At 35.4% G+C, this 265,802-nt stretch overlaps 19 protein-coding genes across 38 annotated transcripts; 9 read left to right on the top strand and 10 right to left on the bottom strand.

Moving 5' to 3' along the window:
• Window positions 1-817: 817 nt before the first annotated feature.
• On the bottom strand, window positions 818-10,882 carry LOC117919977 (COP9 signalosome complex subunit 2). Of its 4 annotated transcripts, none has more exons than XM_034837308.1 (12): window positions 10,679-10,882; window positions 9,513-9,605; window positions 8,289-8,367; window positions 7,665-7,905; window positions 7,503-7,577; window positions 7,252-7,386; window positions 2,918-3,105; window positions 2,715-2,783; window positions 2,513-2,603; window positions 2,262-2,396; window positions 1,171-1,283; window positions 818-1,089 (listed from the first exon to the last, which is right to left on the bottom strand). In XM_034837308.1, the coding sequence occupies exons 1-12, from the start codon at window positions 10,686-10,688 to the stop codon at window positions 999-1,001; spliced, it is 1,320 nt and encodes a 439-aa protein (XP_034693199.1). In that variant the 5' UTR covers window positions 10,689-10,882; the 3' UTR covers window positions 818-998. The 4 variants fall into 4 exon arrangements, with proteins under 4 accessions (XP_034693199.1, XP_034693201.1, XP_034693198.1 ...); XM_034837310.1 differs by having other exon boundaries at window positions 9,513-9,599; XM_034837307.1 differs by lacking the exon at window positions 10,679-10,882 and adding an exon at window positions 9,884-9,983.
• Window positions 10,883-15,194: 4,312 nt separating this feature from the next.
• LOC117920494 lies at window positions 15,195-24,321 on the top strand. The gene is made up of 2 exons (XM_034838064.1): window positions 15,195-15,408; window positions 21,600-24,321. Exons 1-2 carry the CDS (start codon window positions 15,387-15,389, stop codon window positions 23,684-23,686), a joined length of 2,109 nt encoding a protein of 702 aa, XP_034693955.1. The 5' UTR covers window positions 15,195-15,386; the 3' UTR covers window positions 23,687-24,321.
• Window positions 24,322-35,296: 10,975 nt separating this feature from the next.
• LOC117921040 (proteasome subunit alpha type-3) lies at window positions 35,297-47,472 on the bottom strand. The gene is made up of 10 exons (XM_034838796.1): window positions 47,290-47,472; window positions 46,931-46,970; window positions 46,753-46,836; window positions 44,496-44,569; window positions 40,923-41,009; window positions 40,724-40,808; window positions 40,512-40,558; window positions 39,674-39,739; window positions 35,967-36,057; window positions 35,297-35,589 (listed from the first exon to the last, which is right to left on the bottom strand). Exons 1-10 carry the CDS (start codon window positions 47,391-47,393, stop codon window positions 35,518-35,520), a joined length of 750 nt encoding a protein of 249 aa, XP_034694687.1. The 5' UTR covers window positions 47,394-47,472; the 3' UTR covers window positions 35,297-35,517.
• An 11,595-nt stretch (window positions 47,473-59,067) lies between these two features.
• On the top strand, window positions 59,068-64,133 carry LOC117919976 (probable aquaporin SIP2-1). The gene is made up of 3 exons (XM_034837305.1): window positions 59,068-59,502; window positions 63,315-63,575; window positions 63,655-64,133. Exons 1-3 carry the CDS (start codon window positions 59,203-59,205, stop codon window positions 63,817-63,819), a joined length of 726 nt encoding a protein of 241 aa, XP_034693196.1. The 5' UTR covers window positions 59,068-59,202; the 3' UTR covers window positions 63,820-64,133.
• A 444-nt stretch (window positions 64,134-64,577) lies between these two features.
• LOC117919975 (magnesium-protoporphyrin IX monomethyl ester [oxidative] cyclase, chloroplastic) lies at window positions 64,578-66,863 on the bottom strand. Its single transcript, XM_034837304.1, has 5 exons — window positions 66,326-66,863; window positions 65,826-65,890; window positions 65,356-65,683; window positions 65,104-65,202; window positions 64,578-65,019 (listed from the first exon to the last, which is right to left on the bottom strand). The coding sequence occupies exons 1-5, from the start codon at window positions 66,779-66,781 to the stop codon at window positions 64,756-64,758; spliced, it is 1,212 nt and encodes a 403-aa protein (XP_034693195.1). The 5' UTR covers window positions 66,782-66,863; the 3' UTR covers window positions 64,578-64,755.
• Window positions 66,864-67,381: 518 nt separating this feature from the next.
• LOC117919974 (probable protein S-acyltransferase 4) lies at window positions 67,382-75,041 on the bottom strand. Of its 3 annotated transcripts, none has more exons than XM_034837301.1 (7): window positions 74,544-75,041; window positions 74,332-74,449; window positions 73,189-73,392; window positions 72,215-72,523; window positions 70,894-71,118; window positions 68,538-69,013; window positions 67,382-67,847 (listed from the first exon to the last, which is right to left on the bottom strand). In XM_034837301.1, exons 2-6 carry the CDS (start codon window positions 74,431-74,433, stop codon window positions 68,540-68,542), a joined length of 1,314 nt encoding a protein of 437 aa, XP_034693192.1. In that variant the 5' UTR covers window positions 74,434-74,449; window positions 74,544-75,041; the 3' UTR covers window positions 67,382-67,847; window positions 68,538-68,539. The 3 variants fall into 3 exon arrangements, with proteins under 3 accessions (XP_034693192.1, XP_034693193.1, XP_034693194.1); XM_034837302.1 differs by having other exon boundaries at window positions 74,607-75,041; XM_034837303.1 differs by having other exon boundaries at window positions 73,234-73,392; window positions 74,332-75,040.
• An 848-nt stretch (window positions 75,042-75,889) lies between these two features.
• LOC117920129 (probable protein S-acyltransferase 1) lies at window positions 75,890-80,079 on the bottom strand. 2 transcript variants are annotated; one of them, XM_034837487.1, is made up of 6 exons: window positions 79,676-80,079; window positions 78,711-78,890; window positions 78,315-78,620; window positions 77,905-78,126; window positions 77,313-77,752; window positions 75,890-76,326 (listed from the first exon to the last, which is right to left on the bottom strand). In XM_034837487.1, the coding sequence occupies exons 1-5, from the start codon at window positions 79,781-79,783 to the stop codon at window positions 77,315-77,317; spliced, it is 1,254 nt and encodes a 417-aa protein (XP_034693378.1). In that variant the 5' UTR covers window positions 79,784-80,079; the 3' UTR covers window positions 75,890-76,326; window positions 77,313-77,314. The 2 variants fall into 2 exon arrangements, with proteins under 2 accessions (XP_034693378.1, XP_034693379.1); XM_034837488.1 differs by having other exon boundaries at window positions 75,890-76,233.
• A 7,251-nt stretch (window positions 80,080-87,330) lies between these two features.
• LOC117920618 lies at window positions 87,331-87,738 on the top strand. Its single transcript, XM_034838223.1, has one exon. The coding sequence runs from the start codon at window positions 87,331-87,333 to the stop codon at window positions 87,736-87,738; it is 408 nt and encodes a 135-aa protein (XP_034694114.1).
• A 1,771-nt stretch (window positions 87,739-89,509) lies between these two features.
• LOC117921131 (histone-lysine N-methyltransferase, H3 lysine-9 specific SUVH1-like) lies at window positions 89,510-93,552 on the bottom strand. 2 transcript variants are annotated; one of them, XM_034838926.1, is made up of 3 exons: window positions 93,472-93,552; window positions 90,358-92,919; window positions 89,510-89,824 (listed from the first exon to the last, which is right to left on the bottom strand). In XM_034838926.1, the coding sequence occupies exon 2, from the start codon at window positions 92,626-92,628 to the stop codon at window positions 90,415-90,417; it is 2,214 nt and encodes a 737-aa protein (XP_034694817.1). In that variant the 5' UTR covers window positions 92,629-92,919; window positions 93,472-93,552; the 3' UTR covers window positions 89,510-89,824; window positions 90,358-90,414. The 2 variants fall into 2 exon arrangements, with proteins under 2 accessions (XP_034694817.1, XP_034694818.1); XM_034838927.1 differs by lacking the exon at window positions 93,472-93,552 and adding an exon at window positions 93,036-93,434.
• Window positions 93,553-110,306: 16,754 nt separating this feature from the next.
• On the top strand, window positions 110,307-117,509 carry LOC117920812 (alpha-L-arabinofuranosidase 1). The gene is made up of 18 exons (XM_034838454.1): window positions 110,307-110,439; window positions 110,780-110,986; window positions 111,366-111,420; window positions 111,839-112,056; window positions 112,486-112,607; window positions 112,698-112,851; window positions 113,622-113,691; window positions 113,948-114,093; window positions 114,204-114,249; window positions 114,394-114,446; window positions 114,592-114,736; window positions 115,349-115,467; window positions 115,605-115,676; window positions 115,764-115,867; window positions 116,391-116,447; window positions 116,542-116,740; window positions 116,887-117,033; window positions 117,132-117,509. Exons 2-18 carry the CDS (start codon window positions 110,813-110,815, stop codon window positions 117,279-117,281), a joined length of 2,031 nt encoding a protein of 676 aa, XP_034694345.1. The 5' UTR covers window positions 110,307-110,439; window positions 110,780-110,812; the 3' UTR covers window positions 117,282-117,509.
• Window positions 117,510-119,132: 1,623 nt separating this feature from the next.
• Window positions 119,133-133,267, top strand: LOC117920373 (E3 ubiquitin-protein ligase At1g12760-like). The gene is made up of 4 exons (XM_034837854.1): window positions 119,133-119,731; window positions 121,277-121,396; window positions 125,183-125,477; window positions 132,781-133,267. Exons 1-4 carry the CDS (start codon window positions 119,148-119,150, stop codon window positions 132,940-132,942), a joined length of 1,161 nt encoding a protein of 386 aa, XP_034693745.1. The 5' UTR covers window positions 119,133-119,147; the 3' UTR covers window positions 132,943-133,267.
• Window positions 133,268-133,359: 92 nt separating this feature from the next.
• Window positions 133,360-136,407, bottom strand: LOC117920374 (50S ribosomal protein 5 alpha, chloroplastic). The gene is made up of 3 exons (XM_034837855.1): window positions 136,283-136,407; window positions 135,328-135,705; window positions 133,360-133,611 (listed from the first exon to the last, which is right to left on the bottom strand). Exons 1-2 carry the CDS (start codon window positions 136,362-136,364, stop codon window positions 135,353-135,355), a joined length of 435 nt encoding a protein of 144 aa, XP_034693746.1. The 5' UTR covers window positions 136,365-136,407; the 3' UTR covers window positions 133,360-133,611; window positions 135,328-135,352.
• A 1,323-nt stretch (window positions 136,408-137,730) lies between these two features.
• LOC117921186 (aladin) lies at window positions 137,731-146,871 on the bottom strand. 3 transcript variants are annotated; one of them, XR_004652297.1, is made up of 16 exons: window positions 146,645-146,871; window positions 146,493-146,548; window positions 146,185-146,367; window positions 145,084-145,198; window positions 144,834-144,933; window positions 144,527-144,706; window positions 144,056-144,114; window positions 143,216-143,303; window positions 143,047-143,122; window positions 142,555-142,654; window positions 140,910-140,961; window positions 139,088-139,225; window positions 138,855-138,942; window positions 138,468-138,535; window positions 138,074-138,161; window positions 137,731-137,995 (listed from the first exon to the last, which is right to left on the bottom strand). XR_004652297.1 is itself a non-coding variant. In XM_034839000.1 (15 exons), exons 1-14 carry the CDS (start codon window positions 146,700-146,702, stop codon window positions 138,473-138,475), a joined length of 1,356 nt encoding a protein of 451 aa, XP_034694891.1. In that variant the 5' UTR covers window positions 146,703-146,871; the 3' UTR covers window positions 137,731-138,161; window positions 138,468-138,472. The 3 variants fall into 3 exon arrangements, 2 of the variants coding, with proteins under 2 accessions (XP_034694891.1, XP_034694892.1); XM_034839000.1 differs by having other exon boundaries at window positions 137,731-138,161; XM_034839001.1 differs by having other exon boundaries at window positions 137,731-138,161; window positions 144,834-144,930.
• Window positions 146,872-147,406: 535 nt separating this feature from the next.
• Window positions 147,407-151,679, top strand: LOC117919717 (splicing factor 3B subunit 1). 2 transcript variants are annotated; one of them, XM_034836953.1, is made up of 2 exons: window positions 147,407-147,505; window positions 147,605-151,679. In XM_034836953.1, the coding sequence occupies exon 2, from the start codon at window positions 147,632-147,634 to the stop codon at window positions 151,445-151,447; it is 3,816 nt and encodes a 1,271-aa protein (XP_034692844.1). In that variant the 5' UTR covers window positions 147,407-147,505; window positions 147,605-147,631; the 3' UTR covers window positions 151,448-151,679. The 2 variants fall into 2 exon arrangements, with proteins under 2 accessions (XP_034692844.1, XP_034692845.1); XM_034836954.1 differs by having other exon boundaries at window positions 147,450-147,505; window positions 147,615-151,679.
• Window positions 151,680-154,160: 2,481 nt separating this feature from the next.
• Window positions 154,161-158,768, bottom strand: LOC117919625 (protein ROOT PRIMORDIUM DEFECTIVE 1). Of its 6 annotated transcripts, none has more exons than XM_034836830.1 (3): window positions 156,786-158,767; window positions 155,272-155,991; window positions 154,161-154,879 (listed from the first exon to the last, which is right to left on the bottom strand). In XM_034836830.1, the coding sequence occupies exon 1, from the start codon at window positions 158,238-158,240 to the stop codon at window positions 156,915-156,917; it is 1,326 nt and encodes a 441-aa protein (XP_034692721.1). In that variant the 5' UTR covers window positions 158,241-158,767; the 3' UTR covers window positions 154,161-154,879; window positions 155,272-155,991; window positions 156,786-156,914. The 6 variants fall into 6 exon arrangements, with proteins under 6 accessions (XP_034692721.1, XP_034692722.1, XP_034692718.1 ...); XM_034836827.1 differs by having other exon boundaries at window positions 154,185-155,991; window positions 156,786-158,275; window positions 158,355-158,768; XM_034836829.1 differs by having other exon boundaries at window positions 154,185-154,879; window positions 154,965-155,991.
• A 136-nt stretch (window positions 158,769-158,904) lies between these two features.
• Window positions 158,905-161,885, top strand: LOC117919626 (transcription factor IIIA). Its single transcript, XM_034836832.1, has 6 exons — window positions 158,905-159,179; window positions 159,621-159,755; window positions 160,427-160,712; window positions 160,846-161,081; window positions 161,176-161,319; window positions 161,447-161,885. The coding sequence occupies exons 1-6, from the start codon at window positions 159,057-159,059 to the stop codon at window positions 161,630-161,632; spliced, it is 1,110 nt and encodes a 369-aa protein (XP_034692723.1). The 5' UTR covers window positions 158,905-159,056; the 3' UTR covers window positions 161,633-161,885.
• A 295-nt stretch (window positions 161,886-162,180) lies between these two features.
• Window positions 162,181-246,039, bottom strand: LOC117919623 (exportin-7-like). Of its 2 annotated transcripts, XM_034836823.1 has the most exons (30): window positions 245,902-246,039; window positions 243,145-243,251; window positions 242,615-242,955; window positions 242,043-242,203; window positions 226,920-226,982; window positions 226,697-226,814; window positions 226,419-226,528; window positions 220,272-220,367; window positions 217,140-217,263; window positions 213,182-213,249; window positions 208,439-208,525; window positions 208,173-208,325; window positions 207,985-208,080; window positions 207,745-207,804; window positions 207,530-207,651; window positions 207,367-207,454; window positions 192,101-192,205; window positions 191,759-191,860; window positions 191,622-191,674; window positions 191,477-191,540; window positions 191,217-191,351; window positions 190,755-190,867; window positions 190,564-190,657; window positions 176,963-177,182; window positions 176,202-176,332; window positions 174,800-174,946; window positions 174,481-174,609; window positions 173,295-173,393; window positions 163,742-163,780; window positions 162,181-162,857 (listed from the first exon to the last, which is right to left on the bottom strand). In XM_034836823.1, exons 3-30 carry the CDS (start codon window positions 242,853-242,855, stop codon window positions 162,720-162,722), a joined length of 3,156 nt encoding a protein of 1,051 aa, XP_034692714.1. In that variant the 5' UTR covers window positions 242,856-242,955; window positions 243,145-243,251; window positions 245,902-246,039; the 3' UTR covers window positions 162,181-162,719. The 2 variants fall into 2 exon arrangements, with proteins under 2 accessions (XP_034692714.1, XP_034692715.1); XM_034836824.1 differs by lacking the exon at window positions 173,295-173,393.
• A 2,532-nt stretch (window positions 246,040-248,571) lies between these two features.
• On the top strand, window positions 248,572-253,622 carry LOC117919654 (L-2-hydroxyglutarate dehydrogenase, mitochondrial). Of its 4 annotated transcripts, XR_004652117.1 has the most exons (7): window positions 248,572-248,897; window positions 249,234-249,515; window positions 250,285-250,721; window positions 251,074-251,233; window positions 252,955-253,075; window positions 253,249-253,352; window positions 253,530-253,622. XR_004652117.1 is itself a non-coding variant. In XM_034836865.1 (6 exons), exons 1-5 carry the CDS (start codon window positions 248,616-248,618, stop codon window positions 253,066-253,068), a joined length of 1,275 nt encoding a protein of 424 aa, XP_034692756.1. In that variant the 5' UTR covers window positions 248,572-248,615; the 3' UTR covers window positions 253,069-253,075; window positions 253,249-253,622. The 4 variants fall into 4 exon arrangements, 3 of the variants coding, with proteins under 3 accessions (XP_034692756.1, XP_034692757.1, XP_034692755.1); XM_034836865.1 differs by having other exon boundaries at window positions 253,249-253,622; XM_034836866.1 differs by having other exon boundaries at window positions 252,955-253,088; window positions 253,248-253,622.
• A 193-nt stretch (window positions 253,623-253,815) lies between these two features.
• LOC117920714 (protein FAR1-RELATED SEQUENCE 3-like) lies at window positions 253,816-264,306 on the top strand. Its single transcript, XM_034838305.1, has 6 exons — window positions 253,816-254,269; window positions 255,404-257,763; window positions 257,895-257,984; window positions 258,350-258,499; window positions 262,557-262,673; window positions 263,890-264,306. Exons 2-6 carry the CDS (start codon window positions 255,481-255,483, stop codon window positions 263,932-263,934), a joined length of 2,685 nt encoding a protein of 894 aa, XP_034694196.1. The 5' UTR covers window positions 253,816-254,269; window positions 255,404-255,480; the 3' UTR covers window positions 263,935-264,306.
• Window positions 264,307-265,802: the final 1,496 nt, after the last annotated feature.

Genomic DNA, 265,802 nt, shown 5'->3' with positions numbered 1-265,802 from the left:
GCACTCAAACGGTTGCAATTAGTTCAATTTTTTATCGTTCACCTGTAAATTTGTGACTAGGCCCTAGAATAACTAGCATGATTATAATCATTAGAAGAAATATTGTATTGCATAAAAAGATTTGGTAAATAATTCCTCTAAATATATATCACCAATAGACATAACATTTTGAATCTTCAAACATAAAGAAATATATCATATTAGCACAAAATTACAAATATACATATTGGGCTCTTTTTGGACCCAACCAATCATTTGTATGGCCCAAATATGTACCTAACCATACCCTAAGTCTAAAAGCTTGGCCCAAGATTATCTTTTGGTCAAGTTGCTTTCAAGCTGATTTCTTTTTTATTGCACATTTTTTGTACCTCTAATCCTGTCTCTGGCATGATCTGACCCAGTAAATAAACACCATTACCAACATTTTTTCTGCTCACCCTTCTACTTGGTTCAGTATCAGCTTTCTGACTAATTTAAGGACCATTAGATAGTCCTAATGGTCTCAGCTGTATCAAAACTTCTCAATGGGAAAAAATACACACACAAAAGACCAAAAAAACACCATGGATTCTAAAGTTTTGAAAGGTATGATTAATTAGTAAATGACCTGCCTTCAAGCAGAAGCATTGACTTGTGCTAACTGCTATCTTGAAAAGAAGCTTAAGCATGTGTATCTATCAGTAACTGTCAGGCACAAGCTTAATCCCTCTACCAGGACAGTACATGGTCGATAAAGGACTCTCTTGTGAATTGGGACTCTGACAAGTTAAAATGAAAATGATTTCAACAGGCTAAAACCTAAAAAGAAATGGAATGAGGATATAAAGTTCAAATGATATATTATTAAAAAGAAAGATGAATATATGAAAATACTGTCATCTGTGTGTAGTTTGGCCAACTTTTCCCCAATACAGCATGAAGTACCTCTCAACTTGACATCACAAAACCACCAAATATCGGGATGGGAACCACTGTACCTTTCTTTAATACAACTCTCAACCCACTCGATTGCTAATAGTTTGATAAAGGGATTTAAGCTGTGTGTTCCATTTCTCCACTGCTGCATACTTCTTCATTCCTTTCGATCTGGACAACAGATAAACCAAGGTAAATAATATTAACGATACAACAACAGCAGATAAACAATAAAAAAAAATGAAACTCAACCTGTCACCACGCTCTAATAATCGGTTCACTTGATCAATATGCCCTTGAATTCGGTTATCCAAAATCAGCGACACCAACAGCTGCTCAACATCTTCCTCTGGCACATTCAGCTCCTGAATGGCAATGAATTGAGTAAATGCAAAGACTTGGCAGGTTTTGGACATCTCACAAACTTAAAAATTTAAAAATGAAAAAAAAACAGTAAAAATAAGAGTAGCAATTTCCTACTGAAGCAAATTAGAGGAATATTCCAAATAAGTATTATTAGGACAGAACTGAATCAGCCAATCGAAACAAGAAATGGGTGACCAAGCCATTTGTTTGGTTCAATTGTAGCACAGAACCATTTAAGATAAAAAGGAACTGTCCAAACCTGATAAAGACAGGAAGAATTGGGTTGGATCAGAGTGAATCAGATAGATGATCATACTAGTAGCTAAACAGTTCTGTGTCAAGTTCTATGTATTTTAAATACTCAAGGTAATGACTAACAAGATCAAACCTAAATGTTTCATAGTTGAGAGGTAGCCCGTAACCACATAATTATCATTTGTTCTTGCCACTAACTTAGCACATCCACTTAATAGCATTAATCCATATATATATATATATATATATATATGCATACCCCCAAACATTGTAAAATAAATTTATATTTATCCATAATCAACAAGTCCCACCAATTTCTGCAATTAAACAAGTGATCAGTGAGCCACCTTTTGACCACTTTCATGTCAAGCTAAATATGCTAGCAATTTCCAAAGGTTTTCCTAGGATTCTTCACAATATTCTAAAATCCTTAATTGCAATTTTAACAAAAAAGAAAAGAAAGAAAGAAAAAGAACAACGCACAGTAAAATCCGAACATTCAGTCATAAACTTTAATATTTTCTCAAAATTATATTTTCTATCCAGTAAGTAGTAGAAATAAAGGATCTGAGAACGTGACAGCTAATTAGTCAGTCCAACTAGACTTGCTTTAAGACTAGTTCTAAACTAACATAAGGAAAAACTCTAGCCCAAAATAAAAGAACAAAAACAAGTAGCATGAAGCAAAGAGCAACTACAAGCAGCATGAAGTAGATTGCTACCTTTGATATGAAAGGGATACGGATTCTCGTGTATGGTTTGATGAGCTTGAGCAACACTTGTGTTCTTATATTTTTTAACAGATCCTCGATGTAATTTCTGATGAAGAGATCATCCATGATTGTTCTTCGATTACTCTGGGGAACACCATTTTCCCAACATATACTTCCATGAGAAAAGCTAGTGATGATGGAAGAAGAGGACAATATAAAATTAATCATTACATAAAATCATGGTGCACACAATCGCTTACCTTCAGAATTTTTTCAAACTCCAATATCTCATTGCGTTGATATGCTGCTATCAGATTTGTCATGGCCAAAATTTCAGGATCATTTTTATATCTGGAAAAGAGCAATTGTAAGTGGCCACAAGGAATAACAAAGAACATTGCCACCAACACACCAATAACAAAAACACACAGATCAAATATACAAATCATAAGAGCAACTTACGGCTTTGCCTCCTGTCCATCAAAAGGATTAACTTCTGACTCCATGAGCATGTTAGCCAGAACCAAGTATCTATCAGGTGGTGCAGAAATAGATCCAGTGTCAAACAACAGTACCAAAATGATTATAAAAATATGCTTATGAATCTTCCAATATAGACATATAAAAGACGAGTAAATAATTCAACTTCCCAAGCCATAGCATACTTTAAGCATTGGATACGTCGCTGATTCCCAGCTTCATCATAATTCTTAAAAGCTTCAAAAAAGTCAGTTGCTGCATCTGCCCATTGGCGCTCTGCCATATGCATTTTCCCACCACATTCATGAATTATCCCCATTATTCTTGGATGGGGTATGGCTGATTTGATTGTAAGTGCTTTCTGGTATAGTTGCTGCAGTTAATCCATGTAGTTGGATAAAACTCAGTCGATACAATTGATACAGCATACAAAATAGCAGGCAAATGTATGAAAGTTATGACTCCAGAAAAATTTTGCCAATCAGGAGTTCATTTTTTTTTTTTTTTTTGATAGGCAAATAAGATTATATATATACATATATATGTATGTATAAGTATGTATGTATGTATGTATGTATGTATGTATGTATGTATGAAAAGCGCCATTCAAAAGTGGGGAATACAGTATACCGGAAGTATAAATGTGAGAATGCAAAAGATGCAAACTACAATGGCCACAACCCCACTCTAGAACTTAGAGCATAACCCACTCTAACAAGGATAATGAACCCATTTGACGATCAACTAAATATACCCACAGGACCACATGTATAGATTAGAAGTGAGGGAGTCATTAAGAGACTGGATAGTGCATTGCACCTCTTCAAAGGTTCTTTGGGTTTTTTTCTTCCAAATTGTCCAAAAAAGGCAAAGAAGAGTTGTTCTCCAAGCCTTTCTTCTCTTCTTGTCCACAAAGTTCCCATTGCAACCATTCACAAACCCTTTAGAGAAAAGGGCAAGACCCACAAAATGCCCAGAAAAAGAGAATTTTTTGCTTTTTGATAGGTAAAATAAGAGTATATATAAAAAGGAGGCGTGAAATGAGTGTCCCAAAGCATACAAGAAGTATAAATTGATTGCCAAGAGAGAGAACCAAAAGAAAAAAAGGGTTAAAAAAATAACATTTACCCTCACTGAGAACCCAACCAATCAATAAAGTTGATTAAAAGCTTCAATTCTATGCAATAAGATAAAAGACCATCATCTATAAACACTTTAGTCCATGACCACAAATTATATAAACAAAAGAGTTTTTTAGTCTTTGGTTTGAAAGCTCCTTATTTTCAAAGGGGCAATTATGTTCCTTTCCTTCCAGATTGTCCAAAAGATGCATAAGCAGGTTGTCTTCCAAGCCTTTTTGTGCTTTTTGCCCATGAAAGAACCATACCAACTAAGAAGGGTCTCTCTATTCATAGAGGAAAGAACCCAAGATAGGCCAAAGAGGGCAAAAAGTAATTGCCATAGAACCTTGTCTTTACACAATGAAAAAGGATGTGATAAATGGATTCTTCTTTGTTATGGCCAAGGAAACATCTATTTGCTAAAGACCACCCCCTCCCCTGAACCTAATCCATGTTAAGACCTCAGGCAGCATGCAAGAGCTCCAAATGATGCTCATTGGAAAGGAGACTGAACCTCCCAACTCTAGAGCAGAATAGAGGGTTTCCAAAAAAAGATAATAGAAAGTGCCATAACTCTTAAGCTTTCATAGAGTGGATGAGGAGATGGTCTAATTCTTTTTCCTTTTTGCATGTACAATAATAATCCACCAAAATCCATCTCCTTTTAAGTTGATTCATGGCTAGAATCCTTCCTCAAACCACTTCCCATGCAAAAAATCTCAATTTGGTATGAGTCCATAGTTTTAAAAGATGCGCTTAAAGCGCGCCTAGGCTCAAGGTGCAACCACTCCCTAGCTATAGCGCTTTGCTTGCTAAGACATGCGTCTTGTTGAAAAGGCGTGCTTTGTCTAATTTACTTTTTATTTTTAAACACTTTTATTCTTGAAATTTCTAATTGTATATTGAAATTTATATAATTTCATTACTTCTTTTATTGAATGCTACTTTGAAATGTTTGAAATCTTAAATTTTTTATTGACTAGATTGAATTTTGGATCATATTTTATAAAATTGATATGCATACTAAGCCAAGTTTCACTTCACTCAAGCACGCGCCTTGTGTTGTACCTTGCACCTAAGCTATAGGTTACTTTTGCGCCTTGTGTCTTTTAAAACTCTATATGAGTCCAAGACCTCTACACTATTTTTGAGGGGAAAGGCACATCACCCTCCACTTCCAATGTAGAGTAGAAAGACTTCACTAAGAATTCCCACTTTTGCTAGCCTTCCATACTATTTTATCCTCCTCTCCTCTATTTCTTCCAAACACACAAAGAATCCTTCAAGGGCATATCATTCCACCACACATCATGCCAAAATTTTATCCTTCTCTCATGGCCCACCTCAAATTTTGTTTTGGATTTAAAAATTCCTCACCCTTTTTTGATCGACTTTCACAAGCCAACACCATAACCTTCTCTCCCCAACTTGAGAACACCATCCTCTTAGCTCTTCTCCAAACTTTCCTTCTATAAGCTTTCTCTAAAGCATATCCCTTTCCAAAGTGAATCTCCAACACCATTTACTCAGAAGTGTGTTATTGAGAATGGACAAATCCTTAATGTCAAGACCCCCCTTCTTTTTATCTTTATAGATCGTCAACCAACTCACTAGATGTGGTTTTTTCTCAAGAGCCCCTCCTTATAAGAAATCCCTTTGAATTTTCTCTAGTCTCTTATCACCAACTTAGGAATAAAAAAAAAGGACAAAGTAAATTGGTAAGCTATACAAAGTACTCTTTAGCAAAGTGATTTTCCCTCCTTTTGAGAGGTATTGCCTTTTCCATATGGCTAATCTTTTGAAAAACCTCTCCTCTACTACTTCTTAAGTATCTTTAGCCCTAAAGGGAGCACCCCAAGCAAGTGGCAGGAAGTTTTCCTACTCCACAACTCAACATTGATGCTAACTCCTCCACATCAAGGACCTACCCTATTGGAATTAGTTCACTCTCGTTCAAGCTATTTTTTAGCCCTAAGGAAGCCTCAAACCAAACCAATACCCAAATCATGTAAGCAAGTTGATCTGGACAAAGATAAAAAAAATAAAAATAAAAATAAAAGGATATCGTCAGCAAACAAGAGGTGAGAAATCTCCACTTCTTCTCTAACCCCCCTTCCTGATTGAAGCCTAAAATAGAGCCACCCTCCCTTGCCTTTCTCAAGAGAAAGCTAAGAGCCTCCATTACCAACACAAATAGAAAAGGGGATTAGGGGTCTCCTTATCTCAAACCCCTTGTACTCTGAAGAAAAAAAAAACCCCAAGGGACACCATTTATCAAAACTGAAAATCTTGCTCTTGAAATGCAAACATGGATTCACTCAATCTATTTATGCTCAAAGCCCATTTTATGCATCACCTCCAAGAGGAAACTCCAATTTACATGATCATAGGCTTTCTCAATGTCTAATTTAAACACAACTACCCCTCTAAGATTCCTCAATCTTGAATCTAAAGCTTCATTAGGAATAAGAACCACATCTAAAATTTGTGCCCCTTCCACAAACGCATTCTGAGACTTTGACACCACTTTCCCAATCAATTTCTTTCAATCAATCAGACAAAACTCTAGCTAAACTTTTGTATAGACTACCACCTACAAGGCTAAGAGGTCTAAACTCCTTTAAATCTTTACTCCACTTTTTACTACAAAGGCAGAATTTAAACTTTACTCAAAGGTGCCCCTTTCAAAAATATCTCTGAATATTTGACATCCTCATTGGGGCTCCATCATTGCTAATAGAAAGTTTACTTGTCTTGAGCTCCATCATTCAATTCATACAACATATTAAAACCACTAAATATGAACTTTCTAATATAGTTGACACCCTCATTGAGGTAACTTAATCATATAATAAAATAACTTTAACAAATTATATCACATGTCAAGAGTAGGAACATCACCACAAATGTTCATCATTTTTATTTTTGGATCCCATGTGCTATGATTCAGATTAAAACTCATTCCAAAGGGAAAAGAAAGTTTTTCTTAATCGAAGCTAAAATTTTAGTAAAAACCCCACTACGATGAACCATTTTTATGTAACACTGAATAAATCAGATCCAGATTTTGGAATGAGTAATGTCCTCTAAGTTGTTCCTAGAACTACAAAGGTAGGCTCTACAAAAACTGCTGTCTTTGAATGCTCCAAGATAGTGTGTTGAGGATAGTTAATCTTTCACCTCTCAAGCCACTTGCTAAGAATCACACCAGCAAATAAATCCAGATTCAAACTCAAAATGGAAGGATGCCAATATGTTAACATGAAATGATGTTTATAATAAACAATTAATTGTTAAAATTTTAACTCATGGAACTTAAATACTATAGAAATATACAAAATTACTGAAAAAAATGATTTACAATTCAATATGGAAACAAACATTCAAGAAACCCTGACCTTGAGTTTTTTGTTATTCTTGGTCTCAGTATACATTTGAATCTCAATTGCATATACTTCCAAAAGTTGGGTTCCTTTCTTTTGATCATCTGTACCATCTTCTCTTCGACAAGATTTGTGAAGTTCTTTCAAAATCTGTTAAGTGTCCAAAAATCCTTAGATTGCCATAATAAAATGTTTTATGTATATATAAGGGCACATGAGAACAGAGCAGGAATGCGTCATCTGACCAAACAGGGCTAAAAAAATACCTTATTCATTCGCCCATATTCACCCATGTCGAACCAAATCTTGCAAAGCTTAAGATTTGTCTTAAACCACAATCTCTGCCCATCAAGAGAGTAATATATTTTAAAACTAACATCCTCAACAAGTGAAGAGCAATAAAGTTTAAGACAAAAAAAACCCCTAACCTCATTTTTTGCCTCTTCAAGGGCCTTCAGAGTGGTCTGGTAAAACTCTTGCAGAAGCCCAAAATTCTGGCTAGCTGATCCAGAAACAAAATCCATGATGTTGTTGATGCATTTTTCACTGTAGTTTCGTGTCACTGCAGATTTAATATAGGTCAACATCACCCTGTAGGCTTCCATCATCTCTTTATACTTCCCTAACCGATAATAAAGCTTGACTGTTTGTTTTAGAGCTTTAAATCCCCTGATAAAATGTAAATAAAAAATAAATAAATAAAGGAATAATACATTAATATGGAATAATCTCTAAACCCATATGCATTGTAATTCTCCATCAAAACTAAATAAGTTGCAAGACAAAAAAGAAGATACAAGATGCACAAATACAGAAAACCAACTTTTCAAGTAGAATAAAGAAACCAAAACTGTATGCTGCAACCATGATAAACCAATTCCACCATGCACTATAAGCATTTTCTAGTAGACTTTTCTTCTGCTTAAGTAAGAAAACTTAGGCATCATGAGGGAGGATGTCCCAATTATACAAGAAACAGAACTGAAAGGGCAAAAAATTGGAAATAATTCAAAATAAAATATTTTTTCTGAATTTAAACATCATCTGCTCACCACTCTGCCTTCTCTGGTTCCATGCGAACTACTTCAGCAAAGCCAGCAAGTGCACCTTCTGGATCAGTCTCAACCAAACCTGTGACAAAGGAAATGAGCTCCAGAGGAAAACCATTCATTTGAAATTTGCAAAACAAAAATCCATAAGTCCACAAGGCAATAACTGGAATTTACAAATTGAAAATCCAATCTCAAAAAGGAAAATGTCTTTAACATAGTAACCACAAGTATTTTTCTAACATAGTTCAGTTAAAAGGAAAAGAAGAAATCAATAGAAATAATGAAAAAGGTAAATAAATAGAACTACACTTTGCGATGCAAGTCAACTTTAAGAACCATTACTTTATGTCCTAGTATCTGTTGTAGGAAATTGCCTCATTGAAAAGTTTTGTTTTAAACTTATTTTTCAATAACTAAAAGATACCCTAAATCTAGAGTTTCCAAACCCCTTCTTCCTTCCTGGATCCTGATTCATGTATTTGTAAGGGAACTCTAGATTTTGGTTTTTCAACCCATCCAAAATTACTCCCACATTACAACAGTATGCAACCTTTCAGACTTACATGCACATAAGTAGGATCCCAGAAAAGCCATTCTGAGTGTAGTTTAAAGGTGTTTGAGCTCAGTTCAGTTATCTTAAGGCCATGTGTAGCTTAAGCTTGAAAAGTCCAAATCAAGCTCACAATAAAGTAACCAAACTGATAAAATTGGCTCGGTTCTGTTTTCACTCTCCCGATCATGACAATGAAAGTGGTGTGAGAAAGGAAGCAAAGGTTGTCTATGGAAACTTGTATCATCTTTATTGGCTAAGGAATACCACTTCAGTAAAGGAATGACTATTTGTTTCTCTCTCTCTCTCTCTCTCTCTCTCTCTCTCTCTATATATATATATATATATATATATTATTTTTCAAATAAGAAATCAAAGAAGGAACCATATTTGGCATAAGAACCGAAACTGTAATACCTCAAGGTCTATAGTTCTTAATTTTTTTAATAAGAAATCATAGAAGGAACCATATTTGGCATAAAAACTGAAAACTGCAATAGCTCAAACTCTAAAGTTCTTAACCTTGATAACAAACAACACGAATACCCTCCTTTTAGCACAATTGATCTTTCTAAAATTCCGAAAAAAAATTTTGAATCATTCAGAAAACTTCTCTAATATAGATAAGACTTCTAAGGAATTTTCAAACAAGAAGTTATAAGCTGCAGAAGTACCTTTAGAATTGTAATATTGATTCTCAATATCAACATCCTGCTCCTCAGGCTCCTCTTCTGAGTACTCAAATCCATAATCCTCCATGTCTGCATCTACAGAATGCCAAAGAATTCCAAATCATTTTATTAACAAACCATTACAGAATAAATTAAGCATCTGTATGAGAGAGAATTTGCACTTTCAAGGATACAAACCTTAATGACTGACAGAAACTAGAAATGTGAAAATACATTTATCAATTATCAGTATTCCAGAAAGGAGGGTACCTTTTACCCCTTTGTTATGAAAAGAAAATAATTTAACACCTTAGGCATATCTAGGAAAATTCTCTCATTAACAGCATTAGAGGTTCCACCTCAATTAAACCCACCCCTCAAAGGCATGACATAAATCCACCATTAAGGAGAACTTTCATCTAGTTCCACTGCCATTCCCACTGTCGGTTAGTCGAGCCAAGGCAACCAAAATGCCTGGGCAAATCATTAGTTACTAAAAAACATCTAACATATAAATGCAGCGAAAAAAAATGGATATCAATAAATCTAACATAAATGGAAAAGGTAAAAACATTAATATGATCTCAAATCAGATTATTTACTGAGGATCCCGGGACAAGGAAAAAAGATTTTACAAAGCCACTCAACCAGTGATTTGATTCCAAGTTCTCATTTCTATTTTCTTCAATCAAATCAAACAATAACACTGTTTTTTTCATCTTAAACAACCGTGGGTCAAGTCACAGAGGGTTTCCAAATCATAGCTTCAACTACCCGCAATTTGTTAGAAACTAGCAAATCGCACGTATAGTACATTGATAGCGAATAGAGAAAAATAAAATAAAATAAAATAAACATAAAGACTTCCAAAAAGTCTGTTCTGATCAATCAAACTTCTCAATCGAACATCCACCCTGAAACCCCAGAGTTCACTGTGGCCCGTTTGGTTGCTGAGAAAATTGTTGCCAAAAAAGATAAAAAATCAAAATTTCAAATCCAGAATTTAAACATAACAATTTCGACTTATTAATTCAGAATTCGATAATCGTTCCCCTTCCGCAGTTTTCTCGACAACCAAACAGACCATTCAAGAGAAAATCGTGAAACTAGGGTTTTACCAACGGAAAACAAAATATTAAAAAATAAAAATAAAAAAATATCATTCTCACCGGAACCCATGGCGATTGAGGATGAGAGACTCAAATCCTCAAATGACTACGGAGTTGGGGATTTTAAGTGAAGCTTTGCGACTGTGGAAGGCAGAGCGCTATCACCTACGCCTTTTTTTCTATAGTACGCAGCTTGCGTAGTTTCACACTTACGCATCGACGGAAGTGGCGATGTCGGTTCAGAATCGCACCCGTTTTGGAACCCGGGTACTGGGTTATAAGACACCTGGCTGAATCTTTTTTGTGCTGGCTCAATCTTTTTTTTGCTGATTTGAAATTGGGTCCTGTAGATTACCTATTTCGAAATACCAAGGAGTGTAGTGTTTGGAATGTATTCATGGTAATAATTTGCCTTCTTTTGTTCCTATTATTATATAGAGAATTATGAAAATTAAGGTATTGCATATAAATATTTATATATAAATACATTTAAGTTCTATTATAATTCTAACCCTATCTCCTATCCCAATTCAAACTAGTAGTAGACTTCTACTCTAATTCAAACTTTATATTATTCGAATTAATAATAAATAGATAAATATTAATAGTTAAATTAAGAATAAATATTTAAATTATTTATTTTCTCTATTATGAAACATAAGAAGAAGTACGAATAGACAATCATCGACTTAAAGAGTGAGAAATTGTGTACATGAAAGAAAATTGTGCACGTGAAAAAAGTTTAACAATGTTTTCATAACCGAACTGATCATTGAACCGAAAAAGTTATTGGTTCACGGCTTACTGGTCGAACCGATGACGTCATAAATATATAATTTATATATTATTTAAAAATTAAAATTTTATTTGAAAATCATAAGATTATTTGAAAATCAGAAAACTAGTTTCAAATTAGAAATTTCAAAATTTATTTTTAAATAAAAAGCTTAAAAAATAATAAATATAAAATAAAATAAATAATAATGAAGATGAACAAGAAGGTAAATAAAAATTCCAGAAAACCGGATATTGGGACAACAACGCAATAAAGAAGGAGGGCGGGGAAAGACTGTCGGTGCTCTGCATGGTGGAAGGGGGGCTCGTCAGTGGACGGTGTTCTACGTGTGGGGGTGGACTCAGGGGGAAGACTGTTGGTGCTTTGCTTTTTGGGGGGAAGGGGGTAAAGACTTGTTCGTTATGAGGGGACTCGTCATTAGCAGGTGTGGGCGGTGCTCTAAATGGAGGAGGAAAGATTGGTGCTTTGCATGGTGGGGTAGGGGGACAAAGACTGGTTCACTGGAAGGGGGGGTCGTCGGCGACAGCTGTTGGAGCTAGGGAAGTTGTGGGGAGGAAGAGGGAGAGGTTAGGGGTGATAAAAAAGGTGTCGTTTTGATGCTGTAAAATATATATATATAGTTGAATCGTCTGGTTCATCGATTGGACTACCGGTTCACCCGGTCCGATTCCGGTTCAATCATCTTTCGGTCTAATGCATCGGACTGGACTGGAACTGTAACTGGTTGACAGTCGGACCAACTGGTCTGGTCCAGTCCGATTTTTAAAACTGAGGTTTAGTGAGCGTATTGAATGACTGATTTTCAAAGAAGACATGAGTCACATAAAGAGCACCACTTATTCGCAAATGAAGTAATAATTCAATACAACATGTTTCATGTGAGAATGAAAAGACTGGATTGGAGTAGAAATGAGTAGCACCAGCATTATCACAATAGATCATAGATATTTGTGGAACATAGACATTAAGTTCAATAAGATGTAAACATACTCAATGCAATTCAACAAGTGTATGAGCAACAAAATGGTATTTCTCTTTGGTAGAAGAGCATGCAACAATTCTTTGTTTCTTGAAACTCCATAAGATAAGGTTAAGACCAAGATAGACGATGTAAGCACTTGTAAAAGTTAAGTCATTTATTATTACTAACCTAATTTACATTAAAGAAAAAAAAAGATATAGGTAAAAGTTACAATAAATACTAGACCGTGATCAAATGTGCCACAAGGATATCGAATAAGGCACTTGACAATAGTCCAATGATCACTAGTAGGGTGATGCATAAATTGTAAGAGTTTATTCATTATAAAAAACGATTTTCAGACTAAGAGAAAGATATCAGAGACTATTAATAATAATCTGACTGTTAGATCGAAGAGGGCGATACTAATGTGGAGTTCAAGAGTTGGAGACGAAGCAAGGGGTGTGGTGACTGGTTTGGCATATGACATGCGAGTGTGAGCTAAAAGATCTTTAATTTATCGATGTTGAGAGAAAAAAAAAACTCATGACAATGTTTCAACTTTAAGAAAACAAAAGAAGGGCTCAAGATCCTTGAGAGAGAATCGTTGGGCGCAAAAGTTAGGATGAACTTCTACGTGACACCATTATTATCACCTATAATGATGATGTCATAAATATAAACAAAGGAGATAAACCATGATACTATCAGTGTTGAAGACAAATAGTAATGTGTCGGCATAAGAGTTGGTGAAGTTAGAGTTGATAAGAAATTGATAGAGCTCATGATACCAAGCACGCGGTACTCACTTGAGATCATAAATAGCTTTGCAAAGTTTGCACACATGATCGGGATGATCACAATCAATTAATCCCAATGATTGAACCATAAAAATATCTTCAAACAAGTGTTATTGAAGAAAAGCATTGTTAACATCAAATTGGCGGAGATACCAACCACCACTAATTGTGATACTGAAAATAAGAAATATGCTGGTGAGTTTGACAATAGGACTGAAAATATCATGATAATCAACACCCAATCATTAGTGAAATCCTTTGACAAAAAGGGGGTTTTGATACATCTGTTCCAATAAATGAAAATACATTAATATATGTATTTTTCATTTAAATACATAAACAATAATAATAATTATTATTATTTATCTTTTGATTAAATAAATCTAATTTCATTGGTTTGAAATTTCATTAAACTCATTTCTTATCATTTTTATTTGTTATTTTCATTTACCCTATCCCTCAGTTAGAATAAATGAATTACGTGACAAAATTTCAAACTAATGGAGATTAAAGTTATGTTTGGTTATTGGAAAGAACTAAAGAAAAAATATATAAAATAAAATGATTTTCTCATGTTTAGTTATCTTATAAGAAAATATTAAATAAAAACAAATAAAATTAAAAATTATTTAATTTTTATATCAAATAGTTAAAATAATTTAAATGAATTTAAAATAGTATATAAAAATAATTTATTAATTTTAAATATACATTTTTTTTTCACTTTTTATTTTTCTTAAATTTTTTCTTTTCTATTTTCTTTCTATTAGATTTTGTAGAAAAAAAGATAACTCAAGTGTATTTGACCAAATCCTCATGGGATGTGAATGAAAATAAGGGGAAAAGTGAGTTTTGACTCACTAATGTGCAAATATATGGAAAAAGTAACCTCAAATATTTTAAATCAATATTATATATTTAAAAATATTTTGAAATACATACACTTTTTATCGACTTATATAATTACTCTCTAAAATACATTTTACTTGTCATACCATTAATATAGATTGACAACTAGACTCCTATACCTAAATGTTTCTATTTTTTTAGATTTATTATTATTCCTATCTAAATTAAGACTATTGTATCAAATGACAAAAATATTATTGAGAATTTTTTTTTCCCATATGAAATGAAAATTAGATTCATATAATAGGAGAAAGATTTCATATTCCTTAGCCAAAAAGATATGTAGCCATGAAATAGGAATTAAGTGAAACACAATTGACTGTGTTGACAAGTAAAAAAAATATTTTACGGAATAATTAGATGACTTATTAAAAGTGCATATATTTCAAATTATTTTTAAATAAATGAAAATAATGATGATTTAAAAAACTTAATTTTTTTTTTCATATATTTTCATATTAGCGAGTAAAAACTCCTTTTTAAAATAAGTCTATAAAAATATAAAAGCCCTCTTATATTTATCTTAAAAAAACCGTTTTTTCACAATTGTTTAAAATAAAAAATTAAGAAATTGAAAAAAATTTATTACTTTAAATTTTAAAAAATAAAAAAGTTTATAATTTTATATAAAAATTATTATATTTTACATAGAAATTATTATATATATTTTTTAATTTTTAAAAAGAGAATATGAGAAGTATATTAAATGAACAATAAATTATTTGTTTTAAATTTACAATTAATGAGTCAATGTCATGTATAGCTTACAATTAACCAGATTCAACCAACTAATTATGAATTAAAATAAATAATAAATTTAATATAACACGTGTCATGTACGGTTGATGCTATTCTTGAGCATGTGGTAACGTTGACCTAAGAAATTATAATTTAATGATATGATAGCATTAAGAACAATATTCTAATGGTTTCATTTCATTATTAACAATATTATAATTTATTTATTTTTTAAAAATTTAAAATTTTAATATTTCCAAAAATGTCTCCCATTTTCCTTTAATTAAATTTTGTTATTGTTAATTTGTTTTTGCTTTCAATACCAAAAGGGGGTTCATTGGAAATATCGGGAAACATAAGGGCACTTGAAAAAACCAAAATGGAAAAAAGGTTGATCTCCGCACCTGCCCATTTTCTCAATCGTCAAACAGCATTCAGAGGAGCAGATTCCGCAGCAGAGTAGGGTTGGAGCTTGGAATCCTCAACTCCACCTCCGGCACCGACAGCACTAACTGCGGCGGCACGAAGCAGAGACCGGACGGAACATGTGACGCCGGCGGCGCCATGGAAGACGGCAACACAATCGGTACTTGAATTCCCTCCCTTGTTTGAATTCCACTTTGGTTTCTAATCCTACTTCGACTTTGTTCTTTGTAACTTGCAAGTAGGTAGTGAAAGTGAGCTCATTTGAGGTAGGTTTTTCACTTTTTCTTGTATGAGTACAGTAGGGCCAAGAATTCAGGCTTCAATTTGGCGGTTAACATGTTAGGATGCTCCGAGATTTAAGTAGGTTAATCCCGGCAAGATTGATGGTTCATGGAAACTATTAGGATGTTTCAGTTGGGCCATTTTTGGGTTAGGAGACGAAGGAGGGATTTGTAATGCCTCATTATTTGTTCAATCTGTGCATTATCTTTATGGTTGATGTAGTTGGTGACTCTCTGTTGAGAATTGGTATTTGTATGATTGTTTAGTTGGAATTTTTTTTTTTTTTTTTTTTTCTCATCCAAAAAGTTGTGGGACTTGTTGCAGTGTGAAAATTCATGGCTACTCCATAATCCTCTACTGCCAAGGAGTCATGATCTTGGATGTTAAATGAGTAAATAAGTTTAGTAATGCATGAGGAGTTGTTGCTTTTGGAATTTGATCATGCTTTGTGCTAACTAGGTGAATAATGAACATATATTTACATTTAACTTCATGGAGGGCTAACATTCGATCAATGACAATCCTCTTTTTTGTTAAATGGCACAGATTAAGCTCTTGGACCATGATATTTTATAGGTTGCAAATACCAATGTTGGATTCTTGACTACCAATAAAGATTGTCATTTCGAATGATGGAGGTTAAAATGTAGTGACTACTAAGTTGGGGGATCCATTGTTGTCATAACCTCTCAAGGAAAATTTTCAGGATTGTCCAAGGATCCCAGTGGACCCATGTTGTATCACTTTGCTTAGATGTCTAGGGAATTCAATGGATCTTAGTTACTTATATAATAGATCATAGATGTTTTGTTGAGAATCTTGGTATGAAAAAGTATTATAAGATAACAATATGGAGGTGAAAATGTGTGTTTATGTGTGAAAATGGATGTTGTTATAGCCAATGTTTTCATCAGCTTTGGATTTCAGAATTGAATATTCTGGTCATAGTCCCATTTTTGGAAGGTGAGGATGGGAAAAAAGTTGGAACATAGTAAGAGGAAATTTATAGATTTATTACACAAAAATTTAATTACTGAATGTGATTCACCAAGTCGTTTCTTGGCCTTTTATATCCAAAAGGCGGCAGAGTTGGAACTAGGAGCTCCTGTATTTATTACAGGTTATACCTTTAAGGAAGGCTTTATGATGCGTACGATGTTCAATTTATAAAGAAAAGATATTAGGAAGTTGATGTCATTTTGTTAAAAATAGCTCAATATGGTTTGAGGGGTTCTGTTGGGATTTTTCATCAGCCCTTATCAATATCTCAAGAGCTGTGTTGATATTTTGCTAATGGATTCATCAGTCATGATTTTTATCAAGACCTATTCAAAGAATGAGATCTGGACCTTCTCAACAACATTTGAAATTATGATCCCAAGTGGTGGGACCTTTGTTGGTAAAAAGAGGAAGAAGGCTTGGAAGGTTGCTTTGTTGTGTCTATTTTGGACTTTATGGTGGGAGAGGAATAGGAGAGGCTTTAGATAACTATGACAACATGGACCAAGCTATTAAAAATTCTTTCTTGTATCTATTTTGGGATTGGGTTCAGTTGTATATTGAGGATGGTTCGTTATCGTTGTTAGATTTTGTGGATTGGGTAGAGTCTCGTTAGGGCTCGGTAGCAGGTTTTTGTATCTTCATGCTTTTTTGTCTTTGGTTTTCTTTGTATATAGCTTGTATACTTTCTTTCTCTTAATACTAATCTTATTTACTCATCAAAAAAACAAAAAAAAGTTGATCCCATGTGATTTTCCCAGGAACTAGTTAAATTGAGATATTTTTTGGTGTGAATGAGTTTCACTAGATAAATCAGAATAATATAAATTGATAGGTATAGCTCTTATCACAGATGATATGGTGATTTTGGCTTGGTTCCTAGTGTACTGATTATGTTTTATTTTATGGAGTTATACAATAAAGCAATTTCCATTTATGTGTTTGGTTACATGAAATCATGGCCTTATGGAAAGTGGAAATGGACATGGAATTTAACTTCTGCTGAAGTTCATTGGTGTTTCGGGAATCAGAATTCCAATTCGAACCCAATTCAGTGTTAGGGTTTCTTTGTGAGAGTGGAACTATCCACTCCTTCTCAATCAGGAAAATGATGTGTAACTTAGTAAAGGGTATTGCTCTTAGCGTAGGCATCAAAATGCTTAAGTAGCCTGAGACAATGATCCCACTAGTGCCTATGCACTAGGCAACTAGGCATTTTCCGAAAGTACATTTCATGTATGATATGTCATACATGTAGTTTTACACATCATACTTATACAACTGCATCAATTATTAATTATTCATTTCAGCGATTTTTTTTGTCCATAACAAAAGTACTGGAAATAATTATTTAGAAGAAACTATTTCATATAGAAGTTTCTTTACCTACAAGTACAAGCAACACAAGTAGGAAAAAATTAGGGTTAGTAAATTGTCAAGCATGAATCCAGTAATTATTTTATCCTAAACAATTTAATTTACTTACTGTCAAATCCTGGTTGGTGGTTATGGTAACAACATTGGACATACTATATACATGTAGGGATGGGGAGGGTTTATGAGAGGTTCCAGGTTCAAGTCCCAATGGGGCAAAAATTTACCTATAAAAAAAAAAATACTACATACATGTAGGGTTTTGAACATGGTTCCACTGTGTAGTTTTCACAATTCTTTATTTGATTTTCATATTTAGGACATATATTTTAAAAAATAAGAGGCATAAATGCATTGAATCTAATTCTTGACTGAGATAGGGACAAGAAAGACAAATAAATATTGCATAAATGAAAAGCGCCAAAACTAGGGCCACCAACATGAAAGACATTTAATAATTTATCAAAAATATTGCCATTAATTAGTATAATTGGATTCATTACATATAATATTTTCTGGTGCAATGTTGAAAGGGGAGGATATGTGTGGGCATAGATGCATGGAATGTACATCATAAAAGATATGGGCACAAGATAGAAAAATATATAATCAATAAATGAAAATGCCAAAAGTAGGGCCACTGATGTGAAAGCCATTTAATAATTTGTCAAAAATAGTGCTGATAATAAGTTCAATTAGATTCAGAACATAATATTTTCTGGTCCAATGTTGAAAGGAGAAACATGAGTGATAGATGGGAAGTGAATATAGAGAGAGAAAGTGTGAGAGAGATGGAAAAAGCCAAAACTGGTGCCACCACTTCGAAAGGCATTTAGTAATTTGTCAAAAATGTCTCTTAGAATTAGGTCAGAGTCGATTACAAAATCCTTTCTGGATTTGGTGCAATAATGAAAAGGAATACATAACTGATATAAGGGAAGTGAACATGCGCACACACACACATAGGGGGGGCGAGAGAGACGCTTATCAGAAAAGATTGCTTAGCTGTAGTTCCTTTGCGGCTAAGTAGATCTATTCACAAAGCGTTTTCTTCAAGGTTCAATATAGAGATGATTGCTAGAAAACATTGCTTAGTGGTGGTTTTTTTGAGGCTAATTAGATCAACTCAAAAACATTTTCGTTGAGGCTCAGTAGATTGATTCCAAACAAGAATCTTTTTTCTTGATCAATGTTCTCAAGTTGTTGTGGAAAAACTCAAACTGCTAGGGAAGGTAATTTTATGTCTATATCCTAAAATCTTTCTGGGCACTAAATTGACTCTTAGTCTGTAACATGTGAGTTTTCACTTGTTCCTTTGCTTCTTCAAGAATTTTGCAACCTTTGTACCGATCTTTGTTATATCTGTCTTTTTTTTTAAATGATCTAGTATTTGCTTTCAGTAAATTTATGAATCTATTGGCCAAACTGATTTCATTTCTTTCATGGAGTAGTTTGGTTTGTAGAAAGAAAGAGATACGATATTCTTCTTTTTGAGTCAAGGCATCAATGGAAGAATATGAATAATTTCATTAGTTCTCTAGCAAATTATAGATATATTTATTTCATTTCTTATGTGCTCATTCCAATTATCTATCAAGTTCTGGATGTTTGCTTGTGGAAACTTCAGTGGTGCTGCCTAGAACATAGGAGAACCTAGTTTAGTGCAGGTAACTAGGCTTGTAATTTCCCTTGGATGTAGAACTATTGAGATTGTGGGCCCTGGCTAAGTTTGATAACATTGTTTGACATAGGGTCTTGTCTGTCTTGGTTAACAAGGGTTTTGCTGAGCTTTTGTTATTGTCCTGTGCAAGTGTTCTTGTACTTTGGGAAAGTGGACTTCTGAGAATTTGGTGGTGGTTATTTCTTGTTGAGGGGTATTTGTTTGGGGTGAAGATTCTTGATCTTTTGTGTAGGAACTTTGTGGTTGAGGTGCTTTGTTTTAGATAATTTTTCACTGGATTTTGGTTTCTAGTATTTTTGTTGAATTTTTTGCCCTTGAGAAAATCTCCCAATTTGTAAACCCCAACATCTTTCTCGAATCATAACAAATGAAATGCCTTAAGCTTTTAGCCACCATATTTAATCAGTTATGAATACCAAAATTGAATTCTCGATTTTCAGTTGGCTTTGAAGATAACATTTCGATTGTTGAATATTAACTACTATTGAGGTTGGGGACTCATCATCGTCTAATCATGATCTCTCAGGAAAAGCTCTGAATGCCTTATTCTTTATCAAATTGATATGGCTGGTTTGTGAATTAAGTTTAGTAAGATTGTCCCACAAAGCTTATGGTTCTAATGACCTTCATATAGCTCATGTCTAGACCATTGACTACCTAAGCTTTGGTCAGGTGCCATCCTTCTGTACATTAATTGTAAATATTTCCTTCATGGATAAGCTAGTCTATTTTAATTTTGAATTTTTGCACATTCTATTTATGCATCTTCTCAAATATACATTATTATTAATAGATTTGGACGCTCAAAAGTTTTTCCAGATTTCTCTTATTCATAATGCTGTTGCGTCACTCATTCAATGGTCCTACTTGGGAGTGTATTTCATGGAAACCTTATAGTACATTCCTATCCACTTCGATATCTTTCTCTATTTCTGTTTAACTGAATTTTGTTTGTGTTGGGACCTTCCTCCTTAAGGACATTTTGTCCTTCTGTGTGCCACTTTCTTGTTTTAGTTCAATGAAGTGATTGTTGCTTATAAAACTGAGCATGCCAATCAGTAGTAATCATATATGTAATAGTTCCTGAATATTGCCTTTTAAAGTTTTCACTGGCTTTTCAAGTATGTTCTAAATATTCTTCTAGTCTGCGTTAGGCGGTTAATATTTTGGGAATCTACTTGGTTATATTATTAAACCTAAATCTGGACATTTTTATTTTGCTGGATTCCTAGGGGACCCTTCTGCGATAATTCATGAAATGAACTGATATGATTGCTTGTATAATTCAAATATTTCAATGTCTGTGTATATCCTTCAACACATCTTCTCCTTTTATCTTCCCTTGTCGTTTTCGTATCTTTGTTCCCACCCCCCTTCTATTTCTTATTTTTTATTATTTATTATCCTCCTGTTCAACTATCACAGTGTCTATATATATCCTACAAACACCCAATGATGCACCTAGGAGTCTAGTGGTGCGACAGTTGAGGGGGTGAGGATCGAGAGTTTTTGGGTCGATTTGGGAATTTTTGAAAATATTGCCAAACAAAGCCTTCACTTTTGTTCTTTCGGTTGGTTGGAGGTGCCTATATTTACTTGCAGGATTTTGTCTGCTGGAAGGAGGGCTTGGAACACTTTAATCAAAGAGTCTCTTGAGAACTTTTTTGTTATGTTTTTGTTCTCTGCATGCAGCTCTCAAGGAATAGTCTGAACCCTAGTTTTTTGGGAGAGAGGTTATACCTCTTATGAGGACTGCCCTCTTTCTGCCCTTCACTAAGGTCTTCTATCCCATTTTGTATTAGCCTTTATGCTCTCTTCTTATTACACTATTTATATTTGTCTATGTATCTGATTGTTGCTAATGATCTGAAGTTACCTGCTTACCTTAAGTAGGTGCTGCATTTTATTTCTAATGTTTTGTTATGTTGCTGTATGCCCATTAAGTTTTGTAGATATAATTGAAGAGAATTAATTCCAAGAGACTTATCTATTTTACAAAAATTGATGCTTGGTAGGTGGATCACCAGACCAGGAATCAGTAGGTTCTGGGACTAAAAGGTCTGGTGCATCATCAGGTGCTAGGCCACAGAACCGCAAGGAATTTCTCCATAAGTTTGTAGATAGTGAAATCCTCACCAGAAAGCTTGAAGATTGGTTTGAATCAATTTCAGAAAAATCAGCATGTAAAAACCCTGTCTTTGATGTGCCTTTTGAGTTGATTGAACTGCAGAAGTTTGATTATGCGTTGGAGGGTGTCCCATTTCAGCAGCTGATTCGAATGCCCAATGCTGTTTATGCCTCAACATCTGATGCAGTGGAAGCAACTGCATATCTAGCTATTGAAGATTTTCTTCATGCAAGTGTGAAGGGCTTGTGGGAGGCATTTTGGAGTCAAGACGAGCCCATGCCTTTTTCTGTTGCATGTTTATACAATACAAGCTTGAAATTCTACCAGGCCGAGAAAGCAATTGCTAATGGGAAACTTGGAGATCTTTGTGCAACTGGTATAATGATGAACTCCAGACATTCACGTGGGAGGTGGGATCATATTCTTGAGCTAGCTCTGTTGAGGCCCAATCTTGGAAGGGTATTAGTGGAGAGTGACCAGCAGCCTTCTCCATCTGTTCTTGGTGAAGCCCTTTTCTTTGCTGTCCGTATGCTATTATCCAGAAGCCTAAGCAGATTGAATGGTGTCCAGAATTCAAACTGTGTCTTTGTTCTTCTTATTGATTCTCAATATGGAGGGGTTGTAAAAATTGAAGGAGATATAAGTAAATTGGAGTGTGATGTAGATGATATTTATGAATCTGCTGCTGAATGGATTAAAAAACATTCACGAATTTCAGTCTCTCCAATTGATAGAATCTGGAACAAGCTTGGAAATGCTAATTGGGGAGATATTGGTGCTCTACAGGTACTCTTTGCAACCTTCCATTGTATCATGCAATTCGCTGGAATTCCCAAGCACTCAATTGAAGATTTAGCTGCTGACCATGGTTCTCGTCTCCAAACAAGAAGAGTAGAGAGGCAATTGGGAAATACCAGTGTGAATGGGGGTGGTTTATTCCGGTTCCAGCAGCGCAGTGTTTCCCCTGAAATTGTTGAGGTTCAAGAGGAAGCAGTCAAAATTGAGTCTGAAGAGTTGATGAAGCTAGAAGTAGGATCGATTTTATGGTTGGAGGATTCTAACTGGCAAAAGGGTTATCAGATAGATGAAGTTCTGAGTGATGGCGAACTTCCTTATTACATTGCATCTCCTGTTGAAGATCCAGGAAAAGCTCTGTTTCTATATGTTGGTTCTCGTCCTTCTCAGCTGGAACCAGCATGGGAAGATATGAACTTATGGTATCAAGTTCAGAGGCAGACGAAAATATTGACTATTATGAAGCAGAAAGGTCTATCTAGCAGGTATTTGCCTCAATTGAGTGCATCTGGTAGGATAATTCATCCGGGTCAGTGTCGAAGGCCAAGCTCAGGTGGAAACTGTGAACACCCTTGGTGCGGCACCTCAATTCTAGTGACTAGCCCAGTTGGTGAAACAGTTGCTAATATGGTAAGTGGGGGCCGGTTTGGTTTTGATGAGGCAATCAGATGCTGCCATGATTGTTTATCTGCACTTTCAACTGCTGCTTCAGCTGGAATTCGGCATGGAGACATCAGGCCGGAGAATGTCATTCGTGTAAGCTCTGGTGTGAGGCACCCTTATTTTGTCATTATTGGCTGGGGGCATGCCATTCTAGAAGAGAGGGATCGGCCGGCAATGAATCTTCATTTCTCATCAACTTATGCTCTTCAGGAGGGCAAGTTGTGCTCCGCTTCGGATGCAGAGAGCCTGGTTTATCTACTTTATTTTTCTTGTGGTGGGCTTGTTCCTGACTTGGATTCAGTTGAGGGGGCATTGCATTGGAGAGAGACATCTTGGTCAAGAAGATTAATTCAACAGAAGCTTGGAGAAGTCTCAACTGTGTTGAAAGCATTTGCTGATTATGTTGATAGTCTATGTGGGACACCATATCCTATGGACTATGATATATGGCTAAGAAGGTTGAGGAGAAATATTCATGAAGAAGACCATGGAAAGGAAATTGACACATCAGGATAGAAGAACTTCCCCAGCCACCATGGCAGAACTGGATTCTCTAGATCATCTTGATTATTATCACCTCTCAGAGATGGGGGCAATTTGAATATTTGGGAAGTTGATGAAACCTGAAGCCAATTGCATAACTTATTTGGATGGTATTCCTTGGGGCATAGCAGCAGGTGAAATTTCCCAAGAATGGTTTGAACCACCCATGGAGCAGCTGGATGCTGATTGTTCGTCTTGAAAAGTTGTGAATTCTTGGTGTCCATTCAGATGGACCACAGTTTCAGGTTTCTAAAACAAATTCCAATTAGGGTTTGGCCCTAAAACAGGTTCTTTAAATCATTTCACCTACATTTGGATGCAGTCCCCTCAGCCTCTAGAAGTTCATTACTTTCTGCACTTGTGGTGAGTTTTTTGAGTATGTGTTGTATTATTCTTGTTATTACTCCCTTGTAAAGATATGAGCCGTCCAGATTGTTTCAAAACTTGTGAAGATGTTTGGTTGGTAAGGGATTCCTGGGAACCACAAAATGCCCATCGCATCATCTTTTCATGTAAATGGGTGTTAGGTTTTGTGGTCTCTGGGGGTTCTTGAACCTGCATTTTTTTTTTTGGGGATCATATATAAGCTGTCTATTTTCTTTTCATGATTCCTTTTTGTTCTCTTGCTTTCATGACTTCCAGCCCATAATTTATTCGTCTTCTGACTCCTCTCTTAGAAGTTAGAAACATTTTTTATTGGCACAAGACATCAATTCAACCCCATATACAAGTCAATTTTACTAAATCAACAATCAATTTTAGAGCCTATTTTGGTGGGAATTTGGTAGTATTTTTAAATTACACTCTAAAATATTTCAATTAAAATTACTTCAAGTAAAAACGCTATCAGAACCGTTTTTTTAAAAGTACTCTTTATAAAAATTAGGATTTGGTAAACTCCTAAAATTTGTTTTAAACTTCTAAATTTTATTTTTAAAAATTATTTAAATGATTATATTGTTAAACTAATATTTAATCATATTTTGATTACTTAATATAAAACATTAAGCATATCCCATGTACACAAAAATACCATCCAAAAGCATTGAAAAAAAAAAAGTCTCTCAAACAAAGGGTGAGAAACATGCCACGAAGCACATGATCCAATAATTAATATTTTAAAGGGTGATGGATATGTGTCTCCAGGGCCTCCCTTCCTAGAGAAATGGAGATGAAGAAAGAAAAAAAGAAGAAAAAAAGAGCCCATTCCTCGTAATATTGCCAAAGGTGGAAGGCCAATCTTGTAGATCATATATATATGCCCCACTCCTCAACATTAATTTTATAATTTATTTTTTTAAAAGGAAAAAGGAAAAAAAAACAATTTTATTAATTTAATAAAACAAATATCTTATAAAAAAAAATAGTAATTTATCAACAATGCAATGGGGGGTTTTTGAGCTACAGGCCTATAACTCATGTTGTAAGATTTTATGTACCACCAACACTTGGCGAGACTAATAATTTCATATAATATTAATAAAAGTAATGCATAGAAATTGATTGATGCACAATAATACATCGAAATCAATCGATACATGTTGAAATTGTAATTCTTACTTATGTATTATAAAATTTAGGCTTAATGATAGGAATATAACTAGTTAGACAACCATACGAAAGAATAAAATTAAGATGTAAAATAATAAGACATTATCATTATCCACATACATTATTGATATCGTAAATCAAAATGTGAAGAACAGAAAATGTGAAATTTGAGAGAACAAAATGGAGTGCTAGAGAGATCTGAATTGTCCCAAAATAGAGTTGATCCATGACTTCACTACAACCATGCAAACGAGGCATGACCTCAAAGGGTAGAGTTTAGATGCTCAAGACAACGAATATGTACGATGGCTAACAGTCTAGATGACCTATTAAAAGAACTTAAAAAAATCCACTGAAAACCGCAATGGATAAGATGGCCATACCTCACTACCAAAATTATGAACTTTATATGCCTTGTGATGAGTATTGTACCACACCCATAACGGATTTTATTTTTTAAATATTATTAAAAAATAAATAAGAAAAGAAAACGAACCTCTTAATCACTTATTTAATTACTGCATCAATGAGATGAATTTATTTTTTTAACAGACGAGTTCACTTTTTATATCAAATTATCTGAAAAGATAAATTTATTTTTTATCTTAAAAGTTTTTATATTAAATTCTTTTTTTAAAATACGAGCTTTACTTAAAATCTAAAACTATGACAGTATTAAAATTATTATTATTATTTTTTTAAATTACACTAGCAATTCTGAAAGCCTATGGATGAGAATCAATTTAAAAAATGTAGACGTTATACCCTATAAATACGGGGTACCCCTCATCAACTATGGACACAACCAAGCCGCCCTAGTCCTTTACAGCCCACCAGAACCCTCCATGGCCTCTCATACCATCCTCTTCCTTGCTGTCCTGTGTGTCGCTGCTGCAACCCCTCTAGCTCATGGCCTCATCATCAATGGCATCACCATAACCAACATCACTATCACAGGCCTCCTCGTTTGCTCCGAAACTGGAAATGTCGACCCAAGCTGCTCCTCATGCTCTGGTGTTCCTGGGGCTTTGGTTCAGTTATCATGCATGGGAGGCCAAACCACCCTTGGCCAGGCTCTCACAAATTTAACCGGATTCTATAAGATCGCCTTGGGGACAGTGGATAGCTTGCTCTTTGATGCATCAGACTGTAAGGTGGTCATCCCTCTCCCGGTAGTTGGTACCAGTTGCGCCCTTCTTCCTCCCACCGGAAACCTCCAAACAACCGTTACCCTTGTGGGCGTGGTTCAAACACTTTTGTCTGCAATTGCCAACTTTGTGGCAGGACACTTATCCTGGGTGCATTGACTGACAACTTATGATATCATTAGTATTTAAGCTTCTCCATACTCTGTATGGTTTGTTTGGCTTCTTAGAAAAGGTCTGTATTCCTTGGACTTGACCTGCATGATGTAGTTTCATTGCAGGAGGTTGCGGCTAGCTGCGACATCGGAGTCATATGTAAGATGTAAGTTGTCATTGATGGGTCATATAATAATAAGGAGAAGTGACCGTTTTTATTTTTATTTATTTTTACCTCTTTTAAAAAAATATTGTCTGTAATTTGTAGGTATGTTTGATAAATATTTTGAAAATCAATTCTAAAAAATAGTTTTTGAGAATAATTTTTAAAACGTGTTCTATGATTTTTGTAAAAATAAAAGTCTATTTAAAAACTAAAAATATTTTCAATCTGTTTTTAATATTTTAATATATTTAAAAAATGATTTTTATATCTAATATTTTATTTTTAATTATTATATATGTTTGTATTGTTATTTCTTAAAATGACCCTCATAAAACAAGTAAAAAAAAAAAAGAAGATGTTTTTTGAAAATATTATATTTTCTATTCTTAAAAACATAAAATAAAAAACAGAAAAAAAATTTTGGTTACCAAATATGTTTTTTATGTTTTTTGTTTTGAAGAATATAAAATTGTTGTGAAAAACGGTTTTCAAACAAACCCTTGATCTCTACACTTTTTCTTCCAAAGGCAAGCATTCAAATTTTCTCCACTAAAACTTCATACTTTGGAATTTGATATTGATATGATTCATCTCGGAGGAAGAATGAAAAGAAAGGGAAGATCTTACAAAATAAAGCTTGATTAGTGGGGTTTTCGACCTTTAGCCCTATTTGAAAACTATTTTTGAAAATAGTTTTCATTTTAAACAGCAAAAAATAATCTTCTAATTCAAAAACACAAGCTTTTAATAGAAAATTGTTTTTGGTTAATTTTACACCAATTCTCTTAATGTTTGGTGTAAATACATGTTTAGTTTTAAATTATGTTAGTCCCGTTAATTTATTTTGTTTATAAAATTTATTTTTTAAAGAGATTTTAGGTATATGTATTTTTTTTTTTTTTGATAGCTTTAGGTATATGTATTTAACAATTATCTAAAAAATAAATTTTATTTTTTAAAAAATAAACTTTATATATGAAATACATCTATAAAGGTGTTAATAGATGAACATTGAAATCAATAGTGGTTTAGAAATTAGAATACTTACACCACACCTCGGAGGGTGTGATTGAAATTAGTCATTTGAATTTTTAAATAAAATTTTCTTTCTAAAACAATAATGGTTTTAAGAACTTTTTTTTTTTAAATGTTTTTCAAAAAAAATTTCCAAACAACCCCTCAATTCCTCCTTTGTTTTGTAATTTTCTTCATTTTCTCTAGCTGGAATGTTGAACTTTGTTTGGAAAATATTTTCAAAAATGGTTGTAAAAATAATTTTTGAGAATAGGTTTTAAAAATTATTCTATAATATTTTATAAAAAAAAAATCTATTTGAAACCCAAAATGCTTTTAACTTGTTTTTCATGTTTTTATATAAATATATTTTAACAATAATTTTTAAATGTGAAACTACTTTTTTAATCATTATCAATATTTATATAATTATTTTTTAAAATAGTTTTCTTAAAATAAGTGAAAATAATTATAAACAATTAAAACATATTTTCTAAAAATATCATGTTTTTTGTTTTTAAGAATATATAACTGTTTTCTATTTTTTAGTTGTTATTTATTTATTTATTTATTTGTTATGAAGAATAAAAACTGTTGTAAAAAAATAATTATCAGGCTTGGCATTTTTTTGGGCTAGATTATTAATTTTATTTTTTGTAACTTAGTTGTTAGGTGATGGGAAAGTATCCAATACCTTCATTTTACACCAATACAACAATGGGCGACAATTTGTAAGTTACACTTTTTTGTGTCATTTTTACCTTTATTATTAGTCCTTTTTGACCAATCATTGATACAGATGTCTTTGTAAATTCACATATCATATCTTAAATTCTTTTTGAAAGTTGCCCCATATATGGTTGGAAGTAAGTTGTTAAATTGATCAAGAAAATTAATTATCATCTTATTAATAGCCTATAAAAGAAATGTCAATATAGAGTGTGAATCAAACCCATGTTTGAATTGAAATTGAGATACTGATGCAAGTTTTTCCCTTCTAAATAAGACAGATTCATATTTAAAAGATGTTAATAGTAAGTTTTTTCAAAATTGACTATTTGTCTCTCTTTTAGAAGTGTTCTAAAAATATCTATGATCAAATAAATGACTCTAGAAACGAATGGATTGAATCAAATAGGAAAATAGAAAGATTTGTACAACTTATGCGTTTCATCACCACTTTGTGAAAAATCGTTAGGTATAAATATATTAGATATCTGTGACTTGATTCGTGAAATAATATCTCTTTAAAAAAAACATGTTTTTTTTTTTTTTTTTTTTTGACCGTCGCATAAAAAGAAATATTTTCTTGCGAATGAACAAAATATTAAGGAATTATCCATACTTAAGTGTCCATGAAAACAAAACTCTAAAGATAAGATGGTCAGACCTTCCAACCAAGATAGTGAAAACTATATCACCATTTATTGAAGCTAGGACGACTTGAGTAGAGCAGCGCACCCAATCCTATCCCCCGAGGACTAAATGAATTTAGAAAGTATAGTCATTACAATTATAGGAGGATGACCAAATCTCAAGCAGAGGTGGCACAACCGCTCATTTAAAAATAATCTTCAATTCTGTTGAATTTAAATCAAGCCTAGCTATTGAGTTAAATATATATGGGGGTATCCAAATATGAAATGTCCAATATTCTTTAATGTGAAATTTGAAGAGCATGGAAAGCTAATGGTGGTTGAATTTTTTACCTGTTAGGTTTGTAGGGATGATAAAATAAGAGCCTATCTTTCACTTTGTCATTGAGTATATTATATACAGGTTATAAAAGATATGGGTGAGTTGTATGCATATAATTACAATTGAGATTGAGAAAGAGAATATGGGTATGTAGGAGATTATAATGACTCACACTTAATTGTATAAATATTGTACACTCTAAGTTCAAAGGTGTCCTCACGGTTTTAAAACACATTTATATGGTTAAGATGAACTCATACATATATGGTATTAGAAATTTTTTCTCCTGTTCGATATGGAATATCACAAATATCTTCAATGCAAACATAATGTCCTTGTTGTATTTCATAAGATTGTAAGACCAAACAAACAACATCCCTTACGGGATCAAACAAACCCCTACACTAGGATCGATGATTGATTTTGATATCATTTGGAATGACTCGGACTCAATTGTGTAGATATTGTCCACTTTGAACTCAAAGGAATACGGTTTTAAAATATATCTATATGGTTAAGAAGAACTCATACATATATAATGTTAGGAACTTTCTCCTTTATCCGACGTAGAATATCACAAATACTCTTATACAGATGCAATGTCCTTATCGTGTTCTATGGGATTATGAGACCAAATAGATAAATGTCCTTTAAGCCCAAAATAGACTTTATATGATTGAATGCGAGTTGTTATAAGATTAAGAGAGAATGTGGGTAGTGGTTGTAGATCAAAGCTACCAAAAATATATATGCCAATGGGTTTTCCTTTCATTGCCACCCTGATTCCATGAAATTGCATCGATTCTTAACCCGCTAGAGGTAAAGCAGTTTATGATCAACTCAAAGTCCATTGCGATAAATTCTAGCCTTTGGCTCTCAAACTCCGTAAATTCATTTTCCGTCCCCTAATTCAGTACTGCAGACCTCGCCTAGAACTTTTTAAAATAATTTTCTTCAATTCTGTCACATTTTCATTCTGTATGGTTCAAAAGCAAAACTGGTTTTACTGGCGACTTGAACCAGTTCCCGCATCTGCTCCACTTGGGCTAAGTTGTCCACTTAATTTCTTCATAATTCTGTTCATATATTGATGTGTAAAGCACAAGCACCCAGACAAATATTATTATTATTTTTCTTAAAAATTCAGACATATGGTGGGTAAACCACCAAACTCATGCTCAAGTCACCTTTCTGTCTTGAAAGAATCATAGATGACAAATAGTATATAAGTAAGCTACTATCATACCCAAGTGCATGGCACAAATATTATATCAACTTCCAAATCTATTCATGTCTCCTGTTGTGCCAACTCAAACTTTAATGCAAATAATATTAGTTAGAAAACATAAAGATAAAATAATTTATATAAAGTCATATGAGATTTTAATATAATTCAACTAATCATTACTACATTCATAAACAGGAGAAAATTATTTCTCTATATCATAAAAAAATATCATAGAAGATAGAAATTAGATACAACTATTGGTTCTCGAAACATCTATTGTTTTCTTGTTCTTTGTATTTATACCTTTGAACCACGAGTCATTGACTCCATTGAAAATATTTATGAAGATATTTTTAAGAACTTTTTTTTATTGAATAACAAAATTTAATATTAATTACAATAAATCTCAGCTTATGGAATATTCTATATAATATTCTTTATAAAAAAGAATCTATATTAATTAGGAATTTAACACACTTTTCTTATAAATCTATATTAATTAGAAATTTAAAATACTTTCCAACACCCAGTAATGATAAAGACCAAGGTGCAATCTTGGTTGTCCTTTGCCATTAACCTCACAACTAATTGTTGGATTGTGAAACTTAAATATTTAGTGATAACTTTCACCGTTGTACGTTTTTTCTAGTATTAGTGTAATATTATCATATTGATGACCTAATCGTGTTAAAAAACTTTTATCTTTTCTTTATTTTTACTCCTGTGTCTATTTGATTAAGGCCAATATGCTGCAATAAGATTTATTCTAGGAAGCAAAATTAGAAATGAATCCATATAGAGATACGATCCTAGAATCACCACTTTGTTGACATAAGCGATCACTTCACTGACAAGGAGACATGGGGCGGACGGGCTGTACTTGTATGGACTCAGCATTCACTTATTCAACCCAATGGGACTCTTGTTGCAACTTGTTATTGATCGGGGTCTGATCAGACTTCCACTATTCTAGTAGATAAATTTCTCCAACGCCAAATATTCGTGGCAGTCAAGAAAGACGATGAGTTGATGTAAAATAAGATTTTTCAGGTCTGATGTCTAATGGATGAACTCTGAATTGAGATTAAGTTAAATTTTGTTGGAAAAGATTAGTAGCCTAGTACCTTTGGGGAAATAAGAAGCTTTAGTTAATGTTTCTTTTATTATTTAGAATAAGAATTTTGGATTGATGGATAATTTGAAAATTAGGTCAATTCAATGATTTAAGATAAGTTTTAAGCTCATTTTATCAAACAACCTTAATACTTAAAATTAAGATCAAATAATAAGTTTTAAATAAAAAACTTAAAAATAATTTAATTTAAAATCAACTTAAATTATTAAATAGTAAATGAAACGATTGCATTGACTAGAATTCAAAATTAGTGTTTTAATTTTCAAATGGAATAAAATAGGGTTTGCGATTGTAGAGTTTACGGTTTTGGGTTTTAAGTTTAAAATTTTAATAAATAAAATAGGATCTAAGAAATAAATATGTGATTTATAAATTTATTTAGTTAAATGGAATTGAGAATGGTATTTTAATAAATAATTTGAAAGTAAAATGTCAATATTATTTAGTTGAATTCTACTCTTCTTTGAAAACTAACATTGGGGATGGATCAAGTATACTTCTTCTTCGCTTGTCCCCTAGGGGTGTAAATAGGTTTGATTCGATTGGTTTTTTTTAATAAGAATCAAATAATTATATATAAGTTTTAAAATATTGATTTGACTCGAATTTTATCGGTTATGAGATAAGAAAATCGAAAATCGAATTGACAAGATCGGTTTTCAAAATTTTCAAACTGAATCGATCCTTTCTATTTTTGAAAATCGAACCGATGTGATCGATTTTGATTGGTTTGGATTGGTTTGTCGGGTTTTACGATTTTGCTCACGTCCCTAATCCCCCTATGCTGTAGAAAAGCATGAGTTAAATTAATCCCTTATTGAACATACAAGCTTGATCTGAATACACTAGTGGCGTTATTCTCCTGACTGTCATTACGAGTCATGGCACCCATCATCTCGCTGAAGACATTAACAAGGGCACTTGGAATGGATTGAATCCAACTCAACCTCCAGCAACATCGATCCCATGGATATGCCAAACACAGCTAAGAGATCATGTGACTCTAGAAAAAATCCTATCTATAAATTCACATGCAGCTCCACCCCCTCAATTACCTCAAGGGTGTTGGACATAACTAGCTTTTGTTCAGTATCAGTACTACTCCGGTCCCAAAGATAATCATGGGTCTTTCCGCCTCTTTCCCTTCTCTTCTTTGCTCTTATGGTTGTTTCCACGGCCTCAGTAGGCCGCAGCCAGACGGTTAACATTGATCTGCTTGGGCTTGTGTCCGTCCCTGATGCCAGTGGAAATTCTATGCTGCCAGTTACAGGGGCTACTGTGAGTCTGCAGAGAGATGGAGATACCCTGATCAGCGCTCAGACTAATGCCAGTGGACACTTCGCTGTGAACCTTGGTCTGAGTCTCTAACCCTCTGCTCTTCCTTCCACTGGGATCCTTCAAGCGTTCTAACTAGTCCTTCTTAGATCCACTTGCGAATGTTTGCTGCTGGATTTTCCTGCAGGTTGTGTTTGAATAATTCTGCAAGTGTTTAATTAGCTTTTGAAAATAACAAGTGGAGGCCTTCCTGGAGAGAGGGAGATGCATCCATATGTTGTACGTGTAAGTTCGTAGGGAACAAGCTGCATGGCACATGCATGATGCTTTATATTTATATAAGACTTGTAATGGTTTAATTATTAAAAAATATCTTTAGTTCTTGGGTTCTCTTAAAGTTTTGTTATACAATCCTTGTTAATTTAATTAATTTTTTTACTCCTCAATTGTTTCAAATTTATTAATACTTTAATTAAAAAAAATCCTATATAAAAATAGGGAGGTTGTAAACATCTAAAAATTAATTAAAAGATGAGTAAAAAAAATTGGTTAATTTTAATCATCCAAAACAAAATCATCACTTCATAACTTGAAGATTTTAAAGCAGGATGGATGTGGCTCAAGCATCTCCATTCATGAAGAAATGGAGATGTACGGGCACCCCATGGACTGTGTGGTATAGGAACTCAGATAAGATATATGCATGCACCCTTTTGACTTGGAAAAGAGAAGATACGAGAGTGACTTGCATACTTGACATGTTGATCTAAATTCTCTAAGTTCCCATTCCTTGTTTGATCCACCAAACTGCGTGACAGTTGTCCCCCTCCCAACTGGGGGATGCTGGATGCGCCCCTCTTCCTTCCACTGGCTCCCTTCAAGCAAACATTACTTACAGAGACTTAGCTCGAGATGTTCCTGCTATAGCCGACTATATCATCCGTTTGCCTCCCCCGGGTTCTTTCTCTTGAGCCTTGAGGCTTCTCCAGGGATTGTTGGATTGGTTTTCTGAAAGAAAAGGATGCAGTCTGAAAGGCCCTGTTGCCCTTGTTTTTTTAGTTCTTAATTATTCTTAATTAACTAAAAAATCCCCTGAAATTTTAATCTTAAAGCACTTGATTTGTTTTAAAGATGGGGCCTAGTTGCCAAGTGTCAATATAATTACTACATATCATCCTAAAATCAAGAAAAATTCAAGGATTCCCTTTTCTGCCTAACACATTATTTGAAAGCAATGTTATCTAAAAACTAGTAAAAAAAGGTGTCAAAAAACTGGTTTGGATCATCCAACACACACACACACCAGGTAATTTCAATATTTTAAGGTCCCATAGACTTTGAGGTTGTTTGTCATGAACGAAAACTGAGAGCTTGAGACAACTTTGATGAAGATGTCTGCAACTTTAACATATGGTACATGTTGAACTTCCACCTTCTTCTACAAGATTTTTTTCCCGACAAAATACAAATCAAGCTCTATATGTTTTGTTCTAGCGTGAAGAACTAATGATTGTGCTCAAGTTATCAGACCAGATGACATGCATCTTTAGAAACACTCACTTTTAGTTCACCAAGTAAAGATTGTAACCAAGAGATTTCTGTGACCGAGCTTGTCAAACTCCTATACTCTACCCGGGTAGAGTGTCAAGAAACCATATCTGGTCTCAAGTATACACAATAACCAGAAGTAGATCTCTTATCATCTGGATCTAATGCCTAACCAACATCACAAAAATCAACCAAATCCAAATCTTGAGTTGAAGATCTCTTGAGATGCAACCCATACTCCAAAGTTCTAGTCAAGTTCCTAAAGATTCTCTCTTTACCATCTTCCAATGAGCTTCAAGAGGTTCTTGCATAAATTGACAAGCTCCATTCCCACTATAGGCACTTTTTGGGCTAGTAATTGTTACATACCGTAGTGCTCTTACCATGCTTCTATATAGTTGAGCAGTTTCAATAGGATCATTGCCACAGGCTACAAGTCTTTGCCACTCATCGTAGGAGCACTATTACCACTAGCATATTGCATTTTTCCCTTGCATAGTAGATCTGTAATGTACTTTATTTGTGAAAAGTGAGGACTATTAATAGTATGTTTCACTTGAATTCCCAAGATAACGTACAGTCTACCTGATGCCGTAGACCTTGCACCCTCTCTTACGAACCATATGAACATCCTCTCTGGCTAAACTGGACAAGTGCCAAATGAACCTTGGAGGAAAAATAGAAAATATTTTAACTGGTAATGATACTGATACATCAGTAGAATACCCATTGTAACAAAAAAATCCACCAATCTGAGCCACACTACATTTTGCAAATTTCACTAGAAATTAAGCATTAATTTGTCACAACAAACCATTTGGGCAAGCCAAATAAAAAAGTTTAAAGAGCAGAGTAGAGGTGGACCCATGAATGCTTAGGTCCGTCCAACTAATCTGCATCCATTTCTTCCAGAGCTGCTTTAGCTGCTGCCTTGGCTTCCTCTAAAAGGTCATCAGGAATCTGGGAAGCAACAATAAAATAAATCATTCATCCACGTGCATAATAAGATGAAATAGCATTCCCTGTTGGGAGCAGGTGGGGGAGGCAGGGATGAGTTCAATGAAATGCAGTTGCACAATGGAACAGCTTTGAGAGGCAACCATCAAAACATGCATTCCAGGCTTCCAGCTGACTTCAATTTGTAAGAAAACCCCCAATCAAATGTTTTTAGGCAGGTGTAAAATTTAGTGCATTGAGTAGTCAGAGAAACACAATCAAGGAGTGGTTGAACACCAGAGCTATCCAGCTAGTGAGCATGGGTGCAATCAACAGGGTAGATGTCTTCAAGATATGTGTTAAATTGATATTTCTTGATCTTGATAAATTCAAGAGATTACCTTCTGATGCTGGCGGTTTGACTCCTCACAAACCCAGCTCATTTCCAACTCAAATGCCTTGTCCTTGGCCTCATCGTGTACCCCATAAATGCTGTTTACCATTAATGTAAAATAACCATGAACTGGGTCAGAAAAATAAAATGAAAATTTGAAGATCCATTATGTAAGTTTCAGAACATGGAAAACAAATAACCATCTCATCTAGATAGAAATATTCATTTCAGGAAAAGCAAGTGAAAAGCTTCATAAATCAATCAAAGATCTATTGTGTTTGTGATGAAAGGCCTACAGACCCTTAAAGACCAGCTTGGCAAATAATGCTCAGTGAGTTCCGGTACAAGGCCTAAAATACTTTTCACAGGGAACTTGCTACAATAGAAGCAATTTCTGTTCTTTTCATGGAAACAAACCTGGAACATTCCCATCCTCACCCTACCCTTACCACTTGAGTCAAGTGTCAGGGACACAGGTAGAAACCAACATCAATGAATCATAGCTTTCTATTAGCAAACTTAAGGCTCCATTAACCGTCAAAAGCTATTTCTTCTGGAACTATAAGGAAATTTCAGTTTCATAAATTTCCTATCAAGATGATAATAATCACTTCATATATTCTCAAGTTCTTTTATTAAACTTGAAATATTGAACAAAATTAAAAAATACTAGAAGTTGATAACATACTAGATTTGGCCAAAGCTAGCTTAAGTATGCAGTGAAGATACCATGATAAGTCGAAGAACAATTGTTAGTCACCAGTAATCAAATGTGTGTTAAGTATGAGTCAAGTGCCCCACTGAATATAAAACTCAAATTAATTCCTATGTCACCTTCCCATTATACCCACAAAATAAAGGCTCAAATCTCATTCAATATATTATCAGGAATCACATATCAGCTTCTCAAGTTTCTAACAAAGAACAATTATCCAAAACATGGGCATTTCCAGAAAAGTGATCGGTTCAACCAAAAACTAACCCCACTAATATTTGTTGGATTTTAGACCTAAGGATGCATAATCACAATGTTTCATTCCATGGACAATCTGCTCAAATAGTCAAATATAGAACTGGCTAGTGTTTCCTCCAAATACATGCTCTCCTCTTGTCATGAACACAGGTTACCTAGAGATGAATTTGTTGCTTGTGGTTTTAAGGAACAAATATTTGATCATGGCTTACTTCATCTGTCCCATGTTTTAACATTTCCAAGTCCACTTGTTTGGTAAAGCTTTTGGTGCTTGATGACCATATCCTTGTTGACCTCATAATGGTAAGCCTATACAAAGTACAATTTCCAAACTAATACCAAACATGACCTGCAGTGTCCATGCTACTACTTAGTGGACCAAAATATGGTTTGCAAGGTCATTGCGAATTTCCAAAACCAACACCAATTAACCAAGATCCTTCCCCTCTGCATCAACTGGTCAATTTTCAAAGTTTTTCCCACACAGCTAACCAGACAAAAAAACCATAGGCTAGGTGAAGAAGGTGGAACTCCCCTTCCAGGTCCAGTTGGTACCAGAAACTTGTATGAAGCTTGATTCATCTGTCATTTGTTTCACATATCGCCTACAGGATTAGTTAATACATATAGTTTGAGCCAGGGAATTTTCATCATTTGGAAGTTGCATATAGAGTGTCAAGGTATTTGAAGGCATGTCATGGCAAGGGAATTTTCTATAGCAGATTTGACAATGTGTAGGTTAGGGCCTATATAGCTGCTGATTGGATCGTTTTCTCACTCATGGGAGTTCTACATTCCATGTAAATCTGTTGGTTGCAATCTTGAACATGGTAAATTAAGCAACAGTAATCAGTGGCAAGGTCCAATGCAGATGCTGAGTTTAGAGCAAAGGAAAATGGTGTAAGTTTATATGGTTAAAGATTCTCCTCAAAATCTGGGCATGGAAATTCAGCAAATTCAGCTACTTCCATATTTGTAATGTGACAATAAATTTGCAATCAAACATAGCTTATAACCCAACACATCATGATCAAACTCTTATAAGAGATGAAGCAGCAATTAAGGAAAAGCTAAAGTCTGAGCAAATTTCTAGTCCTTTTGCAAAGATGAGGGATCAACTTACAAGGCTTCTTGTACACAGAGTTGCTAGACAGTATTCCACCAAGTATTAGACAAATTGGCAATGTTTGATATACATGGCCAACTCGATGTGGAGAGTTAGGAGCTGCTCTATTAAATGAGGATATTTTTTTGAATGAGGTTATTTTTGTTCAAACATCCGCTCAATATTAAGGCATTTTAAGTATCTCTCTTGTTCCCATCAATTTTGTGAGATTTGTTCCTAACAAATGATTGTAATCCTCCTCCCCTCTCTTCCCAGCAGAATCAAGGAAATAAATAAATAAATATTACCAATCTAGCATTTGAAGTAGATCCAGGTTGCCACATCATTTTTTTATTTTATTTTTTGATAGGTGGTTGTGCCACATCAATTTTGATCCTATTATCAGTTAAAAACCAAAATCTAGCTTGCAACAAATGAAAGTCTGTCATCAGATGTTCCTCTTTTCTTTTAAAAATACGAAAATGTGTTTGAGAAATGCATTGAAATAACCCCTCATTTGTAGACACAATGGTTCTCTCATTTTTCATATCTTAGTTCTTTTATTTCAGAAGTTAACCTTATCCTAGATGGTTTCATCAAAGTATATCACAGTTCGGAGTGGAATACAGACAGGCAATTTGAGCTTGAAGCTTTGCTTATTATAGTAAAGAGAATAAAGAGAATATACAATCATGATAACTAAACGATCCTGTAAGTTTTAAACAAAATGTAAAAATCTACCACTGTAATTATAGCAACAATGTCAGAACAAACTATTCTTCTCTTTGGTTGTAGGCAATATTTTAGGTGTCATTTGGACACACTTCTATTTTTTACTATTTGTAAAAGTAGAAAATATAAATGATTTTTCAAATATATTAAACATGTTTGGTAAGTGTGCCATTTGGATACTCTTCTATTTTTACTATTTTTAAAAGTAGAAAATATAAATGATTTCTTAAATATATTTTGAGTCTATAAATATTAAACATGTTTGATAAGTCTAATTTTGTCTTCTTTTTATACCAGAAAAATGTTTGGTAATTACATAAAAAATAGAAAAACAAAACCCAAAAAAAAAAAAAACAGAAACTTTCTTTTGACAATATTCTGATAACTTTTTGTGAATTTTAAAAATTTTTCAATATTCACAGGTGAGAAGTCAATATCGTTAGTTGGGTAAAGAAAAATAAGATATGGATGCGTGTAAATGTTAATTTCCCTTTTTAAAAAATTTTGAATCAAAAGAAAAGATTATACCTTTATGTTCTTTCTAATTGTTTATATCAAATTTTGAAACAAAGACTAAAAAAACAGGTTTCCCAACATGATTAGCAAAATTAGGTTCAAAGTTTAAATTAAAAAAAAAAATACAACCAAGTACACCCTTTTTTATGTTACATCTATTTTTAAAACAGCACTTTGATATAATGGCACTAAGAACATTATGACAAAGAATAATAAACAAAACAGTAAATATTTACCTATCAAAAAAAAAAAAAAAGAGTAAATAATAGCCCCTCAGTTCAAACACTTTTTATATATTAAACAAAAGTGAAAAACAGTAAAATATAGACATGATCAGTGTCACAAAACGTAAAAGGCAATATTATAACAGTAAAAGAATGCTACTCACATCTTGGCTACTTCAATAACCCCTTGCCGACAAGACAATTCAGAAAGCTTCAACTTCTCAATCTCTCTGTCCATAAGTAATTTTAACTCTATATCAGCAATGTTAATTGATTTTGTCAACAAAATAATAATAATAATAATAATAATAATAATAATAATAATAATTAAAATAAGCTAGCACCAACAGAAAAATTCTAGGTATAGAAACAAAAGATGATAACCCCCATCAACATTTTAATAAGAAAATTATGTAACCAACTATCATTATTACTATCAACTGGCCCACATTTTATCCTATCTTGTTTTCTTCTATTGTAGATGGAAGCAAAGATACTAAGACTTGCTACAGTGAATCCTAGCAATAAATATAGGCAGGAAAAATAATTCACATCCAGAGGCCCACAGAACAGTGGCTCCTTTCCATTCAATCAAAAAATTCATAACCATCATACTTGTCACTTCCTATCCTAACAATCATGGAAAAAAAAGGATTTGATGAACATAGAGAAATAAACACTGGAATTCTTTTTTTTTTCTTTTGATAGATAAACACACAGAAAAAATATATTAAGAAAAAAGGGCGCTTAAGAGGCAACCCAAAGCATATAGGGAGTATACAAGCGTCGCCAAAAGGCAAGAACAAAAAGAAGCAAAAACTCATCAGCCCTCATCTAGAAATATAACACTGGAATTCTGGAAGATCTTTCCAGTACCATCTGGAATTTTCTTTCCTTTTTGGGGGTGTGCATGTGTTGGGGGTTGGGGGAATGGGCGGATCTTTTCTACCTTCAGGATTATCCATATATAACACACAGTCAAACAAATAAACTGTAACTTACGTTTTAGCAGCCTGTCTGCCTTTTCCAATTGCAGCACCAAAGTACCTCTAGAACAAAAAAAAAAAAAAACAAGCACAAAATGAAAAAATTCCCAAATAAAACCACCACATAAATTCTGAAGACTGAAAGAGTAGTAGATACATGAGTAAAAGCCCATAACAGATTACAGTTGATAACCACAGCTCTACAACTTATGCCAAATATCAACTCACATAGGAAACACCAGAAGGTTCAACCATGTACAATTGTGGTCCATCTCTGTCATAACCTCCAAGAATTACTCCACATCCAAAAGGTCTGCATCATCAGTAATTATTCTCATTAAAAAAAAAAAAAGCACATAGACTTCATTTAAAAGGGGAAAAAATAATCAAATAAATGACGAGCAGTGTCATGAGATATTTACTGAACCTGAGCCACCAGTATAGGGTACATAAATGCACATAACTAGCCACTCGTTCGGCAAGTTCCTTCACAGGAATTGCTTCACCATACACACTGCAGAGCCAGCCCATAACAAACAGTCATCAAAACAATGAACAACATGTAGAATAGTGAATGCTCAGGAATAGAATTATTTGGATGTTGTGACAAGTAGGCCAAAATGCCAAGTAAGTTGGCCAAATCTCTACTGAATATGTTAATAACCAATCTTCATTCTGAATATTTTAACTTAAAAATAGATAAAATCAATCTACATTTTAACACACTTCAACAGTAATTTAGTACCAGAACAATCAAATAAAGATACCTAACACCTATTAAAGCATGGATAAACAACTGTTCTCTCTCTCTCTCTCTTTTCCTTTTCTTGGTTAAACTCCATTCAAATCTCCTCCTTTGATGGGTAACTTTTTTTCCTTTTCTTTTTCCCACTGAGATTCAAACCTGGAACCCTCCATAGGCCCACCTCAACACCTTACCACTTAAGGTAGGCCTCGAGGACAAGCTCCACTCAAATCTTTCATTAATCTAGCTTTCCAACCTTCAAAAAAAAGGTGATGCAAAATAATAAGAATCAAATGGCTTAATGGTCAAAACAAGCTGATTTTTTTTTTCCACACAATGTACTGATTGGAACCCATTAATGATAAACTCCAATTTATTTTTTCTGCTTCATAGTGAATTCAGTGCAAAACCAAAAGACAATGGAGAAACATAAACTGGAGAGGGGCCAAACTCTTTTCTCCTTTTTTTTTTCCTCCATTTTTTGTGGATAAATAAGAAAATGTATTAAAAAGAGCAACTACCACAAGAGAGTAAGCCAAGAGGTAAAACAAAAAAGCAAGGAAACAAAAAACTACTCCTTCCCTCAACAAGAATCCAACCAATCTATGAAATCAATTAGAAACATAGGGCTTCCATCTATGTACACCTTAATCCAAAGAGATAGATTCTTAAGGAAAGATCTCCTCATTTTCAAACAATCTTCGATTTCTTTCCTTCCAAATAGTCCAAAAAATACATAAAGGAGCGGCTCTCCAAGCCTTCTTTTGTTGTCTATCCACAAAAGAGTCATGTCACCCAAGGAGAGTATCCCTAACCGCGGGAGAAATAACCCAAGGAATACTAACCATAAAATTCTAGCCTTATCACAATGAAGAAGAATATGATCAATGGATTCCGCCTTCTTGCATAGAGCACACCTATTGACTAATGACCAACCTCTTCTTTAGAACTAGTCCAAAGTCAATGCTTTAGAACAAGCCTCCTAAGTAAAAAAAACTCACTTTAAAAGGAATCTAGGAGTTCCAAATTATTCCTAACAGAAAAGGGATGGCATAATCTAACTCCAAAAGAGAATAAAGGGCTTTTACAAAGAACCTCCCTTTGCTATCGCCCTTTCAAACTACTCTATCCTCCTCCTTCCTATTCATTAATTATCCTTGGAGTTTAAACAGGAAATGCTCCACGATATCCAACTCTCTCGATCGTTTAGATTCCTTGTAAAACGGAAGTTTCAATCTCCTCCTCCCCCCTACTACCATAAATCTGCCATTCACACCTCTTTCGATTCAGTTAAGGCAAACAAGGATGAGAATATCGAACTTAAAGGCTCCTCACTACAACATTTATCTTTCCAAAACTTCATTCTACTCCCATCACCCCTTTGGGTTCTTTATTTTATATTTTATCAACTTCAACGAATTCTATTTCTATGGCACAATGAATACTATAGATTTGAATGAGTATAAAATATATAAAGGTACCAATCAGTACGAATTATTCTTTCTTTCAGATATTGTATGAAATAGAAATATACAACTTTTTTTGACAAAATCACATATTGTTTTTCTTTTTTTGTTCTTAGTAAGATTTTATGCGATTTCAAATTTTCCATCTCTATATATTTTTTATTATTTTTTTTTTTATAAAGAGAGTATCATCTAGAGAATAAATAGATTGATAATGAATAGTAACAATTTGTTTTGAACAATAACCAGATGTCTTTGACATCAACTATAACAATGAGTAGCCTCTTAGTTTTAGAATGGCAGTTCCAAAAAAACATACTTCTATGTCAAAAAAGCGTATTCATAAAAAATTTTGAAAAAAGAAGGGATGGTGGGCAGCATTAAAGGCTTTTGTGTTAGCAAAATCTCTTTCTACCGGGAATTCAAATAGTTTTTTTGTGTGCCAACTAAATAATCAAACATTAAAATAATTTGAATCGTTAGCTTTCCATTTTTTTTTATAGGCAAATCATCCTTTTTCTTTCCTAAGACTAACTTTCTACTCCATTCCGCATTCAAGTACAAATTCATTTGTGCATTTATGCAAAGTACACATGATTGTATGTATCTAGCATGCAAATATTAAAATAGGTCATTTCCTTCAATGGTTGTTATGTTGACTACATCACTTGGATACTTCAATTGTGTCAGAAGCTTTCTGGTAAACCCTGACCACATCATGCAAGGCATGTGATGCAGATAATATGTCCAATCAAGCTAGTTGATCAGCAATTCAAAAGCATGCTCAGGTGTTCAGTCAATGTTGAAATATCGTCCAGATAATATATTGATGTGTTTTAATGTGTCACTTTAGACACTTAGGTTGCATTTCCTTTTTTTATTTGAAGTCCAAGTACACCTAAATTTGTCTGAAATCTAAATAAAAATTGATATTACAGTATCATTCAGATTTCATATTTCTGATAAAAGTAATTTTTTATTTTCTCTATTTAGAAAAAATATCTGAAAATAAAAATTAATTTAAAAAAATGATACAAAAATAATTCTGAAATCATAATAGACTTCAGACATAGAAAGTGCCTTATTCTCATTATAATTCCATGTCAATAATTCTAATTTATTGACTATGGATCAGGGTACTTCAAAATCATCATTTTTATAGGCAAATTGACGATAAATATACCAATAAAAACACCAAAAAGCAGGGTTGCAACTCATTCCAAAATTTCTTGAATTAATTTTGTCAGTAAATGCTGACTATTAGGAATTATGGGCCACAGACCATGAAACATATATGGCAGGCTTATACTACAAGGGTTTGGGACCCTGAGCATCACAAACAATAGGCTATATCATTCAAACAATGTAGGTCAATAAATTCATCATCATCATCATCATAATAATAATAATAATAATAGAAGCAAATAAACAAATTGATCAGATGTTGGATGTTTATGTGTGGGTATGTGTTGTATGCTTTCAGATTTTTTAGCCGAGTTCCAAGCAAAAATATGGAGTTCTCTTGAATGTGGGAATCTATCTTTATGCACTACCATCCATGCAACCACAAAGGACCATGTGCTTATGTGTTGCGAGAGGAAGAGAGAGTGATTGAGAGTGGAATAGAGGGAGGGTGAGAAAGGGTAAGGAGAGAGAGAGAGAGAGAGAGCACATCACGTCTAGATGTTTACAACTGTCAAATTTAGCAGTCCTTATTCAGTTGAGTTAAAAGCATATTTGAGATACGTGTGTGTGTGTGTGTGTGTGTCCATACAGCTAGAAAGCAAACCTTTGATAATTGGTGGCTTCAGCCTTGGCTCGTGCAACAATTTGCCTCCCATCTGCAGCTAGTCCGGCTACAGCCTGTAAATGGAAGAACATCAGGAAGAATGACATAACAAAACCTGAAAGCTCTTCGAAAAAACAACACCAAAAAAATTTCATTCCGTAATTCTTTTTATCAAATTATTATGAAACCCTCTTTACACATCAGCACCTGTTCATGACACAAACATGCAGTTCCAAGAATTTGGTCAACTAATAAAATGTGTTCTATCTTTTGATCAGCAAGAAAATAATAAATTAGTGAATGCCAAAGGGGTATATCATCCAAGTGCACTGGTAAGTATACAGGCGACAGCAATAAGAAAAAAGGAAAGCGTTAGATAAGCAGAAAGAAAAGGCAAAAACAGAGACCTCAGAAATCCCTCAGTTATCAATAAAGTACAAAAACAAAAAGAATAAACTCTTTCAAGAACCCCTTAACCAAACAAACAAAAAGTTCAAGAAAGGAGTTTTTCAGTTGCATCTTCAATATTTCCATGCCATTAAAAATCCAGCTGCTCGTTTTCCTCCAATCCAAACACACAAAGCTAAGCATAATAGTGTTGTCCTCCACATCCTCACCCTCTTTTTCTCAAACTTCACATTACAACTACACGTGGTTTCATAGATCCAGGTAAACCCCAAGTCATCCCAAAAAAGAATAAACACTCATTAAGAGATTCAGGCATAAACCAAACCACCCCAAAAAATGATACACTCCCAAGACCAAAGGTTGTGCACCATTGAGCAGAGACTAAAAATAAACTTACTTTAAGGGGCACAATATCTCTAAATTTCCATGACTAGAAAGAGTGCTGTTTCCTTTCTATAAAGTGCCTTGGAATGACTTTACTGAAAAATAACCATCCTTTGACCATACCCAGGAGAGCCTATCTCCCTAAAATAAAACCCCAACCAAAACCTTGCACCCACTGCACTCCTTTTTCTCCCAAAAAAATTAAAAATAAAAAATCAAATGCAGCTGTAGAGAATTTGATTTGAGTATTGCTTAATCAAGAATTTAACAAAAATGCCAAATGAAAAATAGATCAATTGTTTTCAGTTCCAAGGAAATTTGTAATAGATCTACGACATAAAGAATTGTTGTTGACAATTTTAAAACTAGAAGGAAATTTTAGAATTCTAATGAGAATGAATCATAGTCTAAAATGGCCTATTAAAAAAAATAATAATCATGATCCATAAATATCCATTAATCATTGTCTAACAAGGGGAATTAACTATAAAAAATAAAAATAAAAAAAAAATTCTAACAAGGGGAATCATTAAGCATAGTGGATAACTAAAAACAAAACACCCAACATAGTGCTCTTCAAGAAAGATTAAATTATCTCTAACTCTCAATGATGAAACTCCTTCAGTGTACCATCTTCAATCCACCAACCACCACAATTGCAACTTTGTGACAGTCAAATACTCTAAGAGATGATAACATTCAAAATGAAAGCCTTCTCCAAACCTTCCAAACATGTTGGCATGGAGTTTCCCATAGATGTAGATATTTTGGCCCTTTTAGAAGGACTTCTGGGTATTTCGAATCTCTTAATAGAAGAAGATGTAACACTATCATCTCTTTGGTGTCAAAAGGGGAAAGAAAGGAGTGTGGAAGTATGATGAGTGGTTACTCTCAATCTTTTTACATATGGGATGTTCTTGCACTTGGATTTCTCACTCAGCTAAGCAGATACTGGAGGAGATAGATAACATGTGTCTCACAATTAAATTCCTTTGCAGGGGATTTTCTACCACCTTGAGTTTTGTTTGCTGTTTCTTTCTTAGGCTTGTTGCTTTGATCCTCCTCTTTTTTTCCGGCTTGGAGCTTTGTAAATGTAATCCTCATTTCTTTTTATCAGATTATATACATCCTTGAAGGATATCTCATCCTTTTTACTTTCTACTTCATTCAATGAAATGAACTGTTGTTTCTGCTTTAAAAAAAAATGAAAATCCTTGTGCGGAACTAACTGCCCTCTTGGTAGCTAAACCTACTGTTCTTGTGATGGGAGAAAAAGGAAGAACGAAATTCACAATGTGCCAATGACAAAGCTAGAGGGTAATGATGTTATCAGTAGGGTTGTTATCGAGACAAAAAATGGCATGTCCAAATTTAAATATTGAAAAATTCTCCACCAACAAATACTAACAAAGAGAAAAGAAACACTGAACTCGAATAAAAATTATGAGCAAGCATAAAAAGTTACCATGCCAGAATGGCGATGCACAGAATGAATTCTTCTATTGGAACCCGGCAACATCATCTTGGACGCTATAAGCTTCTCTACTCCCTAAACCCCGCAACAACCAAAATCCAACATCAAAAAAAATCCCAAACACCAGAAAACAACAGAAAGAAGAAAGAAAAATCATAGAAACACTCACCAAGACAATCCCATCTTTGCATTTAATCCCAATGACAGTCCTGGAACAACAACAAGATTCTAACTTGTCAGACAAGAAAATTCTAAAAACCCTCCATTTGGTTGCCAAAAAACGGAAGAAAACAAACAAAACAATCCGAATTCCAAAATCCCCAACCAGACATGAAAGCTCAACCCCAGTCCAACTCCAACTCCGCCAAACAGCTGTATTTCTCATTTTTCCCTCCCCGATCCTTCAAATATCACACCTAAATTTTGAGGTTCCGTTCATTTCTCCCACCCTTTCTTAGCAACCAAACAGATGATTTAGGTTAAAAAGAAGAAGAAGAAAAAAAAAAAAAGAGGAGATGGAGAATTAACCCGCTGTTATCGACAGCTTTGGCGGCGTATTCGATCTGGAAAACGCGGCCATCAGGAGAGAATGTGGTGACAGAGAGATCGTATCCAGTTCCTATGCTGCTCATCTTTCCACTCTCCTTCTTCCTCTTCTTCCTCCTTTTCTCTTCCCAATCTCTCCGGTTCTTTTTCTATGTAGACTGAGGTGGCTTCGTTCTCAAGAAATAGGGCAGGACAGATGTTGGGTCGACTACACTTGATCCTACCTCTCTTCCAATTTGGGGTTTTTTTAATTTATTTTATGTTTTCGGTGAAAGTACATAAAATTTAATTTTTTTTAAATACTAAATATATTTAATAAAATTAACTTAAAATTTATTCCAAAGTATCAAATTAACTTATTTGTCCTTATAAATTATAATTAGCTAAAGAAGGTTACCTAACAATATAGGTTGTGAAGTAATAAAAAATATCATAGATATAATTAAAATAAATAAAATTAAAAATTAAAATAAATGTATAAACTTAAGAATAAATTAATTATTTTACTTATTACTTAAAAATTAATTTTTTACTTTAAGTCATATCATTAAATTATTTTATTAAATATACTTAATTTATTTAATGACTTAAATTAAATTATTAAATTACTTTAAATTATTAAGTTGGTTTACCTTACACCCACTTATTCAAAAACTTAATTTGATTGATTCTTTTTTTAATTCATTTTATTTTCAATCATTTTTAATCCCTTTAAATTATAATAGAAATGATTTTACATTTAGATGAGTTGAATGTATTGTTATATCTTAGCTAAAATAGCATGAATTTATTGTTAATTTTTAGCCCAAAATTTGTTTTCTATTTTTCCATTGTTTTTTTAACTTTATTCAAATTAAATTATGTATGTACAGGAATTTAAGAATTCATAAGATTTTAAAATAATTTTTAAAAGTTAAGTTGGAAACTTTTAGAAAAAAAAATGTTAAGAAAATAATTTTCTTATATTTAATTGTAACATAAAAAAATATGAAATAAAATCAAATAAAAATAAAATGAGTTAAAAACTTGTATATTTTTAAATTATTTAATCTGGATATAAAAAAGTTAAATTAAGTTAAATGAGATTGAAGTAAAACGTAAAAATAATTTACTAACTTTAAATTAATTTTATATTTTGTTTTATTTTTTCTTTTTATTTTCTTTTCCTTACATTTTCCTTCAAATTTTAGAGGAACCAAATATAGTTTTAAGTTATATTTGGTAGAAGAAAATGCAAATGAGAGAAAATAAAAGGGAAAAGTAGAAGAAAAAAATAAAAAAATTAATTTAAAATCAATAAATTATTTTTATATATTATTTCATTTTTTTACTTATTTAATTATTCTATATAAAGATTAAATAATTTAAAAATATACAAATTTCTTAATAATTTTAATTATATTTGTCTTTCTTTCATATTTTTTATAATAAAACTAAATATGATAAATTATTTTCTTTAACATTTTTTTTGTTTTGTTAACTTTTTTTCGAGAACCAAACACAATCTAAGTGATTTTCTGTAAAAACAATTTTGATGGAAGCACTAATAATAAAAAGTGTTGTAAAATTATTTTAACTGAAATCATTTTCAAACTTTTAGTTAGAATCATATTGTAAATTAATTTTCATTGAAATTATTTTTTTAGTTTTCACTTTCTTGTATGTTATCATTTTTTAATTACCAAAATATTAACTATTTAGGCCTTGTTTGATAACTATTTTTTAAAATAGTTTTTAAAAACTATTATTTAATATTTTGTAGAAGCGAAAGTCTATTTGATAACTTGAAATGTTTTTGACCTGTTTTTTATATTTTAAAAATAATTTTTATGCCCAGAGTTTTATTTTAATCATTTTACATGTTTTTATAATTATTTTTTAAAGCATCTCTCAAAAAACAAATGAAAACGACTAAAAGATATTCTCTAAAAACTTATTTTTTTGAAAAATTGAAAACTATTCTTAAAAATAGTTACCAAGCAAACCCTTAGACTTCTTTTTTGTTATTATCATTAAGGTAAAAAAAAATCCTAATAAGTCTTAAATGGTAGATACTTGCCTTTAAAATAATAAATTTAAAAATTATTTAAAATACATGAATATTAAACAATTTTTAGTATTTCAAATTTTAAATATGTTCATAATAGTTCTTTTTTTAGAATATAAGGTAAATTTTAATTTTCATAAGACTTAACATTAGAAATTAATTTGGGATTAATTCATGGAATACCTATTATATATATATAAAGTTAGAAACTAATTTAGGGATTAATTCATGGAATACTTATTCACCCACATTCCCTTGTATTAGACATTAAATTTCTCTCTCTCATATATATATATATATATATATATATATATAGTTCATTTTATTTTGAACTACAATTTATTTTTTTAATCATTTTTTGTTCAAAATGAGTAACACAAAAAAATTTAAAAAAAAATGGATGAGAATGATAAATCTATAATCCATCATATATTTATATTTCATTAATTGAAGATTTTCATATCATATATGATAATGCTTATCATATCTTCGTGAGATACGATAAGTAAAAAAACAAATTTTTTTATCCCATTATCAATCAAATATAGGATACGATATATTACCTCATCTTTTTTCTTATCACATATTATATATAATCGATCAGGTATGATTTAAGGCTATGTTTGATTTGATAAGATATGCATATCCATATCATATCTCATTATAAATAATATTTAAAGGTATTATATAAGATAGAATAAGTTTTGTCTTAATTTTATTTAATTTATAAAAAGAATAAAAATTGAATAAAAAAAATAATGCATTTCAATATTTATTTAAAATAAATATTATATTGCATTACAATATTTGTTATTAAAAAAAGTATCTCTCATTTTATAATTTATAATTCAATAAGTTATTTTTTATTTATTTGTTAATAATATTTATTATACTGTTAAAATATACAAAACAATTTGTGTATATGAAATAATACATATATTAGTATTATTTTACAATATATTTTATAAATATTTTTTAGTTCTTTTTTTTAACTATAAATTTATTTTTCAATCAAAATTATTTGTGTGAAACTAAAGTTTGGTTAATCTCGGTTTTGATGATAATAAAATAAAGTTTAGAACTAATGATTATATTTCAAGTGTGTTTAGACAAGACAATTTCCAAAGTGGTAATCATAAAGACAAATCAAGTAAAAAAGAAATCATTAAGAAGAAAAAAAAACTTTAAAGAGAAATGTTTTTCAAGATCCAAGCTTCATAAGATCTCTTTGTAAGGTTGTTGGTGCACTAGGATTTTCATGCATTACATTATTTACTTATGTACCAAAATCATCAAAGAGTTTTTTCATTTTAAATCCTTTAAAATTAGATAATTTCATGTTTTCAACTAAAATCTTGTGTCAAATGTTTTCCAAAGTTGTTTAAAAGGTTTTAAGTTAAAAAAGTTGGTTGCTGAGCCAAAAACGACTCAACCGGTTGAACCGGATGAGGAACTGGTCAACCCCCAGCTCAATTGGTTGAGGGGTGCAAAAAAAAAACTTTATCTCTCTTCCAAAACGGTTGTTCAACCGGTCGAGGTCCGGTCAAGGGGCAATCGAGGTCCAATGGTCACATTCCAAGCATTAAATGCTAACAGCTAGTCAACCAGTCAACCCCCAATTTGATCAATCGAACCCCCAATGACTAGTTTGACTTTTTTTCTCTATAAAAAGGCTCAAATCTTCATTGTATAAAGAGCTTAATCTTTCTAAACATTTTTTTTAATATATTTGAGCCTTGGGAGAGATTTTGAGTGTACCATTGTTCTAAAACTTGCATATTATTAATGCACCATTCAATCCTAGTTTACTTGTATCATTTGAGCATAAAGTTTTGTACTAGAAGTTTGCGAAATTATTTGTATATCTTTGAGAAGAAGAATCTAAGTATGATGTATCACTTAGGGATTCTCGAGTGTGGAGTATCACTTGAGGGGTTGTTCAAGAGTGGGATATCTTTTGAGAAATGTAAAGGGTTTTTAGAGCCAAAAGTCAAAGAGGGTGGACTGGAACCATAATCCAATTATCTTTACATTGTTTTATTATATACTTGCATATATTTGTCTCTTACATTTATATAGTTTAAATTTACAAAAAAAAAACCATCATCCTATTCACCTATTCTCTAAGGTGATTACCATAGGTTTGGATTAGCCTAATTTTTCTAACAATTTGTTTTGTAATTGAGTAATATAAAAAATATGGATGAGAAAAGTAAATTTCTGATTTCGGGATATGTATATCTGTGGACCGCATTTTTCATGTGCGTTCCCACTCAAATGACGAGAATTGTTTTTCATTTATTTTTGAAAAATTGATTTTTAGAAAAAAAAAACTTGGAGTCACCACTTATTTTAATTTTTTTAAAGGGAAAACAAAATAAGAAAGAAAACCTTGTGTGACTCCTTATTTGTAAAAGACATGTCTGCAAAAAAAAAAAAAAAAATGGATTCAGGGGTCAAGTTACCTATTGGGAAGATATAGTAGTGAGTCGTAACACCTTTTTAAGCTAGTATGCACACGGTCTCTATTAAATGAATTAAGTGATTTGTGACAATTAATTAATTAATCATAGATACAAAGATTAAAAGAACGAAACAATATACACAAAAATGATGATAAAATAAAATTACAAGAATGTACAAAATAAATGACAACAAAATTATGCAAATTGATTTATTGAACTAATTAAAAAAATTAAAAACTCACTTTTCTGAAAATTTCAGAGGATTTTATTAAAAACAATTTTGAATGAGCGATTTTAATTTATTTATTTACAAAAAAGAGTCAATTTATTTTCTCAATTTTATTTGTATTCAATTTTCAGAAAAATTATTTACACTTATTGTATCAAAAGAATTTATTGGAAAATTTTAATTTAGGCACAAAAATTATTTTTACTTACTTTTACTAGGAAAAAAAATGAATTTTTACAATTTTATTTACAAAAGTAATTCAATTTGTTTTTATTTAAGAAAAGTGATTTATTCAAATTAGTAAAAAAAAATAACTTTATTTGGTAAAGAATTTTTAATTAAAAATTATTTTTTGGGACAACTTTATTTACAAAACAATTTTTGGACAATTTTTATTAAATAAAGAAATTTTTGGACAATTATTATTAAAAACAATTTTTCAAATTCTATTAAATTTTTTTTTTTGGATTTTTCTAAAAGCATTTTTTTTAAAATTTTGTTAATAAAAAACTTTCTTTTATTAAAAAGAATATTTTAAAATTATTATTTTATTAAAACATATTTACTAAATTATTCCTCTTATTTAAACAAAATTTCTGGTTTGTTCGATATCTAATTTTGTACACAACAAGTAAATATATATAAATAAATATTTACAAAAACTAATAAAAAGAAAACCAAATAAAAGTGGGAAATAAAACGTATATCCAAATAAGTTTACAACAAGTTCAATGCTCCATTTATAACTTTTTGAGTCTCACTTTCTTTGATGAAATTTTGTGCTTCACATATAACTAATATTTCATACTTCAAGCCTAATTTAATATACAAATATAAATCCACAACTAAAACTAAACAAAATTTAATATGTAGAGCCCACATGCAATAAAATATATATATATATATATATATATATATATATATATATATATATATATATATATATATATATATATATATATAATTAAGCTCAACTAGATATCCAATATGCATACCCAAATCTCAAAACTCAAACATATGACCTACAAACAAACATAAATGCATAAGTCCATACCCAAATCTCAAAGCCCAAACATAAGGCCTACAAACAAACACACAAGCCCAATTTCAACAACAATCACTATTAAAATCAAAGGGAAAAAAACTTATACAATTCAAATTTTGGAAGGATAAGAAAGTGAGAGAAAGTTGAGGAAATGGAAGAATGAGAGAGGAAAAGAGGGAGTCGTCGACCGGTAGTGACTCGCCAGTGGCGACTGGCCGATGGTCCTGTCGACGACGAGAGGGATTGATGGGTTTTTTTTTTGGGAAATAGAAAAAAAATGAAAAAGGAAAAAAAGAAATGGAATGAAGGAAATGAGGGGGCGTGTGGCAGTGTAGTGTCTAGAGGAAGAAGAGCAAGTGGAATGGGCAAGGAGAAAAAAATGGGAGCCAGCCATTGCCGTGTGTGGGAGGGGGTGGGGGGAATAGAGAAAAAAAAAAAGGGAAAGTAAAGGGAAAAAAAAAACTAGAAGGGAGATGGAGGGTCGGTGGTCTTGGGAAGGGGGGGGGGGGGGTAGGAATGGGAGGAGAGAGAATAAGGAAGTAGGTGGAGTGGTTGGGGGAAGAATAAGAAGAGAAATGAAAGAGAAAAAAAAGAGAAAGAAAATGAAGAAATAAAGATAAGAAATAGAAAAAAAATAAATAATAATAAAAACTAATAATTAGACGGTGAGTGGGCAAAAAATATAAGATGTAATCGAGATTTAAAAACTAAGAATAAAATTGGGCTAAAAATTAATGTAAAAATAAAATTGAGACAAATTTTGAGGTCTACAATATCTCATATATTAATTTAGAATTATTGTATTCCAAGTATAGAGGATATAAAAAGTCAATGATAATGAGATAATATATCTCACCACTTACTCTTTATTTTTTTTGATTTAAAAATTAGATATGAGAAGTGATAATATAACATACCGCGATTTATCATTAACTAATCATGAGATAAGATTTATTATAATATTTTTTATTCATTTATTGTGTCCAATTAACCAAACATGACCTAAAAGTTTTTAAGTGTTGTATTTAATTTTATTTTCTGTTCATTTATATATGGCATATTAGAATGATCCTCTTCATCATTTGTATAGGCATGATTAACTCAATCACATTAAAATCTCGATATCATTGCGCATGTATTATTATATTAGCATGTATTGTGTGAGCATTTAGTTAAGTTGGCAATTCGGGACAAAATTCTTAAGTGTCTCATAACTTGGTTTCTCCAATACTTCTTTAGACTATTTGCTTAATGAAGATCAAGTCGTTGAATTTGCCAAGGGATCAAGGTATATAATTGAGGTTGGAGTTGAATGAAATTGAATTAACCTTGTCTTTCAAATTGTGGTTTTTCTTGAAATATATTTTTTTGGAGCTCGAGAAGCTTGGGAAGTATTTTTAAATTTTTTTTTTTATTAAGTATTCAAAATGCCCTATTCCAGGATCATACAGCTTCCAGGTCAAATCGATCTAGGTTGTAATTTCTTGATCTCATTTCATCATTTGGATCAAGGGTTTCTTTTAACTTAAAAAGCAAATATTGCTTTTTGAATTGTGTCAGTCATCATTCCCTTGTGTTTTTTCTTACCTAATTTAGGTTGTTTGGTTATCAAGAAAATCCAATTTTCTTATTGTGTTCCAAGTTGTTTTCAATGATTTTATTGAGAAAAAATGAGTTGATTCTTTCATTGATTCATCTCTCAATTTCTAAACTATTTAGATTTAAGTGAAAATCCAATTTCTTCTTGTGTGAGCTTGAAGAAGATGTTGAGATGAAACTTGATGAAGATGTCGAGTATGTTCCAAAAGATAAAAGTATGTCATTGAAATAAGAAGCTATTGGTCAAATAGTTCATGAAGGATTAGAAGACTTGAACTAAGTAAATCCTTGTACACATTGTTTGTTCTTCCTTATGGAATTTTTGATTGATTGTAGGCTTGTGGGGCTTTGTTTTTTTATCTCAAAGGTTTTCCATGTAAATTATGGTGTCACTACCTCTCTCTCTCTTATCCTACAAGGATTTATTTTCAGTTTTAGTTTTTCACTTAATGCTTGTGGATATAAGTTGAATAAAAGAAGAACGAGCTGATGTGTGAGCTTATTTGGATATACTAGATATTTTCTTTGTTTATCTTGGATATAGTTATTTAGTATAAATGGAAACTTGTGTTAATGAAAAAATATTCTTATAAATTGTATTGGGAAGTGTTGATGCATTTGCGTGACTTGCATTTAAAAATTATTAGGAAAGTGTTGTTGCATTCATGCTTACATGCGATCTTTACTTTGTGTTGTAAAATATTTGTAGTGAAAAAAAAAATTGTAAAGAATTTTAAGGTTAGATAATTTATGTTGAGAAATTTTTTAAATTGTTTAACAACACCTATTCACCCTCCTTTAGGTATAGTCCATTTTTTAGATTTACCTTCATGTTGCATTGACGTTTCCATTGACATAAAGCAACACAATAAGTACTATCAAAGCTCAAATCAAAATTTTAGTAAAAGATAGTCTAACTTATCAATTTACTTTATAAGGGAAGAACAATTGGGTATTTAATGGACAAAAGAGTTTTTTAATGGATGTCCATGTAAGTGTTTTATTATTTCACACATCCTCAAAGACCCTAAGTGACCTAGCTTGTTATACCAAAGGATAAAAAATTTGAGGTCATTGAACTTTTGGTTCACGATAACATGTGACTTAATAGATTTTATAGTTGTATGATATAACCAAAAAGAGAAAGTCGAGAGTTTTTTTGTTAGAAGCTTTAAACTAGAAATAACAGAAGTAATGTAAAGATATTTTACATTACCTTCATTCATAGTTTCAATATGAAAATCATTTTTGTAGATATCTTTAAAAACTAAAGAAATTTCTTCTAGATTTGCTAAAATATAAAGTATCATATAAAATCTAATTCCATTTGGTAGCATGATATTTATTTTTTCGGAGCCTTCAATCAAGTTTGTAAAATACTATATATGATACTAATATTAGCTTTTGCTAACATTAAATTGAAAAAGTATCTTTTATCTCAAAAAATTGTACGCATGAATGCATACAATGATGAAAATATTGATAATCACGGATATATGGATCATTAGATTTTATGGATATATTGTGAAATATTGGTAGATATTCTAACAAAAAAAAAAATCAATGAAATGAAAATTGACCAAAACTTATGGAAATGTTAGAAAAAATTCAAAGAAATTATATGAAAAGTAACAATAGACATTTGACGTTACTTCGTTGAAAAAATTAATAAATTACCATGATAATTTTATTTATGAATTTATATTTGTTTTGAAATTAATTAGTATATAAAATAGATAACAAGATAATAAAAATTAATTAATTTATAATATTTCCCTTTTAATTAATTTATAATATATATATATTTAAAACAAATAAGATTTGGTTCAATGGTATAGGTTATTCAATACAAATCCAAGAACTTAGGTTTGGTCTTTTCTCTTATATGTTTTGTATAGTATTTGTTTTTTTTAACTGTAACTAACAACACAATCCCATTTTTTAAGTGTAACTAACAACACAATCTTACATCCAAAGTTTGAAAGAAAACAAAGCTTTAGAGCCTCTATTTAAGGGTGTCTTGTATTATCATAGTTAATAAGTGTGGGCTTGGGCTTAATCTAACTCTGCCCATTGGATATAACTAAAAAAATTAACATGTATGGGTTGATTGGGCTTATTTTGACTTTGCCCGTTACATAAATTTTAAAAAATTTCAACTTTACAAATATATAAAATAAAAAAATTCAAATTCTCCTGACATGGATTTTTCTCAAAAAAATTGTTGATTTTTTTTTTAAAAATCGCTGATATATTTACGATATTTTACCGATTTTCCACGAAATGCGGGTGACAAGAAAAATTGTTGATATTTCACCCATTTTCCATGACGTGGATTTTTTTTAAAAAAAATTGTTGGTTTTTTTTTCTTTTTTAATCACTGATATATTTACGATATTTCACTAATTTTCCATGACAATGCAGGTGACGAGAAAAATTGTTGATTAAATTAACAATTTTGATATATTGTCGATATATCAATGATTTTCCTAAATTTTTTTTTTTTCGATTTCTCGCCCATTCAAGCTTTCAATGTGGAATTTCGTGTCTCGTTTGATATTCGAAATATCACTGATATTTCATCAATATTTCCCAAAATTTTAATCCTTAGTCACACAGTTTATGAAATATACATTATTATCATTCATCTTAAGAACCAAATGAATTTCAAATATAACTAATATTTGAGGGAAAAAAACATAAGGAGTAAAGTAATGATGATATAATAAATATAATAACAAAATATAAAACATAGGACATAACAATATATTAATTGATATAACAAAATATAAAGTAACATCCATCAATGCAAGTATTTCTATCATTTATTAAATAGTCATTTTTTCACCAAGACATTCAAAGAGATCAATATCCATCAAAAGTAAGTCAGATCAAATACATTACTATTAGTGAAATTCAATTTAACCTCTTTCTTTTTTTCTTTTATTGATATTTGGTAAAAGTTGACGAAATATTTTTGGCATATGACATATCTGTGACTAACGCTCTTTTATACCACATCTATAATAATTCTCAATATGCTTCACTTTTGGTAATATCATGTAGTTTATTTTGTTATGCCAACTTTCACTTTAGTATTAACAATCAAGGGTAGAGATTTGTATTCATTTCTAAGAATAATGTTATATTCACTTTTAGGGAATGAAATTGTTTTCTTGCGTAGTTTGACGCTATACCAATATGTCAAATTTTTTCCTTTACATTGTTTCTAGCTATGCGAAGAATATAAAATTATTTCTATATAGATTCCGATTATAAATAAATTACTTTATAGTAATTTCACACAACTTCTAGTTATGTTTGTCAATAACTTCTAACTATAAGTATATTTTAACTTCTTACTATACAATAATTTGTACGTAAGATTTAGCAACAATAATGTCAAATGAGATTTATACACAGTTTTTGTCTATAATCAAATAAAACAATTTGTTGTATAACTTTTGGTTATAATTTACAAGTGACTTTTAGCGTTAAAAATAATTTTTACATAGCTTCTAACTATACGATAATTTGACATAGCATTTGGTAATAATGATATTAAATGACATTTGTGTATGACCGACCAAAATAATTTGCTTATAGTTTCTCATTTTATATAACATATGAATAAAATAAATAATAATAGAAATATTTAAAATTTATTCTTTATTAAAAATCTCAAATTTAGAATAAGAGAATTACTTCCAAAGCAATTCATGTTGATAATATCTTATAAAATGAGAATAAACAAAATGGGGGATACGAAGAAGAATATATGCATGCATAAAAGTTGTCAGAGTCCTCTTATTAAAGACTTCATAAAAGTCTTACATTAATACCTTGATTTGCTAATATTAATGAAAAATATTAAAGGACTTATAATTATGATATTTTAATACAAGCATTTACAACAATATTAAACTTTTTTATGCTTCTTCCACCTGTATTAGATTTGCTTTCTTTCTCTCTCACTTTCCCCTTGAACTTTTCATCATCTCGTTGGGTTCTTCCATTATTACTTTCCCTCGAATTTTCCCTTGTACTTCTCACAATTAAAATAAAGCCTACAAAAATGTAAGAAAAGGCTGAAATTTTCCAAGAAAATGGCAGACAATGATACCCTCCAAGCAATTTACAAAGGTGTGAAATTACATAGTTTTTGAGTAAAAATCAAAAGCCAAAATGAATCCAAAGGCTCAGAAGGGCCAAAGGACGAAGCTTCGATTGGGCAGCCAATAGCATCTTCCAAAATTGACCATAAGACAACATCAAACGTTGAAGGGGGAATAAAAAAAAAAAAAAAACCAGTAAAAGTGCAATTGATTTGTCGGAAGTCTTGACTTGTTTTACGTATTTTGTGGGAAAAAGTCCGAAGGAATCACTGCAGATCTTTTTAAAAGCCAGCCCATGTGATTCACATATTCCATAATTTAATCTATATTTAAACTATTTACGTGATAAGATGCAAATACGGTGATACAGAGGGAAGATGAGGGAGGACCTATAGATGGATAGAGCAGTGATGGCTAAAATTCGATTGATTGTATCTGATTTTTTGTTAGCATTCATGTGGGTATCGTCTGGAGCTTTGAATAAGCTCTTCGTGAATAGGGTCTTGGGATGGGGCCATGAGCCAAGAGGTGAAATCATGAAGGCGACGCTTTCAATCATCAACATGTTCTTCTTCGCCTTCTTGGGGAAGATTAGCAAGGGTGGGGCATACAATCCTCTCACTGTGTTGGCTGGGGCTATTTCTGGGGATTTCAGTCGTTTTCTCTTCACTGTCGGTGCAAGGATTCCTGCTCAGGTGAGATTCTTTTGGTTCTGTTGTTGAATTAACCAGTTGGGTTTGTCTTCTTGTTTGGAATATCGGCTGGGTTTGCCTTGATTTGTTGAACTTTGAATTGGGGTTTTACTGTGTTGATTGAAGATATGAGCTGGGCTTGCCTTGATTTTCTGGATTTTTAATGGGTTTTCCCTGCTTGTGGAGCTGATTTTTTTGTTCTTTACCTATTTGTGTTTAAATTGCTTTTCTTATTGATGGAGACTATTGAATATCGGGTGGTTTTGATTGCCTTGGAATTTGATTCTTCTCTTGGGTGATGCTTGAATTGGGTACTCTCGGTGATTTGAAATTTCAGTTGTTTAACCGAACAGTTTAGAAAAGAAGCACTGGGCATGAAGTTGGAGAGGGAAGAGAGTGATTTGGCCTTAAAAATTCACGGTTGCTGAAAACCACTTTTGTCAGAAGAATGTATCTCAATAACAATTATTTAACAAACCTCAAGATTTCACATCTATCCAATGGATTTATAGTGAAACTACCTTAAACTCATAGGAGCTTTGTTATAGAACATGAAATAATTTTCCAAGTTGGTGGCAGAATTCTGTAAAGTTTTCATTTTTCACATAGGTTATGTGTAAGTTTCATAAGTGAGGGACACAAAATTTGCTGCAGGGAAGGGAGTTCTCAATACTGTGGACTTGAATTAGTGTCATGTCACTGGATGGTGTTATGGGTTGTTTTTTGATGCTATGGAGTAGGATGGAGAATGATTAAGCTTGACTTTTACCTGTTAATTTTGTTTTGTTTATAAAGGTGCAAATTGCATCATATGGTTGGCACTTTAGATTTGTCATCTTGCTTGATGCTTGAACTAGCTTGAGTAATTGATGTTTGAATGTGGTGGGATTTGTTGACAGGTAGGACTGAATTTTTCTCGTTGAAAATTCAAGTGCTCCATTGTCTGTAACTGAACTTGATTCTTGTGGTATCACTTGAGTTTATTGCTTTCCTTCTAATGATTTTTGTTGGCCATTTTTATGGTAGCGTTCCCCTTATTGGTATGTCAAATTTAGTTCCAACCCCTCCTCCTCGCCTTCTTTATATTTTCCTAACAGCTTTTCATAAATTTTCTCTTGATCAGATAAAAGGTACAGTTCCCTAATGAGATCCACAAACTTTTGTTCTAAATCTCAAACTTAACCAATTCCTGTTGTGACCTAGGGAGTGAAGGAAATAGGCTCTGTTGAGTATTATTTGAACTTGCTTGTTGAAACTCAGGTTAGGCTTGAAGCAAGCTTGTTGTTTTTGTTGGAGCTCATCTCTGGTGACAAAGGAGCAGCTCTTGTTTTCCTAGTCAGGAGCTAATTAGAGGTGTTATATGACCGTTCCATTCCATTCAAGTAAAAGGAAGAATAATTTAACTCAACAACAAGAACGGCTGTGTTTTATAGTATGGAATTATTGTTACTGTAGAACACTGGTACCAAGAAATCAAACCATCTAAGATTGATGGGAGTGAATTTGTGCTTACCATACATGACATACTACTAAATAAAAATTGACAACATGACTATAAATGCCTTTTTGAATGCAGTATTACCATAATACACACAGGTAGCTAGCAATCTGTAACCATGTTGCACCATCTGAATCATGCATGTTTTTGTTCCAAAACAGTAAAGTCAGAAATTTGAAAACATTGCTAACCCTCAATGCAAAGTGTGGATACAGTAATACTCGTACAATTGTGATTATTGAAAATCTCACATGTTCACATAAATGTAGGATTTACACCTCAGACTTAGGTTGGATATTTGAGACTCAGTTTGGTCAGCTAACCTTTGTTTAAACCCCTCTGAACTTGGACCTTCTAGACCCAATATGTCCTGATAGTATACTTGATGTTTGATAACTCGTCATGTTGAGATAATTTTGTTACTCTTTTGATAAAACAAAAATTTTAAAGATGGTTAAGGCTCAAAATTTGATTTTGAAAGCCTGAGAATTGAGAACCCCTTAGCTTTAGAAAAGATTCCTTCATTGGTGTTTTTCATTTTAAGACCATGCCCTCTTAATATTTCTCTTCCTTAACCAATGGGCTCTTTCTCAGTTGCTTTAAGTGTTGTGAGGCCAGTGGGAGTTCTTGGTTCAGAAAATGGACCCTGTAATCTCTCTCTCTCTCTCAATGGTTGTAGATTTGTTTAAGCTTCTTGATATGGATCATCTTATTGGTAGGAATTGGACGAATGCCTAACTTGGTGTGTTGTGAAAGGCAAGCCCAAGGTTGGTGTTTGTCTTGATTACTTCCTTTTACAAAATCCTTGACTCTTTGCGTTGGAAGGCTTCAAACAAAAGGAGGAAGAAGTTCTTAGGGATGATACCAGGTGCCCCTTTTGATCTAGTTGAGAGGAGAGGAGAGGAGAGGCAGTGGTGAGTATAAAGGTTGTTTCTTTTGAAGAATTTTAAGGCAATTCGTTTCCTTTTGTTGTCTTTCCTTATCCTGATATTTTGGTGGATTTTTCTATTAATAAGTTATCTCTATTAATAGCAAGGTAATGTCTACAGTAGATTCATGTTATTGCTGATAAGAAAGTGTGAGATGGTATAATTTGAAGGCTGAAAGCATGTGGAAAGCTGTTACTGAGTGAGGATGCATCCATGCATGGATACATAAAAATATCATATACCACAAGGACTAGTCCACAGACCAGAATGGTGGACAGCTTGATTTATGTTGAAAGGGGTAAATGAACAAGAGGAAGGCAAGCAAAAATGTGAATTGAGGTAGTGAAAAGAAAGGATGTGAATATAAGTATTCAACTAAAGCAATGATCCTATAGATAGCAGGATGGTCAAGAAGGATTTGATGCCAGTGATCCTAACAAGTTGGGATGGGTTGAGTTGATGTACCAACTATCAACCAAATATGAGTTTCATCTACTATTTATGACATATCGATATTTGTTTTCCTAAGCCCAACTAGGTGGGATACTGCTATACTTGGTTAATTTATGGATTTAGAACCACTTGAAGGGTTAGCATCCCCATTTACCGTGATTTGACAAAGGTTTAGAATAATTTAAATTGCTGTATTTGTATACATTAGACTGGTGGCAGGGAAAACAAATAGATCAGTAGGCCTTCTAGTAATTGAGGCCTACGCTTTCATTCTTACTGGTACATCAATGACCTCATGTCCAGCCCTGTGCCTTTTGTTCTTATACATGCATCATGAGGATAGACTGAAAGACTCTGAGCAATATCTGATCCAGCCGTATACATGTATATTGTAACCCTTGAACTGAGACCCATTATTTTGTTCTTACATCTGTATGGTGTGGACACTAGATCTAAATCAATATATGTATACTACATGTGCACAGTGAGGACACTTGATCTGCATCAGAATATGTATACTATGTAAATACTTTAATCAAATCGAGGAGGAAAAAATAATACCCAACCTGAAAAACTGCATTGGTCAACCTTTTGACTCCTGCTATATCCACTGTGTTCTTCCTTTGCATTCTATGTTGGGCATGCCCTTGCTGGTCTGGGACAGAGCCATGTGAAAGGAGACAGCATAAACATGGCATGGGCAGAATTGAAGAGCAAAACTAATAGGATAAAAGAATTATAGCTCCTGACCCGTGATCTGGGTATATTTGATTGTAGTTCAATCATTTGCAAAAAAACAAATGGCTTATAAGATTTGTTTTTTTTCATGATCCTTCCAGATACAGTAAGCATTATAGCTATTTCCCAAATTGTAATGGGGAAATAATTTATTTTCTTCATATATGTTTTTTTTTCCTTTTTATTCCATTTTCCAGGTAATTGGATCTATCACTGGGGTTAGGCTCCTCATTAACACCTTTCCTGAAGTGGGATTTGGGCCACGTTTGACTGTTGACATCCATCATGGTGCACTGACAGAAGGGTTTCTGACATTTGCAATTGTTATGATCTCACTTGGGCTCTCGAGAAACATCCCTGGGAGCTTCTTCATGAAAACTTGGATCTCAAGTGTGTCCAAGCTAGCTCTTCATATACTTGGCTCTGATCTAACTGGTGGATGCATGAACCCAGCTGCTGTAAGTACATTAATCACCTCTGTAAGTGCAGAAATTAAATAGAACACTTTGATGACTAAATCTTTTTGGCCTTATGTAGGTAATGGGATGGGCTTATGCTCGCGGGGATCATATAACCAAGGAGCATATACTTGTTTACTGGCTTGCCCCAATGGAGGCAACTCTACTGGCAGTCTGGACATTCCGGTTGCTGGTTCAGCCACACAAGGAGGAGAAAGAAAAAATGAAGGCTAAATCAGAGTAACAGCCCTTCATTTGTTCTGTTTTTAGCTTTTGTTGGCTAATCTCACCTCTAAGCATTAGGGAACGTAAATATAACTAAACCCATCTGTAAGTATTGATCATGTATCTACTGTGTTCAATCTGTTCCTTTTTCTCTTGTCAATGTTCATTTGTCAAGGTTGAGTAGGTCTTGGTTGAGCTGTGCAGTTGGTTTTTAGGAACATTTAGATGGTTATGCTTTTAGACTCTGGTTACCTCCTTCGTTATCTGTATTAGAAAAATTAGAAAGACAATAGGATTGTTTGAATTATGCAATGTCTAAAGTTCATTATCATCTAGTTAAGATCAATTACTTCAAAAAAACAAATAACTTGAGTAATTGCTGAAGATTTGATATTCAATCATCATTTTAGATGTTACCTTCAACCAATGGCCAAATCATCAGCATTCCATTTTGGTATCAGCTCTTAAATTTAAACCATTGCTGCTCATGGCTTTTATGGGTATCATTTCATTCACTGATTTTGAGAAGGACCATTTGGGCACTAACCTCCATTGTTGCTCACCTCTCAATTCTCCCATAATGCCTCACTTAATATTCTTACATACAGATGAGATTCAAGAGAGTATGAGAGAGCAAGTAAAAGATACTGAAACATGTATGCCCAAACTTCAATTACATGGAAACTGGGACAAGTTCAGATTGAACCCAGAAAAGAAAAGGTATGGACCCTGAAATTTGCAGATCAAAAAAACAAGTTTAGTAGTAGTATTCAGTCATGGTATGAAAAGATATATGATTGAGTGGATGCACTGAAATAAATTGTTATATCATTACAAGAAGTACAAGGGATGATCCTCTTCATATCAATGTTCCCTCACTTCCACACATTAGCTGACAGCAGAGCTAAGCTAAACATGAAAGGTAATGATATGATACTTGTACAAAAAATAACAATCAGTAAACAAGTTGTGGTTCAAACTCAGCAAAATCAACAGATCCAGACTCAACAGGAGGCATGAGATATGCGGCCAATATCTCTGAAGCCAATCCTGCAATAAGTGGGATCTTCTTTAGGTTCTTCACCACAGGAATGTCGTCGCTCTCCCCAACTGCAATCAGCTGCTGGTTGATCTCCACCATCCTGTCCAACTTCCTCTTGAACTCTGGGTTCTCAACATCCAGCACAGCAGGGAAGATCCTGGCAGTCGTGCGGTTGGTCTGCAAAGCAAAATTTCAGAAGCATGACTCAGATCATTACTTATAACATGGAAAGAGCTCGAGGGCATGAATATGCAGGCTCACCTCTATGATCACATGCATGTCAAATTCTTTTGTGTTGAGCCCAATTCCTTCATAGAAATCCGTACGCTGGCAATCATTGAGGTACATTGTTACATAAACCTGCAAGACAAATTTGGGAAGTCATAAGAGGACCAGAGGAATCCCAGAGGTTCTCGAGAAGCCGAAGATTTAAACACACTAGGGTAAAAAATTAAGATAATATTTGCAATCTAGTATACAATTGAATGTAGAATCTTATTATATTATAATTACCGATAGGCAGAAGAATCGAGCCCACAACTTTGCCTTCCAATCATTGAGGAACTGGGGTTGTGCCTTCATCAATGCAGAGAAGAAATCACCATGCCTGTTCTCATCTTGGCACCAGTTCTCAAAATACTTGAAAATGGGATACAGTTGGTACTCAGGATTTTCCTTGAGATGTCTGTATATGGTAATGTATCTCCAATATCCAATTTTCTCAGACAAATATGTTGCATAGAAGATGAACTTGGGCTTAAAAAAGGTGTACTTTCTAGCCTTTGTGAGGAACCCCAAGTCCAAAGCCAAATTGAAATCAGATAAACCTTTGTTCAGAAATCTGCAACAGCAGAACATGAAGTTTATTTCAGACTTTTCAGTTAAAAGCTATAAAACTCAACAGCTGTGTTACTTGTTCTGCAAAATATGATGCATATGACCATGAGTGAGGAAGGGAGAAGGGCAGAGAGTTGTTTGCATACCCAGCATGCCTGGCTTCATCTCTGGACATAAGAGAGAAAATCTCAGCTACCACTGGATTGGTTTTCTGCAGTATCAATAGAAATGCCCATCAGGTCACTTTCCCAGTTTGTCATATCCATATAAATCTGGCAATAGTTTTAATTAATTGGAAAGGGTTTAGCATTGGAATGGAATTATGATCATTTGGGTGGAAATAATTAACCCCATTTCTTCCACAATTCAATAATTGAGTCCACCAAAGACCCAGTTGGAATTTACAGTTAGACTCTTCAAAAGAAAAATGAAAAAAAGATGGGTTGCCAAAATTCAGTTATCCAGGGAAACATTAGATGATTCAAGCAATGATTTTCACAAACAGTTGGGCCAAATGAGCCAAATTGACAAAGACGAGAACAAAAATTGAAAATTCAGCTGCATATAGAGGCATAAACATTGAAAAAACAAAACCCAGGAGCATGGCTGTATTAGAAATCAATTGAAGGAATAAAGAAAGCCATACCTTAAGCCTTCGTCCAAGCTCCTTGTAGAGAAGAAACCCAGAGAACTCAGCAGTGCAAGACCTCTCCAAGAACTCCACAAAGATCTGCCTGAGGGGACCCTGAATTTTATCAGCAGCCTCCTTGAACTCCTTGTTCCTAACAAAATGGGTCTGGTTGTAGTCAGTCTTGAACTCTTGCAGCAGGGCTTCAAACTCAGTCTGGTTGAGGTTCTTGTTGATCTCAGTGTTGAAAAGGGTCTCCATCTCATCAAAGTCAGTGGTGTAGAACCTGGGCGTGAGGAGGGTCTCCTTGATTGCTGTTTTGGCTGCTTTCTTTGAGGGCCTCTTGCCTGTGCTGGGCTGTGAAGTCGCAGACATGCTGATCCTGAACACCTTGGAGTATGGTGCTCTTGGGTTTGGGGTAGAAGTGCTGAACTTGGAGATGGGTTTCACAAGTGCCATCTCTGCTGCCATCATTTTTCACCACACTGCAATGGGCAGTGATAGTGGTAGTGGTGAGGAGGAGGAGGTGGTGAGTAGTGACACAACTCGAGTATGGGACCTTGAGATAAGGTGTGGTTTATATAGTTGAAAGATAGTGATTGAATCTAATCTCATCCAATGAAATCCCTGAGATTAAATGGGAATCTGCCATGTGGCAGATGACATGGTTGGTTGTGAAAAATGCCACCCTGGCTAGAACATGTGGTCTTCCTTTCATGACAGTGGATTCTCAAATTCTCGATTCACATTTTGTAGATATTTCATATTTCCTTTCCATTTATTTGCCTTGCCCCATAAACCCTAATTATCAATTTGTGGCTGTCCTTTTTCTTCCAAAATAAATAAATAAAAATGGCACAAATTCCTTGAGAAATTGTCAGACAGGTTCAATGAAAATATTGATGAAATGCATCAAAAAAGTGGGTTGTGTTAAATGATTTTTTTTCTTTGCCAAACCAACCCATAGTTTTTTAGCCGGTAGGTTGGTTCTGAGTCCATTTAGGAGGTGGGAATGATTTTTTTCTTTTTCCTGGAGACCACATTTAGACAGATTCCATGATGAACAAGCAACAGTAAGAGGAAGAAAAAAAGGGCATTTCACAGAAATGATCCAAATCAAGCTTGTTCTGAAATATCTGTTGGTTTCAAATACTATACAATTCCTAACTAAATAAATAGAAAATGCTGAATCAAAATGACTAACGAGAAAAAGGGAAGCTACAACACACCCTATTGACAATTTCACTCTTATGGGGGGGCTGCAACATCTTTGTTTCATGGTTTGTTTCATTGCCTGTTTCTGCATTATTCTGAACATGATGCCACATTTACCACATACAGTTACAGCAAATATGAGTCTACTTTAAAAATGAACAGCAGAAAGTGTATTTGATCTATCTCTTCAACACCATTGAATTTGCATTCAGCCTCTGTATTTGGAAATTGACTTAAAGCCTCTTCTCAAGATGACCGAATGCTGCCATTGCAGAAACAACACACATCCATAATGCCCACAGAAGAGATATTCAGGCAGCCAAACCTGTCACAGAAGATACGTCATTCCGACTAGTAATGTAAATGATAGAATCATTTCTAAATTGAAATTTCAGACCAACATCACCTTCAACCCCCAAATAAAAATAGCAATGAGGAAAAATTGTTGTTGTGGGAGACCTTTGCCAAAATAACAAAGTAAATTCACCAAGTGTGAGCACTTAACCAAAAGATCCAAGGCTTCTTTGGAAGCCAAGTTCAATTTTTATTTTTATTTTTTCCACTTGTTCATGGCTTTCAGATGAGCCTATGAATAAAATTAGCAGATAATTTTCAGATTTTTAAGTGTCTGTTATTACCCTTGTTGGATGCCTCTACATGTGAGTTATTAGGAGCATGATGAACACTTGATGTGCAGCAACCAACCGCTCAAACTACTTTGTTAGAGTTACACTATAAGCAAATGTAAATTCATAAACAGAGTTTGTACCAGTCCAGTTGCATTCTGACCTTTCAACAGGAAGTAGCTTGATCTGTAACTAAAACTTTATATTTAACTGTTTCTATTGCATGCTGCAAATGAGCTATCCACCTTGAGGTTAAGGTGACAACTCAGAAATTTTTTCACAATTAGTGACGAGCCTCTTCATGTTGTTTGTTCAACAGTTCCAATACATACTAGTGAGCCCATGAAACTAACATGTGCTTTAGAATACCTTAAAGGGAAGACGAATACCTCTATAGTTGAGTTGTTGTGCTTGGTATGGAGATACTTCCTTCATCAACCTTTTTGTCTGTTTTAGTGTCATCCTCAACAACAGAGCTTTGCACATGTAGTATTGCTTCGTCTTGTTCAGCAGAAAAATACGGGTCAAAAGAAATTCTTCCTTCTTCATCCCTGCTTTTCAAATTATCATCCACACCATCATAATCCAAATTTCTCAAAATTTCAGGAAGTCGAAACCCATTTTCTTCTGCAAGCTTAGCTCCCATTTCTATGTCGATTTTCTCTTTCAAATTCATGATGCCTCCCTCAGGATTGGAAGTCATAGATTCAACCACCATAGGTTCGGATTCCTGCTCTAATGATCGAAAATCATTCATTGAAGGTGGAATCTTAGAGAGAAAAGTTTCTTTGAGATTCTTTATAATCCCTTTACTATATGGGTTCTCCTTCTTATCATATCGATACCGGAAGTTTTCATACGTTGTCTGCATCAAAGCAAGGATAAAAAAGTCAACCGTTAGAATTCATTACTTCTACAAGGGGAAAAAGGAAGCAAATACATAGTGCAGCCGCATAAACATGCATGCCCGGATGATGAACTAAAGAGTCAAGGAAATCATTCAATCAGAAGATAACACCTCTATATCAACAGAGAACAATCACATTGGGTGCTAATGCTATCAATGTCATATCATAGTGCTGATGTCATTTCAGTCATTTCAATGCAAAAAAGGGGTAAATAAATATGTCAATTGCCTTAATATTGAAACTATAAAAGCAGCATCAGAGTACCATTACATCAATGTCATGTGTCCTTTTAAGTAACATTATCCATGTCACCCCTCCAAACTTATTGCTTCAACATTTTCCATTTTTTGGAATTTCCATAAAAATGTTAAAATAAATTATCCTCAAATAAATCCTTTTCCAATTGAGTTCATTGAGTTATTGCTCTGTTAATTATGTGCCAAAATTTGTTTATTAATAGTTTAATACATCCATCGATGTTTTATCTTTTCTTTTCCACATAAGACAGACATAAATATCTATCAATCCTGTCTAGAGGCGTCATATTAAATAATATTTAAAACCATGCTCAGAACATCCAAATAAAACATGGTACAATGCAATAAAAAATTAACCTATTCAAGAAGTTTACCATCCTGATTGATCATAGACAAAAAAATTTTAAAAGTCATAAGTATTAATTAAACTAAAACTATCCTTGCTTTACTTCCAAACCTGAGAAGGAATCATACAGTAGGAGTTTACAATAAGAAATCTAAAGAATTTCATTATAAGGACAAACATTTATTAACAAATTTTAGGTAAATACTGACGCAAACCTTGGGTGATATGGGCCTGCCCCTCCACCCAGGCTCATCAACCTACACACGAATACCAGGGGGACTTGAACTTTGGACCTCTTGTTCATTGCCCGAGGCCACTACCACTGAGTTACACCCCAGGGGGTGAATTTATGAGGGATATTAATCACAACAAGCTAGAAGGAAGAAGAAACTTCATCTAAAAGATCAGTGTTATCACCACTGGAAATTGAATTATACAGCTATTGAAGATTCGGGAATAGAAAAAATAAAAAAGGAAAAAGAAAACAACAATACACAATGCATTGCAATTTCCATCCAGTCAACTTAACAAGGCCTTAAATCCTAACTGACTGAAGCATATGCCTCCATGTCTTTTCTCCATTAACTTGAGACATGTCACAATTCTCCTCACAGGTGAATGCATTTGTCTTTGTCTCATGAATGCATGCATTCAGTTCTTATTCTATCTTTAATATCCATCTCATCATCCTCATTTCAGTTATTATGATTTTTTTTTCATTGATCCCAATTCTTATCCAAAAAAAATCAGCACCATAAAATCTGCTAGCCTCATGCAACACCCAAGGAGTAGTTCTCCGCTCCACCACCCACTCTAATGCCATCAGCAATGTTCTTTTCAATCTTCCTTGCCAATAAATATTAGACTCACGACGACAAAATGTCCTTTTCTGTCCATTTTCCTTGTCACCTATTTTACCTAGTGTTACAGAAGCTACATTACATACATTGTGTGTTAATTCTGCATATCCTAAAACCTTTAGATATCAAAATATTCTCACCAATGTCATGGCTTAGTTAATATATTGCATATCAAATAAAATAATACAGGAGGAAAAACATAGTATTCATAAAATTGGCAGAACTCTATATGTTGAAAGATACACAACATATTATTAGTACCAGATATCATCAGGATCTTTAATATCTTAATGTTTCTATACATTTTTGTCTGGAGATATACAAATCTTTAATATATTAATGTTTTTATAAGTTTTGAGGAGAAAGAAGATCACCTGGTTCGTGCAAATCAGATAGGAATGGAAAACTGTAAGGCCACCAACGAACCAGATGACCACGAAGCAGTACACAATGAGAAAATCTGACAAGAAGTCATTTCCCATAGCCTTCAAAATATCATCGCCCTTTCCTTGAATAATGATGATCCAGGAAAATGTAAAGACATATAAGCACAGGATGGTTGATGTTGATATAAACATGAAGAAGAACCGATAGTTGCGCTGCGGTCAGATAAGAGATCACCACACAAGAGCTGTGTTAGCTTCTACCAAGAAAACAAGAATAATATATGAGGCATTTGGACACAAATTGAAATTGACTATCAATCTTCTCATTCATAGTATCGAAAATCACTGTAGTCAGTTCATAGAATTTTGTTTCTCTGAGCATTTAAATGAGACCATTTTAGGATTTTCAATAAGTGAACACCTACCTGCTATTTATTATCATTTTGGTAATGATACCATATTGCATGATGAACCTGATATTTCAATAATATGGATATCAAAATAGAAGCAGTTCATTTCTAGTCCAAATACTTTATGCATATAGGAGAAGGGAAATACCAAAAATAATATTTATTCTAGATGTATTTATTTCTCCATCATCCTATCATCTTCCAGAAAAAAAATTAAAAAACAATAACATTTTTAATCTACAACCTAGTTTTGCAAGCTACTCTAGATGAATAATCGAAGTCCTCACAGAAATTTGAACTTTGCACTCAAAGTTATTATACTAGTCATACAATTAACAAGTTTTCATAGTCAGGGCATCATAATTATGTAACTAGGATCTTCACAGATAAAAGACATCAAAGAAAAAGAACAAACAGCATCTCATTACTAAATGAAAATGAACATCTAAAAATGGTAAAAAAGAGGCCTCAGCATAGTTCCTGAAGATGTAGAGTTGAAACAGTTAATTCGTCCAAAGGATATGAATATTGAGCAAACTTTTGAAAGCAGATTGCTATAACTGGATTGTTATCAACCTTTCTAAGTGGCCACATCTAGCTTATTCCTTCAAGTGGATTGTATTAAGACCAAATCCAGATATATCCAAGTTCTGATATAAATATATGGTATATTGATTCAGTTCAATCTGATCCAAGGATTTGCATGGTTAGGATTACTTTCTAAAAGTACCTTTTACAAATCCATTATTTCTTGCTTGGTTTTTTTTTTCAAAAGGGCATATCCAAATTTGAACCAGCAACGATCAGATATACTAGATTTGGGTACTAGGTGGATACAAGTCAATGTGCATACACACACATATAAGATTAAGATGTACAAAAAAAAAAAAAAAACTTACTATTCCAATGCATTGACCAACCCATGGACAGTGATGATCAAATCTTTGAACACAGTTGTTGCAGATTGAGCAGTGAGAAACACGAGGAGGACGATAAAGCAAACAAGTGTCACAGTACTTCACTTTCACTATGTGGCCATTCACTGGAACATCCTTTGTTCGAGGTAGTTTCAAATGAGGGGTTCTACCATTGACCCACTCCATAGATGGGGTTGTTACATCAAATGCTTCATCTAATTCAGGAGGCTTTGAGTTTCTAGGGACTATTCCAGGATCTCTACTGGATGTCACAAAGAGAAACATTAAATCCTGCATAAAAATATCGATTCATACATCAGATTAAATCTACATTTTCAAGAATAAACTTTGAGTTTAGGTCTACATATTTCATCTTATCTCCCATAGGTCATGGAACTGAGTAATTACAAAACAAAATATGGTTTCCAGAAACCACCAGTTAGGGAACAATTGAACACTCACATGGAAATGCAATCATTTTCATTTTTGGTTTGTGTGGAGTTTGATGGACAAACCACATGTCAGAATGGAACCATTACCAAAGAACAAAAAATGGAGCCTATACAAAAACAACCTGCCAAATTAATGGCATCATATCTTAAAATCATCAATTTCAAACTTATGCATACAGGAAAAATACTCATTTCTAAGGCTATAGTAAATATTTCATTTCTATTTGGTTTTCAAACAGCCTTGATGCTTAATTGCCTTTCACCTGTTAAGATGTATAGGACTGCCTCCCACCCAAGTAATAATGATCTATGAGCAAAGCATTGTGAAATATTCCATGTTGAGCTTTATCAAAGAGGGGTTATGATGTAGTGCAGAAACTGAATATATAGAGGTCATTTGACCTGGGGAACATTTTTTATAATTTACTTCTAATGGAAATTCTTCTTCTTTTTTTGTCTGGGATGTAATAACTGCAGATGGACACAAGGAAAAACATTACTGACCAACATAGTGAGAAATGCTCCCACAGCCATTATAGAATACCATACAACGTAATGTGCGAACCTTCGACCATAATCATCATCTTCTTTGATCTTGTAATGGATTTTTATACAAAAACCTATTCCAGGGCCCGCAATTAGAAGTGTGGACAAAAAGAGGGATGCCACATCAGGACCAAAGATCAATCTTCCACCACAGAAAAATCTCTGGCAATACATTAAAAAAACACTCTTTGTCAGCACAAGCATGCCATACTAATTCCAGATTTTAAGTTTTCTTTCAACCAATTTAAACATATCCAATAGCAGAATCATAAAATCAACAAAATGAAAAATCCTCATATGAAAAGCAAACAACTTGATTTTAAGTCTTAATCACAGTAAACAATCTCCTCAAACACACCAAGAAGACGCTTGCTGATCATCATGCCAAGAAATGGAATTTAGTCATATGAAAAACCTTTTTTTCCATGGAATGTCATCACACACACTAGTCAGATGAGCTAGGTCTCATATAGTGGTCAACAAATTCATATCAACTCATCTTAGCTACCTAAGGATTTCCCATACCAGCTGGCTTGCCAGTCTGCTCTATCTAGGTCAAAACTTACATGTTCTCTTTTTTTTTTTTCCTCCTTCCTGCATCCATAGAAATCAGACTGATACAAAGAGGAAGTAACTTAAGATATCATATTTTCATTAGCAAGGAGAAGTTAATTATCTAATAATAGGGAATCTGATTGAAACATTCACTCTCATAACTCTGAAATCAATCAAACAAACAAGCCCAGTGATTGCCAAAGCCAACTTTACCTAGAAATGCAAAACCCATTTTTGTTCTCAGAAATTACAAATTTTAGTTCAAGATTGCATCCCACACAAATGAAAAGCAGAGGAAAAACATAATAATTTTTTTTTTTGAAAAAAAAAAAATGACACACAAGACCCGTCACACCCACAACTATATACAATTCAAAAGTTTGAAAGCATACTATATATGATGAGTTCACCCCTATATACCCAATCCACCACTAAGAACCATTCAATGATCAGAAGCAGAATCAAAATAAGAAAAATAAGAGACACCCAATTGAATTAACGATCATGCAATCCCATCACAAGGACCGAATCAAGAGAGACACTCACGTTGGCCCCCTTCCAGACTTGATACAGCCTCTTGGGCTTGCTCCGGTCTGCGGCTTTGGAGGAACAAGGACTACCCAGATTAGGATCTGTGCTCCCAATCATTTCTTTTCTTGCTTTCCTTCACAACAAATCACAAGAAAAATAATGATTTCAGATCATCCTCTGCATAACCCATGAACAGTGGATGGCATAGGCAAGCAACAACAACACACCCAGAAGAGGCCAATGCCTCTGTGAGGAGAATTTTGTGAGACGGATTAAACAAAGGAAGTCACCATTCTTTGTTTATCTCTCTCTGTGTGGGGTGGCATATGGCAACGATGGGCTCGGCGGATGTTTCAATTTTGAAGCGCCTTTATCGCGGGCAATATTATAACAATATTTTCATTTTCATACACAGCTAACGTGCTGTCACAACTCACAACTCACAACTACTCACATCCCCTATTCTCTCCCTTTTGAATTTGTCTCCACGCGGTTTCCTTTCTTCTCTCTTTCCTCCTTCCCCTCATGCCCGTGCCCCCCTTTTTTTGTTTCCTTCTCTGTTGGTACCAGACCGCAAGAGTATATGCCTTTTCTTGAACTCATTTTCAGAAATTCCTTTTCTTGGGTAGTTGTTACATCCCTGAGATAAGGCTTCCTTGCTGGTGAATAAATCACAATGATCTATTGAACAAGTATATCCCGTTTTTCCTTGTAGAATTGCGAATGTTTTGGTGGGATTTTAGTTCTTTTTGGCTGAGAGTTGAAATTCATCAAGATATGAAACAGGGTATTGTTGCAGACTCACTCCAAGTCCCAAGTGACCCTTCTGTCAAGCATGTAAATTTGGAAATGGAGAAAATATTTTTAGTAATGAATTCCTGAAATGTAACGGATGTAGTGTTACCATTTAGGAGTTTATTCTTTTAAGAATTTATTGGAAATTAATATTAATTTCTAGAAATAAATTATTATACATATAGACCAAAAATCAAGTTATTATACATTTAGATTTTTGGTTCCATTATTTTGTACCCAAATCCGGTTTCTTTGTTTTTTACTTTAGTCTAGTTCCTTTTTAATACCTTAACCTCGTATATTTATACTATTCTTTAATGGACTAGATTTCATTATGCACTTTCAAGAATTGAAATTAAATATTTGACAGGTACAAATTCGATATCCTAGAAGCCTAGAATAGGTCACTACACATGATATTGAAGTGAATCCCGATGAACTCATGAACAATATCGACATATCTTGCATTGCATTGATCCTTGATCCTTGATCCTCACTCAACTGAAGAGAAGGTAAAATTTAAGATACCCCAACTGGGTAGATGATGAAGTGGGTCATATAGACTTTGTCCAATCTTGGTGAGTTGTAATAATCAGAAGAATCTATAATAAACAATGTTCATAGAAACAGCAACAACTCTTTATTCCGGGGACCAATATCTGCTTGGTCTTTGCAATCTAGAAATGGTAGTGAATGATCATATTAAAGGAGGGCCACAAGAATTCTAAACACAATATCAAATTTTTTTTTAATCATAAAAAAAAAAAAAATGCTTTTGTAGGCAACACCCATTTCCATTAGCAGAACAAGATGCTTTTCCAAATTGACTTTCCAGACTGTGTATATATTAAAATGGCCATGGCCATGAGCTTTACACCTTCTAAATTCCTAACCAAACAAAGAGAAAAGATTACAAATTGAGTTCCAAAAAATACAGGGCCCAGAAAGGGAATGAAACAGCACAACCCATCAAATGTTTTTGCACGATAGCACCTCCATTCTCCTGCAAGCCCTGCCCTGCTACTCCTCTGATGTGCAAAGTACTTGTTGCAACATATCATTTTTCACCATTGGGACTGCCTTTGATTGATTTATAGCATTAACCGGCTTCCATTTCCACCTCTGGCATTGGCAAATTAACAGTTTAAGCTTATGAATCCATTAAGTACAGCCAGGAGAGGTACATGCACTGGTTGAAACATTATGTGGTTAGACCTGTATAAAAAATAGTAAGGAAGAGAAAGCCCATCCAGTATAGAGCAATTAGTACTAATCAGGGTAATAAAACCCGCAAATTCGCTAGTGGGGTGGCCTGTAAAACCTGTCTTACAGCCAGGTTTCCAGTCTTTCAGAACTACTAGTTTGAAGATAAGAGACCTATATGGAAACTTCTTTGTGTATTTAATTCATATCAAAGTCCAAGTAGCTGGAAGACTTCAATGGGTTGTTGGTCACTTGGTTAATCTATGTGTAACTATGCTTAACCCATGCCACATATATCTTAATATATTATAATAATATTCAAAACTGTAAACAATCAATCAGATATATATATATATTTTTTCCCCTTGATATCTCATACTGTTCTTTTCTTTTTTTCTTGCCTTCTCATCCAAGGCATTTGGTTAGTTCAACCATAAGTTCCACTTATTTGAACAAAAAGTGAAATCATGGAAAGTTCATTGCAATATTTATGTCTTCAAATTGGCATCATGGTTTCCTGCAATTTGCAGAAATTTTTTTACTAATTCTATAAGCAAATTATCAATCCTGTGCTTCATGAAGTTTATGCTAAGATGTGGTTTTTCTAAAGCCATTTCCAGGCCTACTTGCAATGAATGAACCTCATTATTCACATCTTCGTTCAAGATTCAACTTCTTACAACCTGAGATTTAGTCTGAGTAATAGTTTTGGCAACCAAGTTTCCCCCGTGTTGGGGACTAAGACAAAAAATGTATTTTAACTCACAATTTTTTTTTAGTTTTTCATCTCCCTATCTTAATTTTCTTCGAGGGAACTTCTCTCTTTTGGGTGAGTCTGCACTTATGAAACAGGGTTATTTTTTGGGGGTAGTTCGGAAAATTTTTAATTTGTCATCAGCAGGAGCTGCAGAACTATTCTGCAGTAAATAAAGGTTTATCAGCTAATGAGGCAAACTTCATGCAAGACTGCCATGAACTGTGTGAAGAAGAAGACTTACCTTTAAGCATTGGAGATCCCATGTGAGTATCTTGGTTGCTGATTGAATCTTGAGTCTTCCTCGTATCTAACTTCTGAATCATCAGGAAAGAAAAATGGATCATCAAATGCATTATTCCCATTTCCTTCCTTCTTCTGTGTATCCTCACCAATCCCAGAGTAATCTAAATTCTTCAGAATATGTGGAACTGGCACATCACCATCCTTGCTAAACTGGCTTCCTACTTCTACATCAGATTTCTGCAAGCTAACAGTGCCTCCACTGAAATCTCGAGTAATGGATGGCATAAATATATCATCATCAGCCACCACCCATTCTCTGAAGTTAAACATTGAAGGTGGAATCTTCCCAAAACCAAATTCTATGAAGTTCTTCAGTATCCCCTTATTATATGGATTTTTATTCTTATCATAGCGGTACCGGAAATTCTCATAAGTTGTCTGTGAAAATAGCAAAGATCAGAATGGACTAGGTATGAATTAGAACTACAGACAGGAAGCAGAATGTAATAAGAAACACACAAATAAGGCCTTGTTTGGATCCACATCTAGTTTCTAAATAATGGAAGTAGCATGTTGAGAAAGAAGGTTACCTGGTTGGTGCAAATCAGATAGAAATGAAAAACTGTAAGCCCGCCAACAAACCATACTGCTATAAAGCAGTATACTATTAGAATAACCGAAATGATATCATATGACATAACTCTCCATAAGTTGCCTTCTTGTCGAATAAGATTGATCCAAGAAAACACAAAGACATATATGCACAAGGTAGTTGACAATGATATAAACAAGATGAAGAACCGATAATTACGCTGCAACCAAAAGCAAGAAACAAAGTCATTTATTGAATATACCTAAATGTTTAGCTCAGAAAAAAGGGTGATTAAAAGAAACCAGCCTTGATTTGGTATCATAAACAACATGAAAATCTTATATAAATACGGGTGATTAATGAAAGCTCCATTAATGTTTAGGACAAAGCTTCGTGGGAAAAGCTTACCAGAGCAATACACTGGCCGACCCAAGGACAGTGGTGATCAAACTTCTGCACACAGTTGTTGCAGATTGAGCAGTGAGAAGCACGGGGAGGACGATATATCATGCAAGTGTCACAGTACTTCACTTTTATTATGTAGCCATTGATCAAAACATCCTTTGTTCGGGGTATCTTCAATTCAGGGGTTGCATCATTGATCCATTCCAAGGATGATGTTCCATCCAATCCATCGTCTGATTCAGGGGGCTGCGTGTTCCTTGGGACTATACCTGGATCCCTACCCGATGTCATATAGAGAAAAGCCAAATCCTACATTGTTCATCAACTCAAGTCAAATTAAATCATAATCTTTGAAACCAAATCCCCCTGTGCTACCAAGAAAGTCTTCAGTTCACTGACCAGGAAAGTGAGGATCAATCCTGTAAACAGTACTGGATACTTAAAATGGGGATCATCGCTCTTGATTTTTACTAGCATTTTTATACAGAATGTGAAGCCTGGAACGCCTATCAGGAGTGTAGATAAAAATAGTGATGCTACATCTGGGCCAAAGATCAATCTCCCTCCACAGAGAAATTTCTGGAGAAAAACAAGACAAGAAAATATGTAAAATCTTATCTTTAAGTAAACACAAATCAAAACCCTCCTCTGGGCCAACCCCTTCAATCAATTGAGAAAATTATGTCTGTTTGTGAATCCCACTCATGCATGTTCCGCATCAAAAAGAAACCATCATCATCCTCGAAAATATTCAAAGGTTTCAATGATCTAAAAAGCATATGAAAGGGAAAACAGAAAATAAAATTCATAGAGCATAACCCATATTTCATAGAGTATTGTAGCATTCCAACATGCTTGTTGCTGTTTTCCACAAAATACACTATGGAGAACTCATTCTGATCAAGAATTCGACCTTTTCACCCGAATCATGAAAAATTATTTCAAGGGGATACTTTCATCAACGCCCCCTATTCTACAAGGGCAACATCATCTGTGTAACCCTAAATATTCCAAATCCAAATTTTCAATATCCTACAAATACAAGTATTCCATCACTTTTTCTCACAAAGTAGCTTTATTTTTTTCAATTAAATTTCCCACCCATGAGCCCTCCAAGGATTTCATGTCATACCCCATTAAACCATATTCCAAATTCTTCATTTCTAAATTTAAGCTTCTACCTAGCAAACCATATCCCTTTCCCATAAGGAATTGAAATGAAAAACCATTGAAAATGACAACATGGGTGAATGTTAAATTAAATGGAAATTGAAAATATACAAATACCCATAACTTTTATTTCCACTGGGTTCTTGAAAAAAAAAATTGAAAGAAAATTCAAAGTGAGAGAAAGAGAGAGATACATTGCGACCCGTCCAAGCTTGATAGAGCCTCTTGGGCTGGGGAAGGGAGGCCATGCCAACAACAGAGGAAGAAGAACCCCACTTTGGATTCTTGTTTCCACACGTCATATGATTTCTCTATTCTCTTTTCACATCTGCAGCATCCCCTTCGTTTTCTAGACCCCCTTTTTTTTTTTTTTTTTTTTTCTAATACATCAAATCCATGGTTGTTTTCAAGGAAATGAAACCCATCTCTCTAACACCCTTTTTTTCCTGTAACCCTCACAAGGATGCCATAGATTTGAGCGGGTTTCTCGCGGGAAATCAGAAATTCCAAAGGTGGGGTAGGCTGTATTTTTTTTTCCGGACAATTTACCGAAATCTCCCGAGAAAATATTTTCTGCCCAAAAATATTCACATGGAAAATATCTGTCCAGACCTCTAACCGAAAACTACAACGGTCAATGGCCCTACAAACGGCTTTTTAAAAAGTAATGCTTGGTCAAAAATACCCTTCGCTACACTCACAAATAAGTCCCATTTTCTTTTCTTATTTATTTTAAAAAAATTTTCTTTTATTTTTAAATTTTTATTATTTTTTAAGTAACTTGTGAAGGGTGAAAAAGTATAAACTACTCTGTATAATATTCTCAAAATTTGAAAAAATGATTTTTGATAATGGCTTTCAAAAATAGATTTATGATACTAGAAATAACAAAAAATAATTAAAATATATTCTTAGAAAAGACCTTATTATCAAAAAGTAATTTTTAACCAAAAAAAAAATTACTACTTTCGCCAATGATTATCTAAGTTGGTCTGGATTAAAAAATTACTACTTTGTTAATGATTTTCTATGTTGGTCTGGATTTCCAATGCCTCAAGGAATCTGAAAAACAATTTTCTATCTTTAAAAATAAAATACAAATATTTTAAATTTTAAAACAATTTCCAAACATACTCTAATATGTAAATGCAAATATTTTAATCTCTTTATTAATTCAACAATCAAGATTGGGTTAATAGCGTAAAATAATAACTATTGTAATAATTTTCATTTTGGGTGTACAACTGCAACTTGAATTTGCAATCATATATAATAATAATCAGAAGTGCACCTTAAAGTTGAAACTTCTAATTTATGAGTTATAAATTATAATGGAAGGTTGTTGCGGGATGATCAGCACCTCGATGTTTGGGTTCCACCTCACCATGGAAACTTTCTCGGGTATAAAAATATAAAAATAAAAATAAATTGTAATAGAAGTTGGTAGCTTACAAAAGTAAACAAAAAAGGTACAAATTCAAACTGTATTGTGTTCTTATAATTATAAAATTACAACTTCAAGTTCAATTCATAATTTTCAATGGATTCAGATTTCGAAATTTTAAGATCCACTCTCTTTAAGACATTTTAAAAAAAAATAAAAATAAGTTTTACATTTGTTGTGCAAATTGAACTTCCAATACTGCAAATGGGCTGTTGCCCCAATCTCAACTCTCTTTAATTGAATCCCACAATTCAATGGACTATCATATGAAAACCAGAGACTACCAAATCAAAGATCAACATCAACCCCCTTCCAAGTTTCAGGATCAAAATCCAGGGCTTCATTGATAAAACATCACAAGAATTTATAGATTACATTCATCCAAGTATAATCCACATCCATTTACTAATTTCCGAATGCAAATGGATTTTCATTTACTACCTCATTTTGGTTACATGAACCCAAAAAATTTGTCTCATAAATTTGGAAGGAACCACCCTCTGTTCGGTCATATGTAAAACAAAGCCCCCCACAAACCTTTTTTCAAATGGGTCTATGATTATATGACAAAGCTATGAATTTAAGGCGCCATGGGATGTTAAGGAAGGCTTCTGTTGTTGTTAGAATACATGAAGAAAAAGGAAACCTTCTGCCATCTCTGTTTGCTGTTTCAAGAGGAGGTCAATGGGGTTCTGGACTTGAATAGTTTTTAACCTTTGAGCTTTTATTAAAACGTTAAGGGTTCTCAAGGTGCCCATCTTTCTCCCAACATTCAAGGGCTGGCCTTCTGAAAGCTTGAGAGGAAAGCAACTAAGCAAGTGATTGGATTCAGCAGTAGAGGTCAGCAAGCAATGCCCTCTTAGATTGATAGAAGGGATGGGAACAACTTACTGGGAATGGCCATGAAGAGCTTGGAGGAGTTGAAGGGAAGAAGTAATGGAAGCTGGAATTTTCCGGCGGGAGTGGGAGTCATGTGTCACCATCCATGAACAAAGTCAGGTGGGATTTTTTTCTCCTGTGGTTTTGCAAGGTTTGGAATTGGAGGAAGAAAAGAGGAATTTGGCATGTACTGACAGGGGAAGTACTGGGATGGAAGAGGGCGGGGAGGCGCTGGTTTTGACATGCCTAGTGAATGGTGAGGCTGGAGCAATGGTCACTGCAGAATGGGCAGGACTGTAGGAGCTTCAAGATTGCAAAGAAATTGAAAGCATAAATAAGATTTCAAGAGATGGAATAAATAGAAAGCAGTTCTCAAAGAGATCAATAAACACACCCAAAAGGAAAACCCACAATTGTAATTCCTAAGAGCCAATCATGAATCTGAACAAGCCTAACTTGTTTGGATTAAGGAAAAATCCATCAATGACTGCACAAATAATGATGGTTTAGCTAGTGTAATATATTCTTTTTTGACATTCTATTTCATGGAGGAGAGAGAGAGAGAGGGCTAGAGAGAGAGAGTGCGAGAGTGCCGGAGGAGAGCGAGGCGTGCGGTGAGCGAAAGAAGGGGTAGAGGGCGGAGCGAGTGAGGGTGCAGAAGGCGATGTTTTCGTGGGGGCTAGGAAAAGCATTAGAAAGGGTAGCTTTGGAGTGGAGTCGAAGTCATTTGATGTCAAGGTGGAGGAGCAGAAAGGTAAGGTGCAAGCTACGATTGTGGAAAGGAAAGGAGGGATCTCCTCGTGGATTAGGCTAGGATCGAAGAGCATTGGGTTCTTTGTCGATGGTCTGGTTATTTGTATTAAGGATGCCCGTTTGGTAAATGGGAAAGAAAGTGGGAGGACCTACTCTTTGGTGCGGGATCAAAATAAGGGGGGGGGGGGGGGGGGGGGGGGGTGTGGGGTTGTTTTCTTCGATTAGAGGTTGCGAACCTGGAAAATAAAAGGTTCTGCATCTTTATTCCAAAAGGAAGAGGAACTAAGGGTGGTTGGGTTTCAATGGTGGAGACGCTAAGGAGATTGGGCTCTACTGACGGAGAAGAGGGATGCCAGAAAGAAGAAGCATTGTTGTTGAAACCCAGCATGAGGAAAACCTACGCAGAAGTGGTGAAGCAGCCAAAAGGAAAAGAAAAAGCAGCGATTAGGGTGGAGATAAGAAAAAAGGAACTGAGCCGAAACTTAAATAAGCTGGCTCATTGTTTGGTTGGGATTTGGAACCCTAGCTCTGTGAGAGGGGATGACCTAAGAAGTTGGGGGACCTATTTGGCGAATTTTTGGAGCCTAAAGGGTAATCTAGTGCTAGTGAAATTGGAAAAGGGCAAAGTTTTACTCGAATTTGAGTTTTTGGCAGAAGCAGAGAAAGCCCTAAAAATCGGGGGTATTTCGATTGGGGGGTCTCTCCTTCGCTTGGAGAAATGGAGGCCCGAGTTGGGATGTCTGATGGATGGGGAGAAAAGGAGCGATGCTTGGGTGCGTATTGTGGGATTACCCATTTCCTTATGGGATTGGGCCATTCTAAGAAGAATAAGGGAGGAGTGCGGGGGCTTCCTCACAGTCGATTCCCAAACGAAGAAGCTGGAGGATTTGCAGTGGGCAAGGATCCTGGTGAAGCTCAACGGCGAGAAGCCTCCCAACGTGGTGGAGGTTTGGGCTGAGGATTTATGCTACGAGGTAACCCTCTGGTGGGAAATCAGACCTGTCCTGAGAACGGCGATGGCAAGAAAGGCGGAAACATTGTTGGTACAGAAGGCGAGGTTGGGGGTGAGGCCATCGCACGCGCAGTCGAGCGCGTGAGGGGAGAGAACGATGCCCCGAGGCTCGAGGACCTGCTACGGCCTGCTGATGGGACAAGGGGGCAGACTAGTGGGTCGGGGCAGGTCGTGGACCATGTTTGGTGCTTTGTCGGGCCGATGGTCAGGCCCCAAGGTTCGGAAGGGCCTCCGTTGCCGCGTTGTGCAGTGCCCTATGTGGCCTTTGGGCTTGCTCCTTTTGAGGCCTTTCCCCGCGAGTTTGGGCCGTCTTATCTCAGGTTGCCGTCTCTTAAGGGTTGTGGGCGGGCCAAGGAAAAGGAGCATGCTGGGCTTGGGCTGGGTTGCCGAGGCCTGGCCCTGCCCTGCCCTTAGCTGAGGGAAGAGCCCAGCTGGGGGCGTCCTACCCATTCAATATTTCTGGCCCAAGTCTTATGGGGGGCCCAAACCAATCCATTTCTTCCCTATGGGTGTACAAAAGCCTGTGGAGACCTTCGGCTGAGGAGCAGCTTTTAGAAGAGAGCTCGAAGACCGATTGTGCTCTAATGGAGGAAGCCTCGAGGTATGGGAACGCTTCTAACCCTAGTGGAATGTTGGTTTGTGATTTCTCCTCTCTCCCCTCTTCTTTTTCTGATCGGACTCCATTGGAGGAGTATTACGACCATTCTGGGGCCGGATTGGAAATTTTCCAGAAGGAATCACCGGGCCGCATGGTTACTGGAAAGGAGTCTTCAGTGATGGAGACTGTTACTCGCTGGGAGCTAATGAAAGCTAACAATGGTAATCTCGAAGAAAGTGGAGAGGAGCTTTGCTTAGCTACTGTCATGCCACTTGAAGTTAGAGGTTGGGAGGAGACTAGTTGGGAGGAAAGCGATTTGGCAAGGTTCAGCAAGTTTCTGGGGTTTTCGACAGAGGGATTGGAGAAGGACATTTTGGAGTTTTTGGTTAAAAAAAAAAAAAGAGTTCATAGTAGAACTCTTCTGGAAAAATCGAAATTTGAAAAGGAATTGAAGAGACTTGAATGTTCCATCAACTATGAAGGAGGGAGGAAGCAGAAAGGTACAATGCAAGGAAGAGGGTGCCAGATTTTGGTTGTCCAATGAAGTTAAGGGTGTTGAGCTGGAACGTGTGTCGAGCTAACGATAGCTCTAAAAGAAAGGTGATCAAGGCCATGATTAGAAGTCAGAGGGTGGATTTGTTTTGTATCTAGGACACGAAAATTCAGACAATGTCAGAGGGTGTGGTGAGGAGTGTGGGCTCTGGAAAGTTTCTTGATTGGGGAGCCATGGGTGCTCAAGGCTCTACGGGTGGGATTTTGATATGCTGGGACAAAAGGTCCCTGGAATTGCTGGAGATGGAGGTGGGACAATTTTCTATTTCATGTAGGCTTAGGAATGTTGAAGATGGGCTTGTTTGGATTTTCATTGGAGTCTACAAGTCGTTCACCAGGAAAGAAATGGAGTCTATGTGGGAGGAGCTAGGGGCATATGGGATGATCCCTGGTGTGTAGGGGGCGACTTTAATGTCACCCTCTCCTAAAGGGAAAGGAGTAGGCAAGGTAGTTTAAATGGTGCAATAAGAAGGTTTGCTCAAGTGGTTGATGATCTAGAGCTCCTAGATTTCCCTCTACAAGGGGGTGTGTTCTCCTGGAGCAGGGGTAGGAACAATCAGTCCTAGGCTAGACTGGATCATTTCCTAGTGACCCAAATGTCACGGACTTAGTCGTTCACTAAGCTCGTGCGGCACTTAGACAAGCCAAGACGCTTAATCTTGCTAAGTCAGTCTGGCTCCTTCAATGCTTAGCTTGCTAGGCTAAGACACTCGTGACTCGAAAGCTTAAGAAGCTTGGTAAGCAACTCCTTAAAGAATGGAAGCTCTATTAACTCAAGAAAGCCTTTACAAGTGCTTTGATGCTCACTTGTTTGGTTAGAAAGTGATTTGGGTGGTGCCTTGGCCAAATGAGACCCTCACCTATTTATAGGCACCAATGGAATTATCTGGAACCTTGGAGGGTTCCTTACAAATCAAGAATATTCTAGAACATCCTACCATATTCTATGTACAATCCTATGTACAAAAATATACAAGAGATTCCTAGAAGTCTCTAGAAAGCCTTGGACTCCTCTCATGCCTTCCACCATAGTGTAGAAATGTGTGGACATCTCTAGGCATTTCTAGAACCTTCCACACTCTTCCCACCAATGGCTTAGTGTAGATGGCTCTAGGAGTCTCCAGAAGCTTCCCTCCTCCTATATAAGCCCATAGGGAGGGTCATTTGAAGCATCCTGTGACACTAAGCTGGCTTGACTTGTTTAGGGGGGTTGTCCAAAGTAGGCTTCTCAGGCCTACTTTAGATCACTTCCCCATTCTGTTGAAGGGTGGCGGGCTAAGTCGGGGACCCTCCCTGTTCAGGTTTGAAAACATGTGGCTTAAAGTTGATGGTTTTAAGGATCTCCTTTGGGATTGGTGGCAGGGAGTGGGGAGGAGAGGGAGGGCCAGCTTTAGACTGGCTGCTAAGTTGAAGGTGTTGAAGGAGAAAATCAAAGTTTGGAACAGGGATGTGTTTGGTAGGCTGGAAGTTAATAAAAGCTTAGCTCTCCAGCAAATTGATTTTTGGGATAGGGTAGAATGTGAAAGAGGCCTGTCAGAAAGAGAAACGGAGTTGAAAAATGAAGCTAAGGAAACTTTTAAAAAGTGGGTACTTTTGGAAGAAACACATTGGAGACAATTGTCTAGGGAGCTGTGGCTAAAGGAAGGGGATAAGAACACAGGGTTTTTCCACCGGATGGCCAATGCCCACTAGAGAAACAACTCTTTGGATAGAATCAAGATCAATGGGGTGGAGTTGGCTGAGAAGCAAGAGGTGAGGGAGGGGATTGTGAATGCTTTTCAGCATCAGCTCTTGGAAGAGCCAGGATGGAGAGTTGGCATTGAGGGGTTGCACCTTCAACGTCTAAACCACAGTGAAGTTGAAGCTCTGGAGATGCCCTTTACTGAGGAAGAAATTTTCTTAGCTTTGATTGAAATGAACGGAGACAAGGCTCCAGGCTCGGATGGGTTTACTGTGGCCTTTTAGCAAGCTTGTTGGGATTTTGTGAAGGAGGACGTTGTAGAGTTGTTTAAGGAATTTTATGACTAGAAATCTTTTGCTAAAAGCCTAAATACTACCTTCTTGGTCCTCATCCCAAAAAAAGGTGGGGCTGAGGATCTCGGGGATTTTCGACTCATCAGCCTTTTAGGGGGGCTGTACAAGCTTTTGGCCAAAGTGCTGGCCAATAGGCTGAAGAAGGTGTTAGGTAAGGTGGTCTCGGCAAATCAAAATGCGTTTGTGAGGGGAAGACAGATTCTGGACGCCTCTCTCATAACTAATGAGGTGGTTGATTATTGGCAGAAGCGGAAAAAAAAAATGACTGGTTTGCAAATTGGATATTGAAAAAGCCTATGATAGTATTAATTGGAACTTCCTCATGAAGGTTTTGCATAAGATGGGTTTTGGGTCTCGTTGGATGGAGTGGATTCGGTGGTGCATCTCAACTGCAAAATTTTCAGTTCTTGTCAACGGGGTGCCAGCAGGCTTCTTTTCCAACTCTAAGGGACTGTGTCAAGGAGATCTCATTTCTCCTTACCTTTTTGTTTTGGGTATGGAAGTGTTGAGTGCACTCATAAGAAGGGTTGTCGAGGGGGGCTTCATTTCTGGTTGCAGACTTTGAGGGAGAGGGGGGATGGAGATGAATGTGTCCAACTTGCTCTTTGCTGATGACACAACCATCTTCTGTGAAGCAAGGAAGGAGCATCTAACTCATCTTGGCTGGATTTTGGCGTGGTTTGAGGCGGCTTCTGATCTTAGGATTAATCTGGCCAAGAGTGAATTAATTCCTGTTAGGGAGGTTGAAGATATTGAGGAAATGGCTGTGGAGTTAGGGTGCAGAGTGGGGGATTTTCCTGTTAAGTATTTGGGGCTGCCCCTTGGAGCTCATCACAAGGCCTTGTCTATGTGGGATGGGGTGGAGGAAAGAATGAGGAGAAGATTAGTTCTTTGGAAAAGGCATTATTTGTCTAAGGGCGGGAGAATTACCCTCATTAAAAGTACATTGGCCAGCATTCCCATCTACCAATTGTCCCTTTTCTGAATGCCCAAGTTAGTGGTAAAAAGGCTTGAAAAATTACAAAGAGATTTTCTTTGAGAAGAGGGAAGCCTGGAAAGGAAAATCCATTTAATCAATTGGGAGGTGGTGTGCACTCAAAAGGAGAAGGGGGGTCTTGGCATTCGGAAGATTGCTTTATTGAACAAGGCTTTGCTGGGTAAGTGGATTTGGAGATTTGCCTTTGAAAAAAATTTACTTTGGAAGAAGGTGATCGGAGTGAAGTATGGCCAAGAGGGATGTGGTTGGAGAACTAATGAAGCTCGTGGTAATTTTGGAGTGGGGGTTTGGAAGGAGATCCTAAAGAAGGCAAGTTGGTGTTTGGATAACATTGAGTTCAAGGTGGGGTGGGGGACTAAAGTCAATGAAGTGTGGGACTCAAGCCTTGGTCAAGGAGGGTGGAATCTCAGATTGTATAGAGATTCTAATGATTGGGACCTGGATTTAATAGAAAAGCTACTTCTTTTGCTAAGGGACTTCAGGATTTCTTCAAAAGAGGACTCAGTGTTATGGAAAGGAGGGGGTCTTGATATTTTTCGGATTCGGGACGCTTATAATTTGCTGGCTGCCCACAATCCCCTTGTCTTTCCGAAAAAGAGCATTTGGGTGGATAAGGTTCCAACCAAAGTTGCTTTCTTTGTGTGTGAGGCCACTTGGGAAAAAATCCTCACGTTGGATAGGCTTCAAAATCGAGGGTGGCAGCTCCCTAATCGTTGTTATTTGTGTGGCTGTGAAGAGGAAAATATAAATCACATTCTTTTACACTGTACAGTGGTCAGGGTCCTCTGGGAGATCGTCCTTGCCTTGTTTGGGGTTCAGTGGGTGTTCCCAGAGACAGTCAAAGAGGTGTTATTTTGTTGGAGGACCCCTTTTGTGGGTAAAAAGAGAAAAAAGATTTGGAATTCCACCCCGTTGTGAATTTTTTGGACAGTTTGAAAGGAAAGAAATAGGTTAGCTTTTAGAGGGGGTTCGTTAGCTATTCAGACATTCAAGAATTCTTTTGTATGTAGTTTGTGGAGTTGGGCTAGGGTGTATATGAGAGAGGAGTCCTCTTTGCTTTTAGGCTTCTTGGAGTGGCTAGCAGCTCCTTAAGGACTGGTGAGGTTGTTCTGTTTATGTGTTTTTTGCTTTGTGGCTGCTTTGTATACTCCCTATATGCTTTGTGGCCTTCCGGCCTTTTTTCATATATTTTGTGCTCATCTATCAAAAAATATATATATTCTTTTCTGACAACACAATATCAGAGCAAGGTGCAAAACTGACCAATCAAAAAAAAAAAAAAGAGCTAGGTGCAAAACTCATTAGGTTTTTTTGATAGGCCAAAATTAATTATTTCATTTAACAAGAATCTTAAAACTAACGTTTCAAGTAAGATTTTTAGTTCAAGGCTCGATGTTTTTCAAGGAAGCAAATATTCAGCACCAAGGTTACAATCCCTTCACCTCTTCTATTTCCATAGATGTGTACTTGTGGCAAGCTTCTCTGGTCCAGGTACTCCCTTGGGCAATAAAAAATGTTCTGCTTGGATAGCATGGCAGTCTTGTGGATCAAATTCAAGGGCACAATTAGGTTAGAAAAACGACTCATTTATGTTTGTTTTAGACTTTCTGGAGAGAAATGGAAACAGAAGAATCTTTGAAACTTTGGATGGTCAGATTTGGTAGTGAAAGATTAGTTTCTAAAGATTTTATTTTTGTGGTCCAAGTGTTCATGTGAGATATCAATCCTTCATAGGCATATAATTAATACATTCACAAAATTTGCCTATAAACAGAAGAGTAAAATAACAAATAAAAGGGAAATTATTAAGTACACGGCAGACCAACTGTTTTTACCAGGGAAAAAAGCACGACAAGAAAAGGAAGATTAACCAAGTAAAACAAGAGATCTGCCCATAAAGTTTTACAATTTCAAAACATTACTACACTGACAAGTTATGTGATGAAACCTTTTATGTGCCTGTGCACTACACTACGGTCATAAACAGGGAATTTTGGTGTTCTTCAATACCTGTAAAGCCAAAAAAGACATGCATTTTCTCCCTGAAGCTGTCTTGCTGTCATCTACAAATTAACTGAGGAAAGAAAAAGGTAACAGAGTATGAGTGAACATAATTTCAGCGAGCTGCCCTAATATACAATGATGTAACATCTAAAAACTGAAGCAACATGGATATGGTTTACTAATTGTCATAAGAAAGACTTGTACAATCCCATATTATCATATACATCTGATGTAAATATACGTGCACATATTTTAACTTAATCTTCACAAAGCTAAAATCCAGGGTTTCCAAGATCTTGCTCATCTATGGATTTTTTACACAAATCTACTTTCAAATTTTGGAAGACAGAGAATGCAGCGAATAATTACACTGAAATGGTGACTCCAGATGGTGAGTAACTGGATCATAGCTCGTAATTCAGATCATGCGTCTGGGCATGATAATATTAGGCAGGTTATTCTTTGCTAATATGAAGGGAACAAAACCCAATCTAAGATAACTTATTAGTGGTTGGCACATTCAACAGGAAAAAACCCTATAATGAGAGATATTTAACTTCATAGTAAGGAAGAAATTTGGTTAGGAAATTGGAGATCTCTAACCTTTCAGAGGTAAGTTAGTAACAACATCATCACCCAAGTTTGCATGTTAGTTGACTGCTAGTAAAAATGCCCTCTGCACTTTAATGACCCACATAGGCATCTTTTCTTTCTCTCATCTGCTTTCCCCGACTGGATGATCCCATAATCATATGTCAACTCTGTCATTGGAGGAATGTGTCTGATTGCAAAAAACGCTATATGAAGATAAGATTCACTGTTGCTTTCACGCAAGGCTGGCTGCCAGAACACATTTGGAGAGCAACTGTGGTTCATAAAGCGAGCTACATTCCCAACATTTTTTGCACTTATTATTAGGGGAAATGGGACCTGGTGAGCCTTATTAGAATCACCAGGCAAAACTCCTAGAGGTTGATAAGTGCGTGTAGCATCAAAGATATAATCATCTTCACTTTCACTCCCAAGTTCTTCCACTTTACAGTCATTGACGACTTCCCCTGCATATTCACAAATAAAAGCTCCTGCACGGATGGGATCCCAAGACCTCAGACCCCAACCTTTATCCTTAGTTTTGAAAACTTCCAAGCGGACTTTCAAACCTGCTTGGGAAATTCGGTTTCGGCAATTAATAGGGCATGAGCAACAAGGACCACACTCATATATCAAGGATTTGTTGTTCACAAGAACCCCAGCTACATTATATGGGATGTAGCCTCCATTTTTTTTAATGCAGGAGCAGTTGGAGTTCCCAGGAAGACATCCACCTTGGCAATTACAGCTAAAAGAAGGTTCTGTTAAATTTACTGGTTTTGAATATCTAAGACTAGGAAAATATGTGAAGTATGCAGGCCCCTTTTCATCATCAACATCATTTACAAGGGAAACAGGTAAATTTTCTGCCCCTGAAGTAAGGTCTGGCAGAATAACCCCAGCTCTAGAAGAAAGACCTTCCTTCCATTGTTGAATTGACTTCCAGGTAATGAATGCCTCTGGCTGACCAGGCAATCTAACCAATTTATACTTAAAAACATTGCAACCTGCTTTCCCTTTCTCCACCCACGACTCCTGAATCTTATAGAGACCATCATACACATATACTTTCCCTGTTGGATTCACCACATCCCTTAGACCCCTAATGACTCTCACCTCATTACCCCGATGCAAACTTTTCTCCAAAGCGAGATTCCCCCTTTCAAGCTTCTGATCAATTATTTGCTTATCCTTCCTGTAAATATTCCCACCTTGGCCACTGTAAATCAACACATCCCCATCCTCCACATTGTCCTCATATCCTCCAGATGAAACAATGCTGACAGCCACAGGCTCTTCCTCCTGACTGATCTTGAGACCCATGTAATCAATCCCAGCCATACATGGAGCATGCAACCCTACCAAGCACATTTCCATCCTGAAAAAGAAAATATCTCCAACTTCAACACCTGGCACAACTCCAATTCTCTTCTTGATATTTGTCCGGATCCCTTTATTCATCAAGATTGTACCAGATCTTAAGTCGGGTCGTCTTGTTACCCCAGGTGTTGCTTCCTTCCCGTCTTCAATTTGTGTAATCCTTCTTCGAAGCAAGTCATATACCATAAGTATATATCCAACTGATTCCTTGTCACCATCAGCCCGTCGGAATGTATCAAATACCATAAGATTACATGAATTAAGAATACTACTAACGATTAACTCCACATCAACTTCAGGTGAGGAAAAATTAACCTCTTGGCCTTTTCTTCCTCTCTTCTGAGACTTACTCTTTGACCTCTGTGCCTTACTTGTACGTTCTGCATCAGTAACATGCATGCTGAAACTGCTCAGATACTGGGCATTCTGATTTGGGGTCTCACTGTACTCATTGTCATCTGCCTCCTCACTTTGAGATTGTGATTGAATACCAGTGGTGTGAGTCTGATAATTCCGCCTCGATGGTCCTGTATCTCCATTTGCTGCCACTCCTGGTGGGGGTGGTGGAGGGGGTGTTCTAAATGAAGTTATTGGGACTGCTCCTGGAATTGGGTTGTTGAAGCCAAAAGGCCCAGGTTGATTGTGGACACCAAATGGAGTTTGTGAATTTTGTTCAGGTGGCCTTTCAGAGTCTGTAGGACTGAAAAAGGGGTAGAAGGGAGCAAACCCAGATGGAAAAGGACCTGATGGATTGGCACACACAAAAGGGGCAGATTGCCCTGGAGAAAATGGAGAAAAGTTTGGTGGAGATGGGAATATCGGCACCAAACATCGCAATGGCTTCACATTCAAAACCCTAGATTTATCAGCAGGACCTGAGTCTGAACCCAAACTTTGCTCCATTGAAACACTTTCAAGCAATCAACCAAACTGTTACAAAAACTTGGTTTCCCAAATACCAACCACCTTTTACATCATTTATCCTCCTCCTATTCTTCCTTTTTCTCCTTACACTCTATTCAACAACAGCTACAGAACTGTACCAAATGTTCTAGAGAAAGAACAACATTGACGACAGTTTATTTCAAAGTGCGGGAGAGAGACTTTCAAATAATTAATTAAAGCACAAAATCCACACAAAAGGCATTAAGCGATGCGAACTTGGATTGAAATTCCCACTAAAAAACTAGGTTTCTGCAACATGCAAGAGGATATGGCGTTAGACACACAAACTAAGTTAAGATTTGCGCATATATATTGAATCTTGAGGAAAAGGAACAGAGAAAAAAACAAACAAATAACACCTCTACCTTCCTTTTGTTTGCCAAGAAAAAAATCAGGAAATGAAAAGAAAATGAATCACGGAGCCTTCCAAATCAAAGAAAAACAAAACGCATGTCAAAGAAGCTATAACAATTGCGTTACACCCGGTTGAGGTAACATTATTCTGTTTTCTCGGGCCCCAAACAGGGACATAAAGAACAAAGATTCACCATTACCTTTTCCTACGAACTCAAAACCAGTAAAAAAAAATCCCTAAAAATACAAAACAACCACTTTGAAAAAACCCACTTGAACCAGTAACCTCTGAAATCAATTTAAAAACAAAAATTAAAAAATGACTTCAAAACAAAACTGAAGGTTGGATATTTGGAAAGGAACAAATAAACAAATTTGCAGAGATCACACCCAGGAAACAAAAGAATGAAAACATCAAAGAGAAGATCTTGAACAAAAGGGTTTTACCTGATAGAGATGTAGCGGAAATTTGGGGTTGCACACACTGAAAATGAGTTGAAATGTGAATCTTTCTTACAATGACTTTGTCCAATTTCCCAAAACTCTTTCATTTGTTTGTTTGTTTTTTTTTTTTTTTTCACATTTTTTGGAGAAGGGTTCAGGTGGGGTCGAGACCACCTAATACCGGTGAGCCCTCCTAATTTTAACCGTCATTTTTAGATTTTTCTCTCTTTTTCTTTCTTTTTTTTTTTTATTTAAAAAACCTAATTTATTAATATTATATTTGGTTCTCAAAAAGGAATAAATCTTTGATTGTACCATGAAAAATATTAAAAAAAAATCAAATATAATTAAAACTATTAAGAAATTGATGTATTTTTAAATTATTAAATATTTATATTGATTAATTAAAATAAATAAAATAAATTTTAAATATTATATAAAAATAATTTATTAACTTTAAATTTTTTATTTTTATTTTTACTTTTTTTTTATTTTCTTTCCTTTATAAAATGAATTTATTTTTATTGATTAATTTTCTGAAAATCAAACACAACCCAAGTGTGCAATAAATTTCGTGATTTTTTCAATTAATGAGTTGATTTCTTCCCATCATTAGAAATGGAAAATAAATTGAATTTATATATGATATGGATTTTTAATGGGTAGTAAATTCCTAAAAGGCATAAGATTTTTGAAATAATGACCGAAATTAATGTCCTTTTATTTTTTTATATTATTATTATTGTTATTATTATATATAGTGAGTTAGTATTAAATGAATGACATGTTACTTAAAAAATTACAAAGAATTGACTTTGAAGTGGACCCCGACTTGATTTTGATTTATTATTTAAAAAATTAATAAATAAATACACATTAAAAATGAAATTTTAATAGTTATTAGATTTTAGAAAAAATATATTTTTGGGGTTCAAAAATTTGACAAATTAAACATTTATTTTGATTTAAACATTTTAAACATGTAAAGATGTGCTATAATGATTTTGCCTCAAAATTCAAATAAATAAGTCTAATTATGATAATAATTAAGAGTATCTTTCAATTGTGCCACTACTACTCTCAAAAAGGTGTCATAATTTTTACCATTCTTGGAAAATTATGATAAAATAATTCTACTCGTCACATGTTTATTTAATTTCAAAGGAATCAAATAATATTCTACTCATCCCTTTCCTTTGGAATCTAAGTGTTAAATAATATTGTTTTTAAAAATGGTTTTTTATTAAAAACGGAATTTTTTTATAGTTGAAAACATGTTTGATAATTTTTAATAAAAAATGGTTTTTTTGAAAATATGTTAAAAAAAAAAACAATATGTTTTTTTATGATAGATTTTAATTATTTTCATTTATTTTCTTATGAACTATTAAATAAATAATTTTACATATATCACGATATGATTAAAAATAAAGCATTTGTTATAGTAGTAAAACTCAAGAATACAAAATTAAAATAATAACATACACGTTATGATTTAACTGGTCAATCATGTCTACATCTATGGATAAGAGAGAATATTTGTCATATATTATAAAGAATATTATTATACTATAAGACAAAACGAGACACGGTCATTCACCCTTGAACTCTATTGAGTATCTTTCATTCTTCATCTCATTTTATATAAACACATTTCTCTCTCATGACTTTTCCCTCATGATCTAGAATAATATTTATAGAGATATTTTTCAATAATTTTTCTTATTCTATAAGAAAATATAATATTACAATAATATATTAATTTAGGGAATAACAAATTTCATTAAGTTGATCTTTAATATGATTCGACCAACCATGCCTACATCCATGGATATGAAAGGATATTTCAACTGTATGACAAAGAATATTATAGAGGACAGAATCAAATACAACAATTATGTTCTCAAAACATTTCATGTTTCCTCACTTCTTATATTTACACTTAAATCATGAACCCTCGGTACATTAGGTATCTCCTATTCTTCCTCACATCTTTAATTCACTTCATATAATTTCTACAAACGGTTCTCTATCTCATTACTTTTTCTATCATGGCCTAAAATATTTATAAAGATATTTCTAACAACTTTTCTTCTTTTGTAAGAAAATCTAATATTACAATAATATATTAATTTAGGAAATATTTTATACAATATTATTTATAAAAAGCAACATATACTAGTTACCAATTTGGAACACTTTCCATCAACACTACACATAAAAATTGTTTTTAAGATTTGAAATATAAAAAATAGGTTGAAAAGATTATGAGTTTTCAAATATACATTTGTTTTAAAAATAACTATTTCTTAAACGATGTTCTAAAAACTTGTTCTTTGAGAATACTTCAAAACATTTCCAAACAATTTCTAAGTTTCGTTCAAGTTCCATAAAGGAAACAACAAACACTCCTTAAAAATAAAAATTTTGATAAAAATATTTTTGGATTAATGTAATTTTTCTAAATTAATGTAATGATATGTTTATATTAATTTGATACAATAATATATTAAAAATAAAAATAATGGCATAATGATTAAAGATAAGGAATTGTTTTTAGTTGAGATAATAATATAAGTCATCAAATTTTTAAATAAAGATATTTTATATGATTAATTCTAAATTTACCTCTATTTTTTAAGTTGAAAACATAATCATTTTATAATCTAATATTGAAATAAAGATTATTTTAAAAAATTAATATTGATATTAGAATTTCTTATCTCTTTATTCAAAGACAATATAATAATTAGTTTCATTCTATTTCCCAATATTCTTGTGAAAGCTTTAATGAAATTAGTAATTTTTATTTTGATTTGTTCTTATTTATATTTTGTTTCTTTTTTCTTTCATTTCATTTCATAAAAAATTTAGTAAATATTTCATTAGCATTTTGTATTAAAGTGTCGTAATAGCATTTGACATTTTTATTTTAACATTTATGCTATGTTTGGTGGTCTTGGAGACTACTAAGGAAAGGAGGGAAAAAAAAACTAAGAAAAAATTTTTATATTTGGTTTTATTACAAAAAATATAAAAAAATTAAATATAATTAAAATTTTATATATTTTTAAATTTTTTATTTTTTACATGCAAAATGAAAAATAAATAAAATGAATTTAAAGTAATATATAAAAATATTTAATTTACTTTAAAAACTTTTTTTTCCTTTTTTTTCTTTCCTTTCATTTTTTCTCTATTATTTTCTCTTATATTTTTTCTCTCTTATATTTTCTTCCAAAATTTCTGAAAATCCAACAAAACTTGAAAAATAATCATTAATTTTAGGACATAAATTTAGAATTTTATGTGAATGTATGTACAAATTTCGTAAAGGTCTTGCAAAACAATATAAAAAAAAATTATGTGAAACAAAAATTTTTATTAAAATTATTAAATTATGGGGGTACAATCTTTATGATAATATTTTTTTTATAAAAGAATGTATCTATTTTATTCTTTCAACTTGATCACAATTCAAAAGACGGCGATGAAAATATTTATTTATTTATTTTAGAGATCAATTAAGTGGCTTGTTCCTATTATTAATAAAAGACAAAGATCATGTGTAGTACTTCTGTTTTTTCTTGAAGATTTTGTGAAGTTTTTTATTTTCTTTATGATAAAAAGTATTTTGATTTTTAATTCTCTTTTGACAACAATAGGTGAGATTTTGATTTTATTTGTAAAACTAAATTTTGTAATTTTCCAAATTTCGTCACATGTCACTTTTTTAATGTATGTCACGTGTCAAATGTGTATAGGAACTATCATTTGTCAATTCTGAATTTTGTCGAGTTGGGGAGCCATATTTTTTTAAGACCAATTTAGTGATAATTTATTCCACTAAAAATTTTGATGTATATGGTAACGACTGTAACATCACGTTCATAATGCTACCACAAAGAATAAGAATAAGAAACTAATTTCATTCCTATTCATTAATATATTTGAATGGATTTTATAATGAGAATAAGAATAAAACAAGAATAAAATATTCATTGAAATGAAAATTAAATCTTACTTTTACTAAGATTTTGATTTTTCTTTTTTATATATAGTATTGTGATTCCCCTCTATTATCATTGTATTTTCATTCCTATTTCCATATGTTAAAAAAATTGAAGTCATAATTTTAATTCAAATTGAATTAATCTTGACTTACATTGGTAAAAAAATTAGATGAAAAACCCAATAATTATAACCCATAATATTGAAAATGTAAATATTTCATGGAACTTAATTGGGTCTAAGTAATTTAATATTAATCATATTTAATTATACATGTTAAACCCCACTTTAATATTAATTCAAATTGAAGTTTAGGTCAACCCATGTTTGGATGAGATTGGGCAAGTATATTCAATACTTGGGTTGAACTTGGGTTAAATTTTCTCAAGCTAAGCTTAATTTGGGTTGGACTTGGGATAAGGTTCGAATAATCCGAACCTAACTCAAACCTGATTTAATGTTTTTATAATACTTATATTCTATATAATAATATTCATTTTTTTTTAGATTTTAAAGAAAAAAACCTTAAATTATAATGATATAAGATACTTTATAAATTTTTTTAGAAAGATATATAATTTTATTTTTACTTTTTTTTATTATGGTTTTAAATTTTGTCTTATTTACTATTTAAATTTTGGTATAAATATATAGAGTTTTTTTTTTTTTTAAGAAAAAAAATTACTATGAATGGATTTTTAAATCATGAAACCCAATCAACTCAACCAATCGAAATGTAATCCAATCAACATCATCAACTTGAGTTTACCTTGATCAATCCGAGTTTACAAAATTGAGGTATAGTTGAGTTTGGGTTAAGTACCTTAGGTTAAATATCATATTGATTTGATCTTAGTTGCTTGTTTTTTAATTTAGGTTGTGCTTGGGTTAACTATCAATCCCACCAACTTGCCCAAGTTGTAACCCTAATATTATAGATTAGGGAATGTGGATTATAATTACAAATATGATACATTGGAGTACGAATTGAGCTTCAAAAAAACATATTAATGAAAAGTGAAAGAATGAAATTATAAATAGGAAAGCTTAGTTTACACTTGGTTGTGTTCTTTAAAATCGGATATTTAAGTCAAATTCGAAGGAAAAAAAAAAATAAAGCAAAAGAATAAGAAAATAAGTGGCTTTTGATGTTGGAATTTGGACAAGGTAAGATATTTCTATGACCTAATTGACTTGTGGTTTAATTTCATTAGCATAATGGATAATTACTAATCATACTTGTACAAAGACAGACAAACAAATACAAATTGCCTTTTTTGGACTTTCAAACATGCAAATTGCAAAGAAATGACTCGAACACTCATGACTTCCCACCAAACCAAGTTTTAATACCATGTTGAACCACAAATTTTTCTAAAAGTTTAAACTTGCAGAATTTAGATTCAATATGCATATCATGCTCCTTAACAATTTGAAATATAGAATGAGAAGCTAATTCAAGTTGCTTATTTTAGCTAATTTTGAATGCTTGCTAGAAACTAAAATATATGATTAATAAACCTAATTACTTTTAAAATAGTTTATAAAGGATAGTAACTTAAGTAATTGGATAAAATTAATTACTTTTATGTATCTATAATTTTTAAGTTTATATTCACAAATGATTTGCTATATTTGAAAATTTATATTTATTTTGTGATCTTTTGAAAATTTCATGTATTTGTTATGATAAAAAGTATCAATTATATATATTATTCAATTTCGAACCTTTCATTACATTTTCCAAGTTCTTATATACTACTACAAATCTCAATTTTCAAATAGATATAAAAACTATATGGCTATATTTGGTTCCAATAAAGTTTGAAGGAAAATACGAGGAAAACAAATAAAGATGAAAAGTAAAAGAAAAGAAAAAGTAAAGGAGATAGTGTCATCGATATGACATCTGAAAATGGTATTTTTATCTCTCGTATTACATACCTTTACTAATAATTTATGCAAAATATATGGTCTTTAGGGTTATTATCAAATTCATCTATCCCTTTAACATAATTATCCCAAATTTTTTTTACTCACTTAGCTCACTAATTTTTATTTTTATTTTTTTGAAAAATTTCAACTTTAAAAAACTAGTTTTTAATTAAATATTAAAAATGATATCTTAACCTTTAGGATCAAACCTAGATCATAACAAATCTAATGGACATCGGGTATGTTGGGCAAAATAATTTAATATTATAATTTATAAATAAAAATGAATTAAAGTGATAAATCAAAATAACTATCTTTTTATAAATCCCTCAAATATATTTTGCCCATAATCCACCATATTTTTTTCCACATAAAGAACTAATATTAATTAAATAATTTGGAAAAATTTTAAGTTAGTTTTCTCATACTCTTAAAACTAAAAAAAAATGATTAAATAATAAGTTTTGAGTTGATAACTTCAAACATAATCTTACTCAAAGTCATTTTAGGTATCGAATTTCACTAACGTAGGCTTATTTTTTAATATTAAGTACTAAGTTGTTTTGAATTTCACTAAACGATGCACTTATTTTTAAATATTTCGTATAGATATAGAAACTAAAATATGTTTGATGTGTGAATTAATATTAAAATATCATTTAAAATAAATAATATAATATTACAATTTAAACCAAACAAAAAAAAAAAACACTACCAAAATGGTATTAAAAAAGAGCACTACCTCTTATTTATTTGTTTTTTTTTTTTTTTTCTTTTTTTTTCTTTTCTTTTTTGAAATTTTTACTATTTATTCATTTTCTCCAATCATTGAACATGTATGTAAGCTCAAACAATATTCTCTTGGAAGAGGAAAGAAATAAAGAAAAAAAAAATTGATCACTCTCTTGTTTACCAGTAGCAACTTATAACCTAAATCTACACAAAACATAAGTATCAAACTCCAAACTCCTACATTGGCTTCACAAATACCACACTCAACCAATAGATCCATCACACTCACATTTATTAAAAAAGAAAAAAGAAAAAGGAAAAAAAATCCACACAAATCAAAAGGCACAAAATTGAAAACCAGCCAACACGATTTTTCCCAACACTTTTTCTCTTTGCCTAGATCTAGAATTTTTTTTCTCAAAAAATCCACTTGATCTTGCAAGATTTTCTTATTGTACCAAATCTAATTTTAAAAAAATCTTTAAAATATTAGAAATACCAATGTTTTCATAAATGGATCGGTCATTGAATCGAAAAAGTCACTTATTCACGGTACAACAGTCAGACCCATGATCGGTATGGTGACATTATAAATTTAGAATTTATATTTTATTAAATTTAAAATTAATTTTAAAAACTTTTAAAGATATATAATCAATGTTTTTAATAATATTTTATTTTTTAAATTTGATATACCAAATTAAATTATAAAGATAAATATGAATATATTAATATATTGAATAAAATATGTAAATATTTAAATATAAAGATATATTTAAGATGAAAAAAATTAGAATATTCAAGTTTCATATGTATTTTATTATTTTAAAATTTCAAAATTATTATATTAATTAATTATAGTATTTTTATACTTATTATAAAAATAAAATTGAATATAAATAACTAAATATTTATATTTATTTAAATATTTATATGATAAAATTTTAAAAAGAGGCTTAATATAAAAAAGTTCCAACATTATATGTCAAAAAGGTTATCCATCATAGTGGTTTTTTTGTCTTTTTTTGTGAATGTCATTAGTTTGGGTCTCTCCAAGGATTGTGTTTATTTTCATTATTTGAGTAAATCCTGTTGAGATATTAGGAATGCTTTCCTTATATCATTCTTTCCTTATATCATTTAGTGTTGAGATATTAGGAATGTTTAGATATTAGGAAAGTTGAGATATTATGAATATTGAGATACTAGGAATATTGAGATATTAGGATATTAGTTGTTATTTCCTTATATAATTCTTTCCTTGTATCATTCTTTCTCATTCTTAGAATAGTGATTACCCTCTATATATACTTTGTACATGAACGAATGAAAGTATGAATGAAAAAACTACCATTTATCAATTTGAAGATAGTATCAGAGCCATGGAACTGAAATCTTGGATATTTTGTCGCTATGGTAGTCCAACAGCGATCAACCATCCTAAGACAAGCCCTAATATTGATAAGTAAACCTTCAAATGCACTCACTGGATATCCCACAATTTCAAAGCAATGACTCTTGGTATGACCAGGAAAACAATAAGAAACTGAGGGTTTGAACCATGGACCTTTAGATCATATTTAGGCTATCAACACTTTGTTATTAATGATAATAATCGTGATCAACAGAAGAAGGATTCCAAGAAAACCTCGACTGCAACTGTTTCTGAAATAAAAACAGAGGCTAATGATGTTGATGAAAGCCTCTGCATTGGTAGCCGCTACTGATCATGGTGGTAAGTTTTTAAATACTTTTACACCTGTTATTAATAGTGGATGGATAATTGATTCTGGTGCTACAGATCATATGACTTTTGATTCTAGACAGGTTTCACCCCTTAGACCTTCCTCACAAAAAATTGTTTCCATAGCCAATGGTAACACAACCCCAATCATTGGGGAATGATCCTTAACTCTTACTGATACTTTGAATTTGGATTCTGTTTTAGTCGTTCCATCTTTAGATTACAATCTTTTGTCAGTTTCTCAAATCACTGCAGCCTTATCTTGTATTGTCATTTTTTGACTTGAATTTTGTGTGATTAAGGACATCCAAACAAGACAGACGATTGGTTGTGGTATTAAACGGGGAAAACTCTATTACTTGGACTTGCAATCAAAGGATTCAAATAAGTTGCAACAAGCCTTGATGGCAGATGGATCTGAGGGGGAGAAGAAAAAGTCTGAAATTTGGTTGTGGCATCGACGTCTGGGACATGCTTCCTTTGGTTATTTAAAAAAATTGTTTCCTAGTTTGTTTGCAAAGAGTGATATTTCTGGTTTCTGTTGTGATATTTGTGAATTGGTTAAAAGCCATCGTGCTTCGTTTCCGTTAATTTTGAATAAAAGTCCGTTTCCTTTTATGGTTATACATTTTGATGTTTGGGGCCCATCCAAAGTCCCAACTTTGAGTGACTCACGTTGGTTTGTTAATTTTATTGATGATTGTGCTAGAATGACATGGTTATGCTTGATGAAGACCAAAGATGAAGTGAACTTGTTGTTTCAAAATTTTCATAAAATGATTGAAATTTAGTACAATGCAAAGGTTTGGGTTCTGCGTAGTGATAATGGTGGAGAATATCAAAGTTCTGATCTTCAAAAGTATTTGGAAGGACATGGCATCATTCATCAGACTACTTGTTCCAATACACTCCAGCAAAATGGAGTCGATGAACGAAAAAATCGACACTTGTTAGAGGTTGTTCGTGCTTCCTTAATAGCAGCAAAAACACCAATATCTTATTGGGGAGAAGCAATCACATCTGCCGTATACTTGATCAATCAGGTACCTTCTAGCTCAATTAACTTTCAAACACCTCTCCAACCTCTTACTAATGTCGTAGTTGCCCCAATTGTCCCAAATCTACCTCATCGTGTTTTTGGTTGCATGGCATTTGTGCATCTACACAAGCACCAACGCGCCAAGTTAACTTCTCATGCATTGCAATGTGTGTTTGTTGGATATGCATTGCACAAAAAGGGATATCGATGTTACCATCCTCCAACCCGACAAATGTATATTACAATGGATGTGGTGTTTCATGAAGATTCAATGTATTTTTCGTCTAAGTCTGAACTTCAAGCGGAGTACCATAAGGAAATTCAAACTCTCGATTATGATTATCATATCTCTGAGGAAGATGAATCTGGACAATCTGAACTAGTGAACCAAGAAGTGGGTGAGTTGGATATGAGTGGTCAACAATTTGGGTCTGAAGATGTCTTCACTGAAATACTAAACCAATCGTTGTCTGTTGAGGGTGTTCTTAATTTGGAACCTGATCCATTCATGAAACGATTACCACATCGTCATAATAGAGGTATTCCTAAACCCACATATGAACCTGAATTGTCTACTAAAGTCAAATATCCCATGAGCAACTATGTGTCTACCCATCGTTTGTCTGAATCAAATAAGTCATTTGTAAATCAATTATCTACTATAGCTATTCCTAACAGTGTGCAGGAAGCCTTAGCTGATCTAAGGTGGAAAGCAGCCATGAATGAAGAGATGAAATCATTGCAGAAGAATGAAACATGGGAACTCGTAGAATGTCCACCAGGAAAGAAGCCAGGTGGGTGTTGTTGGATCTATACTGTGAAGTACAAGGCAGATGATAGTATTGAACGATTTAAAGCAAGACTAGTAGCAAAAGAATATGGTAAGATTACGGCACTCATCGTATATGTGGATGACATGGTAGTTACAGGAAATGCTCCTGAAGAAAGAAAAACTCTGCAAAATTATCTATCTAGAGAATTCGAAATGAAAGATCTAGGTCCTCTGAAATACTTTCTTGGGATTGAAGTTTCTCGATCAAGTGAAGGAATTTTTCTGTAACTAAGAAAGTATGCCTTAGATCTTTTACAGGAGACCGGAATGTCAAGATGTCAACCTGTTAATACACCAATAGAAGAAGGTCTGAAATTGTGTGTTGAGCCTAATCAAGTATCAACCGATAAGGGAAGATACCAGAGACTTGTGGGGAGATTAATGTACTTAGCTCATACAAGACCAGATCTTGTTTATGCATTGAGTGTAGTGAGTCAATACATGCATAATCCTGGAGAGCAACATATGAATGCAGTCATGCGTATTTTGAAGTATTTGAAGAATGCTCCTGGGAAGGGAATTTTGTTCGCTAAAAATGTTGATCATCAGAGTATAGAAGTATATACTGATGCTGATTGGGCCGATGTAGTGGATGATAGGCGATCTACATTTGGTTACTTTACCTTTGTAGGTGGTAATCTTGTGACATGGAAAAGTAAGAAGCAGAATGCCGTTGCTCGTTCAAGTGCAGAAGCGGAATTTAGAGGTATGGCTCTAGGACTTTGTGAGGCATTATGGTTAAGACTCCTCTTACAGGATTTAGGTTACCTATCTAGGCAACCAATCCGATTGTTTTGTGATAATAAAGCCGCATGTGACATTGCTCATAATCCAGTACAACATGATCGTACAAAACATGTCGAGGTGGATAGATTCTTCATTAAGGAAAAGTTGGATGATAAGATTGTGGAATTGCCTAAGATTCGATCAGGAGATCAATTGGCCGATATCCTTACCAAAGCTGTCTCAAGTCAAGTGTTCTCAAAATTTTTAGACAAGTTGGGCATGTGTGACATCTATGCACCAACTTGAGGGGGAGTGTTGAGATATTAGGAATGCTTTCCTTATATCATTCTTTCCTTATATCATTTAGTGTTGAGATATTAGGAATGTTTAGATATTAGGAAAGTTGAGATATTATGAATATTGAGATATTAGGAATATTGAGATATTATGATATTAGTTGTTATTTTCTTATATCATTTTTCCTTGTATCATTCTTTCCCATTATTAGAATAGTGATTACCCTTTATATATACTTTGTACATGAACGAATGAAAATCCCACATCGAAAGCTTATGCAGTTTTCAAGTAAGCCAACTCTAATAATAGGTATGAGCAATCAACCCAATTTTAAGCAATGAGAAAGCTTAACTCAATCTATTTTGATCAAAATGATAAATGATTGGTTCTGTGAAAATCAAACGATCAAACTGCTGATTCATCCAATTTGACAGTGGTCCAAATCAAAGACGATCCAATTACCTCAATTGGACTAGAAAGACCGCCGATAGGCAGTCTGATACTCTATTGATATATATATATATATTTTTATATTTTTATCGAGCATGTACTGATCAAATATGTCTGAATCGTTAAAAATATATAAAAAGTCTAGACCGACAAAAATAAAGTTGGTATAAAATAATGAGATTTATATATATATATATATATATATATATATATATATATATATATATATATATGAAGTAACCCGATCATATCTAATATGTATTGATTTGATACTCTACTAATATTTATATATATTTTTATTTTTTGACTTGTAAACCGATCAAGTCTAATTTTTAAAACAATGGGAAATATATATCGAGGTATGTCAACGACGTTCTATTGGAAATGCATTGATGAAGACAAAACCAACCACATAACTATTGGAGATGCTTACAGTGTAAAGAAGAAAGGTGAGAACATTGAGAATAATATGTTGAAAATACGAGGAGCAACTTGTTTCTTTATCCTCCAAATATTGTCAAAAACACGAAAAACACCTTTTTTTCTTTTTCTTTTTTTGGTTCATGAAAGCAGGCAGGGCCTTTGAAAACATAAAGAACATTGAGAATAAAAAATCCTCATTGCTAAATATATCTTTTTAGTATTTTTTGTTCTCAATAATAAAACACACTTTTTAGAAACATTTTTTTGAACAAATCCAAAGATTCTCTTAGCCACTTCCCTTTAACTCAAAATCATTACTATAAGACAATTCCAAATTTAGGATTTGTTTTCGTAGTAGTTTCTTGGAAACAAACAATGGTGGAAGAAAACAAAAGAAAAAGTGATTTTAGAAAACCCTACATATGAGAAAGGAAGAAAATATATGAATTTGAATTAAAGGTGGTTTTTGTTTGGCGGCTAACCGTTATTTGTATTTGGGCTTTGGGCTTTTGAGGGTTGGAGGGAAGGGCCCAATGTTGTATAATCCTAGCTGTTGAAACAATTTAATATAAATATTATGAAAATGGTAAAATTGTGAAAGAAATTTGTCTGAGTTTATAATTTGTTTTTCTTATAAAAAAAAATGGTTTTCTAATCATGTTTAAGCAAATGAAAAAAAAAAAGAGGTAAAATATTCGCGAAGGATGGCCATGAAGATAATTTAAAATATTCTTATAGTAACATTCTAGAAGGTGGAAAAATTATTAAATTTTTTTTTTTTTAAAAAAAAAAACCGTATCGTAGATTCACCGGAAAAAAAAATATATAACAACAGTTTTTTCCACTCAAATTCGTTGTTGTTGTTTTTTTTTTTTTTTTCTTTTTACAAAAATATAACTAAAAATATTATTTTGCATTTCTTCTCGGGTAAGTTTCTATTAAGAACATGGCCCATTTGAAAGTAATTTTTTAAAAACACTTTTATTCTAAAAGTGCTTTTGAATAAAAATAAAAAATCCGACAATATTTGGAAAACATTTTTAAAAAGTAAAAAAAACACGGATTTCTTTAATACCTTTAAGTTATATTTGGTTAACCGGATATAACATAATATAGAATAAAAGATGAGATACACTATCATATCTCATATCTTATGGTAAGATATAGGGCATACATATCTCATGTATTAAAATTTTATTTTTGATCAATTTTTTATTTTTCAATATACTTATTTTACAAAATAAATTTTTTATTGTAAATTAAATTTATAATTAAAAAATATTTATAAAATAATATTGATATATGATATATAAATTATTTTTATATATTAAATAACTCATAATATAAAAAAATTTATTTGTAAAATTCAAATATTTTAATCATGAATATTGTTAAATATAGCAAAATTTTCATTTTTTTAAATAAAAAATATTTAAATGTGATATAATTTTTATTTTAAACATTAAAAATAATATATATTTTATATTATTTTTTATTCATTTCATAAATTAAATATAAATATAATATAATATAGTATATCTTATGGGATATGTATATTTAAGGATATATGCTAAAAATAGCATATTATATCCTACGATATGCATGTCCCGCAACCTTATATCATGTTTGATTGGTAGACATAAGATAAAAAAAAGAATATTATATTTTATCATATATTTGGTTGATAATGGGATGACTCGTTACTTATTATATCTTATATTCAAATATATGATAAGTGATGAGATACATTATCTTTTTTTTTTTTTTTTTTTTTTGAGATATATTAATTTAATATTAAGATATGAGATATGCATATATGATGTATTATAAATTTATTTATTTTATGAATTTTTTATTTTTTATATATTCATTTTAAAAAATATATTTTTTATTATAAATTAAATTTATAGTTAAAAAAGAATTTTTTTTAACAATAACATAATATTAATATATGATATATAAATTATTTTATATATGTTGAATAACATAATTAAAAAAATTATTTATAAAGTTTAAATATTTTAATCATGATTATTGTTAAATACAAGAGAAATTTCATTTTTTTTAAAATAGAAAATATTAGAATGTGATATAATTTTTATTTTAAACATTGAATAATATATATTCCATTTTTTTTCATTTTATAAATTAAATATAGACATAATATAACATAACATATCTTATTGGATATACTACCTTAAAAATATTCTATCCATACTATATGTATATCATATGATATGTATATCTTGAGATATTATATCGTAAACATAATATTATATAACATATTTCATTGATATGTTATCTTAAATATGTATATCTAAGGACTGTCCGTTGATTTACTTAGCCCACACCTGTATTCTAACTTCTCGTTAGACAACATCGAATTGAACCACCATTTTTCCATAGAGCTTTCTTGCCCCCTATTTACATTAAAATACAATAAATGAATAGTCATTCGATGAAAAATCATTTGAATATTTCATTTCCTATCACAATAAGCATATAGATCCAATCAGTAGGATTATTAACTAATAACGAGTGAGTATTGAAAGAAATGATTCTATTTTGTGGGAATCTGGGATATAACTTCACTATACGATACGGCGGAACCCCCTTTCAATTATAAATATAAAGAGTGGTTTGAAAGAGTGGTTTCTCCCATGGCGTGTCAAATTCGCATCGAAAAAAAGAAGTATTTGTTCTTTCCATGTCATATCATATCGTGTTAACCAAACATAATTGAAAAGAAAATACTTTCGATACTTCCGACAGAAGTTATAAAAAAAAATATTTTCAGCAAAAATACTCCACAAATATAATCTTAACATAATATTTTAAATTAAAAAATTTCGTTTTCACCATCATACACACTCAAAGCCACTCAATTACCATTCCACCATTACCACTAAAAAAACTTCAAATTACCCCCAACTTGCCCAAATACCCCAATTGAAAACCCTAAAAAAGTGTACACATATTCCTCCCTTGGAGTAAACGCCAGGCATCTTCCACTCTCTTCCATACACCAAAAAGAAAAATCACCCCCGCTGGGAAAACGTCCACTCCACAGTCCACAACCTTTGTCTCTTATTCATCTTTGCTCTTCCAAAATCCAAATCATTACTTGTACGCATGAGATGCCATACTTATAAGCATTCTCTCTCTCAATTAACAAACCTAAATCGTCTCCCATCCCCCTCACTCTCCCCCTTTTCTCCTCCTTAGTTTCAGAATTTGCCACTTTAAAACTCTCCACTCGTCATATAATAAGCGATAAGTTTCAATCATTCTTTTTGTAGATGACTAGGTTACGCCATAGTAATAGCACATGATGAACCCCAATTGCCATGCTAATAATTTCCGTCCGTACAAGTCAAAAAATAAAAATATATATAAATATTAGTAGAGTATCAAATCAATACATATTAGATATGATCGGGTTACTTCATATATATATATATATATATATATATATATATATATATATATATATATATATATATATAAATCTCATTATTTTATATCAACTTTATTTTTGTCGGTCTAGACTTTTTATATATTTTTAACGATTCAGACATATTTGATCAGTACATGCTCGATAAAAATATAAAAATATATATAAATATCAATAGAGTATCAAATCGATACATGTTAAATATGATCGGGTTACGTCATATATATATATATAAATCTCATTATTTTATACCAATTTCATTTTTGTCGGTCTAGACTTTTTATATATTTTTAATGATTCAGACATATTTGATCGGTACATGCTCGATAAAAATATATATAATTTCATTTTTATTATCTAATTAGGTTTAGGACAAAACAAACTATAATAATGACATCCGTAAATGTACATTCCTAAGTATTTTGGAGGCATGCTGCATTTTTCTTTTAGCTTTATCTTGTCCATATGGCAGTATTAGCACCATAGAAGGAACTAGGAAGCAACATAAATAAAATTAATATACCCATTATATCTCTTTGTATATCTAGCTAGTTGCTTTTGAAATTAAAATTTTGGGCAGAGATAAATGTTAAAAAATGGGTTGGGTATGCCACCTGTGCAAGTAACAATTTTGGAATTAAAAGGCCTAATTCGCACTAATTTGCTAAAATATATGAATTATTATGAACCCAAAATTAAAAAAAAAAAAAAAAAAAAAAGCAATGGTATTATTTCCACATTTTCCCATAAATAAAAAATATTTATATAATATTTTAATTATTTTAAATTATTTTTAAGGATTATTTTAAAAGATAATTATATAAATGTGATATTTTAAAAGAAATATTTAAAAATGAAAAAATAGATTAAAAATGTTATAAAAAATTTAAAAATTGTTTTTAAAAATTGATTTCAAAAACTAATTGTAATAAGAAATATTTGTTATATAATTATTAATATAAATAATTTTCTATTTTTCTAAAAATCATATCCCATATACATATTTGACAGAAAAAAAAAAAGGAAAAGGAAAAGAAAATGAGCAGGAGTTATCATTGGAGAAGAGAATAGTGTGGGCCTCAGAGGAAGAAAAATCTTAAACAAGTCAATTCCTCCTCATCTTCAGCCAAAACCAAAAGCTCCATTACTTAGTAACATTATGGCACTCAAGCGTGTGTCAGCCGTTTCTTGTATTTGGCTCCTTGTCTCTCTCTTTCTCTCCCTATATATAGGTGTACAATCAACAGAAATAATCAAGCCAGGACTCATCTCTCACACAACCCACACTTTCAATCCCGAGGAACCCAGATACCTATCTACTCTTTCAGGTAAATCCTGATCATTCGTTAGGGATATAGGTCCGTTGACTGTTTCTCCATTCTGGGTCTTGTTGATTGATCATAGTTGCGCCTATTCTGGCTTTGTATCTCTTGATTCTGGTGAACCGCAACTGGATTTTTTGAAAAGTTGTTAACCTACTAAGAGGTTTTTGCAATTTGAGCCTTTTGTGATGTGGGTGTGACGGCAATAACATCTTTGATGATGGCGTTTGCCATTTTTAGCTAGCTTTAACTGTCTGCCTGATGCTCCATTTCGCGGTTTATGCTTTATCTCCTTTTTTTCTGTCAACTGGGCTGAGTGTAACTGAATCGGGTTCTGTTTTATCAGGCTGTGTGGAAATTGGATGTGGTGAAGGAAGGAATGGGTTGTTTCCGCGCCTCTTGCAAAGTCCTCTTCTGCTTCTTCTTTCTGGTTTCCTCTGTGTATCAGTTTTTGCCCATTGGGGCTGATGGGAACCAGACGGCGCAGCTGATCGTTGATACTAAAGGGCCTGGCCGGAAGATGCCAGAAACATTGTTTGGATTATTCTTTGAGGTGAATTTTTTTACTTACATTAGCGAAATTTCCTTTATTTCCTGTTGGCTGTTGCCACTTAGGCTGCCGGTATTCCCGGTTTGTGCCTTTAATCAGTACTGTTTCAAAATTTTCTAGTAGAATAAACTGTTGGGTTTGTCTCTTTGTGACGATGATTCTCGGATCATCATGTATCCAATGGGCCTTCCTCAATTACGGTCTGGCTGCCAATGACATAGTACAATTTGATTTGTGATTGTGTCTTGATTGATTGTTGAAACTATTTGAATATTAAATGTTGGGTTGTTTGGAATTCTGAGCAATTAGCAATTTACTGCCACCGTAATTGTGTATATGTTGATTTTGAAGATTGAGCTTTGTTTGAAATGTCTTTGTGTAGGAGATCAACCATGCAGGAGCTGGTGGACTGTGGGCAGAGCTTGTCAGCAACAGAGGTCATTTCTAAATCTCTTGTTTTCAGATAACAAGGACAAAAACCCGAATATTTAATGTTTTTGTATTCAGCATTTCTGTGTGCATGAGAATAGAACTAGAACGTGTCTATAGATTGTAAAGAGCAAAATAAAGTTTCGAAAATTTGACATAGTTATTGAAACAAAGTGGAAAAATCTGCATGTGTGAGCAAGGGGAATTTGGGTTTGAATCCATGCCATCTATAACCTATTTACAAGTATGTATATAGTTACATTTTTGTGCTAAAAAATATTTTGTCACATAGGACATAATGTCGGGCATTCTTTCAAGTGAATTTCTTAGATCAGGAATATAAACTTTCTTCTTGAGCTGACAGAACAGTGGGTTGTTGCTTGCACTATTTTAAAGATTGGGAATTTCATGAGGTTCAAATTTCAGGCTTTGAAGCGGGGGGCCCTATCACTCCCTCAAACATTGATCCCTGGGCTGTAATTGGGAATGAATCATATGTAGTTGTAGCAACAGATCGTTCATCACCCTTTGAGCGTAACAAAGTAGCGCTTCGAGTGGAGGTGCTCTGTGGCAATGACAGCAATAGCACTAATATCTGTCCAGCTGGAGGCGTTGGTGTCTACAACCCTGGGTACTGGGGCATGGTAAGAACTAGTTGACAGTTTACGAAATAGTGGCTTCTTTTTTTTTTTTCTCTCTCCTTTTTGTCTGAACTTATATCACAATAAAAAATATATCCCCAGTTGAATCGTGTGGGGACCTTACTGTAAAGCCTTTTGATTTGGAACAAGGACCTCACATTAAGACTCAGGGCTTAATTGTATGACCTATTGTCATGTGTTGGAGCAAAGCCAATTTCACTTCTTTCTTTACGGGCCCTTCTATTAAAAATAAGGGTTAGGATATCTTTTGAAAATCTGTGTTTTAGCTCAAGTAGTGGTCATTTTTGAGTGAAAATGCTTGTTGGATGAGGATCTGTGTTCTTATTCTCCAATAATACTTGAACATCATTTCTCTTCTGATTTCTCATTGACTTTGCTGCTGTTTGGATCTTTTTACTTTGCATCCTACAGAATGTTGAACAAAATAAGTGGTTTACTGTGGTCATGCATGTTCGCTCAGAAGAAGCAGTCAATATATCTGTGGCATTGACTAGCTCAAATGGAGTGGACACCCTCGCTGCTACTAACTTTGTGTAAGTACCATTTAGAGTGTTCCTGTATTTTCATGAATGCAATGTGATCAGTTCCCTAAATACTTAAGAGTTCGCCCTTTATACTTGCAGAGCTAATGCTTGTACTGTCGGAAACTGGACGAAATATACAGCTAATTTGCGAGCTACAGCAACAAATAGTAATGCAAGACTTCAATTGACAACAACCAAAAAGGGAGTGATATGGTTTGATCAAGTGTCAGTAATGCCTGTGGACACATACCGGGTATATGTTTCCTTTATATTCATGTTATTATGTGCTGTGCTCAAGATGCATTCTTGCAGGCACTATTCAGATAAACCTATTCTAGAACAGTGGGTAGTCAATCTGGATGCCGTCAATCTATATTTGTATAAGATTGATTCTGTCACCTGTAAGAGCATAACTCGTTCTTCTTAATAAGGCTAGGATAGGGAAGTGATAAAATTCCATCAATAATTTAAGAAAGAAAATCAATGATGAACTTCAAAGTAAAATATTACCTAAAATCCGAGATTTACCTTCTCAACATTAAAATATGTAAATGAGATGATCATTTTGTGAAATTTAAGTATATTTTTTAACTTAATAATATGAATTATTAAGATTGAACAAGAAGTGGTAAAAGCTAACGAGTTGGCCCTAGGTATCCTAAACTGCAAATTTAGTATATTTGTGATCATTTAGTTCACCTCTACATTGAAATTAATGTTAAAATTTTGTTCCTCCTTAAAATCATAAAATGTGATGACTTTGGAAGTGGAACAATTTTATGGATTCTTAAACCAGAAAGAACAATATGAACGTAAAGTTTTTGTTTGACTTCAACCTAGACTTGGTACTTCAGAAGCTAGTAGTTAACTCGTGGGAGTTATGGTGATATTGGACAATGCATTTATTAATTTGTCAATGTGTGATCTCAATGTTCTCAACTAGTTGTTTGTGATGTCTTCAGTTTAGGAAAATATCTTTGTTTATTTGCTCCTTTGCCTTATACAACTTTTATTGTGTCACAGAACCATAATTTCAGAAAAGATCTTTCACAAATGATAGCCGATTTGAAACCTCGATTTCTTAGGTTTCCAGGTATGCATTAACTTATTTCTGTTGATGGTTCAAAACTTGGTTTGAGTTGTTTTAGAGACTACTCAGATATGATATTTTTGAAGTTGAGGCTCTTTAGGTTTAGATGGCGGTTCATCATTTTGTACATTTATCTTGAGCGGCTTCATCTGTTAATTGCATCCATTCATAATATTTTCTGGTTCCATGACTTCTTCCGAAGGCTCAGGCATTTGGTCTAATTAATTCAGATAATATGTTCTCTATTTATATTGCATAGGTGGCTGTTTCGTTGAAGGTGAGTGGTTAAGAAATGCATTTCGCTGGAAACAGACAATTGGGCCCTGGGAGGAGAGACCTGGACACTTTGGTGATGTTTGGAAGTACTGGACTGATGATGGACTTGGTTATTTCGAGTTCCTTCAAGTATGTATCTTTCCACCTGTCAATTGTGAAAGATTTCATTTATATCTTAGTGCTTGTACAATTTCCATGAGATGCTGCTTAGGTAATTTACAAATGTTTTGTTCCTGTAGCTAGCGGAGGACATTGGTGCATTGCCAGTGTGGGTGTTCAACAATGGTAAGCATATGCCCAGTCCCTTGACTCTGTTTGTAAATGTTTGTGTGCTTTTATTTTCTTTCTTTTTTTTTTTCTGAAGAAAAAAATTCTATTCAATTGACATGTTTTTTCTTTGTTTTTTTTCTTGTTGCTTTAAAAATACAGGAATCAGCCACAATGATGAAGTCGATACCACTAGTATTGGACCCTTTCTGCAAGTATGCTTTCTTGCTCTTTGAGATTTCAGAAGGAAATGGTGTAAAAAATTTAACTCAGGAGATCATACTATTTCATCTAATTAATAAGTTGAGTAGTAATCAACTAGTGTATGCTTGTGCTTGAATCTTGTTCTTTTTTACACAGGAAGCCCTTGATAGTATTGAGTTTGCGAGAGGTGCATCAAATTCTACATGGGGTTCTGTTAGGACTGCAATGGGACACGGAGACCCTTTTAACTTAAAATATATTGCAATTGGAAATGAGGATTGCTGGAAAAAGAATTACCGGGGTATGCATATTTGAAATCCATACTCTTTGTTTGCTTATTTATCTAATGGAAGGCATAGCTTACTTAGTAATGGAACATAGAGAGCATATTATTTTTCTCCATGCTAAAATTGTTAAGTAAATTCATGCACAAAGTTGATTTAAAATGAAGGGTTTGGCTCCTCTTCAGTTTGTTTGTTTACCAATTACAGGGTTCTGCATCACCCTTGTGGATGTGGTTTCCTTTGGGGTGAAGGGGGTAGGGGTGGGGGTGTTGGGCTCAGGAGGAACAGGGTTCTGTTGCTTCCATTTCACTGAAAAGGTGGAACAAGGGGATTAAAGATGCGTTTTTCCTTTATTTATAAACCCTAATTAAATACTATCCAAGAAATTCTTCTCTTCCAACCTCTAAACTGAACATTTTTGTGCCAAAAAGCAATCTAGCCAAGGAATCATTTCAACTCTGATTTTCAAAGTGCTCTCACAATCAGCAAATCATACTGAACTCTAGTGAAAATTCCTCTTCTAAACAAACTTACACTCCTATAGATTCCATAAATCCCACATTGCACCTCAGTTTCTAAATGGTAAAGCTTCTCTTTAATTGGTTTGAGATTTACACTTATTTGATCAGGAAACTACATGAGGTTCTATGATGCTATCAAACGAGTTTATCCAGACATCAAACTAATCACAAACTGTGATGCGTCTTCTCGGAAGTTGAATCACCCAGCCGATTACTATGATTTCCATGTAAAAGTCTTAACATCATGCCTTGTTTTACCTATTAAATGCTTCATATAGTGGCTTCTTCCATATTATAACATGAATAGGTGCAATGGTCATTGGTTGTCAACGGTCCTTGTCTTACTCTCTGATTTCCTGGTTAGATTTACACATCTGCCATCAACCTGTATAGTATGGCTCATCAATTTGATCGCACATCACGTGATGCTCCAAAGGTGTGGTGAAATGCCTTCATCTAATTCACAAATCAAGCTCTAAATGAATGCTCCTGAACTGTTCTGCTGCTGAATGATTTTCCAAAGGCTTTTGTCAGTGAGTATGCTGTGACAGGTAAAGATGCTGGTTCAGGAACTCTTTTGGCAGCATTGGCTGAAGCTGCATTCCTCATTGGGGTGGAAAAGAACAGGTCTGCTCTGCTCTCCTGAGGAAAAGGTTTTCATTCAAATGCTTGAGTTTGTGCGTAATTATTTCAAACTTTTGTTCTCAATTTCTTTTGAGAAGAAAAACTGATGTAATGTTTCCTTATTTTTTTATCGTGTCTTCTGATTTTAATATTTACTGATTTTTTTAATCCCATATTTCTTTTTTATATAAACTTATCTCGTCTAATGCAAAGAACTTTTTATGTCATTTTTTTTTCTTTTTTGGTTTTTAGATAGTTTAAATTTCAATATAGTTACATAATATCCTGAAGTTCAGCATACTAGCTCTCTTGGGAACTTTTCTGACATGTTTTTCTGATCCTTCACCAACAACAGCAGTAACATGGAACTTTATCAATTTCCATCATGTTGTTCATTAAAACCGATAATGGAAGCTATTTAAGATTCCATTATCATTTATCTCCTGTTTTTTGTGATCCTTATGCTTTTAGTTTAGTTTTGGAAGCTACAGTAGTTACCGGGTACTTACTTTCTGCTCCAATGCAGTGATGTTGTTGAGATGGCAAGCTATGCACCACTTTTTGTGAATTCCAATGACAGGACGTATGTCTCCTCATTTTCCTACTAAAACCTTGCCTTCATTATACTTCTATACTTAATCAATATTTAAATTTGGAAAAATTTTCTCTCATTAAAGCTGGAGCCCAGATGCAATCGTTTTCAATTCTTCCTTTGTGTATGGAACTCCTAGCTACTGGATGCAGCACTTTTTCAGCAACTCCAGTGGAGCGACTCTTCTCAATTCAACGCTCACGACTAATTCCTCCAGTTCACTTATTGCCTCTGCAATCACTTGGAAAAGCCCCCAGGATAACAAAACTTACATAAAATTAAAGGTCTTCCAACAAATCTTCTGAAACTCCTCATTTGCTTTCTCCATTTAGGACTCTTTCTGCAATTTAGCTTGATCACCATGAAAAGATCTGGTTTTGTATATGAAGTTATGAACCCTGTTTTTTTTCTTTTTTTTGGCTTTTTGCAGGTTGTAAACTTCAGAAACGTGTCAGTGAGTCTCAAAATTTCCGTGGATGGGCTGCAGACCAACTCCCTACAATTGTCCGGGGCAACCAAGACTGTACTCACATCTAGCAATGTGATGGATGAGAATTCCTTCAAAGAACCAACCAAGGTATTTTCAGCCAAATCCCACCATTGTTTTACATCAGTGATGCTCTTATATCCAAAATCACAGTCTGCTTGTTCTTTCTGTTGTTTTCTTGGCTGCAGGTTACACCATTCCGATTTGAACTTAAAGATGTAGGCAAGGACTTGGATGCTGAACTCCCTGCTTATTCTTTCACTGCATTTGATTTGTTGATGGACTCAAGTAGTCTCCAGACCGTGGAAACCGATGCTGGCTATAAATCTTCGATTTAATATGAGGATTAACAGAGAAATCCTATGTTATAATCATGTTTACTTTATATGGTTTGAATGTGTGTGTGAGGTGTTGGAAGTGTGAAAGTTGTGAAATATGAAGTGTGAGGGTGTGAACAAGGCTATTTACTTAGCCACTCTTTATCTTGTAAAAACTTTGTGCTGCTACTTCAATTTCAAGCCTCTAAATTTATAAGTTTACCTTTAAATATACATAAATCTTGTGTTTGATGTGGCTTTTGAAAAGTCTAGTGCTTTTGTTTAAAGAGTTTATGTGATATCCCACATTGAATGGCAAAAAGTTCCTAAAATTATATATGTAGAGGTTTCTCTTAACCTGTAGATGTATTTAAAAGTCATGAGAACCCCTTTAGGCTTAGAACGGGTGATATCTATATGATTAGGTGGTTGGGTGGGTGCAAGTCTTTACAAATGGTATTAGAATCAATCCTTAACCCGATGCATTTTAAAGTCGTAAAGGTCCCTTAGGTTTGAACTTAAAGTAAACAATATCTACACAATTTAAGACTTAAAAAAGAATTTAATATAAAAGTCAAAAAGAATATTAATAAAAATTTTATAATATTAATATTATCCTTTAAAAATTGTGATTTTGCTTTTAATTTCAATCCGAAGCAAAAAATAAGAAACAATCAAAACAATACCTTATTATAGTTAAGGAATTAAAATCTAAAAACGGAATTTTTATTAATGGGGACCTAGATAGGAAGGGTAGGGTTGGGGCTCCAAAGTGCAAATGTAGACGGTAGTAACAAAATAATAATAATAAAAGGGAAACTTGTGTTTTGATGGGACCATTTGGGAAATATATGGTTTTCGGAACCCAACTTTATGAAATATGAGAATTAGATTTTAATATGAAAGTAATATTGCTTTCATGCACTCTGAGCCGACTCCATTTTTTGTGCCAATATTGCCCTTCCGGGTCTCCATTACTGATAAAAAAAAAAAGGTAGAAGTGATGGCGGCAACGATGGACTGATGTGGAGCTGCAGCGGCAATGACCTTGGCACCTCCAGATTTTTCTTTTCCTTTAGCTGCTACGACTATTGTTAAAATGGAGGTGGATCAGCAGCGAATAGGTGTTGAAGGATTGGAATTTGGTGTGGTGAAGACGAAGATGGTTTTAGAGTTGGAAGTCGTCGGAACTCGAGATGTGAAGAAGTTGCAACGGTGATGGTGGGTTTTGGCCACAATTAAGGGGAAACTGGTGGTGATTAATGACGACAGTGGTCGACACTCACCCCGTGCACCGATCGCATGGTGACTCTACTTCAACTCTTTCTTTTTCAGTGGAAAAACAAAAAAAAAGAACGAATAAAATGACAAAGGAAGAGGAGAAATAAAAAAAGATGAATCAGGAAACTTGTTCAAATTTCGATCGTTGCTAACATGGAGGCTTGGTTGCTGCTGTGAAAGAAAAATCTGGAGGTGCCAAGGTCGCCGTAGATCCACATTAGTCCATCGTCGCCGCCGCTACTGTAGCTAAACCTAACTTCTTACAGTACACTTCTACTTTTTTTTTTTTTTATCGATAATGGAGACACGGAAGGGAATCTTGACACAAAAAATGAAGCAAACTCAAAGGGTATGAAAGCTATATTACTTTCCCTATTAAAATTTGATTATCATATTTCATGAATTTGGGTTTCGACCATATATTTCTCAAATGCCCATCAAAACACAAATTTCCCATAATAAAAAGACAAATAAATAAAAAGTGAAAAAAAAGAGACAAGGGCCACTCGTGCACATAAGAATGTGACAGCAACAATTTCGAGCCGTCGAAATCAGGTGGGGCCGGAGGATAATGTGGGCCAGACCCAATCAGAACAGTAGGGAAAAATGACAGGCCCCACCGTGAGGGTGAGAGTGGAGAGCATCTTCCCCAACTCAAACGCCACCAGCTTCAACCCGCCCCATGCCCTCTCTCCAGTCTCCACCATCAAACCCAAACTCAAACCCACCCACCCACCGTTCTCTTCTCTCTCTAACTTTCTCTCTAGAATGGACGCCGATGTCCCCTGGGCGGGCGGCCAGGGCGGAGGCGGGTTTATGAGCAACTCCCTAAGCACTAGTCTTTCTCTGCCGCTGGCCCGTTACACGACGAGGCTGATCACGGGAGAGCACCATAGCCTTCTATGGGACTGTACGCAGCCAAGATCGGAGGACTACGACGACCGGCACATGAGCGACGGTGGCGGCGGCGGTGGCGGTTTCTCGAAGCCCATTGTGGTGCTGGACGTGATATGGAACCTGGCTTTTGTCTCCGTGTCGATGGTGGTGCTGCTCTCCACGTTTCAGGAGAGGCCGTCGAGGCCGTTGAGGGTTTGGATTTTTGGGTATGCTTTGCAGTGCCTTTTGCATGTGGGTTTTGTGTGTTTTCAGTTCCGAAGGAGGAATCACGGCAATGAAGACCGTCACAGCAGGTAATTTTAGCTGATCGAACCTGTTTTTGTACATGGATTTTTGTTTATTAATTGGTAATGTATGGTGGCCCATGTTGAATTTTTTATATTTTGCTTAAGGTGTGATGAATTTTCAGTTCATTTTCTGGGGAACTGTTTATTAGTATGTGTGAAACTGAAATTTTCTGTGTTGAGTAACTCACATGTTACTGTAAGTTTCATTTTCAGTGAAAATGGAGTCGAAAAGTTCAGATGGGATTTGTGAGCTTATTGAAAAACACTGAATCTAGTTCAAATTGGTTAGTAAACATGAAATCAAAGTCAGAATTTGCCCTATTTAATTAGGGTAACGATGAATTTACTTTTTCATCAGCTTGCAGTTTTCAGTGTTATATTCAAGATGGAAAAATCTCGTGACCCTAATTTTCAAGGTTTTATCAAAGTAGGTGGAGTCTGTATCTATTTTTGTGTGTTTCACTAATGGGTTTCTGAACTTCTATTTGCAATTTGTTTGACTGTACAGTCTGCATCCCTTTGGTTATCAGGCAACTTTTGAATTTGTATGCACTACCTTTATTTTTTTTTCTTGAACTGTTGGACTATATATTAAATCTCAGTATAATTGTATTAGTTAGAGTACTAGGACATAAAGAGCACATATTTATCTCAGGACACAAAGAGCTTGTTCTTTAGAAATTGCTAGGCATCTAATGCATGGGGGTGTTTCTTGATTAAATATAACATTTGCAAGGTTAATTTGAGAAATTATTGTATAATTTTAATTGGTGAACCAAGAAAATATGGGCTTCTTTGACAATGTTTTCGAAAGCAATTCTCAAAAAACAGTTTTTGATAATAGTTCTTAAAAACAGTTTTTTAGAACAGTTCTTAAAAATAGTTCTAAATTGTTTTGAGGAACAAAATTTTGTTTGGGAATTCAAATATAAAAAACAGTTTCATTGGCTTATTCTCCAGGAAAGTACTATACGTTTATGTATGATGCAAAACTTTTCAAAGTATTTATCATATTTTCAGTTGCTTCTCAAAATACCCTACAAAAACCACTTGAAAATACCTTAACGCTGTTCTAAAAAAACACCCTATTCAGAACAAATTTTTTTAAAAAAAAATTCAATAAAAAATTTGCCAAATGTATTTTTTGGGGTTAAAAATTATTTTCTATTTTATCAAGAACAATTCCCAAACAAGTCCTATTTCTCTTGAGCAAATTTGCTGAGTCCATCTGTTCATGTTGGTTTTTGGTCAAATAGATACCCTGAAAAGTGTCCACGCATGGGAGTTTCTAATATTTGACCTAATAATGTGAATTTAGCTTGTCCTAAGCAACAGATTGTTGGCCCATCATACAAATTTGTATATATGTAAAAGGTAAATAGTAATATCTTAGATGTTAAATGTTTGAAAGTATGAAATTGAGGTAGCTATTTAAGCTAATGAATATCTTTTTGTAATAATCCATCTGATTTTTCAGCATTGAAATTGGGGAAGCTATTTAAGCTAATGAATAGGTTTTTGTTATAACTTATAATACTTCTGATTTTTCAGCATAGTGAAAAGGCTGGAGTCAATGAACACAATGTTTTCATCTGTCTGGTGGGTGTTTGGATTCTGTTGGATTCTTGCTGGTGGCCAAGTACTTATGCAAGATTCTCCTCGTCTTTACTGGTCAGAGCAATGCCATTTTCTTTGAAACCTTTCACTTTTAATTCTGAAGGAAATCTTATGTGGCGCCTCTTGTGTAGAATGAGATGTAATTGTTACATAGCTTTTTGAGTGTAGAGCCTCTTCAATGATCAGCTTCTTAACTTTTAATGTCTACTGAAGCATGATACAGTACCAATTGCATGCAAGACTGTTCTATTTTTTATGCATATTAGTAGATTACATTTTGGTTGACATACATGATATGCGTGTGCAACATGTGCCCTATTTGACTACATTGGAAAGTTTTAGAAATACCAATTTCTATGTTTTTTTCCATGGAGAACAAGTATTAGACTATTTTCTTAAAGATTTAAGAAAGCATGTAGAGGCTCTCAATTGCCTTCAAGTTGTTCCTTTAGGTCTTTTACACCATTCAAATACCCACCCTCGTTTATACACACAAAAAAGAAGCAAAATAAATCTGCCTTAGGGTGCTTAGAAAATGAGAGATTTTTTGTATCCCTGCTTTTTTTTTCTTTCTATTTTTTCTAATTGAGGTAATTTTATTAAAAAAAAGAAGAAATAAATACAACTAAAGGATGACTAGTCCTCCTAAAGAAGCCCAAGGGAAGGAGAACAAAAAGGTAGGTAGCTCCCCCACTTGGCAAGCCTGTCAACCCTCTTAGCCAAGGAGAGGGAAGCTCTATTAAGCTCTATTGGTAGGGGATGAGATTGTGGCTAAAAGATTGACTACAAAAGAATTTAAGAAGTAGGCATTGTTTGAAGAGATTTTTTGGAGACAAAAATCTAGAGAGTTACGGCTAAAGGAGGGAGATAAAAATACAAAATTATTTCACAGAATGGCAAATGCTCACTGTAGGAGGAATTTTTTGGCTAGAGTAAGGGTGACTGAGAACTGGTTGTCTGGTGAGGAGGAGATTAAGGAGGGGGTGACCAACGCTTTTAGTCATCTCTTTACTAAAAATGGTGACCGGAGACCTAGCATTAATTGGAACTTCTTATTAGCGTTTTTAGATAAGATGAGTTTTGGTTATAAGTGGATTGAGTGGATTAATTGGTGTATTTCTACAACCAAATCTTTTGTTTTGATCAATAGGACCCCTACTGGGTTTTTTCATAACTCAAGAGGGTTGAGGTAAGGAGATCCTTTGTCTCCTTATTTATTTGTTTTGCCTATGGAGGCACTTAACTTTCTTCTTAAGAAAGCTAGGGAGGGGGTTTTTATTTCAGGATTTAAGGTGGGAGGTAGAGGTGGTGAGTGAGTGGAGTTGTCTCATCTTTTGTTTGCAGATGACACATTAATTTTTTGTGAGGCTTCTAAGGACCAACTATTGCATCTTCATTGGGTCTTGATGTGGTTTGAAGCAATTTCTAGGCTTAAGATCAACTTTGAAAAAAATGAGCTAATCTCATTTGGAAGGATTCCTATAATGGAGGAGTTGGTGGATATTCTAGGGTGTAAAGTGGAGTCATTACCTTCCAAGTATCTTAGGCTTCCTTTGGGTGTTACCTTTAAATTGACGATAGTGTGGGATTTGGTGGGAGAGGATGCAAAGAAAGCTCACAAGGTGGAAGAGACAATACCTGTCGAAAGGGGGACGCTTAACTCTTATCAAAAGTACCTTGTCTAGCTTACCCAATTATTTCATGTCCATTTTTGTTATTCCAAGAAGCGTGTGTTGTAGATTGGAAAAACTTCAAAAGGACTTTTTTTGAGAGAGGGGTCTCTTGAAAATAAGCCATACTTAGTGAATTGACACAAAGTTTGTAAGCCAAGGGCGGAAGGAGGACTAGTCTTTTAGAATCTTTCTATTTTGAACAAGGTTCTATTAGGCAAATAGAGTTGGAGGTTCATGTCAGAAGGGGAGCCCTTGTGGAAGAAAGTAATCATTGGTAAGTCGTAAGTATGGGGTAGAAAAGGGGGTTGGTGCTTTTTGGAGGCGAGGGAGGGTTATGGTGTAGGATTGTGGAAGGCTATAAGAAAAGGATGGGATGCCTTCAAAAGCAAGATTTCCTATGTTTTGGGCAACAAAAGAAGGGTAAAATTTTGGAAGGACATCTGGTGTGGGGACACCCCTTTGAGGACCTCTTTTCCTTCTTTGTTCGCTATAGCCACTTCAAAGGAGGCTTGGGTATGTGATGCTTGGGAGCAGGTTGAATTTTGGGGATGTTAGAACCCCCATTCTGTAAGGAATTCCCAAGACTTGGAGTTAGGTTGTCTCCTTTCGCGTTTGCATGGTAAATCAATGAGTAGGGAGGGAGGTCGGTTTTTAGTTAAATCTTTCTATGATGGGATGTTCAAAGACGTTCAGATTCTTTCCTGACAAGGCTTATTTGGAATTCTTGGGCTCCAAAAAAAAAGTGAGTTTTTGTGTTTGGGAAGTAACTTGGAAAGGGATTCTAATCATGAACAACTTGAAGAGGAGAGATTGGATGTTGGTGAATAGATGTTTTTTTATGCAAAGACTAGGAGTAATCTTGTAATCACATCCTTCTTCATTGTTCTAAGGCAAGTTTGTTATAGCAATTGGTCTTCTCCTTGTTTGGAGTGATTTGGGTGTTGCATACCTCAGTCCAAGCAACACTACTTAGTTGGCATAGCCAATCCATTGGGAAGAGGAGAGAGAAGGTGTGGAATGTTACTTTTCTTTGTTTGTTTTGGACTATTTGAAAAGAGAGGAATAGAAGGGTTTTTGATAATGTTGAGCTTTCAAATCAAGAGCTAAAATTCTATTTTCTATGTAACTTTTTAGAATGGACCAAAGGGGGTCTAGGGCAAGAGTCCTTCTCTATGATTGATTTCATCAATTGGTTAGGTTGCCAATAAGAGGAGGGTTTTTGTGTTTTTTTTTCCTTTGGTGCACACATGTATTCTTCCTATGTACTTGGTGTGGCCTTTTTGGCTCTTTAATATATCTATTGCTCTTTTGCTATATAAAAAAAAGCCTGTCAACCTCCTTGTTAGCTGATCTGGGGCTACATTTAAAAAGTCTTAACATGTTGTTAAGACTGGTCAATTTTCTCTCTCATTCAGTGATAGTAGTGCTTAACATATCTTCTCTCTAAAGGGGCCCATCTAATAACTACCAACAAAGGCCAATGCCTCAGATTGTAAGACTCCTAGCTCCCACAGCTTGAGTTTCCTTTATTTTTGTTCACTTCCCACTTTTTTTACAATATATATATTTTTTTTTTTGGGGAATGTTTGAAGAAACGTGAATAGTTTCCTATCAGAGTGAAGTTTTACAAACTCAATTTTTGCATGTTCGATCTTGAAACTTTATACACTGAAAAATCACACATTTGATGTATTCCCAAGAGGCCTACCTCAGATAATTGTTGTCCTTAGAAGGATATATCCAAGAATAGTGCTTCTTTTAGAAAAGTTCAAATTTAAAGTAGGTTTTCAAATCAAAAGGGGGGATGAGGGATGGTGTTAGTGGGTCAGGAGGGGGAGGGGGTTTAGTTTGTGTCAGTAGGTTATGGTGGGTCCAGATAAGACCATCTTCCACATTTATGATGTTAAATTTTGTTGCAGTCAAATTATCATGTTTATAAAATATGAAGAGGGTACCTATGAACCATGCTAGTAACATAGTATTTATGCAGTATATAAGATATGATCCTGAATGTATATTGTTCTTCTTTCACCCTGTTTTCCTGGTTTCTCTCTTTGCCCAATTGATTACAATGTAGTTTTCTTCTTTTTTTTTCCTGGGTCTCTGTATTGCATGATGAACACAATTACAGCACCCTCAGTGATGAAACTCTTTAAACAAAGTGCAGGTTGGCAGTGGTGTTCTTAGCCTTTGATGTATTCTTTATGATGTTTTGCATCGGGATGGCCTGTATCTTTTTCTTTGCTCTGTTCTGTTGCATTCCACTGGCAGCAATTGCTTATGCCATGAAAATTAGAGAAGGTGCATCTGAAGATGATATCAGGCTTCTTCCAAGGTATCGTTTTTGTGATGCTAGTTTGGCGAGGAAAGTTGACGATGACAAGAAGCAAGCACTTGAGGCAGCAGTAGAGTTAGGCAGCAGTAGCTCCATTAGTGATCTTGCTCTTCATCCTGAGGATTCTGTAAGTATCTCTGGCTTATCCTTTTCTGTTTTCTTAAACTTAGTGCTACATTTGTCTGATTGCTCATATCATTTTATCATTACTTTGGTTCTATCTTGGACCTCCTTTTGTCATTCTCTAATCTTTATTGCTTTTTTATTGCTTTTTTTTTTTTCACTTCTATTTATGCTGGAGCTTTCTTTGAACACCCAGCATGTGCCTTATAAGCCTTGTTCATTTGAGTTCACTATAAATGATATATGCGTATTTCCAGTTATCAAATTAGATAAGGTGTAAAACATTTATTTGTAGACCATTTTATTTGTAGACCCTTCAGTAACTTTTGTAGGATTCATGTATCACAAGCCCACTGTTAAGGGAGATACCTATCAAAAAAAAAAAAAGAGCCTATTGTTAAGGGAGATGGTCTCCTTGTGTGTTTCATGCTAGCCACATAAAGTTGATTGGGCATTTTGAGTTATGCCATCCAATAGTGCTTCATATTGAAGTATTTTAATTTTTTTTTTTTTTTTTAAAAAGGGGAATTTTATAAGGAGATTGTGGTGTTTTGTTGTCTTGATAGATAACAATATCAAATCAATTTAATATTCTTATATTGGCATGAGAACATCTTCTCTGATGAAGACTTACTAAAATATTGACCCTATAAAACGTTGCTGAGGGGTGTAAAAGTAGACCAAGTGGAATTTGATCCTCTTTTATTAAGGCCTAAAACTATTTTTGAGAATACAATTTTGATAATTTATTACTACAAGAAATTTTAGCAAGTTAAGATTTTTTTCTGATGTGTATCTTAACTAACCCTTAAGGCATAAACAACTTCAACCTTAATTTGAATTAATATACCTTTTTTTGAAAAAAAAAGAAAAATGTAAAAACTGTGCGATGCAAAAGAATTCTAGCCTGTATACTGATTCTAAGTTAATTTGTGTTTTTAAAGCATCATGTTTCTTGCATCTGATCTCAGTGAAATTTTGGAAGATTTAGGAATTTTTTGGTTTTTATGTGTTTTAGGTAAAATATAGCTATAGCATGGATGAGTACAAGGAAACTGGAAATATTGCTTGGGTATTCTTGTTCATGGCTGATAAATGAGAAAATTTGTCTCTCTTCCTCATCTTGGCTGATAATAGCTTTACTTCATTTTTTGATGGGTAAAGTGAGAACATATATTATATATGCTTGAAAAAGAGTGCATCAATGTGCACGTGACATAAAAAAGAGAACAAAAAACAACCTCCCTCCCTTAGTTTGAACACAACCAATCTACGACATCTATAATGGTCATAGATATGTCATTTATGTACACCCTAATCCAATCCAAAAAAATACACATAAAAGAGGATTTGATTGCCAGATCCAAGTATTCTACATCTTCAAATGATCTCATATTTCCTTCCTTCCATAGTGTCCAAAACAAACATAGAGGAGCGGCTCTCTAAGCTTTCTTCAGTTTTTTCCTTACAAAGGAACCATGTCAACTCAATAGAGTTTCTCTAATTGAGAAGGGCATCGCTCATGCCACTCCAAATAGAGAAAAAACCAGTTACCACAAGATTCTTGCTTTGGAGTAGTAAAGCATATGATTACCCGATTCTTCTTCCCTTTTACACATGTAACTTCTGTTAGGAATCCTTCATGCCACTCCAATTGAGAAGGGCATCGCTCATGCCACTCCAAATAGAGAAAAAACCAGTTACCACAAGATTCTCGCTTTGGAGCAGTAAAGCATATGATTGACCGATTCTTCTTCCCTTTTACACATGTAACTTCTGTTAGAAATACTTCATCCCCTCCTTCTAAGTTGGTTAATTGTTAAAATCCTTTCCCAGACAGGTAAAGAATCCACCTTCTTTAGCACCCATGGATTTCAAACTATGCTTGTGGGAAAGGGCACACTTCTTCCATAAACTAAGGAAGCATACAAAGATTTAATAGAACATTGTCACTCTTGGTTTCCTCTAACCTAATCTATCCTCCACTTCCCCTCTTATTGTAGTTGCTTATAGTCTCTGAAAGAAGGCCTCCACTTTTTCCAATTCCTAATCATAGAGTTGTCTGTGAAAGCAGGGACTTCATTTCCCCCCTCCTCACTCTACTCCCACAACTAAGCTACCTAAGTTATAGAAAACAAAGTCAGGAAGAATTCTTCTAAACTACGTTTTCTACACCATCTATCTTTCCAGAATTTTACCCTTTTGCCATTACCCACAATGAAGTAAGATCAACTTCTAAATACCTCCCACCCAATTCTAATGGCCTTCCACAACACCACCCCATAGTTCTCTTACATTGGCATCAGGGGAAAGCCCAAGTAAAGAATTGCTAGCACATCAAGGAGATGACACTTGACATGAGATGTTACAAGGCATTTGACATGGGATACATGATGGGTTGAGATGCTTGCTAGACACATGGCACGAGCCAAGCAAATCTCTACAAAGATGGAGCAAGTGGCATGATTAAGAGAGTGAGTTGTTTAGCATGGTACAGTACAGGTGGCATGAGCAGCAACAAGTAATGCAATTATTATGATAAGTGGCATGGGAACACTTATGACTTATGGCAATAGCTGAAGTTAACAGAGGAACCATGACCTAGATCTAGGTGGGATTGGTAGGTTGATTCCTAAAACGTGGGTAGTGCTTAGTGCATATATATAGTTTGCCTTGTCAAGGCTTCTCTGCATGAACTCTCCAAGGAATGTTGTGGGAGTCTTGTTCAGAGAAGGCCTTGGCCATTTTCTTGTAATTACTTGAGAGTTGATACAAGTTGGTATGTGTCTTGTGTGCTATCACTTGAGCATCTCATGGGGGTTGAAAAGACTGGCTTTGAGGGTCTTTAAGTGTCACACAACATGAAAATTTTGGTGTAAATTTTGTGCTTATAACACTAATCCAATGCAACATCAGTCCCTTAAATCCAACTCCCAAAAATTAGAAGAGAATCCACGCTTATGTAGTTATAAGATTTCTTGATGTCTAGCTTGCAACCCTTCACACCTTTGCCTCCTCTCTACAAAAGCATTATGCAATTTCAAAAACAACCTTACTAATCATTTTTCTCATTCTTTGAGCCAAAGTTTTGGGGAGTGATTTGTAAATACCACCTAACAAGTGAATGGGCTTGAAATCTGTAAGATCCTCGGTCCTTGCTCTAGAACAACCACAGTTTAACTAGCATCCATACTTTTCTCTAACCTGTTAGTTCTGCAAAAAGCTTTGACCACCTTAAAAAGCTATTGTCAACAAGCAATCTAGACCTAGTGCCTTTTCATATGCTAAGCATTTAAGGGTCTCTTCCATAGTTGTTGATAACTTATGATATATGATACGATACATTTTTTATGAAAACTGATACGTATCACAACCTATATATTATTTTAAAGTGTATCTTAAGATACTTGATAACAATACAACATTACGTACATCAACTATTTCTAGGATGGGGGTTGGACCACTAGAGAGGTGAGGGAGTCTTATGGGATGGGCCTTTGGAAAGACATTAGAAAGAGTTGGGAGGAGTTCCTTCTTAGAACTAGTATTCGTATTGGAAATGGTAGACGCACAAGATTTTGGTGGGACATTTGGGTAGGAGATTCTTAGCTGAAGGATCTTTTCCTTTTGCTGTTCAGAATTGCAACCCATAATTCTGCTGTAGTGGCTGATATTTGGGGGAGACAAGGAGGTGGAGGCGGGGGTTAGGAGGTGCACTTTGGAAGATCCTTCCAAGATTGGTAATTGGAGGAGGTGACTTGTTTTTTGGATCATATTTCTGCAGTAAAGATTCAAGAAGGGGAGGATTCTTTATTTTGGAAGATAGAGAGGAGGGGAAAGTTTAATGTTAAATCTTATTATAGGTCTTTAAAGGATGAGAATAGCCCCTTATTTCCAGCCAAAGAGGTTTGGGGTTCGTATGCCCCTTTTAGAACTCGTTTTTTTGCATGGGAAGTAGTTTTGGGTAAAATTTCTACTGTAGATATGTTAATGAGGAGGGGTTGATCTATGGTTAATAGGTGCAGTCTTTGTAAAGAGAATGAGGAATCGAAGGACCACATCCTAATTCATTGTGGTAAGACAAAGGAGCTTTGGACTTTGTTGCTTTCTTCTTTTGGGGTGGTGTGGGTGTTCCCGGCTTCAGTGAGAAATCTGCTTCTAGAATGGAAAGTTAAAGGGCTAGGGAAGAAAAGGAGAGTAGTTTGGAGATTGGCGCCTATTTGTCTTTTTTGGTGTATTTGGGGAGAGCGAAACCAAAGAACGTTCCAAGAGGAAGAGATGTCAGATATTTGCTTGAGGAACCTCTTTTTTCGGTCTCTTCTTGAGTGGTCTCAACAATTTTTGGACTTAGACTCTCTCTCTTTTCTGAATTTTTTGGGTGATTAGTTTATTGGTTAGCTTTTTCCTCTCTAGGTTTTTTCTTTCTTTTGTTGTCTTGTTTTGTCTTTCTTTGTATACTGCCTATGTACATAGGGAGCGCTACCTATTTTGACGTGTTTTAATTTTTTTTTCTCTTTGTCTATCAAAAAAAAAAACATACATCAACTATTTTCCATAATTTTTAAGAAAAATTAAATTAATTTTTTTTTTGTTAATAGAATTTATTATATTAATTGTTTAAAACGTACTAAAAAATTAAAAATTAATTATAAAAAGAAGAAATAGATAAAATAATCTTATATGAAAAACTACATTCTTATTAGCAAATGTTATATTAGAAGTCAAGTAAGTTTATTTTTATAATGAATATTAAAAAAATTTCATTTGAATAATTTGAATGCTAACATTGAAAATGATGGTGATTAGTGGATAAAATTTTTTACTTAATATATATATATATTTTAAATTTCTTTTTCGGTGGGAAAGGAATTATGATGAACATGAAAAATTGGAAATTGAAACTTTAAAGATGACATATAAAGGCATATATGTATATAGATCAATCAACAACACATATAAGTGCTTATGCCTAGTTGCAATTCTAAGCTAAATATCATAGCTAAAAATTTCATGAAGTTTATTTGAACTTTTCAATTCTCTAATATTCTATGTTTCCTACAATATGATTTAGTTTAACTTTTTAGATCCTTCTATTTTTTTTTATAAAATTGGTTATATATTATTCCGGCATACTTTTAATATATATTCACATTTCTATTTATTTTTTACTATATTAAAAAACTTACGATACACAATATAGAGAAATGATATACGATACATTTTACGAGTTAACAACTATGGCCTCTTCTACCTCCACTCCACCAAAATCTCTTTCGGACCAATTTCTTTCAACAACATTGATGGAATTTGTATATGGACCATTCAGTCCAGGTCTCCAAGACCCAGAATCAGAGTAAGGATCCTAAAATAGCCCACCACCTGTTCCACCCACATTGGAAAAGTATAAGGTAAATCACTGACTCCCATAATTGATGAACCCAGTAAATTTGATATCAGCCTTCTTCAAAATCCGTGGCCAATGCAATCTGTCTTTGGACTCTGAACAGTGACAAATCCCCCTCTTGTTGTCCACAGCTTTGAATAACCCCTTACATCCCTTTGGGGCTGGCCCCCATCTATTCCAATCACCTGAGGAGATTCATTTGTCTAGAGAGCAGCTTGCCATGAAAAAATCGCCGTCCCCACTCACAAGTTCTCAACCCCACCAGGTGACAGGGAATTAAACATGGAGAGCAGGTTACCTAATATTTCTCCGCCTTCATGCCTCCTCCCACTTGCCTCGAGAATTCTCTGAAAACAAAACAAAGAAATAAAATGAGAGAGAGAGAGAGAGAGGAGGAGGAGGAGGAGGGGAGATTTCCTTACTTTCTTACAAAGTTTTGCTGGTTGTGGTGAGAAAAAAAAAAACATGTGAGAAAAGGAATGCACCCTAATTACTCATGAATTATTGACATTTCTTCAGAGCTATGTTCTTTCTCTTAGGCTCCTCGCTTAGGCAATCATGCAGCACATGAGTTAGCAGAATGTGAAGCTAGACATATGATTTCTTTTGTAGGAGATTTTATACCTCTGTGAAGATCTTTTGAACTAGTGTACACTTATCCACCTTTTTAACCCATCAAGGTGTGGGTCGGTGACAAGGGTGAGTGCTGGGATGTGTGGTAGAGACACAGTCTCAGGTTCGATTCCTGCCATTGGGAATCCCTGGATTACCTGGAGCTAGCTGTGGCAGGGGTGGTCAGACTCCTCGGGGTTGGGAAACCATGCCAGGTCTGATGGGCCTGGCTATGATGTGGTCTCAGTTATCAAAAAGAAAAACACTTACCCGCCTTTTTTATCTTTCTTTGTATGGAGGATTTGTGTACTTCTTGGAAGGATCTCTCATCCTTCTTTGTACTTAATATTCAATGCAATGAAATTGTTGTTTCTTATAAAAATAAAAATGAAAACAAAAAACACATGAATTATATAAAGGATGGAAACCTACTCTAGCAAGGGTCCATTAAGATACACAATCAGCATCCCAAGAAAAAGGATGACCAATGAAAATGGACTGGAGAAAGGAATCCTTCAAAACTTGGATCAGACACTTGATTCATCCATGTTACTATTTTTATTTTTCTCTCTTGCCCAATAACACATCACTGACCAAGCCAGGAAGCACCCACATCCAAAGAGCAAGAAATGCAGATGGCATGAGCTCATTAGATCACAGTGGAGAAGAATATGGTTAGCTGTTTCGGCATTGGTCTTAACAAATAACACCAGTTAGTTAACAACTATCCCCTTCTCCTCATTTGATCCATTGTCAAGATCTTTTCCCAAACTGCCTTCCAAGTAAATAAGTTATGGAGCCATAGATCCCCACACTTGCTTAGATGAGAAAGGACTCGTCAACAATTGACCCCAACGAACAAAAGAAAAGTTTAATTCTAACTTGCCCTCCTACACCCCTCCACACCAAACCATCCTCGCAACTCCTAGATAACACCACTTCCTTTGTGTCCATTTTGGATGTTTCAAAAAATCTGGTGCTTCATAATGAATCATGAATGCATCTGCAAAGAAAAAAATTAAATCATGAACGCAGCAAATTTTTTAATAGATGGGATATTAAGGCTCCTAACAACTTTTACATTTTGTCTTGTTTTTGTATTGCTCATTTGCTATTCACTTCTATATTTTTCAATAGTTGCTTATTATTACGTTTTGTACATATTGTTATCATTTCACCAGGGATGCTTATGTAATTTATTAAGCATCTGATGAACATGAGGTTAAATGAAAATTATTTTGTTTCCTATGTTCGTCTTATCCCCATGTTAAACAGTTGTTTTACCTTGCAGGAATGCTGCATATGCCTTTCTCGGTATGTAGATGGGGCAGAGCTTTATATCCTTCCATGCAACCACCATTTTCATTGTGGATGCATTAGTAGATGGCTTAGGATAAATGCAACCTGCCCTCTCTGCAAATTCAATATCCTTAGGGGTGATATGTTGGTCTGACCATCCCCTCTGCAACCCAGATTCTACCAGTGAAAGAGTGTGTAGTATGGGCAGGTGCACTCGGATGATCCTTGTCTTGCTGATCAGTTGACACCAATATGTAGAAAAAAGAGAAGCCTTCTCATTTCAGAATTCTATTTCCACACTCTCTTCAGCTTTTTCTGTTGTGAATTTTTCAATTTTATTTTCAAGCTTAGATGTTGTAGTGGTTGTATATATTATTCACAAGGTTAAAAGGGAAAAAAAAAAACTAGAGAATGTTGTCCCTGTCACTTGAATTTCTCTGCATCTTCTGAAATTATGTATACATATAAATTCCACACCACATCATCTGCAGTGCATTGTCTTGATTACCTGTGAGTCATGTAAAAACAACATCCAGAAAGATAACAAACCCAGGAAGGGAGCTCCTCTATGAGGCATCAAAAGTAAATCTTTCAAAATTAATTCTGAGTTGATAGCCACTGAATGTTCAATGTAAAAATTCAATCTCAGAAAAAATTTGCAATACAACAACTTTGCCATGTACGTTGCTAATGGAGGCCAGAACAAATTACAGATGGATCTTATTAGTCACACTTGCAGAAGGGCTTCAGATGCCTATGTGTAGACATACTTGAGTGCCCTGAAATTCTTCTCATCTTCCATGCAAGTCACCAAGTTTGAAACCTACAGAAATTGATGAAAAGGATTCAAAAGACAGGGAAAAAAGGAAGTGAAAGTGTAAAATCCACCTATGTTTCTTATTCAACTGCCACTGGAATTTATTTGTAATGGAATATATGATTAAGCAGAACTACAGAATAGTCAATGTAACAGGCTTCAAGCCGTGCTGCATTCAACCTACCATGCTACCATAGAAAGCATACCAACCTCGTGCATAAAGAATTAGAAGCAACTTTTGAGTTTCAGAGTTCCCTCAAACCCAAATATTTACTCCCATGATCTTCTGTGGTCCACTGCAACAAAGCTTACCAACCATGCATGCAAGGGGAGGCAACTCCCGAGTTTTAGAGTCCACTTCAAATCCAAATTTTTGAGGCCTGTAAATAAGAAAAATAGTGACATAATGTTCTAGTTGCTGCTTGGTTGGAGGTTTTTGGTTTTCTCCAGTCCCAACTAATGGAAAACCTAAGATTTGGGAAGTGATCCTAGGCATATGGTCCTCCTATGTAAATGACTCTGGGATTCCTTAAAGACATGGCACTAAGCGACCAAGAGCAATTTTGGTCTTCTTGAGAATAAATGGGATCAATAATTTGGCTAGCAGTGATACTCAAACTTTGTTCTTGTAAAGGTATCTCCCAAGGTATTGACAATTTTTCTCAGCTAAGTAGCAGGGTTCATCAGTGTGGACTTTTGGATCTAGTCTTTGGATGGATCTATGGTGGGTTTTGGGAACTCCAACTGTTCCTATTCCACCTTTCAAATCTTAGAAAAGGGTCATGTAATTGATTTTGTCATCCCTTTTATTGAACTCGTTGTTGGAACTTGCATTTCCTTAACTCATGAAGACAGTCTTCATTCTTGCAAATCTTACTTCGATTCATTAATAAAAGATGCCATGGAGGTTCCTCTTGCTAAGTTGATTTGGAAGGCAAAGATTTCTCCAAAAGTTCATTCCACAGCTTGGTTGGCTATGCCCAATAAAGTAAACGTCAAAAGTATGCTTCAAGCTAGGAAACCTAAAATACTATAGTGGGACATTCGTGCTCTACACAAAAGAAGTGAAGGGACTAGTGAACACCTCTTTTTGTAATGTCTTTTCTCTCTCTCCTCAAGTCAAAGATTGTTTAATAATTCAGATTAGAGTTAGATTCCTCCCTGGGGTATTCAATCAATATTTGTTAAAGCTTTCTAAGGTTTTGGTAGAGGGAGAAGCAGAAAAAAATCTTGTGATCTTCCATTTGCCTTGCTCCAATTTAAACCATTTGGGTGTAAAAAACACAGAAAAATCTGAAGATTGTCACAAAGATTGGGAGTTTGTCTACAATAGAGTTGCCTTCCTTGCTTTCCTATGGGCTTAAATATTCCTGAGGTATACTTTAGGGAAACCAAGTAGTAACCACCCCCTCCTTCCAGTAATTACATCCTCATCCCCGATGGTGTTTGAAGTTCAACTTTGATTGGAGACTGTTTGCAAGAATGAAATTAGCTCACTCCAAGCATAGCTTTGTGGAAATGCTACTGAGGCAGAGGCAGAAGCTATGTAATAGGGAAGATCAAACTGACAGCAGGAGGCGATTCATAACCACCTAGTAAACTTTAGATTATGATATATCCATTTAAGATTCAAACAAACAAAATACAATCATATAAAGATGAATCCAAGCTTATGAAAATAAATTTGAAATGGCATAAAAACAGAAAGCATCAGCACTGAACCTGCAAGATGACTTGAGCTAGGTGGTCAAACATTCTTGTTCTTCTTCATCTTAGAAGGTGGCCATCGGCCCTTCTTCCTCATCCGTCTCTTCCGGACAAGACGTTTTCTTCGAAGCCTAATCTTCTTCGCAATTTTCATCCTCAACTTCTGCTCAAGCTTCAACTGTAGCTTGGACTCCAATGGAAGATTCTCCACTGGCACAACATCTTCTTCTCCCTCTGGTGGAGTCTCACCACCATCAGGAGCCACTCCATCAACGTCGGAAGAAGCCTTAACAATCACTCCATCTCTTTGTTTGACAGTAAAAGGAGCATGAAGCCTAACTCCATTAAAAGATTTCAGATGCGTATCATTAGGTTTCACAAGGAACCTGGAGACTGAAAACAAATACAGATTCATACAAAAGTTTGAGTCAAATTACAATTATAAGAGAGTAGGAAAATTTATCTGAAACAAAACCCAGGTCAATCATGGCTTCTAATGACGAAGGAAAATGTCATTCAAACATTGAGATGAGGAAATACGTATCCTGAAGTAATTGAAACTACTTGTTCGGCAGAAAGCCCAAATGAGAAGAAAGCAAACAAGAAGAAAAAAGGACAAACAAGAAAACATATATACGATAGCATCCACATTCTTTTTCCTATATTTGCATTTCTCCAACCTAAGAACCTGTCACAACCCCATCGCTCTCTCCCTCTATATCCCTTAAAAATGCAGTAAATATGGGTCTCCATGTGTTCGTAAAAAACCCCAAGTGAGAATTGGGTACAAGAACGGGCATTCGGAAGCAACAACTACAAATTTGAAAGAAAAAGGACAGACCCAATTGATATCATGAAAAAAATTAAACAAACCCAAGTCAGAACAGGATGGTAACATACAGAAGAATCGGTGAAATGACAAAAGGAAAGCAAATGAGAGAGTGATGGAAAAGAAAGGCATTGTAGTTACCTGGGGTAGCAGTGATAGCCATAGTTGATACAGATAGAGATAGTGATACAGAGGTTAGAGGACTCCATTGAAGGACACCCATTTCTCCCCCCCTCTTTTTCCTACTTTGTCTTTGGATAAGCTGTGAGGTCCTCTTCTCGTTCACTCCTACGGGGAACAAACAGGATAAAACCAATAGCACTAACCTCACAGGCCTGTGACAAAAGGGTATGACAATGCCCAATAAAAGGTAAAATTTTAAAACTTGCCCTTATTTAGCAAGAAAAATATTAATCCAATTGGAAAAAAGGGTGACTTAGAATTGTGGGATTTGGGTTTTACTTGTTATTTTCAATTTGATAGTAAATTTTGTTTTTTTTTTTTTTTTTTTTTCTAATTTTTATTTTTTATTATGACCCTATTAATCAAATTAGATTGTACTTTGTGATAGAGTAGGAAGTTATTCCAATCATTGTGATCAAATTATAATATCAATTTATCAAAATCATCAAGAAATTAAGGGCATCAAAATTGAAGTGTTTTTATGATTTTATACCTAATTCCCTCTATCAAGTCTCTATTATTAATTTATTATTAGAACACTAGCAAAATGTTCTGACTTCAGAGTATAAATATTGATGTTAGCCAGCCAAAACTCATAAGTTCAATCTAAATTTTTAGTCATTTGGACCAAAATTACATTGAATCCATTATTGAACTCATCAGAGCTGTTGTATTCATGTATGTAATTGAAAGCCATTTGAAAAAATCATATTAAAATTATCCTACATTGTGTTTGATTCTTGAGAAATATGTGAGCTAGAAAATGATTATTTTTTTCTATTTGAATAAAACATGGGGAGAAAGAGAGGGAAAATGCATAAAAATTTTCTGTCTGCCTTTTTCTTCTTGTGCATCATCTAAAAATTCATTTTTCTTCTACTCAATTTTTTTCATAAACAACTAAATAAAAAAATTATAATTTTTTTCTTTTATATTAACCAAACACAAGATAATTAAAGCTACAGGGCAAATATGCAGGTCATTTTAGGCTTTGAAGATATATCTTAATATTCTATAATTGGAAGGAATACGAGAAATTTGCCGATTAATTACCGATTAGAAATGAGAATAGAAATAAAAAATTGTATTTATAAAAGCCAAAACTTAGATGTTGATTATCATTCATCTCTATTCCTATTTAGGATATTCATTGCTCAACCCAGAGGGAAACCTCAGCTAAATTTTAAAAGGGTGTTTGTTTTTTTGGTTAAAACAATTTATTTTTAGAATTTAAATTATTTGTTTTTCTACTTTTTCATAACTTATTATAAACTTTTTACTAAATAAAAAATATCAAAATTTTTAACTTTTTTTAAATAAAAATAATAACATATTGATTTTTCTTTACTTTTTAATACTTAATAGAAATAAAATACTACAAAAATAAACAATAATATTTAACACTATTAAACATTAAGGTTCTATTTAGAATTAAGTAAAAAAACAAACACCACCTAAATCTCATTTACCCTGACACTAAACTGTGATTCCTGTTTGGAAATAGACCATGTCACACAACAAACGTAAATTACATAAAATGTGAAAAGAGGTGCTCCAGCCTAGTCTGCATTGGAGGATTTTAAAATATGAATCATAACAGCTCAAAAATCAATATTCTCAGGATTCTGCATTTCTGTTAGGCAACATGAGCTATTCTTCCTTGCCTACTCCCTGAAAAAAAAAGGGCCAACATATTAATATGCAGAATGAGGGTGAGACAGAAAATTTGGTAGGTGTTTTGGGAGGCACTCATTCAGGAACTCCATCTGCCCTCTCCACCAATACCCAAAAAGGCCTATTAGTTGCAGAAATCCAAGAAAAGCCTCCAGCAAAAAAACTGAAAAGAGAAAAATTGAGAATCCAACAACAGAATCAGTAAGGTGATTGAAAAATTTGCTATCTCAACAACAGAAAGCTCAGAAAGTAGTCTGGACGAACTGCTTCAGAGAAGTTTCCATACTGAGTCAGGATAAAATTTGTACTTCTGAACACTGAAGGAACAGTACTTAAAGATTTGTTCTTTTCAGGGTTAAATTTTATATGCAAAGGAAACTGTGAATGTCCTTTTTTTTGGTTTTGGTTTTGGCCAGGAAAAAGGGATTCTTGTGTTGGAAAATCAGTATTGCACGGAGAAAAAATTTACCTTGATTATGAAAGAGCATGAGAGCGGAAAATGAGAGGGTAGGTGCAGCAAAAGCCACTGCTCCAACACTGCATAAAAGGTGAAAGTGAGTCTAAACGCATAAAACTAATTTCATAGAATGGTGTAACAATAAGAGAAATGGTACCAATACGTGCCTGTTGCTTTGAACTTAAAATTAAGTTTCGGCAATATACCAATGTTTTGTTGAAATTATAGTATAAATGTTTATAAATAGATAGGACCGAGATGCTCATGCTTCAATCTATTGTATATCATTTTTAGTGTATAAATTTGGGTCAAGGACAGTACAATTAAAGGATTCATTTAAGGATATCACAGAGGCTAAACAAAAAATAACATTTGAGGGATTTGAATTCCATCACTTACCACAGAAAGCAATGGACCTTGCTTGAACTTGTCATGAAATGAAAATGCTAAAGGTTTCGGATTTTCGCCAGGCCCCCTAATAAACCCACTGGATTCATATGATAGCAAACTACAGATTAGATATCATCTTTAAGCTAATACTAAAATGCTCTCATTCAAGATATGAAAGAAACCAAAAAGGCACACCATTTGAAAAATAGGGGGAAGACAGCTGCTGACATAATAATACTCACATTAATGATGCAGAAATCAGAGGATTCCTTCTAACATCATATATGGCAATGAGACCCTTGTATAATTCATCCCCACCTTTATATGACAAAGCCAGTCGCTCTCCTGTAGCATCCCAAGCTATCTTCTCAATGCCTTGACTGCATGAAATAACAGGATCATGTGAGAGGGAAAAAGAAAACAAAAGAAAAGAAAATAATTTTTAACAAATACCACCATGCACAACAGAATCTGATTGAAAACACATGTTGTTCCAATATTATTCAATAACCGAATTTCAGATCTAAACCTACTAACACAGCAATGTATCTCTGCTTAGACAACCAAAAATATGAACTGCTATACACATTTGCTGTCCAGGAAAAGGTGCTGTTAATTAATGTTAAAGAGCCAAAAACCAAGAAAAAAAATTTATACAATCGGAAAAGAGGAGAGAATAAGAGAGAGAGAACCAAATAGAGCAAACCTAAAAACTCAGAAATATTTCAGAATAAAGTACAAAGGTGAGGGTGGAGAATAAAATCCCAAGAAAATGACTTAGTTGCTTGCAAGGTGAACCAGGTCACCAACATTACCAAGTCATCTACTACCATTCATGCAATACACACACGATCAAACAGGAAGATTATCAAATTTTACCAAAAAACTTACAAGATCATTTTTTTTTTTATAGAAATGTGAATGCATGTGTGTGGGTGGGCGGTAGTTGTTTATAAATAATGAGAATGGAATATAGAGAGAAGGATAACAGATCCTTTGAGCAGAAATAATTATATGAGGGGAAAAAGGACAAAAAGGGGTATGTCTAACAGATTAATCCCTGGCCCAGTAAGACAATACTAAGGTACTCAGAGAATTCCTAGGCAAAATCCTAAGAGTGATGATGTAACACAAACCCTCCAATACATCTTCCACCATTTTCCTCTTGATCTTGAAGATTATGGCATTCCTCTCAAACCAGATGAACCACAACATAGCAAGGCTCCTCTTTTAACTAACCTATTGGCTTCCCAATTTGTAGATCTAGACTTTCACAAGAAAAAGTAATCCAGCTCCCTTAGGAGGTCCCATAATGTTTCATGTTTGATGATGGTCCCTATCTCCAAGACCAGATGAACCACAACATAGCAAGGCTCCTCTTTTAACTAACCTATTGGCTTCCCAATTTGTAGATCTAGACTTTCACAAGAAAAAGTAATCCAGCTCCCTTAGGAGGTCCCATAATGTTTCATGTTTGATGATGGTCCCTATCTCCAAGACCCTCTCAATTTTTATTTTCTATTTTTCATAAAGATCTTTAAAATAAAACATTTACACCTTAATAGCTTTTGCATGGAAAATAAGCTTTCAACCATTTTTATGACATTTGGTTATAAAGCTATTCACCTGGAATAATAAAATTTATTTCTTAGCTGGCTGACACTGTTTCTACAAATGCTATGGAACAGCATCAAGCAAATAAGCCTTTTTCTAGGGACAAGATAAGTGAAGAAAGGTCAAGGATTTCATTTCATGGCTATTAAGGTTTCTGCAAAAATTTATTGAACCTGTGATTTGCTATTTGATCATTCAAAAAAAAAAAAAAAAGATTTCTGCAAAAATTTAATTTCCCAACAGGGAAACCACTGGAGGGGAAACAGAAGCCGGTGACAGGAGCTTCACTCCATTCCTGGAACTTGTAGAAGCAGGGAGGAAGAAAAAGGGTTGACCCTCCCCACTAAAGATCTTCCAAAAACAGAATATCAAATCCATTAACAACTATGATTCCATTCCCAAAGAAAATAAATAATACAAAAAAGGAATGGAACCAAATGAAATCCCTACCTGCCTGTCAAAGACATTATCTCTGGCAAATCAACTGGTAACAGGTGTGCATCTGAAGCCAATCATCATAGATAAACAAAATTAACAAATGAACTCCACAAGTGAAATCAATGAAATCTATAACAGTGTGTTTAAATAAATTAAATACAGACCCTAGATTCCATCAATAAGCCTTAATCAAAAGAAGTTCAGCAGACAAAATTAGTATGCTTTTTCTATATATAATAGAATTAGAATAAAAAAGCACCTAGAAGGGTAAAATCTATGCACACAAGCACAACATTAGTATGCTACAGCTGAGGACTAACAGACAGAACATCATGGCATTAATACAAGACCGCTAGTTTACCAAAGTTCTAGTACCATGTTAAGTTACCAAATTTCCTAAAAGCTTAAGTTGTTACGATTTGGACTCATAATATATATTGTACTCTTAACATTCAGGAAGCACATCTCACCAGTATATTTACCACATATCATTTACATGGATCCCTTCCCTCAACTTAACAGAACATGCTAATAGTATTGGGTTTTACGCGGTTATACAAACCTTAGAACTCAAAATAGGGCATTTCCCTTCTTTCTCCACTTTCCCTAATTAAAATATCTTTTATTTAGCAAAAAATAATATCAATGGAAAGGCAACCAACTAACCAATATCTTCAAATCTTTCACATTATATTAGATATAAGTTGTCTTGGAAAAAATGGAAAATTTTCCCAACACAAGGGTTTTCTTTTTAAGTTACAAGCAAAAAATGTTATTACAAAATTCTTCTTAAAGTTTTCTAAATGGGTACAGTTCTCAATCACACATCGGTTGACATAAAGCAATTCAAGACTATTTTTCAACTATAATTGTTGATGGATATATTTCTGAGATGAAGCAATTTCATGACAATTATCCCTACATTTTCATCGAGAACTAGAAAAAGGCACTTATAAAATGAAGAAATGGTATTATACAAAACACATACATTTAATTCTACATGCATACTCAAATTCAAGTAAAAATGAAAAGTCTTAGATATTCACTTTCATGCAGCTGGTCCCAAGCTATAGAAAGAAGTGTTGTGTTGTGTGCCAGATAGCTACTATAGAGCCTTAGTCAAATCACATTGAACATGAGCCTTGCAATATTTTCCTATCAAAACCTAGGGCATTGTTGGTAAACAATATGTCAGAGCAGCACCTGAGTGCAAAGAAAATGAGGAATTAATTTTTTCATATTAGAAGTGTAGATCAGTCAACATACAAGGACTGCACGCTTTACCTAAGAGAGAGCTTTAACATACAATGTAAGTGTGAGATCATAAAGAAAGAAAATTAGTCAAAGAAAAATGCAAGTTAGAAAGAGAAAGTAAAATTATGCAGAGTAATTTACAAGAAAGGATGAATTATCCTTCAAGCCAAACTCAAAATGAAGACAAGAGCACAAGCAAATAATTTACACTAATGTTTCATTTTTACATGTATGGAACCCCACATGTTCCAAAACATTTCTAGTTTCAACCAATATATCTTCAGAAATTTGTGAAAATCACAGAGCTTATATCTTATAAATTGACAAACCTTCTCGTCCCAGACACTAGAAATGTGTGAAGAGAATGACTAAATATTAGAACTAGAAAATAAAGCTTGCATACCCAATGATGGAGGCTTTGATGCAAAGTGAACAGAACCCAATGTTGAGGATTTTGAGAAAGCAATCAGTACCATATGCCCATCAGGATCCCATGTTGCTCCCTTATAAGAAAAGACACGGTGCTCATTTTTAATAACAAATATATATATATATCATTAAATAAATGAAGTGAAGCATATAAGGAAAGATGAAAGATCTAAAACCATTTGCCTCCTGATTAGCCAACCTAGGCCTCTGAGGGCCGGAAGCTACCATGTACCAAGAGAAGTCAAGAATCCTCCACCATGGGCATCTACCTCCCATGGAAGAACAGAAAATAACACCAGAGGAATCTCCATGAAATTTGTTATCCTCGTGGAAGGTTTTTCTTTTATGCATTTTTATAAAGTTAAACTTTCTACTTTAATGGTCAAGCCAATCCAAATTAGCTTGAAGAAGATGTGAACCGTGTTATTCTTATAATCTCTAGTAGTCCCTCCAATAGTCATCTTACCGTGACAAAACCACTAGTTGAAGACCATGGTTCTGATGTCCATGTGTTTGTCTCCCAAAGATAAAATGTTCCATCACTGCAAAAGAACACAATGATCAGCTCACCAAATCAACAGCATGCAAATTAGCAAGTTAGCAATTAGCCAAGTTCTGATAGTAAATGACTGTACAATTTGGCAGATAAAAAATAATCTCCAGTAGGTGACCACTTCAGTATTGATATGCCTCCTAATCCCCGTCGAATGGGTGTCCCTAGCCCTGTAAATAATATGAGGCAATAAAATCATCATCTTAAATAAGATAAATAAGGTTTAGAACAAGGAAATATAATCACCAAATAAAAACCACAAATATAACATCTCTCAGTCAAAGTTCAAACCCAATATTTCAAATATCGTGTACAGACTACCATTTCAAGTGACAATTATTATAAACGTCTATCAAGATTGTTTTAGTGGAAGTGATTGCAAATGTAATTTCTCATTATTTTCTTACATGGTGCTCCACACTTATGGAGTTTCAGGGTGGTTCTTTCAGATGCACATTTTGTATGCATAAATCTTGCATATCCATTTGCTAAAAAAATCATCTGCTATTTATTTCAGAAAAAGGAGTCAAGAATTACTTTGCTATTATTAGTGTCATTTCTATAGAATTTTAACATCTGAAGATACCAACTTATGTGTGTCGTACAGGCATACGAATGGTACATTTTTCTTAAGAAATAAAAGCAAAATGAGCAAAGGAACAGAACAAGATTAATATTAAAAATAACATTTATAAACGTACACACACATATATATGGATGCATTTATACATACACACACACACACACACACATATGTACAGAGAGAGAGAGAGAAGTTCAAATAATAAACATGACAGAACAGTGAAAAAGAGAATAATAGAATCCAATTACATTTAAATCATCTGGCAAGCTACTCAACAAAGATCAGAAGAAGTACCAACTATGAGACAAAAAAATTGAGGGGAGGATGTTTTTATCATACCTTTAGCAACATCCCATATGGTGAATGACGAGCTTTCATATGAAGCAGATGCCAAATATGTAATGACAGGTCAAGGAAATTTTAGTTTAGGCTGTTGCACAAAATCTCAAGACTCCAAATGTGACCTACTTCATTCAACTAAGGCAATCTCACAACATTGTAAAGTATAAAATAAGTACAAATGGTTGATAAGAACCTATCAAATAAATAAAATAACAACAGAACAGTAATGCATACAGCATAACTCTGGGTTCCTGCAACAAATTACAAACACATCTCAAAGGGCAACACTCAAATGGCTACCATATGCATGTGAAAGAAGGTAGATTAATAAAAAAGAAGCTTGGTGTTGTGAAGAGTTGTTATGATTGATATCTCAGCTTCTAGAACAAATGCTCCTATTACCAATAATGACATGAAACTACAGTTAAATAATATAATTAAATGCCAGATGAAAATTTGTTTGGATATCTTCCATTAGGACTCCATGATAGTGCACTAATTTGTTCATCATTTTGACTTTGTAGGAAATCTACCACAGTCCACCGAATTCCAGAGCCTCTAGCAACAGTTCCGAAGAAAGGGGCAACCCCAGATCTTGCAATTGCAGCATTGCCAGGATAAGAAGCAGCCCACATACAAATACCACCCCTGAAAGTGCAATTCAATCCAATTACTGATAAAATATACAGGTTTAAAACTGATGGTAGACCTACATGACACCTAATGTCAATTTACTAAAATCATGATGAGAATGCAGTGATGTAATGATACTTGCTTGCATGCTACAGAAAGTGTCTTCCCGCCATTAGGCCTCCACTCAATAAGTTTAACATCTCTTTGTGACTCATGGGTTAGAATGCATGGCTCCTTCCCTTCTGTCCAAAAGAAAATGTTTTACTTCACTAGCATGAGAGTTTGCATTCATAAGAATCTAAAAGATGTTGAAAAGGAAACTGACAAAAAGAATAAAAAGTGCCAACAAAATCAGCAAAAGAACAGCAAGTATTTCAATGAATGCTACTGACCTGAATCCTCATAATCTCGAACTATAACTTGATTTGGCCCAGAGATAAATGCTAAAATATGCTTATGTCGGTGCCAACTTACTCCTTGAAGATCGACCTCTGGTAAACAGTTTACCTGTAAAAGTTTAGGATGTGAAAAACAAGTCTTAAAACTCCTCAACCACTTTCTTCTTAACTTGTTCTCACAGATGTGCTTAAGATAGTGGTTTTTATATATGTGTAGATGCTGTTTGTCAAGATGACATGTTTAAGTCGCATTACCCAGGCTGAAATGTTTAATTCTTGTTACCAAGAAAATTTAGGAAAAAGCACTATCTGCCCTGCCCCAGATTTTTTATTGACAAGTTGCATAATCACAGTCCACAACAGTGAGCTCATTCCTCCAAGTATCCCCCTGGCATTGCCAGTGAGCTATAGACCTTAAAGCAAATGGGCATTCATTCCTCAGCTGAACATGATTCTACTGCTGCATCTAAGGGCATTGCATAGGTACGGCAGGATTAATTAGCACAGCACCCATCATCCATCACCAAAGGGAATTCCAACCATATGAATATCATTTAAAAGATTGCAATTCAAAGAGGAAGAAGAAAAACAATATCATGATGCAATGATTTTAACCATCTAATTCAAAGGAATAAAACGATTTAATAAACTTCCATCTAATTCATCATCGAGAACATTAACCCCAAGCTCTAAAATCCCATTCAGGGCATTAAGCATTCCAGTTGAATCACAAGTATCCTCTGGATATTCAAACTGAAGCAATTGTGTGTCTGACTTGGGCCTAAATGACATGATAATCAATAGAAATACTCCAAACACTCCATCTTTGTATAGATATTGAGGTGGACTGACACTAAGATGGAATGCCCACTTATATGCCCAATGTTCCTGCCCTAAATACATCTTCAGTAAAACAAAAAAGATTACATTCAAAGGGAAATCCCATTAGATGGTTCACGAGGTACACCTCTTACTCCCACCCATTAGGCACTCAAACAATGATCTCTACATACAAGTCACCTAAAGACCTAACAATAAATAAAGTGCTAATAGAGGTTTCAAAAGCCCAATTCAAGAATCAAAGTATGCCCTTACATCATTGGGATGAAAGAACCGTTTGAGTGAATCATTCACGATCCGCTGCAATGCTGTTGATAAATCCTTTCTCCTTGGAGCAACACTCTCCCCGGTTACTTGCGGCGGTTGCTCTGCTCCATGCTCAGGACTCAGCGCCAACAGTTGATCCCACTGAAAAGGAACCGGACTGAATACCATTCCCTGTAATCAGTTGGCACAAAATTTCAAATTCCGCTCAAAATATTCAAAATTGACACCCAGCACTAAAACATAGACTTCTGCGTGCCGTTTATATGAATAAACATGAAATTGAGGGGATGGGTTACAAGTTGTTTTCCATATGCGTCCTTCGCTCCATCATCAGAAAGGTTCAGGGCGGTAACTGTAGGTATCAATACAAAGCACAAAAATGTCAAGAGTTCATTCGAGAACAAAAACCCTAGAACTCAATGCAAACCAGCTAGACGAGACGTCGTACTCAAATTCCTGTTAATTTCGCAGACGGTGACTGAACCCGGCTGAGGAAACGATCGCATTTTTCGAAGATGAATAAGTGTAGGCTGCTTATTTTGGGCCAATGTTTTAGTGTTTCAATGCTCGGAAATGACAAAACCCTAGGAGAGAGAAGCTCTTCTTGTTAGTTGAATTGGCTTTTGCGTGTGAAGAGACGATGGAGGCTGAAGCAGAGGGAAGAGACAGGACCCACTTTCTCCTGAATTTTGAGTTGGGCTTAATGTATAAATTTCTTAAAATAGTGGGGCAAAAATGCTAAAATAGTATTAAAAAAATTTAAAGTTAATTTTACTTACCTCCCCTCACATTTCGACTAAATATATTTAACCTTTATTAATTTAAAATTTCAATATTTTCTTATTTTAAGTTAAAAAAATATAAATAAAATTAATAAATATATATTTGATCAAATTTAAAATCAGTAATAATTAAATATATTTATCTTAAATATCAAAAGAGATAAATAAAATTAATATATGATGATGAAGAGTATAATTACATAATCTAAGATTTAGATAAAATGATTTCTATGGATATAAACATTAATTTTATTTTAATATATAAATTATAATAATTAAGAATATATTTGATAATGATTTTAAGATCATTTTTATTTTTTAAATATCACGCACTCCAAATATATTTACATTTAGATTTATTGGTCACGTGGCAAAGTCACGCGGCGAGTGAGAGTCCACCGCCGGTGGAGAAGGCTGATACTATAAAACCCTCATCACCCTTCAATTCTGCCAATTTTTTTCTCCCTATCGCGCGGCGAAGAGGAGGCAGGAAAGTGAAATAGATTCGTTCTCCACCTTTCAACAAGGTCAGTTTTCGAAATTGAAACCCTAGTTTTTGTTTCTTCAAGCTTTCTTCCATTTAGGAAACCCTAATTTTTAATATTCTCTATTGTCACATCGTTTAGAGTTGTTTAGGGTTTTAGACAACCAATATGGCGTCTATAGATCCGGAGATAGCGAGGACACAGGAAGAGAGGAAGAAGATGGAGCAACAGCTCTCGTCCCTCACATCCGTTAATTATGATCCTGAGCTCTACGGCGGGACCAATAAATTTGAAGACTACGTGAGTTCCATCCCTGTGAACGATGAGGAAGAGAATGTGGACGCCATGGATCCTGGATTGGGGAGGAGGCTGCCGTCTTATACTGCTCCGGCGTCTTTGCTGAAGGAGATGCCCAGAGGCGGTGTGGAGGAAGACGACATGGGCTTTAAGAAGCCGCAGAGAATTATCGATCGCGAGGATGATTATAGGAGGAGGAGGTTGAATCGGGTTATATCGCCGGACCGGCATGATGCCTTTGCGTCTGGGGATAAAACTCCCGATGTGTCGGTGAGGACGTATGCGGATGTGATGAGGGAGGAGGCGTTGAAGAGGGAGAAGGAGGAGACTTTGAAGGCGATTGCCAAGAAGAAGAAGGAGGAAGAGGAGGCGAAGGAGCAGGAGAAGGAAACTGGTGGTGGTGCTGTGCAGCAGCCGACGCAGAAGAGGAGGAACAGGTGGGACCAGTCGCAGGATGATGGAAGTGCCAAGAAGGCAAAGACAGGTTCGGATTGGGATTTGCCGGATTCAACTCCTGGGATTGGGAGGTGGGATGCGACTCCGACTCCGGGGAGGGTGGCTGATGCTACTCCCTCGATTTCTAGGAGGAATAGGTGGGATGAGACTCCAACACCTGGTCGGTTGGCTGATGCAGATGCGACCCCAGCTGCTGGTGGGGCGACCCCGGGTGCAACCCCCGCTGGGATGACTTGGGATGCCACTCCTAAGCTGGCAGGCCTTGCAACTCCCACTCCGAAGAGGCAGAGATCAAGGTGGGATGAGACTCCAGCAACTATGGGAAGTGCCACACCAATGGCTGGTGCTACACCTGCTGCTGCATACACGCCTGGTGTGACTCCTGTTGGTGGGGTTGAACTTGCCACGCCAACACCATCAGCAATTAATTTACGTGGTGCAATTACTCCGGAACAGTATAACTTGCTGAGGTGGGAGAAAGACATTGAAGAGAGGAATAGACCATTGACTGATGAAGAGCTTGATGCGATGTTTCCACAAGAGGGTTACAAGATTTTGGATCCACCACCATCCTATGTTCCTATTAGAACACCTGCAAGAAAGCTTCTTGCAACCCCAACTCCTTTGGGGACCCCATTGTATTCAATTCCAGAAGAGAATCGTGGGCAGCAATTTGATGTTCCAAAGGAAGCACCTGGTGGGTTGCCCTTCATGAAGCCAGAGGATTATCAGTATTTTGGGGCATTATTGAATGATGAAGATGAGGAAGAGTTGTCTCCTGAAGAACAGAAAGAGCGAAAGATCATGAAGCTTTTACTTAAGGTGAAGAATGGGACACCTCCACAGAGGAAGACAGCTTTGAGACAGCTCACTGATAAAGCTAGAGAGTTTGGTGCAGGACCTTTGTTCAACAGAATTTTGCCATTGCTCATGCAACCCACATTGGAAGATCAAGAGAGACACCTTCTGGTTAAGGTCATTGATAGGGTGCTTTATAAGTTGGATGAATTGGTTCGACCTTTCGTGCACAAGATACTTGTGGTGATTGAACCTCTTTTGATTGATGAAGATTACTATGCACGTGTGGAGGGTAGAGAAATTATATCCAATCTCAGCAAAGCGGCTGGATTGGCCACTATGATTGCTGCAATGCGTCCAGATATTGATAACATCGATGAATATGTGAGGAACACAACTGCCAGAGCTTTTAGTGTAGTTGCTTCTGCATTAGGGATTCCTGCTCTCTTGCCATTCCTGAAAGCTGTGTGTCAGAGTAAGAAATCATGGCAAGCTCGGCACACTGGAATCAAAATCGTGCAGCAGATTGCTATTTTAATTGGTTGTGCTGTTCTTCCACACCTGAGGTCTCTTGTCGAAATCATTGAGCATGGGCTCAATGATGAGAATCAAAAGGTGAGAACTATTACTGCTCTGTCATTGGCTGCTCTAGCTGAGGCTGCTGCCCCATATGGTATTGAGAGCTTTGATTCAGTCTTGAAGCCATTGTGGAAGGGTATCAGGTCACACCGAGGGAAGGTGTTGGCTGCATTCTTGAAAGCAATTGGTTTTATCATTCCCCTCATGGATGCAATATATGCCAGTTACTATACCAAGGAAGTGGTGTTTATCTTGATTCGTGAATTCCAGTCACCTGATGAAGAAATGAAGAAAATTGTGCTGAAAGTGGTGAAGCAGTGTGTGAGTACAGAAGGGGTAGAGGCTGACTATATCCGAAATGATATTCTTCCTGAGTTCTTCAGAAATTTCTGGGTGAGAAGGATGGCATTGGATAGGAGAAATTATAGGCAGCTTGTGGACACAACTGTAGAAATTGCAAACAAGGTTGGGGTTGCTGACATAGTAGGAAGAATAGTTGAGGATCTTAAAGATGAGAGTGAACCATATAGGAGAATGGTTATGGAAACTATTGAGAAGGTGGTTGCTAACTTGGGTGCATCGGACATTGATGCTCGCTTAGAAGAGCTTCTGATTGATGGAATTCTATATGCCTTCCAAGAGCAGACCAGCGATGATGCCAATGTGATGCTTAATGGGTTTGGTGCAGTTGTCAATGCCCTTGGGCAAAGAGTGAAACCCTATCTTCCTCAGATTTGTGGGACCATAAAATGGCGACTCAATAACAAGAGTGCAAAAGTGAGACAGCAAGCGGCAGATCTTATTTCAAGGATTGCTGTTGTCATGAAGCAGTGCCACGAGGAACAATTAATGGGTCATCTTGGGGTTGTATTGTATGAGTACTTGGGAGAAGAGTACCCAGAAGTTCTGGGATCAATACTGGGAGCTCTCAAGGCAATTGTCAATGTCATTGGTATGACAAAAATGACTCCTCCAATAAAGGATTTGCTTCCTCGATTAACCCCCATATTGAAGAACAGGCATGAGAAAGTCCAGGAGAACTGTATTGACCTTGTTGGTCGAATTGCTGATCGTGGGGCTGAGTTTGTCCCTGCAAGGGAGTGGATGAGGATTTGTTTTGAACTTCTTGAGATGCTTAAAGCCCACAAGAAGGGTATTCGGCGAGCTACTGTGAATACTTTTGGGTACATTGCCAAGGCCATTGGGCCACAGGATGTCTTGGCAACCTTGTTGAACAATCTGAAGGTCCAGGAGCGTCAAAATCGTGTTTGCACAACTGTTGCTATTGCAATAGTTGCAGAAACCTGTTCTCCTTTTACAGTTCTGCCTGCCCTGATGAATGAGTATCGTGTTCCAGAGCTTAATGTGCAGAATGGTGTTTTGAAATCCCTCTCTTTTCTATTCGAGTACATTGGTGAAATGGGAAAAGACTATATCTATGCGGTGACTCCATTACTTGAGGATGCCCTTATGGACAGAGATCTGGTTCACAGGCAGACTGCAGCTTCTGCTGTCAAGCATATGGCCTTGGGGGTTGCTGGGTTAGGTTGCGAGGATGCTTTAGTCCACTTGATGAATTATGTATGGCCAAACATTTTTGAGACTTCGCCCCATGTCATAAATGCTGTTATGGAAGCCATTGAAGGGATGAGGGTAGCCTTGGGTGCTGCTGTTGTACTAAACTACTGTCTACAGGGGCTGTTCCATCCTGCGAGGAAAGTTAGGGAAGTGTACTGGAAGATTTATAATTCCTTGTATATTGGAGCTCAAGATGCACTTGTGGCAGCCTATCCTTTGCTGGATGATGAACAGAACAACATATATAGTAGGCCTGAACTGGTGATGTTCATATAAGGTGCTGTTTGTGGTTGAAGAAGCAGTTGGAGGCAGATCCAAAAAAGACATGCTTGACGTCTTTACTTTTTCCTGCTATAGTTTGTTTGTCTATTGAAGTGGATCCTCTTAATCTTCCTAGATATTTTTGTTTAGTCTGTTTAGTATGGTAGCATATTCTTCTGCTTTGAAAAGACTAATGTTTACTGAAATTTCTAGCCTATTATATCCACGTCCCATTCAAGTTTAATTATCTGTCTTTTAACATACATGTTTTCATAGTTTTCTCCAGGAGGTTTCTCTTGTGAGCTAAATTCAGTATTAAGTGCAACCACCTCAGCTCAAACAAGAAAATAACTGGTTGCTAACTTCTGAAAAGCGTTTCTCCTGAACCAAATATGAGATGCATGGTATTTACTACTTCAATCCTTAAAAGCTAAGTTTGTCATTTGATATTTTATAGATCTTACCTTTTGTATAACAATACAAAAATGGAATGAAAAGATGTTTAAATATTGGAACAGGATTTGTTGTATGCGGTATCAGAAGGGAACATGCGGAGATAATCCAATCCAGTCTGAGGTGGAAGAAACATTTGACTAGCATTAATATCTTATATTTTGCATTTGTTTTGAAGCAGCAAACCCGAAGTTTCAATTAATTTTTTTTTTTTTTTAATGTTTTGGTTTTTATGTTGATATAAATATTTCCAGTTTCTCTAGATATTAAAAACCCTCCTAATGATTGTTTTATTTGAGGACACTGGTGGCTGATGGAAGTTCAGAAGATCAGTACCGAGCTTGATACTTATCCATTAAGAGGTATCTTTATTTTGTTTCATAAAATAACTCTGTACCTCTGTTACCAAACTTCCACATGAGATAGAACCTATGTTACATGTGTTCAGGCACAGGTGTCAAGTGGGGGTGTGTATATAGATGTCTCATCCTTCCCAGCTCAAATTTAGGATACAGTCATTGCTTTAATAGATGTCAACCGGAAGGTTTCTTTCTGAACTAAATTCCAAGATAGAAAGATCAAATGCACCGAAAAGCCTCAACAAGCAAATGGAGCCTTATGCAAGAGAATAACTGGGTTATACTTTTGTAAGAGGTGTTTGCCATTAATCCCAAATATAAGCTATTTGTTCTTCTGTAGAGGATGCTAGCTATTTGTTGCCCTCTATCATGCTTAACAACTACAATCATGGGGCAGATCATGTTTATATTCATATAACATGATCTCCTTTCTATCTATTCTGGAATCTGGGAACTGTTCTCTTCAACAAAAAATTCAAGCCTTGGGTAAGTTGACATGCATAGAGATGGTGTATGCCGACCGGCTGGAGGATAATTTGACTCATTCTGCTGCTGTTTTATAATTTGTGCTTCTTTTGAAGCAATATCTTGAATACTCAATTCTTTTTTATCTCTGGGTTTTATGTTGATAGAAATGTTCTCTGGTCTCTCTAAATACTGAAAATTCTGAGTTTGTTTTTCATATGAAGACTGGCAACCTAAGTAGTGGGATTGACGACCTTGATATGTATCAGTGAAGAGGTATATTTATTCAATTTTATGTTAAAATAGGTGACCCCTGTGCATGTTAAAAATAGATTGTCTTCTACAGAGAATGAGATATGTATAAGCTTGACAATCTGAGATGGCATTATCGATATAGTGGGTAAAACCACCATGGTTTTTTTTGCAGATCACATGTTTGAAAGCTCAAAATTTTGGGTTAGGTCGTTCTTTTACCGTTCTTTTTCTTTCTTTTTTTTCCCAGAGAGGAGTCCTCTTTAGTAACTGTGGATCAGTTTCAGTCTGAGTGACTGCAGAATGGCCAAAGTGTTACTTGTGCAACAAAAGGAAGGACGACAGGGGACTTTTGAAGGGTGGAAAGGCTAACCTGCTGTCCTTGGTCGTTTAGACCAGGATTTCACTCTCATATATAGTTCATCAAAGTAGTCTGGGTTGCTCTGTTGGTTGGGAACTAGTTTTTGTTTTCTTCCCTGTACGTTCTGTTCAATTGTTGGAGCAGTCTGAATGTCTTTTAGTAATGAAGTGGTTGAACAGGTGTATTTTGTGGATGATAAGTATATGGTAGAGAGTAAAATTTGATGGGATGGTATTAGTTTTTGTGCTTGGTTTACACGTTTCTAGACAGGCATTAGAGGGAGGTGAGGCCGGTGAGTCTAAGAATTGTGACAAGGAAACTGAAATCTTATCTGACCTTGCCCTCCAAATTTAAAATTTGAAGAGTTTGAATCATCTAGAGCTCATTGCGTGTGTTTGAGGTGCCTCTTTATGTTACAATACAAAGGCAATCACAAGTAGTTTTCTTTCTTCTTCTTCTTATTATTATTTCCTATTAAGTGCCTTAGGTTATATGTTTGGCTTCCAAAAGTACGAGGAAAAACACAAAAGGAAAGAAAATGAAAAATAACTTTAAAGTTAATAAATTATTTTTAAATTCATCTTAATTATTAGATTTTTCTATGTAAAAATCAAATATTAAAATACATAAGTTATACGGATTGATTTTTTTTTTTCATAATAAAATAAAACATGAGAATTGTTTTAGAACCAAGCATAGTCCTAGTCTTAGCGTCGCTATTCTTTGATGACCAAACCACATTCTTTCTCACCAGATTCAAATTCCAGAGTCAGGCTTCCTTTTCAGGAATTTACCATTTAAAATGGAGGATAACGTGGGTGAAAAACCAGAGAAAAAATGGAGAGAAACTGAAGCCCATTGGTGTAACATGTTCAAAACTTGACTGGCTTGAATAAATACTGGGCATTATTTAGCAATGGCAATGCTCAAGTCATCTCTTTCATTTTCTCCAACTTATTGGAGTTAAGTATAATGACACCTGGAAGTTAAATTTTTAGTTCACTGACTTGGTGTTATAACGCCCTTCCTCAGCAAGGTTAATTTAGCTTTAGCTGTGCACTTACTCTTCCGTGCCACTCCCACTGCCACAGTTACCGTGCTTCTCAAAATCTACATTAACTGCAAGCAATTACGGTCCCCCAACTCCGGTGGCTTTATGCCTATGAAAGGTCTGATGAGCTGAAGAAGAACAGCCTCCACAAGCTGATGAAGCTCCGCATAGAGGACAAAAAACTTCAAATATTATGTGATTTTGATATAGAATTTGAGCAGAATATCTTCTCCACTATAAATTCCATAACCCACGTTGCTCAATAATCTGAGCCTAAAAACTAGCCTGTGTTAAAGTTCTGATAGTGGAATTAGACCACACTCGGTGCTGAGATTTGGTCAGCAAAAGTCTGGTCTTCCAAGATTGAAGAGGGCTGATCATCGTTCAATCACAGGATTCTGAGATCAAGCACATCCAGCTCCCTGTACAAACCCCCTCCTGCAGGCTTGAGATTGATTCTCAGGGGAGTATAGGGCATTCTTGTGGTGTGCCTAGGCCTTCTGACACTGAAGAAATAAAAAATGTGGAAATCTCAATATTCATGTGATACTAGCAAATATAAAGCATTTTAAATCTACAGTGAACATCAACATCTGAATCACAATGCTTCTTGCTTCTAAGCTTTGGATGATATTTTAAATCTCGTATGTTGTCCCCAGTTCATATATATCCACAAGTAAAAACAGCCATCCTCAACACATCAGCAATCTCAGACATTATTCTTGAGGTTAGTGTTAAATCTCACTGATCCCTTGATTGCCTCACTTGGGATTGTGACACATTTGAACTGCAAATATGAAGTCAATTTTAACAATTATGATGTCAAGAATGTTACATATGTGATTTGAAAATCAGTTAAAACAACGAGTGAAGCAACAAGGGTATAAAAATCCTTTACTGGCAAGTATCAAGCTCAGTATTGGTCTGCTAAGACTCCACTGGTTGCCAGAGTCCTCAAATAGAACAAGCTCAGAGAGGGTCTTTAACATCCAGAGAAACCAGAAGAAGTTTACATCAACATGAAAACCAAAAGGCATCTGAAAAAAAGAAAAAAAAAGGAAAAAACCAAGAGACAGGCAAAAAAAGTTGAGTTGTTTACTGCTTTACAAGAAATACAAATAGAAAGCATAATGCTCTACTAAAATATTTTTTCCACTTTAGAATGAGTTGAATTACTTATCCCCTGCTCTATAAGTTAACTTTCTTTCCTTTTTTCCTACTAAATGAAGGGAAGTAAAAGTGAACTATCTCTCTAGACATGGTGGATGATGCCCACTAGAACTACTCTGCTATTTCCTAGACAATAAGTGCAGCAAGTCTCCCTCCTCCCAGCAATAACCACCACCCTACCCTACCCCCTTCTCTAGTTCATTTTTTATTCCTTTGTCATCTTAATAACAGAGAAACACAATCGGGTTAAGTGAATGATCACAGTAAATACTCAGCTTAGGCCGTTTGCACACGTGTTTGATGTCAGCTTTGTACACATGATGACATCATCATCCACCAGTGGGTGGATCTCATCAATGACATCTTCCAGATGTAATTTCCTGAAGGGTCCCGTTCAGTATCATCTCATTTAGCACCAAAAAAGGATAAAAACATCAGCCAGTAGGTCCTGGAAAGTATATCAAATAAATTAAAATTCAGTTACACTGAATGAGTTTTGACCATTTTACTTGCAAACTTACATGACTAAAATGTTCTTTTTTTCTTTTTAACTATTATTTGTTTTTTATTTGATAGGCAAATTAATGATTATAAAGGCAGAAATCGATAAAAACAGGGAATACAACTCATGCACACATAACATACAATACAAGGCTCACCCACAACATACAATACGATGCTCACCCACAAGGAAAGGATTCATAACTTTTTTCCTTCAGCCTACATTTGAAGTAAATTAGAGACCCCATTAGGACTGGCTCCTAAAAAATACATACTATCTAATGGGGCTTGGAATTTACATGATGAAAATATAGAGATTCACACTAACTAACAACACCAAGTTTCCTACACGTTTCACTACTCCCGTGCATACTTTCCATTCAAAATCAAGCTTAATATGTTTCACTAAGTTAAAATGCACCCAAACAAAAAAGAAAAAAGAAAAAGAAAAATGAAATTTATGCATTCCATTTGAGGGCATTCCATGCTTCTTCATTACAACCTAAGTCAGTTCATTAAGATTGAGCACCAGAAAATGAAATATTGGTGTAGTGTCAGTAATACAAACATTCTGAACTATCATACTAAATATTCAACCATCATGATGATAGTTTATGTACTCTTCATGAAAAGACGGCAAGTTAAAAGCTTAAGAACCAAAGAAAATCATGCATAAATGGACCATGCACAATGAGAAACAGCACTCCTTAGGTATAGAAAAATTGCCTGTATCAAGCTTACCTCATTCTTACTTGTTCCAACTGACCCGACTCTGGAGGTAACCTTCTGGATGTTCATGCAGGATAGGACCTCATACTAGACAAAGTCATTGAAGAGAAGAAACAAGAAGACGTGGATATATCTTAAGTCTCATCCTTCAAATTTGTGTTCATTTCTACTGATTTTATTCTCAGAGTAGTCACTGAGTTCTTCAACAGATGAATCACTAATCTCACAGAGATTATCATCAAAGTTGTCCAGAATTGGAATGACCCAGTCTCCATCTCTTGGAACTCCCACATCCTCATCACCTACCACATTGTCACTCTCCTCCTTGCTCTCAATGTGAAGCTCTCTACTATGTCTCCGTCCTAACAAAAGAAGGTCCAGCATTTTCCTCCTAACTACATAAACTGGGTTTGGTTCAGTCAAGCACCCTCTCCTATAAGCTTCTCTGAGAAAAACCATTTGCGTGTTTCCTCTGGTAGATATATAGAAAATCCCGGGATGCTTCAGAAGGAGTTCACGCACATTTACTTCCATGCAAAAGTCCCTCCGGAAGTGAGACAATCGTTCAACCTCAACCATCTTCTCTGTAGTTAAGCTCAGAAGCTCATGAAGAATCCCAACTGCCCGCTTCTCAAACCGCTCAATCCCTCCACAAGTCCGAACCCGAACAACTTCCTTCCTCTCATAGGGCTTCAGATACTGAAGCCTTTGCCAGTTCTTTAATTTCTCCCTAAACCCACTCTCAATCTTAAACCCAGTTGGGAGATTTATCGGAAATGCATATTTGGTCTCAAATTCACTCAACCATTTCTCTCTATACTCTCTCTCCCTCCAAATCTCAACCTGGGCAACCCCCAAATCCTCATCTCTGCGCACCAACTCCACGGTCTCTAAATCTACTAGCTTGAAATCATCATAATACTTGGCGAGAATAGAATCCCTAAAGCTTTCAGGCAAACCTAGTTCCCTTCTAATCAACCATAAAGCATGAACACGAAGAGTACCACTCACTGACATCATCAGAAGCTTCTTCAGCCGCCTCACCGCCTCCAATTCGCATTCCTTAACAGCAGCCTCTTCCTGCAACATCAAATCCTCCATCCGCCTGGAAACCCTACAGCACTGGTTCCTCTTCACCGGATGCGTGAAAACCTCAAAGATATGAGGGTATTTCCGAAGTAACTGACCCATGTCCACGTTGAGTCCCACAATGTTCTTCCACCGAGACATGATCTGCACGGACACATGTGGGCCTCTTCGTTTGGAGATGAGGTGTTGGAGCTGGAGCACAGTGGCGAGTCTCTTGAGGTTGGCTGTGAGCTTGTCGAGTTGGGAGTCTCTGGTTCTGTTCTCCAAGCGAGTCTGCGCTGTATCTGCTGGCTTCTTCCATCTTCTCTGTATGGCTGAGTTGAATGGCCCAAATGGGAATGGCTGTGACGTTGGAGCCTTCATTTGCAGAGCCCTCATTTTTCTGAGGATTTGGGTATATGGGCTTTGAATTTCTTCAAAACAGATCGAAAAGTGAAATTATTTTGAAAATATAGTAATTTTAGGGTTCACGTATGCTGTACAAATACATACAAGTAAATTCAAAGTCAGAAAGGGCATTGGCTAAACGTTCTTCAAGGCGGGCGATAAGACGTTTCGCCTCCTCCCCTGCCCACGGCGCTCTCTCACTTGTGGTCAGTGAACCCGTGTTTTGAAGATGATGGGTCAATCCATCGAAGCATCCGAGTCGTATCCTCGTCGGCCAAGCCCGTCACGATACCGATATCCGAATTCAGATTACTTGGCGGTCTCAGGCGAGAATCAGAGAAGAAATGCCACATCTATGGTTCTCCAGCGCCGTCTGTTTTTGAAGACATCATATAGAGCAAAGACCGGGGATTTAGAAATGGAACGGTGGATTTGTTTTACTTCACTCAGTTGCAGAGAATCCAATGAGAAATGGGTTTTAAGGGACAAGAGAAGGAACGGAAAACGGGTGAGGAAGAAACGGATAGCGGGTAACGGGTAACGGGTTTTGGGCTATTGGGTCACGGGTTTTGGGCTATTGGGTATTTCATATTTGCTAAATGGAAATAACGGGAATGTGATGATGATCGATGGATATGGATATTATCTTAATTCAAATAAAAGTAGTTCTCAATTTACGGTTCTACCCCTGGAAACCCTAGAAGACGTCCAACCCCGCTGCGCCGCTCCTCTTATACATGCTTCTATCTCTCTTATCTCTCACAAAATCCCGCGAAAATTTTCTGTCTTGCTGGGAAATCCCAGAAAATGGGGGAAAGAGGAGAAAAAGAGCCGATATTCAGGGACGTAAGGCGTTACTTCTGTGATTACTGTGGACTTTGCAGGTCCAAGAAGGCTCTTATTAGGGCACACATGCTCTCCCATCACAAGGTTTATCTCTTTTTCTCAACTATATTTTTAGGGTGAAGACTCGGATATGGTTATGGAGATTTTGATAAAAGAAGAAAAAAGAGTTAAATTTTGAATATTTTCTGTTATTTTGATGTCTAAAGCATGTTTGGATGGATCAATGGCTTCCTCGATTAGTGTTTGGTTTAAATGATTAATGTGTAGTTCCCTTTTTCCCACAATTGTCTTAGGAGCCAAACAGATCTAAACTATTTTCACAAATATAGGGTCTAAATTTCACGACGGAGAGATGTATTCTTTTGCCTGAATGTTTGCTGTATTTCCTAAAGTTGATAATGAATATCAAAACTGCTTGCTTCTGCAAAAAATTTAGCGGAAAGTTTAAATTTGTGGCAAAAATTTGCCCCGGAAGTTGATCTGCAAGAGATCTGGATTCACCTTTAATTTCTTAACACCGTTTAGGAGGAGATGGAAGGGCAAAAAGTTCATAACAATGAGGAAAAGGAGGGAGAGAAGTCCAATGCGTGTGGAGAATGTGGTGCAAGTTTCAAAAAACCAGCTTACTTGAAGCAACACATGCAAAGTCATTCTCTTGAGGTATTTGTTTGTTACTCTCAATCATCAATGTTCTTTTTTCTTCATTTTCCTTTGTATATGTTTCGGAATTTGCTACTGATGCCTGTGTAGTTGGATTCTATGAGGGAATTATATATGTTGGTCCCTCAGCCAAGATATCCCTCTTTTGTATAAAGAACCAAGAAAAAAGAAAATAAGTACTCCTTGTTTGTGAGTTGCACCCTTTTTGGAACTCTTTTTATAACTGTATGTTGTAACTGGTTCAACCGCTAATTCATCATGGTTGTTCCTTATGGCTGATGGGTGTAGCATGCAATGCAAGTTTTGCATTCGATATCTGCCGCACATTACTAATTTTCTTTCAGTATTTGCATCAAACTGAAGTAAAATAATCTTGCAGGCTCTAAATTTTTTGGGTGATGAGATACCCATGGATGTTATAGTGTGAAGCATTGGATCCCACAGAAAGAACTCCAAAATGCGCGAGGCTGCATTTTCTACCTTGAATGGACTAGTATCAGGTGGGGGACCTCCTGAGAAGCTCCATCAAGCGGCCTCAATCACGCACTACTTGTTTTGAGGTTTGCAAACCCTGTTCGGTTATTTATCAAAATTAAGATTAGGTTTCTTTGAAATTCTAAATTATATACTTTGTATACATATATTAAAAAAAAATTGCTATTTTGTTTCAGAGGCCATTTACTTGTCCAGTAGATGACTGCCAGTCTAGCTATAGAAGAAAAGACCACTTGACCCGCCACCTTCTTCAGCACCAAGGGAAACTCTTCACATGCCCTGTTGAGAATTGCAAACGTAGATTTGCTTTCCAAGGCAACATGAAAAGGCACATTAAGGAATTTCATGATGAGGAGTCTCCCCCTAATGATGTTGGTTCCAAACAATATGTATGCCCTGAACTTGGGTGTGGAAAGGTGTTCAAATTTGCTTCAAAGTTGCAGAAGCATGAGGATTCTCATGGCAAGTTTCTTTTATCTATCAATTTCCTTTTAGTCTGAGTTGCATTTTTCTTTAAAATTTCGAGACATATCTGCCCCGTGGAATTTTATCAATTTCTGTTTGCTAACTCTTATGAATGCTCTTCCCATTGCAGCTAAGCTGGACTCAGTGGAGGCAGTCTGTTTAGAACCAGGATGTTTGAAACACTTCACTAATGAACAATGCCTCAAGGCTCATCTCCAATCCTGCCACCAACACATTATCTGTGAGATATGTGGCACCAAGCAGCTGAAGAAGAACATCAAGAGGCACCTCAGGACACATGAGTCAGTATGTTCCTCTGAGAGAGTCAAATGTCACTTTAAGGGTTGTCTTCACACGTTTTCAACTGTAAGATTCAGGCGGTGTTGCAATAGATTTGTTTTTTACTTCATTTTTTTTAATAACTTTTAATGACATTTTTTGTTTGAATTTATATCATTAGAAATCAAATCTTGATCAACATGTGAAGGCTGTGCATCTTAAGCTCAGACCATTTGTCTGTGGTATTCCGGGTTGTGGCATGAGATTCCCATTCAAGCATGTGAGAGATAACCACGAGAAAACTGGATGCCACGTTTATACCCATGTAAGTTTTGTTTTACCTTCTTTCTAATTCACTGTAGAGAAAGAATTTGTGCTTCTATTTGGTGAAGCTCTTTAAAGTTTAAACCACCGTGGGAAAAACAAGTGATTTCTTAATTACATTGGTTCAGGGGGATTTTGAGGAGTTGGATGAGCAATTCAGGCTGAGGCCAAGGGGTGGCAGGAAGAGGAAGTCCCCACCTATAGAAGCACTGCTGCGGAAGAGGGTGACTCCACCAAGTCAATCAGATTCTATTTTGTGTCAAGGGCCTGAGTACCTTTCTTGGCTACTCTCAGATGCTGAGGATCAGCAGTGAGAGAGATTCACACAATTACCTTTACCGGTTTAGTATGTTAGGTTATAGAAGTGAAGCAAAAGAAATGTATGCAATCCTCTTATAAGCCATTGTTTATATTCACATTTTGGTCAGTCAGTTCATGTTCGATTAACATAGATATCTGAGGGACACTCCTACCACGAGATGCTTGGGACCCAAATTTTGTCATTATGTAAATTGTTAGAATGGTAGAAACAAGAAAGCGGATAATGGTGATACGCTTAAACAAAAACATTACCCGGTGTCTATTCCCCAAACTAAATATTCGAAGTAAATGCCCTCTAAAGTAAGGCTGGGACATTGTAGCTCATGGTTAACATTTGGGAACAGGCTGCTTATAGTCCGTATAGCTCACTGAAAAAATGCCTTGTATAAGCGGTTTCCAGCAAGCTGAGAAAATCTGACTTGATCAGATTTGTTATTATAGTAATTGAATTGAGCCCTGAAGCTTATAGTTTGCCACTATTGGGCAATAATGTTTTGAAACCTAAAAAGGCTAAAAGACCTTCTGACTTCTATCCAGCTGATAGTTGTAAAGTTTTAAGTGTTCTTTTTGGGATTAAAACTTTCAAGAGATCAGAGAATGTACCCTACAATAATCCAGCAAGAACATGAACTCAGCGGAGGAAAAATATGCATATATTACCTAATTTAGCAAATTAAGTTTCCACCACCTATCTTTGTAAAAAAGAAAATTACAAATCATAATTTTTCTTTTTTCTTTTTCTTTTCTCCTAAAAAAGAATGGAAAAAAAAAAAAAAAACTACAATCTTCTAATCCCACCTTGGTGAACCCATACAAGCCTAGCAGTCACTCCGTATTTTCTATCTTTTCCTCCAGTTCCCCAGTATGATTTATGATAACCCAAGAAAACTACACATAAATCACTTCCTGTACAAAGAAATCAAGGAATTTGCAACACATTTTCACAACATAGGAAATTGGTTTCCTGTTCTGCCCCTCCCTTTTTTCAGTTTTGTTTTTGGCTCAGAGATTAAGGGGACAAACAAATGAATTCCTTCTACTGGCATAAAATTGTTGCTGCTGCGTGAAGGGTGTCACAATTTATTTGTTGCGGAATTCGTTCTTGAATCTGGTCAGATTCTGGGTGAACTTGTCCCTGTTTTTTGAGTCCAAACTTTGATTTATGTCCGTCATAAGTTTGTCAAAGCACATGGAAAGAAGTTGCCTTTGATCTACAGGCTGCATAGTGAGAAACAAAATGAGGGTCATCACTACAAACATTGACATGTTTTCAAATATTTAATCAGATGATTACTTAACGCTTAAAAAATTAATCAGGCTCCAAGAGAAATTCTCAAATTCATACTTAGAACTTCTTAAAAGAGGCAAAAAGGAGGAAATTTCTGAAAGAGTGATCGTGGTCAAGTTCAAGACTGCATATGATTGAGCTAACTTGTGGATTGCTTTAGAAGTAGAAAAGTTAAAAGTACCATCTTTATACTTTCCTAGTTCTCTAAGGCTATTTTTGGTTCCCAGAAAATACTAAGGAAAAAAAAAAATGGTTTACTTATATTTAGTTTCACTATAAAAAAATACAAAAGAAAATAAAATATAATTAAAATTGGTTAGAAATTTATGGATTTTAAAATTATTTAATTTTGAATTAATGGAGAGAAATAAGTAAAATGAGTTTAAAGAAGCATATAAAAATAATTTATTGAATTTAAACCTATTTTTTTATTTTATTTTCCTTCACTTTTTTTTTTCCTTCTACTTATCCTCTCTATTTTCTTTCCTTTGTATTTTCTCTCAAATTTTATGGGAACCAAACATGGCTAAAAATCCACTTTTATCTCAAGCGGGCTCAGCTCAACTCCATGACACTGTTTGGTAATGCAATACTTGCAGATCTAATTAGAAAATGGGCTAAACTCTTTTCTGTTTACCATCTCCATAATATTATTCATAATGCTCAAAGATTTCTTGCTCAGTTTTCACTTATTATATTGACTAATATGTTTGAAACAAAGATTTTGGGTTTAGACTTATGTTAAGCACATTAATTTAGAATATTTTAATCCAAAGTTTATGCATAATGATCAAGCATAGAGCATTAAACTTACTTGTGAAGCCAAAATTTGAGCCTTCAAATTTGTGGACATCTGCAAGATAATCAAGGCAAATACAAGTTTGTAAACAGTTTAAATACTGAATATAAGTTCTAAATACTCTAAATATTGTGTGATTTGCCTGGTGTTTTGATATAGCATTTGAGCAGGCTAATTCACTACATGCTGAGGCTATCTCATGTCAAGGCCATCTCATGCTTCATTAATGCATTTGAGCATGCTTAAAAATTTCAATTATATTTCAAATTTTCGCTAAATATATTTTATTAGCAGAAGAAAAGTGCGGGGAATGACCAAAGTCAACAAAAAGAAGCAAAAAAGAAACAAAAGACAAACTAAATACCACAAACAAGCTGACAAGATAGCAAAGAAGGCCTACCAACCAACAAGCAACCCATAAGTGATCACCGAAGACCACAACCAAACTCATTCGGGAAAACAATCCCCTGCAAACTCAACCAGTGAGGAAGCGCCCTTTTAGCCAAGGCATCAGCTTCCTGGTTTGTTGATATGGGACTCCACACAAAGCAACAAGCTAAGTTTTTGGACAAGTTGACAATCCTTAAAAAGGAATATACCAGACAAGGAAACAATCCGGGTCATATATTTTTCATACTTCCAAGGCCTTCTCCTCCCCTTGGCGGCTCATGAAATGATAATAGCAGAATCTCTCCAGTATAAATTCCCTAACCCACATGGCTTCACTTGGCATTCTTTCGCATTAGTGCACTGGTGTATATGTGCTTAAATACTGTCTTTGATATTAACTCGTGTGTTGTGCTTTATTAGACATCATGCATCTTAGCTACTGATCTCTCTAGTTCTTGGTCTTATTTATAAAGAACTGAGGGTAGAAAACTCAAACAATGTGTTCCAGTTTCTTCTCCATTTGTTCCCAAGTCTGGTTTTCTTTTGGTTTTTATATTGCATGATTATTTGGGGTTTTGTAGTGTTTTCTGGACACTGTAAATACAATTTTTTTGGTACTTATACTGGACACTGACAATTTTTTATTTGGTTCTTATATCGGATATTGACAATTTTTTTTTTTTGGTTCTTATATTGGATATTGTGTATGTTCACTCTGCTTTGTTATTTATTTCCCATAATATTCCTCATCTTGATCTTCTGTTGACTGAATTAAGGGTCAATCACCTGAGCCTAAAAACTAGCATGGGATAAAGGCCCCAAAGGATGATAGAGGAATTAGACTCCAATCAATGCTGAAACTTGGTCAGCAAAACTCCAATGGAGCTTAGTCTAGCTCTGGTCCTTCAAGATTGCCTAGGGCTGATCATCATTCAATCATAGATTTTGAGATCAAGCACATCCAGCTCCCTAGACAAACCCCTCCTCCAGGCTTGAGATTAATTCTTAGGGAGTATAGGGCCTTCTTGTGGTGTGTCTAGGCCTTCTGGCTGAAAGAAATAAAAAAGTGGAATTCTAAATATTCCTGTGACACTAGCAAATTAGAAAGCATTTTGGATCCACAGAGAACATCAACATCTGAATCAGTGTTCTTGCTTCTAAGCTTTAGATGATATTTTCTGAATCCACTCTATCCAATCAAACCTCTCAACAGTTGTCCCAAGATGAATCCAATTTGGTTTTGGAACATTCTTGAACGTTTGATAGTATGTCCCCAGTTCATATATATATATATCCCCACAGGTAAAAACAACCATCCTCAAGACATCAGCAATCTTAGACAGTATTCTTGAGGTTAGTGTTAAATCTCACTGACTCCATGATTGCCTCACTTGGGATAGCGAAACACATTGAACTCCTTTTCAATTTTCAGTTACTCCTTTTGTCTAGTTCCCATCATTTCAAGCAAATAATAAGTCAATTTCAACAATTATGATGTAGAATGTTATACATGCAATTTGAAAATCAATAAAACAAAGAATGAAGCAACAAGGGTACAAATGGCACTAAGGAAAATCAAGTATGTGCTTTTATGTAACTCATTCTGCTCTGATAGGGATGTAAGAGATATTTCTGGAAAATTTCCAGCTAAGATGGCAAGTTGAGTAGACGGTTCTTAATAAGCAGAACATTAGAACTGGGAGCAGAATAGTCTTGTGTTAGGGATATTGTGGAGCACTTCCTTACAAGTTTGAAAGGAGGAGAGTGTGGAGGGAAGTGGAAGATGATGTGATTTGGACAAGGTTGAAAAATGGTAAGTTCTCTATTAAAGCCCTCTACTTGGATTCGGAGCTGGGATGTACAATTTCTTTTCCGGCAGGTGTAATTTGGAACTCTTGGGTGCTGCTGGAGGTGGACTTTTTTGCTTGGGAGGCTACTTGGGCAAAGATTTTAACCTTGGATCATTTAAAGAGAAGAGGGTGGTTTTTGGTAAACAGATGTTTCCTTTGTCATTTAAAGGAAGAGTCCATTTTTTTGATAGGAAACCACGCAAGAATATGTCAAAGGACAGCCTTGCTGTCCACACCTTCCTTATTTTAGCCCTCCACACCTTCCATATTTTAGCCCACACTTGCTGTCCACATCTTCCTTATTTTAGCCCTTCACACCTTCCTTATTTTAGCCCTCCACACCTTCCATATTTTAGCCCACACTTGCTGTCCACACCTTCCTTAATTTAGTCCACCCTTCTTTCCTTATTTTAGCCCACAATGTTTCCTTATTTCTCCATTGATTATTCTGTACAGTTAGCATATATTATTTGATAGATTATAGTTTACATGTATAGGGCTAGAATCATGCTGTAATTTATTTGTTTTTTATTTGCTTTCCATGTAAAGCATCCTTGTAAAGTCTATATATAATATACAAAACTCAAGGCCAAGGTATTCGGTCATTCACACAATATTTTGACATGGTATCAGAGCAAGGTTGCTAATTTTTCTTCCCTCAAATTCTTTTCTGTCTTTTCGGTTTCGGAGGTGCCTCTCGTATCTTTCGGTCAAGTCTGTGTTGATCCGTGCTGCACCCAACCACAACCATTTTTCTCAGTATTTCTGTGGTTGTTCAGTTTTCTTCTGGGATTTTTTTTGGTCCATCCTTTTGTCTCGGGTTCTATTTTTTTTCGGTCAAGTCTATTTATTTTCTATGGATTCCGCACCTCTGTGTGTTAAGTTTACAGGCATAAATTATTCTACCTGGGCATTTCAATTTGAACTTTTTCTCAAGGGAAAAGACCTTTGGGGTCATATTGATGGCACGGATGTTGAAAAACCATCAACTTTTGACAAATCTCAGGATGTTGGGTCTTCTCCTTCATGGGCTGTGCTTGATGCACGCATCATGTCTTGGCTTCTTGGTTCAGTGGAGCCTCATATTGTCACCCACTTGCGGCCCCATCGCTCTGCTCAATCTATGTGGGCTTATTTGAAGAAAGTTTATCATCAGGATAACGATGCTCGTCGCTTTCAATTAGAACATGCGATTGCCACGTTTCAACATGGTAGTCTTTCCATCCAGGACTACTACTCAGCATTTCTGACTCTTTGGCATGAATATGCTGATTTTTACAGCGGATGTTCCTATTGCTGCTCTTTCAACTATTCAGACTATTCACGCGACTACCCGGCGTGATCAGTTTCTTATGAAACTACGTCCGGAATATGAATCTGTCCGCTCCTCTTTACTGAATAGATCTCCTGTTCCCTCTCTTGATATTTGTTTTGGTGAGTTACTTCGCGAAGAGCAACGCCTTAGTACTCAAGCTATTTTGGAGCAATCTCATGGCAGTTCCGGGACGACAACTGTAGCTTATGCTGCCCAAGGCCGCGGACCACCTATGCATTCTAAAAACTTGCAGTGTTTTTGCTGCAAGGAATATGGGCATATTGCTGCCACTTGCCCTAAGAAGTTTTGTTCTTATTGCAAGAAGAAGGGTCACATTATCAAAGAATGTCGTATTCGCCCCCAGAATCGTCAGGCCCACGCATTTCAGACTTCGGTTATTATCCCTCCTGTAGCAACTTCTGCAACACACGACTCTCCTTCAGCTGCGTGCTCTATTCCTGCACCTCCTGCACCAGATTACTGCACCCCAGAAATGGTGCAACAGATGTTAATTTCAGCATTATCAGCAATGGGGTTTCAAGGTAACAATTCTACTAAACTCTGGTACGTGGACTCGGGGGCCTCTAATCACATGACTAATAATCCCACCGCTTTGTGTCATGTTCGGCCCTACGCTGGTCAATCTTCCATTCAGACTGCCAATGGCAGCTCTTTGCCCATAGCTGCTATCGGCGATGCCTCCTCTAAGTTCACTGACGTGTTTCTTGCTCCTCAGCTTTCCACGAATCTTATTTCTGTTGGCCAATTAGTTGATAACAATTGTGCTGTTAATTTTTCTGGTAATGGTTGTGTTGTGCAGGACCAGGTAACGGGGAAGCCGATCGCAAAGGGACCTAAAGTGGGGCGCTTGTTTCCACTATTTTTACCTGTTCCAGATTTTTCTCCACTTTCTTCTATTAAGTCTTTTGCTTGTAATAATGTTTCAGATCTTAGTATGGTGTGGCATCGTCGTTTAGGCCATCCCAATACTCAAATCTTATCTCATGTATTGAACTCTGATTTACCTGGTAATAAGGATCGTTATTCTTTATCTCTTGAGTGTGATTCTTGCAAACTTGGTAAAAGTAAAACTCTTCCCTTCCCTTTGCATGCAAGTAGAGCATCTCATTGCTTTGATCTTATCCATAGTGATGTTTGGGGACCTTCCCCGGTTAGTTCACATGAGAAATTTAAATATTATGTGACTTTCATTGATGATCATAGCAGATTTACTTGGGTCTACTTTCTTCGCTCTAAATCTGAGGTCTTTCGTACTTTCACTGAGTTTTTAGCGTATGTTGACAATCAATTTTCTACTTCTATTAAGACATTACGCACAGATTCCGGTGGTGAGTATTTGTCTACTGAGTTTCAAGCATTCTTGGCTTCTAAGGGTATTATTCATCAACGTTCATGTCCCTCTACTCCTCAACAAAATGGAGTTGCCGAACGCAAAAATCGTCATCTTTTAGATGTGGTACGTACTCTCTTGTTAGAATCTTCTGTTCCATCCATGTTTTGGGTAGAGGCTCTAAAAACTGCTACTCACTTGATTAATCGTTTACCTTCTCAAGTCCTACATATGGAGTCTCCCTATTTCCGCTTATTTGCTAAGCAACCTAGTTATGATCACCTTCGTATTTTTGGTTGTGTATGCTTTGTTCATTTACCTCCTCATGAGCGACATAAATTATCTGCTCAATCTGTTCGATGTGCTTTCTTGGGATATAATATGTGTCAAAAGGGATTTGTTTGCTATGATCCTACATTACATCGTACACGTATTTCTAGGAATGTTATTTTCTTTGAAAATCAACATTTCTTTCCTATATCCTCTTCTACTGTGTCATCCTCTTCTACTGTGGTCCTTCCCTCCTTTGAGCAACAGTTCTCAGATCTTCATCCAGTCAGTTCTCGCTTTCAACCAGGTATTGTGTATACGAGACGCTCCCGCCCACAGTCTCTTTCAGTGGCTCACCCGATATCTGATCCTACCACGCTCCAGATGCAGTCAGTTGCAGCACCTTCAGTACGTCGCTCTTCTCGAGTGTCTGTACCTCCGAATAGGTATGGATTTCCCTCTTCCAGTTCTGGCAATTCTTTTCAGCCCTTACTGCTGCATTGTCCAAATTTGATATTCCCACATGCTACTCACATGCTGCTAAGCATGATTGTTGGCGACAAGCTATGCAGGAAGAAATTGCCGCTCTAGAGGCCAATCACACTTGGGACATTGAGCCCTGTCCTCCCACTATTGTTCCTCTGGGTTGCAAATGGGTTTACTCAGTCAAGGTCCGATCTGATGGAAGTTTGGATCGTTACAAAGCTCGGCTTGTTGCACTTGGGAATAATCAGGAATATGGTGTCAATTATGAAGAGACCTTTGCTCCTGTGGCTAAAATGACTACTGTTCGTACGATTCTAGCTCTTGCTGCTTCCAGTGATTGGCCACTACATCAGATGGATGTAAAAAATGCTTTTCTTCATGGGGATCTTAAAGAGTGTATTTATATGAAGCCACCCCCGGGATTGTTTCCCTCTCCGACTTCACATGTGTGTAAGCTTCGTCGCTCTCTTTATGGTCTCAAACAGGCTCCGAGAGCCTGGTTTGATAAATTCCGCACCACTTTATTACAATTTTCATTCAGGCAGAGCAAGTATGACACTTCCTTGTTTCTTCGGAAATCAGACATGGGTATTGTTGTTCTTTTGGTTTATGTTGATGATATTGTGATCACTGGTTCCGATTCTGCTTTACTTGGTCAGCTCAAAACTCATCTCTCCGAGTCCTTTCATATGAAAGATCTTGGGTCTCTCACATATTTTCTTGGTCTTGAGGTGCATCATAGTCCCTCTGGTATTTCCCTCAATCAACATAAGTATGCGAGTGACTTGGTGGCTACAGCTGGTCTACAAGGGCTACTTCTGTTGATACTCCCATGGAATTAAATGTCAAGCTTCGCAAAGAGGAGGGCGACTTACTTGCTGATCCCAGTTTATACAGGAAGTTGGTGGGTAGCCTTGTTTATCTCACCATTACTAGACCGGACATTTCTTTTGCTGTACAGCAAGTCAGCCAGTTCCTTCAGACTCCTCGTCATCTTCATTTGGCTGCCGTTCGTAGGATCATACGCTATGTTCAAGGCACTTCTACTCGTGGCTTGTTCTTCCCTGCAGGCAATTCTACTCGCCTTGCTGCTTATAGTGATGCTGATTGGGCTGGTTGTGCGGATACCCGTCGCTCCATCACTGGTTGGTGTGTGTTCTTAGGTGATGCATTGATATCTTGGAAAAGTAAGAAGCAAGACAGAGTCTCTAAGTCATCTACAGAATCTGAGTACCGGGCGATGTCTCTTGCTTGTTCTGAAATCATTTGGCTTCGAGGTTTGCTTGCGGAGTTAGATTTTTCTGAGACCGATCCTACACCTCTACATGTCGATAATACAAGCGCTATTCAGATCACGGCCAATCCTGTCTATCATGAGCGCACAAAGCATATTGAAGTGGACTGTCACTCTATCCGTGAAGCCTTTGAAGCTCGTGTTATCACTCTTCCACATATTTCCACCGACTTACAAATAGCTGATATCTTCACCAAGGCTCTCCCTCGTCATCGACATTGCTTGCTAAGTAGCAAATTGATGCTTGTTGATCAACCTGCATCAATTTGAGGGGGCTGTCAAAGGACAGCCTTGCTGTCCACACCTTCCTTATTTTAGCCCTCCACACCTTCCATATTTTAGCCCACACTTGCTGTCCACATCTTCCTTATTTTAGCCCTTCACACCTTCCTTATTTTAGCCCTCCACACCTTCCATATTTTAGCCCACACTTGCTGTCCACACCTTCCTTAATTTAGTCCACCCTTCTTTCCTTATTTTAGCCCACAATGTTTCCTTATTTCTCCATTGATTATTCTGTACAGTTAGCATATATTATTTGATAGATTATAGTTTACATGTATAGGGCTAGAATCATGCTGTAATTTATTTGTTTTTTATTTGCTTTCCATGTAAAGCATCCTTGTAAAGTCTATATATAATATACAAAACTCAAGGCCAAGGTATTCGGTCATTCACACAATATTTTGACAGAATATATTAATAAAAAAAGAAGTACACAAGGAGGATGAGGATCCTCCCTCAAAAAAACTAAACAACATGAAAAAATAACAATACACTAGGCCGTCCCATTGGAACTATTGGAACTACACACTGATAGCCAATCAAGTAGTAATACGTTAAGGGGGTGCCCCTTAAAACCCGCTGAACAAAAAGCCCAAAAGGACGCAAGGAAATGAATGGAATCCCAAAGATTCCCTGAATTCCTAGCCTTGTCCTCAAATATCCTAGCATTTCTTTCCCGCCACACAACCCAGATTAACGCTATACTCGCGTTTTGCCATAGCATTACCCCTCTCTTGGACTTGCCGAATCCTTTGTAATTGATGAACATCATGTCTGAAATGCTTTTCGAAGGAACCCAATCCATCTTGGCTAGCTGAAAAAGTCTGTGCCACAACCCCAACGTCACTGAACAATGGAGAAAGAGATGATCTGCTGATTCTCCTTGTTCCATACACAACTTACATATGTCAGGGCTAATAGCTTTGTGGGTCTCCTCAATTGTAGCAAGTCATTGGTATTCACCTTCTTATGTGCCACAAGCCAGACAAAGGCCTTAACTTTGAAAGGGACTTGAGATTTCCAAACAAACTTAGTGGGGAACAATGGAGATGAATCCGGCATTTGGGACATGGCTGTAAAGAAAGATTTGACTGTGAACAAACCTGAAGAACATAAGGACCATGATCTCGCGTCTGAAGCGGAAGTGGATAAGTTCATACAATCTAGGGATTGCATGAGGCGTTCTAGATCTTCTATCTCATAATCGGTTAGATTACGACGGAAATTAAAGTTCCATTTAAAGGAAGAGTCCATTGATCGCATCCTTATCCACCATGTCAAGACAAGGGTATTATGGCATGTATTAGGTGCTTCCCTCTTCAGTCAGAGACATGCTATTAGGATGATATAGCTCTTTTGTGGGTAAAAAGCGGAAAAAGGCATGACGGGTTGCTCTTTTATGCTTATTCTAAACAATTTGAAAGAAAAGAAACAGTAGATCATTTGAAAATGAGGAGCATTCTGTTAAAGAACTAAAACACTCTTTTCTTTGTAATCTTTGGGCTTGGTCTAAGTTGTTTTTAGATTTTTGTCCTTCGTTTGTAGTAGATTTTATTGACTAGTTGGGCACTTATTGAGGATGGTGGTGTTTTTTGTTGTCCCTCTATTCTTTTGGAGGCGTCTTTAGGTGTTCGTTGTATACTTCCTGAATACTTTGGGGCGCTCTATTGATGTTTCTTGTTTAAAATAGTCTCGTGTCAGGCACTAACCTCCATGGACTCTGTAGGAGTACACTTTGATGTATTAATTAATTGATCATCAACTACTATGACACTAACCTCCATGGACTCTGAAGGGGTATACTCTGATGCATTACTTAATTGATTATCAACAACTATAATCTACCATAAACTGCATAACCAGCATGCCTAAATATATTTTTTATCATTAAGATGGCTTTAGCCTTTGTTTCATACAAAGAATGCATACAAAATCTGATACCATCTAATTTAAGTTCTAACAATAAGGTCAGTTATAACTTTTGCCAATTGCTATATTATTATTTTTTATTTATTAAGAGAATGTATTAAAGGTGCAAAAAAATACACAAGAGTACATTGGATGTATACAATGATGGAGAAAAGCAAAACAAAAAGGATGGTATACAAAAAAACTACTCCCTCCCTCAACAAGAACCCATCCAATCTACACAATCAGTTAAGGACAAAGACCTCCCATTAATGTGATTTCCAAATTCAAAACCATGTATCCATGGTAATGCAACACAGCCTTTTGGACATTCATGATACTTACCCTGAAAAATTACAGGAATAGAACAATGGATAAAAAAGGAAAGGAAAATTAAACTAGGAGGTTCCAACTGTTACCTCTTCACTGACAAGTATCAAGCTTAGTATTGGTCTGCTAAGACTCCACTGGTTGCCACAGTTCTCAAATAGAACAAGCTCAAAGAGGGTCTTTAATATCTAGAGAAACAAGAAATTTACATCAACATAAAATCCAAGAGGCAGGCAAAAAAAGTGAAGTTGTTAACTGCTTTAGAAGAACTGTAAAATAGAAAGCATAATGCTAGTAAAATGTTTCTTCTGCTTCACAATGAGTTGAATTACTTATCCCCTGCTCCATAAGTGAACTATCTCTCTACAGGTTGTGGAAGACGTCCACTGGAAATATTCTCACTATTTCCCAGACATTAAGTCCCCCTTCCCCCCAACATTGACCACTATCCTACTCTTCCCCCTCCTCTAGTTCTTATTTTATTCCTCTGTCATCTTAATCACTGAGAAAATGAGGTACAAGTGAATGATAACAGTAAATATTCAGCTTAGGCCATTTGCACACATGTTGATGTCAGCTTTGTACACATTATGACATCATCATCCAAAGGGTAGGTGGATCTCCTCAATGACATCTTTCAGAGGTAATTTCTTGAAGGTCCCATTCAATATCATCTCTTTTAGCACCAAAAAAGGATGAAAACACAGGCCAGTATGGCCTAGAAGGTGTATCAAATAAATTAAACAATCATTTCACTGGATGAGTTTTGATTATCATACTTGCAAACTCATATTACTAAAATGTTCTATTTTTTTTAACTATTATTTGATTATACTTTATAGGCAAATTAAAGATACATTATAAAGGTTACAATCAAAACAGGGAGTGCAACTCATGCACACAGCATAAAATACAAGGCTCACCCGAAAGGAAAGGATTTGTAATTGTTTTCCATTAACCTAGATTTGAAGTAAATTAGCGTACCCATTTTGACTGGCTCCTAAAAAATACATGCTATCTAATGGTGCTCATTGAGCAATAAGTTTGGGACATTTTAGCACAAGAAAGATCCAGTAACCAATAAAACCATGCGTAGTTAGCAAAAAAATAGTTGAAGTAAAAAAAAAATTAAATCATTGTGTGACAACATAACTATGGAGTTTTTATTGCAACTATAAAACTTAACTACAACCCTTCTTCATTAATTTTTTCACCTAAAAAGTGAAACATACTTTTTAATTTCAGATATTTTTCTATGAAGAATGTATAACTTACTTCAGGAAACAATCCAGGGTACTCTGCAATGTGTCGAGCAAGATTCAGAGCAGCCGGAGAATTGGGTGACTCTCCCAATGTAATGCAATTGAAATAAAATGTACACAAATTATCAATAGCCGATGCACACTGAAATAACAAATTTGAAGTCGATTACTGGCATGGTCCAGTGAAGCATGATAATATCATACACTTGAAGAATGATTATAATAGCTAAGGAAAAGTTTACAACCATACTTTTAAATCTTAAAACAGAACAACCCAATCAAAAGGGAGAGCTACAAAATGTTGTTATAAGAAGAGATAACATAGTACAAACCTGTGATACAATATTTGTGTCCAGAGCTTTAAGACCCACCTCAAGAGATCCAGCAATATACATAAATGTACTTGTACCGAGATTCAAAATGAAAACAATATGACTGTTGAATAACACCTCCAACAACGCATAGTAGGCCACAGTGAACTGGAAAGAATAACAAAAGAAAATTATGTAAATTCATTTTAACAATAAATGACCTGATAACCAACTAAAATAACTATATACTGTTCTGCACAATGTGATATGAACTGTGAGAATTTCTTCACTAAGCCCTTTATTCAATTTATGTCCAACAATAAGCGATACTCTCAAAGTTTTCCTTAAAGTCGAAACTTGTGTTTGATTGGATGACAAGGAAAAGTCGATGCTAATGACATTCTTCAGACCTGGGCCTAACAAAGCCTAGAGTTCATACTTGTGTGTGACATGTAGGGGCTAGTTGATCAATTGTTACTACATTAACCTTTGGCTCACACACTATGGCATGGATTGTTCTCTTTAGCAGAGGCCAGCGTTGTTCTGAGAATATTGAAACCATGCATGTTATCCCCTTTTGGGTTTAGGGAGGAGGAAGTGAGGTAGGGTGCTGCAGCCATGTGCTCTATTTGCAATGCTTTTAGTCATTTTTCTGGAAAGGAACACAATGCTTTTCAAGGCTAGGAGTTGAGGGAATGTGGGATAGAATCTACTTTGTTGCCTCCTTTTGGGTTTTTGTCAACAAATAGTCCAAGAATTTTTTATAGGCTTAATCATGAGACATGCGTCAACTGTGGAAGATTATTACAACTGTACTATACAACTGTGGAAGATATACAACTGTTATATATGGTTGTGTGTGTACAATTGTGTAGATTTGTGTATATCATCCCTGATTTGTAGGGATCTTTCGTAGGGTAGTTTTCAATTCTTATTCTTTTTTTTCTGCTGCAATATATATTTCTAGGGTTGTATACTTTTAAAATATGAATGAGAAATACAATTTTTCTCCACACAAACAAATTTCATGCCATAATCGAGCAATGCCACCGAGGTAAAAACTAACAAGGGAAGTTAATAAGGTGAGCTTAGCAATGGTGAAATGCTTCTCAACATCATAGTAATACTTATCCATTTCACGAAAATAGATAAGCCCATATTGAACAGAGGTGAGGCAAACTAGACAAGTTAAGCTGATGGAACACAAGGGAAAGTTATCCATTCTAAGGTCATAGATCTGGCATACACAATTTATAGTTAGTAATATCAGTCTAGAAATCCTTACGAGTACTCTAGAAGGTAATGATTTCTTCACTTGTTTGCTAGATAGCATATTTAATATAAAAGGTTCTACATAACCTCATCCAACAAGAATTTCTAAATCAGCAGTTGCATGCTTAAACATTCAACCAAAAAATCATACCTTTCGATATGCGAGTATATCAGCCAAAGGAATGGATAACATCATTTTTAGAGCAATGTCAAGAGCATCAGCAAGTGCTCTATCACCATACAGTTCAAACACACCAAAGTTGACATAGTTTCCAGTGAGTGCTGCCATATGGTAGTAAACTACATTAAAAGTGGCTCATGATAACAAATTGATGCTGAAAAAAATATGGTAAATCAATTTGAAAGAATCCATGCAGCAGTAGTACACAAAATATGCAAACGGCTATACCAACAAAATAGAACATACACTCACAACACTTCATTTCCTAGGTCATTGGCTACATGTTTGTTGCTTTGAATTTTCAGTTTCCCTTTTTGCAATTGAAGTGGGTATAGAAGAGATACTTGAATGGAAAAAAGAAGGAAAGGGTGATTTTTGGTTTCTCAATGCCAATATCAAAGAGAGGAATTGGATAATATTTTATGATAAAAGAGCAAAAGGTTTGTAAGTAAATATAGAGCAGACAACAATGACCTAAACTTTTTTTTTTTTCAAAAAATAAATAACAGTGCAAACAAGGTTGTTAGCGAAAACAGCTCGAGTAGGGTATGCCTATTCAATATGCAATGACTTCAAGGAACTCTCAGCTATCTTCTGTCTAAATAAGGGACAACAAAACACACAATATGAACCCAAAAAAAAATTAAGATGTAAGTAATGAATTCAGAGATAGGACTAAATAAAGAAACAAAGCAAAAAAAATAAAATATGAAGCTGTTCAAGATGCATACCTCTTGAAAGAATTGTGAAAGAAATCCAGATTCCCTTGTATTTGGAGGCATATATATCCACAGGATTGGGAAGTGCCAAAACCCTTGACCCATAACATACAATTAATTTGCTGACTTCTCGAAAGAGCAGTATACCATTAGGAGATGATGAATCAAAAATTAATCTCTGGGATCTGTTCAGCACCAACTCAGCCACAAATTTTAACAATGGGGTAGTTACCTGCACCATTTTATTTTCTTGTATAGGAAGGAACTCCTTGTTCTTTTGAACATAGCAAAAAAAAAAAATGTAACTTCTACATATGTGAGGTGTGTGGGCCCAAGGAATAAAATATTGATATATAATATTGAGGTATAAATAAATTGAGGGGAAATCCAAATATTGGTCCAAAAAATATTCTGAAAAGTTCAAAGGTATCAATAAGAATATCTACTTATCAATAGTTGTAGACATTAAGGCATGAAGGAGGAGATGATTGTGCTTAGGCTGTGCACCCTTTTGTTACCACCCTTATTAACTCATGTTATCTTAGGCCCTGTTTGTTTTTTTTTTTTTGTACCAAGTCATAATGGACTTTAGATGTTTTACTGTGGTTTGTTTCCTGAGTTGAGTCTTGTTTTATATATTTTATCTGAATTTTGAAGTTTGAAAGATAATTTTGCATCCATTTCTATTCCACATATCATCTTAATCTGCCTATAAAAAAAAATAAAAATAAAAAAATAAAAAATAAAAAAAGAAAGAAAAAAGAAAAATATATTGCCAGATATCCAAGGCCACTGCAGGTCAAAAGATGATTGAATTCCACCATCTTTTTTTCTTCTTAAATTGCCATAATTCCACCAGAAATGGTTAAAATATGGATAAGACTGTCACAAGAAGGTTTTCAGTACTCTTCTGGGTTTTATTCCCGTGGGTGGAAAGATAATCATAATAAATACAAAAGCCAAAAAGGGAAAGTTAAAGAATAAACTTAGAACCTATGAATAAATCTACAAGAAAAAATATCTGACGATAAAATGAGTTTAATGCTAGGAGGGTGGTTGATTACAACTGATTCACTGCTGAGGATTCCCACATTAGCCAAGTCATCTACCCTTCTTAGTTTAATTTAGGTACACGGAGGTGCGCAACACCATGCATAAATGGTGTAGCCCAACAGTCGTAACATTTACAATAACTAGTCAATTAAATAAGGGGATATGGTGGGAAACCCTTATACCCCAAAAGACTTAAACAGGGCATAGACAAAAGAGAAACCCACCTAAACTAATAAGAGATAACACCACCACAATCATGACTAATTTATGCATAAAATGGAAGAGCTTGGTCTGATGGCAATCAAAGTTGCTCTTAGCAAGGCCTTCAATTAGGAGTTCCTTGAATCTAAGTTTATAGGCATTTTCCCAATAAATGGAGTAAAATGATTTTCATGTTATATGCACAACTAGTCCTTTGAATGATACAAAATCTTCTGTTCCATCTTCATTAATCCTACTGATGTTAGGGTTTGTCTTGTATTCCTAATATCAATGGAGCCCATTAGTTTGTTTCCTTTTTTGATGACTAGAGTTATAATGGTTATTCTTATTAAAGAATAAATCTAATGTGAGTTGTGTCTTTCCAGTGTTTCATAAGATGATTAGTACTCAGTTTCGAGTCCAAATTAAAAATATAAGATTTGACAATGGTACAGAATATTTTAATCAAGTCCTGTCCCCTTTTCTTCATAAATGGGGAATTGTTCACCAGTCTTCCTGCACTGACACTCCAAGATAGAATGAAGTTGATTAGTGAAAAAACCTTCACCTTCTTGAAATGCCTCAAGCTTTACTGTTTCAGAAAAATGTCCCAATAACATTCTGAGCAGAAGCAGTTTTAACTGCAGCACACTTAATTATGATTGTTGTCTAGAACCTTGGACAACCAGATTCCCATAGCTGTTCTTTCTGAGTTCTTCCCTCAATTCCACGGTCAAAATCAACTTCCTCCCAAGATATTTCAATGTTCGTCTTTTTATTCATGTTCATGCCAATTATCATAGGAAATTGGATCTTTATGAGCTATTCTTCAACAAAAAGGGGATATAAGTGTTATCACCTAGCCTCGAAAAAAATGTTTATATCCATGGATGTTACCTTTGCTGAAAACCAGACATTCTTTTCTACCCCTTATCTTTAAGGGGAGTCATTATTGGAAGATAAGGGGATCAGAGAATTCAGACCTGTTTTCTTTTCTCTCAGATACTCAGGAACCCTTCATCAAGCAATCTCAGTTTTACCATTAGCCCATCCGCTAATCTTCCATTGGTAGATGAAAATGCTTTCTCCAAAACAGCAACTAATTTATCTTCTGGAAATGAGCAAGGGTAAGCTGGTGTAACACTGCCATAGTGAGTCTATTCAAGAAGGTGACAGCCACATCCTGACCTAGCAAAGGTCCAAAACTCTAAACGAGTAATAGGTACTGAGCTTCACCCTCATCCTTCTTCTCCTTTATCTTCAAAGGAACAAACAGAATCCATCCAAATACCACTGCCAATGAACCAGTGCCATCCTTTGACAATTTAGAGTTACCTATTGCCCTTAGGAAAGGAACAAGGAAGTGTACCCAATACCCTATCTCCAACTTTACTTCCTTCAATAAATGTCCTTATCACACTGCCTTCCTATCTAAATTGAACCCTACTGAAATTCCACAAAGAGTTTAAGAGGCTCTTAGTATGAGGAAATGAGAGGTCTTGAGAAAAATAAACTTGGGAAATTGTTGGGCTTCTAAAACAAGGACTAGTTGAGTGTAAATGGGTGTTCACGATAAAATACAAGGTGGATGGGACTTTGGAAAGATATAAGGCTAGATTACTCAAACCTTATGGCATTGATTACCAAGAGACATTTGCCCCCAAAGCAAAAATGAATATCATTTGCGTGTTATTATCTTGGCAGCTAATCTTGATTGGTCTTTGCAATAATTTGATGTTAAAAATGTGTTTTTTTTTTTTTTTTGTATGGTAACCTAGAAGAAGTATACATGGAAGCTCCATCAGGTTTTCAGGAGCTTCTAAGAATAAAAGTGCGTGCAGGTTGAAAAAGGCATTACATGGACTAAAGCAATCTCCTATAGCCTAGTTTGGAAGGTTTGATAAAGCTATGATTGATATGAAGTTTCAGAGTCAAGAAGATCACACTCTTTTTATCAACCACTTACCATATGGTAAATTAACAACCTTGATAATTATGTGAATGATATAATTGTGATAGGTGATGACATTGCAGAGATAGATGAGCCTAGAAGGCGGATGTCCAAAGAGTTTGAGACAAAAGACTTGGGGAGGCTCAAGTATTTTCTAGGCATTGAAGTTGTTTACTCAAGAAATAGGGTCTTCATTTTACAAACAAAAGTACATCCATAATCTCTTTAAAGGCACAAGGATGCTTGGCTGTAAACCTACTAATACCCAAATAGAATTGAATCATAAACTTGGAAAAGTTGAAGAAGATCCAATTGTGGATCATGGATGATGTTGAATATAATGAATTTATAGTGTACAATCTTTCCTTTTTTTTTAATATAGGTCACATGTATGGTAGTTAGGACTCCTAGCCTTGTATATATATACTTTCTCAATTGTAAGTAGACACTACATGAATGAGAATCAAGGTTTTCTTCTCTCTCTCTCTTAACATGGTATCAGAGCCAAGGGAGAAAACCTAATTCTTTCAAGTTTCCCCGTGTCATCAATTCCGGGAAACCTTCCTGTGACCGTGTTTCATTCCGGTCACCTTCCCCAGACCCCAAAGCTTTCCGTTCGGTCGAATCGTCGTCAGAAAACATTCACCGCCAGCGAACTTTTCCGGCGACGTCTTTTTCCGATACCGCAAGGAGCGCCTGAAGAAGATCTCCAATTTTTCCCAAAGCACCGGAGCCAGAAAACCACCCACGCGCGTGAGGGCGCGTGAGCCACTTTCCGACCACGCGCTTCCTCCTCCAGCCTCGCCTGACGCCGACTAGCCACCCTTCATACCTGTTTCTGCCATCCGAGCCCTGCACGTGCCTCTTTTGGGGTTCTTTTGCCTCCGCCGGCCCTCCGAACAGTTTTTCCGGCGTCCTCCGGCTATTTTTTCTCAACCTCAATCCCTGCACATGCCTTGGGAAGTGTTCTTATACCTTTCCGGTGGTGCCACGGTTGTTTTTCTTTTCTATTTGGTCTCTCACACGGGCGATTCTTCGGTTTTTCCTTCTTCAGCCGCATCTGAAGCCGTATTAGGGCTCTCTTCGATCCAAATATACTTCATTCTCCAGATAAGTGGATATGACTACTAAACTTCCATTTTTTCCTCTGTCATATCTGGATCTCCTATGATTACTTCGGAGAAATTGGTTGGCAGTGAAAATTATCTTTCTTGGTCTGCCTCTGTTGAACTTTGGTTTATGGGACAAGGATATGAGGATCACTTGGTTACACAGGAGACAGATATCCCTGAGGTTGAGCGCGTACAATGGAGAAAGATAGATGCCCAGTTATGTAGTGTATTATGGCAATCAATTGATCCCAAGATCCTTCTTCATCTTCGGGCCTACAAAACTTGTTTTAAATTTTGGACTCAGGCCAAAGGATTATATACGAATGATATCCAGCGTCTTTATAAGGTGGCTTCTGCTATTGTCCATATCAGCCAACAGGACTTGGATCTATCTACTTATATTGGCCAAATTGCCTCTCTTAAGGAGGAGTTCTTGACTGTGATGCCTCTTACTCCTGATGTTGGGGCTCAACAAACACAGCTTGATAAGTTCTTCATGGTCCTTACTCTTATTAGCTTTCGTCCGGATCTTGAGCCTGTCCGCAATCAAATTCTTGGTAGTTCATCAGTTCTGTCCTTGGATGATGTGTTTGCTCGCCTCCTTCGTATCTCGTCCACCCAGACTTTGCCATCTGATAGCATTTCAGATTCTTCTGTGTTAGTTTCTCACACTACCTCTCGAGGAGGACATAGTGGTAACCAAGGTAGAGACCAATGTCCTCATTGCACCTATTGCAATAAACTTGGCCACACTCGCGATCGTTGCTATCAGTTACATGGACGACCTCCTCGCACTGCCCATGTGGCCCAGTCCTCTGATTCTCAACTGCCTCAGCCTCCGAGCTCCTCCGCATCTCAGGCATCTCAGGCTTCTGTTGCCTCTGTTGCCCAGCCTGGTAATGCTTCTGCCTGTCTTACCCACACATCTTCTCTTGGACCCTGGATTCTAGATTCTGGAGCTTCTGATCACCTATCTGGTAATAAGGATCTTTTCTCCTCTATTACTACTACCTCTACTTTACCTACTGTTACCTTAGCTAATGGTTCTCAAACTGTAGCTAAAGGTATTGGTTTGGCCCTTCCTCTGCCTTCTCTACCTCTCACTTTTGTCCTTTATACTCCTGAATGTCCTTTTAATCTAATTTCCATCAGCAAAATCACTCGTACTCTTAATTGCTCTATTACCTTTTCTGATAAATTTGTGACCTTGCAGGACCAGAGTACGGGGAAGACGATTGGCATAGGACGTGAGTCTCAAGGCCTCTATCACCTTACCTCGGATTCATCTCCTGCAGTTTGCATTTCCACTGATGCTCCTCTCCTCATTCACAGTCGTCTGGGTCACCCTAATCTCTCCAAGTTCCAGAAGATGGTCCCTCGTTTTTCCACTTTGTCGTCGCTTTCGTGTGAGTCATGTCAACTTGGGAAACATACTCGTATCTCGTTCCCAAAGCGTTTGAATAATCAGGCAAAGTCTCCTTTTGAGCTTGTCCACACTGATGTTTGGGGTCCTTGTCGGACTGCGTCTACTTTAGGATTTCAGTATTTTGTCACTTTCATTGATGACTATTCTCGATGTACTTGGTTATTTTTAATGAAAAATCGAGCTAAGTTATTCTCTATTTTCCAGAAATTTTATGCTGAAATCCAGACCCAGTTCAATATTTATATTCGTGTGTTACGCAGTGATAATGCCAAGGAATATTTTTCAGTCCCATTTACTTCATTTATGTCTCATCATGGGATTCTTCATCAGTCATCTTGTGCTCATACTCCTCAACAAAATGGGGTAGCTGAACGCAAGAATCGACATCTTGTTGAGACAACTCGTACTATCCTCCTCCATAGTAATGTTCTTTTTCGTTTTTGAGGGGGCGCTGTTCTTACCGCTTGTTATTTGATTAATCGTATGCCCTCCTCTGATTTACATGATCAGATTCCTCATTTCCTTCTCTTTCCTGACCAACCACTTTATTTCTTTCCTCCTCGTGTCTTTGGTTGTACTTGCTTTGTTCATATTCTCACTCCTGGACAGGACAAGCTTTTTGCCAAAGCCATGAAGTGCCTTTTCTTGGGATATTCCAGACTTCAGAAGGGTTATCATTATTATTCCCTTGAGACTCATCGATACTTTATCTCCGCTGATGTCACTTTCTTTGAGGACTCACCATTCTTTTCCACCACTTCTGAGTCTCTTCCTGTTTCTGAAGTCTTGTCCCTTCCTATTGTCTCCCCATCTGATGTTGTGCCTCCTCGACCACTTCAGGTTTATCATCGTCGCCCTCGTGTCGCTGCTCCTCTCCTTTTTGCTGAGGCACCTGCTGACTCACTTCTTATCCCTTCGGCTTCTCCTGCCCCGGCTCTGCCTTCTCCTGATGATTTACCCATTGCTATTCGGAAAGGTACTCGCTCTACTCGTAATCCTCATCCTATTTACAATTTTTTGAGTTATCATCGATTATCTTCACCCTATTCTGCTTTTGTTTCTGTTATATCTTCAGTTTCTCTTCCAAAGAGCACCCATGAAGCTCTTTCCCATCCAGGCTGGCAACAAGCAATGGTGGATGAAATGGCTGCTCTGCACTCTAATGGCACTTGGGATCTTGTTGTTTTACCCTCTGGTAAATCTACAGTTGGCTGTCGTTGGGTCTATGCAGTTAAGGTTGGTCCTGATGGTCAGGTTGATCGCCTTAAGGCCCGCTTAGTTGCTAAAGGCTATACTCAGGTTTATGGTTCTGATTATGGTGACACATTCTCCCATGTTGCCAAGATTGCTTCTGTCCGCTTGCTTCTCTCCATGGCTGCTATGTGTTCTTGGCCTCTTTATCAGTTGGATATTAAAAATGTCTTCCTTCATGGTGATCTTGCCAAGGAAGTTTATATGGAGCAACCTCCTGGTTTTGTTGCTCAGGGGGAGTCTGGTTTAGTGTGCAGGTTACGCCGTTCTCTATATGGCTTAAAACAATCTCTTCAAGCATGGTTTGGCCGTTTTAGTTCTGTTGTTCAAGAGTTTGGCATGCTTCGCAATACAGCAGACCATTCAGTTTTCTATCATCATAACTCCTTGGGGTAGTGTATTTATCTGGTTGTTTATGTGGACGACATCGTCATTACAGGCAATGATCAGGATGGTATTCAAAAACTAAAGCAACATCTTTTTACCCACTTTCAGACCAAAGACTTGGGGAAACTCAAGTATTTCTTGGGAATTGAGATAGCTCAATCCAGTTCCGGTGTGGTCCTTTCCCAAAGGAAGTATGCTTTAGACATCTAGGAAGAAACTGGTATGTTAGACTGTAAACCGATAGACACACCTATGGATCCGAATGTCAAACTTGTACCAGGACAGGGGGAGCCTTTAGGAGACCATGGGAGATATCGACGGCTCTTAGGTAAATTGAACTATCTCACCATTACTCGTCCAGACATTTCTTTTCCTGTGAGTGTTGTTAGTCAATTCCTACAGTCACCATGTGATAGCCATTGGGATGCCGTAATCCGCATTCTTCGATATATCAAAAGTACACTAGGCCAAGGTGTGTTGTACGAGAACAGAGGTCATACTCAGGTTGTTGGTTATACAGATGCAGATTGGGCTGGCTCACCCACAGATAGACGTTCCACTTAAAGGTACTGTGTTTTTATTGGAGGTAATCTAATATCTTGAAAGAGTAAGAAACAAGATGTAGTGGCCAGATCTAGTGCTGAAGCTGAGTATCGAGCTATGGCTTTGGCAACATGTGAACTCATATGGTTGAGACATCTTCTTTGAGAGTTGAGATTTGGAAAGGATGAACAGATGAAACTCATCTGTGATAACCAGGCCGCATTACATATTGCATCCAATCCAGTCTTTCATGAAAGGACCAAACATATTGAAGTTGACTGTCACTTCATTAGAGAGAAGATCGCATCAGGATGTGTTGCTACAAGTTTTGTTAATTCAAATGATCAACTAGCAGACATCTTCACTAAATCTCTCAGAAGTCCTAGGATTAAATACATTTGTAACAAGCTTGGTGCATATGACGTATATGCTCCGGCTTGAGGGGGAGTGTTGAATATAATGAATTTATAGTGTACAATCTTTCCTTTTTTTAATATAGGTCACATGTATGGTAGTTAGGACTCCTAGCCTTGTATATATATATTTTCTCAATTGTAAGTAGACACTACATGAATGAGAATCAAGGTTTTCTTCTCTCTCTCTCTTAACAGATGATATCACAGATTAGTTGGAAAGCTGATTTATTTGTCTCATACATGTCCAGATATAGCCTATTTAGTAAGTGTATGGTGAGTCAATGTATGCATTCCCTTAGAAAGGTTCATACAAAGGTTGTTAACAGAATTCTTTGTTATATAAAGTTCATACTAAGGAAAGGAATTCTCTTTAAGAGAAATGGAGAGTTTAGTTTAGAGGCTTATATTGATGCGAATTGTGCAGTATCTATAATTGATAGAAGATCAACTTCAAGATTCTATAAATTTGTAAAGGGGAATTTAGTGAAATGGAGAAGCAACAAGCAATTAGTTATTGATAGGTCAAGCGTAGAAGCAGATTTTAAAGCTGTGGAAAAAAGATTTGTGAGTTACTATGGTTAAAGATAATTCTTGAAGATCTTAAAATTCAATGGAAGGAACTATGAAACTATTGAGACAATAAGTTAGCAATTAATATTGCTCATAATCTAGTCCAACATAATCGTACTAAATATGTTGAGATGTACCAACATTTCATCGAGGAGCAATTAGATAGAGGTCTCATCTTTACCCTTTAAATCTCCACAGATAGGCAACTAGCTGACATTCTAACCAAGGGATATGCCAGACATTCATTTCAAGAGTTGACTAGCAAGTTGACAATACTTTCCAACTTGGGGGGGAGCGTTAATGGATTCGTAATCCAGTCAGGAGAGGGAATCTTGGTTCCCTAATTGAGTCATGATTTTTAGGCAAAATCTATACTTGTTTTTTAATTTATTTATGTATTCATTTCTATATTTATCTTGTATGAGATGTTACCAAATGGAGCAGATTTATAGGAATGGAATATTAGGAAGTTACCTTTTTTTCTGGTTGTAGGAATCATGTATTAATGTTGTATGTGTTATTCAAAGTTTATAAGGAAAAAAACCTATTTTTCCATAGTATTAATTTGGAATGATTAGGGATTCTACAATTTGACTCTCTACCTCACAACACAATGCAACAAAAAGATGTTATTTGGGTTTTATTACATCCATTAGGGGTTTTAACATCTGTTATTTAGGGTCAGGGTTGGTATATTGTAGCGGACTACGAATAGTTTAGGTTCTTGCAATTTGGTGATTTCATTTTATGTTTAGAATGAGGTACACTTTGGTCCTTTAGAAATCAATTGAGAAATTTTAGAAATCTGTTTGCTTGATAATGGTCATTGTCTTCCTTTTTCTCATTTTTTATGTCCACAATTTTTTTTTTCACTTTTTTCTGGGACAGTTTCGGATTCTTGAAAATTCTGCAACTCTTTCAAAATTATAGAAAATTCCATGTATCAGGTGAGACAATTGATATTCCTTTCTACAATGAGCTTTTCGTAGTAACTTTGTTTCTAATAGCTCAACCTTTTAAGGCATTTATTTAATTAGTTTTTGGCATAATTAAATTGATTATAGTACTTCTGAGATTTTCTTTGGACTGGTGACTTTAGTTTTGATAATACACTGAGCAAAAGTTGATTATTTGCTTCACAGTGTACAGAAATTTATGCTCATTAGGATAGTCAAGAAGACAGAGGGGTTATAGGCAGAGAGGTTGAACAATTTGTGTGTTCTAGGAGTATTATTGCTGGAAATGCTAATGTAGGCACTCAATAATATTATGATGGATTATTTAGCAGATGATCTGGTGTTATAGTGATAGTACCCTTTCAAAAATGAGGGTAGAAAGATAGATGGGGATACTTGGCTTGGGGAGGAGCTATGTCACTGATGGGAAGCATAGCGAGGGTGGCAATGGTGAAAAAATTACAAGGCACTCTCTAGATTATCTTTCAAGCCTCTAGCTATGTCAATTGAAGGATAGTTTTGATCATCTTTCGGGATTCCAACTGAAGATAGTTTTGCACCGTCTCTCAAGTCTCTAGCTTAGATGATACTTATCAAAAAAAAAAGTCTCTAGCTTAGATGATTCTGAGCTGTCTCTTTAGTCTCTTGACTTGAAATCTCCTAAGTTATCCCATGCAATTAAGGTTCTTCCAAACACTCCCAAGAATCTCTAAGAAATTCTGCTAAAAAGTCCTCAAAAGAATGTTTTCCAGAGCCCTCTATTCTTTGAGGAGTCTATTTATTGGGAGGGTTAATAGGAATATTCTCAAAGAGATTCTTTTAGGGGTAAGATGAGAATTACTCAACCAATAAACCCATGACATGGGTGGGTCAAAAGTGGTTGCAAGTAAAACATTGGAAGCATGTCAAAGCCTGACTCACTCATTGACTCCACCCAAAATGCTTGAGGAAAAAAAGTGGACTGCTGACCACTGAACAAGAAAGTTCGTTCAGTTTGGTAATTCTTTAGTCCAACAACCAACTGAAGACCATCAAACCATCTCCCGTCTAGTCAGGAAAATAACTTACAGCACCTCCACAGAAACAGCAGCATGCACTTCATTTCATTCATGCTGCCTAGTGGGCCTCACTTCCACAGCTCAACTTGTCAAATTATGAATGCAATTTTTTCATATGCCACTTTCTTCATTGTCATGTCCTTTAGTCACCACCATGTTGCTTAGCATTGCTTAAGGTTTTTCTAGATGTCATTTAATATGACATAAGTTCCTTCTTATTGACTTATTAACATCGACAAACTAATGTTTGATGTTGTCTACTTGTATCATTCGTATACTTTCACCATGGGTTTTCACTTACATTGGTTCATTTTAACAAACATATGTGCATGAGTAAATTACAGCAGACTAGCATCCAGTAGTCAAATTAAGGGAAAGGAAAAAGAAAAATGACAAATTGTGGACCCAATGATGGATGAAAAAATTGATTGAATACAAGTTTGAGCTCTGTTTCCAAGAAGGTGAAAGTCACAATAAATCTATGGTAGGCAGAATATCATCCACAGGAAGGTTTACAACCCTAACAATACCAGACTCAAAATGATACAAACGTATACTGGCTCTAGCTCCAAACCTTTGAACCACCAGTTTTTTTGTCGGTTTAAGTATCGTATAAAATATTAGAAACAATATTTTGGGGTCTAACCACTGTTTGATGGATGGATTTATGAAATCAATTGTAACAAGTGATATTGTTGGAAGACAAGGATGTAAAAAATGATAAGGCCAGAATAGAAAGACCTAATATTCCACCAAGTTCACTGTTTCAGAGTTTGCATTTTTGACAATAGATCATTAGTAGTCCTCCTTTTGGAAACAAAAACAAGTATTTTTATCTTGTGATTTGTTGTTATTTTTGCACCAGCCCATTTCATTAATGCAGGAACATTAAAATTGTTTGATTTTTGAATGGGACACCTTTCCCACTCAATTAGATTTATTGCTTTTCAATTTAACATTCCATTAAATTGGGGCTAACAATCTAATCATTCAACTATTGAAACAACTACCTTCCCACTTCAAGTTCCACTGCCTGTTTTAAGAAATTGATCCTTTACCCCTAATACTGTTCTAACCCCTTCCATGTACTTCCCAAAATTGCATAATAATCTGTATGAGACCTCTCCCTCACTTCAATCCCATTTTACCAGATAAGATTTAGCCAAGCTTCCCCATTGTGAATATGTTTTGAGTCCCTTGGTCCTGTGTTTGTTCAGTTGTTTTAAGAAACAAGTCTCACCTACTACTCTGTGGCTGAATCCAAGATAAAAGTCCCATATATTGGCATATTCTTCTACTTGCACTTAGCATGTTAGGAATGGGTGGATCGGGTACCATGACTGCCATTTGATATTCCATTTTGCATCTATAGCAACTAATGTAACTTATAACCCACAATCTTCCATTTGGAAATTGTTGGACCAAAACTTCCTTCACCACCTTCCTTGTACCATTCAAAATCTTCACTTATAGAAACAGAGAACTAACTATGAGAAACAAACAGTCAAAATGCTATTCACTAAACAGCCCAATCAACCAACAAAGACTAAAACATGGTGTTAGAAAATCCTTAACTAGTCATCACTAGCAACCTGGGACAGAACAGCCTCAAACAAAGGACCTATAAAGGCCCCAATCTGAAAGAAGTAGCCAAAATACGCAGGCAGTGGAAACCACTTAGGAAGGAACAATCCAGCTCTCTCACCCTTCACTGCATCATTGCAGGAGCAACTGTCTCAGATTCCCAAAAGAATCTTCCCATTTGGAATAGAACTCTTAAATAATAAAAGCCCCATCATACAATTTCCATATTTATGAATGAATTCACATACCAACATTGTCTTTCTGATATACTATGGAAAGATAACCAAGAATGATAGTTTATACTCTTCAGGTTTTCTGGCAAAGGAGGATTATACTCAATCATACAATTCAGATATCAGCAGTACAAGTGATTACATATACCTTGTTTTGGTATCAAATTGCAACATTTGGAGATTCTGTTTCTTGGGCTTTAATAGAATAAGAGGAAAGAAAGCAAGAAAGGAAAAAAAATGTGAAGAAAGTGTTCATATAATGTAATCTGTTTGATAATAAGAATCTACCATGTTAAAATATGTGTAACAAAATGTAAAAAGGACAACGGTAACCAACATTAAAGAGTTATGATGTTAACTTAAGAAGATAAAACATTGTCAATAGACTCAATAAACACTCACTAGGATTGATAGGTGTCCAACCATGTTACATAGGATTGCAAAAGTCTGACACCAGTATGAGGGGCCAAGATCAGAAAACCCCAAAATTAGGATGAAGAACTTGGGTTTTATTTTCTAGTTGTTTCTAGTTCTTCAAATAGATTAATAATTGATATACAATGGATCATATTTAATAATGATAGCTACAAATGTTACTGTTTTAATCAATATAAAAATGAATTTTGATACTGTTAATTTATTTAATATCACATTATCTCAAGTCATTGAATTAAGAATCAAGAAGCAAGGACTGCAAGATCTCCAAGAAAGAAATAAATGGAGACTGAGTAGCCTATAGAGATGGAGGCTAAACATATATAGAAAATGAAATAAGTTTCTTTTTCTTTTTTTCTTTTTTTCTTTCTTTTTGCGAATGAAGTGTTAAAAGGATCAGAATAAGCCAGGACAACAAATGGCTGGTTGAGCCTTACCTCTGGAATATCTGACCAATGTGAGATGCCTTTCAGGAGAAGTGGCATGTGTGCCGGATATAACCAATCAAAAAGGAAAGAATACATTTTTCGACTGAAAAAATTAACAGAAAAACTCAAAAAGCAGCAAATAGAAATTACTGTAGCCTCAGAAAGCAAATTGCCATTTCAGAAATCACATAAATACTAACCTATTTATGGCCATTGCAATTCCTTTTAGATCCCGCATCAACCCAATTAATGCATATTTTACTGTGTCTGTTCGAAACATTTCCTCAGGCGTTGATTCCAAGCTGACAAAAACCTTAGGTAGCATAACCACAAGGAATTAAGATTAATTGAGAAGAAGAAGCAAATCCCATTCCATCATGTGATTACACACTACTATAAGCAAGAGTAGAGTCATCTATCTAATTCCATAACAAATGCATAAACATAGTTACAATAACAAGCACAAAATTAGATGGTTTTCAAGAATGCACATGTGAGAAAAAATTATTTTTTTATGGATAGGTGCACATGTGAGAAAATTTATGAGCCAGCACACCTATTATATTATTTGAAAAGAAGTTTCATCAACAGGAAAAAAGAAGAAAATCCATTTCATCATATTTAAAATAAAAATCCAGCCACTGAAATGTGAAATCAAGTACCTGCAAAAGAGGATCCATAGAGGTCCTAAACTTCAAAAGGCTATCCTCCATGAATATCAACAAACCAATAGTGTGATAGAAGGTTGTTCTGCTACGAGAACATCGGTAATCTCCCAAAAATGGGAAGTGGTCCCTCTGCAAATAGACAAGCAATGAATTTGTTGTTAAACCAGGACAGCATAAATATTTGGACATGATAAACATTTAGCTGCTTAAGAAGAATAGAAAAATGAAAACAGAAGATGTTAAATTGCAATTACACTGTGATGTGAAATAATGAATTTGACAGTATCCAACTTTAGAAGTAACTTTCCCGTCATATATCTGCACAGAATTGCATGATACTGTATAAAGAATGCTAAGGAATCACAAAGTAACTCCAGTTCTCACTGCAGGAAAACTAACCCAGATGCCATGTCAAAGAAGAGACTTAAGCTATGACTGATAATCTCTTCACCCTGCAAACATGACCAAATCATAGCATGAGCTAAAACTCCAAGAACAAGCTAAGTAGATATAAAAATGTTATTAACTGTCACCACCATGTAGCACTTGAGATTTGTTGCAATCTTTCCGACAATCAAGTTCAATACCAGTAGGTGATCATGGAGGCCAAGAAGCTCAGATAATCGAGTATATAATTGCTGCAATAAAAATAAAAGGTATCAAGGAGCATGAAAAGAATTCTATTCTCCATAAACAAAAACATACAATGGGTATGTCAGATCCTGTGGATGAAGACATGGTCTGTCTGGATCCTAGTGAACTTTTTCTTTTCTTTTTTCTTTTTTCTTTTATTTTTTTCTTTCTTTCTTTCTCCTTTTTTTTTTTTTTTTTTTTTTTTTTTTTTTGGAGACAGGGTTTTGAGCTTGAAATTTATCTACCTTGGATGAATCCGCTGCCTGGTCAACAACATATAACTTTCTAAAATGTTGGAAGAAGGTGAGAATTGCATGATCAAGTCGTTGCTTGCTTATTTCACCATATCTCTATAAAATGCCAAGACAATCAGAACAATAATATGCAAAAGCACTGGGAAAAAATATTACAGAAGCTTGTTTGGGACTAGAAGGCAGGAGTTGCTTCAACCCAAATGAATAAATGAATATCTACTCTACATTTACAACAAGAATTTCAGGAGAGAGATTCCATTTTTTTTATAAGAAACATGGATCTTTTAGGTAAAGGATAAAAATATGCACACAAGAGGACAGGAGATCTTTCAAGGAAGTGTGACAATTTTAACACCATCCAAATCAAGCAAAACCAAAATCTCAGGGAGGAAATCAGTCCCAAACAAACTCCAAATGAGAGGTGGCTCCCCTCTTAGTTAAATGATCTGCTTCCTCACTAGCATATCAAAAGCAAATCTAGTCTTGTGGAAGATCAAAAATTAGACTACATGATCACCAGATTAACAAGCATGTGATCAATGAAAAGGAAATAAATCCAGCTCTTCTTATGGAGAGAAACGATTTATCAGAAACAATTAAATCTTAAAGAGTTCAAAAGACTGGAACTCAACAAAGCCTTTGTTGTGGCATCGTAGGTTTTGAACTCATGATTTTTGCAATAAAATAAATATAAGGTAAATTCACACACAAGAAATATGATGTTTTACTATGATTTTGCCAATTATGCCTAGTCTACATACAAAGAAAACTAATCCACTGTACTATAGAGAAATTACAGATGGAAGATGACATAGGAATGAAAACCATGGCAGAAGCATCCCATGTTTCTTACTCCTATTATCAATACCTTGAACCAAGCCCTATTCCACTGGGTGTTTCCCATCTCTCCCTCATATCACTACATCCCTATACAGCTTCTACAAGCCTACATGAACTGTAATATTTATAAATATTCCTAACACCTTGTTCATAAGAATACATTTTCTACAATGAAATATCGAGAAAATATTTTATACAATATTCTCTAACAAAAGGAATTCTCATGCAACTGGGAGTTGAACCAAATAGGAATCTGATACACTTTCTAACTGCCCTAATCTCAACCACTGGGATTGGTGACATGGATCCTTTTCTAGCATTTGTCTTTGTTTAGGGTCATATTCTTTGGGAAATCCTTGTCAATCACATCTTTCTTCAATGCCTTAGCCCACATTCTTTTTGGACTTCCTCTTGACCTTCTGCAGCTTTAACTTGCATTATATATCTCATGCATAGTGGTGTATTCATTGGTTCTGTGATGCACGGCAAAATCAACTTAGATGATTGTTCTCATCTTGCCTCATAGCTGCCACCTCAAAGAAATATTTATTTTCTATTCTATTGTTAGTCATTCATTTTAACATCCTTCATTCAACAATGCACCCATTTCTCAAAAATGTAGCTTCTCTTTAATCATTTTTTTTGGATGAGTAAATAAGTGTTTATGTAGATTTTTTTAATCATATTAATTGAAGTAACAAGGAAAGTTTAATATGGACAAGATGAGCTATACTTCTCAAACGAAATGATTAAATCCCTCTCACTGAGTACAAACCAACAAAAGAAGAAAGCAATGACCTGGAATAAAAGCATAGTCACTTAAGGGGACAAACAAGCAACCCTTGAGTCAATGCTAAGATTCGGATGAAAACAAAAACAAAATAATGCTAAGATTAATCCTGCAAACGCCTTGGTCATGGAAGCCCAAAGATTGAATCAGGTGATTTGACTGCCTCAAAAGATAGGGGTTCTTCCAACCAATCACATGCTTCAGCACATTATTGGTAATTGGATCCTATAAGGTGGGAGCTCTCAAGTTACCCTTAAGAGGAAGGGCCAAAACTAATGGATAACTGATCTTATAACCTAAAGAAGCAAATACACCCTAAAAGGACAAGATCGATATCCACATCCAACAGCAAACTACTCTCTGTGTATACATGGGAGGATTTTAAGATTCAAGATTTTCACTAAAAAGCATAAAAAGGATAATGGTATCATCCATCAAATTGAAGATAAAGGACCATTGCGAATTTTTTTCAAACCTTAGAGCCTTCTGTAAAGTGTAAACCTCCAAGCATTTCATTAGAAATCACCTGAGTATCCAGTCTACCATCAATGAAAACCCACTAAGGAGGAGATAATTGACATGAAATATGGGATGAAAAATAATAAATTATGTCTATTAGATTGATTATACACACAATTTATATAGGAGATTACAAGAGAAGAAATAGGAAATAAGAGACATAATAGAAAACTAACTTATTCCTAAATCATAAAACTATCTATTTAGAGAAATAGGAAACTACTAAAACTATCTATTTACAGAAATAGAAAACTAACAAAACTATCTATTTACAGAAATAGGAAACTAACATAATAGGAAAATAATTCTCCTATTTTATTTACAGCTCAACACTTCCCCTCAAGCTGAGGAATAGATGTCTTCCATTCCCAGCTTGAATACAAGATCGTGAAACATTGAACTGTTCAGCCCTTTTGTTAGGATATCAACTAATTGATGTTCTGATGGAACATAGGACATACACACTACTCCTTCCTCCAATTTTTCTTTGATGAAATGTCTATCAATCTCAATATGTTTTGTCCTATCGTGTTGTATAAGGTTATGAGCAATATTGATAGCTAACTTGTTGTCACAATAGAGCTTCATAGGACCATCCCACTTGATTCTCAAATCATCTAGAATAATCTTCAGCCAAAGTAGTTCACACAACCCTTGAGCAATGACCCTAAACTCTGATTCTGCAGACGACCTTGCTACCACATTGTGAAAAGAGAGAAAATGGAGAATACCTAATTTTTGTTATTAAAAATTATTAATAATACACATTGGTCTTGGGTATATATATACATGTTAGTGGGACCCACAATACAATAAGGAAAAAAAAAAAGAAAAGTAAATAACTGAAATAACTGTACACTATCTAACACTCCCCCTCAAGCTGGAGCATATATGTTATATGCACCAAGCTTGTTACAAATGTATTTAATTCTAAGACCTCTAAGAGATTTAGTAAAAATATCTGCTAGTTGATCATTTGAATTGACAAAACTAGTCGTCACACATCCTGATGCGATCTTCTCTCTAATGAAGAGACAGTCAACTTCAATGTGTTTGGTCATTTCATGGAAGACTGGATTGGATGCAACATGCAAAGCGGCTTGGTTATCACAGATGAGCTTCATCTGTTCATCCTTTCCAAAGTCATAGCACGATACTCGGCTTCAACACTAGATCTGGTCACTACATCTTGTTTCTTACTCTTCCAGGATATTAGGTTACCTCCAATAAAAACACAATACCCGGAAGTGGAACGTCTATCTGTGGATGAGCCAGCCCAATTTGCATCTGTGTAACCAACAACCTCGGTATGACCTCTATTCTCGTACAACACACCTTGGCCTGGTGTGCTTTTGATATATTGAAGAATGCGGATTACAGCATCCCAATGGCTATCACATGGTGACTGTAGGAATTGACTAACAACACTTACAGGAAAATAAATGTTTGGACGAGTAATGGTGAGGTAGTTCAGTTTACTTACAAGTCGCCGATATCTCCCAGGATCTCCTAAAGGCTCCCCCTGTCCTGGTATAAGTTTGACATTTGGATCCATAGGAGTGTCTACCGGTTTATAGTCTAACATACCGGTTTCTTCCAAGATGTCTAAAGCATACTTCCTTTGGGAAAGAACCACACCGGAACTGGATTGAGCTATCTCAATCCATAAGAAATACTTGAGTTTCCCCAAGTCTTTAGTCTGAAAGTGGGTGAAAAGGTGTTGCTTTAGTTTTTAAATACCATTCTGATCACTGCCTGTAATGACGATGTCGTCCACATAAATTACCAGATAAATACACTGCCCCGAAAAGTTATGATGATAGAAAACGGAATGGTCTGTTGTACTACGAAACATGCCAAACTCCTGAACAACAGAACTAAAACGGCTAAACCATACTCGAGGAGATTGTTTCAAGCCATATAGAGAACGGCGTAACTTGCACACTAAACCAGACTCCCCCTGAGCAACAAAACCAAGTGGTTGCTCCATATAAACTTCCTCAGCAAGATCCCCATGAAGGAAAGCATTTTTAATATCTAACTGATAAAGAGGCCAAGAACGCATAGCAGCCATGGAGAGCAATAGACGAACAAAAACTATCTTGGCAACAGGAGAGAAAGTGTCACCATAATCAGAACCATAAACCTGAGTATAGCCTTTAGCAACTAAGCGGGCCTTAAGGCGATCAACCTGACCACCAGGGCTATGTAGACCCAACGACAACCAACTGTAGATTTACTAGAGGGTAAAACAACAAAATCCCAAGTGGCATTGGAGTGTAAAGCAGTCATTTCATCTACCATTGCCTGTCGCCAGCCTGGATGGGAAAGAGCCTCAGGGGTGCTCTTGGGAAGAGAAACAAAAGATATAGCATAAACAAATGCAGAATAGGGTGAAGATAATCGATGGTAACTCAAAAAATTGTAAATGGGATAAGGATTACAAGTAGATTGATTACCTTTCCGAAAAGCAAAGGGTAAGTCAGCAGAAGGAGGCAGAGCCGAGGCAGGAGAAGCCGAAGAGATAGAAAGTGAGTCAGCAAGTACCTCGGCCAAAGAAGGAGAAACAGCGACACGATGATGGCGATGATAAACCTGAAGTGGGCGAAAAGGCACTGCATCAAGTGGGGAGATAATGGGAAAGGGTAAGACTTTAGAAACAGGAAGAGACTTAGAGGTGGAGAAGAATGGTGAGTCCTCAAAGAAGGTGACATTAGCGGAGAGAAAGTAGCGATGAGTCTCAGAGGAATAACAACGATAACCCTTTTGAAGTCTGGAATATCCTAAGAAGATGCATTTTGTGGCTTTGGCAGAAAGTTTGTCTTGTCCAAGAGTGAGAATATGAACAAAGCAAGTACAACCAAAAACACGAGGAGGAAGGAAATAAAGTGGTTGGTCAGGGAAAATAAGGGAATGAGGAATCTGATCGTGTAATACAGATGAGGGCATACGATTAATCAAATGACATGCTATAAGAATAACGTCCCCCCAAAAACAAAAAGGAACATTACTATGGAGAAGGAGAGTACGAACTGTCTCAACAAGATGTCGATTCTTACTTTCAGCTACCCCATTTTGTTGAGGAGTATGAGCACAAGAAGATTGATGAAGGATCCCATGTTGGGACATAAATGAAGTAAATGGTGCAGAAAAATATTCTCTGGCATTATCACTGCGTAACACACGAATAAAAATATTGAATTGCGTTTGGATTTCAGCATAAAATTTCTGAAAAATAGAGAATAACTCAGCTCGATTTTTCATTAAAAATAACCAAGTACATCGAGAATAATCATCAATGAAAGTGACAAAATACTGAAATCTTAAAGTAGATGCGGTCCGACAAGGGCCTCAAACATCAGTGTAGACGAGTTCAAAAGGAGACTTTGCCCGATTATTCAAACGCTTTGGGAACGAGATACAAGTATGTTTCCCAAGTTGACAGGACTCACACGCAAGCGACGACAAAGATGAAAAACGAGGGACCATTTTCTGGAACTTGGATAGACTAGGGTGGCCCAGGCGACTGTGGATGAGGAGAGAAGCATCAGTGGAAATGCAAACAGCAAGAGTTGAAGGTGAGGCGAGGTGAGGTGATAGAGGCCTTGAGACTCACATCCTATGCCAATCGTCTTCCCCGTACTCCGGTCCTGCAAGGTCACAAATTTATCAGAAAAAGTAATAGAGGAGTTAAGAGTATGAGTGATTTTGCTGATGGAGATAAGATTAAAGGAACACTCAGGAGTATAAAGGACAGAAGTGAGAGGTAGAGAAGAGAGAGGATGTGCCAAACCAATGCTTTTAGCTACAATTTGAGAACCATTAGCTAAGGTAATAGTAGGTAAGGCAGAGGTAGTAGTAATAGAAGAGAAAAGATCTTTATTACCAGATATGTGATCAGAAGCGCCAGAATCTAGAATCCAAGGTCCAAGAGAAGATATGTGGGTAAGACAAGCAAAAGCATTACCAGTCTGGGCAACAGAAGTAACAGAAGCTGACTTGGTGGCCTGATAGCGGAGATAGTCATCATACTCACTGTCAGTGAGGGAAATACCCTAAGATGTGGAGGAGCTTGGAGGTTGAGGTGGCTGAGGTGGCTGAGGATCAGATGACTGGGCCATGTGGGCAGTGCAAGGAGGCCGCCCATGTAACTGATAACACCGATCACGAGTGTGGCCAAGCTTATTGCAATAGGTGCAATGAGGACGTTGGCCTCTACCTGGGTTACCACTGCGTCCTCCTCGAGAGTTAGTTTGAGAAACTAACACAAGAATCTGAAGTGTTATCAGATGGCAAAGTCTGAGTGGAGGAGATATGGAGGAGGCGAGCAAACACATCATCCAAGGATGGTACGGAGGAACTGTCAAGAATATGATCGCGGACGGTCTCAAGATCTGGATGGAGGCCAATAAGCGTAAGAACCATGAAGAACTTGTCAATTTGTGTTCGTTGATCCCCAACATCAGTCGTAAGAGGCATCACGGTCAAGAATTCCTCTTTAAGAAAGGCAATCTGGTCAATATAAGTAGATAAATTCATGTCTTGTTGTTTGACATTGACAATAGAATAAGCCACCTTATAAAGACGTTGGATATCATTCGTGTATAGCCCTTTCGCCTGATTCCAAAATTTAAAGCATGTTTTGTAGGCCCGAAGATGAAGCAGAATCTTAAGATCAACTGATTGTCATAACATACTATATAACTGTGCATCTATCTTCCTCCATTGTACTCTGTCAACCTCAGGGATATCCGCCTCCTGCGTAACAAGGTGATCCTCATAACCTTAACCCATAAACCAAAGCTCCACAGAGGCAGACCAGGACAAATAATTTTCATTGCTAACCAATTTCTCCGGATAAATCATAGGAGATCCAGATATAACAGAGGAAAAAATGAAACTTTTAGTAGTCATATCTACTTATCTGGAGAACGAAATATGTTTGGATCGAAGAGAGCCCTATTACGGCTTCAAATCGCGGCTGAAAGAAGAAAAACCGAGGATCCACGGCTGTGAGTGACCAAATAGTAAAGAAAAACAAATGTGGCACTACTGGAAGGGTAGAAGAACACTTCCTACGACGCGTGTAGGGCTCGGGGTGGAGAGGAAGTCACCGAAGGTCACCGAAAAGGTTGTTTAGAGGGCGGGCGGAGACAAAAAAAGCCAAAAAATGCACTTGCAAGGCTCGAATGGCACAAGCACAGATGGAGAGTGGCTAGACGGCGTCAGGCGAGGCTGAAGGTGGAAGCGCGTTGCCGGAAAGTGCTCCACGCACCCTCACACGCCGGCGCATGAAGTTCAGGCCACCGAAGAAGAAATGCGCGTGGCCGGCGCGTGACTGAGATTCTCCCTCCGGTGCTTTGACAAAACTTGAAGATCTCCTCCTTGTGCACCTAATGGTATGGTCGGCGTCTGAAAAGGACTGTGCCGGGAAAGTTGCCGGAAAAGTCGTTGGTGGTGAGGGTTTTCTGACGGCAATACGATTGACTGGAAAACTTTAGAAGATGCGAAAGGTAACCAGAATGAAACACGGTCACTGAAAAGTTTCCCATAATTAATTCACAGATAAACCGAAAATAATTAGGTTTTTTTTTTTTCTCCCTAGGCTTTGATACCATGTGAAAAGAGAGAAAAAGGAGAATACTTAATTTTTGTTATTAAAAACTATTAATAATACACATTGGACTTAGGAATATATATACATGCTAGTGGGACCCACAATACAATAAGGAAAAAAAAAAAAAGTAAATAACTGAAATAACTGTACATTATCTAACAGCTTGGTTGAAATACTCCCTCCTGTTATTTGTCCTGAGAGTATGGATTTTTACTCCAATAAGTTTTAAATAAGTTTATGAAAAGATGAATAAGATTATGAAAAGATGAAAAAATAAATGATACTTCATATTTAGATTTCATAAGATATACCCAAGTAGAACGAGTACAATCATCTACAAATATTATAAACCATCGTAAGTCGGAACTATTAGTGACACAAGATGGACCCCAAACATCATACTGTATCAAACTAAATACAGGAAAATTATTTGGAGTATGTTGAAATTTGGCATTCAAAGTTAGGGTTTTTTAATTTAGGAAAGTATTTTAGGAATAAAGAAGGAGAGATCATTTAGGATGATTCAGTTTCCTAATTTTAGGAGAGAATCAAGCTAGATTGATTTTTTCTTATTCAGTCAGTTGTGTATATATATGTGTATGGTGTGTACCTAAAGCATCAATAAAGGAATTCAGAAATTCTTCATGGTATCAGAGCCAGTTTTCTGAAACCCTAATCCCTTCTGGCCACCTCGTATTCAGGCCATCATTCATTCCGGCCAAATCTCTGTGGCCATCTCTCAATCCGACCATCTCTCATTCCGGTCATCAGTCCATGTTCTCAGAGCCAAGGGGGAAAACGCTTTCCGGTCGGTCGAATCGTCGTCAGAAAAACATTCACCGCCGGCGAACTTTTCCGGCGAACTTTTCCGGCGACGGTTTTTTTTCACACCGCAAGGAGCGTCTGGAGGAGATCTACAACTTTTCCAAAAACACCGGAGCCAGAAAACCATCCACGCGCCCTCACGCGCCGGCGCGTGAGCCACTTTCCGGCGACGCGCTTCCTACTCCAAGCTCGCCTGACGCCGACCAGCCACCCTACGTACCTGTTTCTGCCATCCAAGCCCTGCACGTGCCTCTTTTGGGGTCTTTTTGCCTCCGCGAGCCCTCCGATCAGCTTTTCCGACGTCCTCCGGCTATTTTTCCTCAACTCCAATCCCTGCACGTGCCTTGGGAAGTGTTCTTCTACCTTTCCGGTCCATGACGAAATACGGAATGGCATCATCACAAGTATCCAGCGTCACGTCACCAGAATTAGGAAGCAGATCTGAAATTCCAAACCTTGGTGGTAGTGATTCCTCTCCTATTCTCATCACAGGACACAAATTAAATGGTCATAACTACTTACAGTGGTCACAATCTGTGTTGCTGTTCATTTGCGGTAAAGGAAAGGATGAGTACCTCACTGGAGAAGCAGTCATGCCAGAAACTACAGAACCGGGTTTCAGGAAGTGGAAGATTGAAAACAGCATGATCATGTCATGGCTTATCAATTCCATGAATAATGACATAGGTGAAAATTTCTTGTTGTTTAGGACTGCAAAGGACATATGGGATGCAGCCAAAGAAACTTACTCAAGTTCTGAAAATATTTCAGAACTTTTTCAGGTTGAATCAGCCCTACATGACTTCCGCCAAGGAGAGCAGACAGTTACTCAGTATTGCAACACACTCACAAGGTATTGGCAGCACCTTGACTTATTCGAGACTCACTCATGGAAATGTCCTGATGATGCAGCAACATACAGGAAAATTGTGGAACAAAAGAGACTGTTCAAGTTTTTCCTAGGACTAAACAGGGAATTGGATGATGTTAGAGGCCGAATCATGGGCATTAAACCCCTGCCAAGTCTCAGAGAGGCTTTTTCAGAGTTTAGGCGTGAAGAAAGTAGAAAGAAAGTGATGATGGGATCCAAAGAGCAACCTGCCCCAACATTGGATGCCTCTGCCCTTGCGACTCGGTCATTTAATAGTAGTGGTGGAGATCGTCAGAAACGGGATAGGCCTTGGTGTGATTATTGTAAGAAACCAGGCCATTATAAGGAGACTTGCTGGAAGCTTCATGGCAAACCGGCTGATTGGAAACCAAAGCCACGGTCTGACAGAGATGGCAGAGCACACGTGGCTGCCAACTCTGAGAGCACCTCTGTTCCCGAGCCGAGTCCATTCAACAAAGAGCAGATGGAGATGCTACAGAAACTATTAAGCCAAGTTGGCAGTGGCAGTACTACCGGTGTAGCCTTCACTGCTAATCGAGGAGGAATGAAGTCGTGGATAGTGGACACAGGTGCTTCTGATCACATGACAGGAGATGCTACCATTCTTCAAAATTACAAGCCAAGTAATGGTCATTCATCCGTCCATATTGCTGATGGTTCAAAGTCAAAAATTGCTGGGACAGGTTCTATAAAACTTACTAAAGACTTATATCTTGACTCTGTTCTCCATGTTCCAAACTTGGATTGTAATCTTTTGTCCATTAGCAAATTGGCCCGTGATCTCCAATGTGTTACTAAATTTTATCCAAACTTGCGTGTTTTTCAGGACTTGAAATCGGGGAAGATGATTGGCAGTGCTGAACTGTGTTCCGGGCTCTACCTCCTCTCATGTGGCCAATTCTCAAACCAAGTCTCTCAAGCAAGTTGCGTACAGTCTCAGAGTATGTTAAAGTCTTTCAATTCTGTGTCAAATTCTAAGGTCAATAAAGATAGTGAGATTATAATGTTACACTATCGCCTTGGTCATCCTAGCTTTGTTTACCTTGCAAAATTGTTTCCCAAATTATTTATCAATAAAAATCCAGCATCTTATCACTGTGAAATTTGTCAGTTTGCAAAGCATACTCGAACAGTCTATCCTCAAATCCCATACAAACCTTCGACTGTTTTCTCTCTAGTACATAGTGATGTGTGGGGTCCCTCCCGGATAAAAAATATTTCTGGCACTCGATGGTTTGTGACATTCGTTGATGATCATACACGGGTAACATGGGTTTTCCTTATGAAAGAAAAGTCAGAGGTCGGGCACATTTTTCAAACCTTCCATCTTATGGTTCAAAATCAATTCAATTCCAAAATTCAAGTCCTCAAGTCAGATAATGCAAAGGAATACTTTACTAGTAGTCTCAGTACTTATCTTCAAAATCACGGCATTATCCACATAAGTTCTTGCGTTGACACCCCACAACAAAATGGGGTGGCTGAACGCAAGAATAGACATCTCTTGGAGGTTGCCCGGTGCCTTATGTTTTCCTCTAATGTTCCAAACTATTTCTGGGGGGAAGCTATTCTCACAGCTACTTATTTGATTAACCGTATGCCATCCAGAGTGCTTACCTTTCAATCCCCACGTCAACTTTTCTTAAAACAATTTCCTCACACCCGTGCAGCCTCTTCTGATTTACCACTCAAAGTATTTGGTTGCACGGCATTCATTCATGTGTATCCTCAAAATCGTAGCAAATTTGCTCCTCGAGCGAATAAGTGCATTTTCCTAGGGTATTCTCCAACCCAAAAAGGGTACAAATGCTATTCTCCAACCAACAAAAGATTTTACACCACCATGGACGTCTCTTTCTTTGAACATGTCTTCTTCTATCCCAAATCTCATGTTCAGGGGGAGAGCATGAATGAACATCAAGTTTGGGAGTCTCTTCTTGAGGGTGTACCTTCTTTTCACTCAGAGTCACCAAATCCTCTTCAATTCGCGCCCACTGAGTTGTCCACACCCATACCGTCATCAGTCCAACCATCTCCTGTGACCATCCAGTCTCCCATGCCTATTCAACCTATAGCCCCACAACTTGCTAATGAGAACTTACAAGTTTACATCAGGAGGAGGAAAAGACAGGAATTAGAGCACGGATCACAATCAACATGTGGCCAATATATTGACTCCAATTCAAGTCTTCCTGAAAAGAACATAGGTGAGGATAGGGCTGGAGAGGTGTTAATTCCCAGCATTGATGATTCTACTCTGCCGATTGCATTGAGGAAGGGTGTTAGGAGATGTACAGATCACCCAATTGGGAATTATGTTACATATGAAGGGCTATCACCATCTTACAGAGCATTTGCTACTTCTCTTGATGATACTCAGGTTCCCAACACAATACAAGAGGCATTAAAAATTTCAGAATGGAAGAAGGCAGTACAAGATGAGATTGATGCACTTGAGAAGAATGGGACGTGGACTATCACAGATTTGCCGGTTGGGAAGAGGCCCGTGGGGTGCAAGTGGATTTTCACCATAAAATACAAAGCAGATGGATCAGTCGAGAGATTCAAGGCTCGTTTGGTAGCTAGAGGGTTTACGCAATCCTATGGGATAGACTATCAGGAGACTTTTGCTCCTGTTGCAAAACTGAACACTATCAGGATTCTTCTCTCATTGGCTGTCAATCAAGATTGGTGCTTGCAACAACTGGACATAAAAATGCGTTTCTAAATGGTGACCTAGAAGAGGAAGTCTACATGGAAATACCACCTGGTTTCGAAGGAAGTATGGCAAAGAATCAGGTTTGCAAACTCCAAAAATCCTTGTACGGCCTTAAACAATCTCCCCGAGCCTGGTTTGATAGATTCACAAAAGCAGTCCTGAAGCTGGGCTACAAACAAGGTCAGGCTGATCATACTCTATTTGTCAAGAAGTCTCATGCCGGGAAAATGGCCATATTGATAGTCTATGTTGATGATATTATTCTATCTGGGAATGATATGGAGGAATTACAGAATTTGAAGAAGTATTTGTCAGAGGAGTTTGAAGTTAAAGACCTTGGAAATTTGAAATATTTCCTTGGTATGGAAGTGGCTAGATCAAGGAAGGGAATTGTAGTCTCTCAAAGAAAATACATACTCGATCTTCTTAAGGAGACCGGTATGCTTGGATGCAAACCAATTGATACTCCTATGGATAGTCAGAAGAAACTTGGTATCGAGAAAGAAAGTACACCGGTAGATAGGGGGAGATATCAGCGGCTCGTCGGGCGCTTGATTTATCTCTCACACACTCGGCCAGATATTGGCTTTGCAGTGAGTGCTGTAAGTCAATTCATGCACAGCCCCACTGAGGAACACATGGAAGCAGTTTACAGGATTCTTAGATATTTAAAAATGACACCAGGGAAAGGTCTATTCTTCAGAAAGACAGAGAACCGTGACACTGAAGTATACTCAGATGCGGATTGGGCAGGAAACATCATTGACAGGCGGTCTACTTCTGGATATTGTTCTTTTGTCTGGGGAAATCTTGTTACCTGGAGGAGTAAGAAGCAATCAGTTGTAGCCAGAAGTAGTGCAGAAGCTGAGTACAGAGCTCTTGCACAGGGAATCTGTGAAGGGATTTGGATAAAAAGGGTTTTTAGTGAACTGGGGCAAACGAGTTCATCTCCAATTCTGATGATGTGTGATAATCAGGCAGCTATAAGCATAGCAAAGAACCCCGTGCATCATGACAGGACCAAGCACGTTGAGATTGACAGACACTTCATCACAGAGAAGGTGACTAGTGAGACGGTTAGATTGAACTATGTTCCTACCAAGCACCAAACCGCAGACATCCTCACCAAAGCTTTACCTAGGCCTAACTTTGAAGACTTAACTTGCAAGCTGGGATTATATGATATATATTCTCCAGCTTGAGGGGGAGTGTTGAAATTTGGCATTCAAAGTTAGGGTTTTTTAATTTAGGAAAGTATTTTAGGAATAAAGAAGGAGAGATCATTTAGGATGATTCAGTTTCCTAATTTTAGGAGAGAATCAAGCTAGATTGATTTTTTCTTATTCAGTCAGTTGTGTATATATATGTGTATGGTGTGTACCTAAAGCATCAATAAAGGAATTCAGAAATTCTTCAGAGTATTTATTTGAAGAGGTATGCGATGATGTGTCACAAGTTCACAACTTTCATAATGCAAATCCTTGACATCAATATTTGCAAGCAAGTAGGGAAAGTGTCTTTTTAGAATTGAAAAAGAGGAATGGCCTAAGCATCTATATCAAAGCTACATCTGATTTATTTTAGAAGTAGTAGTAGAAACCAAGCCTTGAGGGTTTGGTTTATGTAGTACAGCTCATCCCTTAGTTTAGAATGTCCAATCATCTTTGTTAGTGCATTAGGCTATCTGGGTAGTTCTTGTGAGTTACACTCTCTTTAAAGATTCAAGGTTGCTGCAAAATGATCCCAGGATTAAACACGTATGGTTGAGTGAGAATAATGACATAAAAGGCATAGAATGGACTTAAATTAGGAATTAAATTAATTTGGAATTAAATTGAGAATTTAAAAAGAAAAATTCTTCCAAATAATAAAATTAATTTGAAAAAAAACTTTAAATTGAGAATTTAAAAAAGAGAATCTTTCCAAAAATTTTAAGAAGTTTGGAAAGGAATTTAGATTAAGAATTTTAAAAGGAAAATCTTTTCAAATCTTTTTAAACTTAAAATATGAAATCTTTTCAATTCTTTCTAAAATTCCTATGTTTCTAAATTGTTTTTTTGGTAAAATATGATTTCCAAATCAATTCCAAGTCCACTAGGTTTTCTCTAATATATGCCTATTAGGAAAGTTCTCTCAAGAACTCATGTGCAAGACCTATCTGTATTGCCTAGAACATGACAATACCATTAACATTAACACCCTAAATCTTAATCACAAGGGTGGCAAAATTGAAGTCTGGGCTACAGCCAAGTTGAATGCCTGAATTTGTCCTGTCTAGAGTTTCCTAAACAGCCTAGACTCATTTTTATGGTCTAAACTAGGATGGATGCAGTTTTGATGCGATAATTAGCTTTGTGGATAGAATAAATGTGAACATTTTAGCTGTTCTCAATGTGTCTGGAATTGAACTGAACCCTACTTGTGAATGGATTAGGAATCTGAAATGGTGTTCATGAAAAGGGAGCTACAGTACCGCAACGTAACAAGTATTCTGTGAAGGATGTCCATTCAAAGAGCATACAGTATTCATAAGAAAAATAAAAAGCAAAAATTAATGTGCAAACCACAAACTCATGCAGTCTCCTGCTCAGGGTATTCATCCTCAGGAGTATCATGTGTATGATCCAACATTTGGGACATGCAAAACCAAAAAGTATAACTACTTTCACTGACTCTTTTAAGTTACATTTTCTGCCACCAGAACAAGTTTGTAAATTGCTGCATTTGGAATGATCCTAGGCTCATGCATTCACTTGCACTACAACCTAACAACTAAAATATGCAAAATTATATTTCCTATTCATATAAAACCTTTGTACACCATGCAACCAGATTAATTTATAAAAACAGATATACTTTACTTATTTTTTATATGATAATTAATTAACATTAGCTGTTTGCAAATACTTAAAACTTATGATGACAAAATAAAAGTCAAACATGAAAGCAAAACTATAAATTTATACTAAAATTCTGAAAAGACTGTAAAATTAACAAACTTCATGTTGCATTTGAAATTCCAAAATAAACAAACTCTAGTATCAAATCAACATACCAGACGGTGTAATCCACTGTCTGTGACATTTACCAACTGCAACACACGTGCTGAAAGTTCTGCGTCGATTTTTTCCTGTGATTCCCCACTGCAAAAGAGAAGCAAAGAAAAATAAAAGGAGAGACACAATAACCCTCCTGAATTGCCAGTAGAAATCTTTTACCTAAAGCTATTAAATTGCTTTATCTTAAGAATAGCAGCGACTATATGTACTATCCAAGCAAGTTTTGTTTCAACAAGAGACAGTTCACTTCCATCTGCACTGGCCTGTAGGCGTGCTTCTTCCTATATAAATCAAATTAAGATGTTGGTCAAAATCATAATCATCATATAGAAAATTCACATAAAGGCATTCTGCAAACTGCTATTTGTGCATACCATATAGATTTGCAGGATAGGCTCCATAACCGTTAATATATATACGCTACATCTTTCATACTGCATCAGGAACCCAAATGAAAGTTTTGAATTCATCATTAAAGTGCATGCAACTTGATAGCCCAAAAGCATAAGTTCTATAATTTAAGGATATATATAAAGAGTGAGAGAAATATAGTTCTCTCAAGTGTTAATAACAGATATATAAATTTTATGTTTGAAGCATCTTAAAGTCTAAACCTGAAATCTGCAAAGGTGAGGAATGCAATCAAGCTGATCCTGAAGAAGTTCAACATTGTCAAGCAAATTTTCAGAGAGATCATCTGAGAACTCATCCTGCACCAAGTAGAAAAAGCCAGAGAATCTAGTGTAAAACATTCTATTTATCATCTCCATGCATAGTCTGATAAGAAAATATGTCATGTAACCTGCAAGGAATCCAATCTTGATGAGACAAAACCTTCTACAATCTTAGGCACATATCCATCCAGCAGGGCTGGTGTGTCACCCTTCAAATATGGCACAGATGTTACCAAACGAGACCACAGCCCTAGAAGGTAGTAAAGACTGCCACTGGCCCACTGGTGGGAAACACAATGATTTAATCAGCTTCAGATTAGAGAAAATTTTAAACATAGGCGAGATGACATTGCAACATTTACATTCTGGATAAAAGTTATGCGCATCTACTGACCTGCCAAGATTCCAGAGACTTCAATGTGAACTCTGCTGTTAAGCGTATCCAATCCCTATAGCCCTCCATGTTCACAAGATCGGATAACTGCAATACAAGTTCAGAATTACAAGGACCATGAGGAACAACATGCTCATCTTCAAAAAAATAAAAAATAAAAAGAAAAAAAGAAAAAAAAGAAAGAAATGAACAATATGCTATAAGTCAATTGAATTCAATCTCAATTGGCTGCTCAATTTCAATAAAAATGATATTACTTTTTATCTAGCCTAAACAACTTTTTGGACATGAGAAAAGAAAAACTGAGAATTAACGTGGATTCTCTAAGACGATTGATTTTCCTTTTATGGAAAAACTAGATATCCTTACCGAGTTTCTGCCATCCAAAAACCAAAGAGGGAGAAGGAGAGAGATAAAAGTAGAAACAATAACTGAACAGCCAAAAGATCCTCATCACTCAGTTTCCACTCATACATATAATAAGATTTAACAAGGAACTCCTTCTATGACCCATCCACATTTATTCTACTCGTCAAATTGTATGAAAATCATAGCTTAATCTCCTTAAGCTTCCATCCTGGAATTTCAATTCCCTCAAACATGATTTTGTTGCACTTCCATAAACACCAGATAGAGCCACCCCACCATATCTTCTTCATTCCCATTCTAGCAAACTTGCTATGCCATGTGGAAAGCATCTACCTATGGTTCTTGGAAGCACCCAACACAGACTAAAAACTATGAATGACATTTACCATAAATCCCTGTCTACCTCACAATGCACCAACAAGTGATCAGACTCTCTCTAACAATATCAGACCTGCTGATGGTAAAGAGTATTAATGAAGTCCACAGAAGAATAACCCAACTGGCTTATTGAGGATGAAACACAAAAAGGAAGGAAAACCAAGAAAGCAAAATTTCAAGGTAAACATTTTCAGCCAATAAATAATCACACATTCAGCCTAAGAGAGGGGGATTTCAATCCCTTCTATAAAAAATTCTGCAGTCAACTCTGCACCAAAAGCCACATTTTGTTTAAAGGTTGTTGCTTGAGCTCTAATAAAATAAATTTCAGTTTAAAACAACTCCAAATCAACAAATATGTTCTAATAACATTTTTAGAAAATTGCACAAGCTACACCATGTTACAGTACCCCAAACAGTATCATATAAAATCCAAGCCAACACAAACTTAAAAGAATGTAAAAGAAACTCAGTGATGCCTCCTGTTCTTATAAAACATACTGAAAAAGAAAGGGTCAAGGTTAACTTGGTTTCTGTTGGTTCATGCAGTTGACTTTCCTATGAGTGTAATTTGACCCACATCAACACCCAGGAGAAAGAATCACCCTGAAGTTAACACCGCCTCCATCTTTCCCACAAAAGAGCATGCATGAACTAACTTGCCACACTCATTGCAAAGGCTATGTCAGAGTGAGTATAAACCAAGTATATCAACTTCCCGACTAATCTTTATCATCGCTCTTTGTCTATCGGTGTATCCTTTAATAAGTTGGCACCTAACTGGAGTATCAATAGGCTTACAAGCTAACATTCCAATTTCACCAAGTGTGTTTAAAATATATTTCCTTTGAGAAACAAGATCCCTTGCTTTGATCTAGCAACTTCAATGCCTTTAAAATATTGCAATGTGTCAAAGTCTTTAATCCCAAATTTTGTTGCCAAATATGTTTTTAGTTTACTCATCTCCTCATTATCATTACCTGTCACCACAATATTATCCACATACACGATCAAGGGGGCAATCTTCCCTTCGAGTGCATATTTGAGAAAAAGAGTGTGATAAGACTAGCTTTAATGGTATTCATACTTCTTCATAGTCTGAGTAAATCCACCAAACCAAGTTCTACGTAGCTGACTGCTTGAGTTCATATAAGGACTTCCTCAATCTATGTAACTTACCTCAAAGCCAAAAGGAAAGTCCATGTATACTTCTTTTAGATCTACATGAAGAAATGCATTCTTCCAAAGAAAAAAAAAATCAAACCAAGTTTCTTTTCTCATGTTTCTTTTCTCAATTAATACATATATTTTGTTTATGATAAAAATAAATAAAATAAAACCATTGAAAAGGCCTAGCCAAGTTTATAGGTAACAAAAAAAGGACCCGAATGGCATTTATCTTCACTGTTGGTGCAAAACTTTCCTGATAATCTACCTCATATGTTTGTGTATAACCATTAACCACCAATCTTACTTTGAATCTCTCCACAAAACCACTTGCCTTATGTTTCACTGTCAACACCCACTTGTAGCCAACTATCTTGTTTTCCTCTAGAAAATCCAATAGTTCCCATGTATCATTTTTTTGTAATGCTTCCATTTCTTCAATCATGCCAGATTTCTACTTTAGGTTGTTAAGAACTTCCTATTACTTATTAGGAACATACAGAGAGGACAATTCGTTAGCTAATATTTTTTAAGATGGAGATAAATGACAAAGACGAGAGATATGGTATTTAACAACATAATTTGCAAAACCATAAGAAAGGTTGGTTTTCACTCTCTAGAAGGATAACAAGTCTGGTTTTCAAGAGTTAATTAAGTTGACTTTTCAATGGAAGTGTCAATAGAGAGTTCATGAGAAGCAATTACCTCAGGGTTAACCCTTGTAGGAGCATCCGATTGGTCATTAAGTGGATCAAGAGGTGGTTCAGTAGGTTGAGTCTTCTCCTTTCTTGAATATATCAATCTATATGGCTTAAGAAATTCTCTTGAAGTGAGTGTAGAAGCTTCACATGATGATTCACTAGTGGAATGTAGTGGTAGCACACTAGCACATCCCAAGACTTATTTTCCCCCTTGAGAGAAGCACCTAAATCTCCCCCTCAATGCTAACCTAATCTTTAATAAAAGTAACATCCATGGAAATAAGCATATTTTCTAAAGGTGGGTGGTAGCATTTGTATCCCTTTTTATGGCAATATTATCCCAAAAAAAATGCACTTGAATGGCCTAGGATCAAGTGTACTCTTATGTTGTATATGGATGTGAACAAAACAAACACAAGCAAATACTTTGCTTAGGCTATGAAGAAGTTGGAATAGAATGTGTTTTGGACAAGGACTAGAGGGGGTTCAAAATGAACGACTTTTCAAGGCATTTTGAAGGCATATAGTCAATGAGATATGTTGCATTAAGGACTGCATGACCCCAAAAAGATTTAAGAACATTCATAGCAAAGGGTAAGGATCTCGCAACCTCTAAGAGATGACAATTCTTATGCTCAACTATACCATTATGTGCTATTAGGATGTATCAACACACGAAGTTTCATGAATAATGCCATGAGATTGAAATAGACACTTAGACCCTTATTGAAGTATTCCCCTCCATTGTCATATCATAGAACTTGTATTTTAGTGTTAAATTGGGTACAAACCATTTGATGCCTATGCGCCACATCAATAGCATCAAGTGTCAAATAAGTAGCAACAACAAGTGTCCTATCAATAGCAGCAAGTGCCACATCAGTCAATGCATCTAGTGTTTCATTTTATGATACAAATTGGTCACTTTGAATGTTGTAGCTTTAACAAGTCAATTTGAGTTACTAAATTAGAGTTCTTTTTGAATAGATAATTATAGGTCTACTAGGAGAACTATTAAAGGAGTTTGACTATTATTATGAGAAGTTTCATTATTAGCTCTTTTTTTAAACCAAAAACAATCATATCATTGCATTGAATGGTAAGTATAAGATGATAAAACCTTCCAACAAGTGCAAAATCCTCTATACAAAATATGATTAAAAAAAAGGAAAATAAGTGTATAGTAGTCAGAGAAAAGGCAAATCTATCCGCACACATCAAACTTTTAGTTGTTCTTTTTTTACAAATTACCAACACATAGGGAAACCAAAAACACTTTTTGCTCTCATGTTAATTATTTGTTCTTCAGCGCTAAAATTATTCACACAAACAACATTTTAGTGTTTTATTAGAGTTTTGTCGCTAAGTTCCTAGTGTTTTGCATCACACCCAAGTTGAATTGTATTTTTCTGAAGTTTTTTTATCTCAGTTGCAACAAATTATATACTTCTTTTTCTTTTTTCCTTTTTTGCTTTATTTTTTATGGTGGAGGAGGGGATAGGGCGATTTTGTAAAACATAAAAATGATACTATTCATGGTTGATCTCGCCCAATTTTTTATTGGAGTGTCATTTTTCTATGTAGACCATTATGTTATTTGCTTGCATGCATTCGAAGTAGTTTGATACACTAGAAATCAAATCTTGGCTTCAGAAGGGTGGTCTGACATAACAAACATGGCTCCATTTTTTGTGAGTGATTGATAATTCTCCTTTCTTTAGGGATTTTTTTTTATGTTAAATAGACATTTTATTAAACATCTATATAACATAAATCACTTCTTATTATAGACAGAAAACCAATGATTTTAATATTTGGGTGATGTAATTAAACAAAGTAAACAATAATAATTAAAAATAATTAAAGCAAAACTTGAAAGTTTTAGCAATGTTCACACCAAAGGTACACAAGTAGTAAGTCCTCCTTCCCACAAGAATATCAATTCCATAAATAAACTATGACAACATATTAGAAAGCAGAAGATATTTTTTTGATAAGCAAGAAAAAAATTGACAACCCCTACCAAAAAAGCGCACCAAAGTACATGGGTTGTATGCAAGGCACCAAGGCAAGAATCAAAAAGCAAAAGATAAGGCATGACACACGCACTCAATGCATGAAAAATAACCTGATAATTCGCCTTAAAGCGTCCAAGGAGACGACAGTACTCATGATAATTATCATGATCGGTAAGACCTGCCTCCAAATAATAGTATAAGGATCAATTTCAGATAGAGTCAAATTCAAATGAAATGGGAAATTTATGAACTAAAATTAAGTAAAGACAAAGACATGGTCAGCATTACAAAGACCAAAATGGTTGGAAGTAATGAATTAATAGTAAAATGGCTCAAAGCCATTAAGAAACATTATCAAAACTTAATTGCCAATAGTTTCAAAACTAGAAATTAATGCGGATAGCAAGGACAAGTATGACGTTACAAAATACTTATTTTGATCTCTCACCAGCATATAAGATCGTAATTTTGTACAAGAGAAACATTTATGAATAAGAAAAAGATCATAATCTTCTAACACTCTTAAAGCTTTAGTTCTTCCTTTTAGGCATACAAAAATACTATAATAAAATTCCCAAAGAGTCACTCACTCCTTGCTAGGGTAGTTATTTCTCTTCCTAGGGAACGACCCTTGGGCCCCCTAAACACTAAGACTTGTGAAGGGGAAGAACTCTAAAAAGATCCTATAAAACGCTGAAACAGCTCAATACAAGGTATTTTTAGCGTGAACCCCCCTAACAACCCTCCAGTGGTGTGATCGATCTGAAAACTCTACCTTCAGGATACTTGAGTGGGATTAGTAGGCCTTCAAAGGGGGGCTTAAAGACCATTTATGGACCCCCTAAACACTATTTATCTATACAAAAGGCAATATTCTACTCCTTCTGTAAGGAATAATAGCCTTCCTAATATTAAAATGTTGTTGAGTAGTCTTATGTCGATGCTTACTCAATTTTTGTTCTCAAAAATTGGGCACCGATCACAAAGAATACCTTTTTTTATCTGCATCATGCAATCCACAAGATAGTTTTGTAGATATATTGACCATGAAATCCATAATCGGTTAAGGACTTACTCTATTCTTGCTCTAGTCAGGAATAGCGGCCTTAGGTTTTTGGTTAAGGCCTTACTCTATTCCTGACTTGGGTCAAGAATAGCAGCCTTGTTTTCTTGGTAAAGGTTGTACCCTATTCCTAGAGGAATAGCAACCTTTTGTTTTTAGTTAAGGCCTTACTCTATTCCCTCTATTGCTAACTCTGGTCAGGAATAGTGACCTTGTCTAATCTAGCATATGGAACAAGTCGGGGGAGCGCCCACCATCCCCGATACCAAGGAGTTCCCTGGAGCCCTTAGTTCCACCCCGGCCCCTAAGTTTTTTTTTTAAGTCAAGTTTCTGGAACTCATTCTTGTTGATTTTACCCTTTAGGATTAAGTCAATTTTTGAAGTTCGGAATCTCTTATGTTATGATCAAAATCACTCATAGCGTGTCTATCTCTTTCCATTGTTCTCTTAGTGTAGAAAACCAATGTTTTCAAAACCAAACCGATCATTGAATCAGAAAAGTTACCAATTTATAGTTCAATGATCAAACCAGTGGTCAAACCACAGTTGAACTAGTGACATCATAAATATATAATTTATATATTATTAAAAATTAAAATTTTCATCATGTCATCATTAACATTGATAAATAAAATTATGATAAGGATAAACATGAAGATTTATTAAAATTTTAATATTTATAATTTTATTAAATATATTTAACTTATAATTATTCTTATAAATAAGATTTTATTATTTGAAGTTGTTTAGATTTTAATAGTTATATATTTTATTATTTTCAAAATTATTAGTTGTTTTATCTATATTATTTTGATATTTATTATCCCATAATATTAGATAAATCATAAATCTTTATATTTATTTTTAAGTTTTCGAATTATATTATATATATATATTAAATGTTTTTCATACAAATTTGTTGATACATCTCAATGCACTATATATGGCTTTTAGACCTTTAAAAAGAGGCCCCTTCGAATCCCACATTGGAAGATTGAGAACTAGATGGGCTCAAACTACCCAATAAAAGTGTCATTCAAGAATGCATTGGTCAACACAGTCAACAAATTAGAAAGGGCTTCACATTGGACCTAGCCAAACTGTGGGCTTTTGAAAATGAAAAGCTAAGTTGGTCGGACATCAAGCTTTTAAACAAAGGTATTAAGGCTTTTAAAAACAAAACAAAACAAAAAGTGAAGCTGAACCGACCGAGCCCACTCACCGATTTAGCGGTTGGACCATCGGGTTGACTGGTTTAATGCTAGTTCAACTCCATTCTAGCCCAATCTAGTGAACCGAACGGGACCAAGGTCTGATCAACATTGGTCGAACCAGCAAGTCCAATCCGGTTTTTAAAACATTGTAGAAAACCTCTTGGCAACCCGAAACCATATAGGATCGGGTTAGCATATATGTTTTGGGAACTAGCCAATCCGACCCTTGTCCGATAACGCTCTCCATAAATTTGGGGAGAGAATTTTGAAGTGGGACTTAACCTAAGAGCGCACAAAGAAATCATGACCTATTTATTTTCTGGTATCAAATGAGTACAAGAAGGTGATAATTTTCATTTAAACAAGTATCAAACATTGAAATACAATATTTTTTCTATTCCATTTTGTCTTCTTTTTAAAAACCAAATAAAAACATAACATAACATATCTCGTCTCTTATCCTATCTCAGGATATCATTTCCATTGGATATAATATCCAAGGATATTATATCCTATTGAAAATGACAATCTAGCCAACCAAACATAGCATTAGGCATTTAGTATCACGACAAGAAGTAAAGTACCCTACCAAAAATGACAATCTAGCCAACTAAACATAGCATTAGGCATTTAGTATCACGACAAGAAGTAAAGTACTATGGCATTGTGTTCTATTAGCTACTGCTTGTTATCAGGTTGGAAAGAAGTACAAAGGTCATTGAGTACAAATAAAGATTGGTGAAATACATGGAATACAGAGTTCACTTATTGAATTATCTTTGGGTGTCAGTGACCAAGAAGTTTGTTCACTTTGCTTGCCCCAAAGTCAAAGTGAAGAGGAAGTCAACCACACCTCTGTAAGTACCTTTTTTGTTTGCATAGCAATCTGGGAGAATTTTTATCTTTAGACCATCTCAAGGTGAAATGGTGGAATATGGTAAGTGGTGTTGCTTATGCAAGATAAATGGAAATCAATGAGCCATATATTAATCCATCACTCAATTGCTTAGGAGCTGTGTCCTATGGTATTCTTAAGATCTACTCAAGAAAGGAATGAAAGGAAATAAAGAATTCTCAAATTACTCTATCAAGGATATTTAAGTAATTCTAAAAAAAATTAGGTATTAAAATTAGTTAGTAGTTGATATATGAGTTTTATTTAGATTTTGGGAAGTTTAAGAATTCTTAGAATAAGTTCTAAACTTTCTATTTTCTAAAATAAAATTTAAAGTTTCTATTTCAAGTCCCTTAGAATCCAAAAGTTTTCTTTGTTTAAAAACTTTATTACAAGAAGTTTCTAAATTTATTTTTTAAAAAGTTTCTGATTTCTTTTAATATTTTTTATAAAATTTAACAATTTTAAGAAAGGAATAAGAATTCTAGTTAGTTACTACATATGTATGGTTTACCTTTTCATAGCTCTATTCAAATTTTAGGCTTTTTTAAAGCATATTAATTAGGCTTATTTAAATTCTAGGGTTTTTTAAAGCATATTAATAAGGCTAAGTGGTGTAAAATAAGATTAAGGATTGATGATCAAGAATATTAAGTTTTTTTTTTGGCATACCTTGCAATTCTCAATGGTGAACCCAGTTAATTTTCTTGTCGGTTATAATCTTAGAAGGCTTTAGTGAGACTCCTAAGTTTATATCTTTTCTTCATCTTAAGGTTTATACAAGGTATACCACCCCACCATCTCACACTTTCACAATAATTATTTTCCTATCAGAAAAGTAAATAAGGAAAAGAAAGATCGCCTTATAGATGATAAACAAGGTAAATCTTGTTTACCTTTTCCAGTTTGTAAAATCTCCTTTGTTCCTATCATTAGGTGGGCTAAAAATTTCAACCGTGTAGCATCATTGACAAAGAAAGACCGCCTTATAGAAGCCAGCCTAACTAAGCACTCCAAAGCCTGACAGTGAAATCAGAGGATCCATTAGGGTTGATGAACTGGGAAAAGTCTTGGACATAAAATAAAAATAAGCAATGTAGCAACTTTAACCAAGACAATCCTCCAAAACAACCAAAAAACTGAAAAGTAGTGACAGAAGTTCAATCACTCAACTAGCTTCATCACATGAATTCACAAACAAAAAGAGCAAGATGAACCAAGATACTAACATCAATGGTTACACTGTATAAGAAATTGAACATTGATTAGAGAACTTCAATCACTTAACTGACTTGCATGAATTGATTGGAGAACTTCAATCACTCAACTGACTTGCATGACATGAATTCATACACATGGAAAGAACAAACCATACAAATCAAGACTCCAACATCAACATATAAACATGAGAACTAAAGGTTACAATATGTAGATAACTACAAACATTCCACAAAGGAATAGTAGATTAAAGTTAAGTTAAAATATATAAATAATTATACACATCCTACAAAGGAAGAGTAGAATCGCTGACAAAGTGGAAAGGAATCAAATCATTTCATCAAATGAGAATAAAGTTACATCATGTAAGAGAACAAATATGTTTTTGTCAAAGAGTCGTTACTATGAAGTACCTAGTCTAACTTTTCTGTAGAACATTAAACAATACACTTTTATCTGAAAACAGAAACAAAAAGAAATTAAACTTAAAGCATGCATTGGAAAAGGAAAAGGTCAAGGAAAGATGTTGCTCACAGGATTAAATAAGGTTTTTTTTTTTTTTTTTGGGGGTGGGGGGGGGTGGGGTTACTGTACATACATTTTTAAACTCTACACTTTTGAGTGTAATTCAGCTTAGTTGGCTCTCAATTTGTACACATTAGGGTTGGGTTATAGGGGCTGCTGTTGGTTTACTTGTATAGGCCTTTTTGTTCTTCTTGTATAACATTCTTTGTTTTGAGGAGGTTTGCTTGGTTCTTTTGATCAGGTTTGTTTTTCATGAAGAAGACCTCTCACCCTTCTTTTGTTTTTCTATTAATGCATTTGTTTGTTTCTGATAAAAAAAAAAAAAAAAAAAAAAAACTGTATATGTCCTGCTATGTGTTTTCCACATCCAATGGGCTTCATAAAGTTTAATTTTGATGGTTTTTCTCAGGTAACCCAGGGTGGGGTGGGATTGGAGGAGTGTTTAGAGATCATTGTAGTACAGTACTTAGAGCCTTTTCAAAACTGCCTAGAGAAGGTATAGCTATTGAGACAAAGATTCAAGCTCTTCTAAAGGGCTTATAGCAAGCTAAAGCTTTGTAATTTTCAGTGCTATGGGTTGAGGGAGATTCTGCTTTTGTCATTTCCTGGGTATCCAAGAAGGAAAGAGGTCCATGAATATATGATAGGTGGATCCGTCAAATTATTGACATTGGAAGCAACTAGATATGTTTTCTTCTTTTGCTAATCAAATATGGATCATTTCGCCAAGCAAGAAGCTAAACACTTGGTATCCTTTGCTGGGGACTTTTTACCCCATGAGAAGTGTAGTGGTTCTAGGTGGTACTTTTTTTTGGTTTCATGACAAGATGTAAAGTTATTTTGCTTGTATGTGGATTTATCAGCACAGTTTTGCTTTTTGATCAGTTCTTTGTAAATTTTGGAAGGATTTCTCATCCTCATTGCACTTGCCCAAGTTTTAATGCAATAAGTTATCTTGCTTCTGATAAAAAATTTAAGGAAAAAAATGTAGATGTGCTTTCAGGTTGCAGTGGACAACACTCAAATTGAACTAGACAGAATCTTCTGTTGAAAAAGCTACTAGTTTTCTAAAAAAAGGTGAATCAAAAAAGAATAGGAGAGTCATTTAAGATAGCACTGTGGGAACAAGGTGAGGGTTGTGAGGAGGGTGGTCAGTTAAGATGGTACTGCAACCAATGATCACACCAATAAGGAGATACCATTCAATCCAAGTTGAAGGCATTAAAATTAACAACAAGAAAACCAAAACAAATGTGAATCCTGGTGATGAAAAAGAAATAATGGCCTATGATTTAACAGTGATTGGTCCTAGATACAGATGACTGGAAAACATGAATTGATGCAGCAAACTCAAGTGGTTCAGAATTGAGGTTTCAGGCTTTGATGATTTAATTAGTAGCGAAAATCCTGTAGGAAGCACTATTGCCAAGCTATTCTCAGTTTGTCCAGAGGCACTTCATGCAGCTGATTCAAGTTGTTCACAAACATCTTGGAAGCCACCCAAGCAGCTCCATGCCTCCAGCAAAAACCTTTCCAATCCTATAAGATAGCATAAGTCAAGGAACCAAGAATGACATTCTTAGGAGGCAACTGAAACTGAGATCAGAACAAGATTGGACAGGAGAATTCAGAAAAAAGCTAGGAGTCATCTCAATTGTAAAAATTTGGACATGTACTAACTACTAAACAAGAAATGCATTTAATATACATGACTGCCTGATCTAATCAATGACAAATAATTTGTAAGCAGACAAGGCAGCCCCTTGTTTGGTGTGTCACATATGGATTAATAATCTCAGCCTTATTTATACACAGTAGCCCCACTAACTAATAATGACACATTTTGTTGCCTTTTATTTGAATAATAGCCCAAATATCAGCAAATTATTTTGGTAGACTATCATATGGATTTTCATATATATATATTGCTATTATTTTTCCCGCTGTATATTATTCCATTCTTGTAAAAGTTGACCCAAGATTTTGTACCAAGAAATCTGGGTAGGTTCCGTAATAGGACCCTAGAAATCAGGTTGCCTAATTTAAAGGGATCTTGTCAACCCTTCTTTTGTGTATATATATTGCAAATCAGAATGCAACGGAATACAAGGGAGATTACCCTTTTTCTTCAACACTCAACATGGCAGCATTAACAGATGCTAGTTAGCACATTGGCACAAGCAAACCAACCTAAAGAGCTATTCTCCCACAAAAAACCTGAAGAAATTAAAGACAGGCAATCCACAAAGCGAATCAATTATTATAAAATGAAATAGAAAACTAACCTCCTTTGAGAGAGGGGTTTTATTGAGTGCATAGTAATCAAAAAAGATCTGCAGAGTTGAGGGATCCTCCAGGACTGGCCTCCAAGAAGAAGGCACCTGTATACTCCATGCCAAAAATATTTTAGAAGTGAAAATACCAGAAAAACCAAAAACTTGATCTCAAGGATTTAAAACATGTTTCATAACCATATTAAGGTGCTGAAAATAAATAATAAAATAAAGTCAAGAGCATTCATTATTTTATTGGTTCTTTTTCCAGTAATGCTGAATAGGATGGAACAAAAAAATTAATATAAAAAACAGATACTCATCTCAAAAGAGTCTGAAATTTTCATTTTCCTGAAGAAAAAAAAATTTATTCTATGGGACAATTAATTATGAGGGAGGGAAGAAGCAGAAAGGCCCCTTGCAGAGCAAAGGGTGTCAACTTTCGGAAGTCCAATGAAGCTCAAATTGTTGAGTTGGAATGTGCATGGAGCAAACGACAGATCCAAAAGGAAAATAATAAAGGTCATTATAAGAAACAGAAGGTGGATTTATTTTGTATTCAGGAGACGAAAATTCAAACAATGACCAAGGGTGTGGTGAGGAGTTTGGGAATTGGGAGATTTTTAGATTGGAAGGCTTTGGATGTTCTGGCTTAGCGGGAGGAATTTTGATATGTTGGGACAAAAGGACATTGGAAATTCTTGATTTGGAGGTGGGCCAATTTTCAATCTCTTGTAGATTCAGGAAAGTGGAAGATGGGTTTGTCTAGGTGTTCACGGGAGTTTATGGTCCGTTCACTAGAGAGGATAGGGAATGCTTGTGGGAAAAGCTAGGGGCGATTAGAGGAATTTGGGAAGAACCCTGGTGTTTAGGGGGTGATTTCAATATCAGTTTATTTCAAAGGGAAAGGAGAAGGGAGGTTAACAACAGCGATGAGAAGATTTGCTCAGATAATTGATGAATTAGGGTTAGTTGATTTACCTTTGCAAGGGGGTTTGTTTACTTGGAACGGGGGTCAAAATAATCAGTCTTGGGCTAGATTGGACAGATTTCTCGTGACTCAAAATTGGCTTCATCAGTTTAGTGGAGTCCTTCAGAGCAGCCTGCCTAGGCCTACCTCAGATCACTTCCCTATTTTGCTAGAGGGTGGTAGCTTAAGAAGAGGACCCTCCCCTTTCAGATTTGAAAATATGTGGCTTCAAGTAGAAGGCTTCAAGGATCTCCTACAGAGCTGGTGGCAGGGGACTGTTGTAAGAGGCAAGGCAAGTTTTAGGTTGGCTGCAAAGTTGAAGGAGCTTAAACAAAAAATTAAATCTTGGAATAAGGATGTTTTAGGGAGGCTGGAATGCAATAAAAATTCAGCTCTTCAACAAGTGAAGTTTTGAGACCTGGTGGAAAGCGAGAGAAACCTATCAAAGGAGGAAACATAATTAAAAAAGGGAGCAAAGGAAAATTATAAAAAATGGGTTTTATTGGAAGAAGTACACTAGAGACAGATTTCGAGGGAATTATGGTTAAAGGAAGGGGACAGGAACACAGGTTTTTTTTCCACCGAATGGCAAATGCCCACCGTAGAAATAATTCCTTGGATAAAATTAAGATAAATGGGGTGTGGTTGACAAAGGAGCAAGACGTGAGGGAAGGGATAGCTAACGCCTATCATCAGATGCTATCAGAAAATGCAGAATGGAAAGCTGATATCGGGGGGCTACAGTTAGATCACCTGAGTCTTCAAGAAGCTAAGAATTTGGAGTTTCCTTTCTCTGAGGAAGAAGTCCACTCTGCTTTGATGGAAATGAATGGCGATAAAACTCCAAGCCCGGATGGCTTCACAGTGGCTTTTTGGCAAGGCTGTTGGGACTTTGTGAAGGAGGAGGTCATGGAAATGTTTAAAGATTTTCATGAATAAAGATCTTTTCTCAAGAGCCTTAATACCACTTTTCTGGTGCTAATCCCAAAGAAATGAGGGGCTGAGGACCTTGGGGATTTTAGACCCATAAGCTTGTTAGGGGGGCTGTATAAATTGTTGGCTAACACACTCCAATGGATGGGATGTCAACAACATAGTTAGATGGTCTCATCGTTGTCCTTGGAAGGCCATTGCACTAGTCTACCAAGAGTTTTCCAAGTTTACTCGGTTTGTGGTAGGTAATGGGGATAGAATTCGGTTCTGGGATGACTTGTGGTGGGGGAAACAACCTTTGGGAGTCCAATATCCAAGATTACTTAGCGTAGTCACGGATAAAAATGCTCTTATTTCATCAATTCTTGGATATACCCGCCCATTCTCTTGGAATTTCAATTTTCGCCGAAATCTTTCTGATTCTGAGATAGAAGATTTAGAGGGCCTTATGCGGTCTTTTGATCGTCTTCGCATATCACCTTCCGTTCCAGATAAGAGATCCTGGTCCTTATCTCCTTCAGGTCTTTTCACAGTCAAATTTTTCTTTCTGGCCTTATCCCAATATTCTGAGTCGCCTCCAGTTTTCCTTACCAAGATTGTCTGGAATGCTCAAGTCCCTTTCAAAGTCAAGTCCTTTGTCTGGTTGGTGGCTCACAAGAAGGTTAATACTAATGATTTGCTACAATTGAGAAGACCCTACAAAGCACTTAACCCTGACATATGTAAGTTGTATATGAAGCATGGAGAAACAGTAGATCACATTTTCCTTCATTGCTCTTTGACGATGGGGTTGTGGCACAGATTATTCCAATCAGCAAAGATGGATTGGGTTTCCCCAAGGAGCATCTCTGACATGTTATCTAGTAATTTTAATGGTTTTGGATCTTCCAAAAGAGGGATTGTCTTATGGCAAAACGCGTGCATCGCGTTATGTGGGTGGTGTGGCGGGAAAGAAATGCAAGGATTTTTTAGGACAAAGCAAGGAATGCCGAGTATCTTTAGGATTCTATTTGTTTTCTTACTTCTTTTTGGGCTTTTTGTTCTAAGGTTTTTAAGGGGATTCCTCTTAACATATTACAACTTGATTGGTTTGCGGCGTGTAAGTAGAGTGTCTACTTTTCTTTTTTTGTACTTTCTTATATTTGATTACTTATAGTCTTGTTTCTCTTTGTTGGGAGGATTCCTCATCCTTCTATTTGTACCTTCTTTTTATCAATATATTCCTTTGTCGTTTCCTATCAAAAATAAATAAATAAATAAATTGTTGGCTAAGGTGTTTCAAGCTAGCTGGGTTGGTTTGGGTCCCTCCAAGGAGCTTTGAGGACATGTTGGTTATTGCTTTTAAAGGCTTGGGGAACTCCTTAAGAGGCAAGACTCTTTGGCAAGTTGCTTGCCTTACTTTGGTTTGGATAGTGTGGCAAGAGCGAAACAATAGGATTTTTGAGAATAAGGGGAGATCGGAAGAAACGTTATGGGATTTGATTTTGTTCTATTCCTCTCTTTGGGCTTCTTGTTCTACAGCTTTTAGAGGAGTTCCTTTAAATGTGTTACAACTCAACTGGAATGAGGTTTGCGCTTCAAAAGTTTGAGTTTGTGGGGGTTTCTCTTTGTTTTTAGCTAATGTTGGGTGTTTTTTCTGTTGTTCAGATTGTGTAGGAAGGACCTCTCATCCTTCTAGTGGTTTCTTTTGTTTCTTTTTTCTTTTCTTTCTCTTGTATCTTTCCTTCTATTAATATATTTCTCTTCGTTTCTGATAAAAAAAAAAAAAAAAAAAAAAGGTGTTGGCTAATAGACTTAAGAAAGTGATAGGAAAAGTGGTTTCCTCATATCAAATTGTTTTTGTGATGGGTAGACAGATTTTGAATGCCTCTCTAATAGCAAACGAGATGATTGACACCTAGCAAAAAAAAAAAAAAAAAGGGCTAATCTGTAAACCGGATATAGAAAAAGCTTATGACAACATCAATTGGTAGTTTTTAATGAAGGTTATACAAAAGATAGGGTTTGGGTTAAAGTGGATGGGATGGATGTGGAGATGCATCTCTACAGCTAAATTTTCTATTTTGGTAAATGGGGTGTCGGCTGGTTTCTTTTCAAGTACCAAGGGACTGTGACAAGGAGACCCGCTATCTCCTTACCTTTTTGTTATGGGAATGGAAGTGTCGAGTGTTCTCATAAGAAGGGCTGTTGAAGGGGGCTTTCTTTCAGGGTGCAAAATCTGGGGAAGAAGAGGGACAGAAATGAATATTTCTCATCTGTTCTTTGCTGATGATACAGTTGTTTTTTGTGAAGCAAAGAAAGAGCATTTAACTCACTTGAGCTGGACCTTGTTTTGGTTTGAAGCTGCGTCAGGTTTAAGAATCAATTTGACCAAAAGTGAAATCATTCCAGTTGGTGAGGTGGATGAGGTTGATGTTTTGGCAGTGGAGTTAGGGTGCAGGGTGGGATCTTTGCCCTCATCTTACTTGGGACTACCTTTAGGGGCTCCTAACAAGTCTCTCTCTACATGGGATGGGGTGGAAAAGAGAGTGCGGAGGAGACTAGCGCTTTGGAAACGACAATATATTTCCAAAGACGGGAGAATTACTCTCATAAAGAGTACGATGGCTAGTATGCCCATATATCAGATGTCTCTTTTTCGAATGCCCAAGGTAGCAAGAAGATTAGAAAAATTACAAAGAGATTTCCTTTGGGGAGGGGGAAATTTGGAGAGGAAAGTCCACTTAGTTAATTGGGAGGTGGTATGTGCGGATAAGAAGAAAGGTGGGCTAAGCTTAAGGAAGCTAGCTCTTTTGAATAAGGCCTTGCTTGGCAAATGGATATGGAGATTTGCATGTGACAAGGAAAACCTTTGGAAGAAGGTGATTTTGGTGAAGTATGGGCAAGACGGCCTTGGTTGAAGGACAAATGAGGCTAATGGGACGTTTGGAGTGGGAGTTTGGAAGGAGATTTTGAAGGAAACAGATTGGTGTTGGGAAAATATAATATTCACGGTGTGGCCTTGCAGCACTGTCCCAAAGTTTTCCCCAGTTATTTGCTTTGGTTGTCCATAGGAATGCTACGGTGGAGGAAGTTTGGGACCAGAATTTTGGTCAGGGGGGATGGAATCTAAGATTCTTTAGTTCTTTTAATGATTGGGAGTTGGATTTGGTAGGAAATTTGCTTACTGTCTTGAGGGAATATAGGTTAACTTTGGAGGATGATTCAGTTTCTTGGAAGGGTGGAAGAAATGGACAGTTTGGTGTTAAGGAAGTGTACAAATTGTTGATTACACCCAATGACATCTCCTTCCCGAAGAATTACATTTGGGTGGATAGGGTCCCAACCAAAGTTGTTTTTTTTGTTTGGGAGGCTACGTGGGGAAAGGTTCTTACCCTAGATAAACTCCAAAAAAGAGGGTGGCAATTCCCTAATCGTTGTTTTTTGTGTGGTTGTGAAGAAGAAACTGTAAATCATATACTTATACACTATGTAGTGGTCAGAGTTCTTTGGGACATTGTCCTTGTCTTGTTTGGCTTTCAGTGGGTCTTCCCAGAAACAATAAAAGAGGTGTTAATTAGCTGGAGGGGCCCTTTTGTGGGCAAAAAAAGGAAAAAGATTTGAAAATCCATTCCGTTGTACATTTTTTGGACAGTTTGTAAGGAAATGAATAGGTTAGCTTTTAGGGGGGTTTTTTAGCAATACAGAAACTCAAAAATTCTTTTGTATGTAATTTGTGGAGTTGGGCTAGATTGTATATTGGAGAGGAGTCGTTTTCTCTTATAGGTTTTTTGGAGTGGTTAGCTTCCACTTAAGGGCTGGTGAGGTTTTTTGATTTCTTAGCTTGCTCTTTGAGGTTTAAGTTGTCTTGTATATTTCCTGTATGTTTTGTGGCTATTTGCCTTTTGTTATTATAATCCTTGTTTATTTATCAAAAAAAAAAAATTATTCTATGGGTGTTGGTGCATGGCCGTTCTTAGTTGGTGAAGCAATTCAATAAATATTTTGTTTCTGATCCAAAAAAAAACAAAAAGAAAAAAGCCTGAAATTTTCAGTCAGAGAGACATAACTGAAAAGTGGACTCTGAATAGAATTAGTACTTGATATTTCAAATTTTTTATATTCAAAAGGCAATTTGCATGAGAGGTTTTTCATTTCTGCAAATTCAGCAGCACAGTTTTTTCATTGCAAATTTTCCAGTTGTATCAAACATCACCTCAAACTCTAAATGAATTATATCAAGAGCAATGTATCTTCCATGACAATTATAAATGTACCTGAACTGTACCAAACTCATCTGAACTTTCATCAAACGATGTCCCCATAAAATCAAATGATAAGCATCCAAGAGAAAGTGAAAGAGCCAGTTCTTGCAACTTGCTTCCATCTATAAATTATATGAAGGATAAAACATGAAAAGTAAATACATAACAGGATATCAAGATAAATCCATTAAAAGAAAAGTCAGCATACAAGTTACCAATAAATCCATTAAAAGAAATTCAGTAAAAAAAAACCACAAATGCCATTCTAAAAGCAAAAGTCAGCATATTACCATCATCTTTGAGTTGATACAGTGAAGTCAGAGATATCCGGAAAATTTGAAGAAGGGACTGATCCCGAAAAGAGCAAGCTATTCTACGATGATGACTCAAAGGCACTCCTGGATTTGACTGATAATACATACATCAAAAACACAAATTAGCAGGGCAAAGGTGAAATGTATGGCACTGATAATTAAATAGTTAGTAAATAGAAAAGATACACAGAATTCTAACCTGATTCATCTCAGAAACAAGCTGATTCAATATTTTCAAACCAATGGCAAAGTGGTGTGTTGGCTACACAAAGACAAAAAAAAGGTTAGAAAGCTTATATTAATAAACAATGTTCAAGCTGACGTGAATTGTAGTATCAAGTATAAATGCTGCCAAAAAAACACCACCATCTTTCCCCCAACTCAAAAAACCGAAAACAAAAACCTGGTCATGGAACTATGTCATCATAATAAATTCCAAACAGCTTGAATTGCAACAAGCAATGCCAAATCCAAGAATCCTTTTTTTTTTCTAATAGGCAAGCAAAAAAAATATATTAATAGCTCCTAACAAAAAGCACAACAAAGTACACAGATTTTATACAAAGGACACCGAGAGGCAGAGAGAGAAAAGTAAGGGACATCAGAAACAAAAACCCCTTCACGAAGCAACCAATTGATAAAATCTATCATGGTTAGGGAACCTCCATCCATGTACATCCTAACCCACATCAAAAGAATACAAAGAAAAATGGATTTAAGCAGTTGATAAATTTTTTTTTCCTTTCAAATGCTCTACAGTTCATCTCCTTCCACAAAAACTAAAAATTGCACAACAATATAACCCCCCAAACCTTCTACTTTTTTCTCATAAACGAACCACATGACCCCTAAAGGATTTCTCTTATTTAACATGCACAACATTCCTTGAATCATTAAAAGGCCACAACCCTTTTTCATCTCCTAATCATTCAAATTCCTTGAAAACTGGGGATTCAAACATCAACCCTCACCTTGTGAATCCCAAACATCTGCCACCCAAGCATCCTTTGTCACATGTTCATAGCTATGATATATAAAAAGGGAAGGACTCTTAGAGATAAACCACCACACCATTTATCATTCCATAACCTCATACTTCTACCATTGCCCACATTGAATGAGGTTATGTTATCAATATTCTCCAAAATTCTCTAGGTGGCCTTCCACAACCCAACTCTAAAACCACCCCTAATTTCCCTCAAACACCAACCGCCCCTTCCCATGCTTCCCAACAATAGACCACTTCCATCAAGATTCATCTTCTAAGAGAAACCTCCAACTCCACTTGGCTAGCAATGCCCTATTAAGATGAGAGGTTTTTAATACCAAGGCCTCTATCAAGTTGCTTCCCACAAGCAATCACCCATCTTACCAAATGTGATGTTTTCTTTAACAAACCCCCACCCTACAAAAAATCTCTTTAAATCTTTTTAATCCTCCAACTTACCTTCTTGGGCAAGACAAAAACAGACACATGGCAAATGGACAAGCTTGTCAGGGTGATCTTGATAAAAGTAATTCTCCTACCCTTACAATGATATTGGCTTTTCCACATAGCCAACCTCTTGTAGATCCTCTCTTCCACAAAATACCAACCAACACTCAATTTGTAGGGGGCTCCAAGAGGAAGACCCAAGCACACAACAGGAAGTTCCCCCATCCTACAACCCAACTGAACCACCAACTCCACATTAGGGTGGACACTACCAATCAATATTAAACCAACTCTTCCCTAAATTGAACTTCAATCCTGAGATAGCTTCAAACCATATAAAAGTCCAACTTTAATATAACACTTGCTCATGACTAGCATAGCAAAAAAATTATGTCAGCAACAAATCAAAAATGACACACCTCCACCACCCCTTCACCTCCTCTTCTACTTACCTAAAACTTTAAAATATAACCTCCCTCCATGGCCTTATTCAATGAACAACTAAGCACCTTCATAGCTAAAACAAACAAATATGGTGAAAGGGATTCCTCTTGCCTCAATATTCTAAAACTCTAAAACAAGCCAGCAGGAATTCTTTCACTAGCATAGAAAATAATTCTGTAAAAATGCACCTTTAATCCAATTGATCCATTTTTAACCAAACCTCATTTTATCAAGGATCTCCAACAAACAAACAAAAAAGACAAGTGACATGATCGCAAGCCTTTTCTTTGTCAAGCTTGCATATCACACCCTTCATACCATCCTTCAACCTTGAATCAATTGCTTAACACCACGTCCAAAATTTGTCTTCCCTCAACAAAAGTATTCTACAAATTTGAAACAATTGTTCACATCACCTTCTTTAGCCTATTTGCCAAAAACCTTAGCAAGCAACTTGTATAAAGTGCTCAATAGACTAACAAGCCTTAAATCTTTCAAGTCTTTTGCACCTCCCTTCCTAGGGACCAATACTAAGAAAGTAGCATTTAAACTTCTTTCGAATGACCCACACTCATATAACGCCCTAAAGAAACCCACCATCTTATGTTTCACAAAGTCCCAACAATATTGCCAAAACCATGCGATCCTAGTGTTTTCTCCCCACACATCAAATTTAAGGCAACCTACACCTCCTCCGAAAAAATAAAACCTCCAAAGCCTTTGCATCACCCTTGCACAAAGCTTCCCATGTCAACCCACTAATACTTAAGTCTCTAATTTCTTGATTCAAATAATAGGCTACCAAAGAACTAAGTTACTCCTTTATCTCCTCCTCCTTCATAAGCCAACTACCATTTACCTTGAGGAAGCCATGAAATTCCTTTCCGGTGAATGTTGACCATTTTATGGAAAAATTAGTACTTGTGTCCCCGTCTCTCCACTAAATTTCCTTAAACAATTGCCTCTAAGAGTTTTCTTCCTACAAGGCCCATTGATGATACTCCTCCCTAGCTACCTTTCTAACTCAACTTTTTCCAAAGAAGGGTTGTTTCCCATTCTTAGGCATCCCAAAAACCTACCTTTTTCAAACACCCTCCTTTATAATAGAAATATTGTCAAGGTAGGGTTGCAAACCTTACTAAAAACATATAGAAAAGCATCTTCACGACATCTAAAATGACACCTAATTGAAAGTGCTCCCATTGCCATTTTAACCAACTGCAACACTATTTTGCAAGAAAACTAGAATTTTGCCCACCCCTCCCCCCCTCCACCCCAACTCTTCTTTTCTTTTCGGCCTCCACTTCACCTCATTTCAAACATCTTCCTACCCCTAAGCTCTTCAACAACTCCATTGTCATTCCATGAAACACAAACCACCCCCCTCTCCCCCTTTTTTTTTTGTAAACACGCCAAATATGCCTTTGAGATCAAATTAGGGATCTAATAACATTCATGTTCTCCATGTCATTAATCTCCTTACAGTCCACGAAAGAATTTTCACTTTCATTAGCCCATTGCAACTAAAGACTACCACCCTTTCCACTCCCACCTTCATACCATCCTACTCCCATGTAATTTTCAAAACATTCTAGCTTCCAAAGCACTCTCCCAATTTTTGAAAACCCTACCCTCTTCTTCACCATGCCTTGGACCTTTCTTTTCCTTGCCTCCAACTTTCTTATGAGAGCGAAACTTTCCTCCTTAAACCCCTCAATTAGTAAGCTCAAGTACCTGCTAAACCCAATCAACTTGTCACAAGAACATCATAAAAACTTGCCTTGCACAAGATTATCATGCTTCTCCCTCATCTCCTTTCATAAACTCCCTTTGGAAGCCTTTCTACCATCTTAAATAATCATCCTATAAGGCCCTCTAACATGATGACCCTTTTATGAAGACCAAAACAATAGACCCACCCTTTTGAGAAAGAAAAAAAGAAGTGAGGTCCAGAGGAAGAAGACTAGTTCGCACTTAGGCAAGAAACAAAATCGACCACACTCAGTGATATGACAAAGGAAAAGGACATTAATGGAAATTATGGGAGCATCAAAACCTTATAAGGAATGACACTAGCCATCAAGACTTGTAGAACCTCTTCTCCTTTCCTCATGCACCCAAAGGCTAGAAGCCTTCTCATCACAGAAAACACTCTTCAATGTGGATCTTTCTCACCCCTTCCAAAGCCTCACAAATCATTTAAACCATTTACCACATCTAAGCCCAATCCTTGAAAGCCCGTGTGATCCACAAAAGCTTGTTCCACACATTCCTCCCTAGACCCACAGCCTATGTCATCGATCCCAAGCATACTTAGGGAAACAACCTAAATGGTAAAAGATTTTAAGCCTAAGACCACCTCTCCATTAGCTAACCTTTTTGCACTTAGGCCTCTTCTTTTATAAAAGAATAACAAGTCATTCTTAATTTGTCCCAAATCCTTTAACTCTCTATAATAGGATTGGGCTTTTAACTTAACAATATAGTCATTTCCATGCATTGAATGTAACACCATTCCCCATTGCTACATAACTCAAACAAGTATGCCCTTCCCCTTTCCTTCCAATCCTTACAAAAAAGGGATCACAACTTTTTCATTGCAACACGTTTCCACTCCAAACAACCAAGATTAGCTCTTCTCCTTGAACTTATCCAATTAGATAAGTCTTTCCCTTTATCTAGAACACACTTCTTTTTAACATCCTCCAAACCATAGTTTTAAAAGACACAAGGTGCAAGTAAGGCACAAAGTCCTCTTGGAACCTAGGTGCAAAGTGTAGCCTAAGGAGCGAGCTTTAGTGAAGTAAGTCGCACCTCGTCTCCTTGAACTTAGAGATAAGACACAATGTCATCCTAAAGCCTAGGCGCAAGGCATAGCCTAAGGTGCGGGCTTCAATGAAGTAAGGTACACCCTAATTTACATATATAATTTTATATAATAATAGCTAAATTTAATATCCACTTTAAAGTCCTCGAAAAAGGTACGTTTTTTTTTTCTTCTTCTTCAATTCTCAACGTCACGATCCAATTACAAAGCCCAGATTAGGGCTTTTTAAATTTTATTTCACCCAAATTAGGGCATTTTTGTTTTAATTCACCTAAAACGTTGCATTTTGGGTCAAATAAAATAAAGAAAAAACTATACTCTACAACTATATCGTGATGTCAACATTGCCAAGAACTAAGAAGAAGAAGAAGAAGGGAGAAAAAAAATTAGAAAAACAAAATTTTGTGGAGCTTCACGCCTGGACAAATGCAAGCACCTTACATGCCTAAGCAACGTCTTCCCCAATGGGTTGCACCTAGAGTAAGGCAAGGAGTTGGAACTTTGCATCGCGCCGCTTTGCACCCAAGCAACCTTAAATTGCACATTTTAAAACTATGCTCTAAACTATTCAACAGGGATTTCAACAGACTTTGGTTCCACCCCAAGCCAAAACCTTGCCAACTATTTCTTCTTAAATCCAAGAATCATTAACCTTATCCAAATATTTCTACCACCTATTATAGCAACGAAAAAATAATGAAACTCCCTCATTAAAGCAATATCATAACAAATTATTCTGCTTTGGAAATCAAACCATGTTTTCTTTTAACAAAAAACCAAGAGTAACACTATACAAGAGAGAGAATGTAAAAGGAAGGATGAGAAATCCTTTCAACATAAGATACAAGAAACAAAATGAGACACGGCTAACAAATCAATCTCAAATCTAGAGAAAGAATGGTAAAAGTAACTTCAAAGAACTCACTAGTGACAAACATCCAAAGCAATGAGATAAAACAAGCTCTCCCTAGCATCTCTAATCATTCTATTTCTATTTGAATATTTTGGATTCCTCCTGAGACAAGTAACCTCCAACTTAGCAAGGATAGTCACTCTCCACAAGGCTACCCTTCTAGGACTCTTAACCCTATGATGGGGACAACCAACATATCTTCAATGCCTCTTAGAGCAAACCCATGCAGTTTTGGACCAAGAAAACAACCTCTACCATAACCATGATGCAAATGGGCACTAGAAAAATATATGGTTAGGCAACCCCCCATTTCTCATATAAAGATTATAGCAACTAGTGATAATAGTGACCTTGGCTTGAGGAATACTACTGGGAAATCAAATTTATAAAGAGCAAAGAAAAAAGCAAGAACGGCATGAAGGACTAGCCAGAAATTGGAAAGGCTATTGCAAGAGTTCTATGTCTGAAAGGTATGGTGTCATTTTCACCTTTATCATTCTTCAAAGAATTATTCTTTGTGGATTCCATTGGAAGTGCTCATTGGCTTGAAGAGGTAGGAATAGTTCCATTGAAGGGAGGTGTTGTGATTTCATTAAGGAGGTGATCCCCAAGAGAAAAAACAATGGTACTCAGAAAATTTAGACGAGGTTGGATAGAGTTGGGAGGCCTTCCTTTCCATTTATGGTCAAAAAACCACCCACGTCATCTGTTGAAACATTGGAGGATTGCATCAGAAATTGATCGTCAGTCCTTAAAATTAGTTCATCTCTCAAATATCAAGATGAAAGTGGAGTTGAAAGCAAATGTGGTGTTATCAACACTGTTAGAAGTGAAAGATGGGGTGTGGAGCTTCACAATCTCAGTTTAGTCATTTGGGAGGAAGAAGAGCTTCGGTGCTGGAAAGAAGTTGCAGTGAGACATGAATTCAATAAGAGGCAAAGTCCAACTCTAGGACAAGTGGTGGCAATACTTGGACAAGTGGCGGCAGCAGTTTGAATCTTGGTGATAGTTGTCCTCCACAAGCTCCAATAGTTTGAATCTGGGTGATAGTTGTGCCCCACAAGCTTTTTTTTTCCACTTCAAATTTCAGGCCAAACAGAGGCTTAAGGAAGGCCTAACAAAAATAAAAGGTCACCCAAGGAAGGAGTTGCTAACAGAGAGGAGGCTCATTTCTTGCTAAAAAGTTAAAAGCCCATAAAGAAGGAAGAAAAGGCCCAAAATAGCAAAATAGCTTTATGTCTTCTGAACTTCACACAACCGAACCAAGCGTTATGGCCTAGAAACTAGGAAGCCCAAATCGTGGAAAAAAGGTGTAAACCCATTTTGCCTATAGAAAATGAGAAGGCCCAAGTCCATGTCTGGGTAGAAAATTGGGCCCTTTTGACTCTAGTCTTCCAAAGGGTCGGGGCTTTAGAGTCGCATCCCCTTATAAGTTTTCTCTAATAACAGTCACACACCAGATCACAGTGAGGGGATTCAGATCTAAACATCCCCATTTCTCGTGCAAGAAGCCTGCCTCCACACTTCAAAATTTTAAGGTCAAACCAAAATTGTTTTCTAAGAATTGAAAATGATCAAAAAGGGTATGGGCCATGCATGATGTGCGATAATGAAAACATCAAAGAAGGTTATACTCGAAAGTCAGGTGCAACAATGGAAGTTGAGAGGCCTTTTAGGATCAAGAGAGGGTGTTTTGCAATACCTAAAGCCACAAAACATGTAATTGATCAAGGATTGCTCTTGTAGAGAGAGGGCAAGGATGGTCTTTGGTCAGATTTGATAAGGGAAGACACTGGTGAGGTTGAGGAGGTTGAGGAGGTTGAGGGTGTTGAGGGTGTTGATGTTGAGTTTTCTCTAGCAACAATCACACACCAAATCACAATATGGGGATTTAGGTCTAAACATCCCCATTTCTCATGCAAGAAGCTTGCCTCCACACTTCAAAGTTTCAAAGTCCAACCAAAATTGTTTTTCAAGAATTGAAAAGGATCAAAGAGGGTATGGGTCATGCATGACATGCAACGACGAAAATGTTGAAGAAGGTTATACTTGGAAGTCAAGTGCAACAATGGAAGTCGAGAGGTCTTTTGGGACCGCGAGAGGGTGTTTTGCAATATCTGAAGCCACAAAACATATAATTGAACAAGTATTGCTCTTGCAGAAAGGGGGCAAGGATGGTCTCGGGTCAAATTTGATAATGGAAGACATTGGCGATGTTAAGGTTGTTGAGGGTGTTCTTCATTGTGGTCTTCAAGTCCAAGTATTTCATTCTAATACACAAACCAATGCAAAGGACCAAAGCTTAAATGGGGCTTCTTATTTGCCTACTCTCTCTTTAACACTAGTTTTACGATCTCCACCTCTTTCGCCTATACCTTCTAGGTTCATTTTTAGTTCTCCATTCTCCTCGTTCGTAATCTTAATTAGTCTAGGTCCAAAATCTATCTCAAATGTTGGCAATCTCAATTTAGAAGGTGTGGAGTTCCCTTTAGCTTTTCCTAAGCAAAAGTTTAAGGAAGTTTCTTTCCACAAGTCACCACCTATCGACTCTACTTGAACAAAATTCCCAATTAGAAGTCAACCTCTAGAACCACCCCACTCTTCGGAAGAAGGTTTTCATGTAAAGGGTTTTCCCCTAATGAAATAGCCACAGTTCAATCTATATTGGCAACTATGAACATCAAGATAGTCAAATACAGTGAGAATGACTTCCAAAGAGCACATGGCAGGGCGCACTATTCAAGTAAGGTTTATTTTAGGAGGAAATTCAGACCTACATCCGTAGTTTTAAGTGATTCCTAGGTTCTATTTCTAAAACTTTTAGGCCCTTTATAGTATCAAATGAAAATCATTAGCTAGAATATTAGAGGTTTGGGTTCAAGAAGGAAAAGAAGGATCCTTAAAGATTTTCTTCGCCACGAAAACCTAGATATTGAGATGCTTCAAGAAACAAAGAGAGAGTCATGGGATAGGAGATTTGTGGATAATTTGTAGGAAGCTACAAATAAGGAGTAGGTTGTCCTTTTGACATGTAGGGCATAAGGAGGGGTTAGGATTATTTGGGACTCAAACAAGTTCAACTACTCAGAGATAGTACTTGAATCCTTTTTAGTAAAAATTCAATTGAATTCAAATGAAGAAAGAACTTTTTGGCTTACCTCAATTTATGGTCCCAATAAGTCCAATTTGAGGAAGGACTTTTGGTTGGAACTACAAGACCTTGTGTTGGGGAGGATTTTAATGTCATAAGAAGAATGTATGAAAATTGTGCGTATCCATAATAACTCCTAGCATAAGGGATTTTGATGAATTCATAAATGAAAGTGAATTAATTGACCCTCCTCTAAGAAATGCATCTTTTACTTGGTCAAATATGCAAGAATTCCCTATTCGCAAGAGTTTGGATATATTTTTGTACCCAAATGAGTAGGAGCAAAGGTTTCTTCAAAGTCTCCAAGATGCTCTTCCTAGATTGACCTTGGATCATTGTCCAATCGTCCAAGATACCAATCCATTTAAGTAGGGACTAACTCCATTTAGATTCGATAATATGTGGTTGCTCCACCCTAATTTCAAGGCAAGTTTCAAATTTCGGTGGAGTGAGTACCAAGTTAATGGATAGGAAGGTCATAAGTTCATGAAAAAGCTATAATTTGTCAAATCAAAGCTAAAAGAATGAAATAAGGAGTCCTTCGGAGAATTGAAGGAGAAAAAGAAGAATATTCTTACAAACATTGTCGGAATTGATGCTAATGAGCAGGAAGGAATCTAATCATTGAGCAACTAGCTTTGAGGGCCCTAAGGAAGGGTGAGCTTGAGGAGTTAAGGTATAAGGAAAAGGTGTATTGGATAGGAAAATCTAGAATTCAATGGACAAAAGAAAGGGATTGTAATTCTAAGTTTTTCCACGAGGTGGCTAATGGTAAGAGAAATGAGAAATTCATCAAATTTTTAGTATCTGAAAAGAGAGAAATTCTACATAACATTGAAAACATTTTCAAGGAGATAGTACATTTTTTTGGGAAGTTATACTCCAAGCCCCTAAGTGTTTCTTGGAGGTTAGAAGGATTAGATCAGTCTCCCATTGCAACAAAGAGTGCTATGTGGTTGGATCGCCCTTTCTCTGAAGAGAAGGTTCACAATGCTATTTTCCAATTCGATGAGGAAAAGGCCTCAAGGCTCGATGGCTTTTCCATTGTAGTGTTCCAGAAGTGTTGGGATGTGATTAAGGAGGATCTACCAAGGGTGTTCTCGGAGTTCCATAGTAGTGGGGTCATCAACCAAAGCACTAATGCAACTTCCATTGCCCTTATGCCAAAAAAGAGGCAAACCAACAAAATTTCAGATTTCAAACCCATAAACCTGGTCAAGAGTTTGTACAAAATCATTTTTAAGGTCTTATTAGGGCGAATCCAAGGAGTTCTCCACGAAACCATACACATCTCCTAAGGATCTTTTGTTAAGACAAATTTTGAATCCAGTTCTAATTGCTAATGAAGTAGTAGATGAGAAAAGACGTTCAGGAAGGGATGGGGTAGTCTTCAAAATGGATTATAAGAAGGCTTATGATCATGTGGATTGAGGTTTTCCCGACCATATACTAGAGCAAAAAGGGTTTAGTACAAGATGGAAGTATTGGATGAGGGGTTGCTTATCTTCAACAAGTTTTGCGATCTTGGTGAATGGAAATGCTAGAGGATGGGTTAAAGGCAACTAGATGTTTAAGACAACGATACCCTCTTTCCTCTTTTTGTTTTACTTTAGTAGTAGATGTATTAAGTAAGATGATGCTAAGAGTTGAGGAGAGCGGTCTTGTAGAGGGATTCCTAGTGGGTAGGGATAGGATTAGGGTTTCTCATTTACAATTTGTAGATGATACCATCTTTTTCTCTAAAGCTTCTAAGGAGTATGAAGGTTTAGGACTTGGGTTGATCACTCTGAGGAATCATGCTCTAATAGGGAAATGGGATTAGTGGTTCTTAGGGAAAGTTTTGGCCTTTGGCATCAGATTATTTTGAGCATTTATGGGACACATCCTATAGATGGGACGCCAATATTATAGTCAAACGATCACATAGGTGTCCCCAGAAGGCCATTGCACAGAAATTCCAAGTTTTTTCCAATTACACTTGTTTTGTTAAGGGTAACGGGACGAGAATGAAGGTTTGGGACTTAGGTTGATCACTCTGAGGAATCTTGCTCTACTAGGGAAATGGGTTTAGAGGTTCCTAGCAAAGGTTCTGGCCTTTGGCATCAGATTATTTTGAGCATTTATGGGACACATCCTATGGATGGGATGCCAATATTATACCCAAACAATCACATAGGTGTCCCTAGAAGGCCATTGCACAAGAATTCCAAGTTTTTTCAAATCTTTCTTGATGGTTTTGTCTAATACTTTAGATTTTGTTCTTTTCTCTCCAACCAAATTTATATGGAAATCTAAAGTCTCATCTAAGATTAAAGCCTTTGTTTGGTTAGTGGCACATAAGAAGGGAAATACCAATGATATGCTATAACTGAGTTCAAGTCCTTAGGCTTGATTGGTGTGTTCTATGTAAGCAAAGTGGAAAGTCTACTGATCATCTCTTTCTGCATTGTCCGATGACTTTAGGGCTTTAGCACCATTTATTCAAACAAGTCAAGATTGATTGGGTTCCACCCAAGAGTATATGTGATATGATGATTATTTCATAAAAGGGTTAGAGGAGTTCCAATAAAGGCAAGATCCTTTGGCAAATAGTTTGTCACACATTGCTTTGGATCATGTGGAGAGAGAGAAATGGCAGAATTTTTTATGATAAAGGGATGACGACAAAGAGATTGGGGGATTTACTTCACTTCCATTCCTCTTTTCGGGCCTCACGCACCGAGGCTTATAAAGGCATTCCTTTAAGAGTTATTCAATTCAACTGGCTTGCGTTGTGTAAATAAAAAGGGTGTGGAGATCCTTGAGAGGAATGGCGTTTGTAGCCTAAACTTTTTGTATAGACTTCTTGTATAGTAGAGGTCATCCATATTAGGATCAGGTTTTTTTTTGTAATCGTGGGGAGGACTCTTCATCCTTCTTTTGTTTTCATTAATATAAATATTTACATCTTTTGTTTCTACTATATAAAAAAATAAAAATAAAAAGACTTGGATTGTCTAAAAAGAAAAAGAAGCTTCTTGCAAAGATACAAGTAAGCAAAAAAGGTTAATTTTTTAGTTCCTCAAGTTTCTAGAGGAATTGAATTCCAAGTATAAGATAAATGAGATGAGAAAAAACCAAAGGGAACCTCCCAACATGTATAAGAGATGCATGTGAGGTATTGCTAGCAAGAGGATCAATCCCCTTACCATAGATCTTACCAATGAACCATCGCCAACAACAAATAAGTGTCAATGAATGATCTCATAACCATGATTATTGCTTCCACTAGCATCAAAGTGAAGATTTTTTTTTTTATATATAGTAAGAAAATATATTAGAAGTGTCGAAGAGCAAACGCACCAAAGTACACAAAGTATATAAAGAGCGCCAAAAGCCAACCAATGAAAGCGAAGACAAAAAACAAACTTCCTCACCTTGCTTGAATCTCAGCCAATCTACAAAGTCTACGAAGGACATTGCAACGTCCTCTATGAGGACAAAAAAAGAAAAAAGAAAAAAATAATAATAATATATATATATATCAAAAAAGGATCATGTGGAAGCTTATCATCCAAACTAATGGACTAAAGTTCTAGATCCCATTACTCTACAATTATCAAGGAACAAGCTTTATATCCTCAGCATAGGCCAACCATTCTAATAAATAAATAAAAAAAAAAAACATCTAAACCAAGGTATTTGATCCAAATGAAAGATGGTCTCCATAAGAGATGCCAATCTCATCACGATCTTTCCCAACACTACCTTTCACTATATCAAAAGGAACATAAAACCTTCAATCACACCCTTCACCTTAAACTTCTTTAGCGCCTCTTTGCTATACATATATTGCTTATTGATCAAAAAAATAAAGAAATTTATCATCCCTGGCCTCCTCTTCTACATGTCCAATCATTGCCTATATCTAAAGTTTTGTGTCAAATATCAAATGATGTAGCATGTCTACAAAAACAAGTTCAGGTAACAAAAGAAGGCACCACATTCAAAACTTCCTGATTTTTTTAAAAGAAAATATCACAGATTAAGGCATCTAAAGTTTAGTTGATTTGAGGGAATATCAAGAACATATACGAAGGGGAACACTCTTATTGAGTTTAAAGAGTTTTTTTAGGTAGAACTAGTGGTGGATGAAGTGTGAAGAAAATGGAGAAGTTAGACAAATGTTTGGTTGAGAGACAAGGGGAAACACCACATTCAATTTTTAAAGAAAATATCACAGGTTATGGCATCTAAAGTTCAGTTGATTTGAAAGAATATCAAGAACAAATACAAAAGAGATCACTCTTATTGAGTTTAAAGAGTTCATTTGGGTAGAACTATGGTGGATGAACTGTGAAGAATATGGAGAAGTTAGACAAATGTTTAGTCGAGAGACTAAGGGAAATTGTGCCTCTCTTCCTTATTGCTTCTTTCTCTAGTTTAGAGGGATTCTCAATGAAATGTTTAGGTTAAAGAGGCTATAGAGTGCCATCAAGGAGGGTTGGAGTAGCTTCAGCTTGCTTACATGTGATTCTTTGAGACGGCCGAGTGGTAACTAATATTTTTTTTGGTTATAGGATGAAGTATTTGCCGACCAAACACCCAGGACTTCTTTTTGGGAACACCATTCAAATTCTCTAGAAGGTAAGATTTTAGGAAGGAGTGGTCTAACAGGAAATTGACTTCTTAGAAGAAGCAGCACTCGTCTCTAGCTTGTTTATCTAGTTCGCTTCATCATTTGTTATGCCTGAGGTAGGAGAGGACATGTTGGTTTGAAAGAGCTTGAATGGTGTTTTTCTTTTAAGACATTATTAATTCCTTGCTAAGGAATCTTGGAGATCAGAGATTCTCCCTAAGAAGTTTTTTTTTTTTCTTTTTCTTTTTTTTTTTTGGCCCAAGTGGTGAGAGAAAAGATTCCCCTACCAGTCCAACTCATGAGAAGAGAGTGAAATTTAATCAATAGATATTGCTTGTGCAAGGCTTTTTTTTTTTTTTAACTTCATTGATAGGTTTGGTTTTAGGCCTTGCTGTTTCTTTTGCTTTTTTGCCATGGCATTCTTTCAACTCTCTATATACTTTTTACATACATGGATATAGCCTCTATTTGTTGGGCACTCTCTAATATATTTCATTTCCTATCAAAATAAATAAATCTCTAAACTTTAACTATAATCAAAGACTTTTAACTTTCTCATACCAAACTAGATTTATTCTTGGTTGAGAAATAATTTATAAAAAAAAAAAAATCTGGCCATAAATTGACTTCATAGCAAAAATATGAAAAGAAAATAGAAAGCCTTAAAAACATGGACATTATCCCAAATAAAACTACTCCAAATTGGACATGAATTCTAAATGTTTTTCAAAAGCTCATTTTCATACATTAGGGCTACATCATTTAATGTTTCCACCTTTCACTCGCTTCAATCTAAAAATTTGTAATGACAAAAAGATAGAAATAATAAACAGATAAGCTAAAACAGGTACTCTTCGCCATAGTTACCCACCCTACGTCAAATAATTTTGTTCCCACAAGGCAAGGCTTTTGAGAAACCTCTCTTCAACCACTTCCCACACCACAAAGGACTTGAAAGGCACACCCAATGATAGTCCCAAGGGAGTACGTAACTAAAATGCATATCTCCAATTTAGAATCAACTACCATATATTAAAATCTTAAACTTCACAAATCCTATTTATGATGGAGATATACAATGTGAATCCAAGATCACATTTTCTTTATTAAAAGGAAAAAAGGAAGTTCCACAAAGTGTAATATAATCGAATTACCTTATATCTATTGAAAATAGAACTAAGATAGTCACCCAACAAATAAAAATGAATGGCAACAACAAAGGAGAAAAACAAAGGAAATTCCATCCATTTCATAATGGAATAATAACAATAAATAAAAATATATATAGCCTATCAAAATTATAAACAATAAGAATAAAATATGTATATATAATACAATTAGTAATTAACCAATTTATCATTCCAAGAGGTCATGTGATTGGGCAAAAACATCTAGCGCAAAACCATGCATTAAACATCACTGTATTAGCTTGCAAAATAAAAACGCATGGTATTGCCTTTACAAATGATCTCTTACGCACACATTGAAAATGATAGAAGCCACATAGACATGCACATTTCAGTTCTACTCTCAGGCTTGCAGGTTGTGGATCTATATTGCATCAAGTGTCAAGAGAAGATTAAAATTCTTCAGACATCATCTGGATATACACATAACAGAAGCAAAACATGCCAAACATCATGCCGAAACATCAATAGTAACAAGAAATTGCAAATACTAAGAGAGAAATGTTATCTTCATGTATCACATTAGAACTTCCAAGACATCCATAAGCCATCACAACTTCACAAATGTTAATAATAATTTAAGAAAATATACAGCAGTAAACAAAGCTGACAGAAGAGGCATGTTAGTATTTTCCCATTACAAAGGAACTAATGTACCGAATTAAGAGAAAACATAATCAAAAGATCAAAAGATGGCACCCAAAATATATCAGTAACTAATAAATCTATGTGCAGAAGTCAAGTCACCTGACTCAAAAAATTAATCAACTCGTTAACCGCCTCTCGGAATCTGTCATCATCCAACCACCCAAATTTTGTCACTCGACAAAAGAGCTGAATTAGGGATCCAACAACAAAAGGCTCCAAGTCAGGTCCTCGGGTGGCCAGATAGTTTATAATATAGTTTCCTTCAGACAAAGGGCAGAAGGTTAATATTGGAAGCAGACACAGAAAATGAGATGAAAAACAATGATATGCAAAGGGCAATATTATGTCAAAATAAACAAGTATTAGATCAATTGCAACCCTCATCACTTCCCCTCTCTCCCCTTGGAAGTAAAGAAAAATACCACCTTTCCTGTTTGATTAGCCCATAGAAATTGAATCAACCTCAAATGAGAATTTAATATGACCAAAAATAAAACAAAAAAAAGCAAATAAGTGGGTTGGATATACATTTATAGTGCTTGTAATACATAAAATCAAGACACTAAGAAAACAACAATAAACCGCTTGGGTGTAGAATGGAAGCTGATCATGCAACTTTTGTCTTAGAACATTTATAGGCATAAAGAACTGCAAGCAAACAAGAAAATTACGAATATCAAGCCGGAGCTGCAAAGGGAGCTTATGCTCGGTCACTTGCTTCAACAAGCTCGAACTAGCCAACAACAATGCATAAGGAGTCGATGCATTGTCCAGGATGTATTGACATTGTGAAATGTAGTCAGTATTCACAGAAAAGCATTTCAGAGTACTCTCTGCATGAGCTCGTTCAGCAGAGTCCAGTGAATTGTACAGTCTTTCACACAACGCTTCAAGTTGTGCTAAGCACTCCATTGCAGACAGGGTAAGAACAGTTTCCCAGAATTCAGGTGATCAAGCACCCACCAGTAAAGAGTCAATTGTTTCTTCTTTCCCACGTTTAACCAATAAAAATCTACAAATTTCCCACGAAATACGATGATATATTTAGAGGGAAAAATAGCAATTAAAAAACATACAGCATAAATAATCAAACTGCAGTTAATGTTGAAAATGAAGAGCTGAAATGAATATACTAATTCTATAATTTGTGTTATTTACAAATTACAGGACAGTATTTCAATCTGAAATCGTTTCATATTACAAGGTATGCTCAAAATATAATCAGCACTCGAGATAAAGGACCACGAAACGTCATCAGAAAAATCTCAACACCCTACAACTGGTCAAATGTAAATGGCAGCATCGATCCTGTGACCAAAAAAAAAGTGAAATTAAATTTCAATTATTACACTGTACATAAAATTTAGGCATCTATAAGAGGCTTATGCTTGTGAAACATATTCCAAATAGGTGTGAAACACAAAGCACCATTAGTATCAGTTCTGTTCTATCATCTATGTTATAAGAAAATCTGATTTTGGTCAAGTAGTGACAGCAGGAATACTCATAGCGCCCAAACAAAGTGAATAAGATAATTGAAGAAACAGAATGTAATATACCAACAAAGGCCTTAAAAAAGAATGACCTTTCAAGGCTTGACACAAACAAGATGTCTCTATAAGAAACAAAATCAAATAAGCACGCCAATGTATATGCATATGCATTACTATTTAAAACCAGGGTAAAAATGGAAATCAACAACCCCTGCAAACTTCTAAAGTACAGCTTTCCACACCAGTTAATGATATTTCATCCTCTGAGCAACTTGTTAAGAACGAACAGTTAACTAGTGACCCTATCAGAATTTCAGTTCATAATAAGCAACCAACCTAATTCCCAATCAGAGTTTTGCTTCTATGCTGGGTTTAAAGATTTGCAAGCAAGAGAATAAAATAAAATAGTCCTCTACAATAGAAATGGATATACAGTAATGTTGGGGAAGATTCTAGGTTGTTCCTATTGCTGATGTAGGACAAACTAGCATGTATGTGCACTGGACACCATTTATGGAGTAAAATTGATGCCATATTTTATTTTATTTTGATTTTGCATTGTCATACACTTTATAGCCATGCGGGATGCAACAAACTGGATCGGTATTGTCTTCTATGGATGATGACAAGAAATGAGCGTTCAAATGGTGGCTGCTCCAGGCTTCCTCATTCATTCCTTTCCATGAGAAAGAAAATCAGGCAAGAAAAAAATAAAATAACAACCCAACCCCCTCCCCCAAGGGTGTAGCTGAGTTGTAGTGCCCTCAGGCAACAAACCAAAGGTCTTGTGTTTTTAAGTCTCCTTGGTATTTAAGTGGTGTAGGGTATCACCCAAGGTTTGCTTTTCCTACAGTCGAGGCTGATTAGATGCCTGTGATTTGTTTAAGCATTCATCACAACAGGTATTTGGTTATTCACACCTGAAATGTTATTTATTATATATTTGTTTGCTTTAGAAGGATATCACATAAGTAAAAGATTTTATGACCAAAACAGATGCAGTTAACAAATTTTTTAAACAGACAATATCTAAAAATAGCATAAGAATGCTGATTAGATGCTTACAATCTGTTTAACGATTTATCAAAACAGTCAAGTAGTTATTCATGCACAAAATTCTATTTCCTAAATATTTGTTTGTTTTGGGGGCTGTTACATGGGTAACTGGTCTCGTTAAAAAAAAGATGCAAACACTTATTTTTTAAATAGACAATACTTATTAATAGAAAAAGAGAATTCACAACTGAAAGGATAATAAAAAATAAAAATAAAAATAAAAACAAACAAACAAAAGCCACAGGAAACAAAGAAAAACCCAAGCTCATGCACAAAGATGTTAATAATGATCTCTAAAGGCCTCCAAGTAGAAACCTTCCCTTAGCTAAAGAGCTTAGCTGCCTGTTTGGAGGATTTTCCTCACTTATTTTGACCACATGAAACCATATACCATACTTTAAACAAACAACACCACCTTTGTATCAACAAATATATTGCGCTTTGATCCAAACAGCTTTAGACTACAAAATCTGCACCTAGTTGCAGTATATATCATGTTCTTAGATACATCAGTATAATAATTAACTATGCCTATTTTGCACCCTATTTTCAGCATAAATTTTTTGTACATTGGATCTGACTATGGCATTTACTCTTTCCACTAATAGCTTCTATAGGTCATTTCACTTCAATCCAAATAGCAAGCACCGTAGAGGACAGTATTAACAACGCTATGAATAAGGAATATGAATAGAATGTAACAAAAGATTCTCCTATTGTCCAGGATTTAGGACCAATTCAATCTCCAGATCCAATCCTTCCGAAGTAGCTAGCTTTAACAGTCATATGATCACGTCCATTTTCTCTAAGTGCAGCTACCTATTAATACCGATAAATAACACAAGAAGGCCCCATTTAAATGCCCGGCCTAAATTGAACTGCGCCCATTATACTGAAAAAATTAAACAGCCCTGTTTCAATCAATTGCAAAACCCACCACCCCATACCATACTATCAGCTGCCATAACAACTACGATTATCAAATGCTATGTAAAACAAACAAAGCCGCTCCATTCCTAAACAATAAGTGCACAAACAAACAGAACAAAAATCGAGCAAAAGCCAAAACCCTCATCCAGGAAACCAAACTTCAACATCAGGCCATGGAACCCCCCAATACGATCAAACAAGCCACCAAAATCACAAATCGCCAAAATAAAATAACAAGCTTAAACCCATGCACATTTCCAACTACACAATCACGCTCAGACTTTCCAACTGCAGCTATCCTTATTTTTCAAGAAAGAAAAAAAAATAGGGCTCAAGATATTAGGTAATCTTTATCCACGGATTCTGAGCAACCAAATAGAACAAGCACATCATCTTAAAAAAAAAAAAACAAAAAACAAAAAAAAAAAATCTGTGGAACGAACGAGAAAGGGTAAAATCTGGAACACAGAAAGCAGCACCTGGGTAGAGAAAAATTGTTCATCGGATGATTTTTGAAATAATCGGAGGAAGAGAAAGATAAGAGAGATGGAGACAGGGGGGATTGGAGGTTTTTAAGCAGAGGCTGCCGACCTGGAAGTTTTACCCCACTCTCTGGAGAATAATTATAATTTTTTCCTTCCAAAGGCTGACACGCCTCCTCCACATAGTTTCTCAATTTTCCACGCCACTTTTCTCTCTTTTTCCCCTTTTTTATTTTTTTTATTCTATTTTTTTTATCTCTTTTTCATTTTTCATGAGTTTGTATAATGTTGAAACTTACCATGCGTGAGTGATTATTCAAATTTTTTGGGCTTTGGTTATTTTTGTCTATATACCTCTCCATTTTTAATAATTATATATATATATATATATATATATATATGATTATAATAGCATAATTATAATAAAAATAAAATTTTTAAATTATATTTGGTTCAATGGAAAAAAATAGAGAAAATAAAAATTTAAAATAAAAAATATATTTAAAATTAATAAATTATTTTATATGTTATTTTAAACTCATTTCATTTATTTTTTTATTCTAAATAAATATTAAGTAATTAAAAAATGATATATTTTTCATATAAATATTAAGTAATTTAAAAATGATATATTTGTGTATGACATCGTTCACACGAGCATGTGAATGGATCCGTGCTGACTATTGAACCAACTTGAAAAATATGCTATAAAAATAAAAGTATTGATTTTATGGATTAGTCATGAACGGAGGACCACAACTTAGTGGATTGTGTGGATTGTATTATAAGTTACCGTGTATAATTTATTTTAGTTGCAAAGCTTTATTATTCAGAATTTACTTATAATTTGAAAAGCACTTCATGTATGATTTTTTTAAAATATTTATACTAAAAATATTATCAAATGCATTTTTTTTAAATTCAAATTTTTAAAAGAGTTATATAAATTCCTATTTTTTTCAAAAATGTTTTCTAAAATCACTAAAAAATAATATATTTTTATTTAAACAAAACCATTTTTGTGTTGATTGTAAAGTTTGAATCAAATTTATTGCGTTTCGTTGAGGATACCTATAGTCAAGTTGTCTAGTCAACTCGTACCGATTGAAATGAACGACGTCCTTGGATAAATTTGTTTATTGATTTGCCCATATTATATATTTAACTATTTTTATATTTATGATTTTGTTTTTTATAGTGTCAATGCAATCAAAAAATATATATTTTTTTCGAGAATTTCAGTATTGTCATATATTTTTTTTATTAGTAAATTGTTAAGTATTATTACATTCCGTAAACATAAGAATCACATTGATCATCGAACGTTAAAAACTTGTATTTTCTTTATTTTTTGTTAATGTCTACGTGTGATTTTATTAATATTTATCAACTTTTATTGTAAAAATATCTATTTTCGTATTCACGTGACACATGAGCGAACGTGATAATAATGATTATAATTATCACCTATTTTATTAATGTTGAAATTATTTTATTCTAATTTGGACTCATATTTAGACATATACAACAAATAATCATCTTTAGAAAAATCTTTCATTGGATTTCATCCATAATAAAAGAAAATGTTTTAAGACTCCATTTGATAGCACTAGGGTTAGGAACAACATGGAATCATGGAATGAGTTTTTTTAAAGTCATTTTTAATTTCGACTTATTCTTTCTTACGGGTGACTTATTTAATAATTTATTTATTTGTAGAAACTTACAAAATTTTTTGAAAAAATGAAAATATTTTGTTTTACAAGTTTTTTTTATTCATCTTGATTTTGATCCCTATTTCATTTATGTTATCATATATATCAAATATAATAATGCAATTTTTTTTTTATCACTTATATATATATATATATATATATATATATATAATTTTTTTTTTTTTACTTTGCTAGTTTTATTGTATTTGCGATAATCACACATGGAAGGTTGATTAAAGATGTCAACATGATGAGGTCAGAAATGATAACTCATAACTCCTATCTTGATTCATTCAAATTTATATAAATTAATTCTCATTTTTTGTTTGAATAACAAATTTAAACCTACCTATTGGTTTAATTCTTTTATTTTTGAAATTGATTATATTAAAAATAAACATATTTTATTAAATTAATAAATATTATAATTTTTATAAGTTATTTTTATTATTTTATTATTTCTATAAAAACAAAAAATCACACACACCCATATATATATATATATATATATATATATATATATATATATTTGTATGAATTTTATATGATATATTTAGGTATATAATTTGTTTATTTTTTCATGAAAAAAAAATCTTAATAAAATGGTTTATTTAAACATAATTTATGAAAGAACTTTAAAAACAAAAGCGGAGACTAAATTAAGACATGATGGTAATATAAATGGTAATTTTTGTAATTTAGAAAACGTTTTCTAACAAAATAAAAATCAAAATTTAATAGCAGATAATAGAAAATAAATGTTTTGATAATTTATTTTTAAAAATATTATTTTTTGGAACAAATTTTGGGTATTTTTATTTATCACGTAGACAATATTTTGAGCAACAATTGAAATAACTTTCAATTGTTTTTTTATTGTTTCCATTTGTTTTTTTAAAACGTGTCTGTTTTTTAACCGATAAAATTGGTCGGCATCGGATGGTTTCGGAGCTGAAAACATATTAAACCGGAGAAAACCAGAGAAAGAAAGCGCAGATGCTGAGACACGCGATTAGAGGCCTAAGAAATTCAAGGAGATGGATTTCCTCCAAGAATTTCACGAGCAGGGTCGGAGTAGAGAGAGCAGTGGCGAGGGAATCGGTGGACTGCGTGGTGATTGGGGCGGGGGTGGTCGGAATCGCAGTGGCCAGGGAGCTGGCGCTCAAGGGCAGAGAAGTCGTGGTCATCGAATTCGCCTCCACCTTTGGCACCGGCACCAGTTCTCGCAACAGCGAAGTCATCCACGCCGGAATTTACTACCCTCGTAACTCTCTCAAGGTCCCTTCTCAATCACATTCACTCTCCTCTTTTCTATCCTTTGCGTCGCAAAAATGATAGAAAAATGTGTCTGCATTTCCTAATGTTGTGTTCTTTAATGCTAATGCTGCAATTAAGTCGAGCCTGTGATTTCTCCAGAGCAAATTCTATGTACGGAACTTCAAAAATTCTGTTAGGAATATTCAACTCTGTTCAACACACATATATGTATATATAGAGAGATTTCCGATTATTGGATATTTGTGTAAGATTATTTTTTTATATATCTTGCTTGGTTGGGGTTTTAGGGTGATTTCAGTATATAAAGTTAAATAGTTGAACATTCGGGAATTGCAGGCAATCTTTTGCGTGAGAGGAAGAGAATTATTGTACAAGTATTGCTCTGAACATGAGGTTCCTCATAAGCAGATCGGTAAGCTCATAGTTGCTACTAGATCTTCAGAGGTCCCAAAGTTGAATGATTTGATGATACGGGGAAATGAAAACGGGGTTGATGGTCTGAGGATGCTGGAGGGGTTTGAAGCCATGGAAATGGAACCAGAATTGCAGTGTGTGAGAGCGTTATTGTCACCCGCCTCTGGGATTGTTGATACCCATTCCCTGATGTTATCTCTAGTGGTATGTTTGTTTTTTGTTGGTTTGTTTTTATCAAAAAACAAACATTTTACTATCATGGATTAAGTACAAAGAAGGATAAGAAATCCTTGCCACAAGCACAAAAACTACATAGCTCTGGTCAAAAGTGGGAAAACCATCTATTTTAGATATTCTTAGAGGTGCACATCTAAATATGGTTACAGATATGAACTCAAGAACCTAGGGGGTAGAAAATCCCCTACAGAAGAAATCAACTACTTAGCTCCCCATTTTGCTGACATATCTGTCACCTGGTTAGCTATCCAAAGAATCCAGTGGCATGAACACCCTAACTCTAGAGTAATAAACACAATTTGGCATAATTATCCGTCAAACCCCCATGATCCTCCTTATTTACCCAATGTAACACTACTATAGAATCACTACCATAGAATCCCCTTTTACTAGAAGGTTGGATAAACCCTTGGCTTTAGCAAGCTTTAGTCCTTCCATCAACGTTAAAATATTTGCCTCAATAGCTAGACCCACTCTAATGTTCTTAGAGAATGCTTTCACTAATGTCTTGTTATGATCCATAAGTGTTCCTCCAATTCTCAATTGTCCTGTGTTTGGGTTAGTTGTATGTTTTTAACCTTGCTTGATCCATAAATTAATTGGATTTGGGTTGGTTATAGGATCAAATAGAATTTAGTATTTCTATTCTGGGGAGCTATTGTTTGTGTCATTCAAAATTACGATCTTCAGAATATAACTGCATATTGACAGGGATATCACCCTAATGTGGGTCCAGGGTGAAGCTGAAAATCATAGAACAACCTTCTGTTACAACACAGCTGTTATTGGTAGCCATCTTGAAGGAGATCGCATTTGCCTTCATATTTCTGAAAGCAAGGATCTTGAAAACTGGGACAGGAGGTTTCCTTTGCACCCAGAGGTTATACTCATGGCAAAGCTTGTGGTGAACTCCGCAGGTTTGAGTGCCCCAGCACTAGCAAAGAGATTTGATGGCCTAAATAGTACAGTTATTCCCGCTCCCCATTACGCACGAGGTTGCTACTTCGTCTTGTCAAAGATGAAAACTCCTCCCTTTAAACATTTGATATATCCTATTCCGGAGGATGGTGGACTTGGAGTACATGTTACCCTGGATTTGGATGGCCAGATCAAATTTGGTCCAGATGTTGAATGGATCAATGGCGTAGATGACATTTCAAGCTTCCTGAATAAGTATGCTTTCCTCTTCCCTTGTTCTCATTCTACTTCATCAAGAATTTAAGATTGATTAAATTTAATGTCTTCATTTTATGTAAAAAGCCTTTGCTATTTCAACTCGGAAATATTTCACCTTTTGCAATCTCCCAATCTGCCCTATATGTTTTGCCCATATTGGGAATTTGGGCAAACAATGCATCCGGATGCTGCATGAGCCACTTAATGAAACTTGTTCAACCCTTGGCTTTGCCTTTTTGAGACATTGCTTTTCTTTTTGGTATGTTTGCATAATTGTAGATTCTCACTGTGTATTCAAAAGAAAAAATTTACTAAGTTTCCAGAAAATAATTTCTTTATCTTCTTCCAGGTTTGACTACTCTGTATGCGCCAAACGTGTGGAACGATTTTATCCAGAGATAAGAAAGTACTATCCTAATCTGAAGGATGATTCTTTAGAGCCTGGTTATGCAGGGATCCGGCCGAAACTTTCTGGTGCCCAACAGTCCGCTGTTGATTTTGTAATACAGGTTGCTTCTGCAAACTCATGTGAACATTTTCTTTATAAGTATGTTGACTTGCAATATTTAGATAAATCTTCAAACCTGTACCTTTTTATTGTCTAGAAAGCATAATGTGTGTTAGATATGTTGGCTTCAATGTAGAATTTTCTTGCACTTATAACCCCTCCTGATGACCTTACACAAAGCCAAATTCTCGGCATCTAGCATGCACAGGCTATTTTGTGCCTAATGCTGTATGCCAGCCTGTAGCATACACAAGGACCTGACCAACATTTTGTTGAGTCCTTGGATCTGTTTGGTGGGGAAACTGTCAACAGTTGGGCACTCAATGCATGAACATTAGGGGCAAATGCACATAACTTGTTATAGAATGTTGTCATGTGGGAGTTTGCTTGCTTGTTTGTGTGCATATGATGATAAGATTTGCCCGTGTTTCTCAATTTTTCTTTGGGTGCTAACTCAATGAAAAGGGGGGCAAATGCATGTTACCTGTCATGACCAGCCTCAAGCGTACTCAAGAAGGACCTGACCAACATTGTGTTGAGTCCTTGGATCTGTTTGGTGTGGAAACTGTCAACAGTTGGGCCCTCCATGCATGAACATTAGGGGCAAATGCATGTAACTTGTTATAGAATGTTGTCATGTGGGAGTTTGCTTTCTTGTTTTTGTGCATATGATGATAAAATTTGCTCATGTTTCTCAATTTTTCTTTGGGTGCTAACTCAATGAAACTGGCAGCAAATGCATGTCACTTGTCATGGAATGTTGTGATGCATGACTTGCCTCTGAATCAAATGAGCAAAGTCCATCACTCTCTCAGCTCCATTGAGTTTCTGTTTCAGGCATGTAGAAACACCCAATCAGCCATTTCTTCATTTCTTCCAAACTGGGAGCTCTATCCTCTCAATGCTCTCATCTCTTGCAAGATACCAGGAAAGTTCTTAGACTTGTCTATTGTTTTTATCTTCTCATGAAGAAAATAGGGTGTGATGCACAAGCAGACTTGCTTGTTTTTGTGCATGTGACAATAGGGTCCTCCCTTGTTTCTTTTTCTCATCACTTAAAATATATTTTTTTCAAATATTGGAAATTTTGGGCCTTTGGACTGATGCCTCAAGGCATAGATTACCCCATTTGAGATTCTGAGTACACACCATTGGAGTCTCTTGAAGATGAGCTCTCCATTTATTGTTCGGGAAAACAAGATCCTGGAAATGGTATCTGACAGCACCATTGCTACTGTTATGCTTTCAGCATGAAATATGGATACTCTGTGTGAACAGGTTAAAATGCAGGCATTTGACATTCATTTTTTTTTTAAAGAAAAAAATGGAATGCCATGTCTTAGGAGATGGGTTAAATATATTAAACTTACATATTTTAGAACAAAAATTATTCAATAATGTAGCTTGCAAACATTAATTGTACTATTATTAGTCTAATCAAACAGCACAGACTCACCTATTTTCCTTTATTCTCTTCAGGATTTCTGTGTCCTCTTGAGATATACTCTGTCTAGGAGCTTTCTTTCCAACTGCTGTCTTTTTGTTATCAAAAAATCAAAATTTTCCCTGGACAAAGATTACATACTATAATTGTTTCAATTTTCAGTCCATGTCAAGTTAGTAAACTTGAGCAGCAGCCATATTCTACTTGTTACATTTTGTTCTTCCTAATAAATATTGAACTGACAAAACTTGACTTCAATTACTGACCCATTCATGCAGGGGGAGGACATTCATGGGGTTCCTGGTCTTGTAAACCTTTTCGGAATTGAGTCACCTGGTTTAACTTCAAGCATGGCAATTGCAGAACATATAGTTGCCAGATACTCGAGATGATCGAAAGGCATGCTTTAATCCATAAATTCAAAAAAAAAAAGAAAGAAGAAAAGGACCTGCAATCCTCCTTATTCCCATTGAAAATAAAATATATTAATTATTTTCATTAGGTTAGTTTTGTTTTGTATCCTTTTGCTCTCTCTAATGACATTTGCTCTGTTTTATTCTACTTTTTGCCAGGCATGATCCTTAGTATATTGATTCTGAGACTTTGTACCAAAGAGGCCAAGGAGAAAAAAACGGCTGATCCCACCCACAGAACAAATGTTGAAGAATTAGAAAAGGTACTTTAATAAAAGGTAAAGGTAGAATTATTCAGTGGGCTGAGTGATTGTAAACATACAATTTGTGGTTGCTTCTGGACCACTCCAGAAGTAAGTGGAAGATAAAGTGATGTTTTCAATAATGGTAGTTACACAGATCTTTCATTTTTTCACCATCATTATGTAAATAATAAACAGAGAGAAGGACGAATGGCAACTGTAACTTTTAAGTGAAGGACGAATGGCAACTGTAACTTTGAAGTGGATTTTCGTAGGTGATGATCGAAATCACTCATGGCTGGTCGGATCTCTCCATTATTCCCTTGGTGTGGTAAACCTCTGGTCAACCCAGCCCAAAACAAAATTGAAGGGTTTATTTTATAATTGTTTTTTAAAATAATTATGATAAATAGTTTTTGAAAACAGTTTTTTGATTTTTGTAAAATAAAAATTTGTTTAGAAATTTAAGATATTTTTAATCTATTTTTAATATTATAAAAATAATTTTTACATCTAACAAATTCTAAAGGGTTTTTAGGAAGATAGTGCCAACAAGTCAATATATTTTGGAAAAGCAGGAGTCTATGCTTTTATTTGGTCTAGAAATAATTATTTGCTTCATTAAATTTGAAAATATAAAAAATATTTTTATTTTGAATAAATAACATTATAAAGTTAGGTTGTGGAAGAAAAAAAACGAGGCCCAACGCTTGTTGACAAGGAAGGTGAAAAATGGGGAAGAGCTACGAGGATGTAGGAGGACTGAGACAAAGATATTATAAGGATAGAATTATTTTAGGGTAGGGGCCACAAAAGTACGAGAATAAATTTAAGGAAAATCTAGAAAAGGCTACTTTCAACGTTCGCTTGACAGACTGAAGAAAGGCTGCGGTGGCTCTTTTCGGCTCCGAAACATTTGTGTCGGGCAACGCCGCCAGGTAACCCTAGCCCTAATCCCACCTCTCTATCCCCCATTTATTCTCCTTCTTCTACTTGGGTGAAATTGCGTGTTGTAATTTCAAAGAAAATGATGAGAAAAAAAAAACTAGTGAAAACAAGAGAAAATGGAAGAAAAATTCTGGGACGAAATTGAAGCAGTTGTTGCTTGGGGCGAGTTGGGGGTAGGTGGAGTGAAGGAATTCGGGGAGAAGGGCAAGGCGGAGGTGAACCTGCGAGTCGGGAATTTTGACTTTGGGGATATTGCTGGGATCATGTGAATGAGGGTGGTTTGGTTGGTGAAATTGTGGGCTGAAATTTTCTGTTTTTGGCTTGATTGTGGCTTCGGATTGTTTCAGTTATTACTCCATTGGCTCTGTTTCTGTAGTGAATTTAATGAAACAGAGCTTTTTTGTGTATACTACCGAATTTTGCTTATTGAAAATGAAAATTTAGGTTACTAGGAGAATCAAAAGCTGCCATTTCTTTTGAAGAAGATGAAGTTTATAGACTTTCATTCCAAAATTGGCGTGGCTTGGAAATATCTAAGCCACTTTCAAAATTAATTTTCTAAGTGACCTATCAAAAAAAAAAAAAAAAAAAATCTAAGTGAGCTTTAATTGTGTAAGTTCATTGCTCTTTAATCACTTGGTGCCATGTATGGATATATATTGCATTTATGTTGATGAAAATGGATGTCGCAACTGGTTGATCCACATTCGCCAAAAATGGGTTATGTAATCCTCGAATTAAAAGACCATATATAAATAAATAGATGTGTTTAGGTGTGTACATAAATGCACATATACATTGTAGAAGAAATGGTTATTATACCATTACTTTTTATCTTATTTTCTTTCCTTTTTATCTCCCCCATTTTTCCTTCTAGGTTGACTAGTCTACTGAACACATCCATTTAAGCTAAAATTTTGTTGATGTCAGTGTTTTTAATCAATCACGTCTATTGTTAGGCTAGATCTATTACAAAATCATGAAAGCAAAAGTACTTTTGTATGTGTTGTGATCTTAAAAGGTATGTTGCTTGCTTATTTTCAACTCAAATACGTGCTGTCTGTGTGCTGGGTTCCTTTTTTTTTTTTTTTAAACTTGATTTTGAGTCATATATGCATTTGCAGGGACTTGCATGAAGGTAAACTGTTTGCTGTTTCTCTGCTATTCATGATACACCACTTGGTCTTGTACAACTGTTAGCATGGATGTTGGTTTGATAGACGAGAACATGGAACATTATGTGGGAGCTGTTGAAGTTGATTCTCTACCTAATGAAGGTGGAGAGGTGGATGGATCTGAAGACCCTACAGAGAAGGAGTTGCTTACTCAGGATGCGAATGGGAATGAAGAGCCACATGTGGGTATGGAGTTCAAATCTGGAGATGCTGCCAAAACTTTTTATGATGAATATGCAAAGCGTGTAGGCTTTAGTACACGTGTCAATCAGTCCAGTCGCTGTAAGCCTGATGGGACAATTTCTGAACTGGAGTTTATATGTGGAAGGGAGGCCTTGAAAAGAAAAAATGGTGAAAAGTGCAATGCCATATTCAAGGTTGAGAGACAGGATCTGGACAAGTGGGTGGTAACCAAATTTGTAAAGGAGCATAGCCACTCAACTATCACCCCCAATAAGGTGCATTACCTCCGGCCTCGTAAACAATTTTCTGGGGCTAGAAAGACCATGGATCAATCTTATAATGATATGGATTTTTCCTCCAATGATGATATGGATCCTTCTATCGATGGAAATCACATTCCCATTGAAATAAGCTGTGTAAATCGCCCTGTTAAGAATTTTATGTCTGCAAGTTCTGCTAGACATTCCAATAGAAAGAGACACCTTGGAGATGCTCAGAATCTCCTGGATTATTTTAAGAAGATGCAAGCTGAGCATCCTGGCTTCTATTATGCTGTACAACTTGATGATAATAATTGCATGACTAATGTTTTTTGGGCAGATGCAAGGTCAAGAACAGCTTACAGTCACTTTGGTGATGTGGTTAACTTTGACACAACTTACAGGCTAAATCATTACCGGGTACCATTTGCTCCATTCACGGGGGTGAACCATCATGGTCAGATGGTGTTATTTGGTTGTGCTTTACTTGCAGATGAGTCTGAATCTTCCTTTATTTGGCTTTTTAAGACATGGCTTGCAGCGATGAATGATCAGCCGCCTGTTTCTATAACAACTGACCAAGATAAAGTTGTTAGGTCAGCTGTTTCTAAGGTGTTTCCTGGAACACGCCATCGTTTATGCAAGTGGCACATTTTGAGAGAAGGGCAGAAAAGACTGGCTCATGTATGTTCTGCTCATCCCATGCTGCAGGGGGATTTGTATAACAGCATTAACTTGACTGAGACGATTGAAGAGTTTGAGTCATCCTGGAGCTCTATCATTGATAGGTATAATCTCTCAAAAAATGATTGGCTCCAAGCATTATATAATGCTCGCACACAGTGGGTCCCAGTCTATTTTCGGGATTCTTTTTTTGCTGCAATTTCTTCAAACCAAGGAGGTGAAGCTGCTGGTTCCTTCTTTGATGGTTATGTGGATCAACATACTACCTTACCATTGTTCTTTAGGCAGTATGAAAAAGCTTTGGAACATTGTTTTGCAAAGGAGATAGAAGCTGATTTTGATACATTTGGGACCACACCTGTGTTGAAGACACCATCACCTATGGAGAAACAGGCAGCAAATCTCTATACCAGGAAAATATTTTCTAAGTTTCAAGAAGAATTAGTTGAAACTTTTGCCTATACTGCAAACACAATAGAAAGTGATGGGGCAGTCAGCACTTTTAGAGTTGCAAAATTTGACGATCAGCAAAAGGTATACATGGTCACATTGAATGTTCCTGAAATTATTGCAAGTTGCAACTGTCAGATGTTTGAGTACTCAGGCATCCTTTGTAGACATGTATTGACAGTCTTCACTGTGACAAATGTTCTTACACTACCATCCCACTACATTTTGAAACGCTGGACAAGGAATGCCAAAGTAGGGGTTGGATCATATGACCAAGGGCCTGAACTTGAAACTCCAAAATCCGTGACCTCACGTTACAATACTATATGTCGAGAAGCCATCAAATATGCTGAGGAAGGGGCAATAACCGCAGAAACATATGACGTGGCCATGGGTGCTATAAGAGAGATGGGCAAGAAGATTGCTGTCATGAAAAAAAATGTTGCAAGAGTTACACCTGGGGGACCTAGGGTCAGTGGAAGCCAGGAAGACAGTAATAAGCTGCCCTCTTCATCAGCTTCAAACTTGATCCCATTATTGTGGCCCCAACAAGAGGAAGCGAAATTTAAGCCACTCTGGAATTCTTCTGATACAGCACCATCAGTAAGGTTGCATCAAGCAACACGTCATACAAATACTAATGATACTGGTTGTCTTGCACCTCCTGCTGATCAGTTGCCTCTCATGGCTCCTGTGTCATTTCAACATGATGATGCCCTTCCAGATAACATGGTATTGAGCAAAAATGTTTTGCTAGTGTTTCTTCTTTCTGTTATGATTTAAGAAAGGAGAATAAAATACATGTGGAGATATGAAAATAAGTTGGAATTTTTGCCTTCCCTAACTCTTGTTGGTTGATCTAGGTTGTTCTCCCTTATCTCAAGTCTATGACTTGGGTCATGGAAAATAAGAACTCAAGACCTGCCAAAAGACTTGCTGTGATCAACCTTAAGGTATGTTGGTTCAATCTACAAATTGATTTCCGCTTTGTTAGTACCTTTGATCAGTTCCACTTTTGACGTGCATCAGCATTCTAACTTTCCTATCATGTTAGTATGCATGTAATGTGTTAATAATGGTGCTAAATTGTTCATTTTTCTAATAATGAGAATAGAACTGATGGTCTTCCCTCTCTGATACCGGGATGAGATTAGTCTCTGCTTATTGATAAGTCAATGTGGATCACTAGAGAAATTGGTGATTTATAGAGTTTGAACTGTGATTGTGGCTCTTCTGGTCCACTTCTTTTCTGCTCAGTTTCAAGTACCCTGCATGAATGGACCCTTATTTTTACATCTTCTCTCTCTTGTTTACTCAGCTTCAAGATTATAGCAAGGCTCCTCTAGGCGAAACAGAAGTGAAGTTTCAACTTTCTAAGGTCACACTGGAACCTATGTTGAGATCCATGGCAGACATTGGTGAGCAGCTTGCAACACCTGATAGTCGGGTTGCAGTGATAAATCTGAAGGTAAGCTACATTTTCTTGTAATTCCATTTTTTCAGCATGAATATTTCCTGTAATGCCCTGTAATTAGTTTTTTTTATATTGTTAAAAGTTTTGAAAAAGTTTGACCTTCTGCTTAATCGATGGTATATTTATTTACCATGCACTTGTTGGAGTCAGATTTCAGAGTTAATTGTCAACTTTTGTATGTTTAGATTGAAGTTCAGAAAAATGAAATAGAAGTATATTGGTCATTTTATGGGTTATATTCATTGTCTCCTTTTTATTGGAACATTGTTCCTATTTATACCATTTATAATTTGGTAAGTTTATGTTGCCTAATTATTGCCATAACTGTCCTCAGATTAACATGAAAAATATTCATGTAGTCGCAATATAATGTGATATTTATAACATTGGGTGAACACTAGTTCTTTAAATGGAAATTGGAATTATGGCCATTGTGGTTCTGCTTATTCATTAGAGCAATTATAATCTAGAAGCTGATTTAGGACAAGAGTTGGTTTAATGCATTAGCAATATTCATTGGTTAAATTTCCTAAAATAGAGGAATGAACAAAATTTCTATTTTCTTAGTAACCCAACTTTGTAGTTTGCTAGCAGTGACTTGATAGCTGTTATTTGATATGACCTTCTCAATCCCTAGACACACTGTCAGGCCAAATTAATCTCAATACCAAATAATGTTTCCTCTACCACTTCATAAGCTTTCTTTGCTCTTACTGAGTTAGATGGCTCTGGTACAAGTATTGTATGTTGGTTATTGTGTCTGGGTGTCAGATTCATTTAGTCCACAGGTCTTAGGCAAAGTCGTTGGATTGTCTAACCTTATTTCCATATTTTTCTCATTTTATAGCCTAGGCCAAATTGAAGTATATAACTAAGATAGAATGTTTGACATGAGTTTAAGTCTGACTCTAATGGACTGATACCATGCCTAATCCTCCAAACTCACAAAGAGATTGCTGAGCATTGGGTGGAGTTTATCATTCTTGAAAGCAAATCTTGCTTTTCACAATCTCTCCATATATGATTGTTAGCGATGCCTTAAAAGAGATTTAATATGGTTCCCTTAATCTGCTTTTATTATCTAATGAGATGGGGATGGAAGTTCTCTTTTTGTTACAAGGGAGTAAAAGTTTGAGGTTTGGATCTTTGCATTAGAATCACCAATTTTGTTCCCAGCTATCATGAGTCATTGTAATGTTTCTCCAGGTTCACCTTCCAGTGTTTTGCCGCCGCCCGCACACTCACCACCTTCTTTTTTCCTTTTTTAATGTCTGTTTGAGGATGACTTTTAATGGGCCACAAGATTGGAATATTTCAAATATTGTCTCATCATCTACAGTACAAGTTATCATGATAACATTTCTATGCATAACTTATGGTAAAATAAACTAAATCCTTTTAAGGCTAGAGACATAAATAAATATGAAATGTTGATAAAGAAATTTATTACTTGCAATAGAAGTTTAAAATCTGACAACCATTGCTTCTATGCATTTGGTGTAAAAGTTCATCCATGTTTGATATTGTCTTTCATGATGATATAAGATGTAATACAAATATAGAAAAAGAAGAGAACTAAAGATCATTTGCTTCTATGACTCAGTTTTCTCTTTTGGTAAACGGAGCTCCGTTAAGATTCTTTTAGAGTTCTAAAGGATTGCGGCAAGGTCATCCTCTATCCCCATATCTCTTTGTTTTAGCCATGGAGGTCCTCTGTTCTATCCCAATTAGGGCAAAGGACGAGGACTTCATCTCAGGTTTCTTGGTTGGTGGAAAAGGAGGGAGAGGGAATGGAGGTGACTCATCTGTTATTTGTTGATGATACCCTTATTCTATGCAATCCCTTAAAGGAGAAAATGAAATATTTGAGTTGGGCTTTCATGTAGTTTAAGACAATCTTAGATCTAAAGATCAATATAGAAAAAGTGAGTTGATTCCTATTGGAGAGATTACCAATGTGCCAGTGCTAGCTAAGGTTTGGGGCTGTAGTGTGGGAACTTTTCTTACTAGATATCTTGGTTTTATTTAAAAAGCTTTTTTCAAATCAACTTGGATTTGAGATGTGATAAGAGGAGAGATTTCAAAAAATGGCTTTCTATGTGGAAAAAACAATATATATCCAAGGGAGGAAGGCTAACTTTGATTTAAAAGAGCACTCCTTCTAGCTCAGCAATTTACTTCTTGTCTTTCTTTATCATTCCAAGGAAGGTTAATTTGAGGTTGGAAAAGATTTAAAGAAACTTCTTTTGAGGGAAAAGGGCCCTTGAGAGCAAGCCACATTTGGTGAATTGGTCTTTAATTTGTATGGATAAGAGAAGTGAAGGCTTGGGTATTAGAAGGTTGTCCATCCTTAACAAAGCTTTGGTTGGCAAGTGTCCGTGGATGTTTTCTTGTGAGAGTGACTTCCTTTGGAAGAGGGTAATTTTGGGAAAGTACGAGGAGGAAGAAGGGGGTTGGTGCTCTAGAAGAGTGAGGAAAGGGTATGAGATGAGAGTGTAGAAGGCTGTCAGAAGTGGGTGGGAAGGCTTTAAGAGTAGAACGGTTATTATGGTGGAAAATGAACTAATGGTGAAGTTTTGAATGGATAGGTAGTGTGGGCGTGATCCTTTTGGTGGTACTTTCCTTGCCTTATTCTCAATAGTCACCACTAAAGATGCTTAGATAGTCGAGATCTGGGAGTAGAATGGAGAGGATGGGTGTAGGAGCTCTAGATTCATAATACATATCCATGACTTGGAAATAGACTAGATGAAAGCCCTTTTGAGGAGATTACAAGTATAGTTGATTTGTAGAAATTTAAAGGATAAGATGGTTCACCTAAGCTCAAGATGTGATAATTTCTCATTTAAATCTCTTTATTCTTCCTTATCCATTGAAGGATTATAGGTGTTCCCTGCAAACATGATTTAGAGTCCTTGGGTCTTGGTGAGGGTAGGCTTTTGTTGCGTGGGAAGCTACAAGGGGGAGCATGTTAACGTTGGATTAGCTTAAAAGGAGGAGATGATGAATCCCAAATTAGATGCTCATTGTGCAAAAGAGAAGAAGAAACCATTGATCACATCCTCTTTCTTTGCATGAAAGCAATCATGTTTTGACTTCTTGTTTTTGCTCTATTTGGAATGTAATAGGTGATGCACTTCCCAATGAGAGAGACTCTTTTGAGGTGGCATGGTTCTTTTGTTTGGAATATGAGGAGGCTTGGAAAGATACTCCTTTGTGTTTATTTTGGACCATCTGAAAAGAAGAAATAGGAGAGCTTTTGAAAATATTGAAAAAGGAAACCAAGCTATCAAACAATCTTTCATGTATATTTTTTAGGGGTGGGTTAGAGTGTACATAGGTGATAGCTCTTTGTCCATGTTGGACTTCATTGATTGGCTGAGATCTGAATAAGGTGGGAGAGTTTTCTTTATTTATTCCTCGGTTTGGTTGACCTTTTAGCGCCTTTGTATACAACATGAGTATTTTTTTACGCCCTTTTGTTTGGTGCTATTAATATATTTATCTTTGCCCACCAAAAAAAAAAAAAAAAGATCATTTGTCTCAATACTGATAAATGAAAGCAGAACCCCTCTTAACTTAAGATCTCTTGATTACAATTTCAATAGTGCTACTTTGTGGTAAAGAAATGAAGTGTACTTTCACAGAAAAACCAGACTTCAAATTTATTACACCATTTGTAGATTGAAAACAATCCATATAAGCGAATTATTTTGACCTTATTGTAATGTCATTACTATTGTTTTTAATTAAAGAATTATAATTATAAGACATAAAAAATAGATCCTTGATTTTAAAAAGATCCCCACTTTAACTGTTTGATATTGAAATTTCTAATTTTTGAGTTTTAGAAAATACTAGTGTTCTACAAATGGAGCTAGTGTTCTACAAATGGATAAGGTGGTGAATTTCATGATTTTAAATAAATTATTAATATTTTATAATTTTTAAAGATTTCTTATCAGGAATAACTACAGTAGAAATTGTAGCATCTTAGTTTGATTTACAGGATTTTAATATTAATATTTGATAAAAATATTTTGGCCTCCAGTTGCAAGATACTGAGACAACTTCAGGGGAAGCAGAGGTGAAGTTTCAGGTCTCCAAAGACACTCTTGGTGCCATGTTAAGATCTATGGCCTATATCCGTGAACAGCTCTCTAACCCTGTAAGCATTCTTTACTCTACTGTTATGACTGTTAATTGTATAATTAGTGGATTTGAAAAAGACAATTTTGCAATAATTGTTCCATATCCTAATTGATGTTAATTTTCCGATCTCATACTGCATCAAAGGGGGCAAGATTTGTCCTGAGTTAATGGGTTGAAAAAAATTAGTTGTGTGCATAGGGTTTCAATTGTTAGGGCTCAACTCAGTCTTGTTATAGTTCTAGGAGATTTTGATTTCATGAGTTTTATCTCTGATTTGGTGGAGCCAGGCTTAACACTGGTTTCCCTGGCTGGCTGAGCTAGCTTTAAGTGCAAAGTAATGTTTCTTATGCAGTAGTGATGTGTTATTAAGATGCTTTGGGTACTAAGAACCCTAAATTAATTGATGACTTAAAAGGGCCATCCAGCCATTGTTGTTTCTTTCAAACCTAGAGTATGTTTCTTTTTCTAGTTTTAAATATTTGTCATAATTAACCATACAGATTCAAATTTTGAAAAGGCATGGCTTGGTTCTGTATCCCGGCCTTCTGGATGTAACTGGATATCTTTTGTTAGTGTCAACAATATACATCACCAGCAAGCCTAATCTAGACCACTAGGAGTCAGCTTTATGGTTCCCGGTAATTCCGTTACTTTTATAGATCCTTCAAATGAATCACATCAACTTCTATGTAAATCTATGAGCATAGCCCCAAATCTATCAAGTTATTTGTTCTGAAACAAGAAAAAGGGAAAATGATAAAAAGTGATTAGATAGCTTTGAATTTAATTTCAGTGAGGCTCAATACTCTGGACAATAGGTCTCTATGGTTTTATTCCACTTGTTAGAAATCAAGGACTTACGGTTTATTCTACTAACACACTGCTGAATGGGCGTTTCATTCAAGCAAAAACAAATGTGTTGGTTGTTTTAGATCAGCTACTGATTTTTTAGTTTGAATTTGAATAACAGGTAGGTGGATACAGGACAAATAGAAGGGAAGAAGTATGTTAACTTTTTTATGCATACATCATTAAACATATGTTAATTTGATAGTTTATTTTGTTGACAATCTCTCTTGAACCCGTAACATCAAAGTCACTTCAGAGTCTTTGGGGAGTGTTTCATTGTTGATCTTGCAGTTTGGAGCTGCATTACTATTCTACCAGAGTTTCATTGTTGATCTTATTGTTTCCAGGATATGCATATTCTTGACAACGATTTTGTTTTGCAGGTTCAACGCCAACAAGGACAACCTTCAAAAAAGCAAAGGCTGTAAAGATACAAGATCCAATTTTGTTTATTGCCAGTACAGACCCATGTAATCTTCATCAATGGCATCTGGTTTAGTCACCCAGATGGATTTCAGTGATTCGGGAAATTCCTCCAGCCCGGAACCTGCTACATGAGATGTTAGTTGTACATTAATTTGATCAAAACGTAGGGACTTGACACTGCATCAAAGATTTCTTTCAGTTAGGCTTTGGTAAGCTTGATCCTTGTGAATTGAGATGGATTGCTTGGCTTACCATAAGGTTATTGAACTCTCCAGCAGTGATGGGCTTGGCTCCTTTGAAGGGGATCGCACAGGTACTGCTGCTATATAAATAAAAATTTTCCCTGCAATTAAATCACTTTTTTTAATCGTTCATATCAACTTTTTTTATTTTTGTTCTTAATTCACCATTTTAATATTATGTGGAATTTTGCATTGTTTCTTTTTTCTTTTGATTCCATTAGTTTATTCAATTTAAAACTCTAAAAATTGCGTGTCATTGTGCGATTTTTTCATTTGATTTTAAAATAAAATAAAATGAATTTTCATAATGTGGGTTTTTTTTTATTTCAAATTTCAAATTAAAATAAAGCGCAGACTTCCTTTTTAGTGAAAAGGGCAAAAACGTAATATATGTAAATATAATTTAGATATTAAATAAATATTAAATAATATACCTTTTAATATTCATTGTGGAAATATTTTTTATGTCTTATCAATAAACATAACATAATAAAATTATTTAAGATATATACATAATGCATTAAATATATTATCTATATATACATTTGGGCTTTTTATTTTCTAAAAGTAAACTATTAGTAGAAACTACATGAAAAATGTGTTTTTATTTGAAGAGTAATTTATTTATTTTTACATAAATGTCTTGATTATTTTAAGTATTTATGTGTATGTTTTAAAAAAGAGTTATTTTTATAAAAAAAAAAATGAGGGTATTTTTGTTAAAATGAGTTCAAAAAATTGTTAAAATGAGTTCAAAAAATGATGAAGGGTTAGATTTTTAAAATTGGGTTTTTAGTAACCTTTGTAAATCAAATAACACCATTGATTTTTGGATCGTATAAGTCTTTTTTTCACGAGGAAAAGACCTAGGCATAAGATCGTAGGCATGAAGTTCTATTAATTATATCATAAAAAATTATTCTCATGAAATTAAGAGAAATTAGAAAACTTTCTTAAAATGAGGTAAAAAAATAATAAAAGGTTAAATTTCTAAAATTGAGTTTTCAATACTCTTTTTAATCAAATAACACCATTGATTTTTGGACGGTATAAGTCTTATTTTCTGGAGGAAAAGGCCTCAACATAAGATAAGATCGGAGGCTTGAAGTTCTATCAATTATATGATAAAAAAATTATTCTCATGAAATTAGAAAAATCTTGAACCAAATAATATTTTAGTTTAACAAATACTCAATTTTAATCAAATTATTTGCAATTCCTTTTCTTTCTCTCTCTTTATATATTTATACCATTTTAGTCTAAAAAGTTCTAGTGAGGCATCTTCAATAATGACATGATCCTATTGGATTATCCATGGGAGGGCAAAACTCATTGAAGAAGAATAGGAGCTGAGAGAAATTTGAATCTTCTCAAGGAGAACAAATACTTTCTAAAAAGTCTCAAAACCCTAGAGAAAGGGATTTTATAAGATCTTAATGGTTGGATCAAATTAATTACATCAACTTAAGAACCAGAATGACAAGAATTAACTTGAACTTAAATTGAAAATCGAATGTCTATGAATAATTGAAGTTTTTATTTCAAAGTAAAAAAGGACATTAAATCAAACTCATTGATAATCCGAATAATTAAAAAATCTAGACTTATAACGTTTGGAAAATTTCTTT

The sequence above is a fragment of the Vitis riparia genome, chromosome 8 (genome assembly GCF_004353265.1).
Source record: "Vitis riparia cultivar Riparia Gloire de Montpellier isolate 1030 chromosome 8, EGFV_Vit.rip_1.0, whole genome shotgun sequence".
Taxonomy (NCBI): Eukaryota; Viridiplantae; Streptophyta; class Magnoliopsida; order Vitales; family Vitaceae; genus Vitis; species Vitis riparia.
The sequence above is the reverse complement of the archived record's forward strand: the minus strand, read 5'-3'. Positions and strand labels throughout refer to the sequence as shown.

What these genes read in the sequence shown, in the direction of transcription:
- LOC117919977 (XM_034837307.1), bottom strand. An exon ending in TTGAAGAGGCAAAAAATGAG is followed by an intron (nt 7,578 to 7,664) that starts GTTAGGGGTTTT and finishes CTTGATGGGCAG; the next exon opens with AGATTGTGGTTTAAGACAAA. An exon ending in GATGGACAGGAGGCAAAGCC is followed by an intron (nt 2,604 to 2,714) that starts GTAAGTTGCTCT and finishes GCTCTTTTCCAG; the next exon opens with ATATAAAAATGATCCTGAAA.
- LOC117920494 (XM_034838064.1), top strand. Translation starts at nt 15,387, where the DNA reads ATGGAAGACGGCAACACAATCG. An exon ending in GGAAGACGGCAACACAATCG is followed by an intron (nt 15,409 to 21,599) that starts GTACTTGAATTC and finishes GATGCTTGGTAG; the next exon opens with GTGGATCACCAGACCAGGAA.
- LOC117921040 (XM_034838796.1), bottom strand. Translation starts at nt 47,393, where the DNA reads ATGAGCAGCATAGGAACTGGATACGATCTCTCTGTCACCACATTCTCT. An exon ending in GAAGCCACCAATTATCAAAG is followed by an intron (nt 41,010 to 44,495) that starts GTTTGCTTTCTA and finishes CTGGCTCTGCAG; the next exon opens with TGTGTATGGTGAAGCAATTC. An exon ending in ACCCTATACTGGTGGCTCAG is followed by an intron (nt 40,809 to 40,922) that starts GTTCAGTAAATA and finishes CTGATGATGCAG; the next exon opens with ACCTTTTGGATGTGGAGTAA.
- LOC117919976 (XM_034837305.1), top strand. Translation starts at nt 59,203, where the DNA reads ATGGATAGAGCAGTGATGGCTAAAATTCGATTGATTGTATCTGATTTT. An exon ending in GTGCAAGGATTCCTGCTCAG is followed by an intron (nt 59,503 to 63,314) that starts GTGAGATTCTTT and finishes TCCATTTTCCAG; the next exon opens with GTAATTGGATCTATCACTGG. An exon ending in GATGCATGAACCCAGCTGCT is followed by an intron (nt 63,576 to 63,654) that starts GTAAGTACATTA and finishes GGCCTTATGTAG; the next exon opens with GTAATGGGATGGGCTTATGC.
- LOC117919975 (XM_034837304.1), bottom strand. Translation starts at nt 66,781, where the DNA reads ATGATGGCAGCAGAGATGGCACTTGTGAAACCCATCTCCAAGTTCAGC. An exon ending in GATGAAGCCAGGCATGCTGG is followed by an intron (nt 65,684 to 65,825) that starts GTATGCAAACAA and finishes CTGCTGTTGCAG; the next exon opens with ATTTCTGAACAAAGGTTTAT. An exon ending in CTCGATTCTTCTGCCTATCG is followed by an intron (nt 65,203 to 65,355) that starts GTAATTATAATA and finishes TTTGTCTTGCAG; the next exon opens with GTTTATGTAACAATGTACCT.
- LOC117919974 (XM_034837301.1), bottom strand. Translation starts at nt 74,433, where the DNA reads ATGATTGGGAGCACAGATCCTAATCTGGGTAGTCCTTGTTCCTCCAAA. An exon ending in AAGTCTGGAAGGGGGCCAAC is followed by an intron (nt 73,393 to 74,331) that starts GTGAGTGTCTCT and finishes ATGTATTGCCAG; the next exon opens with AGATTTTTCTGTGGTGGAAG. An exon ending in GAGCATTTCTCACTATGTTG is followed by an intron (nt 72,524 to 73,188) that starts GTCAGTAATGTT and finishes ATTTTTATGCAG; the next exon opens with GATTTAATGTTTCTCTTTGT.
- LOC117920129 (XM_034837487.1), bottom strand. Translation starts at nt 79,783, where the DNA reads ATGACGTGTGGAAACAAGAATCCAAAGTGGGGTTCTTCTTCCTCTGTT. An exon ending in GATTGATCCTCACTTTCCTG is followed by an intron (nt 78,621 to 78,710) that starts GTCAGTGAACTG and finishes TGAACAATGTAG; the next exon opens with GATTTGGCTTTTCTCTATAT. An exon ending in ATCTGATTTGCACCAACCAG is followed by an intron (nt 77,753 to 77,904) that starts GTAACCTTCTTT and finishes CTATTTTCACAG; the next exon opens with ACAACTTATGAGAATTTCCG.
- LOC117920618 (XM_034838223.1), top strand. Translation starts at nt 87,331, where the DNA reads ATGGAGATGAATGTGTCCAACTTGCTCTTTGCTGATGACACAACCATC.
- LOC117921131 (XM_034838926.1), bottom strand. Translation starts at nt 92,628, where the DNA reads ATGGAGCAAAGTTTGGGTTCAGACTCAGGTCCTGCTGATAAATCTAGG.
- LOC117920812 (XM_034838454.1), top strand. Translation starts at nt 110,813, where the DNA reads ATGGGTTGTTTCCGCGCCTCTTGCAAAGTCCTCTTCTGCTTCTTCTTT. An exon ending in GTATTGGACCCTTTCTGCAA is followed by an intron (nt 114,447 to 114,591) that starts GTATGCTTTCTT and finishes TTTTTTACACAG; the next exon opens with GAAGCCCTTGATAGTATTGA. An exon ending in GTGAATTCCAATGACAGGAC is followed by an intron (nt 116,448 to 116,541) that starts GTATGTCTCCTC and finishes CTCTCATTAAAG; the next exon opens with CTGGAGCCCAGATGCAATCG.
- LOC117920373 (XM_034837854.1), top strand. Translation starts at nt 119,148, where the DNA reads ATGACAGGCCCCACCGTGAGGGTGAGAGTGGAGAGCATCTTCCCCAAC. An exon ending in GATTCTCCTCGTCTTTACTG is followed by an intron (nt 121,397 to 125,182) that starts GTCAGAGCAATG and finishes AACAAAGTGCAG; the next exon opens with GTTGGCAGTGGTGTTCTTAG. An exon ending in CTCTTCATCCTGAGGATTCT is followed by an intron (nt 125,478 to 132,780) that starts GTAAGTATCTCT and finishes TTTACCTTGCAG; the next exon opens with GAATGCTGCATATGCCTTTC.
- LOC117920374 (XM_034837855.1), bottom strand. Translation starts at nt 136,364, where the DNA reads ATGGGTGTCCTTCAATGGAGTCCTCTAACCTCTGTATCACTATCTCTA. An exon ending in GGCTATCACTGCTACCCCAG is followed by an intron (nt 135,706 to 136,282) that starts GTAACTACAATG and finishes ATTTGTTTTCAG; the next exon opens with TCTCCAGGTTCCTTGTGAAA.
- LOC117921186 (XM_034839000.1), bottom strand. Translation starts at nt 146,702, where the DNA reads ATGCGATCGTTTCCTCAGCCGGGTTCAGTCACCGTCTGCGAAATTAAC. An exon ending in TCATGGAGTCCTAATGGAAG is followed by an intron (nt 144,115 to 144,526) that starts ATATCCAAACAA and finishes ACCTGTCATTAC; the next exon opens with ATATTTGGCATCTGCTTCAT. An exon ending in ATAATGTCTTTGACAGGCAG is followed by an intron (nt 139,226 to 140,909) that starts GTAGGGATTTCA and finishes TATTTCATGCAG; the next exon opens with TCAAGGCATTGAGAAGATAG.
- LOC117919717 (XM_034836953.1), top strand. Translation starts at nt 147,632, where the DNA reads ATGGCGTCTATAGATCCGGAGATAGCGAGGACACAGGAAGAGAGGAAG.
- LOC117919625 (XM_034836827.1), bottom strand. Translation starts at nt 158,240, where the DNA reads ATGAGGGCTCTGCAAATGAAGGCTCCAACGTCACAGCCATTCCCATTT.
- LOC117919626 (XM_034836832.1), top strand. Translation starts at nt 159,057, where the DNA reads ATGGGGGAAAGAGGAGAAAAAGAGCCGATATTCAGGGACGTAAGGCGT. An exon ending in GTCTTCACACGTTTTCAACT is followed by an intron (nt 161,082 to 161,175) that starts GTAAGATTCAGG and finishes TTATATCATTAG; the next exon opens with AAATCAAATCTTGATCAACA. An exon ending in GATGCCACGTTTATACCCAT is followed by an intron (nt 161,320 to 161,446) that starts GTAAGTTTTGTT and finishes ACATTGGTTCAG; the next exon opens with GGGGATTTTGAGGAGTTGGA.
- LOC117919623 (XM_034836823.1), bottom strand. Translation starts at nt 242,855, where the DNA reads ATGGAGTGCTTAGCACAACTTGAAGCGTTGTGTGAAAGACTGTACAAT. An exon ending in ACCCTGGATTGTTTCCTGAA is followed by an intron (nt 173,394 to 174,480) that starts GTAAGTTATACA and finishes TTGTTTCTCTAG; the next exon opens with ATATTAAAGACCCTCTTTGA. An exon ending in CTCAAATTTTGGCTTCACAA is followed by an intron (nt 162,858 to 163,741) that starts GTAAGTTTAATG and finishes CTCACTATGCAG; the next exon opens with CCTGTAGATCAAAGGCAACT.
- LOC117919654 (XM_034836864.1), top strand. Translation starts at nt 248,616, where the DNA reads ATGCTGAGACACGCGATTAGAGGCCTAAGAAATTCAAGGAGATGGATT. An exon ending in CCCTGATGTTATCTCTAGTG is followed by an intron (nt 249,516 to 250,284) that starts GTATGTTTGTTT and finishes ATGTGGGTCCAG; the next exon opens with GGTGAAGCTGAAAATCATAG. An exon ending in CTGTTGATTTTGTAATACAG is followed by an intron (nt 251,234 to 252,069) that starts GTTGCTTCTGCA and finishes TTTCTGTTTCAG; the next exon opens with GCATGTAGAAACACCCAATC.
- LOC117920714 (XM_034838305.1), top strand. Translation starts at nt 255,481, where the DNA reads ATGGATGTTGGTTTGATAGACGAGAACATGGAACATTATGTGGGAGCT. An exon ending in ATGCCCTTCCAGATAACATG is followed by an intron (nt 257,764 to 257,894) that starts GTATTGAGCAAA and finishes TGGTTGATCTAG; the next exon opens with GTTGTTCTCCCTTATCTCAA. An exon ending in TTGCAGTGATAAATCTGAAG is followed by an intron (nt 258,500 to 262,556) that starts GTAAGCTACATT and finishes TTTGGCCTCCAG; the next exon opens with TTGCAAGATACTGAGACAAC.